The sequence below is a fragment of the Carassius carassius genome, chromosome 11 (genome assembly GCF_963082965.1).
Source record: "Carassius carassius chromosome 11, fCarCar2.1, whole genome shotgun sequence".
NCBI lineage: Eukaryota > Metazoa > Chordata > Actinopteri > Cypriniformes > Cyprinidae > Carassius > Carassius carassius.
In genome coordinates, this window is record NC_081765.1 from 7,945,929 (window position 1) to 8,234,286 (window position 288,358).

The 288,358-nt window shown below is 38.3% G+C and overlaps 7 protein-coding genes and 1 long non-coding RNA gene across 16 annotated transcripts; 3 read left to right on the top strand and 5 right to left on the bottom strand.

Annotated features, from left to right (window-relative positions):
* Positions 1 to 1,983: 1,983 nt before the first annotated feature.
* LOC132152713 (epithelial-stromal interaction protein 1-like) lies at positions 1,984 to 25,125 on the bottom strand. Its single transcript, XM_059561543.1, has 11 exons — positions 24,815 to 25,125; positions 19,119 to 19,177; positions 15,902 to 15,985; positions 15,728 to 15,801; positions 15,566 to 15,649; positions 13,833 to 13,906; positions 12,544 to 12,631; positions 9,177 to 9,260; positions 8,670 to 8,743; positions 7,536 to 7,726; positions 1,984 to 2,370 (listed from the first exon to the last, which is right to left on the bottom strand). The coding sequence occupies exons 1-11, from the start codon at positions 24,973 to 24,975 to the stop codon at positions 2,240 to 2,242; spliced, it is 1,104 nt and encodes a 367-aa protein (XP_059417526.1). The 5' UTR covers positions 24,976 to 25,125; the 3' UTR covers positions 1,984 to 2,239.
* A 78-nt stretch (positions 25,126 to 25,203) lies between these two features.
* On the top strand, positions 25,204 to 55,099 carry LOC132152714 (dnaJ homolog subfamily C member 15-like). The gene is made up of 6 exons (XM_059561544.1): positions 25,204 to 25,417; positions 26,573 to 26,618; positions 31,650 to 31,716; positions 35,342 to 35,425; positions 37,414 to 37,484; positions 54,774 to 55,099. Exons 1-6 carry the CDS (start codon positions 25,313 to 25,315, stop codon positions 54,842 to 54,844), a joined length of 444 nt encoding a protein of 147 aa, XP_059417527.1. The 5' UTR covers positions 25,204 to 25,312; the 3' UTR covers positions 54,845 to 55,099.
* Positions 55,100 to 69,317: 14,218 nt separating this feature from the next.
* Positions 69,318 to 178,112, bottom strand: LOC132152717 (ecto-NOX disulfide-thiol exchanger 1-like). Of its 6 annotated transcripts, XM_059561554.1 has the most exons (16): positions 177,890 to 177,948; positions 177,426 to 177,513; positions 118,649 to 118,778; positions 114,912 to 115,046; positions 102,109 to 102,276; positions 100,983 to 101,189; positions 99,916 to 100,149; positions 87,681 to 87,893; positions 85,682 to 85,788; positions 83,422 to 83,539; positions 81,473 to 81,657; positions 79,524 to 79,631; positions 75,573 to 75,632; positions 73,770 to 73,869; positions 72,630 to 72,715; positions 69,318 to 71,172 (listed from the first exon to the last, which is right to left on the bottom strand). In XM_059561554.1, exons 3-16 carry the CDS (start codon positions 118,656 to 118,658, stop codon positions 71,041 to 71,043), a joined length of 1,863 nt encoding a protein of 620 aa, XP_059417537.1. In that variant the 5' UTR covers positions 118,659 to 118,778; positions 177,426 to 177,513; positions 177,890 to 177,948; the 3' UTR covers positions 69,318 to 71,040. The 6 variants fall into 6 exon arrangements, with proteins under 6 accessions (XP_059417537.1, XP_059417539.1, XP_059417536.1 ...); XM_059561556.1 differs by lacking the exon at positions 177,426 to 177,513 and having other exon boundaries at positions 114,912 to 115,043; positions 177,890 to 178,044; XM_059561553.1 differs by lacking the exon at positions 177,426 to 177,513 and having other exon boundaries at positions 177,890 to 178,044.
* A 6,415-nt stretch (positions 178,113 to 184,527) lies between these two features.
* On the top strand, positions 184,528 to 189,137 carry lacc1 (laccase (multicopper oxidoreductase) domain containing 1). The gene is made up of 5 exons (XM_059561545.1): positions 184,528 to 185,306; positions 186,380 to 186,558; positions 186,986 to 187,151; positions 188,151 to 188,376; positions 188,638 to 189,137. Exons 1-5 carry the CDS (start codon positions 184,778 to 184,780, stop codon positions 188,804 to 188,806), a joined length of 1,269 nt encoding a protein of 422 aa, XP_059417528.1. The 5' UTR covers positions 184,528 to 184,777; the 3' UTR covers positions 188,807 to 189,137.
* A 21,378-nt stretch (positions 189,138 to 210,515) lies between these two features.
* Positions 210,516 to 212,200, top strand: serp2 (stress-associated endoplasmic reticulum protein family member 2). The gene is made up of 3 exons (XM_059561145.1): positions 210,516 to 210,785; positions 211,414 to 211,486; positions 211,915 to 212,200. Exons 1-3 carry the CDS (start codon positions 210,702 to 210,704, stop codon positions 211,953 to 211,955), a joined length of 198 nt encoding a protein of 65 aa, XP_059417128.1. The 5' UTR covers positions 210,516 to 210,701; the 3' UTR covers positions 211,956 to 212,200.
* An 847-nt stretch (positions 212,201 to 213,047) lies between these two features.
* Positions 213,048 to 260,385, bottom strand: LOC132152716 (TSC22 domain family protein 1-like). 4 transcript variants are annotated; one of them, XM_059561550.1, is made up of 5 exons: positions 257,288 to 257,408; positions 243,389 to 243,632; positions 243,197 to 243,306; positions 214,904 to 214,955; positions 213,048 to 214,356 (listed from the first exon to the last, which is right to left on the bottom strand). In XM_059561550.1, exons 3-5 carry the CDS (start codon positions 243,205 to 243,207, stop codon positions 214,102 to 214,104), a joined length of 318 nt encoding a protein of 105 aa, XP_059417533.1. In that variant the 5' UTR covers positions 243,208 to 243,306; positions 243,389 to 243,632; positions 257,288 to 257,408; the 3' UTR covers positions 213,048 to 214,101. The 4 variants fall into 4 exon arrangements, with proteins under 4 accessions (XP_059417533.1, XP_059417529.1, XP_059417530.1 ...); XM_059561546.1 differs by lacking the exons at positions 243,197 to 243,306; positions 243,389 to 243,632 and having other exon boundaries at positions 257,288 to 260,385; XM_059561547.1 differs by lacking the exons at positions 243,197 to 243,306; positions 243,389 to 243,632; positions 257,288 to 257,408 and adding an exon at positions 219,377 to 219,595.
* A 10,005-nt stretch (positions 260,386 to 270,390) lies between these two features.
* On the bottom strand, positions 270,391 to 271,711 carry LOC132152382 (BTB/POZ domain-containing protein KCTD4-like). Its single transcript, XM_059561146.1, has one exon. It carries the CDS (start codon positions 271,556 to 271,558, stop codon positions 270,782 to 270,784), a length of 777 nt encoding a protein of 258 aa, XP_059417129.1. The 5' UTR covers positions 271,559 to 271,711; the 3' UTR covers positions 270,391 to 270,781.
* A 7,634-nt stretch (positions 271,712 to 279,345) lies between these two features.
* LOC132152719 (uncharacterized) lies at positions 279,346 to 281,111 on the bottom strand. The gene is made up of 3 exons (XR_009436570.1): positions 281,025 to 281,111; positions 280,096 to 280,216; positions 279,346 to 279,978 (listed from the first exon to the last, which is right to left on the bottom strand). It is a non-coding gene; the product is annotated as an uncharacterized LOC132152719 (long non-coding RNA).
* Positions 281,112 to 288,358: the final 7,247 nt, after the last annotated feature.

Here is a 288,358-nt window from a genome sequence, read left to right on the forward strand (position 1 = left end):
TGTTGTGCTGGAGCTAGGTTATTTATTTGTTTGTGTTTGCGCGTGTGAGAGCGAACGAGGATTGTCGGTGCTGTCAGCCAGCAGCCAAGGCGTGCCTCAATAGCTTGTCTCGTGGAGCCCATTTTCCTCAGGAAGCACTGTGACTCAGTTGTGGTTGACTGTGGAGATCTCTACATGTTACAACCCTGCGAGTGGCATGTTTTCCTGGATCATTTTGAGGTCCTCTTCTGATCTGAAGTATCCTCATCTCCCCACTCCAACAGTTGAAATGGCTAATATTTCAGTCAGCGCACATGCAAACGTTACACCCTGTATGTATGCTCTTGTTGGAAAACTGATGCGGTCCCTAGTGATAAAAGTCTATCTTTCGCAGACGTGAGAGCTTGTGTGATCTCACCGGTTTTATTTTTCTATACAGCAGTGCTGCATTTCATCACTCATTCTCTCAGACAAGACCTTGGAATAATAAAAGTGTGGAAGGGCAACTCAAATGAGTCTTGAACTGAAACATCACAATGCTTGGAAAACGGTCAAAGAGAAAAAAACAAAAGGGGTAATTTCATAGAGAATCAATATATTTGTCTTTTCGACACCAATGGATAATGGACCCCAGATCTGCTGGGTGTATGCTGTGGTTTATTGCCGTCTGTAGATTTTATTATTTTTCCCCCAGAATTCTTGGGTGATATGGGTAATGCTGTGACCTAATTCAGATGGGGAACCACCCACAGGAAATCCCCCTGAATGCTGCTGAGGTAATCAGGGTCTCGTAGACCTACCGTCAGTTCTGATTTGTGGGTCATCGGAGTTGTGCGATATGATGTAGCAGTGGGATCCCTCTTAGTTTCAGTGGCCCAGAACAACACCTCTCAGAAATGTTGCTATGTATTGTATGTCAAAAAAAAAAACAACTTCCTTTGACTTTAGGTTACCTTGGGAAACACTCTTTCCATTATCACCTCTCCACATCGCACACATGAAAACACACTCGCAAAAAATAACGCTCATCAAAAGACAGGGAGACTGTCACAGGAAACGGCATGTTTAATGCAGCGAACACATTTACATAAGAAACTTTTCTTGTGCAGGAACATGATTGATCGTGGTTTAACAAAAACACAAGATAGCTACAGGATTGCAATTCACACAGAATCTACCACATTTGTTCACTAAGCAGAGTAAAAACCTTCCAAGAGCAAGAAAACTGTTCTGCGGGATATAGAAATTTATGTTTAGGTCACACTTGAACCTGAAGTCAAAAACACCAGCTCTTTCTCCATCATTTACAACATGGGGGCCATTCGTGTCTCTCATATACTGTACACATTTGTAAAAATGACTTTAATGATGAAGATGCTGAATTTTACTTTGTATTAGTTTAGACAGTTTTCTAAACAACATGAGCAGTAATCCAGGAACTTAATTTTCTATTATTTTCTCTTTCTTGATGTAGACACATTTGAATCTGTGTCCCTTCCGTTACTTAAGAATTAAATCAGCTGAATAGAAAGCAACTGTGCCTACTGACTTTTTTCTGCTGCATTGGTTCCAGAATAATTTTTCCCACTCATTTTCCCCATACAAATGTAAAAAAAGCTGAAATGATGCAAACAGGTGGCTTCAACAAAAGCTTATGCCACTGATTAACAATCTCGTAGCTTAAAGTAGGTCTGTCATTAACAGTTTATAAGTTATTGTGAAAATATAAAAATAATTTCCCCATGGAGAAAAATGGACAGGATTTTTACTTCAGGAACCCGACTGTTGCACTCTATTTGACATACATATAGGCAGCCTTTTTAAATAGATGAAGATTTTGTAGAAACCTTTAGACAGCATTCAGGAAGCTAATGATCTGTATGATGGTTGGGATTTTCACTGTCTATCCCTATTGTGGATGAGTTCAGAATTCCTCTAGTCCTGTACCTCATTATAAATTAGCCTCTGGATTTTGTAAACGCACATCATTTAGCCTGTGAAATGTACTCATGGGATCCATAAATGTCCCCACAGCAGACTCAAATCTTGATTTATTGTTTTGATTTCTTTTCTCTGTGACTAAGTGTAAGTCCATTTCATGTCAAAGGAAAAATAACTGCACAAACTAAAAAATAAGTTTTTGTTTCAGTTCAAAGGACACAAAGTTAGGGCTCACCACCTTCTTTAATTAAAGGCACAGTTCACCCAAAAATGATTTACTCACAAAACAACATTGGGATCAATCAAAACGACAAAGTTTTCACACATCAAGCAGCTCATATGCTTTCTGGTAATTGCCATTGCACTGTGTGACGATCTCCTCCAGCATATCTGGGTCATAGTATGGAAACCTTTTCTGGAGTTCCAGTAGGGTCCACATATAATCATGATCTACAAGGAAAAACACAAACAAACTGTTAATGTAATCTAATCTCTCCATACCTGAATCACTCTAAGTTAGCATTTTCATGCACAAAGTGCGAGCACGAGGCTGCCAAAAAATGATGAGCAACACGGTCACTTGTTCCTACAGACTTCAGATGCTGCATCTCTCACAGACATCCTTCTAATAATGTGTAGCTACGCAGCGCTGTAGCGCAAGATTGACCTCCCTGCTGGTTCATTTGGTTCATGGAGCAGGACAGACAGGGTGGGAGAAGTTGTCTCCACCGCAGTGCTTCTGCCAGCCTGTTCCACAAACAACAGCATCTTGATCCCACACAAACCACACACTAATGGACAAAACTAGCACTATGGCAGGCAGATGTCCCATGCACACAGATCCAAGGAAGATGGGAAGGCTGTCATTGGACATAAAAGCCAACAGAAAATAAATTAAATTAGGCAAGTGGAGAAAGGAGCAGAATACTCATGACAGTAATTGAAGTGTTCATTCAAGGAGTGCAATTTATTGGTAAGCTATATGTATTTCTAGGTCCTCAAACCAACAACCTTGACATTGCTATGTCATGATTCTGCCTTGTGTCCTTGATTTTTCTCTAGTCTTGAGGCAGGATCATGACAGGCCCGTGTTTTGTGTGCAAGCACATGCCCTTGTCTTTGGGTCATGTGCTTGTGTTGTCTCGTTTCCTTGCCCTGCCCCCTTGTTATCCTCATTTTGTCATTTATTGCTTTAACTGTGTCACCTGTTATGTTATCATTAGACTCCCTATCTCAATCCCCTTGTGTTCGCTGTCTAATGCGGTTCATTGTTACACTGTCAAAACGTTGTGAGACCTGTGGATTGTATTTCTGTTGTGTGAGTACCAGAGTGAAGAGTCTTTTGTTTTATTGTTTGTTTCTAGTCTAGTCTAAGTCTTGTTAAGTTATTTGTCTATTCCCTAGTCATTGTTTTCCCCCTTTTTGTCACTAATAAACCTTGTGTGTAGTGCATTCTTTCTGCACTTGAGTTCATCCCTGCACCTTCCTGACAGAATGAGAAAGAAAGAACTCAGCAGACAGGATGTCCTCCGAACTTCAGCGACAATTGGAGTTCCGTAAGCAATGCTGGTTGTCATCCCCCACTGACAAGAGGAGGGTCAGCCTTCAATTCTCGTCCCAGGGTGAGTGGATCCTGAGAAACTATGCCTGACTATGGGAGAGTTTCTCCCGGGAGGAGCCGCAGGTTTCCCCCTCGAGGTCCCCACCTTCTGCCAAGCTGCCAGTGATCTCGGAGGGTTGTGTCCTGGCCGTTGCAACACTGGGGGATCAGGCTCATCCCTCCCCGAATCCCGAGGCACCTTCCGCACCTATCAGTCTCTGCAGGAAACAAGGGAGACGGTTCTCGTGGGAGTCTGCCTTGGAATCCTCAGCATCGGAGTCAACCCTGCCTGAGACTGTCCTTCCACTACCAGTCACGGCTCTTGCTGAACTTCCCCAAACAGTCACAGATCTGGCTATTGCCTCTTCTCCGCATCCGTCCCTGTCTCCCCCTGAGTCTGTGAGGCCTCTCCAACCCGCCGCTGTAACTGAGAGCACTGTTCCTGGGCATGCTGCTTTAAGCGCGGTTCCAGTAGTTGCTGCGGAGAAGGCTGTTCCGAAGACTGCGGTGGAGAATGTTGTTCCTGAGATTACCTCAGTGAAGGAGGTTTCTGAACCAGCAACGGAGAGAACTGTGTCTGAGTCTGCAGTCGTGAGTGCTGAGGAGAGAACCGCGGCCGACTCGGCTGCTGAGGCGGTGTTGCAGTCTGTTTCAGCTCGTCAGGAGATGCCTGTTGTCATTGCTGCCAAGAGCCTCTCAGAGTATTTGTCACACCTAGTCAAGATCCTAGAAGTCCCTGTCAGACCTGTCTTGTCCCCAGACCCCGTACCTAGAGCAGCAGAGAGCGCTGATCCCGAGCCAGCTTCAGAGAGTGCTGATCCCGATCCAGCTTCAGAGAGTCCTGATCCCGAGCCAGCTGCAGTGAGTATTTGTCTCGTGTTTTGTGTGCAAGCACATGCCCTTGTCTTTGGGTCATGTGCTTGTGTTGTCTCGTTTCCTTGCCCTGCCCCCTTGTTATCCTCATTTTGTCATTTATTGCTTTAACTGTGTCACCTGTTATGTTATCATTAGACTCCCTATCTCAATCCCTCAAACCAACAACCTTGACATTGCTATGTCATGATTCTGCCTTGTGTCCTTGATTTTTCTCTAGTCTTGAGGCAGGATCATGACAGGCCCGTGTTTTGTGTGCAAGCACATGCCCTTGTCTCTGGGTCATGTGCTTGTGTTGTCTCGTTTCCTGTTGTGTGAGTACCAGAGTGAAGAGTCTTTTGTTTTATTGTTTGTTTCTAGTCTAAGTCTTGTTAAGTTATTTGTCTATTTCCTATTCATTGCTTTCCCCCCTCGTGGGTTTTGTTTTCCCCTTTTTGTCACTAATAAACCTTGTGTGTAGTACATTTTGTCTGCGCTTGAGTTCATCCCCGCACCTTCCTGACACGCTATGGTTTAGCAGTTGAGCCGCAGGAACATAATTAAAGGTGATATTTAAGTATTTAATTTTTTTATCATAGTTTGATATTTAACTGTAAGCAATCCATTAGTAGGTTGATTTTTGGATGGAGCTGTTCGGAAAATAGAAATCATTATTTTAGAGGTTACATTTAGTGATATTGGTGGGGCAGAAATTACTCACTTCGCCTTTAAGCATATATAATTTGAATCTGGTATAGTAGGACATTTTAGACGCAAAAGTCAGTGGTCCATTTTGAAATTTTTGGCTATTTCGCTTTGATAACTTGACTTCCATCAGGCTAATAGAAAGAAAACATTTATTATTAGACTTAATCGATTTGCATCTATGGATTTTAATTATAATAAATATCTTTTTAAAGAAAAAAAAAGGAAATCTCCACTTGAGTATCACTTAAATGCACTTTCTAGTTTTATTTCCATTAATATTCTGAAGGTTTTTGTAGAGGGGCTTGTTCAGATTTCATTTGCATGATATACAGTACAAAACATGGTGAAGTACAGTACAGAACATGGTGAAAATATAAATTCTTTTCCTGACTGCTGATTGTATTTTCTGATATATGGATCAATAAAAATAAGTATACAACATCCCATTTGTAAACACCTTTGGGTTTAATATGTCTATAAAATTAAACCATGATTCTGAACCTGGCTTTATCCAATATTAACATTTCTGTTATGAAAATATATGCAAATAATTGCATATAAAATTAGATTAACACCTCACTGCTTATTTAAACAGTGGATTTCAGAAAACTTGTAACAGAAAACAATTGCCTTAATTTACTGTGATTATTCAAATGGGGAAAGTATGGTGATATATTTTAGCTAATGTTTACTTTATTCACCTGTAGTGTCTTGCTTTAAACACAGAAAGCATCTAATAACTCATCCTTCAGCCTGTTAACTGTACTCATGGTGTTCATGTTCTGAAGCATCATAAGTCAGGGCAGGTCCTATCACTACTGTGAGTAAGCCGAACCGCAGACAGACGAGAGGTCATTCTGAGACTCTTCAGAAACAAACACATCTAAAGTTTCTGGTAATCAGAGACAGAGGTGTGAGTTTGAGAATCGGAGGACCTGGCTGACCCCAAACCTCAGCTGAGGGGACAACCTTTGGTCCTAGCGGTGATTCAGATATAAGTGATGCTGAACACACAAATATAATGTGTCATCAGGCATCTGAGAAGATATGCAGACTCTTTCAACGTGAATGGCACATTAGTCCCACACCATCACACGGATGGGAAATCTGGCCATAACAGCCACACCTCTTGGCAAAAAAAAGGTGAAGATCTCCACATATGAAGCTAGATTCAGACTGAATCAGATCCATAAGTCACTTGCAAATCCCAGTAAGAAGGGCTAACGCAATATATGTGAATCATACAGTTCCATGCCTGTTTGTCAGAAGAGAATAAGCAATAGTTCTGCATTCCCGGATAGGAAGTAAATTCAGTTTAAAACTGTTTTTTTTTATTTTTGGTTTGGTTTCACCTTTATGTTTTTTTCCGAACCTGTAATGCTGTTATTTTATTTCAGTGGAACACAGATGAAGACGTTTTGAATCCTCACACAGCTCTTTTTCATTTAACACTCCAAAGATGACACTATAAATGACACTATAAAAGCACTATAAACACTCTCAAAATGAAATCATATGGTTTTTTGAGAACCAATGGCGTTTTTATGATGCTATTGAAGTCCAGCCTGTCCCATAATACAGTGTTAGAAACAAATGTGCAAAAAGGGGATTTAGCAACTTATTGCTAATTGGCATTTACATTGAAGGGGTAACTTTATACATTATTTACTTCTAGAATGAGCATGTTAGTACCTTAGAGCAGTAATATATACCTTTAATGGTGCTTTCACTGGTGCTAAAGGACATAAGTCATTTTTAGAGTGTGACAGACATGGTGTATGAATGCTGTCTTTTTATGACTCTCCCTGTGTGTTCTCCAGAAAAAAAATAATAGCACACATGTTTACAGCCACATCAGGGTAAGTAAATACTGACTGATTTTCATTTTTGGATGGTCAATTTCTTTAACCCACACTACAGCAGGGCAAGTCTGAAGACAGAATGGCACATTTCCAAATTATGACAATGAAGTCATACTGGATCTCGAAGAGCTAATCATTGTTTTTGCAGCAATTGCTTCATACATACAGTTGATAAATCTGTTGTCAGACAGGCATGCCAATAATTCAAGCTTCTCTCAGGCTAAATTAGTTTACTTTACAACAGGCAATTTGGACCTCAATCTAGAGTAAAAACACATCAACCATGCAGCTAGCTGCTAATGAATTTGTCACTTATTGACTCATTGACATTAACCTCTCATGCAGGCAGTTTGCATATCACAGTGGGATCTAAAAGCATCACGTGTCTGGAGTACTGGGACATTTTTATTTACACAATGTGCTGTGCCGTCCAGCACCGGGGGTGTGAGATCTGTTTAATATCACACACAAGCGGAGGCTTTGAGACTCGAGAAGTCGATGCAATGGAGACGTTAACAGAGGTGCTGTGAAATGAAACAGACCTAAACACACAGTGCCATTGGAGATGCACATAAATCTTGTTTAAGACTCACCATCCTCCTCTGCACTTTCTGTGTGGACCTGTGATGGGTTGGGCACTGTGGATAGGGTGGAATCCTGTGGTTTGTCATCATCATCATCATCATCCAGACAGACATTACTGCTTTCAGGGGCTTGGGTCACGGGTTTAGGCACCCTACCTAAACTGCTCGCCTCCAGACGGTCTAGGAAGGCCATGTTCACCCTGAAGAGAGTCATACACTATCAGAACGGTTCACAACTTCTTCTGAGCAATGAAGTACTCCTACTTGATTAGTACAGAGGTGTTCAGATGTCTGACACCACGATGAAATTCCAAATCTTTCTAATTTAGAACCGTACAACACATTTTAGAATTTTGACACTTTTAAAATAAAGAACTCTTTTACACTGTTTCTAGGGTTCTAACCTTGTGAAAAAGAAATATGCTTAAATATACACTTTACAGTACACAGTACACTTTAACCATATTACAAAGACAGCAGAATTATGAAATTATATACAAACATATACTTAAGTCCCACTTAAGTTGTCAGAGGCTCTTAAACATTTAGCTAATTGCATAAATTTCACCTATAATACTTTTTCGTGCAATTAACAATTAATCGTCATTTACATTACACAAGTATATTTTTATGAAAGTAAGCTATTTCTGCAATAAGTATTTTTTCACTAAAGTATAGTTCTTTTTCACAAGGGTATATACAGTTCGAAAAATGTCACAAAACCTGTACTTTCTGATGCCCATCCACTTCCATTGTACAGCTCAGATATTCTGCTAAATATCTCCTTCGGTGTTTAATTTTTTTGAATCTATCATTTTAACACACAATGCTCCTCTGAATCATCTCAAATCACGCTGGAGAACCTGATTATCAGGTTTTACACAAACTTGTGGAGTTCACACAGTCATTGTGGAGTCATTAAAGCAACCAAAATACTAAGGGATTCCGAAATGTATGCTATTTTTCCAATTGAACTTCTCATTCAAATTGCAATGTTGACAATATAATTTGTAATGAAAAAAAAAATGGCATCAAATTAGAAATATGCATAAAATAAGCATTTTTACTAGTGGTCACAGACTCCTTTATTAATTCTGACAGTCATGGCTTTTTTAGCGGTCTGTCATGATTAGGCGCCCATACCGCCGATGGTCAGCTCCAGTCAGGCTCTTCCTGTCCTCCTCCTGTTGTTTTTGTTGTTCCTCCAAAATCTCTGCCTGGAAATATTAAGTTAATGAAAATTTCATATCCAAAAGAAAAGTTTCCTCTACTTACATAAAGGCATTCAAAGTCTGTAGCTTTAATAATTTAATTGCATTTTTGCATGAATAAACAACAATATCATGACATGATAGGTCGGGCTGACCTTTTGTCTCCGATGCATATCAGTGAATTAAGTTCATGTTTGACCGACACAGAGGCATTCAAAGCCACAGAAATACCACTATACAGCCAGCTGGAAAACACCTATGGTACTTCATCCATGACTACCTTCTATAACCCAGAACATGCTGATCAATAGCGTATGCTAGGCATAGTTAGTTATTTTTCTTAGCAAAGCCCATACATTTAGTTGTGGTGTTCCTTCAAACCAAAAGTTTAGGTGATGTTTGTAAGCTCAGTCCATCTGTTTCACTTCCTGTTCTTTACCTTTCTCCTCTGCTCCTCTTTCTTCTTAAGCAGGTCAGCGATCTCCTCTTCTCTTATGGCTTCCTTGTACTCATGATATTTAGCCTGTTAAGAAAAAGTGACCACATAATGAAATCTAGTAATGTGTGATTTTTATTTGTATTTTATTTTTTTTGACTATGCTGAGTTTCCTGAATGTCCTGAATAATACATGATTAAACATGTTTCTTAAGGTGTGGTAACATTTGCCATTGTTCTGCAAAGTTCTGTGTGAGAAACCCAGTTAGTCTAATATCTACACAATTGGGAGTTTCACTCCTTTTCAAGTTGGTCCTATTTATTCTCCACATTGAGTAAAAAAAACCTGCTTGGTTTGGAAGTGACTTCTGTGTAAGTGGTGCTTCTTACATCTCTACACTATTGAAAAGAGACAGTGGAACTTTTTTTTTGCACATGAAATTTCACTAATGTGGCCTCGCCTTTAGTCGCCGTGCACAAACGATGCATTTTTTGTATTCAAAAACATAAGAGAATAGAACGCTTGCATCTCAAGATGCGTTTTTAAAAGTTTAGCCATTTTGAACTTGATACTCTGCATTAAAAATGAAATTCTCATAGTGCAAGACACATCCAGTCTGATCACTGGTGATCTACTACACATAAAAATGTCTCTAATCTGACTGGTTGGCTTTACAAACCATCTTAAATTTAAACCGAATTTAAAACAAAGAGGAAGTTGAAGAAGAACCAATCAATGGATTTAACAAAATTTGCAAGGTTAAAGACATCAGAGGCAGTTATAAGCAAGTAAACTAGTTATCAACATCCAGAGCTTTAAGATTTATAAAGTTCTGAACAACAACTTAATACTACCAGGGATGTGATTATTTCATATTAGTATGAATTTCCTTTTTTTCATGACCTAAAGTTTGACCTTTGTGAATTGTTTAAATCAAATAGATTTTTGGTTTCCTTTTTTTCATTTAAAATATGTATTTCATGAATCAGTGCAACAAATACTATGACAAACAGCAAACCGATACTCACTGATAATTAGAGGAAAATTTAATCTCAAAACTGTGTTCAGTTACACATGAGAACATGAGAACTCAGTGTCTCATGCTCAATGCTGCTCTGCATACAGGTTCAGTGAGTTTCAGTTGTCAACAAAAAAGGAGCTTTAAAGTCTCCCTGCAGCTTTCCACCAAAATAAAAGTTTGATGCTTTAATAATAATAATAATAATACATATATTTATTTTACAGTATAATAGTATTATTGCAATTAAAATGATGTATTACTTCTCTAATTTTTTTTAATTTAAAAAAATGGTGTAAAGTAGTGCTTTAAAGATGAGAGGGTTTTACTGTCTAACAACTAAACAGAGCCCACCAATTAAGTCATTATGAACCATCCCTAGACAAACCCACACTGGATCCCAGCCTTTGTCCGTACAGTACGACCCCTGAGGGTGAGCCCATCACATATTTTAGCACAAGACTGAGTGTCAGCTGTGATGTTTCTCTAAGATTCTCATGGCCCTGTTCAGAAAGACTCTGTAAGGAGAGGCCAACAGAGAGCCTGGAAGCTGAAGAGATCCTTTGTGTGTTTGGTCAGGCGGCCCGGGGACAGCAGGCAGGGGCTGCTGTGTTTGAAATGGCCAGAGAGTAAGGGGAATAGGTGGGACGACCTGGGCCTGGCATCCTGGGAAGCCAATACAAAGGATCCTTTGCACAAACAGAGGATATGGAGGAGATGAATCTGTCTTGTGGAAGCATCACTGAAAGCATAACAATTCTCAGTGGCCACAAAACCACATCAAGAACCTGTCTTTCCACAAGTACTTTGATCGGTGGGCTTACGACATTTAGATTGGAGCGTTTTGTTATTTGGCCTGGAGGTTGTCCAGCCACTTAAGTCAATACAAAAGAACATTCGAAGGGCCTCCGGTCCTGGTAAGCCAAGAGAGCCAGTGCCTGTTCAAAACACTGTTGCATGTGTTCTATTAGAGGGATTTTCCCCGTTAGTCATCCACAGGGAAGTCCTCAAAAGTCTCAAACAAGGAACAATTGCAGACCAGTTTTGAATGCCGCACAACAAAACATTCAAGACAATTTTAACAGTGCTGTCAGATGCCACTTTTAGTAGTTTGTACTACATACGAGGCAGCTCTCAAACCTATCATGGTCAGCCCAGCCCTCAATGCCCACCAGTCATGGTCAGAAATTAAACAGGGCTCGGGGCTAATTTCCACTAAATGTGTCAAAAAATCAGTCAAACTCCTCTATTTGACCTGTGACCTAACACTTGATTTATTTCATTATGTGAATTTCCAGGCCTCTGTCAGTGATGTCTGTGGACTCTGTAGTCACTTTTGTCACTACAAAACAACAAATGTGTTGTAATATATAACATTGCTTGACATTTGAATAATAAATATGTTTGCCATGACAGAAAGTATATTTATACCTGTACCAGATCTAAACAGGTGGAGCTGGGGAGGAAGAATGGAAAAATATATCTTAAAGTCATTGTATGCTGCCAATAGGCTGGCATGCTGCAGATAATGTGCAATATGAATTAATGATGTACTATGAAACCTTAGTACTTGACCAGAAGTTGACCAGAAGACCAGAACCAATTATTTTGCTAATTTGCTTTTGATTTGAGTTTATCTAATAGCGCCGTAACATTCTGCTGCCTACAGCATGGTTGAGATCTTCATACTTTTAAAGATTCTTCAAGCAGATCGTTTTAGAACAGGTCTGCCAAAAAAATATCTCATTGTTTGGTGACCACAAGAGCATTCCGAAGCACACCAAACCTGCTTAAAATTCAAGTGAAATCATGTGGCTTAGCTGTAATTAGCGCCTCTAAAAATGCATCCTGTCAGTCTGCTTATGTCACAGGTTCAGACTCTGGCTCCTTTCCAGGTACTTTCACTCAAACCATACAGGTTATTCCACCCCAGTCTCTCTTTTTGTTGCATTCTCACAGACCCCTCTCTGCCTTTAGTGAGGTGGTTTCGCTGTGAACTTTGGGAAGTCCCCTGAACTCTGCTTGCCTCACCATTCAGAAGCAACACTTGCGACTTTGCGCTGGCTGACCGTAAAAACGGAAGTCTGCATGTTTACAACTGAGGAAGCTCTATGATGGTCAGCGATCTCCGGTGTGAGGCTAATGAGGAGATAATTGCTGCAGTCCAACATGCCATGTCAACGAAAGCTCCCGAGTGAGGACTGTTTGCTTTGAAAACATGTATCAAAGACCGATCAATTGGTGTGAATTATTCCAGGGCCTTGGGCTGTAACCTCAGTGTCACAGCTATGCACAAGAGCCTTAAACTCAGGCCTATGGAGCACGCAGTGAATTTTTGGCTTCTGTCTTACCCAAGATGATGCTGGTATGGAATTGCCTGCTGCCATAGAAACGCTACTGCTGGACCTCTCAATTCTTTGAAGAAACTCCTCTGTTTTACTGCAGGAGGAAGGGACATATTTATGATTACAGGGATAGCTCATTCAAAAAAATGAAAGTTCTGCCATCGTTTACTCAACCTTATATTGTTCCAAACCAATATGATTTTCTTTGTCCCAGAAATAAAACAAACAAACAAACAACAACAACAAAAACACGAAACAAAACATTCTATGTGTAAGTCGTCTGAGAAAAAGACTGAAATTTAAATAGCATTTTATTGACTATTGACTATGGCTGCTCTCAAATCTCATTCATGTGTTAAAAACAATGAAATCAATCAAAAGATTATAATTGTATACAGGCATCAGTATTAGTATGTTATACTGGCCTTCATTCATACATTCAATGAAAAAAATATTTAAAATATATTATATTTAAAATAATGCTGTTTCCACGTTTTCCACATTAATTTTTATATTCAGTGTGAACATATAGTTCTTACATAAAATTTTTATGTTAGTTGTAAATAATCAGGATTATTTACAGAAATTTGTGTGATTAGTTAATTTTTTTAATAGTATATAAATATATATTTTATAGATATTAAATTGTTAATTGAAAAATAAATATACATTTTATGACTATGTATAATAACATCTTTTATAATATAAATAAACAGTTCTAGAACTCAAAAATGCTTCTTCTGTGATTTGTAACCAATCGCAATTTGCCAAAATTAATATGCACATATTTAAATTATTTGGATTTAAAAAGGGAACAGTTTTAATGAACAAAAACTTTAGAAAACTAAGAATATGGTGCAGAATTTGTATGGACTCCCATTATGATGCTTTTATGATTATTTATGTATTTATTTACTTTTTGCCAAATTGCAACTTAATCTCGTCACATTTTGCTTTCAATTTATTATAAAGAACGGCGTGAGAATCCAGTTTCCTCTTTTGTATGTGACTTTGGTGGAAGAAATAAAGCTATACGGGTTTGTGACGATGCAATAGTAAATGACAGAAGCTTCCCAGCAGCATCTTGCAGGGTTCCTTGTAATCGTTTTGAATAATCTCTTCACAGGCTCTAAACAAAGGGCATAGTTTTTACTGAACTTGGGCTAAGGATAAACCTGTGAATTCTGATTTATTGTTTTTGGATAATGGCCAATAGTGCAGCTTAACATCCTACTTCCTCCTTTTAAACCAAGCACACCTTAAATCTGGCAAGGTCTAGGAAAATGCTTACATACCTTTGCTTGTCGTGTTGGTACAGATTCTGTCTGTGTTTTTCTTCTTGCTTTTTCCTCATCTCTAGTTTATTGGCCTGCAATGCATTAAACACAATATGTGCACTTTAGATGTTAAAATGCTTTATTCTCTTTCAACTTAATATGTAAGTATACAGTTAATACAGTTTAAGTAAGCCATTTGTAGACTGAGTCCTCCAAAAAGTGTTAACACTGTGGCTCTGTGACACTATAACAACATTACTCAGTCTGTTTAAGCAGACTGACCAGCTTGACATTGAATAGCAAGACTGGCTCATCCAATGCTGTCAGTTTATGGCAGAACTTTCAGTTCTGACTGACCATTGGCAGACAGTTGGAAACCTGTTTGCATACAATCAATCAGCATTTTTACAATTCTATTTAGCTAGTGCCACATATCTCCATTCCCCCCACACACATTTTGATGTTTCCATATTCATTGATTTTACTGAGGTTTCCAAACACATACATGCATTTTCTGTTACCAGGAAGATCATTTTATTATTATTATTCTACATCTTTTAAAATGATTCCTGCCATTTTCTCATTCTTCAGCTAAAGGCACCTCTGAAGCACCATGTCATTTGCAGTGTGATGATCATTTGGCATTTATAGCCCATTGTCACTAAACTACACATTTTCTCTTTACATTTAAAGTCATTTGAACACTTAAGGGACGCTTAATTAACCAGTTGCTTATTAACATGCATATTACTAGCATATAGGTTGTTTAATAAAGCTTATAAAACACATATTCTACATCCCTTAATCCTACACAATACCTAAACATAACAACTACCTTACTAAATATTAATAATTAGATTGAATAATTAGTTAAGTTAATTGAGGCAAAAGCCATAGTTAGTAGTCAGTTAATAACTAGAATCGGTCTTAAAAATAAAGAGTAACTATACATATAAAGGAAATATAAAAATACAGTGTTGTCCATCCAAGATCACCAGTGAAAATGTTTCTAATTTAATACAACATTTTTCATTAATCTGATTAAATTAAGTTTTATTACTGAACTTTAAATAGTGCAGAATCTTTAAAGTGTAGTTAATATTTCTAATATTTCAATATTTACTTTGTTTAATTTAATTATATAACATCTCAACATTTTTAGTAAAACATTTTTATCTAATGTAATTGGTTTTTTACTTTTCCATTTTTGAAACACATATTTCCATAGTGCTGTCATTCTTTTGTCATTCCCAGATTGCACTTTGTTAGATGCGGACTGCATTTCACTGGCTCTGTATTTGTAATTTCCACAATGACAATAAAGTTAAATCTAATCGAATTAAAAACATTTTCTTCAACTGTTTTTTATTTCCAGTATTACAGTATTCCAAGCTATTCCAATCTACAATCCTGAGATCCCTAAAGTAAACCATTATTACACTACAAGAACAATGACCAGAGTGTTTTAGCAAATGAACTGTGGTTGCTCAAATAATTAGACTCATGCAGCAGCAACACTGAAGGCTAAAGTCTAATCATATAGTATTTAATTGAAAGGAATATGATAACGTGGACATTGCCTGCAGTGACATCTGGAGTTATAAAGTCTGAATTACAAAGGCATCATAAAAAGCACTGAATCCAGACACAAGCCAGATGACCAAATGAAGTTTGGCAGATGCATGAGAGTAACACAATGCCCTGCAGAAATGCTATAAAAAGGCAGATGTAAACAATTTCTTGGGCTGTACCTTCTCTCGTTGCATGGCCTTCATCTTCTCATACTCCTCCTCCTCTGCCTGTCTCTTCTTTTTATCCATTTCCTCTTTTTGAAGCTGTAGAGATATTCAAATGCACTGTAAGTATGCAAGTATTTGGGCAAGGAATCAAACATTTTAAACAGGTACTTTCACCTTTTTTCTCAGCTTTGACTGGCGTGATTCTTCCTGCTGTCTCTGTCTGACTTCTGACAGTGATACTGCTCCACCTGTGAGAGTGATTACATTAGCGGCTTTAGATATTTCTTTCATTTGCTTAGTGTCTTTTTTTTCAGATCAGTACTTCCATATATTTCATCTTCACATTACCTAGTCTCTCTGGAGCCAGCTGAATGGGACCAGGGCGATTCTCCTCTTTCCATCTCCTCAGTTTCTCCTCTTCTTCCTGTGCAACTGCAGAGAGTGAAATAAATGTGTTTAATCTCTACACTTAAATGGGAAAGTGTGACAATGGCTGAAGCTAAGGGCTTGCAAAGTGCACTCTACAGTTTTCTAAGACAGACATAAATCAAAGGCTGGAATGCACCTCACAGATTTTGCGTGGTTGTCTCCCCACAGACCCCCCCCCCCTCCCCCCAAAGTCTGAGTTAGTTTGCAGATTTTGGGAATTCGGAGTTAACAGATTTCATGGAGTGTATGATTAAAGCAGGGGAGCCCAATACTGTTCCTGGAGAACCCTGATCAAAAACACCTGTCTGTAATTATCAACTGCTCCTGAACATCTTTTAAATTCACACTACAGGATTTTAAACCCAATTTAAGTTAATGAGCTCGCCGAAAGGTGATCAGGGTTGGAGCTGAACTTTGTAGGAAGGTACTGTAGATCTTCGGGAACAGGAAAAATTTGCAGAAAGAAAATTTGCAGGTCATTCAAGATATAGAGTTTGTTTTTTCATCCGAACATACAGTGTATTTGGTGAAATGTAGCATTACATCACTTGCTCATCAGTGGATCCTCTGCTGTGAATGGGTGCCGTCAGAATGAGAGTCCAAACAGCTGATAAAACATCACAATAATCCACACCACTCAAGTCCATCAATTCATGTCTTGTGAAGTGAAATGCTGCGTGTTTGTAAGAAATACATTCATCATTAATAGGTTTTAAGTTGAAATCGCTGCTTTTGGCTAAAATATGAGTTCATTATAATCCATAATAACGCTTTCTCCAGTGAAAAAGTCCATCCATGTTGTCCCTGTTGTCCTCTCAAAATCCAATTGTTTTAACGTTGTTAACGGTGCTTGATTTGTGCCTATTTCTCTCCCGATTCAGACAAAATTACTTTTTTTACTGGAGAAAATATTATGGATAGAGGACTCATATTTTAGTCTTAATGATGAATTTGTTTATTACAAAAATGCAGCTTTTGCAACATCAAGAAGTTAACTGATGGACTGGAGTCTTGTACATTACGTGTGGATTATTGTGATGTTTTGATCAGCTGTTTGGACCCTCATTCTGATGGCACCCATCTGAATCAGATGTGTTTGGTTATGGTGACATGGAAAACATGCAGTGCTGGGGGGCCTCCAGGAACGTGGTTGGGAACCACTGATGTAATGCTACTTTTCTCTAAATCTGTTCTGATGAAGAAACAAATTCATCTACATCTTGGATGGCCTGAGGGTGAGTAGATTTTAAGCAAACTATAATTTTTGGACAAATTATTTTTTATGGGTCATATGATGAGATTTAAATTTTTCCTTTATCTTTGGAGTGTTAAAAGCTCTTGGTGCATGACCCCAAGACTTTGCCATGACCCCTAAAACGGCTCATTCTAACACGCCACCACATGTCTACGTCATGGAAATATTTGCACAATGCCGCCCGAATGTTCACACAAAGAAAGAAGGCGTGGTTTCAGTAACTGTAGTTAATGTTGAAGCAGCCATGTCAGGGAGATGTTGTGTGTATCTAGATGAAAGCAAAACCACTTTATTTGGCCTTCAGAAAGTAGATGCATTTAGGAATCTTTAAGATTACTTACAACAGAACAGCCATGCTTTTTATGGATGACCGTTTCATGAACCTAGGAGAGGAGGTCATTCTGACTTTGCTACGACAATCACTTGTGTGTGTGTCTGTGTCGGAGCTCTTTTTTTGTGACATATCAGGACACAACTCTGTATAATGACATGGGTATGACACAAGTATTACAAGGAGAGGGTGACTTATGAGGGCATAACCCATGTCCCCATTTTTCAAAATGCTTATAAACCATACAGAATGAGTTTTTTTGAGAAAGTAAAAATGCACAAAGTTTCCTGTGAGGGTTAGGGTTAGGTGTAGGGTTGGTGTAGGGCCATAGAATATACAGTTTCTACAGTATAAAAACCATTACGCCTATGGGATGTCCCCACTTTTCACAAAAACAAACATGTGTGTGTGTATGTGTGAGATATAGAGAGAGAGAGAGAGAGAGAGAGAGAGAGAGAGGGAGAGAGAGAGAGAGAGAGAGAGAGAGAGAGAGAGAGAGAGAGAGAGAGAGAGAGAGAGAGAGAGAGAGAGAGAGAGATCACATCACAGTGGAGTCAGCTGTCTTAACCGTCCATGGCTTATGAACTGCAAACACATATGAGCTTTATCACTATGTCTGTCCTGTCACTCTGTTACCATTTCGGGCTTGATCTGATGGTAAAATTAAGTCTTTACCTTTATTTTGAAAGATGAAGCTCGCGATTATGGAAAGGGGCGTTACATTTCAAAGGAGTGTTTGCAGTGTTCAGCCAATCACAATACACTGGGTCAGCTGGCCAATCAGAGACTGTGCTTGTCATAAGGCGGGACTTTGCAGAAAACGATGAGTTCGAGAGAGGCGGGGCATAGAGGACTTTACAATAATGGACAGTATTTCAAAAATAATGTGTTTTTTGAACATTAAAGCATGTCAACATATTCTGTTACACCAAATGCACAAAATATGATCTCTAAAAAAGCATCATATGTTCAAAAAACTGTGTCAACCATAAAACGTTGCACAAATTCGAACATCTGGGTTGTGCTGTTCTGTTGTAAATAAATCTTAACCAATGATAGCTCATTGCATCTACTTTAGAAAGGCCAAACACACAGAATCTCCCTGACATGGCTGCATCAACCCTACTGCGGTTCCTAAAACCACCCCTTCTTTCCTTGTGTGAATATTTGGGTGGCATTAGGCAAATATTTCCAAATCGTGACATACACATGACAAGGGGGTCGTTTTAGCCTGGTCTGGATCAGCCTTCTCTTTTAGGTAGAATAATTCCTTTTGTGGGAGACTTTGAGTTCTGTTACTCTGCAGATCTTATAATTGCACAAATAGCTTCATAACACACTAAAGAAAAAGGGAAAAAATTCATATAAAATCATATGACCCCTTTAAAATAATATTGAACTACATTAACAACAACAACAGCAACAACGAAATCTGTTCTCTCTTGCAGACACAAATAAACAAGCTGTAATTGCACTTGATGGTAACAATTAGAGAAACATCTGGATCACATGAAGATGGAAAATACAACAACAGTCATGCCATGACTTACTCCTCTGCAATTTGCTCCTTTTTGATTCATTTGGTGGTATCTTGGTGTATCCATCAGCACTGTGGGCAAATGGCATGCATTAGGTACATTTTCTTACATAAAGTCAGAATTTTTCACAAACAACTTTGGGGAACTTCCCTCTATGCCAAACATATTTGATGATGACACAATGCACAACCTCCAAGTAATGCAGCTGTCAAAAACCATTAAAAAAACATCAGAATCATAGCTGATACCCTGACATCACAAATGACCCCAAATATGCTGCCTGATGATGACACATAAAACAACAAGTCATGAGGTATAAATCAAAACGATTAGATTTAGGCATGATTATTGCTGAGTAAATAAATAAGCTACACAAATATAAATAGCAAGAGTACTTAAACGAACACTTCAATTAGAGTGAAACAGTTGAGTTTTACCATTTTTTAATCCATTCAGCCGATCTCCGGGTCTGGCGGTAACACTTTTAGCTTAGCTTAGCATAGATCATTGAATTTGATTAGACCGTTAGAGTCTCACTCAAAAATGAAAAATTTAAAAGTTGTGATTTTCTAGGCTGATATGGCTTTTCATTTTCCATCAGTCTTAGTAGACGATGTAACTACAGAAGAGTCAAGTTTTAAATAGGACAAATATAAAAACTCTTTGGTCATTTTTGAGCTAGATGCTAATGGTCTAATCGGATGCAATGATCTATGCTAAGCTAAGCTAAAAGTGCTATTGCCAGACCCGGAGATTGGCTGAATGGATTCGAAAATGCTAAATCTCAAATGCTAAACTCTAGAGGAGTTGGAAAATGAGCCTATTTTTTTATTTTATTTTTATTTTTAAAGTGGAGTGTTCCTTAAAGTTCAGGCAACAGTTCAGGGCCCGGTTCCAAAAAAAAAATCTTATCGCTAAGTAGTTCTTAACCTATTCCTTAACCTCTCTCTTTACGTTATTGCACGATTCCCGACACGTTCGTACGCTAAGTATATCTTCTGTAAGTCACACTTTCGTAAGGTTGGTCTGGGCCCGGTTCCCCGATAACGCTCACTCTTGGCGCGCTAAGAAGACCTCGAAAGATATATCTTACCAAAGTTGTTTATGTTCCTAAGTGTGTTCCCCAAAGTGTCCCTTAGGAAGCTTCTTAACACGCTGCCTCTTACGTCCGACGTTACAATGGCGCTGTCCCAAGTGTAGGTGCTGAATTAGTTGGCATCGATTGTTCAGGAATCACGCGAAGGTGTATTACGGCGTAAAGAAAGACAACACGCTCTATGCAAATGAAACATTGCTCAAATTAGACTATAGACTAATAAAATAGACTATAAATTAAATTATCAAATGGTCAGTAATATGTTCACACGATATGTTGTGACGGGTAGACGAACCGGGTATCCCTCGCTAATCATCCACCCTCCTTATCCCGTTGTGCCGCTTCTTGACATGGGTTTAACGACTTATAAAAATTATGTAATGCACTTTTATATTAATGGTAAGGTACTTTACAATCTGCATTTACTTCTGTTTAATGCGGTATTTATTGCCATTGGTAAATGTTTTCAACAAAAAGCAACCTATCTACAATGAACCGCGAGAGAGAGTTAGATACAGAATATGCTGGGGAAGCAATGTAAAAAAACGGCACCAAGCTTCTCGTCAGAGGAACTTGAAGTTTTGCTGGACCTTGCCACCAGGTCAGAGATCACACACCTATATGGTCCACTACAACCTGCATGTTTATGGCCGCGTATCCCTTTCGCGATATGTACGCCTGATCAATCACTGATGGATTGGCGATAGGGATGAGTGTGCCACTGCCATCCACCAGGATGTAATCCCCGGCATGGCGCAGAAGGGCGTTGGTGACAGTGTGGACGCACCTCCACACCGAGGTCTTGATTAGGCTGTAGCCCTCTCACACGACCTCAATGAAGCTCTCTGTAGCAAAAAAAAAAAAACCCTTACCACTGCAAGCAGCTGGACTTCGGGGCTTAAAGCAGAATTCTGCCGCATTAGCCTGGCAAGCGCAGGTCTGGGAAGGTCCAGCAGCTCCATAATGAGTTGTCTTGGGAGGCTAATTTTTTTTAATATAGCCACGTCAGGCAAAATGTCAAAAGGGCTAAAGTTTTGCCGAATAAAAAAAATTGACATGGACTAAACGGCTCCGCGTCCAGCTCCGTCTTTGATTCAATACAAGGACACGTTGGAACTGGACACCACCATGCTTATCCATTTATAGATCTTTGCCATTTAGAGCCAAATTGTTTGCTAGATTTTAATTATCAAAAATAATTGCCAATTCGCTTTAATTACATTTCAGAAAAGCCTAGGTTAATTACCACCATATTAGTTCTGATACCACATAAAGTCAACTTCATAAATAGGCCTGTATCCATTGCGAAAATAATTTATTATGAGTCTTAAAATGTCCATAACATAAAATCGTTGTTGAGCCACAACATTGTCAACATACAATAGTTTTTGACTTGTACTGCGCTGCGCTGATTTCTAAAGACTGCTGCACAGTGGCGGTGACTAGCGTCTTGAGCTCAAACAACGCTAAGAGAGAGCTTACGAATGGACCAGACCAACCTTACGAAAGTGTGACTTACAGAAGATATACTTAGCGTACGAACGTGTCGGGAATCGTGCCATAAGGTTAAGAGAGAGTTTAAGGAATAGGTTAAGAACTACTTAGCGCTAAGAACGTTTTGGGGAACCGGGCCCTGGTCCATTCTAAGCTCTCTCTTAGCGTTGTTTGAGCTCAAGACACTAGTCGATCCAACGTGTCCTTGTATTGAATCAAAGATGGCGCCGGCCGCGGAGCTGTTTAGTCCATGTCAATTTTTTTATTCGGCAAAACTTAAGCCCTTTTGACATTTTGCCTGACGTGGCTATATTAAAAAATTTCGCCTCCCAAGACAACTCATTATGGAGCCGCTGGACCTTCTCAGACCTGCGCTTGCCAGGCTAACGCGGCGGAATTTTGCTTTAAGCCCCTGAAGTCCAGCTGCTTGAAGCGCTAAGGTTTTTTGCTTACGAATGGACCAGACCAACCTTACGAAAGTGTGACTTACAGAAGATATACTTAGCGTACGAACGTGTCGGGAATCGTGCCATAAGGTTAAGAGAGAGTTTAAGGAAAAGGTTAAGAACTACTTAGCGATAAGAACGTTTTGGGGAACCGGGCCCTGGTCCATTCTAAGCTCTCTCTTAGCCTTGTTTGAGCTCAAGACACTAGTCCATCCAACGTGTCCTTGTATTGAATCAAAGATGGCGCCGGCCGCGGAGCCGTTTAGTCCATGTCAATTTTTTTATTCGGCAAAACGTAAGCCCTTTTGACATTTTGCCTGATGTGGCTATATTAAAAAATTTCGCCTCCCAAGACAACTCATTATGGAGCCGCTGGACCTTCTCAGACCTGCGCTTGCCAGGCTAATGCGGCGGAATTTTGCTTTAAGCCCTGAAGTCCAGCTGCTTGAAGCGCTAAGATTTTTTGCTACAGGGAGCTTCATTGAGGTCGTGGGAGAGGGCTACGGCCTAAGCAAGACCTCGGTGTAGAAGTTCGTCCACAGTGTCACCAACGCCCTTCTGTGCCATGCCGGGGATTACATTCGGCTGCCAGCAACAGGTCAGGAGTTCCAGGAGGTGCAGCAGGGCTGTCATGCCATTGCTGGCATCCCCAGAGTCTGGGGCCTGGTGGATGGCGCACTCATCCCTATTGCCAATCCATCAGTGATTGATTAGGCGTACATATCGCGAAAGGGATACGTGGCTATAAACGTGCAGGTTATAGGGGACCATAGGGGTGTGATCCCCGACCTGGTGGCAAGGTCCAGCAAAACTTCAAGTTCCTCTGACGAGAAGCTTGGTGCCCTTTTTTACATTGCTTCCCCAGCATATTCTGTATCTAACTCTCACTCTCGGTTCATTGTAGGTAGGTTGCTTTTTATTGAAAACATTAACCAATGGCAATCAATACCACATTAAACAGAAGTAACTGCAGCTGCTTGCTAATCAATTCTGATTGTAAAGTACCTTACTATTAATATAAAAGTGTATTACATAATTTTTAGAAGTCATTAAACCCATGTCAAGAAGCGGCACAAGTGGCACAATGGGATAAGGAGGGTGGATGATTAGCGAGGGATACCCGGTTCGTCTAACCGTCACAACATATCGTGTGAACATATTACTGACAATTTGATAATTTAATTAATAGTCTATATTTGACTGATAACTTAAACTATGTTAAAATAAATGTTACTGGAAAAATTTGAGGAATGTTTCATTTAAATAGAGCGTGTTGTCTTTCTTAACGCCGTAATACACCTTTGCGTGATTCCTGAGCAATCGATGCCAACTAATTCAGCACCTACACTTGGGACAGCGCCATTGTAACGTCGAACGTAAGAGGCAGTGTGTTAAGAAGCTTCCTAAGGGACACTTCGGGGAATACACTTAGGAACATAAACAACTTTGGTAAGATATATCTTTCGAGTCTTCTTAGCGCGCTAAGAGTGAGCGTTATCGGGGAACCGGGCCCAGCACTTTACAATAAAAAAAAAAAAAGAAAAAAGAAAAAAAAACCTTGGTACTGATTAAGCAAACCAATGACATAGACTCAAATATTTGGAATTCCCCTTACAAAAACTCATCATGAAACCATTCCAGCAAAAATACCATATCATGACAATAATTATTTGCAATTATGAGTAGCCTAATTATTGTTTCTACAAGAATAAACAATACTGTCATCAAAAAAGAAGTTTAAATGACAAAAAGCTTCTCACATCATTAAATATATATACATATATATATATATATATATATTAAAAACTATACTATTTGAATAATTATGTCTGCACTGTCTGATCATTTGTCGATTTTATTTACATAGTTGATGATGTGTCAGGTGATAGTAGCATGTGTTTACTCCTTTACTAAAATGAAGTCAAGTTAACAAGATATTTAACAATATACACAATGTAAATAAAGGTAAACATTTAGACAACTTAAGACATTATAGATAAAGGTTCCTTAATATACAATATGTTTAAATAAGTGTTACATTATAGGCTATAAATAGCTGGTATAATGATAGCAGACATGGTTAAGTTTAATCAAGATTTACTCAAAAAATTGCCTGTTTTTATTTCGTATATGTGTACTGTGCACTATATGTACTGTCTACCAGAGGATTGTTGTATTTATTTTTTTGTTTGTTTGTTGTGTATGATATTTTACTATTTATTTATCGTTTTTTTTATGTTTTAATGTTGTTATTTACTATCCCAACAGTAAGTAATGATTCGAAGAGAGAGAAAGAGAGAGAGATTGGAAAATGTGAGCACGACAGTAATTTCGGAATCAATAGTAAATATTAGTTCTGGAAGTTTCGCTTCTCCAAAACCTTTTGCCAGAAACGAAAGTGAAACTAAAGTAGCTGCTGGTTTATAAACCGAGAAGAAACTATGGAAATAAATGAACGATTGCATTACCAAAATGACCAATCGTTAGCTCAAACACGTCGAAAAAACGACTGGCTACATTTAAATAATGTTAAAAAGGTAAAAAAAATTAAATTATAAAAAAATTTATATCATATCCTATTATTTTATAAATATATATATAATATTAGGCTATAGCAAACATAAACACCTTGCATGAGAGTAAAATTTTTGATATGGTACTGTTATACTTACTGTGTTGGCTGGTTCTGAGGGTTTGAAGTACTAGGTGAGTTATTCTCACAATACAATTCATTCGTTTGCTCGCTGTTCGTCATGTTGTTTTGATTTACTGGATGTCCTCTATATGCCCCTCTTCCTTCGGAATTAGGATTTAAGTGTGTAGCTCGATCCATGCTATAGTATGTTCTGTCGAGTGAAACCAGACCTTTCCACGCACAAGAACAGCTGATCACTGGCTCTGGCAGCGAGCTGGTTATGGCATTGATGGCAAGTCTCTCTGTGTGGGATTCCCCGCTAAACACCAGTATTTATATGCAACATAGTGCGTTAAAGCTTTTTAAACACATGATAAATAAATAAATATAATGCGTGGCAGGTACAGCTTTTTTTTGGAAGTTTAGAACACATGGAACTGTGGGGTCTGAGAAACTCTGTTTTGGAATCGCGAGACCCGAAGTTTGTCCCTCTGGGGCTTCCGTAGCTGTTTCTGTCATTGTCATTATCAGCAGCATGGCGAGCTCCAGTGGTGTAGTGATGGACGGGGACTTCTTAAGACATGCTGAATACACACCGAAATCCAGCGGGCAGAGTGAGACAGATGTTGACAAACTCCTTGTGAGTAAATGTCGCGCTGGAGAGTCCGGAGCATTTACACTGTTTTACTATGAACTGGCTCCAGCATTCATCTGAAGACTTTTAACTTTATTTGATCAGAGAATATTATTGCCAAACATCTTTTTACATCAAGTTACTGTAAAAAATAAATAAAAATAAATAAATAAATAAAAAAGGTTTTCCCAGGGATGACTGAAATATGTGTTGAAATAGGGCTTATTAATCATTGTGAAGCTTACAGTAAATTCTCACAGTTTTTTTCTTCCAGTTTTTATACATTAGCCACTGTTACTACACACACACACACACACACACACACACACACACACACACACACACACACACCCACACACCCAGTACTCCAAAAGTCTTATGCCATTAGTATTTTCACCAAATAAATGAATAACTAAATATAAAAAAAAGGTTTAAAGCCAGCTATTTCTGTCTTTCTCTGTAGTGTGTCAGTATCAGTTTAGATTTCCAAACATTCCTTTTTGCCATTAATTGTAATAATCCAGTAAGAGACTTTTGAACCGTCTTTATATATTTCCTACCTACACTTTATGGCCCACGAAAACTAAAAGTACAAGATGATTTAATAAATCATAAAATAAGATCCTTAACTAAAAATTGTGTTTGTCAAGCCAATCTGGTTTGTAAATGGAAGATTAAAATAGCTTTAAAAACGTATACGTTTAAACTTTAAAGGTTATATGCACCTTATGGATACAAATTGGTCTCTAAGTTGTGATAGATAGATAGATAGATAGATAGATAGATAGATAGATAGATAGATAGATAGATAGATAGATAGAAAGATAGATAGATAGATAGATAGATAGATAGATAGATAGATAAAACATGAGGGTTAAATGGCTTTACCTTGAATTTACTGCATGAATTCATGAATCTAATGATGTCATGATTAGTCAGACTCTGAACATTCCGTCTTTGGAAGTCTGTGGGATTTATGGAATTTTGAATAGTCAGAAGAATCTTCCATTTCCAGTAGAAGTCCAGTTTAGTTTTTTAATGATCTGCTATTGGAAAAACCTTATGTGCCTTGTCTAAAGCTTAAAATCCTTCTCTACCAGTGCTTGGCGTGTGTTTATTAATGATTGTCATAGTGATGTGATGTTTGTGTGTGTGTTTCAGGGTGGCTGTCTGATGGCAGTGGGGCTGGCAGCGGCAGGGTTTGCAGGTGAGCTCATCTGCTTTGAAACCCCTGTGTATGCATCCGTTTGGAGATTTGTGTGTCATTAAACCACGTTGCAGTCACATGCAGAAGCTACATGCATTTGTATAATATGTTTGTTATGGCTTAGTGGTTAAAGCTCTGGGCTGAGAACCAATGGTTACCGGCTCAAACTCATGATTGATCACCAGTGTGCTTTTGAGGTAGTGCTCAACCTCGTATTCCTCCAGAAGAGACTGGATTGCTTGTATTTTCTTGCATGAGTTGCCTTTAATAAGTCATTTCAAGCTGCTGATAGCATTAGCCATGTGACAAATAAGGCATTTAGTTGGTTTACCAATATTGTTGTGTTAGAATTGTAATTGTGATATTGCTTTTATACAGCAGTTCGTTAAACAAGAAGTTAGCAAAACACATTAGTGTTGTGTTATTCCTGAATGAAGCAGTGTGTTTAAACAAATCAGTTGAGTAAATGATTCAGTTACTCAGTCACAAAAGACACAAAAGTCACTTGTTTGCATCGTGAATTAATTTAGCTTGAATGAATAAGTGAAGGCAATGATTCAATGACTCATTCAGAAACATGGATCTCATTCACTAACCATGTTAGGCACAAATTGGTGTGAGAAATCTGCATTCAAAGGTTTCACCAAAAAGTCATTCACCTATTCACCTAAACTTAAACTCATACAAAATTTTTTTCTAAATTAAAAAAAAAAAAAAAAAAAATATATATATATATATATATATATATATATATATATATATATATATATATATATCTCGAGAGAGTCAAGAGGCATTTATTTGTCAATTGCAAAGTTGACACTGGGGAAAACTTGGCATTGAAATGCTTGTGACGAGGCTCAGACATACAGTGACAATAACGAGACATAAGACATAGACGTACGTGGAGAGCACTGAGGTTCTTGAGTGACTACAGTGCCCATAGACAGAAAGACATGGACAGAGCATTACATGCCCATAAGTGGAAGTAACAGGTACAATAAAGGTAATCAGTGTTAAGAGTTATAGTGTTCATAAGAAGTCCTGAGGTACTAAGTAACACAACACAAAAAAAACACGAAAAACAGCAAAGTTTTCACAGAGCGCTCGTCAGCGACGCCATCGTAGCGGCACGCCGTAAGTAGAAATATATGTAGGAAGGACTGAAACCACACACAATAATAATAATAACTGAGTGGCCTCATAATTGTTAAGATGTGAAGTTTGTACATCAATATGTCATTATGTACAGTAAAGAGTAAGAAAAGCTGTGTAATTCAGCCAGATCCGGCCAGTCAGGGTTAGGGCTGGCTAATGAGATGTCCATAGTCTGGGTCTGTGCATAAAAGGAGGATAGCATTGCTTGAGATCTTGCATCATGTGCTCTTTGGCAAGTGTGCATCTTTAGAGAGTTATTTGTAATTTGTTTGATTCAGAAAGTAATTAAAGGCTATAAAGGAAAGGATATTAACCTCAGACAAATGGTCGCTCATTTCGAGTACTCTTAACATTAGAACAAGCCAAGAACAAGGTTAAGAACAAGTTAATGAATTATTTTGGAATTAGGAAGACATTCTTCATGAGAAGTGTGAATATGAAATAATGTACAAAATTATTATTGAATGAACCCCAGGCACTTTTATTTTCAGTGTGTTTGAACAAATCAGTTTTGTAAATGATTCAATGACACACTCATAAAAACACTCAGTTATTTCAGTCCTAAATGAATTGGTGTGCTTGACCCTATAGGGATGTCAGTCGATATCAATGTTTAATATAATTAATTACTCAATAATCACACATCAAATTTGGCTCAGCAATTACCCACAAAAGGTAATTCAAAGCTATTATTGTGAAACATGAGAAAAACATGAAAAAGATATAAAAAAGCATTGAAAGGGTCTGTAATTTTTATGGTAGGTTTATTTTAATGGATAGAGACAGAATATAAACCAAACCCAAAATTCCTGAAAAAACACATTTTATAAAGGTTAGAAATTGATATGCATTTCAGTGAGTGAAGTAAGTAATTGATCCCCAAGCAAAACATGACTTTGTACTTGGTACAGAAACCATTGTTGGCAAGCACAGAGGTAAGACGTTTTTTTGTAGTTGGTCACCAGGTTTGCACACATCTCAGGAGGGATTTTGGTCCACTCCTCTTTACAGATCCTCTCTAAATCCTTAAGGTTTCTTGGCTGTCGTTTGGCAACTCGCCGAAGTTTCAGCTCCCGCCACAGATTTTCCAAAGGATTGAGGTCTGGAGACTGGCTAGCCTCCTCCATGACCTTAATGTGGTTCTTCTTGAGCCACTTGTTGCTTTGGCGGTATGTTTCAGGTAATTGTCATGCTGGAAGACCCATCCATGACCCATCTTCAGTGTTCTGGCTGAGGGAAGTAGGTTCTCACCCAAGATTTTACAGAACATGGGCCCGTCCATTTGCCCCTCAATGCGGTGAAGTCGTCCTGTACCCTTAGCAGAAAAACATCCCAAAAGCATAATGTTTCCCCCTCCGTGCTTGACTGTAGGGATGGTGTTCTTGGGGTCATAGTCAGCATTTCTCTCATTCCAAACAAGGCGAGTCGAGTTTATCCCAAAGAGCTCAATTTTGGTCTCATCTGACAACAGCACTTTCTCCCAAGCCTTCTCTGCCTCATTTAGATATTATATGGCAAACTTTAAATGGGCCTGTTCATGCACGGAGCTCCAGACAGAGGCCAAATCATGGTTATTTTGTATTTCTTCCACTTCCAAATAATCGCACTAACAGTTGTCTCCTTCTCACCAAGCTTCTTGCTGATGGTCTTGTAGCCCACTCCAGCCTTGTGTAGATCTACAATTTTGTCTCTGATATCCCTTGACAGCTCTTTGGTCTTGACCATGGTTGTGGGAGAGGTTGGAATGGAAGATACAGATTGTGTGGACAGGAGTCTTATTCACCTTATGAGCTGACATTAGGAGTGACTTCTTAAAGTGGCAGGACTAATCTGTTTCACATGAGCACATAACCAATCTGTGGGAGCCAGAATTAATGCTGGTTGGTGGAAGGGAATCAAACACTTATTTCACTCACTGAAATGCAAATCAATCTCTAACCTTTATATAATGTGCTTTTTATGTTTGTTTTGGTTGATATTTTTCTCTATCCGTAAAAATAACCCTATAATAAAAATACAGACCCTTAATTTCTTTGTAAGTGGGCAAACTTACACAATCAGTAGGGAATCAAATAAATATTTTCCCCATTGTAAATGGTTCTCTTTATGAACAGGCCATTAAATCATTGGTTCACCCCATTTGTTCAAAACGCAGATTCATTTAGAAATTGTGTGTTGTTTAGAGATTCACTACAGTTCTGCTGTAGCTTTAATAGGTAATATCTATGTTGGCAAACTGAGCAAAACCAGAACATGTTGTGTCTTAATACTACCCAGATAGCACACAAACATCTGCAAGATGTCACAGTTTTTCATCAAAGGTCACCACCAGTGGTATTGGGAGATGTGAGTGTCTGTATTACTTACCTCTGGAAAAAGAGTAACGGATTAATTAGATCACGTGGGGCACCTCTGCCTATCATACAATGACCTCTGGTCTCCTGATCGATCTGCAGTGAGTACAGTGCTGCTTGAAACCAAACACACCTCATGAAATGTAAAATGATGTATGTAGGGCAGGTGCGCTAATTGTGTTAAAAAAATGTTTAATGTGTTCTTTTTTCCATAACTAATTATTAAGATTAACTCATTAATAAAATGACAAATCTCTACCACTAATACACAGACTGACAGTCTGTCTAGAAAGCACAAACACAGACGAGTAAAGTGATATCAACGGTGAAATATCTCAGTTCTGTTGAACTAGATATCAGCACTCTTGGAACGCAGTGTTGGCGAAGCATTCATGTTTGCGTTCTGGCTCAGACTAGTTTCTAGGCAGGATGTTTGTAAGCTTAACTTTATCATGTTGTGGTTCACAGTGGGAAAGAGTAGCCTTTGTATAATGTAATAAAAAAATTTCCTCCTTTGTCTTTTAAAAATATTTAGGCTTCCCTATGTAAAAGCCGCCCACAGATATTTATGATGTGATTCTAAAGGAAGCACTTGAGATGATGGCGGCGTTGATGAGGGTGATGGTTAAGCGGTTCTCACTGTGAATGTTTGTTCAAGTCCCCAGATGAAGCTCAGCAAGGTCAATGAGGTCAACGCGGCCTCTAGCATTAAAAGGAATCAAAGCGACTTGCTGCATGTGGCCAAATAAATTTAAGTGGCTTTGTCATCGGCCTGTTTACGTTTGATTATTTTCTGGCAGGTGTCTCTGCCGTCCTCCTTACTGCTGTGTAGTAGTTAATCCTTGTTAGTCTATAAAGTCTTCCACCCATAGCTATGTGAGGGCAGGATGGAATAGCACTTGTGGTCACTTTGAGGAAGGGGGCTGATTCCCATTTCAGTACATCGAGGGGGCAGTGCTCCTGCCAAAAGCTGAGGTGGTGTGTGGTCTGCTCTGCTCAGAGGCAGGGCTTTGGATTACAGCGGAGGGAGCCTCAAGTACTTTTTTGCTGAAAAGCAAAATAATGTTTTCCTCTCAACAATATACTTCTCGGAGTTTGATGAAATGAAAATCCAAAAATGTTCCCAACATGAATTATTTTAATGATTTTACGTGTTCTTCACCTACAGTTGTGTTGGGTTCAGTGAGCCGCTCAACGGCCTTTCATCGCTTCTTTATTGAAAGCTGGATGTTCATAGGCATTGTTTGCTCATTTAGTTGAGTGCTGCTGACTTGCAGTGTGTTGCTTCACAGTCGAACCACAACCACTGGTATTTCACCAGCACCCTGACCAAATAAATAAGGGAAGTTGAAAGCTGACCTCACCTTTAACACATATTGAATAAGACTAAAATGTGGTTTTGTTCTTGGTTTCACCCTTAAACCAACTTTGATAATCCTGGAAATTAACTCTGTAAATGGTCTGCTATCAAGTGGCACACTTTTCAATCTTTTTTTCCCTTTATTGCATTTGCCTTTAGGTCGATATGCATTCCACTTATGGAGGCCTTTGAGTCAGGTTATTACGGAAGCTATTAAGAAGGTACCCACTGCGGTAAGTGTCAGAAACTAATAAACCATTTTTAGATACACCCTGAAAAAAAAGGTACAAAAAACCCCCCACTAAGGTACAAAAGCTAAAAGGTACATCTTTGTACCTTATTTACCAATAAATTGTATATATATATATATATATATATATATATATATATATATATATATATATATATATATATATATATATATATATATATATATTAGTAGGTTCCTTAATTGTACATAATAGTACTCTATCCACTGGTTTCACAGACAAAGAATCTTGCCATATTTTATATGTATCAGAGCCATTGTTTTGTCTCAAGATGCACACCTGTATTTGTTTTTTCTAAGGAACATTAACAAAAGATTCTTAAATGTCCTAATTGGACTGTGGCCTAAACCTGGCTTAGACTGTGAAACCAGGCCTATAAATTCATGTTAGTACTTAAAGTGTGCATCTTAGTACCTTTTAAAAGGGTACCGCCCTAGTGAAAGTTTTGTACTTTTTTTTATCAGACCATACAGAAGCCAATGTTGAGTGATCTCAGAGGAAAGAAAAATCAAAATTGAGTTTTGCTCAAGTTTCCTGCTTCTCAAATTTGTCTCCTGAGACAAAAACACAAAAACACAAATGGTCTCATTTAAAGTTTTAGAAGAGACCTCATCATCTTCACACACTGTGCTCAGATTTGTCTCCTTAGCTAGAGACTCTGGATCTCTCATATTTGTCTCCTTTAAAGCTTTATAAGGCTATATTAACAGTGAAATTTTGCAGAAATATGCATAATGTTACTCTCAATTGACACATAAAAAGAGAATAGAGCCATACAGTTTAGGAATTTTAGGAGAAACATCTGAAATGCTGTTGAGAGAATCACAATTACGTCTACTGAGTTTAGGAAGAGCAAACTCTGAGCAATATTTTTTCCCCCTTTGGGATTTCTAACTCTCCGTACTCGAGCAAAGCTTTAGTATTTTAAACAGATTCTGTTTCAGAAAGCAATGAAACTTGGATTTTTCCATGTTCATCTCCACATCTCGAGGCGCTTGTTTGCGTGCAGTGTTGTCATGTTAAACCTCCTGCTGTAGGGCAGTGGACTGATTCATCACATCTTACTGGCTGTTACTGTAGTTCATGCTGTGCTTCTGGGTTTTGATGGAGTTTGTAATGCTGATTTGTCCAGGTTCTTCTTAATCTCCAGGGTTGTGTGGTTGGGACTGGTTCCCAGTGCTTTGACTCAACCAGTCCACCTGTGTACACTCTTAAACTTCTCGAATCTCAGCTTTCTCCTAAACCGGGTTCGCCACGGAGCACACTTGTAATAGATCATTATTAGAGTTATTAATCCAGTGTTTTCATCATTCTGTGAATCACATAATGGATGAGTGTGATTAAGTGCCGTGTTGTGGGCTGAGATTGGACAGAACATTCTGGCCTCTCTCACCATCTGGACATACATGTGCTTTTACTTAATTGTGAATCGTGACGTGGATGAAGGAGCCACAGGCCCATGTTATTCTGTTTTAAAAATTCTTTAATTAAAGGGATGATGCAGCAAAAATGCAGCTGCTGTGTTATTCATTCAAAATATTAGATAAATATGCAGTAATAGCTCAATGCTTAGAAGATCTTGATTAGGTTAAAACCAAGCCATGCACTCTTAAGGCATATTCATCATTTTTTTTAGACTGCTGCACTCACGTTACATGAGAGATGTGTAGAAAGCCGTGCAACGTTAAAACAGTTTAAACGTTTAGAAAACATGTCGCGAATTTGTGTCTCATATGTTTTAAAATGCGATCTGTATGTTTGGCGAATCGACTCTTTTTTTTAATATATGCAATGCATAAATACATGATGCTGTTTTGTTCATAATTGTTTAGGCAATTTGTGGCCTTGGGATACAATCCAAAAGTTTCCATAAGACAAGTTTAATCTGCATATAATACATAAAAAAGGAGATCTGTTTACATTTTATTTCGTGTTTGACTGTTAAAACAACAACAACAACTAAAAAAAAATTGTTTCAATAAATTGGGTAAATTTAAAAAAAAAAACATTCTACTGCACTTGTTTTAAAAAGGTTATTGAAAATGTTGATAATTATCGATGTCAGACGATATGAAACATTATACCATGGATCAATTTTTTTTTTTAGCTATATTGCCAAGCCCTTCAGCTGTGTGAAGGCTCTTCAGAAAGTCTCCATAAAAAGCAACAGACAACATGAAAATGAGCAAATAATTAAAGAGTTAAAATAAAGAATTACATTTTTTTGGGGGGGTACATAATTTTAGATATGTGCTGAAAATACTGAACATGTGAACTTACAGAGCTGAATATGGTAAATCCCACAGCGGAAACTCTTTGAAGCAATTGGAAATCCAGCACTCGTGAGGTCTGTACTGTTAAAAACTCAGCAAAAAATGGTTTGTTAAATTTCCACAAAATATTATATGAAACTTAGACTTCATGACCTCAAATCTCAGTCTTGGGTCCTTTGATTTATGGTGCATTCCCACTGTGTTGTAATTACAGTAATTACTAGATTACAATATGGGATGCTTGTAAGCCGTTCTGTTCATGTCTGCTTCTGTAACAACACTATTGCCAGCTAAATGAATCTGTGTAATTTGAGTATCGAATAGACAAAAATATAGCAAATAATAATAATTTAGAGTTTGCAAACTTGAATTTCAAGTGCCGACAAGGACATGGAAATTTTTTACAAGTCTCGCAATTATGGTAATTCCAGCGTGAATACGTTTAGTTTGGGAATTTTGGCTAATTATTGGGTCAATCATCTCAAATCCCTATAGTCTCTATTTTCACATAATGAGGTGAAAGTGCTGTTCTTGAGGCTTTTATTTGATCCAAAGCAGCTTGATTGCCATCAGTATTCAGAGTATACAGGTTGTTGTGCACATCAGTTTTCATCTGATTAAAAACAATATTTTGGGTTCAGTACAATACTAATCAGTATTTAAGGCATAATGTTGATTACTACTGAAATTAATTTTTACTTTATTTTTTTATTTTTTTTTAAATGTTAGAAATGCGAAGCTTATATTTGTATTCCAGCACTTAGAGGAGTTATTCAGTTAAGTCCTGTTTATAATTTGAGTTGGTGAAATTGTTTTCAGCTGCAGTCACTCGTCTGGATGAATGAACTTCTGATTACAGATTACCAGCGTGATGTCTGTGCTTTACAGATACTTACATCATTTCTCACTGTGTGTCACCAGTGTTGGGGAAAGTCACAGTACTTTTACAATATTGCATTTCTCCCTAAAAAAGTAACTAATTGCATTAATTAGTAACTTCTTATGGAAAGTAATGCGTTACTAGTAGTTGCTACTAAAAATAATCTGATTATGTAATTTGTAATGTGTTACCCAAACACTGACAACACTTTACAAGTAATTCTAGGATCCTAGTTTCATGGATGTGAGATTGAAGTCTTGTGACACTTTGAGAAGAGTGTGTATGTTAAGGTTTACTGCGTGACCCTGTGTGTTTCCATTATAACCGTTTAAAACGGAGAAAGGTGTCATTTTTGTGGCTATCAACCGATATGCTGTTGATAGAGCTTAACTTTGAGTTTGGATCATTGTTTTCAACATCCTCTCTTCTTTCCTTGTCATTTTCTGCATATTACAAAGATGGATTTGAGCAGAAGATGACCAGCCGGGAAGCCAGCCTTATTCTCGGGATCAGGTAATTGTGAGCTAAACAAAGCCCTAAATCACTGCAATTCTTCTTACTGAATTCTCTCATTAGGAGTTGTCATGGAAGAAAACAAAGGTGTCTTACAGTATATACACACACTGCATCACTGCACTTCCCAGAAGAGCTTGCGGTTAAGTCTGGGGGCAGTTCTTTTGGTTTAAAGTCGGCCGTCATCTCCTGTCGTCACGGCTTTGATCCTTTCGTCTAATGGGAAAAAAGTCTCAGCTGTGTCTCTAACTTTGTAATCTGCTTTTTGGTGGACCACCCTTCTCCTCCTAGGAGGCTATATTTCTCAAAAAATTTCCCTTACTTCAACAGAAGTTCACAGGGTCCCAGACCAGGTGTGACTCACACCATGCAGGCACCACATGCTTGCGTCATTGCCATGTGCCTCAATTCTTTGTGTTGTCAATCAAACTGGACTAATGTTTTCATAAAACTGAACCATACTGTAAGCAATATTTCTTGGATGCGATCAGTATGAACTCGGTCAACCACATTCACGCTCATAAAACGGTAGAGATTCGGGTTAATCGTTTTTATTATTCTCTTCTCATCTGTCTTAAGCTTTCCTTTGGTGTCTGTCACTCACAGCTGAAATAACTGGCCTCAGTAATGTTACTGTTTGCTTTGATATACTTTGATCTCTCTTTTCACCCATGGTAACTTCAGAAAATCTGTGCAGTTATTTAAAAAAAAAAAACATTTTTTTATCATTTTTTTGATAAATTAATACTTTTAGTGAGCAGGGGTGCAATAATTTGATCAAAAGTGACAGTAAATACATTTATACTGTTGTGTTTTCTTTGATCATCCTTCTATTCATCGCTGATTTAAAATGCATTTGAGCACACAGTTTAGTCCCGAATGCCACACATATCTGCTGACTCCTCCGACAAAAGCAGTTTAGTCTGACGGATTCATCACTCGAATCATCCGCACCGCACAGTGTTTTAATTAGTTTCTCTGGCCCTTCTCAGACACCCACTCCGCTTATGATTTGAGACTTTAGAGAAGGGTTTGTAGGACTGAACGCTTGTGTGCAAGCATTAATGCATATTTTAATCGTCACTTCTGGTTATCCAGCTATGACTCAGATCTAAACCCTGACAGATGTAAGCTGGAAAGAAATTTATTTATCTTTTCGGGAAGGATGCATTGTGAAGCCAAGTGGTCCAAACCACCTGTCCTCAGACCAAAATTAATCAATACAGAATGAATTTGAATGTACATCCTTAAAGGAAGTAGTGGGTTTTTAAAAATAATTATGCTTATATATGTCAAACTAATTGTAAAGAGAAAAATATTTCTCTCATTTTAAGTAATACTTAGATACTGTTAGTATCCAGCACCACCAGAAAAACTAAATCTTTCAATAGACGGAGATAAAAATCATTATGTAGTCTCAGTTTATTAATATTTATAACATAAATATATGTTATATATTTATAATGTCAATTGTATTATTCAAACAGAAACATTAAAATAACTTCTAAAGAAATGTATTGAGATCTTTAAACGTTTGAACATTAAGTGAATCATTTTGAAATAAAATTGTTTTGTTTTTTTTAAATATTTTCTAAACATTAAATTATTATTGTTTTAATTAATAAAACATTTAAAGATGTTTATTATAAATAGCATTTGCCGTTTGCTTTTCTTTGTCCGTGTGCTTTTTTGTTGTTTTGTCAAATTCTTTTCTGTATCCATTTGTGAAAGGAGTAACCAAATGTCCGAATAACTTTTTTCAGTTCTGTTGCCTGTTTTGCCCACTAAATTGGGGTTTTTCAGGGGATGTACAGATTGAGTTTTTCCAGTAGATGTTTGCAGTGATGGAGACAGACCACACATGTTGATGACTAGTGCAAAAAATCAGTCTGGAGGCCTGTAATTAGATCCATACAGCAGTTCACACTGTGTCCACAAGATGGTGGTGTGCTTCTTTTCTAAAGGATCTTTTTTCTTGTTTTGTGCAGTCCGACCAACACTAAGGCAAAGGTACGGGAAGCCCACAGAAGGACCATGGTCCTAAATCATCCAGGTAAAGGTCAGTAGTTCAGGCTGTCATATTGGATGGCTGTGTGTTGATCAGTAATTCTCGTCTCTCTACATGCAGACGCAGCTCAGTGTAATTTCTGAGCAGACAGTGACAGAGACGGGTGTTGATTACATTATTGATTTGAACAGCATCTGTCATTTGTCATAACACACTCTTTAAAGAGGGCTCACATCCCTGAAATGCTGACTTGCTGTAACATAAGCCATAAATGAGAACACCACAAAAAAAGGACGTCAAGTGAACCATCACTTCAACCAGCACTGTAGATTCAAGATGCTTAGTGTAAGAATTAAAATAAGGTCAAAATATGCAGTGAATAAGGCATGTTTTCAAAGACGTCCATCACTAAGGGAAGATTGATCTTCCATGATTTGCATATTCACCAATAATAACAATACATAGTAATAAACAGCAACATTTACCTACAAATATTTAAATAAAACATTTAAAAATGCCATGCAGATTGTATTAATCATTAAATTATAATATGTTTAAATCCATTTTTTTATTTATTGAGCAAATAGTGTTAAATTATTCATGGTAATACATTACTCTTACCAACAACACTAATATCATTTTTCCAAATGAGTTTAAGTCAGAGACACTATTAATACATCTTAATGCAAGCCATGAAATGAGAAAGTAAAACCAACAATGTTTAAATAATAATAAAAAAAAAAAAAAATACACTTAATTTTTTTTTTTTTAACCGTTGCTTTCATCCAAAGTGACTTTCAAATGAGGAATACAAGAATACAAGAAGTGATCAATGCGATATTTCTATACTACTGTTCAAATGTTGGGGGTCTTTGTGTGTGTGTGTATATATATATATATATATATATATATAAATTTATTTATTTATACTGTGTATATATATGTATATATATATATATATATATATATATATATATATATATATATATATATATTTATAGAAAAGGCAGAATATAGCAGAATATAGTATTTCGAATAAATTCTGTTCATTTGAACTTTAAATTCATCAGATAATACTTATATATAAGGTATCCATAATATATATATAAATAATAATGCATGTTTCTTGAGCAACGATTCAGCACAATACAATTATTTCTGAAGATCATGTGACACTGAAGACTGGAGTAATGATGCTGAAAATTATGCTTTGCATCACAGGAATAAATTGGATTTGAAAATATATTCAAATAGAAAACAGTTATTTTAAATTGCAAGAATACCTCACAATATTAGTTTTACAGCATTTTTTTGTTGTTTATTAGAAATAAATGTAGAGCCTAAGAGATTTATTTAAAAAAAAAAAAAAAGAAATAAAAAATCTTACCAAGCTGGAGATAATGCACCAGGTACAAATGTATTTAGATCTGATAAGGATTTGTTCACTCTGATCTGTACGACACGGGTTATAAATCACTGTCTAGCAACTTGCTTTTTTTTGCCGTGGTCTTTTTAAGTGCACACTGTGAGTCTTATTCTTCCCTGGTCACTGAACTCGTCCTGTTTTTCTGTTCAAGGTTAATGGCCTCACCTTGCCTTTTTCTCTGGTTTACCCTCTTTCAGGTGCATTTCTCACAGCGCTCAGAGCTGCTGTTTATAGATATGTGTGTGTGTGTGTGTGTGTGTGTTTGCTCCTCTCGACCACTAATACTCTCGGTGAAATAAGCGATGGTCTCTGTGATTCTATCTGTAGTTGAGCGATAAAGCCTGTGACTACAGGGAGGACGTCCTGTAGAGAGAGTGTGCCAGATTTGTCCCATCCTCCATCTCTGCTGAGAAATCCTTTATTACAGTGCCGTTAATAACAGTGTGCAAGCGCCCATCCCGTTTGTTACACTAGTGGAGGGGCTGATGTATTAAAGACCCCATGGAATGGCTTGATGAATGCAGTTTGCCTTCCTTTTGCATTTCTGATGTATTTCCTATTGAAACAGATTGTAATAGGATACACTGAAAGGTTCATCCTTTTTTTTATAAGGTCAATAGGCTTAAGGTGCGGTCACATTTAACATTGTTTGGCTAATTTTCACAGACAAAATATGAATGTGTTATAATCTTCTTCCTTGGATTTGTTGTTTCTGATTTCATAAGATGCTGTCAGTCATAGCCTTTGAATCATTGGTTTCTGAGGTACTCGATGCCTGTGTCCAAAATTCGCAAACTCTCTGAGTAGCAAGAAAAGCATTTTAACGACCTTAAAAATGAATGTTTTAATTAGTATATGCAGTGTTGGGAAGGTTACTTTGGAAATGTAATAGGTTACAGATTACAAGTTACCCTGTTTAAAATGTAATAGTAGTGTAACTTTTTCAATTACTTTATTAAAGTAATGTAACTAATTACTTTTGAGTACTTTTTGATTACTTTTCTAAATTTGTGAAAATTAAAGAATAATGAATAAAAGCCTATACATCAACTTAAATACAGTTATCTAATAAGCATGTGACGTATTCTGTGTAATAAACTCCTGAAACATTGGTGTTTTTTTTAAACTGCTGTCTCTTTGTATATGATATGATGATAGTTTTCTCAAAATAAGTAAAATGCACATGAAGTGACACAGAGCAGTTCTAGAAATTATGTTTATGTGCTCGTGTACTCCTATATTGAGGCGGCAGAGGTTGAAAACACTGCGAGCTTCAGTAGGCCTATGTGTAGTAAATGAAACCATGTCTTTGCCATTAATTTACAGGAGGGGCGGACTGGGAAAAAAATTCAGACTGGAAAATTCAAACTCATACAAACAAATTCATGGACAAAACTATTTTTTGTATGGACCTGACATAAAAAAAGGTTTAAATCTTTAATTTGGGGACATGCAAAATAATTAAAAGTTCTCTACTGAACTGCACCTTCACTTCCATTTTTCTCTTCAGTCTCTTTATTTTGCCCTGTTATCCATCCCTCTCGTGACTTTAATACTTAAGATTGAACAAAACTATACTTTACAATACAATACTCTACAATACTACAATATCTTTATAGAAAAATCCTAATACTGTACACGAGTCATGTTTTCCTTACAAAAATTGACCTTGCTTTTTTTAGCCTATATACAATAACCTTTTTTTTTGTTTTGTTTTTTGCAAATGGATTTGTATTTATTTTTAAATAACTCAATTTGTAAAATCATTTTAAATTTTTGGTTACCACAGTTAAACAATAGTAACTGTTTTCTCTGGATTTATAGAAATATATTAAAACGTTAATTTTCGTAAGGGTTGTGTTGTTGTCTGTCCGTAGCTCCCCCTAAACCTATAAAAAAAATCTGATTGTTTTTCAGCTAAATTACTACTGTAACATTACAACTGATAATAATGATGTCCTTTATATAGTATTTTGAGTGATGACTGGTGAGCAACGTGCTGCTGCTTGATTAAATAAATAAAAAACAAAGAAAAAAAAGCATCTTTACAGATGAAACTGACCTGAAACCCTGAACAGGAGTTCTGCTTCTCTGCTCCAGCAGTCCACTCTATTCTTTCTCTCTCTCTCTCTCTCTCTCTCTCTCTCTCTCTCTCTCTCTCTCTCTCTCTCTCTCTCTCTCTCTCTCTCTCTCTCTCTCTCTCTCTCATTGATTACTCAGAGTCTGATCCAAACCGTTTGGCGGAGGCGCGGAGAGCGCGCGAGTCATGACTAACACTTCATGACTTATTAGAGATTTAATTATCAAATGGCGGATTCGCAAATGATCGCTTTAGTACATTCGGCAGGCAATTATACAATAATGATATTAAATAGCGGGCCAAATCGGCTGCCAGGCCACCGGGAATTGTCCCGGTTCTCCCGGTGTCCAGTCCGCGCCTGATTTCCACAGACACGCAGAATGTGCAAGTCATATATATTGCATTTTTGGGGCTTAATATTCACAGACACTAGTCCATGTCATGTTTTGATTCAAGTGTACTGACCTACTTTTGATTGAGTCATCCAAAATGTGGCATATTCCGTCCGCGTTAGGCATTCCGTTTTTATGACTGGATTCTACGAACCAGACTGTGTTTCCGCATCCCGGAAATTATTAGGGCGGTATGTCTCAGAATAGTCAGTGCAATTTGGGAAAGAAATCAGTTAAATCTGTATGTGGATGTGTGTAAATATTCAAATGTAATCCCCTTTGTAATCGTTAAAAATTTCATAAGTAACTGTAATTTAATTACTCATTTTTTCTTAGTAACTGTAACTAATTACAGTTACATTAATTTTGTAATTAAATTACGTAACGCCGTTACATGTAACTAGTTACTCCCCAACATTGAGTAGTATATGGATAGTATGAATCCGTACTACATACATCATCTTGTCACTGTCAATGTGATCTACCGGTGTCAGTTGTTTTGTTTCACTGTCATTCACAAATCCACTCCCGTGGCCTCGTGGGATAGTAGAGTGTCCATCAGATGCGTACTTCACAACCTTGCCCAAAATATGAAGTCATCCTGGTAACTTTCACCTACTGTTTTATGAATACTGTGAATGCGGCTATACTACTCTTTTCACATACTGTTGTTTGCTTATTATATAGTAGGAAAATATGTGATTTATATGCAGCCAATGACTGGTGAGGTATAAATATGGGCCCTTTACATACACATGCCTCTTAATGTCTCACCTTGACATCACACACAATTCAAGTCAGAAAAGACTCTGTGGCCTAGATGAGATTGAATCAAAATCTATTACTTGGTTTTTCTATATTTCTGTGTTCATCTTGCATGCAGGCCTCTGTGAGTTTCGGCAAGGTTTCACACTGACATGAAGATTGACATTATTCTGGTATCTGCTCAGATCGTCTTCGGAACACAATTTAAGATATTTTGGATGAAAACAGGGAGGCTTGTGTCTGTTCCATAGACTGCCAAGTAAATAACAGTGTCAAGGTCCAGATAAGGTATGAAAAGCTGTTTTTAGAATACTCCATCTGCCATCAGATATGCAAACTGGGTTATATGAAGCATCATGATATGCTATGCTATGCTCCTTTCCTATGCTCTTCTGTGTCAGCTGCATCACAAGGAATCCTTGTGGCATGGAGGACACAGAAGAGCATACGCAGCATACGGTGATACGGAGAGACACAGAGGAGACCGTTGACAAAGGAATTATTGAATAAAGTAGAGGTCGACCGATAGTGGATTTTACCGATATTGATAGCTAGGTTGGACCACACTAGACGATACCGATTAATTAACAGATAGTTTTCAAAATGGATACTGAACAAAAACTAAAATAGTGCTTTATTTACAAAAAAATAAAAAAACATTACTGAACCATACTAGTAGTAGAAGTAGTAGTAATAATAAAAGTAATAATAATAATAATAACAGTAATAGTAAATGTTGAAATTACCACACTCTAATAGGACCATATGAAATCTGTTGAATTTTTTACTAAATTCCATTTTATTTATTTCTAGAGTTGTTCCGATTCCGATATTAGTATCGGAAATATCAAAGATACCACAACAAATTCTGAACATGAACCCATATACCAATCCGATACCATTTGTAAAGGAAACAGGTCAATTTAGCTCAAAGGGAATCATTTAAGATTTTAAAGGGAATTTGAACAGAATCACTGTTTCACGGCTGATCACTGAGACGCCCTGCGATTCACTGAACGAGCCGTTTATCTGCGCTGGATATTAATATCCAAACTATAGTGAAAACACTATCAATTAGCACAGTAACAAGATCGGCAGTTTAAGACATTAACTTGTAAGCATAAAACACAAGATACTTCTCTTTTCAATATGAATAAGGCTTTATTAGATAAATCTAAGACATATAAACTAATCTAACACATAAACGCACGCACTCACACATTCACACAAGTTGCAGGAAGATCGAAAGTTAGGGAAATATGAGTTTAAGAGAATGGAAATATGGAATCCCAAGTTTACAGCAATAAGTTAAATTGAATAGACATGAACAGCCATCAATCACTTAATCAACCCTCGCATTGAGTTCCTCAATTAGGTTAAAATTATATTAGATACACCAGCACAAATGTCTGAAGGTACATTGCCTGTGTAAAGTTGTCGCTGATTGGCTGGAAGTTCAGTAGTCGCTGAAGTGACGTCTTGGGAAGGCCCGTGGTGAGGCGTTGGCTGAAGGTGCAGAGTTGTGTGCGCTGGTTGAAGTTGAACGCGCAGACGAGGTCAGACGGCGTTACAAAACTTAACTCAGAACACGAAACTCTCAAACGGAAAAGAAAAGAAATAAAGTTTGACGAGACTATGTGGTGTTTCTTCTCATTATGGCTAAGTAGCAGCAGGCGTGCAGGCTGAAGCATGCTGGAACCGCGCTCAAAGAACAGTGATGACAAACAGCATGGCTAAAAGCTAAAACTAAGAAGCAAAGCTAAAAGCTGGCATGACTGATAGCCAAAGCAACGCTAGAACTAAAAGCAGGCATGGCTAGTAGCAGAAGCATAGCTACAGACTAAAAGCCTAGCTAGCTAGAGACTAAAAGCAATATTTTATGGTGTCCTAGGTATTTAAACTGGCCTGTTGGCCACACCTCAAAAGTTGTCTTGACCACTCAGATATAGTCTTGGCTCAGGGGTATCATAAATCATGTGTTTATCTTACCAAGCATGTGGTCCGAATTTTCCCGCTCTCGCAGGGTATAAATTTGGACATGATTCCTATAACACGAATATGATACATTTGATAAATATTTGATTGTCAGGACTATTTAAAGCAAGCAGTTTCAATTACGTAGATACTAGACATGACTATGTATCCTTAAGCTATCCCATAATTATTAAAAAAACATACACAATAAGTGAATATAAGATGATAGTCAAATGTGTGGGTTACAAATAAATGAATATGGAGTTAAGCGATGGACTGATTCATTTATAAGTCTTTTTGAGTTCATTCTGGTCCATATATATGTACAAAAGACAGTTTATTTGCCATTCTCTTGACAAAGACTTCTGTGGAGACAAAAGGGTTCAAAGCCCCTTCCCCCTTAGGAATTTCAGTCTGGTTCTGCTAGGTGGGGGGGGGGGGGGGGGTCAAAAGATCTTGTGAAGTCCTCTCATGGGTTTACACGATGTCCTGGCGTTGCTTATCAATTACGAACAACAAATTTGACAAATCTCTTCTCCGAATTGAAATTGTCAATAATTGTTCTAGTGGTGTTAATGTTGAAAGCTGTTCTGTGAAAGCTTTGGTTGGTTGGTTATCTTGCTTGGGACTTGTGCCACAGAATGTTTTATGACTTCCTGAGGAATTCGGCTCGTGTTTCAAACACAGCCCTGATCGACTCTTTAATTTGTCTGGTTCGAGTCATTTTGGCTACAATTTTCTTAAACAAGACCTAGTTATGACCGCTAGCTTTGCCTAACCGCTGCACGGTTCTTCTTCGCTGCTCAGAATGCATTGCAAACACAGGAAGTTGTGCTGTGTTGCCACAAGCAACCCCTGTTTAGAGCAGCGAAGAAGAAATGAAAACGTGTCTGCTGTTTAGCAGTATTTCAGACTGGACCAACCAGACAGTAAAACGGCAACTAGGGATGCCACAAGTACTGGCACTTCACTACCAAGTCGGTGCTGAAAATGTAAAAATGTGATGAATGTGATGAATGTGATGAGCGTCTCTGTAGTACCGGTAGTAAGTTACCGACTCCCGAGTATATTCGGTACCCGCAGCTGCGTTCAGTTGCTTCTGTGTTAGTCTAAGCGCAGGGCTCCAGACTGTAGCCGAATATATATACTAGTGTCTGTGAATATTAAACTGCAAAATACTATTTAAATATTACTCCTGCAAATTCTACATCTCTGTGGGAGACGGGCGCAGATGCGCGGGAGCTCGCTGTTTTGTAGTCTCTGCCGTGTGTCACTATACGAGGACACGAACGCATAAACCGTCACTTCATGAGAATTTACAGTTTCATTTGAGAAAACTGTCATATCATAAACACAGACACTCAAAGATCTTCATGGCAACCCATCAAAATAAATGTTCGGTTTAACGTGAGTAAATTGACAATATATTAAGCTACTGTTGTAGCCAACAGTAGATTTAGTTATGTCTCTATGTAGTAATAATAATACGTCTCTATTAATAATAACAATTATGCCTAGACAGTTGCTTGTTTTTTTCTTGTTTTGTTGTAAAGAGATTATCTGATTAAAATATAATTTTTTATTATTTATTAAAGGTGCATAACAAAAAATAAATGACTAACGTTTCGATGTGGTTACATCTTCATCAGAGTCTGATGAAGATGTAACCACATCGAAACGTTAGTCATTTATTTTTTGTTATGCACCTTTAATAAATAATTTAATCAGTAGACATCTGTGCTGCACCGGCGATTCCTTTTGTTTGAATTGTTTTGTCCTGCCCTGGTTGCACCAGTTTGTCTGTGGATTACAGAAGCGCAGAGAACTCTCTTTTCTATAATTTTTTATATTCCTAGACTCATTTGTTGCAGTTTTTATACAGTTATATTGTAAAACTAAAATACCTTTTTTAGTTTGTGGTGTTAGTTTTTTGGCTGCATTTGAAGTTCTTTTTCGCTTAAGAAAATAAATAATATTACTGTCAAATTCATGTCAGATAATAAAAATGCTGTAATAAATACAGTAGTTCACCATGTATTTGTTCATGTTTTATTAAGGGATAAGTCTGAAGCACACCATAAAATAATTCTAGCTATTTACAAAGGGCTAGTAGTATATACAGCTGTATTTACAGATATACACCCAGGTATCGGATCAGTACTCGGTATCGGCCGATACCCTGAGCCCAGGTATCGGAATCGGTATCGGGAAGAGAAAAAGGGTATCGGAACATCTCTAATTATTTCCAAATTCCATAATTCCATTTTTCTGGATTCTGTTTTTCCCATTTACATTTTTTCTCCACTCCTTTTTAATAGTTAAATTAAAGTTTATTAATCATAAAGCAAGTCTAATTAATTAAATTAATGAAACTTCACATCAATTTAATACAATTTTAACAAAAATTACATGTTTAGGACCCTATGAAATGTTTTCTTTTTTCTCACCTTATTTTTAATTGTTACCAAATTTTGTTTTAGCATGTCTAATTACATGCTTTAATAAAACAACTTAATATATTTTCCTTTTTTCTTGAAGAAGCCTAAATGATTTTTTCCCCTCAAAAATTCTGTATTTACATTTTTAGTGTTATCAAATCAAGGCATGAAACATTAATTTAATTTATCTTTTAATTAACATTATGGAAAATTAAGCAAACCTTTTTTGGCAAACAAAGGGGATTTACTATTAAATTTAAAAATAAATTTAAATTTACATTTATTTACTATTAAAATCAAAACATGGCAGAAATGTTGTGTGATTTATTCCTTAAAAAGTAATGTTTGTTTCATTTCCGTAGTAGTAGTAGTAGGCTATGTGCATTCTACTGAACAATAGACTTAAACCAAACCAGACTTTTATTTTGACGGGTTGCCGTGAATACCTTTACAATTCCAACATGTGATATGATGCTTTTGCTCAAATCAAATGGTCCAATTCTCATGAAGTGACTGTCAGAGCAGTTCTGGAGATGTTTTTCATGTGTTTTCGTCTTCATTTAGTGAGACGGCAGACGCTGAAATCACCGCAAGCATCATTCCACCCTAAACTGTGAATTCCGTTTTTATGAATGGATTCCACGATTGTGTCCGCGTTTTTTACTTCGCTGAAAACATAGAGTCCTACAATTATACCAGCACAATGTATACTCTCACAATTTAACTGCTTCTATTCTTGAACACTTAATGGTTATCTAATCAAAATAAAAGAGCAATGCTGTATCTAGGAGAACTCACTGATATCACACACACTCCGGACACGTCGCATTCAACTCGTCTTAAACTGTTTATTTATTCATCAAACAGACACAAGTTGACTTCAGGAATGAACAATGAGACATAGATAAGTTTGAAGTTCACTGTTTCAAAAAAACGGAGCAAATGGAAAGAGCGATCTATTTTATAGCTCTATAGTTGGATTTAAATTGGGGCCTGAAGTTTCTTTCTCTGTTCAGCGTGCAGCGTCACGTGTCTAAACAAACAACACGTGCTGTCAGTGATTTCAACCACTAGAGGCCTCTCTCGCACTGTCTAATGAAAACAGAGACTTCTCAGCCACTCCAGCAACGGACGCAACCCAGGTAAACTATCGGCATAGGTTTTTGCTGATAACCGATTTTTCAAATCAATAAGTCGTTATTTTTGTTTAATTCACTTACAAAAAGTGTTCCTGTTACTTCATATAACCCAGATTGCACGTCTGATGCCAGATGGAGTATTATGACAACGAATTTTCATACTTTTTATGGACCTTGGCACTTTATTTACTTGCTGTCTATGGGGCAGTCTCAAGCCTCCCTGTTTTCATCCAAAATATCTTAAATTGTGTTCCGAAGATGAACGGAGCTTTTACGGGTTTAAAACGACATGGGGGTAAGTGATTAATGACAAAATGTTCTTTTTGGGGTGGAGTAACCCTTTATAAATGCTATAGAAGTATTGTTCATGCTTAGTTCATGTTAACTAAAGTAGTTTTGTGTTAACACATAACCTTATTGTAATGTGTTAACTATATCTACACACACATATATAGTGACACATGAGTGAAGAGTAAAAATCTTGCTACAATTAATCAAAAAGGCAAGTTTTCAGTGTTTTCCAAATAAAAAAAAATAAAAAAAATATCAAAAAAACAATTATCTATTGATAAGGAATTATCAAATTATACACATGAACATTTATATGCACCAATACAGTAACTGTAATAAACAGCAATGTTTACTTGCATATATTTGGACACTGTAAAACAGATATTTGTTGAAGATTATTGGAGTATGTTTCACAAGATAACACTATTTCAGTCTTTCTACTTCACAATTTCAGAATTATTTACTACCAATTTCCAAGTAAAAAAGTACTTTTTGTTTTTTTCGTCAAAGTGTGCTGAAACATTTTAATATGGACAATTCAATGTCAGGACAACTGTGGAAAATAATAACTGTAAAAAAAAAAAAATTATGATGCAAACAAACTTGATGATTAAATTAATTCATTGAAATATACACTGATTTGATTCATTGAAATTAATCAAACTTTTGCTAAGTCACTAAGAAGAATTGCAATATTTATCTCATGAGAAATAAGTATATTGACAGTGTATATCGGAAATATCCTGTGCAAAATTATATTGTCAGAAAAACTAATGTGTAATGAAGTGCATCACTGCAGGCTTCACTTCCTCTCTGACACACAGACGGATTAACAGCCTGCTCAGGCCCTGCTCCCTGCTACCTGTTCACTCTCCTGTTTGTTTCCCCATTTGTTATTGTTGCTTATCATGATAGTCTTGTGCAAGCGGGCAGTCAGAGTCCGTGTGTGTGTGTGTGTGTGTGTGAGAGAGAGAGAGAGCACAATGAATGCTTTCAGGATCCTGGAGAGGGGCAGCTTTGTGTAAATCCTTGTGTAAGTCCTTCAGCCATAGCAAGGTCATCACTGCCACAGTGCTGTTTCTTGAATCTCACAGAAACATGTCCAGGTCACATGGACCCAGTGTCAACAATAAATGAATTAATTTATATATATATATATATATATATATATATATATATACTAAAAATAAATAAAAATGATATTTTCTTTTAGGACCAAGGTTTTTTTAGACATTAATAATATTTTCATTTAGAATTTTAGACATTCATGCTTATGTTATTTAGACATTTACATTTATATTTTAGACAAATATATTTTTATATTTTGAAATACAACTACGACATAGACATGCTTTACAATTTAATTAAAGTATAAGAGTAATAAAATAGTTTTTGCCAAATTTATGTATTTGTAAGCTAATTAATTAATGTTTTCCCCTCTGAATATTTATATATATATTTATATTTTTTTACTTTTTATTCTCATTTATTTTTTATTTATTGGGCTCTAGTGATCTGGGCATGTATTGGTGTGATTCAGAGAACAGCATTGTGACGACACTGACCTTTCTCTGGCTGATGGTCTCATGGGAAATACACAAAGTCGTCATTTCTTTTCCCTTATTCTTTCTCTCCTCACCATTTTTCCTCACACAGCTTAACAACAGAGCTTTAAAACAGATAAAACCAGTATATCAGGGGTCATTGATATTTTCCGTTTTAAGAACATCAGTCTGTCGTGTTTAGACGGGCCAGTGTTGTTATTATTATTATTATTATTATTATTATTATTATTATCAGTCATTCAGCATTAACTCTCTGATTCATGGCTGACCCCATGTGACCTTGGCTTTATGAACCACTGCGCATCAGTCAAATAGCAATTTAAGCTGTCAAAATTGGCCAAATGTCAATAATTTATAATTATTCTTATAAAGCGACATGTTATTTAACTTGCAAATAAGCTAAACTACAGCAAATATGGTGATGTACAGTACATGGCTGAGAAGAAACAGTATTCAAACATTAAAACTTACTTCAAGGTTAATCAAACATCTCACTTTTCTTATTTCTTTTCACCCACTGTATGTGTTCTGCATGTATGTATGTGTGTGTGTGTCTATATATATATATATATATATATATATATATATATACACACACACACACACACACACACACATATATATATATATATATATATATATATATATATATATATATATAGACACACACACACACACACACACACACACACACACACACACACACATATATATAGTATATACAGTGTAATATATAGTCTGTACAGTTAAACCAAAATGTATTCAGACACCTTCAGCATTTCACACTTTATTAGTTTATTTGCAATAGTTTAGAAAATGGTAATAAAATATGACAAGAACTCTGTGTCAGAACAAATTCATCTTGATAATATCAGATAACACTTAAGCAAAACATGGTCAGGTCAAAGTGGTTGAAAAACAGTGGTTGCAGTTTTGAGTTCACTAAATGTTACAAAGTAAGAGCGAGGTACATAAATGTGCTGAAGGGCTTGTGAAGATGAGGAGGAAGCGACAGATACAGATGCGAGGGTCCAGCTGTCATCAGGTGAAGTCTGAAGACTGTGTTATGGACCTCCAGGGCGCTTCACTCACACATGCACTTGTGGAATGTGCTTCACCGAATCAAAGATGCAATGGAAATTAATAGCAGCATGATGAGGCGCAGCAGGCACCAGGTGTGCCTCATCACACGCTGCCAGCTAGAGCACATTTGTACCTCCTCACACACTTCCATTATACGGCATGGACAGGGGCTGGAAGTCACTGATTGAAGGCAAAGAGATTTCTTTGCTACAAAGCTTGTGCATGTAGAGCTGTAATTCAAGCAGCACAAATCAAGATAGAATTGAGCCTGTGGACTCGGGGAAGCAAATAAATTATGTTTCTCCATTTAATTTCAAAGTGACTTTAAAGTCAGTGTTAGAAACAGTTTGTGACCCATTTGATTCCTGTAATGACATTTCTGAGTGAACTGGGATATTAAATGAGGATGAAAATAGGAAGTAGGTTGGGTCTTCATTTTTATCCATCCTGATTTGATTGGATTGACACAGTGGGGGTAACAGTACTGTTCAAACGTTTTGGTGTCAGTACAGTTTTAAGAAATAATGCTTTTATTCAGCAGGGATGCATTAAATTGATCAAAAGTAACAAAGTGACAGTAAAAACATTAATAATGTTACAAAAGTTTTACTTTTAAAATAAATGCTCTTTTGAACTTTCTGTTCATCTAAGATCCTAAAGAAAAAAATGTGTCATTGCTTCCACTAAATTATTAAGCAGCACAACTGTTTTCAGCATTGATTATAATAATCAGAAATGTTTCTTAAAGGCCCCGTTCTTCGTGATCCCATGTTTTAAACTTTAGTTAGTGTGTAATGTTGTTGTTAGAGTATAAAAAATATCTGTATATTTATAAAGCACAAAATTCAGTGCCAAGCGAGATATTTTATTTAACAGAAGTCGCCTACAACGAACGACCAGTTTGGACTACATCCCTCTACTTCCTGCAGGAATGACGTCACTACAACCGTTTTTTGACTAACCTCCGCCCACAGGAATACACAAAAAAGGGGGCGTGGTCTTGTTGCGCTCAGACGGAGAAGAAGATGAGCTGCGTTTGTGTTTGTCGCCATGTCGTCGAAACGTTGTTATTTTCATCTCGGAGTCCAATTATCTTTGTTTGGGCTTCCCAGAGATTAATGGTTACAATTTATGTTTAACTCGGTTCTCAAAAATTAATATCCACATGTAAAACTATGTGCAGCACATTTTGCTGAGGACAGCTTCCTCAATCTCAATCAGTTTAATGTCAGATTCGCACAAAGATTATTCTTGAAAGATGGAGCAGTTCCCTCTTTGTCTGGAGAAGGCCTTGTTTACCACAACTGGTAAGTGTATTTTATTATTTAAGTTGGTGCGTTTAATAGTTTCTGTAACTTATTACACAAAGGGCAACGTTGTTTAGCTTTGTTAACTTGATGGTAACTTAGGGCTGTGCAAAAAATCGAATGCGATTTTCATGCGCATCTCGTCAGTAAAAACGCTCTTGTGATTATAAGTACATCTCCAGCACATGCGTTCAGATCAGGATTGCCAGGTTTTCAAAACAAATCCTGCCCACTTGCTTCCAGAGATGTAACGAAGTAGAACTACTAAAAGACGGTATCTGTACTTTACTAGAGTATTATTTTTTTCTCCTACTTCCACTTTTACTTCAGTACATATTTTCGATGAGTTTAATACTTTTACTCCGATATTTTTTTTGTGTGCTGCATCGTTACTCGTTACAATTATATGGCAGGCTTGATGAAGCTGGCACATCATTGAGCGAATCAAGCGATTAAGAAGACTGCGCGTGCTGACTGAACTGCTGTGAAGAGAGAGATGAACACCAAGCCGAGCCAGATAATGATTCGTTCACGAGTCAAGAACCGGTTGCATCGGTTTTCGGATCACCAGTAGTTCTTTCTGACAGTTCGATTCAATAAACCGGTTGAAGAAAACAGTTCACCGGTTCTTTTGCGCTCGACGTAATGGCGTCATTGGCGTTGACTGCAAGCCTTCGGTTTACCTGGCCTCATAACATTAGCACAGAATCAGTTCAGAATCAATCACCAAAAGAATCAGTTCTGTTCAGACGCTCTGTGTGTCGGTTTGCTTCACGCTGAATCACACATGCGCAGTATCATCAGCTCCTCGGTTCTCGAATCAGACACGTCTGACAGAAACGGTTCTTGACTCGTGAACGAGTCAGTCTGTTGTTCGTTATCTGGCTCGGCTCGGTGTTCATCTTCAGTTCTCTCTTCACATCAGTTCAGTCAGTGTACTGTTTGAGTACATGAATTACTCCGGGATATTGGTTTGTTTTAACTCAGAGGGAGTGTCAGCCACATTAAACAAGTTAACAGCTTAAGTCATTTGTGGATTAATGCGTATTGGAGACGCGAACCGTTTAAAACGACTCAGTTCGATTTGGTGAACTGGTTCAAAAAGATCTGGTTACATTGAATGATTCGTTCGCAAACCGGATATGACAAACTGCTTTGTTTTGAACTCTCTCACAACAGACCCAGAAGAGAAGACAATGCTGAATAAAGTCGTAGTTTTTGCTATTTTTGGACCAAAATGTATTTTCGATGCTTCAAAATATTATAACTGACCCTCTGATGTCACATGGACTACTTTGATGATGTTTTATTACCTTTCTGGACATGGACAGTATACCGTACACACAGTTTCAATGGAGGGACTGAGAGCTTTTGGACTAAATCTAAAATATCTTAAACTGTGTTCCGAAGATGAACGGAGGTCTCACGGGTTTGAAACAACATGAGGGAAAGTTATTAATGACATAATTTTGCAAATTGGGTGAACTATCCCTTTAATCTGTTTCTTGTTTACAAAAAGTTACAGTCAAAGGAATTGTGATTGTCCTTTAGGTTAATCATTTGAAATAGTAAAAACAATATGTTCAAACTTTTGAGTACTTTCTTTAATAACTACATAACACAATACTTGTACTTTTACTTTCAGTACTTGAGTAGTAAATTTTCAAATAGACTACTTGCAATACTTAAGTACAAAAAATGTTGAATACTTTAGTACCTCTACTTAAGTGTGGTGCTTAAAGAGCACTTCAACTTCTACTCAAGTCATTTTTTTAATAGAGCACTTGTACTTTTACTCAAGTCTGGGTCTCTAGTACTTTATACATCTCTGCTTGCTTCTAAAAACTAGTCCAAAACTAGTCCAATGGCGTTTCCAGGAGGGCAGCGTGCGCTCAGCTGCCGTCGAATTACAACACAGGAACCGCTAGCACAATCAGAACTTGTTACGTATTTCTGAAGGAGGGACTTTATAGAACAAGGAAGTCCTCGGCCCGTTTTTATGACAGTGAAAACAGAGGTATACAGATAAGTGAACTGTGTGAAAAATACTGTTTTTTTTTTACATGCGAAACATGAACACATGTTATATTGCACACTGTAAACACAATCAAAGCTTAAAAAACACGAAAAACGGGACCTTTAAGCAGCAAATCAGTATCATAAGGATCATGTAACACTGAAGACTGGAGTAATGATGCTGAAAATTCTGCTTTGCATCACAAGAATAAAATACATTTGAAAATATATTCAAATAGGAGATAGATGTTTAAAAGTGCAATAATATTTCACCATATTTTCACCAATTAAATACAGCCTTGGTGAGCACAAGAGACTTCTTTCTAAAACATTCATAACAAAAAATCTTACCAGGGCCACATGCTTGAACGGTAGTGGGGAAGTCGTGGCCTAGTGGTTAGAGAGTATGACTCCCAACCCTAGGGTTGTGGGTTCGAGTCTCGGACCGGCAATACCACAAGTGAGGTGCCCTTGAGCAAGGCACTGAACCCCCAACTGCATAAATGGCTGCCCACTCCTGTGTGTGTGTGTGTGTTCACTGCTGAGTGTGTGTGCACTTTGGATGGTTAAATGCAGAGCATGATTTCTGAGTATGGGTCACCATACTTGGCTGTATGTCACATCACTTTTTTTTTGTCACTTTTAGTGTACCAAAACATAGAAATGGTTAATTTTTTTACATTATTATTTGGAATGATGTGTGCTAATGAATCCTACACAATAAAAGGCATTAAGAAAGTTATATGAAAAAATAAAATAAATACTAAGGATAGGGTTATTATAGAAATGCACCTTTTACAGTTTTAAAGAGAAAGTGGAGACAATTCTTGGACATGCTGACGTAAACCGCTGCTTCTCTTGCAGGTGGATCCCCGTATTTGGCAGCTAAGATCAATGAACCGAAATATCTGCTTGACTCTGGCCCTCGCCGCTGACCCAGCTGCCTGTGCTTCCCCAACAGAGACTTACATCTACTTCAGAGCCGAACTTACCCATGAGCCTCCACAAGTCACTGTTCTCCTCCATGTTTTTCTGCCATAAATCAGCTGACTTTCAGCACATTGCGCTCTGTTCTAGCTGTCACTGCTCCTCACCGCCACTGTAATGCAAGTTGGCAAAGGTTGATCCTTCACATAAAAGGATCTTCATGCTGTCCATGTGAAATATCTAACTGTAATCTTTATTATTTATTGAGGTGACTTCTGTAATGTTTAACGTCTGCTGTAAAATCTGGTGGATATATCATTTCCAATGGTCTAAAAAGTTTCCCCTAATCCGCAGGGACCAGATTTTACAAATCTGGAAAGCCTCATTGAGAGTATTTTTATATTTTTTTGTACGCTACCATTTTCCTCCTGCTGTGCTCTGACTGATGCCTGTCTGGTCTGCACGTCTGACGGATCCACGCAGGAATGGAGCAGCTGGGATTAAACAGAGGGACAGTCTGGACACTGACTGCTGATTTGCCGTTTGTCAGGCTGAGATTAATACCACGACTCAAGCTGCACAAACCAGTAACGCGTTATTGCAAAGGGAATAAAAAGCAAGCAGCAGTGAAAGAAATTGCTTCTAGGATGCATTTTAGATTTCATTTCCTTGAGAGCAATGTCGAGATACATTCAAAACAGAGTATTAGCTTGTGCCTACTGCCTACTCTATTTCAAAAATAACTTGTCAAATGAAGGCATTATTACATCATAAACATATCAAGCAGTTTTATGCTTTGTTGCCGTCATATGATCTCATTGTTTTAGATGTGAGATGCATCCAGTCATTATAATGGAAAACAGATATGGTTGTAATCAATTAAATTAAATTTAATGCAAAAATAACTACCACTTTGTTTAAATGCGTCCTTGTTACAAATTACATTTATTTCACTGTAATAATAATAATCACCTACTTAAACTTAAGAAATGTAGTTGCTGCTACAATTATTTTGATGATACTAAAGCACATGTAAAGTGATACAAAAAAACACACTAAAGTTAAAATTGTTATTTATTGCATTTTAAGTTATATTTAAGCATGCTAAATTGCAACTTTATCATTACAAATGTGTAATTACAAATATATTTTAATAGAAATTATGTTTTATTTTACCATGAATGTTTATCAGTAAATGCGGTAGTCTATCTTAAGTTCAATTAATTGCATTTAGTATAAATTTAAATTAGAGCCCGACCGATATATCGGCCGATATAAGCTAATTGCATTTAAATCGGCATCGGCATTTATAACGGCCGATGAAACATGAGAAACAGAGTCTCATGCTTCACTCATGTTATGAGTGTTGCATAGTGTGCCCACCAGAGGGAGCTCTGCAGCTCCAGAGTTAACAACAGCGCCAGAAGTCCACTACAGAAGAAAGCGATCAACTGTTTTGACGGTGAGTGTCGTTCGTCATGTGAAATGATTGTAGATTTAATTCATACCCTGTATATAAAAACTGTGTGGTAGTTCTAGCTAACGGTCCTATCATTATCACTTCTAAATATTCTGTAACATCACTTACAGCCGCTAATGCATTGCTATATTAGATTAGCCACAAAGCTAATACCATGTTTATCAGTGGAAGAGCGCGAACGTTAATAGGAGGTCAAACTATAACGTTAGCGTTTAACTTATTCTTATTCTATTGCGGTGTGTTTCCCACATAATGACCGCGTAATTGGGCCTTTCACACAGGACGCGGTATGCACGGCGCTTGCCGCTGGGCTCAGCGTTGCCCTTCAGATACAATGCGATTTGCGCTGCGCTATGGCATAGGCGGAGTTTTAAAACCGTTTAGCGGGAGCTCTTTCATAGTCTGTTCCTCCTCCTTTCGGTCAGCAGCAAACATGTATCTGCCCCGTTGTAAGAAGCGAGCGATAGCGCTAGTCCTGCTGATGAGAATTAAGAGAGAAGCAAGGAAGAAGAGGCTACCCTCAGGTCCAGAGAACAATTTGGTGAATTCAGGCTGGTTACGTTACTCTAACGCTAATAGCTTCCTTTTTAGCAGGCCCCTTAAATGCTTGCTATTAACTTGTTTGAAGGTGGTTCTTCTCAAAATTGACAGCGGTGTGTTCATGACACTAACGTTAACCATTCAACTTCGAATTGATTCCGTAATCTTCCAGTAATAGTAGGCAAGATGATGTTCTGTGAGAGCAAATATAGTGTAGTTACAGTAACTACAGTAGGTGCGTCAGAAATGATTAAACCAGAGGGGACATGTAAATAAATGTGAGCTGAACAAGCGCTTTTTTTTTTTTTACATATTGTTTCAAAGCAGCTTTACAGACATAACAGGAAAATGTTGAAATAATATTGTTAAATATAAGTAGGTAATAACTATTGCTTGACAAATAAATATATATATATATATTTCTCAATTTTGCCTATGTAGGAGATACCAGTTTATTATTATTATAATTCTAATGATGACATGAGTAATGATACATGGTGATATTATTAATACACATGCTTATTCTTTCTCTGTCTCTCTTTCTGCCTACAGATGGCTGAAAAAGGTGAATGCTGTAGCAGCAAAGTGTGGGACTACTTCTGCAAATACTTTAACTTTAGTATTATAATTTATTTACAGTAAACACACAGACTGTTAAAACCAGCTTCAACTGAAAGAAAGTAAAAGTGTTAAATGTTTAAAACCAGACTGTTTTTTTGATCATTAAAAAATATATACTTTTGATGTGCAATTGTTTAGTCATTGAGACTGTAATCTAAGGCTTTTTTTTTAACATAGTCCATTCTGGAAAATGGTTTATACAGCCCACATACATAGAACAGGCAGATATTTTGCTATTGAATGTTGTGTAAATGCAGTTTATAGGAAATGGGTCTAATATCCAGATTATTTTTAAAATCAAAATATCGGCTTATAAATCGGCTCTTTTTGAGTTAATATCGGCATCGGCCCCCAAAAATCCATATCGGTCGGGCTCTAATTTAAATTATAATTCATTGTAGTTTATTTGCAGACAACATGCATTTAAGTGTCTGAAAACATTACATTGAGTTTGCAGTTATGTATATGTTTTTTAATTGTATTAAATACTCTTTTTTTTTTTAAAATTATGCTACTTTCTTCACAAAGATAGTCTATATACCGTAATATGTAAGTTTTCCACTTGCTGCTTACGAGACCCAGCCACTGAATTTCTGCTGCAAAACAGGACGTTATCTTCGTTTGTTGTTCCAGATGAACTAACATGAACATTAAGCCAGATTGTTGCAGAATGAATGAATGTCATGGAAAGACTGGATTGGTCCAGTTCAGTTTCCAAATGTTATGTTTGATTATTGCAGCAGTGAGATCTCGGTGAAAGCTTGAGCCTACAAATAAAGCCCATTGAGGTGTGTTTGGCACACTTATGAAATACTTGCCACTTTGAGTGTTGCCCTGCTCTGGCCTCGCTCCTGTAGCTGGCTTTATTTACTGCCACAGCCTGCTTCCTTTTGCCTGACCCTGTTAAAACTGATCAAAAGCTAGTGTGCTGCTTGCCAGGACAGATAACTGGGAATGCTGTCCAACACTGTGTGACACTAAACTGTCATTGTCCTGACTTCATGTATAACAGGGATAAAAACCCTGATTCTGGCTGAAGTTGCACTCTGTCGTAAGATGGTGTTGCTCTGACCACCTTGTGACAGCGGCTATTTTTGACCTCTGCTTACTGTGAAAGCAGCATGGAGTTCCTGAGCAAGTCTGTTCTCCGCAGGTTTCTCTCTGTCAGGGTGGATTTCCATTAAACAGTTTAAAAAGAAAAAAAATTCCCGATTTATTCACGCAGGGCTTCATTACAGCCATGTGTAATGCACTGTCCAGAGGAGCCGATGATGTAAGTGGAAACAAAATCCCTCATAAAACTCATATTAACTGCTTGTACATTGGACACATTTGGAGGTCTATCGACTCCACCTGCCAACTTTCACACTCATCATTTTTTTTTTTATAAATCTCTTTTCAGTATTGATTGAAGGGTTGCAAGATGCCAAAAATTTTTATTTCCAGGCACTATTGGCCTGCTTGAATTGAGACTTCATGTGATGTTTCAATATAAATTTTAAGACAACCAACCAGCTGCCATCCACATTCTTTAAAGGCTCTTTGATGCTTTGGTTCTGTTCCTGTTATCAGAATCTCCTTTCATTCTTCTGCAGAAAAGGATATATTTTCAGCTGTGTTTTGTTTTCATTTACTTGATTCAATAAGCTGGAAATCACTTTAAGTGAAATCTTTAGCAAAATAGTTTCATATATCACACTCGGCCAGAATTGATGTATACAATTTTTTTTTTTTTTTTTTTACATTTTAAGCATACTGTACCATGACCTCATTATGTTGGCTCACATTTAAGCATATTTTCATACTTTTGAGACCCAAACTTTTTTTATATTAACAGCTCTAAGAGCTTTTAAATGTGCATTCAGTATTCAGAAATTGAGTACTTCAGTGATGACTTTGTGAACACTGGTTCCCTTGACAAAAGATAAATTTAGGCTGTAAGTGAACTACACCGCAGTCGCGTAACTTCAGCGTCACATTCATTAAGCTTCTGAGAACATTTAAGCTGAAGGTTTGAGTAGTTTCCAGGAGCATGATTATAAACAGCGTGGGGCTGCAAAATGTGGACTTGTGGGTAGATAAGTTTACCTGTTCGGCATTAAGATGTTTAATGTCCCCAGCAACCTCGGTCATCCCATTTATTTACTACCTATCACCTGCATTTTTCAAGACAAGTAAAAAAAAAAGTGTTAGCTGAGCTTCATAAATCAATAACCACTGACAATAGACCTTTTTGCCTTTTTTGTAAATGGTCACCTAACTGGTGCACTGTACTCAAAATAGTTTTGTATTAAGTATTTGTATTAACCTTATTATATTACAACCCGAATTCCGGAAAAGTTGGGACGTTTTTTAAATTTTAATAAAATGAAAACTAAAGGAATTTCAAATCACATGAGCCAATATTTTATTCACAATAGAACATAGATTACGTAGCAAATGTTTAAACTGAGAATTTTTACACTTTTATCCACTTAATTAGCTCATTTAAAATTTAATGCCTGCTACAGGTCTCAAAAAAGTTGGCACGGGGGCAACAAATGGCTAAAAAAGCAAGCAGTTTTGAAAAGATTCAGCTGGGAGAACATCTAGTGATTAATTAAGTTAATTGATATCAGGTCTGTAACATGATTAGCTATAAAAGCTTTGTCTTAGAGAAGCAGAGTCTCTCAGAAGTAAAGATGGGCAGAGGCTCTCCAATCTGTGAAAGACTGCGTAAAAAAATTGTGGAAAACTTTAAAAACAATGTTCCTCAACGTCAAATTGCAAAGGCTTTGCAAATCTCATCATCTACAGTGCATAACATCATCAAAAGATTCAGAGAAACTGGAGAAATCTCTGTGCGTAAGGGACAAGGCCGGAGACCTTTATTGGATGCCCGTGGTCTTCGGGCTCTCAGACGACACTGCATCACTCATCGGCATGATTGTGTCAATGACATTACTAAATGGGCCCAGGAATACTTTCAGAAACCACTGTCGGTAAACACAATCCGCCGTGCCATCAGCAGATGCCAACTAAAGCTCTATCATGCAAAAAGGAAGCCATATGTGAACATGGTCCAGAACAGAGTTGGGTATAACGCGTTACAAAGTAACGCGTTACTGTATTCTAATTACTTTTCGTGACAACGCAGTAATGTAACTCATTACATTTAAAATAAATGTAATTTGATTACAGTTACTGATGTCAATAAAATTAAGTTACTTGCGTTACAAATGTATTGGTAAGAAGAAATATTAAAGTAAATAAATTAAAATGCATTTCTAATCACGTTTTGGCGCGGCTGCGTCAGTTATTGAGCATGCGCTTTAATGAATTACTGGAGAACTCGTGCTGTTAAAATGGACGGAGACGACAAGTGTGGTGGTTGTTTCTTCAAGTGGAAATATAAACATTATTTTGAGTTTTGTGATCGTAAAAACAAAAATATAACTGTTAAATGCAAACTGTGCGCAATTTCTAAAGAACTTTCTACTGCTATTAACTCGACCAGCAATTTGTTGAAGCACTTGAACAGAGTGCATTCTACGACAAAACTCGTCGCCAAGGAGGATAACGTTACCCACGCCCGAGACGAGAGCGGTGCAACCTCGTCTAAACAAGCTAGATTGGATTTTTGTTCAAGATCGAGAGGGAAGGTAACTTCTGGACAGGTGAAGAGAGCTGTAGCAGCGTATGTGGTGGAGGAAATGCTGCCCTTGTCGACTGTGGAATCGCAGTCATTTAGAGACTTGCTTACGATGATACCCGTGACGGACAGCTCTGTACCCTTGCAGGACCGAAAGACATTTGCAAGGTATCTAGATAAATGCTATGCGGATATGGAGTATGAACTTAAAAAAACATTCGAGCGTTTGGAATATGTCTCCACAACCACAGACATATGGACTTGTAATAATAAAAGCTTCCTTGGAATGACAGCCCATTGGATTAATCCTGTGAATTTCAGCCGTGAAAAAGCTGCTTTAGCCTGTAAAAGAATCAAAGGAAGGCACACATATGATGTGATTGCAAGTGAAATAGAGCAAGTGCATTCAGCATTTGGATTGTCATTTAAAATCACAGCGACTGTCACGGACAATGGGTCAAATTTCCTTAAAGCTTTCAGAATGTATAAGCCTGCTGAGGATACAGAATCTGATTCTGAAGACGAATTGGATAATGATGAAGTGACATTCACAGATGTTGGCCAGGCTCTCTCCTCTGAGTCAGATGGCCAGTTTACTCTTCCCCCTCACCTGAGCTGTGCTTCCCACACGCTTAATTTGGTGTCGCGTAATGATGTAGAAAAATGGCTAACAACCAAAAGTGAATCCAAAACTATATACAGAAGTGTCATCGGCAAATGCTCAGGTCTGTGGACTAAAGCCAGCCGCTCAACTGTGGCCTCGGAGCTGGTTGAGGATGTTATAAAAGGAAAACTCGTTGTCCCCACCGCAACGAGATGGAATTCATTCCATGATCACGAATATCTCAGATCGCACTTACAGATTTAAACACCCTTTGCAATCAAATTGGGATAAAATGCATCACAGAAAAGGAGTATCATTTCCTTAAGGAATATTGCGCTATACTGAAGCCCCTCGCCACTGCCTTGGATATCCTACAAGGTGAAGATCACTGCTATTATGGCACCATCTTACCAACACTAGAAGTTCTCATGTCCAAAACCTTGGCACTTCAGAGTGGGCTTTCTGCGATGACATCTGGTCTGCCAGATGCGATTGTAAAGGTAAGTCTATACTCTAAAAAGTGTATACTGTACATTTAAGTTATAGTTTATTTTACTCATTCTAAACCTTAAAGATACTTTTGTTAGTGTCACACAGGGTGTGATTTTTGTAGAAAAATGCCCCTCTCTAAATTCTGAAATGTATGGCTCGCTGTCAGATGATATTGCGTGATCATAATCATTCTTTCGATGACACGTTAAACCTCCGCGTTCTGTCTCCGCCCAAAACTAGCACAGATGAAACATGACGCTTATAAATAATATATGACAGTGTATATTTGGTATGTTTTTATCCATAAAGTTTGGGGTATTTTTTTTTAAAATAAAGATTACTTGCATGATAAATGTTAACCATGTGCAGCTTATTATAAAAAGCAAAGAATAACATATTTCTGCATCATTGTGTGACCAATATTGGGAGGGGGCAAAACGCACCCTGGTGTAACCTAATGTGTCCAGTCATTAAATATTTGACTTGACTTGTATAAATGTAATTCAGATGTTGAAACAGTAGGCTATAAAGAAGGAATTAAATCAAAATGTAATTGTCTTTCTAAATACAAATACTTTTTCTTACAGGCCATACAAGTGCGATTCAGTTCTGTCTTGGACAGTAAAAATGCTCTTTTGGCGGCTGCCACTTTACCCCGGTTCAAGATACGGTGGATTAAAGATGAGGAGAGAAGAAACCATGTGAAGTCACTGGTGACTGCGGAATGTCAAGCTCAGCACTCTGATGGCCACATTGTAAATCCTGTGGAGCAGAAACCTTCTAACTCCAATGACAATGATTTTTTTGTGTTTGAAGATGAGGATGTGTGTTATTCTTCAGAGACACAAGTCATGGAGTATTTGAAGTCTTCAGGATTAGAGCTGGACATTCTCAACAAATTCCCAAACATTAAAGTCATCTCGCTCAAGTACAACACTGCAACACCATCGAGTGCTCCTGTGGAAAGACTTTTCAGTTTAGGGAGTCTTGTGCTGACCCCAAAGAGAAACAGACTTTCTAGCAAGCGATTCGAGAAACTTCTTTTGATGAGATACAACCGCTATTTTACTGACAAGTAAAATAAAAGAATTAGTACCCTGTAGTGTAGAAGAAATTTTCACTTTGTAGTTGAAAAACAACTACTTTTCAGCATTCAAGTATGCAATGTTTTTTTTTTTTTTTTTTATAAATATTGTTTTCAAGTGTCTTTAATGCACACAAACACAGTTACAAGCTAGCACACACATACAGTGCATGTTGCACGCAGCAAGGAATGTTGTAGTTAAGACCTACTGTAGACACATTTAAAAAGACTACAGTTTTCATTTTTAGGCAAGTTTATGTTAAGTTATAGAAATAAATTAGATCTCTTTAAGTCAAGTTGCTGTTTTCATATTGCTCATAATGTGCTTTTTGATGACTGTGTTTTTACTTGTTGCCTACATTTTTAAGTCTTTTTGGCTAATGTGTAGCCTATAGCAAACCCATTTTTTTTACTTAATGGACATGCGTCAACAAATCTAATTTAAACCTAATGACAAAAGTAAGACTTAGCAAAAACCATAACAGAAAAGTTATGCTCTGAGATTTGCAAATATGTCACAAGTAACAGTTTCAAGAAAGAAACTTGCTGCATGCATAATTGCATATTAGTACCCTGTAGTGTAGAATAAACTTTCACTTTGTAGTTGAAAAACAACTACATTTCAGCATTCAAATATGCAATGTTTTTTTTTATTATTATTATTTTACAAATACTTTTTTCAAGTGTTATCAATTTAAAGTATTTTTTCCTGTCTTTAATGCACACAAACACAGTTAGTACAAGCTAGCACACACATACAGTGCATGTTGCACGCAGCAAGGAATGTTGTAGTTAAGACATACTGTAGATACATTTAAAAAGAATACAGTTTTCATTGTTAGGCAAGTTTATGTTAAGAATGTTAAGTTATAGAAATGCATTGGATCTTTAAGTCAAGTTGCTGTTTTCATATTTCTGTATTATTTTTCAGTCAATATTAAATTACGGAAAGAACTGAGTTTCAATTTGTAGTGTTTTCTTGTAGGTTTAATAGGTTTTCAAAGTAACTTGAAAGTAAAGTAATTGGTAATCTGATTACTTTTTACATGCAGTAATCAGTAATGTAATCAAATTACAATTTTAGAGCAGTAATTAGTAATTTGTAGTGGATTACTTTTTTTGAGTAACTTACCCAACACTGGTCCAGAAGCGCCGTCGTGTCCTGTGGGCCAAGGCTCATTTAAAATGGACTATTTCAAAGTGGAATAGTGTTTTATGGTCAGACGAGTCCAAATTTGACATTCTTGTTGGAAATCACGGACGCCGTGTCCTCCGGGCTAAAGAGGAGGGAGACCTTCCAGCATGTTATCAGCGTTCAGTTCAAAAGCCAGCATCTCTGATGGTATGGGGGTGCATAAGTGCATACGGTATGGGCAGCTTGCATGTTTTGGAAGGCTCTGTGAATGCTGAAAGGTATATAAAGGTTTTAGAGCAACATATGCTTCCCTCCAAACAACGTCTATTTCAGGGAAGGCCTTGTTTATTTCAGCAGGACAATGCAAAACCACATACTGCAGCTATAACAACAGCATGGCTTCGTCGTAGAAGAGTCCGGGTGCTAACCTGGCCTGCCTGCAGTCCAGATCTTTCACCTATAGAGAACATTTGGCGCATCATTAAACGAAAAATACGTCAAAGACGACCACGAACTCTTCAGCAGCTGGAAATCTATATAAGGCAAGAATGGGACCAAATTCCAACAGCAAAACTCCAGCAACTCATAGCCTCAATGCCCAGACGTCTTCAAACTGTTTTGAAAAGAAAAGGAGATGCTACACCATGGTAAACATGCCCCGTCCCAACTATTTTGAGACCTGTAGCAGAAATCAAAATTGAAATGAGCTCATTTTGTGCATAAAATTGTAAACTTTCTCAGTTTAAACATTTGCTATGTTATCTATGTTCTATTGTGAATAAAATATTGGCTCATGTGATTTGAAAGTCTTTTAGTTTTCATTTTATTAAAATGTAAAAAACGTCTCAACTTTTCCGGAATTCGGGTTGTATAAGGCGTGGGTTACCCCTCTCGTTTTACGGTCAAGATTTTTTCCCCAAGTTGCTTCTTTTTTGTTGAACAGGTAAGGGAATCATTTGTTGTGTAGATCGCTCTCTGAAACTAGCCAGTATTAGTTTAACAAAAAGTTAAATAAAAACACGTCCATTAACATTGCAGCATCTAACATCAATGTGATATGGGTACTAAGTACACGTAGAACAGCTTAAAAATTACTTAATGCACTTCTGTCAACCTAATAAATGCATTGAAACGCCTTATAGAAAACACCCGTAACATCCTGCAACTGGCTGGCAGTCACTCGGAACACCTTGGAAACACCTTGGAAGCACCTTAGCTACCATCCAGATTATGCTTAGCAATGATCTGTCTGTCTGTTTATGTGTTTGTTCTTCACCAGATCCATATAACCATCAACTTTCGGGCGGCATTCATTTTTTGACACTTTCCTGTGCTAGTTTTCATTCTACACCTGTAAAGTTTAGTATGGTATGTTCCATCACACATGAGAGGATGAGAGATAAGCTGTGCCACACAGACTTGTATTTCCAGGTTTACTCGGTGGGACGCTTTGCACAGATTGTTTGAATTTTAGGAAAGAAGTGATGTAGATGTGACTGACATCTAGAGGAAAGATCTGTGGAGAACTAGAGTGAAGTGGGAACTGCTGTCTGCTTCTCTATCTTACTGCAATATCCTGGTATAAACAGCAGTACAGTATATAGTGTGCAATGCTCTCAGCTGTAGACGAGCCTCATTAGAATCATGCAGAGAAGCTGCAGTGTTCTCCAGTGGGAGCTATAATAAAATCACCTTCACAATGATGATGGATGCCATGTACCACCACCAGCGCAAATGCTTTCATTTGATCGTTTTAGAGCATGAAAATTATTTTCACACTGAATGTATAATGTCACAGGCACTCAAATTATATTCACACTGCGGCCAATGCAGTGAAATGCATGAAATTTGGAGCGATGTAAATGACTTTAATGTTGAATTTCTAATCGCTATAAACAAAGCACATCAAGGCTGATGCTAATTAGAGCTATGGAGCAGCTTCATTAGCAGAAATGCACACATCTTATGTTGCCGTATTCCCTCTCCTACTAGGTTTATTTATAGACAACGTCAATAAACCTCATTTACAAACCAGGCTTTGTCTCCCAGGCTCCCTTGGAGAGTCCTAGTGCTTCATTTGCTCAGGCTAAAAACATTTCCCTGCTAAATCGCTCATCTTAATGCAGCTCATTGGTGATAGGAACATGTTGCTTTTTTTTTAAGTATTTTTGTGAAACGAGGAATACTCTTTCGAGAAAATGACTAGGTGTGCAGGCCATTTCCTCTGGTTTGGGGTCCTGCAATGCAGTGCAATATCTCTGTGCCTCAGGCTTGACCAATCAGAGTGAAGAGCTGCCTGTGTCACATCACCTGGTTTTCATTAATACGGAGACAATAGACATGCTGATGGCACCCAGAGGACAAATACGACATCTCCGTCTCTTCAGCGGTGATGTGAGTAGCAGACAGATGGGAACAATAGAACAAGCTCTGGCTAACGGTTTGGGGAGGAATCCAAAATAGGAAGGAAAGACAAGCGTTCAATCTGAGCGTGTAAACAGGGCGCTGGGTGTGTTGGTTTCTCGCTGGTCATCCATCATTTAAAGGACACTCATCACTGTACAGACATCATGGATGAGAAAAAAATGGCCCGAGAAGGAAAGATGGAAAAATATACATGTGATTAATGCGACCGCAACAAGATCTCTGGAGAATTAATTTTGTAAGCAGTCCACTGGTTGGCTATTTGGAATGTGAAAATGGTCACACATTCACTTTTGGACATTAATGAAGCCTTCTGTGTTTGGTTATGTTTTGCTGTTTAGAGACTATGGCCCGGTTTCATAGACAGGGCTTAGCCTAAGCCTAGGATTAAGCCATAGTTCAATTAGGACATTTAAGCAATTTTTATAAACATGCCTTAGAAATAAGCATTACTAGTGTTCATCTTAAGACAAAGCAAAGGCACTGGCCTGTTGTAAGATCAGTTAGTGCAAGTTTCTTTCAGTTGAAACAACTCAGATTTGCATTTAGTCTAGGACTAGTCTTGAGCCTTGTCTGTGAAACCGGGGGTATGAGTATTATCAAGTTTAGTTAAGATTATTATAAGGATTTAATTTAACAGTTTTCTTTTAACACTATGGTTCATTTATTCTAAATTAGCCACAGTATTTCCATGGTGACCACTGTAATTGTGCTGAAATAAATGCATGCAATTGAATCTTTATATTTTTAGAAGCTGCAGCTACATTCAGACCATAATAAATGAAACATAGGGGATTTATTTTGAAAAACTAAGTACTCAGTTCACTTCAAGCGACTCGGCATCAGTGTGGAAAGGCCTGAAGGAAATTACCAACTGCAAGACAACATCCCCCAGCCCTGTGGAGAATCAACAACTGGCAGACAATCTGAATAAGTTTTACTGCAGGTTTGAAAAAACAACCCACATCCGCCCTGAACACCTCTCCACACAGCCATTCACACCTCTTGTAACCCCCCTCTCCCCCACACCTGCAATTCATTTCAGTGAAGATGCGGTGTGCCAGGTCTTCCGGAAGCAGAAAAGGAAAAAAGCACCAGGCCCAGACTGTGTTACACCAGCCTGTCTGAAATCCTGTGCTGACCAGCTGTCCCCCATCTTTACACAGATCTGTACTACAGGCCTGTGGCTCTAACGTCTGTGGTCAAGAAGTCATTTGAAAAACTGGTGCTGGCCCACCTGAAGGACATCACTGGACCCTTACTGGATCTTCTTCAGTTTGCCTACAGAGCAAACAGGTCTGTAGACGATGCAGTAAACACGGGGCTGCTTTATGTTCTGCAACACCTAGACAGACCGGGGACTTATGTGAGGATCCTGTTTGTGGACTTCAGCTCGGCCTTCAACACGATCATCCCAAACCTCCTTCTGCCCAAACTAACTCAGTTCTCCATGCCCACCTCCGTCTGTCAGTGGATCAACAGCTTCCTGACAGACAGGCAGCAGCTAGTGAGGCTGGGAAAATACACATCCAGCACCCGTACAATCAGCACCGGAGCTCCCCAGGGCTGTGTTCTCTCCACACTGCTCTTCTCCCTGTACTCATCTGCCTCATTCAGGATGGTGACGAGTCAGCTTACAGACAGGAGGTTAAAGAGCTGGCTGTCTGGTGCAGTCTTAACAACCTGGAGCTGGACACGCTCAAAACAGTGGAGATGATCGCGGACTTCAGGAGAAACCCTCTGCTCCATCATGAACAGCACTGTGACTGCAGTGGAGTCACTCAGGTATCTGGGCACCACAGTCTCTCAGGACCTGAAGTGGGACATTCACATAGACTCTCATTGAATGTGTTCTCTGCACTTCTCTAAGTGTCTGGTTCAGCTCAGCTACCAAATCTGACCTCAGAAGACTACAGAGGGTAGTCCGGACTGCTGAACGAATCACTGGTACAACCCTCCCTTCTATTCAAGAACTGTACTCATCCAGAGTGAGCATAAGGGCTAGTGAAATTACTCTGGCTCTGCAGTGCAGTATATTCAGTCTTATCAAACAGCACTCATTTGCATTCTATCAATGACGTACTGCTTGATAATAAGAGGTTTAGATTCAGAGGAACACACTTTGAAAACCACTTGAGAGCTCAACAGTGCATAATTCAATTTCCAAGGATATGTCAGTTTGATCTGATACTGTAAGTCTAAATATACTCCAGGAGGTATTACTGTCTCTTCTTGTTTATTTGTTGTCTGTGTGGTTTCGTGTGTGGGGTATCGAGCCGTCATCACTGAGAGTGGGATTAAGAAACGCCTCAGTTTAGAAATTGAAAATTGACCTCTGCTTCTTTAACTGAGCTTATTAATATTTCATTACAGTTAGTCTGTTTCATTCTCTATACTGAGAAAGGTTCAGGAAATGCAGATGTTCTCCTCACTGAGCTTTCATCATTACGTTCAGAATAGTAATAGAAGGTCCTTACTGGCTTTTTATTACTTACATTGCTACTTTGACATTGTACATTTGTAATTGCATTTTTAAAAACAAGCATTTGCCAATTGTTTTTCAAAATTCATCTGACAGCTGCTTTGTTTTTGCCAAAGCTTTTCTTTAACAGTTAGTCAATCATGCAAAAAATGCTATTGGAAAGTTTAAATATGAGTGTAGCCCAGAATTTGACACATGATGGCTGCAAGCAAAGGCACATATTAGTGATTTTAGCGTTGGTAGAGGGGTGCCAATTGATTTTTTATTTAATAAACATAATTGTTTTCTTCATTGCTTTAACATTGGATTTTACATTGCTTTAAAAGTTCAGTGTCCTGAGTCTTACAGCACCATAATCTTTAATCCTTACTGCAACAGCCTCAAATAATGGCAGTGCTGCTACATGCAAATATGAAAATGGCTTAGATGGTCTCAAATGCACTACTATGTTGCTAACAGCATCTCAGTGGCTGATGTAAATAGCAAATAGATCACATTATACACGCACAGAGCAGCATTCTCCTCCCCTCTCATTTATTATTCACAGCTTGTTATATTCTGGGTGATTAAGGGGGTTCAGCTCCACATTCATGGCAGATGAGTTCAGTTGTTTATCCCAGACATAAATCAAAAACATGTCAGACAGCACTTTCAGGCAGTTTTGACACATTCAGAGATGCAACTAGGAACAGGGTTGGGCAAGAAATGGCTGCCTTTCAATTCACAAGGGTGAATTTGAATCAAATTGGCCACTGGAATGACATTTAGGGATTTTCAGTAGTCCAAAACAACAACAAAGTTCTTGAATGTTGTTTTCAATTCTGCATTCAATGCTAAATTACGCCCGAAGCTGTTTGCACTCTTAAAAATATTGGCATCTTTGTTTTAATGAAGAAGCTTTAAAATTCCATTCTACAAATGGTTCTTTCTAATGGAATATGTTTCTTCATACTAAGAATAAAATGGGTATTTTAAGAATTGTTTACTGAAAGGTTATTGAATCCAAAACATTTTTCAATGGCATAGCTTCAAAAAAAAAAAAAAAAAGATTGTAGGAGTACTTTTTTTCACGATTGTAGTAAATGCATGGATTTCTTCAATTAAATGGTTTGGATTTTGGATAAAAAGTGTTTAATTGATTTTTAAAAAGTCATAATTTACATAAGCAGACCATTAACAACAGTGCATCAAGACACAAAGAACATGTTACATAGTTACATCATCTACACAACATGGAAGGCCTGAAACAGCAAACTGTCCAAAGAGCTTCAGCTGTGCAACGGTTGTCTATCAGCTCCAACACTTTGACCATGAATTAAATAATTTTTCAGAGCAGAAATCATCTTCACACACACTGGCTATGATGGGCGCAGAGGGCTGCAATCAAACATTTCCGTCCCATTTTCCGTATTTTTAACCGAGAGGCGCGGTATTCCTGGATATCTCCCAGTCTTCAGGGAGGATACCACTGACAGATACCTTACGCAATCGGCACAGAAGTCTGAAAAGAGCTTTTTCAAGTAAATACATTTGATGCGGCGCCGCATGTGGAGTCTCACTTCCTCTGGAGAGCGACAGCCATCGGATCTGAGGCAGTACGTGGTGTAGAGCCTGTTGTTTTTGTCTATGAGGCTTTGGCTCTTCTCACTGACTCTAGATCAGTTCTCCAGAGGTCCAGCAGCCTCAGTGTCAGTACATGTGGTTCTGCAAGTCACACCGACTTAAGAGTCTCAAATCCACAGAACTTCCAGCGTTTTTCCAATGTCGCTCCAACACCGCTGAACTCCTGCTGGAACATGTTGGGCAGCCGGACCATTAGTCTTTCAAGTTCACTGGCCGAGATCTGAAGAATACACATGAGCGAAGCAGTGTGACACTTAGATTGTTATTGCTGCTCTATGTTGAGCATTTTGTGCATAAACAGACACAAAATTGCCCACTGCATCCTCGCCTCTGTTTGCTTAGAAATCAGTCAAAGGCACTAATGTGTTTGTCAGTATGTTTGTCATTTGCTTCCTGCAAACAATTACTGTCTAGTGCTGTTGTTCTTTTTTTTTTTTATACACAGGAAGTATATCAACTTTTTTTCAGTTTATAATACTGCTTGTTTTCTCTACTCTCAGTTTAAGAAAATTACAATTTAGGGTAGAATAAGATAAACTTCTTGCATTTCTTGAGAGAAGTTAGAACTATTTTTTTATAGACAATAACATTTACTTCACAGACTGGTAAAACGACTATGAAAGCAATAAAGACATTTAAATAAATAAATAAATAAAAATAAAATCCAGCCGCTTCCTTTGTCCCCAGTTTATGGCTAGAAAAGGACATAAAGAGAGTTTGTGCAATTGAAGATGATGAATCAATGATTTGCTACTTGCGATTGGTAATCAGATGCAGCTTATTTATAATTTAGAAAGATGGACATTATTATTCAAGTGGAACATGAGTTATCAGTACTTTTGGTAGAATAAATAAATAAAATACTACTGCTCTTTGTCTAGTTGCATATATGATTAAATTTAAGACAGAGATTGTAGACAGGAAACAATGGGAAGGGTAGTTGGATTAAATAATGTTCGCCTGCACACAAGCGCCACCGTGCAAAATGTCAAAGCACGCTCGGTGCCCTCAATGCCACATCTGACAACATGAAATTTGCATTTTGTTGTAGACTGGACAAGCTTCACCAGGATACTGGGACACAAATAGTTGTGCTGTGCCAGTGCGGATCACACCAGGATGCAAACAGTCCCTCTGATATTTCATGCAGTATTTAGGGGTCAAAGTGATAACAAACATATGGCTCATATAACATATTGACTGAAATCTGATTATTTCTAATCTTTTATTAATCCTGCATGCACTCAATGCCATTAAAGACATTTTTTCACCCAAAAATGAAAATGATGCCATTTACTCACCTTTCATTTCCTCTCTGATGCACAAGAACTAATGAGGTTTGTTCTAACGTGCTTCTGTTTACCATATATAAAGCACTCTTTGTATGTGCTTTTATATTAAAGCATAAATAATATTTAAAAATTTTCTTCACATGCAGTCTCTTTACAAGTCTGAATCTGCCCATTCATAAGGATTAGTTTTATAATGACAAATTTAAAGGCTTAGTTAGATGGACTTTAAATGGAGAGACACGTTTCTCCGGTTTAATTGCACATCTTAATTTGTGTCTGAAGTTTAATAACCAAAGTATTATAGGTTTGGCCATGAAGGTAAGTAAATGATGACAGAATTTAAATTTTTGGGTGAACTAACCTTTTAATTACAACAAATAATCACCTTTGTATCAAGTCTCTGGATGTAAGACCACAGATATTCAATGTTGGCTCCAAATGGGTGGACGTGGAGGAAGGTTGATATGATTCCTGATTGGAGAGACAGACAACAGAGCAGGCTTGTTAATGAACGTATGTTGCCTCTGACTAGTAGAGATGAAGTGGCATAATCATAAATATTCTGCCTGGAGCAGAAGCACCATCCTTCCCTACTTAAGCTGATTACTTTGGAGAGGTTCTGTAAAGGTAAAGCACTGATGCAGAGACACAGGATATAGTGCCTTGCCTGGAGGGCCCGAGCCAATATTTATTTCCTTGATTTATATGCCGTAACGTTGCCAATTACCAAGGAACCTCATTCAATTCCCTCCGCAAGACCTACTTTCACAGAGCTGCACTTGGGGAGGGAAGGGGAGTCTCAAGACGTCTGTTCTGATTTTTAAATTCAATGCAGAATAGCTGAGCCAACACCATACGTCTCTGTTCTGCTACAGCGCATCGTGCTTACTGAGATAAACATCTGTTTTTGCATACTCGTAGGAGAAATCTAACCAAACAAACTCATTTAAAAGCCCTAACGGAGGAAGCTTATACAAAATGATGTTTTCACAGCAAGCTAATCCAATAACTGCATTAGACGTCCTCTTCAGAGCTAAGAGTCTAGTACGGGAGCGCCTGGAGACTTAAACGATTTGTGTTCTTCAGTCCGTCCCTTCACTTTGTTCTGCTCAAATGAGTTTGGCTTTTCTGCCTTTCTGGCTGAGGGCCTCCGAGCCTGGCTGACACTCCCTACTCCATAAATGCAGTATATGTGTCCTCTTTGCAGCCATAAGATAGAGCAACGGTTGTGTGGTCTTTTCTGGGCAAGTGCCAATGAAGTGCCTAGCAAAAAGAAGAACAGCTCCCCTGAGCTCCTCCTAAGGATCATCATTCAAAAACGTGACAGAAAGGCAGAGGTGTTGCAGCCTGGCTTTCCTCGCCTTTCCAAGTCATTGTTATCACAGTGGTTCAAACACCTGCTTGCCCTCCTGTGCTTTTAAGCTAGGACTCAATCCCCCAAGCCCATCTGGTATTCAAGCCCCTCAGCACACGACTCAAGATGTTTTATAGATCAAACGGCATGAAGCGGAGTTGGAATAATTACCGAGCAAGAGAGCCTCTTTCTCTGATCTCAAAGGACCCCAGATGACCGTATCGTTATTCTTCTCTCGATGGTGGTAGAATGCTGCGGTGCCATTGACTCCCTGTACACAAGCATACAAAGGAAAAACACATATCAGGATACAGGGTAATCTACGCAAAGCAGATAAGAGATAGAAGGATCATGCAAACTGTTGAGTTGGTAGAGTATGCCTGCTAATCTTCACAGAAAATGCACCGCCTTCTGCTACGTTCAGAGAAATCAATGCCTATTGACATTTAAGAGGCTCTTCTTCCAAGATGCCGCTCAAGATGGCAGTCCGTAAGTCACATAGAGGTTAAGTCAAAATTATAGCAAAATTCTTGCACAGTGCATTTTCAGAAACCCTCAGTGAAAAAAAATTTCTAAATGGAGGCAGCAGTGCATACCGTATGTGTCTTTTACCAAATATTGAAAATTCCTGTTCAGTAACTCTTGAAGGAAAAGTTTCACATTATGCATATACTGTATGCCATACCCATTCAAACCAAGCGGAAATACGCTTACTTAGATTTTGCCAGATTTTGAATGCAGCTTCCCCAAAAAAATAAATATATAAATCATAATTAAGTTCCAAGATTATTGAAGGTTGATGACAAATGTTTAGTGCACCAAATTTTGCATCTTTTAAGCTAAAATATATCCTTTAGCCTAGTTGGAATTTTTGTATATGGGTGGAATCAGTCCAAAATTTTACATTTTTAGCCCTTTGTGAAAATTACTTTTGCCAGTCAACAAAAGAACAGCCTCTGATTCACTGGTGTTTTTTATTTTTATGGTGTCAAGTGCTAATGTTTTGAAGTCATTTGTTTCTATATGCTACATAATATGTGGAAGACTGAATTGATGCAGGATTTATAGTCCTATTTTTTGTAATATTCTGGAGTAGTGACAGTAAATGTGTTAACAATGTATGTTTTCACTTCGTATTGTAATTTATAAGGATATAATTGGATCTGAAGACATTGTATTGCACTGTAAATATTACAGTGAAAGCTTAAGTAAAGTTTTATCAAATATAAAATATATTTATGTTAAAAGAAATAATATTAAAATGAAAAAATGCCAAGACAACAGTTCTCATGTTCATTTAGTTTAACTTGATGTAGTGAAATAACTAAAACTGAAATAAATTAATAAAAAATACATATTTAAAAAATACAATGAAAACACTAAATATAAAACTAAAGACTGGTTCAAAATATTAATAAAATCTATTTATCAGTGATTACATTACAATCTGAGACGGACAGTAAAGCGCTTTGGGGTCAGCCAGTTATATAAAAATGTATCTTATCTGTGGGTTTATTATGTTATCTGTTGCAGCGATTTAAGTATTTGATTTTATGGGTTCATAGATTTAGATATAGGTATAAAAGTCATCATTGTAAATTTCTTTAACTGAGAATTTATTTCAATTTATTGATTCAAATAAAAAAAAAAGATGCAATTCTGTGAAATTCAATTCCTGCAAATATTGCACCTTAATCAAATGTTTTCTGACATTCAATACAGCACTTTTCAATTAGGGAGTCTTTATTCTATGCAGAAAAACAGGGAGACCATATTCTTACAGAGCATACAGAACAGTAGTCTAAAATTAACTTCTGCCAGAGAGCTCATGGTGTGAAGGGAAATGAAGGGATGATGATATGTTAGCGGTTCACACTTCTCTTTTGATATGTGCTGGTACTGCAGACTAATCTCACTGGTGAATGTCAGGGACATGATGGATGCTGGGAGTAACAAAGAATCAGTCTAACTTACCTTTTCATGGCCTTCAGACATGTGGTTTGTCAAATCTACTGATTCCATGGCGTTCAACAGCTGTCAAAAAAACCCAAAACAAAGCATAAATACTCACTTATTCCAAAACTATTTTGCAGTGCAGATGTGAAGGAGCTTTTCAGGCAATGTTATCTGTGGGAAAAATCAGTCTAGCCTTGAGTTTGCTAAGTTGATACTACATTTTTAATGGATACTTGTTAGAAATGGGGTAATGAAACACATTAGTGATTTCATACATTATGCCCAGGGTGTCTGTAGAAGGTCACAGCAGTTTCACACTTCTGAAATGTGGAAGCAGACCCCATCTGGTTCTAAAAATACTGTACACATGTCTTCCATCTGCTAGTGGGTACGTTTAACAGCACAATAAGTGCAGTATGCGCTCCACAGGACCTCCACGACTATTGATGTTCCTGTTATCTCAGTCAAAAAACATTCATGCAAATCAATGTCTGCTGTTAGGAAAATGGGGTAAACAAGACTGGTCATTATTCCCTGCATCTGGGAAAACCACTGTACTGACACAAATGATAAGGTATCATGTTGTGCTGTTCAGCAAAAGTGAGAAAATATCATCTGTCCTCAATGACAACAGCTCTATAGACCTTAAAGGGTTAGTTCACCCAGTTTTACTCACCCCCATGGCATCCTATGTGTATATGACTCTCTTCTTTCAGACAAATCCAGTTTGAGTTATATTAAAAATTGTCTTTGATATTTCAAGCTGTTTAATGGCACTCAGCGGGTTTTGCAGTGCATCAGTCCAAAGGTCGTTAAATAAAATCATCCATCCTTAATAAAAAGTGTCTCACATGGCTCCGGGGGGTGAGCATAGGCCTCCTGTAGCAAATTGATGCATTTTTGTAAAAAAATTATCCATATTCAAAACGTAATAATCACTTTAATCTAGCTTGCGCTCACAGTTGTAAATGGAAGCAGTTCCGGGCAGATGACTTCAGCTCCGCGCATGCGCCGCTCAGAAGTGACGCATGCAGAAGTGCAGCGGAGAGATCAAAACAAAACAATGGTTACTAATTAGAGGTCCAAAACGATGATTTGTAAAGAAGAATGTTTGAGGATTTCTATATAAGCCAAGATAGAAATGACTTTACTGCTAAAGTAAGTAAACTTTCCTTCTTTTGCTACTGTTAACAAACGTTGGTTTTCACAAGACTCACCGGCGCATGACCAACACTGACCTCATACGTCATCCTCCAGGAGCTACTTCCATGTACAACTGTTGGCACAAGCTACATTGAAGTGATTATTTTCTTTTGAATATGGATATTTTTCTTACAAAAACGCATCGATTCACCACAGTAGGCATTTGTTTCAACCCCCTGGAGCCATGTGAGACACTTTTTTTAATGGAGGGCCGCTTTTATTTAACATGTTTTGGACTGATGCAAGCAACACCAGCTGAGTGGCATTAAACAGCTTGAAAGATCAAAGACTTTTTGAATTTTTAATATAACTCCGACTGGATTCGTCTGAAAGAAGAAAGTCATATACAACTACGATGCCTCTGGGGGTGAGTAAAACAGCCTAAATTTCATTTTTGGGTGAACTAACCCTTTAATCAAGGCCACATTTAAAATTGACATGGATTAAAAAGCTGTAAGTGAGAGACTTTCACAACTCCTGTGTCTCTAATTCATGTAGAAATCTATTTTCAGTTGCTATCATTCAAAACCTAGTGAAGCGCCCACAGAGGCAGAATGTTAAGACATCCCTTGTGAAAAGTAAATACTTTTTAGCATACTTCTAAAAATAAGAAAAAGGAGTGTTTTTGCAAATGTATCGTAGTTTAACTGTATATTAAATGCAATTTGTTTGCTTTTAGAATTAAAAGTGTGCTTAAATGTTTTAAATGTTCTCCAATGTATTAAATGTGCATTTGTAGTGTACTTCAAATCTTAGAAGTATATTTAAAAAAATATATATATATATATATATATTTTTTATATATGTTAGTGAAACAAAAATGTCACATTTCATGACTTTTTCTTGACACACTTAAGTACACTTTTAAAGGTGCACTTTAGAATAATATTGAATTTAAAGTTGTTTTCTTTGTTTTACTTTAAAGTACATTTTAAATCAGTTTTTTTATAATCTTTTGTTGGGCTTTAAAGCACAGTTGTGATATGTTGACATACTAAAGCATGTGTAAAATACTTGATTATAATTTTAACTGCAGTGTTATTCAGTTTTAAAAAACTAAATTGCAACTTCATTAAAAATGTGTAATTACAAATATATGTAAATACATGACACACAAGTTTCAATAAAACATTAAAATTAAAGTACAGTAATGTATAAATGTTCGTCAGTACATTCAGCAATACGCTTTAACCATATTTCAAAGACAATATAAATAATTATGAAATATATATAAGTCCCCATTTCTACTTACATTAATTCTGGTAATGGCAGGTAATTGCATTTAATATATATTTATATTAGTATACTATAATACATTTTAATTACATTTTTAATCTGTTTTTTAGTACTTAAGAATATTCATTAAAGTACATTATTTAAATAATAGTAAGTACACTAATGTGTACTTCTTTTCACAAGGAAACCTTCTCTAGGGCTGAATTTTGTGTGTGGCTAAATCTTATTTGAGGCCACTGTACATGTTTTCAGCACATCTAGATGTTGTGTTGTATCTATATCTTTTTCATAGACTGGGCATATATGACTCGGTCTTGTCTAGTGTAGAAATGAAGAACAACCCGGCTCTCCAGTGTAGCCTTGTTCCCCTCCTGCAGCCACGACAAAGTATCTTGTGACAAAAAAAAAAACCTGTCCTGATCTTTTTCATTGCATTTTTTGAGTTACTGTCACTGCTTTCAGGTGTGTGTGTGTGTGTGTGTGTGTGTGTGTGTGTGTGTGTGTGTGTGTGTGCACCCTCTGCTCCTGCTGCCATGTTGAGTTGTGTTTCTCGCTGCATGCACAGGGGGAGTGAGGACACTAAGTGACCCCGGGCTGCAGAGCTTCCCGCTGTCACACATGAGGAGGCAGACACTGCCAAAATGCAGTATATCTGAAGCGAGCAGCGCTCTTAATGGCTTACATAAGGCTTTGTGTCCCTCTACAAAGTAACATCCCCACCAGTGCTGTTAAGATACTAAAGGCTACTTTTTCCAATGAGTAGAGACACAATAATGAACTGGTTCATGGAAATGGATTATGTTAAACAGTGGTGCTCAAACTTTATACTAGAAAGGACCAAAATTCAAATGGAATTGAGAGCTGTGGAGCTATGCACTATATCCAATTATATTATCAAAAAAAAAAATATATATATATATAGTCTCTACATTTCAAAAAGATACATTGAAATGAAGACATCCCTCAATGTCAAATGTTTGTGCAACAAATCATGTCTTTTTTTTTTTTTTTGAGTTTACTAAATAATATTATAGTACACTCAAAAAATGTGCTATGCAAGCTGATAATTTTTAACCGAAATATATAAGATTAATTGATTTCAGGGCCACCACTCAATTGCTGTATATTAAAATCAGTGGGAGACCTTAATTTGTGGCATTTAAATAATAATAATAATAATAATAATAAATTATCTAATGAAATGTTTGTTGGTTTTAGTTAAATGCTGTTGTTTATCACTACACTTTCTGCTTAGTTACATAAATTATAGTCACCCCCGTCCCCCTCCAATTTTATAAGAAAAAATGCGGGTTAATATTGTCACCCTAATTGCCAATGCCATCCTCATTGCTTTTTACCATAAATATGCTCTGACTGCAAAATATTAAGCTTGTAGTAACTTTAAATTGAGTAATGGCAGTAGCTCTCCCAACACTGCTCCTCATAATTATTGTTTGTGCCCTCAAATAACGCTATTATGCATATAGAAATTCAGATAATTCAGCAATATGGCCATGAAATCTGTCCAACCTTTTCCCTGAGGCTGAGGACCTCTCTCTCTAGGTAGCACTGCTCATCTCTGGCCTGCTCCAGCTCCAGCTCCTTCCCCTTCAGCTCGTCCTGGAGCCGAAGCAGTTGCTGTGGAGAGAACAGCACCGTGAGCAACAGAGAGCAGATGGCTGGATCAATGAGCAGCGTGTGGGGCTGTGTGGTGCCCTCATAAACAAACACCACATGAACATCACTGCATAGAAAACCACACAGATAATACGTGACCCTGGACCACAAAACCAGTCTTAAGTGTTTTTCAAAATAGAGATTTATTCATCATCTGAATAAGTAAGCTTTCCATTGATGAATGGTTTATTAGGATCCATTAGATGTTTTGCCGAGATACAACTATTTAAAAATCTGGAATCTGAGCGTGCCAAAAAAAACTAAATACTGAGAAAAACGCCTTTAAATTTGTCCAAATGAATTGTTAGCAATGCACATTTTCTAATCAAAAATTACGTTTTGATATATTTACGGTAGGAATCTTCACTTAATGTCATAGTGATTTTTGAAGAAAAACCTTTATATATATAAAATACGTTTAAAACCAAAACTTAAAAGTTAGTGTAATGAAAAAGTTCTCCATCCATTAAATTAAATAGAGACAGGCCACTGCACTCTACATAATTCTAAACCTCATCTTTCTCTTTCCACAAAAAAAGATACTCATTTCTTACATTAGTATTGATCTTGCACATAAAAGCCTTTAAAGCAACTGTACAATGTAAAATGATAGAGACAGAGAGAGAGCTCACCGGAGCCAGTGCTAATGGCGCACTATGACAGTCTGCATCATCAAGAGCACTGTGTCCAATCAGTGTTTAAGCTGACAGCTACAGTAATTAATGGAGGTGTGAGTGTGAGAGCATACTGCACACTTACACACTGATCTTTTGCGTATGTTTGAATGTGTCAAATGTGTTTCTAGACACTATTTGGGTTGTTCTTTAATCTCAGTCCTCCCTTAAGTATCAATAACGTGATGATGTGATCTTTCTCCAACAGAGACAGAGACTGAGTGGATTGAGTATGAAGTTACTTTGATGATTCTTTAGACATGGGACAAACTTTTTGCAAAAGGTTTTGATTTAATTGGTCACTTGATGAGTCACAAGTCCGCATTAATGACTGGAGAATAATATCAAACAAGCTGCATTTAGTTGGATAGTCTGCAGTGTCAGCAGGAATTTGATTTATTGAGGTTGTTAACATCCACCCACTGAGAGACTCTCTCTCTCTCTCTCTCTGTCTCTTTCTCTTTCTCTCTCTCTCTCTCTCTCTCTCTCTCTCTCTCTCTCTCTCTCTCTCTCTCTCTCTCTATATATATATATATATATATATACACATTACCATTCAGATTTCTCTTCAGTAAGAAGCCTTTACATTGATCAAAAGTGACAGGAAAGACATTAATAATGTAACAAAATATGGTGTTTTCAGGATTGCTAATAAGAAATGTTTCTTGAGCAGTAATGCAGCATATCAGAATGATTCCTGAAAGATTATGTGACTCTGAAGACTGGAGGAATGATGCTGAAAATTCAGCTTTGCATCACAGGAATAAATGACAATTAAAATATATATTCAAATAGAAAAAAGTTTATTTTTTAACAATATTACACAATTATATTAGTATCACATTTTCTAGTAACTAAGAGTCTTCCCACAATAAACTCAAGATTTGCTGCTCATTGATAGCGTGTAAGTCAGTTATTGTAGTAGTTATGTTTAGGCATTGGGTATGGTTAAGGGATCTAGAATATAGCCATGCTTTAATATGTGCTTTATAAGTATTAATACACAGCCAATAAGCCAGTAATATGCATGCTAATAAGCAACTAGTTAATGGTGAAGTGTTCCCTAATCTGAAGTATAGCTTATGACGAAAAACCATCTGAAGCTGAGCCCTCTGACGTCTGCATTACCTGCTGCATGTTCTGCATGGTCTGCTGCAGGAAGTGCAGCTGTTGTTCTTGCGTGTGATCCTCCTCGGTGCGGTATGTCTTTCCCTGCTCCTTCTTCAGCAGCTCCACCTCGTTCCTGTAAGAGTCCAGCTGCCAGCGCAGACTGTCGTTTTCCTCCCGCAGAGCACACGTCTGCGCAGACAGCACTGCTCTCACACAAGAAGGAAGAGAGAAGGACAAGACGTGAACTTGGATAAAGGTCTTCATCTCTTGCCTTCCCATAATCTGTTGCATAGATGTGATGAAATTACACTTTTGTGCCTGATAGACCTAATAGATCTCCTTGACTCAGCTGGTGGGACTGAGCTGGTTAACTCTCCATGTTTAAACTAGCTGTAACCACCTTAAAGTGTTTCTCACTGACATTTTTTCTTCTTCTAGTAGGCTGCAACATACGATCTGTTGCTTAATCTAACATGCATCATATAGGACAAGTACTAACATCAGTCCATCTGGTTGAATCAGCATATACGTGGCAGGCTTTATCGCAAGTGTTATGATTCAGAGCCGAAACCGATGGTGAAGTTTGCATAACAACTTGGTCACGGTGCTGAGTCTCTGCTGTGTCAACAGAGAATCTCAACTATTAGATGTTCTCTCCTGCCACTGAAAATACTTCTTTTATTGAGCCAGAGCTTGTGTGCTCTGACAGGTCGTGAAATATCGCTGAGCTCAGAATCCCCTGACACTTTCTGCCACCGTTCTGTGTCGAGGCAACATCATTAATAATCATATTTGCTGTGGGATACATGCAGGAAGGAGAGTGTAATCACTCATGTTAATATCTCCGCACAAATGCTGTTGTACTCAAGGTTATCTAAAGGATGTGATCGCTCTGTTCAAATAAAGCTAATAAAATACAAGTGGTCACGGAGGAGCTGATTTGATTAGAGACTAACAGGGTCATTGTGTTTGACATTAAACCATTTTTTTCTTCTTCATTAAATCAAGGAATGATTGGGAATAACTATTAACCTGATTCTTTATAGTCACTGTCTGGAGATGGACTGTTCCTGATGGGCCAGTCGACTTGACACTTTACAGAATTCTATGCATTAGTAAATCTATTAGGTATTATGAACTAGTGATGAATAATTATTTACAGTGTTTTATCTTAATTTATGAATATTGCACGAAACATGTCCCTACAGGACCAGGGCTACACTCACTTCACATGTCTTACATTCACTGATCATGTAAATGTGTTTCAATGCTTTGCAAATGAAAACTGCATTGGTTTGTGTATTATTAAAATTATGTGAAACTGTGATAGCCTTGAAAGCATCAGATAGAATAATTAGAAAATGATAAACATTTCAGTTTTGCATCATATGCAGTCTCTTTCCAGCATTGTGTTACATTATAACTTTCCCACTATTGTTGCAAATTAAGTAAATAATGTGATTGACACTACCTTTTTTTTTTTTTAATCTGCTGTTTTAAATTGCAATAATATTTCACAATGTTAATGTATTTTACTTCACTGTTTTGATCAAATAAATGCAGCCTTTATGAGCACGGAAGTTTTCTTTCAAAAACACAAAAAAGAAAATATTCAGTCCTCGCCCCACTTTTGAACAGTAGTATATTAATATGTTTATTTTTTGTTAAATCTTAAACTTTTGGTCTAGCAGGAAAAAAAAAGGAATATTGTTAATTAAATGTAATTATATGGGCATTGAACAAAGGTCTCTGTGGCACTGCATTACACATTCCTCTTATCCTCCAATTAACACTGACCTTTTTTGAAGGTTTATTGTTCATTTTAATTGCGCTGTACAGTCACAAACAGTGAATATAAACTAGATGTTAGGCAATCAAATCTAGGGTTGTTTTTAGGCAGTCAGTCGCTGACTCCAGTATCCTAATAAAACATGGTTATAAAAATCAGCAGTGGATCACAGGCCTACCTGTGTCCTCCATTCTCATATTTTTGCAGGGGTTTTCCTCCGAGTCTTCATCTGACATCTCCATTTCCTCTTCTCTTCGAATTCCCATGATCTCTTCGCTTTGAGCATTTCTGAGCTCCTAATGGAGCACAATACAGAAATCAAACAGACACACACACACACACACACACACACACACACACACATCTCATTACTGGCTTCTGTCCAAGACCTTGAATGATTAGAGATTACATTTTGCACACATTAACATTTCCTCTGCTCTGAGTAATTTTACAAGGACACACTTTTATACTCCCACTTGTTGTGTAAATGTGGCAGTAACATAATATGACAATCACACACACCAGTTAAATGTTTTTCTGCAATTCTACTCTAATGATACTCTAATTTCACCTGGAAATCTGTTGACAGGATGAAAAAACAGGCAATGATTTGGAAAGCATGGGCCCCGGTGATTGTTTCCTTAACTTAAAAATACAACCCAGAGGGAAAACCAAGGCTCTGCCGTCTCTGTGCCGTGCAATAGTGAAAGTTCATTTGTCTAGGTCTGAAAATGGAGCGTAACAATCACATTATACAAACTTCCAAGCCCACTGATCCTCTGATAGCTATTATAGGGATCAGGACAAAGGACGTTTAATGCCACCACTGTGAAATCTTGCAGATCTGACTCTATAAAGGGAGCGCATTTGAGCTTTTCTTTATCTGTGATTGAATACATTTTACTCTGGCACTTTCTGGCCTGATCTTTCATTTGTTTCTTGAAAGCTGTAGTATCAGAAGAATACAGGTCGAGTTCTCGCTCGGTTCTGAGATCACATTTCTCTCCAATTCTCATAACTTCGGTTTTACAGGCTTCCCACACCTTTTGACCAAAGAACATCCATTACTTTTCCAGTGGCGTTTCCAGTCATTCTGGAAAAATCAATAAAGTTTATATAATATATTTTATAAAGACTGCATTCACAAAGAGCCATTTCTGGCCAACAAAATAAGGGAGATATCATACTTTTGGTTAAAAAAAAACAAAAACAAAAAAAAACCTGTTGAGTAAACATGTACATAAAACTAGATTTATTTATTATTTTAAAATTACAAATTAAATAAAACAAATTACCTAAAATTAATTAATTACATAAAATAACAGTTTCTGTTAGTCAAAGCAATAGTTTTTGCTTGTATGTGTGTGTGTGTATATATATATATATATATATATATATATATATATATACGTGTATAAATATTTAAATATATTTAACAAATCCACAAACAGTGCTAGAAAACAACAACGACAATGAAAATAACTTTTCACAGGGGTGGCATTTTGACTGGCTTTCACTTCTCACAGCACAGGAGACTCTGCCACAATGCTAACGTCTTACCTCTTGACGACTGTGAACTGAAAAGGAATCCTTTCATAGACTTGACTTAAAGCTATTAATCAATACAGTCAGTGTATTTATAAGATTCGATTTCGGGCCTCACATCACTGCTCATGATATAAAATCATGGAAAAAGTCAGATGGCTGGAGGAAAGACTGCAGCTGGAGTCTGTCACCAGTGAGGAGTTTCAGGGTTCATTGAGTATTCTGTTCACACTAACATCAATTTTGCAGACTGGTGACATTCCATATTATGAATATGGAAATTCCATATTGTGCATTCCAGAGAACTCAGGGCTTTCTATGCAAAGAAGCATACCGGCACATGGCACAAGTTAATACGCAACTCACTTTTCCTTCCTCATAGAGACCTAATTCAAATTGGATGAGTTATTAACAATAAATTCAGGCTAATCACTGATGAGCATCATTATATTCCTGCCAGTATATGTTGCCATGGCAGCAATGGAGGTTCTTTCTTGGTGGTAATTTCAAAGCGAGTTCTGCTGCATGAAAGAACAGAGGCTAGAAAACTGTGATGTTTTTTTGCTGTGTGAGGGCCCACAAGTCTGTACAATGAAAAGCACAACATACACTGCCATATAAACAGCTGCCGTGTCAGTGTACCATCTAGAGAAGGGGTCTCAAACTATTTTACCTGGGGGCCACCAGCCAGGTTCTGTTCTCCTTCAGAGAACAAGTGTTTTTATAACCACAAATTTGAAAAATGTATAGTATATATCAGTGCAATACTTTGGCTTTTAAGTATATTAAGGCCAGACTACAGTGAAAATTGATTTGTTATGACAAATCTTGGCCCATAGTTTGAGACCCCTGATGTAGAGTCAGCATGACAAAAGGGGAGAAGGGATACCAACCTCGCACTGCTTTCGCCAAATGTCTATGTTCTTGCGCTGCGCTTTTGAGAAATGGTCCCATGCCTTTTGCCTGGTGGCAGCGGTGAACACAGCCGTAATCTGCTCAACTTTGGTGGATAGGGAAGTCAGACAAGACAAGCCATTTATGTAGAGCTCAGCATCTGTGCCAGCAGTCAGACACATCAGGACCCTCGCGACACTTCTCTGAGAGGCCCCTGATTGTGTCTGTTGTACTTACATCTCATTAGCTGCTGTTTCAGTTCCTTAGGACTGAGGAAGGCAACAGTCTACAATGATGGATTTGCTGGAGTGTTTGATGTCAAACACTGAATGGGGATTTAGCTCAAAATGGGTACCTGTGCAGTTTCTTTTTTTGCATTAGATGTTGGATTTGCATTAGGACCCATTGTAAACTGTTGCCTGCTATTTTTTAATCTGAAAAAAAAAATTCAATCATCATATTCACTACAACTGGTGTAATTTTAAAATACACGTTCTCTTAGTACTTCATGCACATATGGTGTCAAAGTGTCTTTGTCCTGTCCGGGCTGCAAAAAAAGATGAGTGAATCTGATGTTGGCCTACCTTTAAGCATCTCCACATCTGCTATATGGTCTGAGTGCTTCCACTGAGACTGTACTTACCCAGGGCTCTTCTATGGGCTATGGCTACAGTCACACTGACATAGGCAGCTAGGTCTCAATGCAGTCTTATCTTCTAGTGTACATTTGTATATTGTATATCTGCAGTGGAGTCTTGCGAACTGTGTAAAGGAAACGCGTTGCCTCTGTTCCACGACTAGTAAGCTGCCTTGCTTTCTAACAGCATCCGAACTGAAATACAACCTCACAAGTGAGGGACTATTAGTGCGATACATGGAGCACATTGGAGATTCAACATAGGTACAGTTGAGCCTTTTGCTAAGCCAACAGCAACATAAACATAAAAAAAATAGTTGCTGCACTGTGTTCTAGAATAATTGGTCACTCGCAGCATTCAGTGGTTGAATATTTCCTAACATTTGTCTACGGAAATGCTACTTTCATGTCTCTCATATCATGCAGCTAACAGTGAATGTTCTCACAACTTGAACAAATTTTTTTAAATTTATTTAAGTTATATAAGTGTTAGGACAAAACATTCTTAACATAACATTTATCGAAAGTTCTTATTAATATTTGATATACTTCTGGTTACATTTTGTAACCTATAATAATGTTATAATCACAACTAGAAAACTGGACATTTAAAAAATTTCGAATATTAAAAATAAACATTCAAATTATAGTTTGTCTTAGTTTTTTTTTATTTTTTATTTTATAACCACTAATCTTACTGTATTGTGCATAATAAAGGTGCAGGTCTGAATTATACGTAGAATGAATGTTTTTCAGATCCGCGCTTAAAAGTTAATGGTTTTTAACGCACGGTTCTGTTTCAACCTTGCTAGGCCCGTACAAACCTCTAAAAAGGACACAGCATTAAAATTATTACATAGTTCTAGTCTCTGTGAATACAATCAGAGACAATAATAAATTAAATTAGCCATGCAATTTCTGTTTCTATTGAAATGACTGATTTAGAACATGAAATGTCACAGAGCAAAGGTAAATGTGATGCAGCTTGAGATGGATTTTGTCTCAGTGCATCACAATGTGTCGGCTTTTATAATGCCTAGCTTTTATAAACTCTTCGAAGAAAGCTCACTTACGATGCCTTAAAATGCTACCTATGTAGGCAGCTCTCTAGATTTTGGAACAGATTTTGGCAGTGTGACGTATATGGTGGTTCTGGACATACAAATACACTCCTACTGGCAATACAGTCATATCAAGATGAGTGAGAATAGTCCAACAATCAGATCAGAGACTAAGCCCACTTAAGTACGGCTATATCATTTTGGTCTGTACAAATAATGAGCGGTTGTCATGGCAACACAAGATGAAAATCTCATAATAACCAGTTGGGATACAAACAGTAAAGGCAGGAGGTATCTTACATTGTGTGAGAATGGCAAGCAGGGAATTCTTAAAGTGCTCTTTGGCTAGCTCCATCTCCTCCTCGTGCTGAGCTTTCTCGTTCATTAGACGCCGCACGTGGCTGTTTGCCGACTGGATCATGGCGTAGAAATGATTCGCCGTGCGCCGGTTCACCTCGCCTCTGTCGATCCACGTGAACAGCACTGCCGATGCCTCGCTGAACTTGTTGTCATCTGGAGAAATTAATGAAGAAAACTGTCATTTTCACTTCATCTAATCATGACAGAGACTGCTGTGACACTTACTTTGCGGGCTTACTTACTTACTTACTTACACTTTTTTTTACTGTAAAGCTGTCAAGGTACAGTTCATATAAACTCTAACAAATAAATGTTCTATATTGGTTTATCTGGTTACATTAAGAATCTTTAACATCTGTGATGCTTTTCCATTAGGTAAAAGGTCTTTGCAGTAGAAAAAGGTTATTTAGATTATTAAAATGATCATCACACTGGGAGGATAGTAAAATAGATAATAGTAAATTCGTTTTTTTTTTTAAGAACTGTTTACAGAAAGGCTGGTTGGGGACCTGAAATAGTTCTTCTGTTGCATCGCTAGGATGTGTCTGCTAAACGTGTTACAGACCTAGAGTCTCATATCAAATATGTATCTCATATCAATATATAAAATCTGGAAGCATGGTGCATGTTGGCTGACAATAAATTGGCATGAAATGGAATTCACCCTGTCTATTTTCTATTACTGTATGTCTTAAATGATCTTATTATGAACAATTGATCCATATGTTTCATTTTGACAGACTCATCTCTAACGACTAACGAGCTGGGTTGTTCCAATAATTTAGGCCTTTCTTACAATCAAGCAAGTTCACATTCAGATCCCCATCCAATCAACAACCAATGCATAGAACTATGTTTCTGATAATCTGATTCACTGTGTCACAACACTGTATGTGCAACTTTAAATTCCACTGATTTTATATGTACATTTTCCACAGCTTTTCATTAAAAATTATGTCTTTAGAAGACTGAAATATAGTGTGCAAGTTATATGCACTATAGTTACAGTGCTTTTATGGGTTTGGAACAACATAAGGCTGCTTCAACATGCCTTTCAGGCTGTTCTTTCTTAGTCTTACAGTTTTCCTCTGAACTGTTAAAAAATAATGCATTGTTTCAATCCATCCATACACATATCCAACCATTCATACTGTACTGTATATCCTGTCTAGTCACCACACCAGCAGGTTCCTATAGCAACCACTAGAACACCCATTCAAACTACATAAGGCCTAGCTCCCCTTCACACTTCAAAATCTCTCTTCCCCAGATTTCACATATACAAACCTCATAACCTTCAAACTCTGAATCACTTTCCAAACTGCTCAAGCAATCACTATGCAAGACTTGTAACCTTCCCAAAACACGTTACTAGTCTTGTCTGGACAAACATTCCTTTTTTAAGATATGAAATGTAATTTTAAGAGATTTCATTTTGCCACCTCTAATTACAGGTGCAGTATTGAGAGGGGAGAAATGATAGGGAGATCGGGATTGGACCCTATACGGATCTAACTTTAGGGCCTAATTTAAAGACACTTTCCATGCGTTGGCTTTTTCTATTGGACAAGAACATCATCCTATCAGTGTGTTCAGTCATGGCTCAGGAATCAGTAACTAACCCTGCGTTTTTCCTGTTTAAACATGACGTGTAATTTCAGCCTGAGTAGCTGAGACATGAGGCATTGAGTGTGGCCTCTCCCAGGCTTCAGTAATCTAATCCCTGTGGACCTGTGTGAAATACATTACTGAAATTGGAAGAATAATTGAATTTTGCCACAAAGTCAGTGCAGTAGGGCTGGCAGTAAATTCGATCCCTCCCTTAATGAGATCCTGTTCGCAGAAACAGCATCATTCCCTGCGTCTGTGCACTTTTCACCAGACTGTTATTGCTTCATCTCAGTACAGTGTATCTGATTTCAAGCCAACCTGGAGAATGACATCACGAGAGATGTATCAATTATACTGAACCTCCATATTCCAGGTCCTTAAAAATATGTGCTCGACTCATTTAATTAGATTTTTATATTTAACTTTTTCCAATTAAATAAATATGGACTCTGATCGTTTGAGATCAAGAGCAGGTGGCTCTCAAACTTCCCAGCTAATTAAAGGAAACTGAATTCTCACAACCCTCAGGCAAAAATGCAGTCTGACGAGAATAAAAATCATTTCCACGGTCAAATGAGCTTGCTCTGCCAATCTCACGTCTAATGAGAGCCTCCACAAGCAATGCAAATGTGAAATCTCCACACACTCCCTCGACATCACCAGCATTCAGTCATCTCACCTCTCCATAACTCAGACGTTATGTAAGCCACCACGCTACTGCCAATTCAGTCAGCGTCAGTTATGGTCGGGAAACTAGCTTTGTTTTAAACATTGTTCATATTAATTTTTCCATGAAAGCGTAATGTGGCAATAAGCATTTACTTGCCAGAAAGCATTAACCAGGGGCTCTTTGAATAAATAGCATTAAAGTGTTTCAAAATGCAGCAATGGACAGAATTAAGAGTCAACATGTTAAAAAAAGAGATGGCCAGATTTGAGGACGCAGGAAACAATGCATTAATATTAAAAAGAGCTTTTTAATGTAAATCTACACTCTTACACTACAGTATTTTTTAACTGTTGAAATTATTTTGGTCTTCTAGCAAATAAAAAAAATACACTTTATATCACTTATGTCCAACATAGATGTTTAATATGATGTAAACTGTACATGGATCACAAGTTAACTCTTCCATTTTTGTTCTTTATTTTCCATAATGTCATTTTCTGTTACATTTATGAACATTATATGGGTATTCTTTGACAGAAATTGCAGTTTAAACGTTTGTGAAATAAACCGCTAAATACACAAAACGATTTCATATTTCCAAACTTTTTACGTAATTTGATTGGAAATGACAAAAAAAAAGTTGATATTTACCTTTCATTTTCTTTGCATGTTTCAAATTTCACTAACTTAATTTCCTTTTTTATTTATTTATAGTGTTTATTAATGAAATGTAGAATTGTGCTTTGTCGTTGAACAGTACAAATTCAGGGACATTCGTCAATTGTGCAAAACAGCGAGCATGATGGTCTAATTCTTTTCAAAACAGCTCTGAAAAGAATTAGACCAATTGTTGTGATTGAAAATCAGGGTTATTGCTCCAAATATTGATTTCTTAAATCCTCTGACGTTAAAACCTTGGTATTGTGTTGTCTAGAAATTAATATTGACATATTCTATAAATCTGAAAACATAGCATCTTTTCTGTTATTTTGTCCAATTGTCAAAAAATGCTCTAAAGGACAACATTTTTATTTAAAATGTGGAACTAATCTCATAAGTAGTTTATAGAATAAAACAAAAATTATGTTTCACTCAAACACATCACTATAAATAATAAAGTGAAACTGAAAAGTTCCAGAGCTGTGTATAGTTTTATAGATTTTTACTAGATACAGTTTTTGTCAAACGTAATAATATCTATTTTTTTATTATAGATTTTCATATTTTAAGTTTGAAAATACAGGTCTTAGGAAAAAAATCATAAAAACAGCTAAATAGGGTAACAGGGTAAAGCAATAAAAACTATACGGAAAATTTTGAATAATGATAATAATAATTAGTTGCACAGATGTGCCCTAAAAACATCTTGAACACAAATTCCAATGTTCATTTGCATTCTGCTGATGCTTAAACAGGTACAGCTTGTTGTGATCAATAAATATTTGGAGCATAATTGCTTGAGTTTAAACAGGTTTTGCTGAAGAGGCAATTGGATGTCAGTCATGAGCAGAACTATGCCAGACACCAGAATACTGAGGCACCATCTGAGATGTTTTGTCTGTTGCCTCCTGGGCTCAATAAACCTGAGAACATACAGACAGAGCTGGGTATGCGACACGCAGGGAGAACGGGAAGTGCTTGACATGGGAAGTGCTGTGATTGCTGATGAGGTGGAGGCTGCAGTCAAGTCCCCATCATCAAAATGAAAGCAGTCTCTCCAGAGAGACAAGAGCTCAGAGAGGCATGGAAGCCACTGCAGCCAGCACAACTCAACCATCACTACCTTCCTGGAGCCGCTGGCTGTAATCAAATCAAATCATGGGAAAACAGCTGTCAGCCAGGAACCGGCTCTGAAATTAAAACATGAAAGGTGACGTTACAAATATGTGTGAATGTCAAAGGGGTGTGATGGATTGGCGTAACTCTGAGGTGGAAACAAAGCATGTGGCGCCTTGAAAATGATCCCGCATATTGAAATTTGGACATATTGCATGAGCATTCGAACCTTTCCAGATTCAGAAATAAACACAGTTAAACATTTAAAACTTCACAGTAACTATTCTTGTCTGTGAAAACAGTAGGAGATCTGCAGAATAACTACAGCAAATCCCGGAGCAATGTTGCTGATGCAAGACTTACAAACACCTACAAAAAAAATCAGTCCCCTACTATAACAAAACAAAAAACTAAACAACAACAACAGTCCCCTAATAACAAAAAATAAAAAACAAAGCAAAAAATGTGTCCCTTAACCAGGCCCGGCACTCTTTAGACTTGAGTTTAGCTTGTATTATAGTCTTACTCATACAACTGGCTGTTGTTGCTTCTGCTTGCTTTACATGGAAAAGATGCCCATAACCTATATTTTCTTCTTGATAATAGCATAACGAAATAGATTTGGCAAACAATCCAGTGTATCTTCTTCTTTGGAAAGCATTAAATGATTTTACAGTGCATTTTCGCAGAGGTGAGCAATGTAGCCAATCACGGACAAGTTTGTTGATTTCTAAAACGCAATGGCCAATCAGAGGTGTTTGGGCTGGAATCCACGCAATTTTCCTCACAAAGATATTTAAAAAGGTGTCAATGTGTAGTCACATTCATTGTTTTTTTTTTTTTTACTTTGATTTTTACTTAGATGGTGATGAATGAGTAACAGTAAAAGGGGAGCACCCTTTGCATGCTGTATACAATGATATATTCAGAATCTAAATAAAACTTGTGTTTTTCATGCTTGACAAGTTGCCACATATGACACAGAGAAAGATAACTATATATAATAGTGATATTATATAAAAAGATAATAATGATGCGTGATGCTTACTTTGTCTGGAGTCTAGACGTTTGCGCACAAAGCGTGGGTATCGATCCCTCTCTCAGAGGCAATCTTTGAATAACTCCAGTGCTAAACTGACCCTCGTTTGTGAGGCAGTACGGTGTAAAATGTTAGCACAAAGTATAGGACTTTTCCGTTTTACCGTGTCCTCAGCAGTCTATGGAGACTCCTACATATATATTTGTTGGTGCATCCCAACACATAACACTTTTTTAATGGTTCTTTGGCGCTGACATTGTACCTCCAACAGCTACAGCAAGACAACAGTAATGGTGGACCGCTGCTTCTTACTCAGGGCTGTGTATATGCATATGTGAGAGCGTCACAAATGGGCGGGGTCATCATAGTCTGGAACTGCTTGTGTAGAGAGATCGTTTATGATTTTTTTAAATTATAAAACAGACAGGCTGGTCAATCTCTTACAAAAAAAAACATTATTATTAATTATATTATTAATTATAATTAGAATTATATTAAATAAGAGAAAATGGGATATTTACTGTACTGTAAGTCTCACACATGTCTTCGATACAGAAAAAAATATGAAATGATCTCAGCTGTTATACACTGCTTTATACTGTTACATCATGTCAACAATTTTTGGACAAACATTCGATACCAAGTTAAAACTCAGATGTAACCACGATGGAAGTGCAGGAGGTCTCCACTGCTATGACAGAGCAATTTATGACCAACCTTTCTGATTCTAGACTAAAATCAAGCAAAACCCATTTTAAGCACATTTCAGCACCCTTAAAGCTAATGAAAACGTACTCGGTTACTAAACGTAACCTCGGTTTTCTCTAGAAGAGCTGAAGCAAAAAATTATCCTTAATTTTGTATTTTTGTAAAGCGCATTTGCAGCAGTACACAGCCATAGGTGAGACGGCTCGTTCGCTCATTGGCTTGTTCTGTGGCAACTGCACAGCCTATCGAGCGCAGGCTGATGCAACATCAGACCAATAAGGGCGCTTCGCGCCCTTCTTGCCACTTCCCGCCGAAACGGGTGTGGCCCAACCTATAAAAGGAGCTCGAAAAGGCTGACTCACCTGATTTATTTTATTGCCGAAGCGAACCAGAGTGAATCGTACGCACGGCAGAGAACGCAGTACTCGTTCGCTCTTCTAGAGAGAACCGAGGTTACGTTTAGTAACCGAGTACATTCTCTTACGAGAGCTCTCTCGTACTGCGTCTTAGCTAAGACGCTACGGGAACCCAATGTAAAACGCCGTGCGAGCAGGGATCACACACCAATAAACCTGAAGCAACGCCCAGGATTTACAGTGCACAGTCACCTGAGGAACTCACAGAGAGTCCAGGACAGGAAGGGGGGAAGCCCTCCGTCCCATATCTAGCAGCATCCGTAGATGCAGCAATATGACATCACACAGCCGAGGCAAGGCCTGACCAATGTGGCAATGCGGGTCTTACGCAATACTGCCCATATAACAGTCGGCAGCTCATAACGCTCACGAACTCAGAGTTCCCTTCAGGGCCCTGATTCGACTATACCGACAGCAGCCTTGCTTGCAAGGCGGGAACCTCCAGGTTATAGAACCTGATAAATGTAGACGGCGAGGCCCAACCTGCCGCCATACATATATCCTGCAAGGAGATCCCAGTAGACCACGCCCACGACGAGGCGACGCCCCTTATGGAGGGTGCTCTGACGCCCAGCGGGCACTGAAGGCCCCTGGAAGCGTAAGCTAACGCTATAGCGTCAACTATCCATCTGGATAGAGTCACCCACACGCTTCACTGAAGCGAGAGCCAACAAGAATACTGTCTTGAATGACAGATGCTGAAGGCTAACTGATTGGATAGGCTCAAAAGGGGGACCCTTCATGGCCTCCAAAACCGCCGCGAGGTCCCACATAGGGACTGACGGAGGTCTGGGAGGATTCAGCCTCCTAGCTCCTCTAAGGAACCGGATGACCAACTCATTCCTTCCTATTGACTGACCGAGCGCTGTTTCAGAAAACGCTGCGATGGCCGCCACATAAACTTTGAGCGTGGATGGGGCTCTGCCCTTATCCAACAACTCCTGTAGGAAGGAGAGAACCTCCGTCACCTCACAACTAAGGGGTGAACATCCTCGAGCTGTGCACCAGCTGGAGAACACCGACCACTTCGAGGCATACAGACGTTGTGTCGATGGAGCTCTAGCCTGAGTGACGGTATTTAGCACTCCCACTGCGAGATCAGCGGGTAACCGTTGAGCGCCCACACATGGAGGGACAACAACTCCGGTTGAGGGTGCCAAATCGAACCCCTGGCCTGCGAGAGGAGGTCCCTCCTCAACGGTACTGGCCACGGGGCGACATCTGCTAACTGCATCAAATCTGGGAACCATGGTTGGTTCTTCCAAAGAGGTGCTACAAGCAGTATTGAACATCTCGTTTCTCTCACCCGTTCTATCACCTGCGGAAGGAGGGAGACGGGAGGGAAAGCATAAAGCGGGCAGCACGGCCATTTCCGTGACAGCGCGCTTTCGTTCTTGGAAAAGAACGCGGGGCAGTGAGCGTTTTCGTGGGACGCGAAGAGGTCCACCTCCGCCCTGCCAAATCTCTCCCACAACAGCCGGACTGTTTGCGGGTGTAGAGACCATTCGCCCGTAGGAACCTTGCCTCTGGAAAGCCTGTCTGGACCCAGATTCTGTAGCCCAGCCACATGCACTGCCCTCAGCGAATGCACGTTGCGCTGAGCCCAAACCAGGAGGCGTTCCGCCAGCCTGTACAGGTTTCTTTTCCCGAGACCGCCCTGGTGATTTATGTAGGACACCACAGACATGTTGTCCGAACGGACTAAGACGTGGTGGTCCTTGACTTGGGGACAAAAGCGCATCAGCGCGTTCTCCACTGCCAGCATTTCCAGACAGTTGATATGATGGAGCTTTTCCCGTTCTGACCACAGGCCAAAGGACGGTCTGCCCTCGAGCAGCGCTCCCCATCCCGAAGTGGAGGCATCCGTCGACACCATCTTCACATTCGGGTAAGTCCCCAGGCTTACACCTGATTGGTACCAGCCGTTTGCTGTCCAGGGTTTCAGGGCTGTGACACAGCTCTGATTGACCTTGAGACACAGTCGGCCAGACACCCACGCTCTGCGCGGCACCCGCGCCTTCAGCCAGAGCTGCAGGGGGCACATGCGGAGCAGGCCCAGCTGCAGAACCGGAGATGCTGAGGCCATGAGGCCCAGCACCTTCTGACAGTGTTTGAGCGAAACGGTCACGCCGCAGCGGAAAGAACTCGCTGCGCGCTGAATGCCCAATGTCATGGAACACGAGTTCAGAACTATACCCAAGAATCGTCTGACTGGGGTTCAGCAAACTCTTCGCCCAATTGACACTGAGACCGAGCTTCTCGAGGTGATCGAGTAAAACGGTCCTGAGCTCCGCTCGTGATCGAGCCAGAATCAGCCAGTCGTCCAAATAATTCAGCACTCGCACGCCTCTGAGTCTAAGAGGAGCGAGCGCTGCATCCATGCACCTCGTAAACGTATGAGGAGCCCGGACAAGCCGAACGGCAGGACTGTAAACTGGTATGCCTGGCCCTCGAAGGTGAATCTCAAATATCGCCTGTGACTTGACGCTACCTGTATTTGAAAATACGCGTCCTTCAGATTTATCGACATGAACCAGTCCCCTCTGCGAATCTGCGCGAGGAGCTTCCTGGTCGTAAGCATTCTGAAACTGCGTTTCATCAATGCCTTGTTCAGCTGTCTTAGATCCATTATGGGCCTGAGACCCCCGTCTCTCTTGGGCACCAGAAAGTATCTGCTGTACAGCCCCCCATCGCTTTGAGCTCGAGAAACAGGCTCTACAGCCCCTTTGCTCAACAGTTTTGATATTTCGGCCCGAAGTATGTGTGCTACTTCTGTTTTGACCGTAGTTTCGACGCGCGCTAAAAAGCGCGGAGGGCGTCGAAAAAAACTGTAGCGAGTAGCCTCTCTTTATAATGCCTAGCACCCAATCCGAAACCCCTGGAAGCGCTGACCATGCATCTGCATTAATGGCTAAAGGCTGGATGCGGAGCGCGCTCTGTTGACTGGGCAACGGCGGCGCTTGGGTGCGCTGCACCATGGGCGTTATGCCTGTGGCATTTGAGGCGGGGAGCGCGCTGATCACAGCGGGCAGATCGCTAGTCCTCGACCCCATCCCGGTACTTAACCGATTGGGGGAGGGCTGAGCGGGTCCCGTGGGACTTGTGATGTCTGCGAGTAACTGTGGGCTGCAAGCGTGCACATTTACCACTTTCGACTCAATGTCTGCCTGGGCAGAGCGTACGTGCATGGGTTTCGCTTTTACAGAAACCACGCGCCATGTGTGACATAATGTATGTGGGCACTGAGGAGTGGGGACGTTTACTTTGTGGCGCGCGTGACCGATCTGAGTCGATATTATGTGCGCGAGCCCTGTGTGCAGGTCTGTGCTTACATGTGGAGATGGGCACCGAGGAGTGGGCATCGTCACTACATTTATAGCACCATCGGCTGTGGCCAGACGAACGTGCACGGGTTTAGTTTTTACAGAAACCACATGACGCGTGTGACATAGTGATTCTGGGCACTGAGGAGTGGGCACGTTTACTATGTAGTGTGCGTGATCGACTTGTCACTTTTATGGGCGCGAGCCCTGTGTGAAGGGCTGTGCTTATATGTGGAGATGGGCACTGAGCAGTGGGCATCGTCACTACATTTATAGCACCATCGGCCGTGGCCGGGACACCAGAAATTACACCTTTTTCGGGAAACATCTGGGTAGCCGTGATAACGGTTTTTGTGTGCAGACAAGCGGGCAACCGTACAGGCTTGCGCATTGCAAAAGACGCTGAAACAGTCACAATCCCTGGAACTGAAACAGCGGCGCGCTTAGGTGAGAGCCCGGCCACAGCGGAACTCGTACACCGGCGCTTCGATGAAGCAGCCATCGTGTATAGTGCAGACGCAGCGTCATGCAGCAGGCATAGATGGCTTTCCTAGGATGGCTTCGGGGCTCCCGGCCTCACCGTAATCCTCTGCTGCTGTCCCCGCATCGCGGGGCGACGGCCGGTAGAGCGAGAACGGTGGTCTCGAGCTGCGTTGCTGAAGCTGTTGTGATAACGGCTTTTGTGTGCAGGCAAGCGGGCAACTGTGCAGGCTTGCGCGTTGCAGAAAACGCTGAGACAGTCACAATTCCTGGAACTGAAACAGCAGCGCGCTTGGGTGAGAGCTCGGCCACAGCGGAACTCGTACACCTGAGCTTCGATGAAGCAGCCATCGTGTATAGTGCAGACGCAGCGTCATGCAGCAGGCATAGATGGCTTTCCTAGGATGGCTTCGGGGCTCCCGGCCTCACCGTAATCCTCTGCTGCTGTCCCCGCATCGCGGGGCGACGGCCGGTAGAGCGAGAACGGGGGTCTCGAGCTGCGTTGCTGAAGCTGTTGTGATAACGGCTTTTGTGTGCAGGCAAGCGGGCAACTGTGCAGGCTTGCGCGTTGCAGAAAACGCTGAGACAGTCACAATTCCTGGAACTGAAACAGCAGCGCGCTTGGGTGAGAGCTCGGCCACAGCGGAACTCGTACACCTGAGCTTCGATGAAGCAGCCATCGTGAGTAGTGCAGACGCAGCGTCACACAGCAGGCTTTAGATGGCAACACCGCTTTTGCTGCCGTCCAGCAGAGGGCGGACAAAAGTGCGTCGCTATCACCTGTTCCACCGGCGGAAGTGACTGGTAGTTTTTAGCATCATCCAGTGTGGAGAATGCTAGTGAGACAGACGAACGAGTTCGCGCTGAATATGGACCGTTCCAAGCCTTCGCCACCCCTTCATGAAGCTCAGGAAGAAATGAGGCGGGCTTTGAGAAGTACGCTCATCCGAAAGGAAAATACCATTCAGCCGGGAACGAGAGGGGGGGCGCTGGTGCAGACCACTCGCGGCCGAGACTCGTCGCGGGCCAACGTGAGCACTCGCCCCGGCTCCTTCTCGATGTCAGCTCGTCTGCTGGGCTTCTGAGCAGAAGGCGCGAGATCCTCGGAGCTCGCCCAGCCCTCACTGCCCGAAGCTAGCAGAGAGCGCGTGTCCTCTTCCCCCGACGCGGCCCTGAGATTGACTTCCTCGGACGACGTGCCGGCAAACAGTGGGCGCTGCCCACCGGGAAGCGATGCAGGGGAGCCCGGTGAAGCAGGGCGAACCGGCGAGCTCGGTTGAGCTGAAGACGGTTCCGGAATCCGCTGGAAGCGGCGCTTTCACGGCGCCTCAGCGCAGCGGAGAATGCAGGCTCAGAGAAAAAGGCCAGGCTAGTCCTCAGAGTCACCATGGCAACAGCTCGCAGTGAGGGCATCCGCCGTCAGCGAGCGCGAGCGCTGCATGATCTTCACCCAGGCAGGAGACACAGATGACGTACCGGTCTCCCTCGCTGAGTGGGGCTCTGACGAGCCGCAGGAAGGCATCTTAAAAAAGACGCAAGCTCTTTTACGAGTGTGTGTCGCAAGGCGAACACACACACACACATAAAGAACAGTTGGATATAACAGAATTGAAAGGATATAGGCGCCGGACAGCGCAGCAGGAACGGCAGTGGAAGGCGGCGAAGGCCAGCAGCTTCAGAATGGCTCGTCCCGCTGATATGCTTCTCAGTCGTTTTTCAATCTTGGAAACCCTTTGGCTTCGCAGAAGCCTGGTAGTGAGTATTCACTTGACTGGCAATCATTGGTCTCACTGAAGCTGATGAATGGAACTAGCTGATCATATAAACACACCAGTCTCACAGAATAAACAACAGCTGGGGCTGTTCGCCTGGCAGCTGCAGACGGGAAAGAGGACTGAAGCATAAAAAAGCCTCAAAACTATGTAGCCACTCATTAATGTCTATCACATCATCAGAGATCAGTTGAGGACAGCTGCAAAATGTCTGAAGGAAGGCAGACCTGGCGGTGTAGGTTACCACATTCTGCATTTATTAGAAGCCTTGAAGCTTTTTCTAAGAACCCAAATTTGTCTGGGCATTACATTAATGATGACAAATCTGTGCTTTAAAGGATAGATGAGATCATGGCATCACAGTCTGTGGCAAAGCTTACCTTTCAGTTTCTCAGCCAAAAGAGCTGCTTCATGCTCAGAGAAGTGCATTATGGGAGGAGGTGATGGAGGTCTCAGCCAGTCCTCCTGGATTTTCCGTCGGTGCCGCTCCTCTCGTGCCAGCAATCTTTGTTTGCACTCCCACTCATACAAGTCATCTCTCGCCTGAGCAAAATCTACATGTATGCGGCCCGAATCCTTTTTATCAGTGCTGGAGCCAATGCGCATCCGATAGCCTAGGACAACAAACATTATTCAGCAAACAGAGCTCTCATACAGGCTGCTTGCATTTATCAAATATCAGTGCACATTCAACATATTAAATATGAAAAAGGATTTGCTTCCTGCAACATAAAGCAACTGCTGAACAAAACAGTAAAGCCATGCATCAGCTTATGCACTTCTGTATGTTGCAGCATATGCATCAGTTGTTGCATGTGCGCTGGTACCTAGCTGATTGGAAGATGATTTAAGCTGGTCTTTTCAGCAAAGAAAAATGCAAGATGCTTGTATGTTCATACTATGGTAACATTGATTATTATAAAACAAGAGAAACACACAAAACATTATGTGTATTAAATTAAAAATAAAAACATAAGAGAGGTAATGAAACAAAACAAAAAAAATACATCTAAATAAAAAATAAAGACACACAAGAGAGGTAGAAAAAGTAATCAGTCCCCTAACAAAACAAACATTTACTTGTATAAATAAAAACACATCAGAAATATAAACAAATCAAACATTTACTTGTATAAATAAAAACACATCAGAAAGATAAACAAATCAAACATTTACTTATATAAATAAAAACACATCAGAAAGATAAACAAATCAAACATTTACTTGTATAAATAAAAACACATCAGAAAGATAAACAAATCAAACATTTACTTATATAAATAAAAACACATCAGAAAGATAAAGAAATAAAACAAACATTTCCTTGTATAAATAAAAACACATCAGAAAGATAGAGAAACAAACAATTAGTTCCCTTACAAAATGGAATAAAAAAACAAGCAAAAACAAAAAGGCAAAACAACAAGAACGAAAAACAAAGACACACCAGAGAGGTAAAGGGCCTTGTCCACCATGAACTCCTCACTAAAACGAATGTGGCAGAAGTTTTTCTTGCTCTTGCGGATTGCGACAATCTCGCCACACTGGTCAAACACTTCTTTAATGATCTCCTCTGTTGCATTCTCTGGAAGGCCACCAACGAAAACTGTCTTGCACCCTGGAGGTCTCTCTCTGGTGGATGGAGGAGGAAGGTCTGCACAATAAGAATAAATAGAAAGAAAAAAACACTTACAAACAATATTGCCTATTATATACAGCTTATTTTAGTTCCCTTCACTACACAACTTTAAAACAGGTTCATTCATTATGAACAACATTTAAAAAAAAAAAATGTTTACTTAAATCAAAATGAAATTACCGGTATGTGGGAAATGCAATATACACAGAAACTTGGACTCAGGTACCTCTGATTATACACATATATAAATGTGTGTGCTTTTCGTGGATCTTTTGTTGGCTTGGTGCTAATTGCATTATATAAGTCGCTTTGGAATACAAATCGCAGCTGGTTTCAGATGACTAAAAAAACAAGAATTAGTATTTTCTGGAATATTTAGTAAAATACAGTACATATAAAATAGTTTGAGGCCACACTGAAAATCTGGGACTTAAAATATTTAAACTTATGAACAATTATTATATATATACACATTACCTTATATTGACATTACATTGTTGAATAAACATTAATTTACTTTCATTAACAAGAATATGCATTTGATTTAATTAGATTCGTATGCAGTATGCAGACCATGTCGGTAAAGTTAACTATGTTTAAGGGTTCATTTAGATTTATAGTATTTAGAACAAAAGCTCTACAGATTCAATAATTCATCTTTTTCTGATTTTCCACATTGGAGGATTTAATAAAAACTGTCCTGTGGTTATTGCGATTTCAGTAACCATAAAACATTTGGCATAAAGTTACAGGTTATTCAGTGGAACATTTTACCACACAATTACAGGTCATTAAAAGTGCCACAGACTGTACTTCATATATTTTCCTGAACTCAGTGCAAATAAATAAGTGCAGGCTACATTCATTTGTGCGCCTGCTTTTATGGCGCAACCACTAATGATTTTCCTGCAGTAGGCTGCTGTGAAATGCTTACTGGGATTCTGCGGGAACAGTGTGCAGCTTTTGCAGTGGATGATTTCCTTTATAACAGGAAGTTCTGCTGCCACAGGATGGGGCTGAACCAGACTGATGCCAGCCATCATGGGATTGATTGGGGTGATGATGCCAAGGTTGGGGTCAAAACCCTGTATACAGATGGAGTCTGGTGAGAGAAACAGATAAAGTCCTAAATGTAGTCATTGATTTGGACCTCAGCACTGAGCAACCATCTGAGCAAAACCACAAAGAAGCTGGTAAAAGACCAGCGGAGATGAGAAGAGGCCAGGTCACTGCTCTCACTACAGACGACAAAACCCAGAAAATCTACTAAAGATTAGTTTCTTCTTCAATGAGCCTTTATCACACTAAACTGCACAGGATCTGAGACTGGAACGCATTGGATTTGTGCAGTAAACCATGTGCACTGTAAACCATGACAGAAGTCATATACCTGCATGCTCATTTTTTACTGTATATACATGTTTGATGACAGCGCTATTTGATAGAGAAAAACAACTAAATCTGTTCAGTGTCAAAATTTTTATTTGTTCACGTGCAGACCCTAAATTTAATGTTCATTTTAAAAAGAAGAAGAAATGTTGAAACATCTATAAAAATGAGAAATGTATGTTTTGTCTTACTAATAAGGCCTCTTAACTAATAAGGCCATGTTCAGTTCATTATAATTACTGTGCTGAGTCAACCACTTATAAGCACTCAGTAATTTGTTCTCATTAAAACAGCTTGACATACAGTATTATGTAAAATGTATAAAAATCCACCAGCATATTTGTTTTGGACTGTTTTTCCTTGTAAACAGTGCTTGATCTGTGTAAATTTAACCACCTAAGGGTGGGTCCCAAACAGAAAGCAGTTTCGGCCCAGATCTGGCCCACATTTAGACCGCATGGATTTCATGCGGGCCAGATGTGGGCCGGTCCTGGGCCGAAACTGCTTTCTGTCTGGGTGTAGATTTTCAGCAAATGTTAATTTCTGGGTGATTTGTTCTTTTGATGATGGTTGACTTTGAAGAGAGCACTTTAAAATGGTATCGATAAGACTGATAAAACTAAAGTTTGGCAGTGGGTCAACTGCTTTCAAAACGTTTTCTCTCTTAGGCAGATTTAATATAGTTTGATGTAGAAACAATAACCTACTTAGTGTTAGTAGCTTATAGTGTAACTTGAGCTTCTTTAAATTTTAATTTTAACTAGCTTGTACCTTGTCAAACTACAATTTAAACATATTTTCACCAACACTTAAACATTATTCAGTTACTGACAGTTCAGTATTTTCACACTGTTTTCACACATATTTCAACCTTTATCTGGACAATTCCCACTTACTTTGTCCTGTAGTGACATAATACAATGGAGAACCCTAAATCTAACATGAGATGCTTGAACTGGAAGAAAATCTTGAATCCCTTGCTGGAAAAAGAGCTGATGAAAAATCTCCTAGCGGCTGCAATCGTGAAAAACGCATTGGCAGATCCATGCAAAAGCCCAATCAAAATGTAAACAGGTAAATTACACACACGCCTTCACATTTATCGTTTCTTAATGTTGTTTTTCTTCAGTCGGAATGATTCAAGGACTACCCAAGGCTTTGCCTCACAGCTCCTGTTTCTTTTCCAAAAACCTGCTTCAGGTTTTATTTGTCGGTATTATCTGCTTTCCATTAAAATTGGATTCATTACGAAGTCAGCAGCTTGCAAAACATTTAGTTCCTACAGGACACAGCTGCTCGTCATTTCAGAGGTGAGACTGCATTAATCAGAGCCCATCACAAACACCATTACTAAATGCAAAGGCCCAGCAGTCCAAATATATTATCTGCAAGGAAATGTTTTATGGTCTCGCTTTTTTGGGAGGTTTGAAAGATTTCCAGTCATTGCTCACCATATGCATAATTCTCCACAGCACCTGAAATGACAGTGAATAACTCTAGCAGCACTGAGTCACACAACAAATTAAATACTGTGATTACATTTAAAGAAGAAAAAAAAAAAAACGTCAAATTTGCTGTGCCTTTTTGTAGGGCTGCAAAATTTGGCCGGTTATAATCACAATAACAACAACAACAAAAAGAAGAATTATCATAATTAATAATAATAATAATAATTATTATTATTAATATTATGTTTTTTAAAGCTCCAAATTTGCTGTGATATTTTGTAGGGCTGCAAAAAAAAAGTGGCCAATTATAATCACTATAGTAACAACAACAATAGTAGTACTGTCAAGTTATTATCATTACTAAATTTGTATTGTAGCAAAAATAAGAAATATTACTGTTGTAATATTTCACTGTAAAAAAATCAAATAAAAAAACAATCCTAAAATCACAATACAAATTTTCATGGCATTTTTTATTTTTTCTTTTTCAAATGTTAAATCATCAATTTAACAAACATGCAGTGCATGTGTACTTCTCCAAAATAACAGCATGCAGCTGTTTCTGGTGTAGCTCCCTTTCTTTCTTTTCTCTTCTTCTTCTAAGCCTCTTAAAGCTGCCTTGGTTGAATCTTGTGTATAAATCAGTGCATTCATACATTCAGGGCTTACACCATTTCTGAACCCAAATCTCCCAGCATGCTCTGTGTAAAACTCTCACAATGGAGCCGCAACAAAAGCAACTCCTATTTGCTAGAAAAAAATCATTTATATTTAGAGTACTGTTCATTGGTGTGCTTCATCACTCCAGCAGGATAAAGCCATCTGAAAAAAAATAATAAATACAAGTTCTCACAAAGCATGTCTTCTAATGAGCTGGTGCAAATAAACATTTATAATCAATAGAAAATGTGCTGAAATACTGAGAATGAAACTGCCTGCGAGGACAAATTGTGTGAGTGGGCATCTGCTCTGCGAGCAGCAAATTTATGAGCAGATATGGGACAAAACAGAAGCTGTGTGTTTGTGTCATAAGGAATAAGTGTGATGTTGAAGTGTGCCTGGAAACATGCTGAGGGAAATTAAAACAAAGCTCAGAAGTTATTTCAGCATAATCTGTTATATTCGACAGAAACCAGGCAAATCTTTTACAATCATTCCTTTGAAGCTGGAATTTCTGACAGCGTCACTATAGTCTTTGCGGAGCCAGAGACGAACCAGCTTGTTTTTTCTCAAAGGGCCAGCATTTGTGCTAGTGTGACAAAATCCTTTTTCAGGTATCTAGAGGCATATTGCTGAAAGCCTGCATGTACAACACGTGTGAAAGAAACACAGAAAGGATGAAAGAGGATACAGTATAAAAAGTCCTTGCTGGAAGTGTTTCTTTTAGCTTTGGCGTATTACCAGAGGCTTTAGCTCAGAAGCTGAGGATAATAGTTTTAATATTCATTCTTAGATGATTTCTGAAATCAACCAAGAACAAAAAAAGAAAACCTTAATGCAAGTCAACTGACTTGTGCCTTCCCAAATTCTCATAATTAATCATGATCTGAAATATCAGCTCATGCATTTTAATCTAAGCCTAATTTGCCTCAATCCACGGCTTCCCTAGTGTGATAGTAATTATCCAAACCAAGGAGAGTGCTGGGGATTAGTTTACAAAAAATGCAAATATGCAAACAGCGCACAATCAGTTCTCAGCGCTCAAATACACACACAGCAGTCCAAATGTTTATCGTGTAGAGTATCTCTCGTAAATACAGTAGGTTATGGATTAAGTGAACATGAACAGGTGGGTGAAAACTGAACGTGTGTCAGGATTACATGCATGCCTTCCGTCTTAAAGGGACAGCATTTCAAATTAAATACCTATCTGTCATTAATTAACAAAAGATGTTAAATAAATGTATACATGTTAAGTAAAACCTACTGTATCTAAAAAATGAGTTTAATTTTTATCTCTATTGTATTTGTCTAATTGTGCTTCTTTATATATATATATATATATATATATATATATATATATAGTATAAGTTGCTCCTTTTTCACTTCTGTTAAAGGGATGGTCCCCCCCCGAAAAATTTAAATTGTCATAATTTATTCAAGATTTTCCAAATTCAGTCCTTGATTCAAATTTCTCATAAGCTTAATTGATTTGGTCTAAAGGGAGAAGATCTAATGATTATTTTCATTTAAAAACTACATATAAAATAGCTACCAAAATACATTTTGGTAACCAGGGCCGTGCAGAGACCTTTGGAGGGGCAGGTGCTCAAAGTATAAAAGGGGCACATGGAACAAGGTTTCAAATGGCGCTGTTCAAAATATCAATACAGCAATATATTGTGATGCATTCCTTGCTGATTTGTGTATCGATATGGATACGGTATTGATACGGCAGCAAATGCTCTGATGCAGTTTTGAAAAAGAAAAAATAATAAAATAAAGATTGATTTTCTATATACGAAAATTATATAAGAAATTTTGTCTTGTTTCCTGGGGGGGGGGGGATAAATTAAGTGCATTTTACTTAAGCAAAATTATATGCCAGTATGGTAATAAAAATAATCTTAATGCAAATGGTAAACCTTATTCTGAGTGTCTATTACTAAGTGCAAATCTACTGTAGCTCCGCCCTCCATCGACACATAAGGTTAAATATGATATGTGAATAACGGCTTCAGTGGTGTAGGCACTAGGCAGTAATGTTTTTGGCACGGAAACTAGCTTGTAACGTGATTGATTGGGTTAGAGTCCGGCTTTTGCCGAGCTCATTCATCTCATTTTTCCCATCACATGTCACATTAGAATTTGTTTTCAATAAAAATGAACAAAATGTTCTAAAAGTGGAAGTAAAGTGCCTAACGAGTGTTTAATAATGATACAACTATTTATAATTGTAATAAATATAATCATTTACAATCTGTTATTATTGCATCCTGTTAATGTATATAAATAGTGAGGTGCAAATGTATCTGCCAGTATAAAGTATAACTAGCATCTAATTATTATTTACACTTAGCCTATTGCAAAGAACTGCTACTTTTACATCGTAAATAGAATATATCACGATTTTCACTGTAAATTTTTTTATGTAAATAGCATCTTGAGCTACTTGCACTTAGCCTACTGTAAATAGGATCTATCGCTAAGAAAGTATGTTAATTCCACTTAGTGTAAATAGCCACTGTCATATTTTTCTTACTCTATTGGCAGATCATTTGTAAAATTAGAAAAATACACTTAAAATATTATTATTAATATGATTATCTTATATATATTTTTTGCCCATGAGATACCATAAAATGATTAGCTATTAATTCATTAATCTAATGTTCTGCCAGTTTTCACCTGTGATATTATAACACTGATAAGAATTACATTTCTATCGAATCTGAAGTATGCAGATGAATTTTTGGCGGGAGCTGTTGCCATGGTGAATCGTAATATCGGCGCTCCATTGATACTGGCTTTTTATAGTTGTGGTGCACGCACTTAACTCAGAGTCAGTCAATTTAGAGTTGATTAAACCAACTCATTTCAGCTGTTCTTTAATCGAAAACTAAGTTTCCCATCGAAACTTCAGATTCAATTCAGAGTTCAAGTTTAAACCCAGAGTTGGTTGAACCTCCTTAGTGAAACGGGCCCCAGCTCTATTACTTTCCACTCTCTGTCCATTTGGAAACAAGGCATAATTTACTATTTCAGCATTAATCTATTATTTTAACCATCACTACTGTCTACTCTTGGACCTAATCAATAACTCCACCTTAAAATATTGATACAAAACATTAAAAAACTGATACACTGGAATACAGTGATTAATATTATTATTACTGTTGCAGTTGTTGTTATCTAAAATTGAACACATTTGCAATGTAAACAAATGACAGGCTACAAGTGTTATTCATCCATCTCCTTCACACTGCACTTTGATGTCAGGTGTCAGATGTCAAAAAAAAAAAAAAAAAAAAAAAAAAAATTATATATATATATATATATATATATATATATATATATATATATATATATTAATATCACATGATGGCGGCCTCTGTGGGTGTGAGTGCGGCGGCTCGAATTTTTAGCCGCCCGCGTTTAAAACCAGATATATATAGAACTATGGATGGCAAGATCATTGTTGAGGATGAGTTGCTTAACTTTCTTGCTGTTAAAATGAAGACAATGAATCAAGATGAGATCGTTTTGCTGGCTACAAACACATTTGACTCAGAGTGGATAGAGTCTTCCAAGAAAGTTTTGTTTGATCTCTGCACTACCACGCAGCGCAATGTTGCCCATAAAGGATCGCAGAAGGACATTAACAACATAAAAAGCTGCCTCAAAGTGTTGAATGAGTGTGGTGAGAATATACCCAGATTTGTTTCCCACTATTTGGAAGAGCTACCTCCGGTAACTTTTTCCAACATGGATGTCTCGTGTTTACTCGGGAAAGTGGAGCAGCTGGCATCTGAGGTATGCGCCCTGAAGCGCGTAATGCAGCTGCAGGTGAATGTGTCTGAGGATCTGCGGGAAGTTACTAAGGATATTAACCGGCGAGTGGGTGCTTTGGAAGCATCTGACCTGGCTCCTGGGGCTAACCGGGAGGTGTCCATGACTTTGGGTAGAGGTGCCGCCGGCCCGGACGTCTTGGCGCTCAGACGTGTCTCAACGGATGGACCGACGTTGCGTGATGGAATGGGGGCTGTGTCTGGGGATCCTGATCATGGCCTGGAAGGGGCTACACCCACGGAAATCCCGGCAAGATTAACTGCTATACCTGGCTCGCCCAAGTGGAGCCAGATTGTTAAAAAGGGAGGACAACACGGCCCAGCGCGCGCTGGTGCCAAACCCGGGGCGCGCACAGCCATCTCGGGGCCGGAGAAGAAATCAGGCACGTCTGTGGTTGGGACTGGAGCTGCAGGTAACATCAGAACTGTCAAGACCAAACTGGTGAGTGTGTTTGCTTCTAAGTTTGCACCTGATCTGGATGCGGAAGCTCTCTCCGGTTATCTTGGTGAGAAGCTTGGATGCGTGGTGTCATGCAACCGGATCGGTAATGGCAATGGCAGATATAGCTCTTTTAAAGTCTCTGCTGAGTGTCATGAGGTTAGTGAAATGTACAATCCGGAGCTCTGGCCGGACGGGGCATTTGTCCGCCGATATTATGAGCCGCGCCGGGTGGATACTACCGGGGTTAAGGCTGTCTTGACTATTGCTATTTTGTCTGCTGAGCCAAGAAGTGGGTCTACTGGTGCTGCGAGCACTTACTAGTTCACTCATATGACTGCTCCTCTTCGTGTTTTGTCCTACAACTGTCGTGGCCTGCGTCTGGGCCAGGGCACAGGTGACAGGGCTCGCCGTTTGGTTGTTGACAATCTCTTGCAAAATTGTGACATTTTGTGCTTACAAGAGACGTTTCTGGCAAAGCAAGACTTGGCAAAATTAAACATTCTTAATGTCAATTTTCATGGTGCAGGGGAATCAACAACTGATCTTAGTTCGAGAATAATCAGGGGTAGAATACCTGGGGGTGTGGCCATACTGTGGAACAAGAGACTTGATTTACTTGTTAATGTGCTTAGGCTTGATGTAGACTGGTGTATTGGTGTTCAGCTAAGTTACAGTGGCAGGGAGTTCATCATACTTAATGTTTATACACCATATGAATGTATCCAGAATGAAGCTGAATATCTTAATAGGCTTGCTTTTATTTATTCTTTTATTCAGTGTAGCAATACTTCTTGTATTTATGTAATTGGGGATATGAATGCTGACATTGCAGACAGAAATTCACTGTTTGCTAATTATATGATCCAGTTTTGTCAGGATAACGGTTTAATGCTATCAAGTCGAGAGTTTCTACCCTCAAATACTTATACTTATATAAGTGAGGCTTGGCATGCTGCCTCATGGTTGGATCACTGTATCAGTACAGCTGATGCACACTCTTCTATAGTGGGTATGGATATTTTGTATGGGGCAGCCACCTCTGATCATATGCCTGTGCTTATATTGATAAATGTTGAGGATATGCCAATGCTCTCTTGTGATAGTTATGATTGTAATACTGAATTTTTGGACTGGTCTACCCTTTCAAGGGAGGATATTGCTGGCTACTATGCTGATACAAATAGATTATTGAGTAAAATCAGTCTTCCCAGTGAAGCAATCAGGTGTAGTGATCCTACCTGTAATGACTGGAAGCACAGGGAGGAAATCTCCTCTCTATATGATCATGTTGTGAGAGTCCTTTATGAAAGCAGTAGACCCTATTTTAAACGGAAAAACAAAAGGGGTAAAATGAGGCCTGGCTGGAATAAGTATGTGGCCGGATATCATGAGGAAGCTAAGTTAGCGTTTAAATCATGGGTGTTGGCTGGCAGACCAAGGCAAGGGCCGCTGTTTGAACAAAAGAAAAATGCTAATGCAGCGTATAAATATGCTGTCAGATTTATCTGTAAAAATGAGCAAGCTATGAGGGCAGATTCTATGGCCGAGAAGGTAATGGATAACAACACTACTGAATTTTGGAAAGAGGTAAAGGGTATTAACAAATGTAGTATACCACCCCCATGCACTGTAGATGGTATCTCAGGTGTTGAGAATATTGCTGAGATGTGGAGACAGCACTACAGGACCTTGTTTAATTGTGTTAAAAGTGATATTTATATGTCTGATAATGTTAAGTGTGTTGATTTTAAGGCAATTTTTTCACATGAGGTATCACGCACTATAAATAAGTTAGCAGATAATAAAGCAAGCGGGTTGGATCACATCACTGCTGAGCACATTAAATATGCCAGCATGAGGTTAGCCCCCCTTCTTGGTATCTGTTTTAATTCCTTTTTAATTCATGGTTTCCTGCCGGATACAATGATATCTGTCTTGCTTGTGCCGGTGATCAAGGATAAGTCTGGTAAGGTTGGTTGCTCTGATAACTACAGACCAATAGCCCTTGCCAGTGTATTGTCTAAAGTTTTTGAAAGCATCTTGTTGAGCAGAATTGTGGACATTATCCCCTCTACTGACAACCAATTTGGTTTTAAATCTAAACATGGCACAGATATGGCCATATATTCCTTAAAGGAAATTGTTAATATGTATAGAGATAAGAACTCCTCAGTTCTAATGAGTTTTATTGATGCCTCAAAAGCTTTTGACCGCGTCAATCACTACAAGTTATTTGATAAAATGAGTAAGAGAGGTGTATCTAAATGTATTGTGAGAATTCTGTCCTACTGGTATGCCAACCAGTCTATGTTTATAAAATGGGGCCACTGTGTTTCTGCCTCTTTTGGGGTCAGGAACGGGGTCAGACAAGGTGGAATCCTCTCCCCTATTCTTTTTAATATGTATGTTGATGAGCTCTCTGTCTGCCTGAATTCGTGTAACACTGGGTGTATGATAGGTAACACTTTAGTGAATCATATTATGTATGCAGATGACCTTGTGGTCTTCAGTCCTAGCAGTGTTGGTCTTCAACAGCTTCTTAATGTTTGCTCTGACTATGGAACTGTTCATGACATGAAATTTAATACATACAAGAGTGCGGTGATGATTTGCAGAACAAAGGAGGATAAATGTCTAATGTTTCCTCCTTTTAAATTGGCAGGTAATACCTTGAGAGTTTTGAGCAAATACAAGTATCTTGGGCATCTCATTACAGACCAGTTGAAGGATGACCTTGATGTTTACAGGCAATGCCGTTCTTTATATGCTCAGGCGAATAGTTTGGCTCGCAAGTTTGGTGGGTGCACAGATAGAGTGAAAGTTGCTTTGTTCAGAGCATACTGCACTCCTCTCCACAATGCACACTTGTGGTCTAGTTTCAGCAAAGCTAGCTTGCATAAACTCCAGGTAGCTTACAATGATGCACTAAGAATTCTGCTGAGAAGACCACGCTGGTGTAGTGCCAGTGAGATGTTTGTGGCTGCAGGTGTTAATACACTGCAAGCCACACTGAGAAATGTTATGTACAAATTATATGTCGGCTGAATAACTCAGAGAATTACATAATTATGGCATTGATCAGCATCAAGTTTAGCACTTCACAGTATAAGTCCAAGTTATGGAAGCATTGGTATAGTTGTCTCCTCTGAAGTTTTTTATTGTATTGTGTGTAATGTCAGTGGTTGTTGTTTTGTATTTGGACCTGTGAGTCTGTAATAAAGTTTATTATTATTATTATTATATATATATATATATATATAATAATTGTGTGTGTGTGTGTGTGTGTCACATTTAAATATAATTATATTTTAATTCATTTATTAATTGTTTTTATTTTTGTAATGATAATTCAGAGAATGAGAAAATCTGAATAAACCTTACCAGTGTTGTGATAATTATTTTTAAGGCACTCTATGTTTTAAAAATAAATAAATAAATAGTGTAATATAATACTAGTTTAGTCAAATAACATAAAAAAGACCAGACTCCTCGATGCCTGTGAAACTTTTCTCCCTCAAACAGCACGCTAACGTTACTTCTACACTACAGGCTACACACAGCAATATAAACAACATATCTGCATGTTCTCACATCACATCGTTCTTTTAAAATAATAATAAGTAAATAAACATCAAAATCACTTCGCTGAGAATGAAATACCACTTACCAGCTGCCGCGGTGTTAATAATATCCTCTAGCAATTAAAAAATGCGCGTGCAGCTTGAGATGGATCGTCCCGCTCGGAGGAGGTCCGCGTCGTCAGGTGAAAGGTCATCATGTGGGTCATTTTATTTAAGGCTAAATTATTATTAATACATTTGACTAATATTTAGATTGGGCATGGGCAGGCATTCACAAAAGGGCATGTTATTACAAAAGATTTGAGAAAAATTTGCTTTGACAAAAGGGCACTTTGGGCACCAAGGGGCAAAGGGGCGGGTGCTCAAGTATTAGTGGTTGAAATTATGATTCTTTCAAGAGATTTGTTCATTTTCAGTTCGTTCACAAAAATGATTCGTTCAGAATCGTTCACTGATTCATTCAGTGATTATTTCTTCGTATTACACAAAATATGCCAGCAGTTGGCAAAAAAAGAGTGTATATGTGTTATGTCAACGAACGTATTCACTTGTTACAACAACTGATCTGGCTTTATTAAAATGTGTGCATAAACGCATTCAATATATAAAGTCTAATTAAGTTGTTCAGATGAACAAAGCATGAGGTTTTCTTGCCTAATTAGCATTTTAATTGTTTGATGAGATAGGTTGTATATTATATATTCACATTCATAAATCGGGGATTAAAGTGGAGTTCTGTATGCTAAATATCAAAACAAGCGTATGTGCACAGTACCTGTAACTGCGCTTTGCATTTTGCGAGATTGACATGCTAAATAGAAGACTAACCCAGTTTACCCTCATTCATTTCGTTCACGAACGAGATAAGCTATGTACCAGTTCATTTCATTCACGAACGACATGTATCCGTTCATTCAACTCGCTCACGAGCTACATGGGTACCAGTTCAGTCATTTCATTCAAGAACGATAAGATCTCTAGGACTGAGTTCCCAATTCGCCTACTTATACTACAACCTAAAAGTATGTACTTTTTATGTGAGGAAAAAGTACATACTTTTGAGTGTGTAGCAAATGAGTATGCACGTTCTGGGACATACTTCGATGACGTCATGCAACGTGAACGACAACGTGGTTGCCTAGTTACGCACACCACAACTGTTAATGTTTCATTCATTCATGTATGTCCAATAAAATTTTATTTACTATTCCCATCTTTTTTTCTCATCGTTTTTTTTTCACAATACATTTTACAATGTGTTCTTCTACCAAGTTGAGGAGTGAAGAAGCAGGGCGGCGTCGTCGTAGAACCTCCCGCACGCAATGGGTTGTGGGCAATATTAGCACTTAGAGTGTGCATTGATCTGCACTTCGAATTCTAATCGGAAATAATAGACCATCCGGGTATCTTTGGAATACTCTTTTCAACATACTACGATTTGGGACGTACTAATTCTAGTTTCGCATACTATTTAGGACGGATAGTATGCGAAATTGGGACTCAGCATAGATCTCGTTCAGACTCATATGAAACTCGTACATTGAAGGGCGTATTCGTTCACTACATTCAACAAATCACATGCTCTGTCACATCTCATACTCGAAGGCTATTGGCTCGAGGTTGAGTTATTCTTTGACAGGATGAAATGGTTGTTACCCGGTTCACCGAGCTGCGCATGCGCTGCTAATAGCGTCGCACTGCTGTGGAGGGAGGAACTTCAGTGAACGAGAAATATAAGTCAGTGGATTGCATGAACGAGAACGATTCGTTCACCTAAAAGATTGAACGATTCGGTCACAAACGACACATCACTACAGTGTATGGAGAAAACAAACTGCCAAGCACTCCAGTAGTTCACTTGATGCATCCACAGCTTATTTGAGATAAAATCATATATGTCAGAGATTATTTCTGTGCAACTAGCATTTACAAGAGCAGCAGAGCTGTTATGATTGCAGATGGCCGCTGATGATCACTGGCCAATCAGAGACAGCAATGAGGAAAATCGTCCATCTCTACAAAGCTTCAGTCAGATGGGAGGATTGAGACCAGTGCCCAGTGTTTAAGACAAGAAAGCGCTGGGTGCCACCATCACACCAGGACGTGAGCCTTTCAGAGCTGCAACATAGCATTATCTCAGCTGAAGAATAAAGCTTAACAAACTGTAACATGCTTCAACGTAATAGTGTTGCTTCTAAAGGTCACATATTTGGCAGGAGAGGCTGGTGCCTGTGCTGCTTACCAGAGGGAATATGGGAACCCCAGTTTAATATCTGCTTTTTATTCCCCTGCCGTGAAAGGGAAGAGCAGGGAGAGCTGTGGATCAAACAGCAGGATTAGCACACTGGAGGGAGGGCGCAGGGCTTTACCTGAGACCAGCTGCTGCCCGGTTAAGCCCATCGGCACAATGCCCAGGTTATTCATGGCAGTGGCCCAGGCGCCGGGATCAGCCACGGGAACAGTGATGTGGCTGTGCTCGCTTCCCAAACTGCCGATGCCGTCTGCTGCAAAAAAAAAAAAAAACAATACAGTCCAATAGGCCCTTATGCACAATGACAAGTACCTTTAAAACACACACTGGCTAAACAGCTGCACTGTCACTCAGCATAACATGGCTGCTATGCTTTACATCAGAGGCTGGTTGCATCAATTGTGTACAGACTACAGTATATGCTTCTCTAGTTCAGGAGTGTTCAGTTAAAGCTTCAAGAGATCTAAATAGAGTTCTAAGGTCCAGATAATTATAACTTATACTGTTTCAGGAGCCAATATGGCGTGTGTGGTTATGAAATGAAACCAGCAATGTGTGTTTCAGAAACACTTGCTATAAATGTGCAAGTTGGCAGAATAGTAAGAAATTATAAACCCTCTGTCTCTGCAAAACTGCTGCTTTGTCAAGTATTGTTATTTTTTTAACTGCATTTGTTACTATAAGAGCTTGTATCGAATTAGCATTTCACATAGTAATTCTAAAAAATGCTATGAAAATTTCCTAATTTAGAATAAAAAACAACATCATATAACACAGAATGTTAGCATTGACACAATTGTATATAAGCCTATAGACAGAGAAACATATAAAGTCATTTATTAGGCCAGAATCCAGAATGTACAAGCTGGTTTTACAACTGTAAGTCATTTAATTGTGTATCAAATACAAATACAGTATTCATAAATAATTGTATGTCATAACTTAACATTTAACAGAGAAAATGGACATTGCCCACCACAGCCGACACGAGCACATGGGAGATTTCAGTTGAGACTGGTGTTAGCGTGTTGCTAAGCTCTAATGATATGAAGGATGTTAGCATGCACATAGTTTTAACTAGTTCTAACTATTTTTTGTTTCAAATTGTTTATGTTGATGTGGCAAGGCGGGTTAGATTCCGCCCTGTGATTTGTGTTGAGTGACGGAGCTGACAGCCTATCAGAGTCTGGGTTACCAACTGGTTTGTTGGCTTCTCCTGCATTAGTGCAAGTTACGCGAGGTACTGTTTATTTACCCGTGGTAAATGTGGGAACCATCGACGTGTTGCTCTATGCTAACACTGTCCTTGGTACATTAAATAACGTTTGTGTGGTTAGCTTGCCATCAGGAATTAGTGAGGTCAGGTCTGTAGAGGCAATGGTGGGTTCTATAGCCCCTGAAGCGAGCCCTCGTGTTCAGGAACAAATTGAAGCACTTGATCTGTCTGTTTTATCGGAAGTAGAACAGGGTCAGGTAAGGGATCTGCTTTACAGATTTCAGTCTGTGTTTTCTATGCACGAGGGTGACTTGGGATGTACAGGTTTGATTTCTCACGACATTCCCCTGTTAGACACCGTTCCTGTCCGGCAACGTTACAGGCGTATACCTCCGTCAGAATATGAGGTGGTGAAGTCTCACATCAAAAGCTGGGGGTAGATTGTGGCAAGGCGGGTTAGATTCCGCCCTGTGATTTGTGTTGAGTGACGGGGCTGACAGCCTATCGGCAGCCACCCCTGGCTTATTTAAGGCGGAGTTCAGGTTACCCGGTTATACGGCATCGTCACAGACTTTGTTGTTGTGCGCGTGCAGTTCCGTGGGAGCCAGGTTACTGTCCGAATTAATGCGACGTTGCTTGTGGGTGCAGGCTGTCCCTATCCGAGTGCGGCTAATGTGCTTGAACGGATGTAACATCTCTGTACGCTGGCGGGTTGCCTGTTGTGAACGAGACTGCGTGTGAGTAACTTAATCCTCTGTGGGTCTAGCGATCTACTACGGGGTAGGTAAATCTAACCACTTGAATTACCTGAGGTGGGTGTTTTTCTTAAATTCATTCATTAATCGTTCTCTCTTTTTAGTGCAGTAAACCACTTGTGAGCGGTTCATCATTGTGGACTGGAGGCAAAATGCTCCATTGATAACGTCGCTAAGACGGCACTGTTGTTTTCTGCTGCCATTTAATATCACTGTGATCATCGTGATTCATTATTTGTTTTCGTTAGCTCACATTGCATCTGCATATGGTTATAAAAGCTGGTTGTACTAGTGTGTGGCTATTGGCTAGCTTCCGAGCCGTCCGTCCATGCATGACGTAGCTGCATGTGATGGTATAATTTAGCCTCACTTAATATATAACCACCAGCCTTTGGGTTATCCTTGAGCCCTTTGCTCTGTGTGTTCCTCGAAGATTGTGAAGTGAGCAACATTTCTTTGTCTTGTAAGCCTGGTTTTTGATTTCTGTGATTTAATGTCTAATTGTGTTTTGTGTGGTTCATTTCATTTGGTTCATAGCCTTTGGCTGTTGTAACATGGCCACATTGTGAACTTTCTAGGTCACTACCAGCCAGGCTAACTACGGTGCTCAGTGATTTGCAGACTGTTGATTTCTTTGTTGAATTTGTTTTATTATAACTTCATAAGCTCGCAGCCAACTGTGAAGGTGTATTATATTGTGTTTTTGTTTCTTTCAGGAGCTGAAGGCCCGCCCTTTGCAGAGGAGCTAGCTGTCTGTCCTCTTTTGGTGGTGGTTCCTTCACAGAGTGTTTTGCCGTGGGCGCCTGTGTGTCTTTCACCTAGTGAGTGTGAGTGTTGTGTGGAGTGGAATTTAATGAGTGGGGTGACCTTAGGACACTCACTGCCCAGCTAGCTCCCTGCTGGCAAGCCTCAGCCCAAAAGTGTTTTTGTTTTGTTATTTTTGTTTTTCTTTGTTTTTGGCCTGGTGCACACTTAACAGTGCAAAACTTGTCTACCTCAAAGTTTTTATATATTAAATTATTGTTGAGAAAATAAAAGAGTATTTTTGTATTTTGATCCACGTCTCTTGTCCTCTGTGGTCACGAACCAGCGTGTCTTGTATAAATTTCTCCGTTTAGTGAAACGGGGTGGCGTAGTCTGCTTTTCAATTAGTTATACTTTTCCTCATAAGTGTAACTGTAATTTACCCGGTCCATCACCTCGCCACATTGAGGTAAATACACACAATGCCATTTAAATGTTTGGGGTCAGTAAGACTGTTATTCTCACCAAAGCTGTGTTTATTTGATCAGAAATACAGTAAAATCAGTAATACTGTGAAATATTAATTATTTTCCATTCTCCAGTCTTCAAGTTCACATGATTCTTCGAAAATCATACCAATATGCTGATTCACTGCTCAAGAAACATTAATTTTGAAAACAGTTCTGCTGCTTTGTATTTTGGTGGAAACTATGTTGCATTTTTTATTTGTATTTTTTATTTTTTTAGGATTGTTTGATGAATAGAAAGTTACAAAGAACAGCATTTATTTACAATAAAATATTTTGTTACATTGTGTTTACGCTCACTTTTGATCAATTAAATGCATCCTTGCTGAATAAAGTATTTTATTTCCATTTTTCAAAAAATCTCACTGACCCCAAACAATTATCTTGGATTTATTTTTTCACTGATCACGTTGCCTTTCTCCACAAAGGACACATGCGAAGCTGCCCTAGAATCTCAGAAGACAGCATAATCATCAAGCCTATACGTTTGGAATGGTTTTCACATCTTTAGCGTGCCCATGATGCCTTAAAAAGCTGCCCATATAGGCAGCTCTCTAGATTTTGGAAGCATGTGCAGAGGAGGTACTGGACATAATTAGAGAAGGTTAGTTACCGCTAGCCATGGCCCGTTGTCAATGTTTGTTTCTGTGCGTGCCACTGCTGTCACAGAGCCCTTGCTCTTCCAAGACAGCTGGCCGGGGAGAACGAAGCTCTCAGGAACTCATCACAGCATTCAGAGAAACCTGCAGCACACACAAAAGAGAGCAGAGATGGCATTCAGAGCACAGCCATACTTTTATTAGGACTATTTAATTCGGCTGAGGAAGGCCGCTCTGTTCCCAGCGCTCCAGCCAAACGCACAGCTACAAATGCCTCCTCAGATAGAACGAGGCTATAAATAGTAATGAAAATATCACAGTAACTCTCATTATCGGTTCTTAATGTGTGAACTCTTACCATCACACCAGGTCCAATAGTTTCTACAGCTGTGGTAACAAGACTGCAGGAAATGCCTTCAAGGACGTGTAGCTCCTTAAAGTCACTTTGAGACATTCTGTCAGTGCATCCGCTCTAAATGACTTACAGCTGAACCATCAGTCTTCCATCAAAATGACACATGTCATCCGCTGATGGGTCACAGTGTGTGCGAGTGAGATCTAACCCCCTCCTGTCTGTGTTTCTCCCTGACAGATCACATCCCCTCCTCCTGCACTCTCTATCCTCGTGAATTATATCATCCTGGAAATCAAAGTCTGGGAGATGGGGCCATTAAGCTGTTTAATACAGGTTGGATAATGGATCCCACACACGAAAAAAAAAAAAGCGAAAGCGCAGTGCTCTGTCCCCAGTGGGGAGGTGAGAGTGAAGTATCATCAGTATGCCAAACTCGTACCCCTCTGCCACTCTTAACCACAGCACATTATTTAAATCTGTCACGCGGATATCAACTTAGGAGCAATGCAATTCCCTTTAATTGAGAAACAATCACATCACAACTTTGATTAGGCATGGTGGTAATGTGTTTGCATTTTATTCTCAGGAAATGGATATCTGGTGAAAAAGCGTGCATTTTAACTCCTGGATTTTAACGCTTGATGACGTGCAGTACCGCTCAAAACATTTAACCCTATAAAGCCTACTGTAGAATTTCTAAGGCCACTAAATTATTCAAAATGATCCAAACTTTCCTAAAAAGCATGATGCACATAATCTACCTTCTGTCACCTAATTGATAGTTTAACATTTTCAGCAATCAACCATTTTGATGTAAAGAGTTAAAGCCAGCATGACATGAAAATTGGCCTTATTTACTTTCTTGATGCATGCTCCTGTTCTGTTAAAATTTGTTCTGTCTGTGAAATGACTTTCCTATTCTTGTAACGCCAATTTACATGATCCAATCATAAGAAAATGGAGATTCAATCAACTCCTGATGCAAAATATCAAGTCCTGGCCTACATTTTGTCTTGTTGAATATCTTGTTTCACTTATAAATGTGCCACATTAGAATAACATTTTTACCCTAATGCATACATAAATACATAAGATGGGACAAATATTGCTTGATGCACTCAGATGTGTGTATTGCTAAGAAGTCAACTGAACATTTAAAAACTTCAACTTTGTCTTAGATGTTTGTGCTAAATTTCTTCAGGAAGAATAAAGAGACAAGACTGAGCCATTTGTTGAGATACAATACGAGTATGGAAAGTTATCTGAAAGGTGTGGTTGCTCGTCAGTTTGTGTAAAAATGTATGTTTTTGAACAACATTTACAACAATCATAGGATTCAGACATGCCTTGTTGCCTTCCTACCACCATATGTTGCCTGCAGTAGCATTTTTCTGTTTTCAAATGTAGCTTTCGTGTGGGTGAAAAATCTAAAACATGCATACTAAGCAAGAGTTTAAGAGTGCATCTCCTCCTTCATCTCAATCTCACTGTGGGTAATGTGCCCTAAGTGTGAAGGCAATGTAGCATCACAAACACAGCTCAATATAGCATCATCTCATCCCTCATAAGGTCCAGAAGACAGCGTGGGGTAAAGCATGGCCAGCAGAAACACAACCAGAACTGCCTAATCATCTCTCCTCCTGTCGGTCTGTGCTTCTCTCCCACTGGTCATTACCAACAAACCTCATGGACTCACTTCCCAAACCCATCCGACTCACTTACACATATCATGAAATATTTACACCACAAACCATGTTCCTTTAATAATTCATGGACTCACTTGACATTTCTGAATCATTTAGGTGGCATCCACTTCCAAACTAGTGGGCCTTTTCAAATTTGGAGACTATTATGATCAGAATGTGAAAAAACAGAAAGGAAAGGGATCGTATGTGTTATGCATTTGCAAGAGGCTTGATATTATAGTTTCCAAATGCTTCTCAGGAAGTAAAATTGATGTATCAATTTGATGTGAATTGATTTTTATTACCTTTAACTTTCAATTCCATAAGATTCCACTACAAGATCCAAATAGTTGTTGTGTTTCTCTCAGCAGTATGTCAAGATTGATACGGTTAGCTGGATTTGGTTTTGTGATGTGTTCTTTGGTAAATGAAAAGGTCAGTTTTCGATGTCAGGGCCAGATTATGGATGGAGCCCGTGTTTCCAGGGCCTCTGACACCCAGGGCCCTCAAACTGAGGAGCCTTCTGAAACTCAGTGTGTGTGTGTTAGCTCAGCACAAGGTGCGTTTATTTTCATAACTGCAACTTTATGTATCTTAATTTAGACATTATTTCACACAGCTGTGTGCTAATGCTAACTTAAAGAAAAAAGTCTGCACACTATGACTGCAAACAATATTCCCCTTAGTTTACTAAGACATTCTCACAATGGTAATGTTTCAAGCCTGTCAGCTCTTCATTAGACCAATTATAAATGGATATAGAGCAGGCTGGTTAAAAACATTACAATTGTGAAAATGTCTTAATAAATCCAGGGCAATATTGTTTGTAGTCATAGGGGGTGTTGCATGTTGCATGCAAGTTGCATGTGTAAATTACCTGTGTCTGTGCATCTCTCTATACAATCAATGAAGCTGTGAGTTTAGTTACTTCAAAAACAGTGATTTTACGCCCTCGTTGCTGAGGAATATAATGGAGCGATCCATTGTCTTAGTTATTTTATTAATAAAAGTCAAAGAGCAGCATTGACAAGTTTCTGTGCTCCTGAATGTTTCTGTTTGTGCATACTGTGATTTCCAGTCTCACTCTAATATATATGTAATATTACTATTATTATTATCATCTAAAATTAAGCTTTTTATAGTTACTTGCATGGGTTTTTGTACTTTCATATTTATAATCAAGTTTTATATTTTCCATTGTTTTTAATTGAATTACTCTATTTATAATGCTTTATGTAACTCTCATTCACTCTTTATTAATGATCTTACATACAGTGTTGTATCTTTTTTTTTTTGATGGCTTAAAAGTGAGCTGCCTCTTGTTGCACTCTACAAAAACATTTTTATCAGTCTTGTTCCACTGTTCTTCTATCTACATCCGTCTGACAGATCCAAAATGCCAAACATTCCACTTCTGAGAACATCATGAGTATGTGCTTTCGGATATCCAGCATAAGGGTGATCTATTTATTCGCTTGAGGCCATGGAACAGATGATACACGTCCCACATGCTTCTCGTCGTAAGACCAAATGCATTCTATGCACAAACCAGTTTAAAAAGCTCAGCACAGCATGCTGTACATCAGCAAACAGTCTCACCTATGCAGAACTTGCAAAGGATTGTGTCTATATCAATGCTCCATGGTGTAGCTAATGTTTTGGTACAAACACATCATATGCTCAAGCTGCAGCCTGCACACAACATCATATTTATGGGATAATCTAATGTGCATGCTAAATGACACTTGCACACTTTCCAGGCATAAATCCCAATGAAGGAGTTCACTATTTAAGCAACATTATATCGACCACAGACATTTGTAACTTTTACCTCATAATTCTTACTTTATTTCTTTATTACTTTTTTATCAGGGTTTACTGCACAGTTCTGAATTCATATCTCATAATTATATCTTTATTGTACATAATTTTTGTATTTATTTTTGTACTTTGTATTTATAATCATCAGTTTGATATTTTCCATTGTTTTTTCTTCAATTGCATAATTCGTAATGCTTGTCACTCATTATTAATTATGTACTAGGGGTGCACGATATATATCGGCCGATGATTAATGCGCATCTCGTCAGTAAAGCCGTCAGTAAAGCACCTGATGGAATTTACCCCTGATTAGAGAACCTGCTTTACTGACGAGATGCGCATTAATCATCGGCCGATATATATCGGTGCATCCCTATTATGTACACAGTGTTGTACATTTCACATTTGTTGTTAATTACACACAGTTCTCACTTCACATCTAACTGCGAAACATTACTCCTTGCAATGCAAATTTAAATCTCACAATATGACTTTTTATCTTACAATTGTAAGAATTAAAGTATGAACTGTTATGTAAACCCAATTCTGAAGAAAAAAAGAAAACTTACAACAATAAGAAAAGAAACTTGAATTGTTTGATGTTAACTCAAAATTGTGAGTAAACTATACATTTATAATTGTGAGATATAAAGTAACATTTACTTTTTTTCATTTTTTAATTCAATGGCACAAACAGGCTTCCATAGTAATGTGCCTTATACATATTCAAAATTAATGTCAGTTTATACATGGAGGTGCAAATTTTTATTTTACATTAATTTAATCTACAATAATTATCTTTCAAAATAAGGTATGATAAGATCAGAGCTTAAAAATAATGACTGTTTCAAACAAGTTTCTCAAACTATTTGTTATTGGTCGGTCAGAGCTAATAGTCCCGCCCCTACACTCACACCATTGGTTAAGCCAGTGCTGTGATGTGTTAGACTGATTAAAATGCATAAACAAAGAGAGCAACACTTTTATAGCAGCACATACTGTAGTCACAATGCTTTTTAGGTGAATCAACCTACAAAAACGGCTTCCTTAAAATTGTCACATATTAAACCTGGATAGGAGAGGAAAATTAACAACAACATAATAAAATACACACATCATCTGTAAGTTAAACCTCTGGTTGTCTTCTCTTGACTTCTTGAAGTGCTTTGGTTCAATGGAAAAGAAGAGATCGATGGAAAGGCTTGCACACTAACACCAGCACAATATCTTTCATAGCTTAGTGCAAATTGTTCTTAATAATATCATTGGCAATACACCATTAAACCAAGGTCCGTTGATGGAGAAAAAAAACACATTTGGGAGGGGAAAAAATATCATTCCAGATGCAGTTAGTCAACTGACACTCAAATAGGGGTGTTGTATTTAAAAACTAAGGCAAATGCGTGCAAGCTTTTACAACAATTTCACTACCAGGAATTAACATCCATAATGCAACAGAGTTTGGCCTCAAACTGAAGTAGCTTCAGAGCTCGTATCTGCAGCTCGGCGTGAATACAGCTACTTCGTTTGAATGAAATGGCTAACGCAACACTGCATCCGAACAAAAGAAGTCTATTCTCCATTTGCTCGTCCTGAACAGAGTCAGAGGAGCGTAAATGGGTCTACAGGAGAGGAGCTCTAAAGATCCCTCACTGTATGACTAGACCTCCGCCAACTGACTGAGGAGAACGCAAAGAGCTCGCACTCTTAAACACATGGAGCAAAGACACTGACACCACATCCAAGATAAAGCATGTGTTCTAAAACTAAGCAACGACAGTAGCGTGTGACTAAAGACACAGATGTTTACACTGTGAGTGACAGTGTTTCTTTTGACTATGGTTTCTAAAGCCTCTCTCTCCCTCCCACACTGTTCCTTGGAAGCATGCACACCTTTGCATTATCCTAATCCCATTAGTGAGATGAAAAAGCGGGAGAATCCCTCGGTATGTATTACAGAAATGTAATTCCGGCTGGAGCATTGGTTAAGATCTGGTGAAGCACAGCTCTGATGGCTCTCCATAATCTTTTTAGTGCTGTTGGGCATGAGTGGTCATTGAGATGGGACTGAAGGGCGGTGGGAAACCAGTCCATGTTACAGATAGGACACATGAGATCACTAATGGTACTTCCTGAAATGTTTAATTATGTCAGAGCCACGTTTTGGCTCAGAGTATCAATTACTTAAGACATATCTGCATTATCGCACTGTTCATATTGTAAGTAATGTTGCTATCAATAGGTTTTTAATAAATCTTAAAGGGTTAGTTCAGTCAAAAATGAAAATTAAGCCATGATTTACTCTTAAAAGTCATCCTGAAGTCGTCCTATGTGTATATGACTTTCTTCTTTCAGATGAATTCAGTTGGAGTTATTTAAAAAATTGCCTTTAATCTTTCAAGCTGTTTGATTCAACTCAGTGGGTGTTACTCTCCATTGGTCCATGAGAAGTTTAATAAAAAGCAAATCCATTAATAAAAAAAAGTGTCTCACACGGCTCCGGGGGATGACCATAGGCCTCTTGTAGCGAATCGATGCATTTTTGTAAGAAAAATATCCATATTTAAAATGTAATAATCACTTTAATCTAGCTTGCGCTCACAGTTGTAAACGAAGCAGTTCCGGGGGAATGGCATACGAGGTCAGCTTTGTGCATGCGCCGCTCAGAAGTTATGCACACGGAAACGCAGCAGAGAGATCAAAACAAAGTTCTATTCTATTCAAAGTTCAACAATGCTATTTTTGATTATTTCCAGGCCAGCAAGGAAAACAGAAAGCATCAGTTAATCTTTAACCCTTTCATGCATGAATTATGATAACCTCAGTCAGGATTTTTTTCCTGTGTTTTTATTGCTCTTAGGGCATGAAAAATAAGATTTTATTTATTTTTATTTTTTTAATTTTCAAAGAGATCTTCAGATGTCCACTTGAGTGGACAGCATGCGGTTATGGTTTAAACTGAAGATATACTATATTTAATATAACACAATAATCAAACAGATAAAGTATGTGAATTTAACAAACTAATCAATACAATTATATCAAATCATGTGAAAACTATAAAAATATATGCAAAAAATATATATGCAAAATATTGCAAAGGCTTCATACAACTTCATACAAGTTGCACTTTGCTTATCTTTGATATTAGAACATGAGGACATGATTCCATCAGAATTTTCTACAGCCTGTCAAGGTTCAACTGTGGAAACCACTCAGATGCTCCCTCCAGTGCACCAGAGTATGGAGATTTACCCTTATTAGCTGATAATTCTGATTATGTTCAAGATGGACATGCACATTTCTATCATAGCCCTCGTCTGAGAAAACCTAGCGATACGTTTTTTCAATCTTATCTGAAATGATCAGTTTTGGGGGTAATGCATAACGCATTCAGATTACTTTTTTGATGTTACAAGTAAAGTAATGTGTTACAAGTAACATGCATTACCTAATCAGATTACTTTTTGATCTAACAAGTAATTAACTACAAGTAAAGTGCATTACCTAATCAGATTACTTTTTGATGTAACGAGTAAAGAAACACATTACAAGTAACATACATTACGTAATCAGATTACTTTTTGATGTTATGAGTAAAGAAACACATTACAAGTAACATGCATTACGTAATCAGATTACTTTTTGATGTAACAAGTAAAGAAACACATTACAAGTAACATGCATTACGTGATCAGATTACTTTTTGATGTTGAGTAAAGAAACGCATTACAATAATGCACATTACATAATCAGATTACTTTTTGATGTTATGAGTAAGGAAACACATTACAAGTAACATGCATTACGTAATCAGATTACTTTTTGATGTTGAGTAAAGAAACGCATTACAAGTAACATACATTACGTAATCAGATTACTTTTTGATGTTATGAGTAAAGAAACGCATTACAATAATGCACATTACATAATCAGATTACTTTTTGATGTAACAAGTAAAGAAACACATTACAAGTAACATGCATTACGTAATCAGATTACTTTTTGATGTTGAGTAAAGAAACGCATTACAAGTAACATACATTACGTAATCAGATTACTTTTTGATGTTATGAGTAAAGAAACGCATTACAATAATGCACATTACATAATCAGATTACTTTTTGATGTTATGAGTAAGGAAACACATTACAAGTAACATGCATTACATAATCAGATTACTTTTTGATGTAACAAGTAAAGAAACACATTACAAGTAACATGCATTACGTAATCAGATTACTTTTTGATGTTTAGTAAAGAAACGCATTACAAGTAACATGCATTACGTAATCAGATTACTTTTTGATGTTATGAGTAAAGAAACGCATTACAATAACGCACATTACATAATCAGATTACTTTTTGATGTTATGAGTAAGGAATCACATTACAAGTAACATGCATTACGTAATCAGATTACTTTTTGATGTTGAGAAAAGAAACGCATTACAAGTAACATGCATTACGAAATCAGATTACTTTGTGATGTTGAGTAAAGTAACGCATTACAAGTAACATGCATTACGTAATCAGATTACTTTTTGATGTTGAGAAAAGAAACGCATTACAAGTAACATGCATTACGAAATCAGATTACTTTGTGATGTTGAGTAAAGAAACGCATTACAAGTAACATACATTACGTAATCAGATTACTTTTTGATGTTGAGTAAAGTAACGCATTACAAGTAACGTGCATTACGAAATCAGATTACTTTTTGATCTAACAAGTAATGCACTACAAGTGTCATACATTACGTAACTCAGATTACCCAATTTTTGGGCTTTTTTCCATGTCAATGAAAGTTACATTCTAATAATACAAATACATTTATTTACAGTAAAAAAGTCAATGCAGATTAAGTTTTTAAGTTTTAAGTTTCAAAAACAATATTCACATTACAATTATGAATTGTAGCTGAAATATAGCAATTGATGCATGACGTCCACTACAGTGGACATGTGATTAATACGTGTTTTCTCTCAATCTAAATTCAAAACTCATAAGATATTGCTTGATGCTGCAATATTTTTTTTACCTACAAGAGTCTCCTAGGATAGAAGGAATGGGTGGATATTCCGGAGCAACTTTGCATGTCTGACTGACCCTTGGCCATCTTGGTTTGGAGGGGAAAAATCACATCGAAACACAACAGCTTGCCACTTGGTTGCAATGTATAGGATGATGCACCAGGGTCCAATGAAGAGGCTGATGTGCAACTTTGTCATAAAAACCCGTGCTAATTCAAGAAAATGCTTTTTTAATAGCTGTCCACTGTAGTGACCACTATGCGTAAAAGGGTTAATTTGTTGTGTGTGTTTTGGCTCTTCTTTGTACCAGTGGCCCTAGATTGTATACTGACACCTACTGGCCTAGATTAATTAACTCTATATTTGAGCTATTTGCAATCTTCTCATAAACGTAGATTTTCTTTTTTAAAATGTTACATTAAAAACCTAATAACTGTTAGTTGCTTTACCATATATGATGGTTTAACATCGTGCTCTATAGAATTTTACTGTAAAATACTGTGAAATGTATGGTTTTTGCAAGCAAATCTTTGAATGACCATATAACTAATTAAGTAAAAGAACATTCCCAGAAGTCTGTGTGTGACACACATATGGTTTTATTTAAATATTAGTCTTCTGTGGTTCTTCAAATTATTATTATTTTTTTTATCATTAATGTACATTAGGGTGTTTTGTGTTACATTATTTTATTATTGATAATTGTATTGTATTCATGTCATGCGTGTTTCCTGAATGGTGTTTTGCGTGTATGACCCTGTGCACCATCTATATACGAGTATTGACAATGTTTTATGTACAGGCCACTTACAATGAACTCTGATTCAGTAGATTGGTACATTAACATTATATAATTTAATGAAATATACAGTTGTACGTTGTAAAACATACAGGCACTATTATGCCATCTGTAATATTGTCACCATATTATGGTTTTATGGTGGATTTTTGACAACCACAACTGTTTTTTACAATGAATAATAAAACAATTTAAACTCAAATCAATATATAAGCAAGTCATTTCTGCAAAATGGTCTACTTTGTGATAATGACCAGCAGAAAGTGTATTATATCTTACATAAATATGGAGGCAAAAAATAGTAAATGAATAATAATGAAGCCACCAATCTCAAAATATAAATGAAATCATTGAAACTACACACTAAAACTGAAGCTCAGACGCAAAAGATGAAAAACAATTGTCTTGCTAGATGTTTCTCTCACTTTGTTCAGCACATTTGTAGCTAAACAGGCAAGAAAAATGAGCAGTTGTCACCAGTGAGGACAAATGGGGTTGTGCTGAATTTCGCTGTAGAGATATCTTTGCTTTTATTTTCCTGTGTGTAAAAATGAACAAGCCTACCTGACTGGCAGTTGATACCAGAACAGAAGCCGAGAGCCATGTCTGATCCTCCCTGACTGGCCATTTCATCTCCCTACCCTACAACGTCCACCTAATTGGCATTCACTATGAAGCATATCCATGTCTTTCAGCTACCCTCTATCCACTCTGTCGCACAAGGTATGATCTGTAGCTGTGTGTCAAAGCAGAACAGACATTCATCTGTGGATTATTTCTCTTTGTTCTCTCTCTGGACAGTGCCGGGGCACATCACTGACAGCTCTGAACTCAGTGTTATATGACAAACAGGAAACAGGCCTGTGCATTTCTGTAATAAGACTCCTATTTGAGGAAAAATTAATTAGTCGGCCATTACATTGCAAAGCTAATTAGTGTGTCTGTAGTGCCTGCGGAAGTGTCCGGGATGATTCAGAGTGCCTGTGGATAGCCGTCCTGCCACTGTCAGCCCAGAACACTTCTCAACTCTTAATGAAGACAAATGTGAGCGATTGTGTTTGCAGACACCCAACACAAAGGAGCATGCAACGGAAGTCAACTCCTCACATCTGCTCACTCCCTTCCTCCAGCCTTTCAGCCATGATCCCTCACTTCCTGCTGCCATTCGGTCCGCCACACACTATTTTTCTTTCTCTGACCACTCACTCTTTGTCTTTTTCCATAAGAAAAGCGCACTTTCTTTTCTATGAATATGCAAATTAGCCCCGCCTCCACTCAATCAGCTCAGACTGCCAGCTCCACTTTCACATCGTTAACTGAAGTGGTAAATGCTAGACAAATGCAAGCGGTAATATTGGATTAATTCAGCAATATTCATATGCTTTAACCAGAAACTGATTCCAAAGAAGAAGAGGAAGAGCGAATAATAAAGGGTTGTCTACAAGACTGTGTATTATAATGGTAATGCATTTTATGTATCACACTCTACAATGCCACATAACTGATATCATTAGCCTTTATGTTGCTAATAATGTATTGTTAGAATTACACAAATAGCATTCTGGTTCACCATTTCAGAAAAATACCTTCAAAAAATCTTAGGTAGAAACGCTCATCTAATGATATTTAAAAGCCCCACCCCACAGGTTGATGGGATTGTTTGCATGAGGGGCTCTCACACCAGAGGATAGTTTTTATAATTCCTATGATTATTGGCAGAAGTACCCAATTTTGGGGCATGTTCGCACCGCAGAAACTGGGAACAGCTGTTTTTATATCAATGCCAATTGGGGGTACTAAATTAGCTCCTACTTCAGAGTAGGACAATATGAACTACCAGTTATGTCCAGTGTTGGGGAGTAACTAGTTACATGTAACGGCGTTACGTAATTTAATTACAAAATTAATGTAACTGTAATTAGTTACAGTTACTAAGAAAAAATTAGTAATTAAATTACAGTTACTTATGAAATTTTGAACGATTACAAAGTGGATTACATTTGAATATTTACACACATCCATATACAGATTTAACTGATATCTTTCCCAAATTGGACTGACTATTCTGAGACATACCCCCCTAATAATTTCCTGGGATGCGGAAATACAGTCTGGGTATAGAATCCAGTCATAAAAACGAAATGCGGACGGAATATGCCACCTTTTGGATGACTAAATCAAAATTAGGTCAGTACACTTGAATCAAAACATGACATGGACTAGTGTCTGTGAATATTAAGCCCCAAAAATGCAATATATGACTCCTGCACATTCTGCGTGTCTGTGGAAATCAGGCGCGGACTGGACACTGGGAGAACCGGGACAATTCCCGGTGGCCTGGCAGCCGATTTTGCCCGCTATTTTAATATCATTATTGTATAATTGCCTGCCAAATGTAAAGCGATCATTTGCGAATCCGCCATTTGATAATTAAATCTCTAATAAATCATGAATTGTTAGTCATGACTCGCGCGCTCTCCGCGCCTCCGCCAAACGGTTTGGATCAGACTCCGAGTAATCAATGCGAGAGAGAGAGAGAGAGAGAGAGAGAGAGAGAGAGAATAGAGTGGAGTGGACTGTGGAAGCGCACAGCTGGAGCAGAGAAGCAGAACTACTGTTCAGGGTTTCAGGTCAGTTTCATCTGTAAAGATGCTTTTTTGTCTTTGTTTTTTTATTTATTTAATCAAGCAGCAGCACGTTGCTCATCAGTCATCACTCAAAATACTATATAAAGGACATCATTATTATCTGTTGTAATTTTACAGTAGTAATTTAGCTGAAAAACAATCAGATTTTTTTTTATAGGTTTAGGGGGAGCTACGAACAGACAACAACACAACCCTTACGAAAATTAACGTTTTAATATATTACTATAAATCCAGAGAAAATAGTTACTACTGTTTAACTGTGGTAACCAAAAAATTAAAATGTTATTTAAAAATAAATACAAATCCATTTGCAAAAAAACAAAACAAAACAAGGTTATTGTATATAGGCTAAAAAAAGCATGGTCAATTTTTGTAAGGGAAAAACATGACTCGTGTAGGCCTACAGTATTAGGATTTTTCTATAAAGATATTGTAGTATTGTAGAGTATTGTATTGTAAAGTATAGTTTTGTTCAATCTTGAGTATTAAAGTCATGAGAGAGATGGATAACAGGGCAAAATAAAGAGACTGAAGAGAAAAATAGAAGTGAAGGTGCAGTTCAGGAGAGAACTTTTAATTATTTAGCATGTCCCCAAATTAAATATTTAAACCTTTTTTTATCTCAGGTCCATACCAAAAATAGTTTTTTTCCATGAATTTGTTTGTATGAGTTTGAATTTTCCAGTCTGAATTTTTTTTCCAGTCCGCCCCTCCTGTAAATTAATGGCAAAGACATGGTTTCATTTACTACACATAGGCCTACTGAAGCTCGCAGTGTTTTCAACCTCTGCCGCCTCAATATAGGAGTACACGAGCACATAAACATAATTTCTAGAACTGCTTTGTGTCACTTAATGAGCATTTTACTTATTTTGAGAAAACTATCATCATATCATATACAAAGAGACAGCAGTTTAAAAAAAACACCAATGTTTCAGGAGTTTATTACACAGAATACGACACATGCTTATTAGATAACTGTATTTGAGTTGATGTATATGCTTTTATTTATTATTCTTTAATTTTCACAAATTTAGAAAAGTAATCAAAAAGTACTCAAAAGTAATTAGTTACATTACTTTAATAAAGTAATTGAAAAAGTTACACTACTATTACATTTTAAACAGGGTAACTTGTAATCTGTAACCTATTACATTTCCAAAGTAACCTTCCCAACACTGGTTATGTCTATAATACATTTTAAACTTTTATAACATCTGGCTGGCAAATGAGACCATGGTAATGAGCAGTGGCCAATGAAACTGAGAGAGAGTCTGCAAGAGGACAGAAAGGCAGTGGGAAGTAGGCGTAAATAAAAAACATCACTGCTGCCCACATCTCTCCAACTCTCTCAACTATATTTTTCTCTCCTTTTCACATTCTGTAAAAAAAAAAAAGCACAAACCCTGTTGACATTGTGTCAAGAATGAACTTGACACAATGAGTTTGTGAACGATTTGAGAACGTTTGAGACCGACGTTGCAATATGTGATAGGGAGTTATATAGAAATATCACAGGTAGTCGACAGGAGCAGAGTCGCCAATCGCTCTCTTAAATTTTGTCCAACCCATGAGGGAAAAGAACAGAGGAAAAATAGACATTGTAGCCATGAACTAAGGATTTATTCCAAAAAATTTTCATTTGTGGACACATTGTACTAATTCCTTCCCTCATTATTGTTATTTTTTTTTCTCTCAGCTTGTCATGTGTGAGCCTAAGTAGAAAAGTAGAAATAAGCATGCTTTTAATAAATTGTCAATAAGTTTGAAATCCGCTTCGAAATCTCCAAAATCCATTTGTTTTATGCCATTACTGGAATGTTTCCTCAGTGTTTTGTCTGTGTGGAGTCTAGTGTGACACAAAAGTAAAGACTTAAGTCACACTGCACTGCAGGTCACCAACTCAGCTCCTCAAAATGATAACGTCTTTTCTTTTACCCTGCCCTTTTCCCAGCTCTCGTCTCATCTGTCCGTTCGCTCCATCTGTTGCCCCTGTCTGTTGACACCCACTGCTGAGGGTCGGCTCTTGGCTGAAGGTGTAGTAGTATAGTATCACATGTCAGATTTTTGCAGGACAAGCACCTGTGCACTCACGCTCTCGTGAAGAGAGCAGACCTTTGGGATTTGGCCCTGCATAGACATGCTTTAATACTAGAGTCTGAGAGCATGTTAATCCATGTGCACATAAATGTAATGTGTGATAAATCCATATTTATGGGTCAACAGGTCCAGCATGGATTAACACACTGAAGATTACATGTTTTCTATTTTGAAAGTTATTTTAAAAGATTATCACCACTCATTTCCCCCTTCCCTTTTTATTTTCATTTTCCTTTATGAGATGCCACAATGCAATATGTTGTTTTGAGTGTAGCATCTGCCAAGAGAATAAATATGCATTTTTCATGCATCTTGCTAACCTTTTCGCCCTTTTTATTGATGACGGCAGTATACAAAAAATAGATTTTTTTGGATTTTCTGAGGAATATCTGAGCTGTGATTGCATTACCCACAATGCCAGGTTCTCCGAGTGTTTTATAAAGTGTCAATATGTGGATGCTAACTGTCTCAATGGTATTCTGGTCCCTACGCTATATAGTTTTTTTCACCTGATGGGCAATAAAATGGGCAAAAAAACTGAGTCATGTTACATTAAAAATGTATTCAAATACGATGAAATGAGTGAAAAAATCTAATTCATTCAGATTATCAAATTTTTATGAGCAATGGTATTCTGGTCCTTAGACAACTCTATATGCTAGATATTTTTACATCGTGGGTGATAAAGTTAGCAAAAAAAAAATCTAATTGAATTAGAAAATCTAATCATTTTACATAAAAAAGTACATCGAGATTACACTGGAAATAGGTTAAAAATCAAATAGCTTCACATCAGCCACATTTCTGCAAAATTTAGTGAGCATAAAAGGTTCACTGTCTTTCTGTTCATCAACATGGCAAATCCACATGTCCAACCTGAACCTTTTGCATGGGGAATCCTTTCTTCCTCACATAAAAAAAAAGAAATAAAATTTGCAACTGAATTTCATCTGTAAAAAATCAGCAAACAACAGTAAATGTGAACATACCTTTACACTAAAGGAGGGACTCAAACCCTTTTTCACCCACAAAAAATGGTCAGGGAGGAATGATACACCTATGTTTAATATTTAGTATTAGTACTAAGTATGAGTAAAAGTGGTGAACAAATCTGACAAACACTCAAATGAGTGGCATAAACATGGTAGAGTATGTGTGCTCTAGTACAAGCTATACAAATTCATTCTGTCTCCCTTTCTCTTTCCTCTCTCTCTCTTTATTTATTTTTTAGATTAAGACTCACATCTCAATCTAACTAATCTCCAAACAAACTATCCTCCATCCTCCATCACAGCATTCTGAGCTCCAGTCACCAATTTTATCCACCGCTGGCCACAGAAGCCATTTGTGGTGTTGTAATCAAATCTCAGCATCTAGAAGTGTGACTGAGTGTATTATATAAAGTCTAAAGAGGAAACTGAAGTTGGTATATGGTTGAAACAGTGTCTGTCTTGGCCTGCATAGAAGGTCGTATGCATTTTTCCAAAAACTAGCAAGAATCAAAACACTTTCTCTTGGCATCATTGCATGTATCCTTGAAGGAGAAAGCAATCAGAATGCATTGCAACAAGGTCAGGCAAAAGAGTTCATCCAAGATGGCAGACAAGATACATTTCTGTTACAAAATGTATTACAATATAGATTCATTATCAATAAACATTTAAAAAATATATAAATAGATAAATTGACCCAATATTTTTACCCGTTTGTGCATTTTTGTTATTAGAGTACTACATTGTTAGGTTAGCATCGTGCTAATGCCAAATCTATTGAAATTAACTGTACTGTAAGTCGCACCATCTCATGAGGTGCACTATTTGTGTGATGCTTATGAAGATGCTGCCTATGAAGAACATTACTTGAGGTTAGAATGCTGCCTGTGTGGGCAGAAAATAGCAAGGCTGTAAACATCACATAAACATCATCTGAAAAGCATCACATTTAAATATATTCCCTTCAAGCATATCATTTCTGTAATAAGTATGCTGAAGTGTACTTCTTTTTGACAAGGGCATGTGTGTGTGTGTGTGTGTGTGTGTGTGTGTGTGTGTGTGTGTGTGTGTGTGTGTGTGTGTGTGTGTGTGTGTGTGTGTGTGTGTGATGTGGCGGCTAGCAGCATGTTGGGGTAATGCTTCTAAGTCACAGTGAAAGTGACCAGATGGCGAAAGCGAACTGAAGCATTCCTCTAGCTATGACTGCTCTGCATTTTAAACAGCCTGCCTCATCATGATCTCACATCACACACACACACACACACACACACACACACCCCAAACACACACGCACACAGGCAGAGCCAATTAGCATCGTGCTGCATTTCACACATTGCCTGTAAACCTGAGCCAAGAATTTTTAGAGACAGTGGTCCACAGAGAAAGGGTGAAATAGCACAGGATGTTATTACAGCCTGAAAAGAGCCGCCATGGCCATTGTGCTCATCTAACCACCTGCAAAACACGAGTGTATGTGCTCAGAAGTAAAGTGTTGTTAAAGGTGAAGTGTGTCCTTTTTTACCATTGTTTAAACACATTATCCTATCACATTTATTGTGCAGAGTCAACTACTGTATAATTAGGTTGACTGATTTCCCTGAAAAGTGTAAAATCTGTTTGCAAACATGAGAAAAACACTATATTCTGAAGTACACTTCCAACTGACATTCCACGAGGCCTCGGCAGAGATCAGTGACACGGCTGACATTATAAATAACGTGACAATGCAAATGAGATGCATTAAATTAAGTACATACTCTGACATTCAGCTGCATTATTTGAGTAAAAACTAAAAAAAATTCTGATGATTTTCCTGGTCTGTACGGCTGTACAATTTGGCAACAAAAAAAAAGTGTATTGTGAAAGTGTAATATCATACTACTAATAAAAAAATATACTATTATTTTGAGATAATTCTGTTTAAATGTATCCATTCAAGCTCAAGGGGATGCGAATGAGGAATCAATTCTGTGTTTGTGCGCTTTCTGAAATGTTAAAATTACTTAGAAACTCATGCTAATGATTAACTTTGATCCGTTTTGCTCCTACAAGTGAGTGAACAACTCAAATCAGCCAGACTGGAAGACACAATGGCCCCGGGACGTCTGTCTAGTGATTTCGCGAGACCTTGTATGGAAGCCGACGTATTTAAAGGAAAGTCGACCCCTCAGCCTGGACCACATCACTGTCTTTACTGGCTGTTTTTAGAGAATATTTGCATTTAATATTGCATTAGCTACCCATTTGCTAGACTGTCATGATTTTGGCTAATGCAGGACACTACTGAATGATGTGCATCAGAGGAGAAGTGGATATACGCAATGCTGACCGAAAAAGAAGTGAGTATATACCATATACCTGCGTATATCCTGCACTATGCCACTGGTTGGCATATGTTGCATTTACAAACACACATTATAAGCGACCCAAACTCAGAGCAGATGCAGGGATGAGTTCATGTGCAACAGCATTCACTGTGAACCGAGATGCTGAAAACACCAGTGTAAATGAACACAGTGAAACTGCAACACACAGATCATATGTTTCTATAATTAAACTGCAGCCTTTGTGATCTAGCACTCACACTAAGCCATATCACGAGTTTATTTAATTGAATCGCACAGCCCATTCTGACAGCATGCCAATTTGGATAAAGAAATGATGCACTTCACCTTTAAGGCACAGTTGTCTTATGATACATCACATAAACTGTTATGGCTTTCTCTACACTGTGTTAATACAGATTAAATGTCATCAGTGGGCCAAACCATGAGAAAAAATCCAGAGATCGCAATCTAATCCCATGAAATACACAAGGGAGGTCAAAGACTCGCAAATGACCACGATATAATCCCCATGAAGAGAAGCGCTGAAGACTTGAATGCATATCATGTTTAAGTGGAATATTCCCCAGACCTGCTAATGAATCTCACAGCTGTGCTGATTTAACACTCACACCAGCCAACGTGATGAGAAAGTGTGTCTATCCTCACCACGCAGATAGAGAATATATAGACACATCAGAAACCCTACTCTGGCCTACATCCACACTACCCAATCCCCGCCAGAAGCTGTTTGTTAAAAAGAGCTGAACCCAATTCCCACTGGTATTGGGTACAACTGTGGCCCCGCTGTCCCATGCACAGATGCTCCACTGTGGGACGTTCCTAAGAGCCAGAAAAATACTACACAAACACAAATGCTTTGCCAACATGTTGAGTGTGCGGCCCTGTTGTAGTTATATATGATACATTTTACATAAGATACAAATCAACATTCTCAAAAAGTTCATTATTTTATTTCTCAAGTCAAGACCTTCCACATCAACAGTAAAAAAAAAAAAATAGACAAGTTTACGTGAATCATATGAAAAACAGGCTCTGAAAAAAAATATTTTTGTTACTGCATCAAATGTTCCTTTTAAATTAATTTTAATATTATTTACTTATTTTATTTCACATTTTTGCTAATGAGTCATCTTAAATAATAATTATAATAATAATAATAATAATAAATAAAATCATTTAAAAAGAATCATTAAATAACTAAATATAATAGAAGTGGAATTCCAAACAAATTATGTTTCCACCTGATGAATACAAATAGATTAATAGATTGAAGTTGGTAAACGTTTTTGAAGTTTTGAATGTCTCTTATTCTCACTGAGACTGCATTTATGAATAAAAATACAGTAAAAACAGAAATACTTTTTAAATATTAGAGTTTAAAATAACTGTGATGATTTTTTCAGGATTCTGTGATGAACAGAAATTTAAAAAGACCAACATTTTTTTTTTTTTAAATGGAAGGATATGTAACAATGTAAAACTCTTTAATGTCTCTACTGTTCACCAGTTTTAATGCGTACTTGCTGAATAATTTCTTTTAAAAAAAAAAGAAATCTTACTGACCCCAGTTTTTTGAATGTTACTCTTTATATTGTGCTAATAATCAACAAAATTCACAATAATTTTTTGAAGAATTATGCTTATGCTTATATAGAGTTATTGGACTACACAAAATCTTTCTCATGAATGAAAAGTGAACAAACATGTTTGACAATATTTTGAGAATGATAAGCGAGTTCATGCATTAGTGTGGCAGTAACAAACTTTGGTACTCAAGAGGGCTATAGAGTTCTCTAAAAGCGTATGTGCCATTAAATTGGATATGTTAGTATTCAGACAGCTATCTATAAACATTTTCTATGTAATCAGCCTTGTTCAGCTCTGTCAAATGGCTCACACACTTGCATAGAGTATCCGGTCTAAGATTGTTCTTTGTGTGCCAGGCTTCTCCATCCACACCCATCTCGTCTAAATCCACTCAGCCATCAGGCTTTATTACAGACCATTATGTTAGGATGTGAGGAAGGCCAAGGCTGAATGAAAATGATTCCAGCTCCTGTCAGTCAGTCAGTCGACCCCTAAACATTATAAATGGATGATGAAGGTTCACTTTCACAAGGCAGTGGAACCTTTTATCTCACTCTCAAGTTCAAGACCTCAAACAGAAACCCCTCTGTATTGGTTGAAAGACTCTGAATCCTTGACCTTGGATCCATACGGCTGTTTACTGTTGATGGAGTGTGAAGCTCTCAGCCCTAAAGGAGCGCTGTTGTTCCTGGAACAGGGCCAATGGCCATACACCCTTCAGAAAGATATGCAGAAACCCAACGAAACACAGGGACGGGGAGGAATCCAATAAGAGGTGGTGAGAAACACTGTCCGGTCCAGAAGTAAACATCTCCAAATAAATCATCTCTGTAATGAACCTAGAATTGCATTGGTATTTGACAAATCTGCCCGGGACTCCTCTCTGCCAGGCCTTGCCCTTGTGATGGAAAATCTTTATGCCAAGTGTCACCAGGAGCAGTGAAATATTACTGACGCATTTGTTGCTGTATTTCAGGTACTCTGCAAGGACATTATACCCAACACCATGAGAAAGATAAATTAGCTGACAGAAATCATGGCTGCCACCACAGAGGACAATACACCGTAGGGCTGCATGTTACTGGAAAAATACTGACATTGCAATATTTTGTTTTCTCTTGATTTATTCTATGATATGAAAAAATGCATAATTTTTTACCAGTGGGACTTGCATAGTTATAATCAGAAAGAACTCATTATTCTAGAATGAGAGGGGTGATATTGCAGGAGTGCAAAAATATATATATAAAAAATGTAATATTATTATTTTTAATTTTTTTTAAAGATGAAAATATTTTTTCTGAGCACAAATAATCTTTTTATTTTTTGAATGATTTGGGGGAAACTTGGGTTTATTCTTTACGAGAACTCAAAACTAACCAAAAAGTGAGTTTAAAAAATATATTTCCAATTGAGTTTACATAGATAACATTTGATCAAAAACAAAGTAAAATCAGGAATATTTCTAAATATTATTATGATTTAAAATACAAAATAAAAAAATCTGCAAAATGACTCCAGTTCCTTTTCAGGAACTCGAGCTGCGTCGAAACGCTTTTGGGGAACGTCCCTGACGAGACCGACTCTGAATATCGTGTGCAATCAGTCCATCGGAAAGGCGTGACGTCACGGGCGGGGTGACGTAGCGACCAGGAAGCTATAAAAGCACGTGCCGTGCAGCTGAATCTGTCGAATCTGTCAGCAAGCGCTCTGTGTGTGCATGTCAAAGTCTGTCCTGTTGGTCCTATTTATTGTTGTCTGTCCCTTAGCCATTAAAAGATCGCTAAAACAGCTTAATATGCCAAAACAAAAGCAAAAGACCTAACATATGAAGGGCGATTCCAAGCCACGTTATAGATTGTGTGTTCCTCCCTGCCCTCGCTACATTACGAGTGGGGATACACACAGTTTGTGCGTGGCTTGCCTGGGATCGAAGCACGCTGAGTCGGCTCTCGAGGGGGCCGACTGCCCGCATTTTGAATGAATGCCAATGCGGACGCTTCGATCCCGCAGGGCTCTCTTCGAGAAGTGAGCCTTCGCAAGCGTTCCTCGCGATGCCGGTTCCGCTTTCGCCGAGGCGAAGCCGCGCCGGCATTCGTTGGGTTCGCAGATCGATCTGCTGGAAGGTATGGAGACGGGCACGTCCTTATCTCCTACGTTCCCACCAGATCTGCCTGATTCCGGGGTTTGGAAGCCCGAGCTTCGGCTCTTCCCCCCGAGCGTCGGGCTTGACGCTCTGCCTTTCTTTCTCCGAGGAGATTGACACGGAGGGCGTCGGCGAGCTTGTAGTTGCACAAACAAAGTTGCATAAGCACAGTATAAAACAAACTGTCATTATACGGGCAGCGTTAGTGAGCAGCTATTTAATCTCCGAGGGGATTAATATTGTTTGTGTGACTAAGCTATTCGCGCGCTGTCGAGGCAACGCGTGTATTACATCATTTTCAGTTTTGATGTGAATTTTTCCATACCCGACCGCGTGTCTGGTTATTTTAACTCCATTTAATAAGCAGGAGTTGGTTCTATCACTTCAATGTGTACTTTATCACAATCTAGACCGTGTTTACTTGTCTGATTGTTTGATTATTTTTAAATTCTGAGGAATATGACTCTGAGAAGTCAATATATCACTATATGTGTACTTTATCACAATCTAGACCGTGTTTACTTGTCTGATTGTTTGATTTCACTAAATTCTGAGGAATTTGGATTGCATTAGATTCTGAGGAATCTAATGACTGTTATCTAACTTCGAGAAGTTCAATATATCACTTCAATGTGTATTGTATCACAATCCAGACCGTATTTACTTGTCTGATTGTTTGATTTCATTAAATTCTGAGGAATATAATGACAGTTATTTGACTCATGAAGTTAGATGTACTGGAGGGACTGCTGGGCGGGAGCAGCCCCCTCCGCGTACAAACAGTCACGACTACAGAGGGCAGCCCCTACTGGGGTAGAGCGGTGTCCACCTCATTACACGGTGCCCGTCTCACCTCAGTGCCCTCGGGAGGTGGGTCTGCCAACCCTGCCGGAGTTTCAGGGTGCAGCGGCCTCCAGCGAGCACTACTCAGTTATTTCCGCCCGTGAGCGTAGCGGAGCTGGGATGCTCGCCTCCCCTTCGGGGGCCTCTTACTCCAGAGATCAGTCTCGAGAGACTGATTTCCTTAGTACATTAGCTAGCAGCGTGGAAACTACTGCCAATGTATCTCAATGGGTCCTGCGCACAGTGGAAAGACAATAGTCGGCCTCCTGCAGGCTCTGGTTATGGAACAAAAAAGTGAATACCCTTTTTAGGAAGGAGGCCATCGAGGTGGTCCCTCCTCTAGTCAGGGAGTCCGGGTTTTATAGCCGGTATTTCATAGTTCCAAAGAAGGATGGGGAGTTGCATTCGATCTTAGACTTATGTCATCTAAACCTCTCAGTAATGTCACTGAAGTTCAAAATGCTCACTGTCAAACAGATTGTAGCTCAAATCAGATCCGAGGACTGGTTTGTCACAATAGATCTCAAGACGCATACTTCCATATCCATCCTTCCACAACACAGGAAGTTTCTGAGGTTCGCTTTTGGGGGCAAAGCCTACCAATACTGAGTACTTCCCTTTGGCCTCGCACTCTCACCCCGCACGTTCACGAAATGTGTAGATGCGGCTCTGGTATCCCTCCATATGCAGGGCATCCGCATTCTGAACTATATCGACGATTGGTTGATTCTAGCTCAATCAGAGCAGATGGCGGTTCGACATCGAGATGTCGTCCTCGCACACATGGGGGAGCTGGGTTTGAGACTAAACGCCAAGAAGAGTGTACTTTCTCCAGTTCAGAGAACCACCTATCTAGGCGTAGTGTGGAATTCGACCACGATGCAGGCACGCTTGTCTCCTGCTCGGATCGAGTCGATCCTCACATCAGTCGAGAGAGTCAAAGAAGGCCAGTCACTCACTGTCAAACAATTTCAGAGATTGTTAGGGCTGATGGCAGCTGCGTCCAACGTGATACCTTTTGGCCTGTTGCACATGAGACCCCTACAGTGGTGGCTCAAGTCCAAGGGCTTTTCCCCGAGGGGAAATCCACTTCGAGTTATCAAGGTCACGCGGCGGTGCCTTCGTGCCTTAGACATGTGGAGGAAACCTTGGTTCTTGAATCAGGGCCCGGTGCTGGGAGTTCCTTGTCGGCGTGTAACGCTAGCGACAGATGCGTCCCTCACCGGTCGGGGTGCGGTCATGAGTGGCCACCCTGCCCGCGGTCTGTGGAGTGGTCGCCATCTAACATGGCACATCAATTGCCTAGAGATACTAGCGGTCTATCGAGCATTGAAATATTTCCTCCCAGACCTGAGAGGTCACCATGTGTTGGTGCGCACCGACAACACATCAGTGGTCTCTTATATCAATCACCAGGGGGGTCTGTGTTCGCGCCCCTTGTACAAGCTGGCACACCAGATCCTTCTGTGGTCCCAGGGCAAACTCCTCTCGATCAGAGCAGTGTATATTCCTGGGAGATTGAATGTGGGAGCAGACATACTGTCGAGACAGGGGCCGAGGCCCGGGGAATGGATGCTTCACCCCGAGGTGGTGAAGCAGATATGGAGAGTATTTGGCACAGCCCAGGTGGACCTCTTTGCGACTCAGGAGACATCGCAATGTCCCCTCTGGTTCTCTCTAGTTCATCCAGCTCCTCTGGGACTGGACGCTATGGTACAGACCTGGCCGAGGCTTCGTCTGTACGCTTTTCCCCCTATCGCTCTGCTCCCGGGAGTTCTGGCGAGAGTCTACTACTAGTAGCCCCGTTCTGGCCGGGCCGAGTATGGTTCTCAGATCTAGTCTCGCTCCTCGACGGCTCTCCGTGGGAGATACCGATCAGGACAGACCTACTCTCACAGGCGCAGGGCACGATAATTCAGTTGATTGAAATGAGTCCTCTGGTCTTCCCCCTCCTTTGGGGGCCAAGGCTCACTCTACTCGGGGTATGGCGCCTCCAAGGCCTTCTCAGCAGGTGTGTCCCTCTTGGACATCTGCAACGCTGCGGGGTGGTCCACGCCCTCCACATTTGTCCGATTTTACGATCTTGACATGCGAGCCACGCCGGGCTCTTCTGTTCTCTCGTCTTAGCTGTGCTCTTTTGACTACACACTAGGCAGGGATTTGGAAGTCTGGCAGCGTGGGCACATCGTTCCCCAAAAGCGTTTCAACACAGCTCGAGTTCCTGAAAAGGAACGTCTCAAGGTTACGTATGTAACCCTAGTTCCTTGAAGGAACGAGACGCTGCGTCGCAGAGCCATACTCCCGGCACCCCTGCCGGCGCTTGCTTCCCTACTCGAAGCTGAAGCCAGCTGCACGGCACGTGCTTTTATAGCTTCCTGGTCGCTACGTCACCCCGCCCGTGACGTCACGCCTTTCCGATGGACTGATTGCACACGATATTCAGAGTCGGTCTCGTCAGGGACGTTCCCCAAAAGCGTTTCGACGCAGCGTCTCGTTCCTTCAAGGAACTAGGGTTACATACGTAACCTTGAGACGTTTTCAGTGTCACATGATCTTTGAGAAATCATTCAGATTTGCTGATTTGCTGCTCAAGAAACATTTATTGTAATTACCAATGTTGAAATCAGTTGTGCTGCTTAATATTTCCATATTCTTTAATAATTAGAAATTTCAAAAGAACAGCATTTATTTGAAATGCTTTTATTTAATGTAAATTCTGATCATTTATTTTAAATGTATGTGTAGAAAATAAAAAAAGATTAAAAATTAAACCTTTTTTCAACCTTTTATGGCTGAATGATTTACAAGAACAAAACAAAAAAGACAAAATTGGATGTTCACACTTACAGTAGTTCACTCTTCATTAGAGCTAATGAAGTGAGCAGAGTTTTTTTTTTTTTTAAATGTAGCCTTTTTACACTTGGGTTTTCATAGACCATATTCCTACTGTTTTTAACCAATTAAGAGACAGAGACACTTTATCATAAGCTGCACTTGTGTAAATGAACAGTGCTGCGAGCGCTTCACTATGAAACCAGTTGTACATAAATGTATTCAGTTGGATGATTTGTCAATCGCACTAAGCCATATTGTGATATCAATTTCATTTCAATATATCATGCAGCCTTAAACACCATAACGAGACCACAGTTGCACTCTTGTTAAAAAAAAAAACAAAAAACCTGTAAGCTAAAGGTTTTTCCAAACAGGAATTCAACCTGTTCTACACATTCATGTCTAGTTGTCACAGGTATCTGCACTAAACAGCATGATTGACGGAGTCACTGAGCTATAGCAACAACGTATGTTCACTTCCCTTCCAATTAATTTCAGACTTAAGCATTAATTGGTGAGCCTCAGAGGTCTGCACACTAGAATAAACAACACATGTTTACCATCAAATCTATGAATAATCTCCTGAGACAGGCCCACACTTGGCTAACGAGTCCAAGGTCAGAAACAGTCGGGATCCTGTGTGATCCAGGCATGTCTCTCTGCTGTCTGCAGGGTTTCAGTTTCACTGGGTTGATGAGAGACACAGATGTTTTGGCTCTTACTTCAGGACATCCCGGGCTGAGCTGCCTGCAGGTCTAGTTTCCTCAACAAGTCAGAAGAGTGAAAGCAGCAAATTAAACACATGCTGTCCGTTATTTTTCCCGGTGAAACTTAAGAGCTCTTAGCATGCGGTGTGAGCAAAGCAGCTAAATATTTTCCAAAGTATGCTTACCGCAAAGCAGCATCGCTATTAGAAATGGATGTGACTGATTCTTTATCTTGCAATGAAGACACCACTTAACCTCACAATATTTCAGAAAAATCAAATAACATGAATAAAAGTTTTTTTTTTTTTTATGTGATTTCAGTTCACACAGTTGACAATATGGGTCGAGATCTAGTTCGGTTCATCATCAAAGAAAGCTATCCTGTGATGCAAAGCTGATTTTCAAGCAACAATATTCAAGTCTTTAGTGTCACGTGATCCTTCAGAAATCATTCTGATATGCTGATTTGCTGCTCTAGAAACATTTATTATTATTATCATTTTTGAAAACAAATGTGCTGCTTAATATTTTTTCGTGAAAACCATGATACATTATTTTTCACAATTCCTTGATTAGAGGATAGATTCACATTGAAGCAAGTCAGCTCTCTCTCTCTCTCTCTCTCTCTCTCTCTCTCTCTCTCTCTCTCTCTCTCTCTCTCAGAAGATTTGAGCTGAAAACCTTCAGTGACTCAGGTTCATGTATTCTTCTGCATCTAATAAATGCTATCAAATAAATCAGCTCATAGTCAAATTGTGTCTCCGTCTAGCTAAAAGGCAGGACTCCTTTTCATAAACACTGAGCACATTCAATAATCTGACATATTATGAGGCAATTCACGAAGTTTACTCAGTTCCTATGAATAAATGCTTGATAGACCGTCAAGAAAACATACTTCTCCACAGCTGAAATACAGCAGCACTTATCTCCCTTTAGAGAGATGAATTCAGTGCAGACTTTAATAGAACTGCTGTTGCATGGAGATTATGCATAGAATCAGGAGAAGAAACATCTAATATGCGGCCAATTAAAAATAGAGAAAACCAGCAAGGGCGAGAAAATACTTTTCTTTTTTCAGAGATTCAGACACTATAGTCGAAGTCTTATTCACCCTACGGTTGAAGAGGCAGATGCATGCTACATAATAACAGCGCAGATGCTATCCAGCTTTTTTTTTTGTCAAGATTTCACTTGACATTATTCATCAGTAATCCTCCATAAAAACTGGAGCAATATGTTCAGTTATGGATGTGATAAAACTCGTGCGACAAACTCTGATTTCCCAACATAATCATGCTACAAGGCTAATCCACTTTTATTTGTTTGCCTTTATTTGACCAAGCAATCTCCTCTGAGATATGTTGTCAGGGATGAAACATATAAGCACATTATCAACAACAACAAAAAAACAAGCAAATTATAGCATGAGACAATAAATTTGCTATTGTGCTCTCTCTCATGGAGTCCACTGGATCCTTCGGGCTGTTAACAAACAGGATCAAAATAGCAACGTAAGCTCTAAGCCATAGATATTTTAGCCCATAATGTGATTTTTGAGCCTTGAGTTATGCTCTGCTGCTGTGGCTGTGAAAACAACAACATGCAACTGACTCTTTTTTTAAGCTTTAAAGATGGCCGATGAGAGAGACAAAGAGAGAAAAATAATAAATGGTACAAATGCATAGCTGACGGGTACAGAATAATGTGCTGAATTTTAAAAAAGCCTGTTTTCAGAGAGGGAAAATATGACTCAAATGTAGGAGGCCCGGCACATTTAGCACAGTGAAAAAAAGAAACGCTTGAATATGACATGCCCCTTCTCTTCTTTGCTGCTGTAAGGAGGTATTAGCGTAGCCCTGGCCACAAGATCTGACAGCGGTTTAAAATGTACGGTGCAAAAATTGAACATCGAAATGCCTTCTGCTTAAATCTCATTCGTATGCCACCGGCGGAAGGTCACGGGCAAGCATTGAAGATAATCCACCTGCGCTAAACAACCTGTGATGTCACTCTCTGGGTTTGTCTTCTGCTTCTGTCAGACTACCTCTGGTTTACCCATCAAACACTCATGAGCTAATCGTGCCCTGAACTGAATCTCTTTACCGACTGACCTTTCTGACATGCTCTTTTTAATGTGAGGGAGAAGAAATGTTTAACTCAAGCTACAGTATGCATTGCATTACATCTCCAACCCACATTGTTTTCTGAACTAACATTTTTCTAAATAAAAATGGTGAAGTGGTGGTATTAAGACATAAGGAAGACATTTAACTGTGGATTATTGTGATGTTTTTATCAGCTGTTTGGACTCTCATTCTGACGGCACCCATTCACTGCAGATCATCCACTGGTGAGCAAGTGATGTAATGCTACATTTTTCCAAATCTGTTCAGATGAAGAAACAAATTCATCTAACTGTACATCTTGGATGATCTGAGATATTTTTTAACAAATTTTCACCTTTAGGTCAACTATTGCTTTAATAATGATTTATATTTTTAGAGTGGATTTGGCGGAAAACATTATTTTTACTTGATGGTTACACCACAAATCAAACTTTTCTGGAAGACACTTTTTATTTTTCAAACCCATATGAAACCAACGTGATTACAAAGAGGTCATTTCTAAGAATTCTGCATATGTGTCAAAAACATGATTTTTAAACAATGACAGGGAGTTCCTTCAGTTCCCGGGGCAAAAACCACAAAAGGACCTCAGTGTCCTTTCTTGCCTTAGAGCCCAGGACAACTAACCATCACTTCATGGGGACCCTGACTACATTTATAAACAACAGTTTGTTCTTGAGAATAATTTTGAAGAGCTTGTGGTTTTTCTCCATGAAACAAAGCCAACCCAGAATGAACTATATATCCACATCAGCTGAAGGCCATGTGAGGAGCTTTAATATTCTTAGTTTCCCAATAGTTCTTTATCATTTGTCACATTTCTTCTGTCAAGTAAGAAAAGAAGAAGAGTGAAGGGGATGCTGTTATTTTGTCTATTGAAGGTATTTATTGTTTTTTTTTTCCTCATAAAGAAGGGAGGGAAACTGCATGCTGCACTCCAGTGGAGTCTGTCATAATCATATATGTGACAAAGCTGGTGAGATGGATGTTGTGTCATTTGAGCACAGAGAGTTTTAATTAAAAGGGAAAGATGATTCATTGCCACCACAAATCTCAACTCAGGCATGCACTTCGTTTTGAGAGAACAATACATTTAAGGTGAATTATGTAATTGTTGTGCCACTAAACACGACTAAAAGCTTGTTCCCTTTCGAGAGTACTCTCGTACTGCGTAAGCTAGCTTACGCTAAGGGAAAAGGTCCCCTTTTCTCGAGAATATGAAGCCAAAAATTATCCTTAATTTTTAAATAATGTAAAACGCAGTGCTGCAGCACAGCAGACCCAAGCGAAGCGGCTCGCGCGCTTATTGGCTGTGCTGCGGCAACTGCAGCAACCTATGGTGAGGCGGCGGAGAGTAACGAACCAATGGGGGCGCTTCGCGCCCATTGGACGTCAGAGCGCGCCAAAATAGGCGTGGCTGGAACTATATAAGCCACCGCTTCACCATAGGGATCAGATTTCATCTCCTTCAGCGATCTCACCTGCACTTCGCTGTCTTCTCCGGAGAAGCCTCTACACGCCGTCGAAAAAGCCTCTCAGCGGGATAGCACTGCAACGCAGATCTGAGGACGCCGGCTCGTGCTTCATCTCGACGCCGCCTTCAGCACTCGCTTCCTGCTGCGCCATCCGGCGTGACTATATCCTTTACAAAGCTAGTGTGTTTGCCGCTGCATCACACTTTTTTCCTCCAGAATTCGAGGCGTTGTTTCAAATGCCTCGGGCCTGCGCTTCCTGCCGAGGCCCTCTGCCCAGCGAGGACCGCCACATCATCTGTGTCTCCTGCCTGGGCCGCGAGCATGCTGAGAGCGCACTCTCCAAAGGCGGCTGCCCTGAGTGCGACGGCATGGCTATATCGACCCTGCGGGCTCGATTAGCTCGAACCAGCCACGATGCTCCACCCGCTCCGTCTCTTCTCTCTCAAGTGCCGCGTAAGAAACGCCGCGATCAGAGAATGCCTGAGCATACTGCTACACGCGAGCTCACGCCGGAACACTCCCCGCGTGCCTCGCCCGCTCTCTCTCCTTCGCCTGTCCTCTTCGTGGACGAGCAGCGCCAGTCCCTGCTCACCAGCGCCCCCTTCTCCTTTGGAGCGCCTGAGGCGGAAGAGGACAGACACGGCAGCCTTTCTCTCGCCGCGTCCAGTAGTGAGGAATGGTCGGGCTCCATTGCGGACCCCCCCCCCTCTACAGCACCCAGCTGCACCGGACAACGCGCTGATATCGATGCGGAGCTTACTCGCGTGCTTACAAGGGCTGTCAGCGACCTTCAGCTCGACTGGTCTCCTCCAGACGAGCCCGCTAAAAGCAGGCTGGATGAATGGTTCCTGCAGGGGCGCCCTTCGGCCCCTCCGCAAAGAAACGCCCCCTTCTTCCCGGAAGTTCACAATGAACTCACGAAGTCGTGGAAAGCCCCATTCTCCGCACGCTTAAAGACTTCTGTCTCGTCAGCGCTCTCCTCTGTCGACGGCGCCCGAGACCACGGTTACGAGAGCCTCCCCCCTCTCGAGGAGGCTATTGCTGCACACCTCTGCCCGCCCTCAGCCGCAGGATGGCGGTCGAAGCCTGTGCATCCATCCAAGCCGTGCCGCACCACCTCAGCTCTCGCTGGCCGAGCTTACACCTCCGCTGGTCAAGCTGCTTCGGCTCTACACACCATGGCTGTGCTGCAGGTTTTTCAGGCCAGACTTCTCCGTAACCTGGACGAGTCTGCCCCAGATACCTATGACTTTAAAGATTTCCGCAGCGCTACTGATCTAGCCCTGCGTGCGACAAAGACCACAGCACAAGCGATCGGCCGAAGCATGGCAAGCCTCGCTGTTTTAGAGCGACACCTCTGGCTCACGCTCACGGAGATGAAAGACGCCGACAAATCCGCCTTTCTCGACTCTCCTATCTCGCCTTCCGGCCTCTTTGGCCAGTCGGTTAAGGGTTTCGCTGAACGCTTCACTGAGGCTCAGAAAACGTCGCAGGCAATGAGACACTTCCTGCCGAAACGCTCTAGCTCTGCTGCGGGACGCCGTAGAAATGCGCCGCCCCCTCAGACCTCGAAGCCATCGCAGCCAGACTTACAGTCTCGCCCAGCGACCAAAACCCAGCACCACTCTCGCTCTACGAGCCGCAAACCGCCAGAGAGACGGGGACCTCGGCCCAGGATTGTGCTGAACCCCGAGCCTCCGAAGCCCTCCTGACCTTCGGGCTGAAAAGACCGTGGTTAAGTCCCGCTGCGGCCGGACCACCACACAAGAAACCTCACATGCTTCCTCCAATCCCCTCACTAAAGGCGGTTGGAGATGTCTATACTGCAGTAAACGAGCCTGTTACAATGCACGCACGCCTGCACACAAATGCCGTTTTCACGGCGACCTCAATAAAGCACAAAAAGAGTTTTTTCTATGTAGGCAGTGTGCCCACTACACAGTACGCACCCCTACATGTATACACACTCCCCCAAGTGTCACAAAGACACACTCGGGTCTCCTTTCATGCCCACCTTCCCGCTCGCGCCGGAGGTGCTCTAAATGTAGCGCGCGTGCCCACTTCTCAGTGCGCAACCATACAAATAAGCGCTGTCACCACAGTGTCACAAGCACAGCATACTCGAGCTACTGGTCCCCTCATAACAGGCGGCCAGTGCCCGAAGCACATTCAACCCATAGCCGCACGAGCCGCTGCATGGCAGGCCATCCCCGGCATATCAAATTGGGTTTTGAACATAATAAAACGAGGTTACTCGCTCCAGTTCGCTCGCAGACCGCCGCGCTTTCGCGCCGTGGTCGAAACGAAAGTGAAAAGCGAAATGACACACGTCCTTCGCGCCGAACTGATAAACCTTCTTGCAAAAGGGGCGATAGAAACTGTTCCCCCTGCGCAGCGCGAGTCAGGCTTTTACAGCCGCTACTTCCTCGTACCAAAAAAGGATGGCGGTCTCAGACCCATCCTAGATCTCAGACGTTTGAACAAAGCGCTTATGACGCGATCGTTCAAAATGTTAACTACCAAACAAATACTCGCGCAAATTCGCCCGAGGGATTGGTTTTTCTCAGTGGATCTGAAAGACGCTTACTTTCACATTCAAATAGCACCCCATCACAGGCCATTCTTGAGATTCGCCTTCGAGGGGCAGACTTATCAGTACATGGTTCTTCCATTCGGCCTCTCCGTAGCGCCCCGTACGTTTACACGGTGCATGGATGCCGCTCTCGCACCCCTGAGAATGCGGGGAGTGCGAGTATTGAACTACCTCGACGACTGGCTAGTTTTAGCCCATTCCGAGGAGCTACTAACGACACACAGATCCTGGATCCTCAGCCATTTAGAATGCCTGGGTCTCACGATCAACACTGTCAAGAGCGCTCTGTCTCCCAGCCAGAGGATTTCCTTTTTGGGGATAGACATAGACTCTGTGACATGTACAGCGCGTCTGACGTCACAGCGCGCTCTCACTATTCAGCATCTAGCCGTGTCGTTCAAAGCCGGGTCTCTTTACCCGCTCAAACGATTTCAGGAAATGCTAGGTCTGATGGCATCAGCCTCTGCGGTTCTCAAACTGGGCCTGCTGCGCATGCGCCCACTACAGCGCTGGCTGAGAGACCGTGTTCCAGCGCGCGCCTGGATTTCCGGCCGCGCGCGCATCAGGGTGACCCACGGCTGCATCACAGCTCTGGCCCCTTGGAAAGTAGCCAACTGGTATCAGTTAGGCGTAAGCACGGGCGCTGTCTCGAAATGGAAAGTAGTCTCGACAGATGCATCCAACCTCGGTTGGGGCGCCCTGTACGAGGGCAGGTCTGCCTCCGGCCTCTGGTCGAGCCCGGAGCGACTGTTACACATAAACTGTCTGGAGATGATAGCGGTCGAACTATCCCTGAAAGCTTTCCTCCCATTTTTAAAGGGCCACCACGTTCTGGTCAGATCAGACAGCATGTCAGTGGTGGCCTACATAAATCGCCAGGGTGGTGTCAGGTCAGAAACCTTGCACACCCTGACCGAACGTCTTCTGACATGGGCACATTACAATCTGCGCTCGCTAAAGGCAGCGCATGTACCTGGCATCCTGAACCGGGGCCCGGACATGCTTTCCAGGGCGAATGTTCCCCCTGGGGAGTGGTCTCTTCACCCACAAACGGTTCAGTTGATGTGGAGCATCTTCGGCAGGGCAGAGGTCGACCTCTTCGCCTCAGAAGACAACGCTCATTGCCCAATATATTTTTCAAAGAGCAGGGACGCGCTGGCCCTCGATTGGCCCAGACGCCCGCTTTATGCCTTCCCACCGGTCGCGATGCTACCGCAGGTCATCGATCGGGTCAGGAAGAGCAGATGTGCTATGCTGCTAGTAGCCCCACTCTGGACGACCCAACCTTGGTTCTCCGAGCTGATGCAGCTGTCCAGTACAGCCTCATGGCCAATACCGCTGCGGAAAGATCTCCTCACGCAGCTGAAGGGCGCGCTCTGGCATCCCCACCCCGAACTTTGGGCCCTTCATGTATGGCCCCTCAACGGGTACCCGGGAACCTCCCTGAGGGAGTGTTAAAGACCATTACGGAAGCCAGAGCGCCCTCAACCAGGCGCCTGTACGCGCAGAAATGGTCAGTGTTCTCCACCTGGTGCGGGACACGGAACCTAGACCCTCACTTATGTGACGTGACGGAGATACTCTCCTTCCTACAGGAGCGTTTAGATGCGGGCAGATCCCCGTCTACGCTCAAAGTGTATGTGGCAGCCATTGCAGCTTCTCATGCTCCGGTGGCCGGCCTATCACTGGGAAAAAACGAACTGGTCGTTTGTTTCCTTAAGGGAGCTCGTCGGATGAACCCTCCCCGACCCCCTTCAATCCCTTCCTGGGACCTGTCTACGGTCCTAGAGGCCTTAAAGGGCCCCCCTTTTGAACCGCTTCAGTCTGTCGATATGAAGCTTCTTTCGTTCAAAACCGCTTTTCTACTGGCTCTGGCCTCAGTCAAGCGAGTGGGGGATTTACATGCGCTATCTGTAAGCGCTGACTGTCTCGAATTTGGGCCTAATGACTCCAGAGTCATTCTCAGACCAAGACACGGCTATGTCCCCAAGGTGCTCTCAACACCGTTCAGAGCGCAGGTCATCTCGCTGTCAGCCCTTTCCTCGCAAAGCGACGAAAGCAACGCGAGCTTCATCTGCCCCGTCAGGGCTCTCAAAACCTATATTGCGCGCTCCGCCTTATTCAGGAGGTCGGACCAGCTCTTCATATGCTTTGGTGGGCGCACCCGAGGTCTCGCCACCACGAAGCAAAGCCTATCGCGATGGATAGTAGACACTATCTCGCTGGCTTACAAATCTAAAGGCCTTCACTGCCCGTTCGGCATCAGAGCCCATTCCACCCGAGGTATGGCCTCGTCATGGGCGTGGTCCTGCGGGATACCACTGGATGATATCTGTGCGGCGGCAGGCTGGGCCTCTCCGTCCACATTTATTAGATTCTATAATCTGCAAGTCCCTGCCCTGCAAGCCAGGGTACTTTCTATATAGACGTGCTAAGCCTTATCACGTCCTCCTTTTTTCGTTCCCTATATAAAGCTCACTAAGGTTGGCTGTTGGGACTGGGATTTCTCCTGCTATAAAGCCCCGAGCTCTCGCCTCGGGCTGTGACAGGTCGAAGTTCCCGAGCACGCACGGCGTTTTACATTGTGTTCCCATAGCGTAAGCTAGCTTACGCAGTACGAGAGTACTCTCGAAAGGGAACGTACTCGGTTACTAACGTAACCTCGGTTCCCTGAGATGAGGGAACGAGTACTGCGTAACCTGCCGTGCTATGTGCTCGGACCGGGTGATCGCTTCAGTCGATTTAAAACCTGATCCCTATGGTGAAGCGGTGGCTTATATAGTTCCAGCCACGCCTATTTTGGCGCGCTCTGACGTCCATTGGTTCGTTACTCTCCGCCGCCTCACCATAGGTTGCTGCAGTTGCCGCAGCACAGCCAATAAGCGCGCGAGCCGCTTCGCTTGGGTCTGCTGTGCTGCAGCACTGCGTTTTACATTATTTAAAAATTAAGGATAATTTTTGGCTTCATATTCTCGAGAAAAGGGGACCTTTTCCCATAGCGTAAGCTAGCTTACGCAGTACTCGTTCCCTCATCTCAGGGAACCGAGGTTACGTTAGTAACCGAGTAGGTTTTTTTTTTTTTTTTTTTTTTTTATTAGCCTGAACATTGACTTAACCAGCTGTTTGAGTTTGACTGAACTGAACAATGGCAATGACAAAAGTGAAACTTTGTGATTCAGCAGCTATTGGTGCAGAAATTACTCACTTCACTATTAAAGAGTGACAATACAGATCACAGGATGCCAAGATATATGCAACAGATTTCATGCACAGTCTTAATGGTCCTTGTCATAGGTAATTAATCGTTGACATCACCGAAAAGGGAGGAAGACTTTGATATTGAACACTCTAAGAGTCTGATGACATCATGCGGGTCTCTAGAGTTCAGATGTACACCATTATTGATATGCAACGTTTCAGCATCTCCATCATGTCCTCATCTTAATTAAATTGCTGGCGAATATGACTAGTGACTAAAGGTTTTTTTTTTTTTTTGAAACAAATGAAAAACATGAAATGAAGAAAGATAAAAGAAAAAACAAGAAAAATATGAAACATTGCAAATTCCAAATACTGCAAGATATTAAAAACAAGTTTTAAAAGAAATCTCAAAGTTATATTTGTTTGATATGTAAAGCCTCTAAAGCATTAAGAATTTAACACAGTATTTTAAAAAATATACTTATTATTCTGTATACACGTTTTTTTTTTTCACAATTATAACCATTTCACTTTAACAAATAATGAATATGACCTAATGAAACATGCCTAAATGTAAACACCATTTTTGTAAAAAATAAAAAATACCACTGAACATTTGATGGAAACAAGCATGTTACCACTTATTCAGAACCAAAGGTAAATTTTTAATAATGTACTACTGAAAAATCCATAAACTAATAATCAACTAATAATATTGGTGTCCCTCAAAGTCTATGGTGATGATGTCCCTGAATGAAAGAAAAAAAGCAGTAAATGTCTGGATCCTAGTCCACATGCATATTCTAAAGACATCAGTTAACATGGCCATAGGGTAGACAGCTTGAAATGAGCAGCATTTAACTGAAGACAGGAGTGTCATATTTCCCCCTGACTCAAAGTTGAGTTTGAAGCCATTGAAAGGAGTTAAGCTGAGAAAGTACTGACAGCTGACAGCTGGACTAGATGTGAGATCGTGAGACACTCCGGTTCAACACAGAAAAACCAAAATGGTTCCCTGAAGGCAAAGATTTGACATCCTCCAGGACTTTGGAAATTATACCCACTTACTGAAATAAATGATTAGGAAGGGAGTATCCAGACATATGGAACTCAAATGATATGCGATGTCAAAATACTTTCTCCTTTCCTGGCTTAATGCAACAACCATAATTATGAAAGCTTCAAGCTTGTTTCAGCCATGGGATAAAAACTAACAAACACATTTTTTTTTCAGTTTATATATTGTAATTCTGACTTTTTATTTTCTTTTTCTCAGAATTATGAGATATTAAGTCAGAATTGCAAAATATAAGAAATGTTGACATTTTTAGATATAAACACAATTGCGAGAAAAAGTCAGAGTTGTGAGATATGAATTAATATAAAAAATACAAACTTTTTATCTCTCAATTCTGACACCTAACCGTGAGAAAATGTCAGAATTGTGAGATATAAAGTCACAATTACCTAAAGTATATCTACTTTGGACTTTTTCTTGCATTTATAACATTTTTCTTAGTTAACATCTCACAACTGCGATTTTTTTCCTGCAACTCTTCTAAATTGTGAGATAAAATGTCACACTTTTTTATATTGTGGTTAAAACAAGCTTCCACACATAAGTAAGCTATTCGTAGGAAACATTACCCAAACAGTGCAAAGTTGGACTGTACTATCTGTCCACCCAACTAATGGTAGATGTGCGAAATTTCAAGGAAACCAGTTTAAAACAGTATTTTTTTCTTTTGGTGAAGCAAGCTCAGAAATTTTACACCGCCTCTTTAAGAAAGATAAAGCATTTCTGGTGACTGTCTTGGAGAGAATGCAACTTCTTGAGTTTGTGTGACAAACTGCAATCCACAACAAAAGCCCTCTCATTGTGTCACACATTTACAGAAACACATCAAGACAGAGAACAGAGCGTGCATCCAAACATCCTATCTCACTTACACAGACACACAGAACAGCCCTGGGCTTTGACTTGTTATGTGAAATCCTCTCAAAACATCTCTCACTTTTTTCCCTGCTTCAGCCTCTCTCCTGCTTTCTTATCCTGGTTTGGATGTGGTCACTGTTGTGTAAGGTTTTTCAGAGCTTTACAGAGCTCTAAGATCCTGTCGGGACAGTTGAATCATGGAAATCATATTCATGCCCAAGTTTTTATGCCAGCTGAATGAGATGCAGCATCCTGGCAAAGATGCATGAGCCACATCGCCCGTTGCTCCAGATTCTCACCTCGTCCTGAGAGATTCAATTCAAACGCTGCACACCTCGACAACAGCAGCCCTTCGCTTGGGCACAAAGTATCTCTGTGTTCACAGTCCTTCCTCATTGTCTGCCGCCACATGCTTTCACCGGTCTGGGTATTTCTACTTTTGGTTCCCTATCTCTTGTTCTCCTTCTATATATCAACAAGATGAAGTGGCCTTATAGTGACCATCTCAGCCTTTAATAGCCTCTGTAAATCACCGCAGGTTTAGCGCAGCACAATAGCAGCAGTGACCCATTCATCACCTCTACACTACAAGAGTCCTCTGACATATCAAGATGTTAACTACTACACCATTACTACACCATTTTAATTAAAAAAGCTCACTGAAAGGAATTCAAAGGAAAGCTGTTTTAATTTAATTTTGTGTTATATAAGCACAAAATGTTTTTAGTAGTTGTATTGCTAAATTTTATTAGAGTTTATTAGAGTTTAAAATCTAATATATATGCACAATTTAGATTTTGTTTTTCCTAGCAATACACTTTCACTAAATGTCAAAATAGACTAATTTTTAAATTTGAGAAATCTAAAATACAGTAGCGGTTACAAATTTTGCAATAGCTAATTTATTGATAAACTCTGCATTGTTTAATTAAATTTTATTTAATTTTATTTTGTCTTAACTGTCAATAATTAGGTAAAATAGCTTACTAGTTGATATTGACCAGTTTTATTGTTATATATATATATATATATATATATATATATATATATATATAGTTCATTTAAATAAAGCTGAAATAAAACAAAATAAAATGCAAATATTAGATTTTTTTTTAATATTCTGTGGAAAAAAAACAAAACAAAAAAATTTATAAAAAAATTAAAATTACTAAAATTAAACTAATTAGAAAAATAAAGCTAAATAGAAATATTACAAAACTAATAAGAAAGAAATGACAAAAGCACATAACAAAGTTAGGAAAAACTAAAATTAAATTAAATCTATAATCTAAATAAAACTATAACTAAAAGTATTTTATAAAAATCACAATAATATAATAATTATAAATAAATAAATACTATATTATTATTAGTAGTAGTAGTACATATGATAATAATATATAAATAACAATAAATTGTAATAGACAGTAAGTTACAGACAAAATGTGGAACACAACTAAACATTATGTTTTTGGCTGTTAAATTATTTTAATAAAATTGTTTTACTACAATTAATTGAACATCAATTCAACAGATTATATCAACATTTTTAAATAATTGTACATTTTTAAATACAGTCAAGAAGGTTTAGACCTCTGAGTTGATTTTTTTTTTTTTTTTTTTATGTGCCAAGCTATTTTTAATCTTAATTCTATGTGTTTGATAATAATTTAATGCCATTAAACCGCCAAGTCTACTGTGTTCGCGCAAAACTGCACACTTGTGTGTTTTCCCTACAGGAATGTATTTAAGTGTGTGGAGAGTGAAGTGACAATCAGCTAATCCAGCGCTAATCCACTTTTATTGCTTCTCCTCTTCGGTGGCCATCAGAGGCTGCCGGTGTCACACACCTGATGCTCTCGCTCTCATAGTTGCTTCATAAATATCTCAGTGATCAGCTGCCTTAGCTAAACTTTTCTATCAGCTACAGACAGCAGACTGTATAAGACATATTGCAAATAAATCTCACAAGCACCATCGGAAATATAGCAGCTCTAAATCTTATTGGCTGGATTCTATATGCAATTCCTGCAGTTAGGGTGCACTGCCTATAGTGTTTTTTTTTTCTATAAAGTATCAATTGATATGAAAGCTCTTGAGGAATTCAATCAGGGGTGTATTTCCTAAATGCATTGTCAGCCAATAGAACAACCAATAAAGATCTGACAAGAACTGAACAAAACACAGGGTTTAAATACAGACCAAACTAATCAAAGAAATCAACATCAGGGATAAGCTTACTAATCAGAGACAAACCAAGAGCAGGAACAGAGAAACAAAAAACAGAGCAAAACCATCTCTTTGTAAAACCAACACAATGAGATAAACAGATAAAATATAACAGACCCCTGACATACAGGAATAACGTCAACGCCAATTACATTCTGCATAAAGTGATGAACGTCTTTCTTTGGTTTGAGTGACTGCGGTTTTGGGAAACAATCATGACTAGCTAGTTACTTTCTCAGATGATGCACTGTACTATGATGGTTGATCAGCGAGTTATATTGTTGTGTGGGAAACACATGCCTGAATTTGAAAGTCTTGCTGGTCAAGCTACAGTGATGCTAGAGATGCCAGCAAACCGTGCTGAGGATCAGCGTGCAGAAGGAAAATATGAAAATATAAATTACAAAAAAATTGATATTCAAGAACAATGATTGACTGTATAAAATACTCAAGGGAACATTAAGTTAACTGAGCATAAGGGATAAGCTTTCAAATAGAAATGATCGATATTTCTCCAGCTGCCTTGAGTAACATTGATCTTCATAAAGGAAGAGATCCCGCCACTCAGCAAGCCTTAATGCTGCAGGGACAGGTGGCTGTAGTTTGGTCATGTTTGGCCTCACAGATGTGGTCTGCAATCTGGGTCAGCTGTAAGCAGTGCACACCCATCCTGACAAACACCAGGCCTGCAAAAGCCGCAGAAGGTTTTGGGCGCAGTCAAGTAATCTAGTGTGGCAGGGTGGGATCCAGACATCAGTGCATGACATCAGATTTACATCAGCAGAGCGAAGCAGAGCGGAGAACCTCTGCGGAAACACAGAGCTGTCAGACTTATCATTTGAGACAGACCTGCACAAACGTAAACAATGTGCCAAGCCTTTGCTGATTCAGTGTTGAATTATATTCCAATACAACAATAATTATGATTTAACATGATTGGCAGAGCATATTATATCTTTTTTATGGCTGTTAATTATTAATAGACTTAAGTGTTACATTATTTACTTTGATTTGACTTGTATTGTAATTGTTATTTGGCATTTATTTGTAAAGACCACGTTATAAGCAGTGTGTGTTTTATTTGAAGTCTGTTGTGTATTTACTATCGATAGTATAATGTATCGACGACAGAGATGTCGCCTGTGGCAGATGCCTTTAACGATATCAAGATGACTATTATTATTATTATTATTATTATCAATGTTGGGGAAAGTTACTTTTAAAAGTAATGCATTACAATATTGAATTACTTCCTAAAAAACTAACTAATCACATAACTTAGTTACTTTTTATGGAAATTAATGCATTACGTAACTTTTTTGAAAAAGTAACTCTTGTAAAATAAAAAGTAATGCATTACTTTACTAGTTACTTGTAAAAAAGTAATCTGATTACGTAACTCGAGTTACTTTTAATGCGTTACCCCCAACAGTGATTGTTATTCTCAGGCTAGTATTATAATCTAATTAAATTAATATTAGGGCTTATTTGTTCTATATTTCTTTTTATACTTTTTATATATAATTATTCGCATATGAGTTTGGGAATGCAATGGCCAATCGGAGGCATTCAAACTGAGTTTTGTTGTTGAGTGCGCACGCTCACTGACTGAATTCTGCTCTTTTCACAAATTCTCTCATCATAAAAGTCCAGATGTACGTTCCTGGTAAGTATAAAAGATTTATTGTATTTATTGTATCTGCTGTATTTCTGGCATACCAAATGAGAAATAGTCCTTCAGCTGTCTGAGTTTATCAACAATAAAAAAAAAATTAAATTAGAGGTTGCAATTCAGCACATTTAAAATATATAAACTTTACATTTACTATCAATGAACACACTACAGTTTAAATTATGATCAAATATGTTACATGTGCTTTAGTAGTCAACACATCAAAAACAAGTGAACTACTTCATAGTACAAATCATTGACAAAAGATGAAAACAATAATAAGTAAAACTTGACAGTATTATAAAGTGCACTTTTAAACATACTTAAGCATCATGAAAGCCTACTCTATTTAAGTACACTTTTATTTAATTAATATTATATTATTTGCAATTGCATTTAAAAGGATTTATTATTAATTATTAAGTAAAATATGGAGTGCCAAAAGGATCCGTCCTAGGTCCCCTTCTATTTTCAATATACATGTTGCCCCTTGGTAATATTATTAGAAAATACGGAATAAGCTTCCACTGTTATGCTGATGATACTCAGCTATATATTTCAACGATATTTCTAAAATCCTGTCAAACGTGCACAAACTACTAGCTACTACTAAATATTGTAGAAACATAATTTTCTGTAAAGTTGCTTTGTAACGATTTGTATTGTAAAAAGCGCTATACAAATAAACTTGAATTGAATTGAAAAAAAAATTTAATTAAGATTTGTAGTAGACTACAAGTGCACATTCAATACAGTTAAGCACACATTTGCTTCAGTACTGTATGTTAGAAACAAGTTTAGCACAACATACACTAATTTAAAAATGTATTATAGTAATGCATTTGGATTTGTGACAACCCAAGTACATATTTTAATATCAGCAGATGTGTGGATGTGGGCCAAAAGCGCCCTCACCTGCTTCCTGCACTACTGCAAAAGTGTGGAAAGTAGCATGTCTTGGCAGAATTTTAAAGTGCAGTAAAGGGAAGATCGAATGTGATGAGTGTCAAAATGCAGGACAGACGACTTCTGTATGTCACGGAAAGAAAATCAGAAAATACTGCTGTTAAAGCAGAAACAAGTGTTGACTGAATATGGGGATATGGTTGCCAAAAATGCACATATGGTAGAGCAGTCGTGGTCATATAACCCACGGCTAGATGAGCAAAGACTGTGTAGCGTGGCTGTACATATGGTGGAGAACAGTGGGTGCTCTGTGACTCTGAAGGGAACGGCTCATTAGCTAGAGGACTTTTTGGGTGAGAGGTGCATTCTTTAGTCGTGACTGCATGGAAATTCATAAACACAAATGAATGAGAGTGAAAGGAATGGAAATAAACAATGCTAAATAGCAAAATCACTCAAATGATGTTTTATGGATAAATCCAACAACATTCAGTGAGGCTTATGATTAAAATGAGAAAGAAAGAAAAAACAGAAACCAGGTCTTATTGTTCTACATAATACTGCCTAAAGCTAAACATATTGGTTTTAAGGATGTTTTTATTTACAAAAATCTAGATTATGAGTCACTAAAACACTTTTTGCAGTGTGATGGTGAATGATCTGGACATTTTCAGTCCAGACAAGATGATTCACCGAGTTCAGTATGAAAGGTGAATAGATGTGGAATAGCAAGCCTTGTGATGGCAGGCTCAGGGCAGAGGAAGTGTTCACAGATAAACAGCCGTCAGCCTGAGGTGCTGTGTCCTCCATTCATCATGATGTCCATGAACAGAGGCGCCTCCTCTAATGAGCACCTCTTGTGGCAGGGATGACTTCCTCTCGCAGGCTGCTGGATGGAGTGCATCTAACCTCTGTCATGATCTATCACCTTCCGCTAACAGGAAGCTATGGCTCACTACCTTTATTCTGGTTAACAACATTTTCCAACAAGGCAATAAACTTTTTCATAGTCATATTAGCTGTACTGAAAACCTTTGTGTTGCATTACCCACAAAACATGTTTTACAAACACTGAAAATAGCATTAGCATGATCCAATTTAAAAAAAAGAAAATGCCAGATGGGCATGTTTTTGTTCCAAGGCACACAGCAAAATGTTGGCTTGAATATTTGGTTTCACAGATCTCCTCAAATATCGGCCAAATGGAAGGAACATCAGTCAATTGCAGATGATATTTAGCATGGATATTGGCTGCTTCCAGTCTATAACTAATCAATCTGTCTACCCAACCAACCCCCTATCTAGTTAACGGGTGTATACCTATGCCAAGGTAGACAGCTTACACGTTTTCTGATTATGTTTATGGACATGTCTTCCTATAATAATTTCGGCTCATGCAATCATACTTGGATTCCTTTCAGTTCTTTCAGAGAGATCGTAGTTCAGTAGATGCAAGCCAGATACAAACGGCTTTCAGAAGCTTCAGTTTCAGAGTTTGCTGATCAATATAAAGAAGGCACGTGAATTCAGGTTACCTGGTCTGATCCCTGGAGGTTTCTTTGTCACAGTATGTTTTGAGTAAATTGCCAACACTTTCACCTGTCCTTACTTGAGACACATCAGACATCTGGAAGTACAGCATTTGTTCCAGAGGTGTATAACCATCTAAAGGTAAGGTTTACTGCATTATCCGAGTGCTCCAGCTTTTCAATGTAACATTAACTTCAAAACAAAAACAAATGGAGTGGTTTTGCATGCTTGTCAACGTCAATGCAGCATATCTTGAGAGAATACAAATGATGTATTGTTTACCATAAACACCAGACTAAAACATTCTATGTATGTCTCCAATCCAGGAAATCTGGCCTAATTACTTTCAGAGACTCTGGAGGTGCTATCGATTTTTGTATCTCTAGAGTGCTTAACCCAGTATATAAGTAGAGCAGAATTCATGCATCAAAGTGCATTTACATCTCACAAAGACAGCTTTGAAGATGCGCTTTGTTGCTTCTTTGTTATCTTCTCATGCTTAAAAGCTCCTTTTTGAAGCACCATTCTTATTCGTGTCTCACAGATGGACCTTATTACAGATTTCCGAAACGTTTCTGACCTGTGTACATTTAAATATACTGCATTAAAAAAAAATACTACAGAGGTCAATCCAGCCGGTTTTTCCAAGTGGAAATACATCTTTTTGATCTTTAAGACTTTCTGTTTAACACTAATGCTAATGTGAAATCAAATACATCCATTCACAGTGATTTCATAACTAATTCCCATATCATGCTTCAGAATAACTCTTGAAACTGGTTGCAATAAACCTAAAGATGAAATAAAAAACAGTATGGATACACCGAACAAAGAAATTCCTGAGACAACCCCCATCACCATCCCGAGCACGTAGCAGCATTACGGAGGTGGACGTCCCGTGAGAATACAGCGAGACGCCATCCAATAAAGAGGATTATGGGTTCTAGCCTGTGCACCCAAGTGTTTCCAATGAAATAACCACCTCCAGCAAAAGTCATTAAAATTTAAACCATCCTTTCTTAGGGATATCACCATACAGCATATATTACCCGCCGAATGAGTGGAAAACAATCTCTACCTTGACGTTGTGCATTCGGCTCACACTGAAGTGAAAAGTGTGCCTAATGCCTAGGATTGTGTGTGAATGTGTGTTTGCAGTGGAGAGAGTCAGAGACAGAGAGAGAGAGAGAGGGATTTCTGGGTACACATTTCAAATGACTTTGGGATAATGTTACACATATTTTTGTAGGCTCTATTTTTGGCTGATATTCAATGGTTGATGAAACATTCATGGGGAAACACCATTGGCCAATAAGAGAAAATCTTTATCTAAGTACTTTGGGTCTTCATATCATGTGATATCTCACACCAATAAATGAAGAATTGCTGTTATTGGCACTGAATTTATCATGAAAATCACAGTAGTAGTGCTGTAAATCAGGAACTATTTTATGACATGTGGTTCTTGATTTCTTATTTTTATTTTTTATTTGCAGATGTGCACTGCCATTTAAAAGTTAGATGGCATTTAATTAGTTACTTTTTTCTCAGCACAAATACATTAAAATGATCAAAAGTGACAGTTAAGACATTTATAATTTAACAATTATAATGTTAAATGTTTCTGTTTTACATAAATTCTGTTCTTTTGAACCTTCATCAGAAAATCATGAAAAAAAAGTATCATGGTTTTCCAAACATATTAAGCAGTACAACTGTAAGCATTAATAATAATGATACATATTTCTTGAGTATCAAATCAGTATATCAGAATGATTTCTGAAGATCATGTGACACTGAAGACTGGAGTAATGATGCTGGAAATTCATTGCATTCATTGCAATTCATTCATTGCATCATAGGAATAAACTACTGTACATTTTAAAATATATTCAAATTGGCAAAAGTTACTTAAAATTGTAATAATATTTCACAATATTAATACTGTTTAGACTCAATTTTTGATCAAATAAATGCAGCCTTGGAGACCACAAGAGACTTTTTTTAAAATCTTCAGACCTCAACTTTTGAATGGTGGTATAAATGGAATACAGTACAAGCAGCAGTTTGTACAAAAATACTACACTTAACATATATACTAAACAAAAACAACATTACTGTTTGGTAACACAAGTCTTTGTGAGTCTGATTAAAAAATGCCTCATTAGAGCAATTTATTAAAAAAATGGAGCTATGGTCTCTCTCTGCATTTGTTGTTGTGTGCAGGCAGCAGGGACAGTGCAATAGAAAGATGGGTTTTCTGTTTATTGTCTTTTATTATTTCAGTGCACTCATTCTTTCTGTCTCATCACATTCAATTCAGGCACAAGCTCACAACTGGGCTGACACAGTTTCCTCTGCTGTAGCTTCGGTAAGCACTGTCAGAGAGTTTTACTTGCAGAGACGAATAAAGATGTTCAAGAACGGTTAATGAAACCCAATGTCATGAAAAACATTTGGTTCCAGCATTTCTTTTATTCCCAATCTGAGTGCATTTGAATAAGTCCTGGATATAGTTCCCATCTGTATGATCATAATGTGGAAAAAGCGAGTGACACTGCAACAATGAGTTTTCATTTAGCACGAGGCTTGATGCTTCAGGAGTGAAATTACAAAAGCAGTGAGGTCTGATCCTCAAGCTTTCACCCCCTGAACACCTGAGATCTTCATCGCATTGGAAAACACACTCTTTAGTCCTCAGCCGCCGCTGCTGCTCTTTCATGCTTGAGAGAAAACTGAGCGAGTGTGTCCACATAAATAGTTTGAGCTAGATTGGACAGCGAGGGAGGTTTGCTCATGTTTCATTTATGAAGCTCCAACATGTTTTTCCTCTGTTGGTGTTCTTACCTGTGACCTTGTCATCACAAATAAGAAATGTAAATAAAATAACTCAATAAATAATTACTGACCTGTCGGATCATTTATGATTAAAGCCTTCCAAGGATGCTTGTGCTTGTTGGATAGCAACCTGTTAAATTCAGTGTTGAGAAGGTGTCAGGTCCATGGCAGGTACATGTGTACATCAACATTTATGTGCTGATCTCTTCCTTTCATTGATGCTTTCCTCACACGGATCTGGCAAAATCAGACGATTTAATTTCCCCAGCATTAAAATGCAACACTTACTACTAAGTAATCCACAGAAGTGCGAGGTGACGGGAAAGTCAATGTGAATTGGTATTCTCAATCCATTTTCCTCCAATAATGTAACATTTTCATCTGAGACTGGATCTTCAAAAAGACTAAATATAGAATGGGAATTAACTGGATGGTGAAAAGTCCAAACTAAACAAGACTGTATGTGAGTTTGCTAAAATAATAAATGAATTAGATATATGCATAGGCGTCGATTTCGGGGGGGACGGGGGGGACGAGATTTCGTCATGAGTCATTTTGTACCCACCACTTTTTTTTTTTTTTTTTTGAAAACCTCGAGTTCAATTTAGCCGTTCTGCTGCTGCGCTGGCTACACGCTTTTCTGTTCATTAAAACTGCAACAACTGTAACATTATTTTCTCTATATGACTATCGCGCTTCTTTTTTTTAAAGAATGTTTTTCAAATGAGTTGACAGTTTGGAATGGACAGTGAACGAGCGGGAACGAGGCTACCTAGTCTTTGCTGGGATTGGCCAGAATTTCTGGCGAATGTATCATAGACGAGCAAGTTAGTTAGAACTGTATGTAATAGAAAAAAGATTATAACTATCAAAACATAAACTGCATGTAAAAGAAATAAGATGAGTATAACTATCAAAGAACATAGGCTATCAAACAGAGCAGAGTTATAATGTACATAAACATGTCATGCAAATTTACTTCTGCAGGAGTAGCAAACACACCACTCCCCACATGTGTACACACATGTGCCCTAGTAATCTTCAAGTGACTTATTGTCAGTTTACACACTGACAGAGGTTTGTACATGGCAGCTTATGCAGTTTACATGTGCGTCTACCCTTAACACAATTCGTTTTTTACACAAGCAGTGCACAAGTTCCAGTATGGCCTCTGAAGCTGGCGGAAAAGTCATCCAGTCCACTCCGTAGAAATCTCTTACCATCTTCCAGCCATGATTTACAGGAGGAGGAATGTCAGGCATGCACTCAAGACTCCTTCTGTGTACTGCAGCCTGATAGCCTGCCCGCCGGATGTGTTTTTTCTTTTATCTATTCTTTTTTGTTTTCTTTCTTTCCACCTAATTTTTCTTTCTTTCTACCTATCTATCGAAATGTATTGCCTTAACTTTTGGGCTAGGCTTTTTCAAGCCAACTTAAAAGTTTGCCTATAAATTTCATCTAGTTTTTTGTACTAATCTTATATTGTTACTGCACACATCTGTATATGTTGTTCATACTGTATATCTATTCTGCTCTTATATATATTTTTAATTTGTATTACTGTTAACCATACTAAACTGTATACTACTGTCCATACTGCACTGTACAGTACAGGTCAAAAGTTTGGAAACATTACTATATTTAATGTTTTAAAAAGAAGTCTCTTCCGCTCATCAAGCCTGCATTTATTTGATCAAAAATACAGAAAAAACAGTAATATTGTGAAATATTAATACAACTAAAAATAATAGTTTTTTAATAGTTTTTTAATTTGAATATACTTTCAAAAATAATTTATTCCTGTGATGCAAAGCTGAATTTTCAGCATCATTCCTCCAGCCTTCAGTGTCACATGTAACATCCAGTCTATCACATGATCATTTAGAAATCATTCTAATATTCTGATTTATTATGAGTGTTGAAACAGTTCTGCTGTCTAATATATTTGATGAATAAAAGGTTAAAAAGAACTGCATTTATTTAAAAAAAATTTTTTTAAATAATATAAATCTTCATTATTATCAATTTACACATCCTTGCTGAATAAAAGTATTGATTTTATTTAAAAAAAGAAAGAAAAAATTATTGACCAGTGTTGTATATTGTTGAATACTTTTTATTCATCAAAGTATCTTAAAGTATCACATGTTATGAAAAAATATTAAGCAGCAGAACTGTTTCCAACTTTCATAATGAATCATCATATTAGAATGATTTCTAAAGGATCATGTGATAATGATTTAAAAAATTCAGCTTTGCAGCACAGGAGTAAATGATAAAGTATAATAAATTGAAAATGTAATAATATATCACAATATTACTTTTTTTCTGTATTTTTGATCAAATAAAAGCAGGCTTGATGAGCAGAAGAAACTTTTTTCAAAAACATTAAAAATAGTAATGTTTCCAAACTTTTGACCTGTACTGTATGTCTAATACTGCACCGCCTGTCTATACAATATAACACCAATCTTCTTTTGCAGTTTCTTTAACTAATACTGCCTTCTCTTCTCCTTTGTTTCGTTTTATCTTCGTGATATTTGTGAAATGGCTGTAGCACTCCCTGCGAGAGCCAGTGTTGGCTGGTTTTACTAACTGGTTTGTAGGTTCCTGACTTCGTAACTTCTATGCCTTCTACTGCCTCTTTTGCAATGATACCTTCTATGCCCTCAAGGTCTTTCCACAGATTTAATAAATTTCTCCCAACTTATGTCTGCGAAGGGAATGGTGGGTCCACCACTTCCCTCAAATATATGCATACAGCACTTCATGTTTTGCCATTTCATCCAAGTAAACATGGCGGGAAAAAGAGTATTGTCTGTCTCGTTCTTTCATGACGTTGTGCTTCCAAGCAAAAACATTGTCAAATGTGTTAAATCAGAAGGGTGTATTAAATATTACAAAGAAATAACAGGACATCGTATGACAAAAGGTGGTTACATAAAATAAAAACAGTACAAATGGATAACGTTACCTCTACATTCTGAGGTAAATGTCTTAAATAGTACAATCTTAAATCCTGGGCGCGAAGCTCGCCAGTGTGTTCACAAACGCGTCACCAGCACCGACACTTTCCACGCACGCTATTGGATGAAGGCACAAATACGTCATGCAGGTCGGACCCCGCACGTAGCTGCTTGCTCTTTTCGCCGGGAAAATAACCTGAAAAAAGTTACCGATATTACAGTAATGGACAAAGTGTGTGAGTGGCAACAATTTTTATTTGCTTTGTTAAAAAGCGTAGCGGTTACATATAAAAAAAACTGGGTTATCCCTCAACACAGATCGTTTGAAAACACGAAATCTCCCCTCGGCCCACCGTCTATAGTGCCATGGACTATAACATATCAAAGACAAAGTGATAACCTGTAGAACAAATGGATGACACAAAGGTAAGACGCGATAACTTATATTTATTAAGATTTGCTGGTATTATGGCTAGGTCTTGTGCATTTGCACACAAGGGATCGGCTGTTTTAATTCTTCTCTTGCAATTAATGTTACGTTAGACTTCCTTAGCCACCAACTTAATTAGCTAGTTACGGTTTGCGTTCATACAGCAAGTATTGGGGGAGATGATTGTTGAGTAGTCAGTATCTTGTTTAATTATTGCTTGAATCTATTGCTGAATTCTGGAATAGTTGTGATGATGATGATGATGATGAGGAATGGATCAAGTTTTAGTCAAAATGCCTGATGTAGATTGGATGGATGCATGTTGTTGTGAATTGAGAGCAGTCAGATCATGGTGTGATAGTCAATAGTGTTCATCTGTGCTACACATATTTTTGCTTTTTCAATCTTGATAAAATTTGTAGTGCTTAAGTTGTGTTGTGTGTAGATATGGTAAATTGTACTGGGAATTAAATCAAATTATTACATGGCTTGGTTGAATTCCACTGTAGAATGAAGTCTGTTATTTCTTGATAATAACACCGTTGCCATGAAAAACAGAGCGTTGCTATGGACGCGGCAGGATTCTAATCGTAGAGACGGAACTATTTTCTTTAGCGGAAGCAATACAATCGTGTTTAAATCAATAAACTCTTTTTTAAATCAATATTTTGTGTCAAATTATTGATTTATTTGGTGGGTAGCCATGTAATAAGCGGGATAATGTAGAGCGAGGCCCGATTTTGGGTTAGATTTTTTCCCCGTTTTCAGTGGTTATAACAAAGCAACATGAAAGAGAAATTTGGTAATCATTGTTTAGGTACATTAAACCACGTCATGGCCATGTCATATTGTCAACATGGTACTTATATGATGATATGAAGCAGATTAGTGGGTCATATATCATATGTCTAATGCTTTGTACGGCTTTCTTCTTCATAAAACGAGTCGGACATCATCACATTTTTGTATACATTCTTATTTATTTACATTAATAAGATACAGGACGTCTTTCAAAACATGACCTGCGCGAAAGAGAAAAAAAATTGCATCATTGTACCCAGCACTTCTGAAAATGCACTTCTGAATGCGTTTCTGTCCCCACCACATTTCAAACCAAACTGACGCCCATGGATATATGCACCATTATATGCACTGTGTACTCAACTGTCTAGTGTATTCATTTTATTAAAAAGAAATGTCATCCAGCACTGGGGTCTGAGGAAAGCTGAAACAGTAAACTCACACTCAGTATTTATACTTCACAATGGCAGAATGCTGCACAAGTATGTGAAATGGGACACCACTAATGACTTCATTTATATATAATAGCTTTTTTAACAACTAACCAAAAGCCTGCACAGCTTAAGGGATGCAACAAAAAGGGGTTTCAGATAAAGTTATTACATTTTGATTGAAGATTAAGATGACAAGTCTTTTTTTTTCCTGTGAAATAATGTGAAGTGATGAATCATCCAGGGTTGATATGACCTAGAAAAAGCATTAGGGAAGTAAATAATGTCCGTTTGAATTCCAGATGACTTGAATGTGTCTTTAATTTAAATTCATAGGACTTATTTATTTTAAAGAAACTTTAACGTCTCACAGAACTTGCTTTTACAAATAATTATTTTACATAATTCTATTCGGGTTCAAGTCACTCATAAATGAATTATGAATATTTGCTCTACCTATTGTCAGAAAAAGAATAAGTTCATAAATCCAGATTAAAAGGCTATAGGAATTGGCGGTATGATAGGTCATTTTATAAAACCTCATTTGCTGTTAAATATGAATCGTTCTGCCATGAAACTCTGCTTGCATTAAGACTGGTTCATTCAATTGAATGTTCTCAGCCAATCGGATTCACATACTCAGAACCGTTCACCTTTATATCAACAATGCTGTGTCTGTGTGCTATGCCTCTCCAGCACCACCTGTCTAAATCTGCTACGGAGATCTCTATCGCTGCAGCAGCTGCAGCATGTTTTCTCTTTGTCAAGAGTTGTCATGACTGAACTATACATTTTATAAAGTTAGTTTTTACTGTTTTAACTCATGTTACATTAATAATATTTTATTGCATCTTTTGAGTTGCATCCATAAAAGAAAAAAAGAAAAATAATCAGATGAGCTGGAAAACTTTTAATTTAGATTTAACTTAGATTAGAACTTTAAATTAAAGAAGCGGTATTTCTTGCATGCTCACAGCAGCATGTCTATATATATCTTTTTTTTTTCTTTTTTTTTTACACCAAAACTATATTTTTAACCACTATCCTGCTTTAAAATGACTTAGCGGTCACCACTAAAAAGTACACTTGACATGAAGGACTCATTGGTCATCTTTGACTAGTGTGCATGTCATCAGGGGTCAGGACAGGGGTTAGCCGAAGTGGTGCAGTGTTACCAATGCCAAGTGCAAAGCTTTGTTCCTAATATATAATTCGATGTGTGTGCCAAACCCCTGTGCCTGTCTCCAGCCCTGAGCAATTGTTCCTCTCAGTGATAAAGCGAGAAACTCTGGAGCTTCAACCTACAGATGACTTGCTTTTCGAGTTAGATCTATTTCTGAAGTAATCTAGGTAAGAGAAATGGAACAGAGACGAGATTTGGGTTGTGAGGTGTACACTGCTCCAACAATATCTGTGCTGAAGTTGTTTCATTAGAGCGTTCAATGCAAAAGGCTGTCTGTGTTTACCCAGGCTATAGCCAGAGACTCTGCTCTGTTCAGTCAGCAGTTCAGCTGGAAGAGAAAACGCACAGACTTTTAGCTTATTGGGCATTTATGTCTAGAGGAATCGCATCATCCAGCATGAAGCTCAGAGCTGTGGAGCTGTGGGCTCTTCATCATCTCCCTTCACCTGCAGCAGAGCGGAGATTGATGCAGGGGTTAAATTGGTTTTGATTTTGGAGGTGGAAGAGCACTAAAATCTAGTTATCTGGCTGAGATATGACATAACCAGTCGCCTCAGTGTCAGAACACTGACTCAAATTAAGTATAATGTTTATGATTTTTTTATTATAATATATATTATTTAATATTTACTTTTTTTGTGTGTTTAAAATAATTATCATATGCTCATCAAGTCTATTTGATAAAAAATAAAGTAAAAACAGTAATATTCTAAAATATTATTACAATTAATTATAACTATTTTCTATTTGGATATATTAAAAAAATCTATTTATTCCTGTGATGCAAAGGTTAATTTTCAGCATCATTACTGCAGTCTTCAGTGTCACATTATCCTTCAGAAATCATTCTAATATGCTGATTTGCTGCTCATGAAACATTTCTTAATACTATCAATGTAGAAAACAAATGCTGCTTCAGATTTATGTGGAAGTCACAATATTCTTTTCAGGATTCTTTGACAATAGAAAGAGCATTTGTTTGAAATAAAAATATTTTGGAACATAAATGTATTTTTTGATTAATTTAATGCATCCTTGCTGAATAAAAGTATTCATTTGTTTATATATATATATATATATATATATATATATATATATATATATATACACAGTACAGACCAAAAGTTTGGACACACCTTCTCATTCAAAGAGTTTTCTTTATTTTCATGACTATGAAAATTGTAGAGTCACACTGAAGGCATCAAGGGCTATTTGACCAAGAAGGAGAGTGATGGGATGCTGCGCCAGATGACCTGGCCTCCACAGTCACCGGACCTGAACCCAATCGAGATGGTTTAGGGGTGAGCTGGACCGCAGACAGAAGGCAAAAGGGCCAACAAGTGCTAAGCATCTCTCAGGGAACTCCTTCAAGACGGTTGGAAGACCATTTCAGGTGACTACCTCTTGAAGCTCATCAAGAGAATGCCAAGAGTGTGCAAAGCAGTAATCAAAGCAAAAGGTGGCTACTTTGAAGAACCTAGAATATGACATATTTTCAGTTGTTTCACACTTTTTTGTTATGTATATAATTCCATATATAATTCCACATGTGTTACTTCATAGTTTTGATGCCTTCAGTGTGAATCTACAATTTTCATAGTCATGAAAATAAAGAAAACTCTTTGAATGAGAAGGTGTGTCCAAACTTTTGATCTGTACTGTATATATATTACTGACCTCAAAATTTTAACATTGATTTATACATATGCTACGAGCCAATGGTGCGCTCATGTCATTGGTCTAGCTCTTCTTATATCTCCATTGTCTCCCCACCCCCGCCTTTCCAAGCCTTTCTCCTTGAACAGAACAGAGACAGAAGAGATGAAAGCCATCTTTGAAAGGAGGGTCCGTATCTTAGGATATCGGTGCAATCACACTGTGTCCGTCCATTATCCTAATCACTCCAAATGGTATTGGTGGAGAGAGCTTTTCAAATAAAAAGCAGATAAAAATCATGTTGCGTAATTTTGTCATTATTTTCTCCATTATTGCAAATACACCGTGAAAACACATCAACCAGCATTATGTCCTGTGCACTTAGCATGAACTTACTTTTTCACTTTGTGTTGTGTCTTCCAGATCAGGTCAAACCAGATTATTTGAATTGTGTTGCAAGCTCTAAAACCTGGAGTAAAACCAAAACCTAATGTAAAACAAGGCAATGGCACAATCCGATACTCTCCGCCTGGAGAGATGCTATCTTATTCAATCTATGCATGTCATGTGATGCAGTGCAAGGTCAGGACAGTGGCTGCCACAACACAAGCGAGGAGAACTTCATATTGCAAATGAGAAAAGAAACACATAACAACAAACTAAATATACACATTAAAAACAAACTACCAGTCCATAATCCATAATAACCCTTCCTCCAGTGAAAAAGTTCATTTGGACTGTTTTTGCTTGTAAACAGTGTTTGATCGGTGCATATTTCTCTCCTGATTCAGACGAGACAGAGTTTTTTTAAAGAATTCAATGTTATAAATAGAGGACACATTTTGTTTCGTTTTGATGGATTTGTTTCTTACAAACATGCAGTTTTTCGCTTCACAAGAGATTAATTGATGGACTGGAGTCTCATTCTGATGGCACCCATTCACTGCAAAGGATCCATTGGTGAGCGAGTGATATAATACTAAATTTCTCCAAATCTGTTCTGATGAAGAAACAAAGTCATCTACATCTTCTATGGCCTTAGCTTAGCTTTCTAATCCATAACACATAGAGTAACCAACTATGTTTCCAAGAAAATTTAATTCAATAAAGTCCTTAGTCAAATAGAAACCTAATTTAAAACAGCACACAGTAATATAATGTTAGAGCAGAAAGGCCTAGCCAGCACTGATTTCACAGAACAATTTGAGCAAAAATACTTTTTACAGTGATAATAACATCTAAAAAGTCTAAAAATCATTTTCTCAGCTGTGCAGAAGAAGACCCAGACTGAGTGTTTTGTTCCCTTTCACAACCCTCTTGCAGTAAAGCATGCAGAATGAAAGGATTGAATGACCAAATGAGACAGAAAAGACCATTAACTCCCATTCCTGAAGGCTTCTGCATCACTGCAGAGGTTTGTGTGTGCAGATAGTAATCTGTCTCTGGCCACAGACTGGTAATGGGGAGACAGACCATCTGTTCCTTTTCCATAGCACCCCTGTCAGTTAGAGGCTAAGCAAATTTACCTCTCAAAGGCAAAGTAACAATGCTGAAGTCATGCAGCACTCTGTCCTGAAAAAAAATTATAAATCCAGTGCGGTCACCAAAAATCTTCCATTTTTTGACATGAAAACCCAAGGGAGAAAGAATCATCGCTTTTGTAAACCAGACCCTGTTGTTCAGCAATCAGCCAGAATGAAATAACTGTAAAAGACATGGACAATTAACTTTAGCACTTAAAATGTGTAATTACAACAAAAGCTAGTTCAATTGAAGGCAAATATAGTCATTCACAGCTAATTATTGTAAACAGCTCTCTTTAAAAAGAAAAACATTTCCCTATTTCTGCTCATTGGAGTTTCATTAGTATAGCTGTCTATATACCTCGGCTATTTAATCGAATTGTTTCAGAATCCAGATTTTACAATGTGGCAACCCAACATTAAATTGTTTTATTGTGCAGAACTAAATAAAAATGTCCACAGAATCAAACAAAAATTTGACATTTCGGTTTCTAAGAGTTTCATGATCTTGGAAATCAGTAATTCACTGCACATCATTGCAATAAGTCTTTTAAATACTAAAAATACAAAATGTAAATACTTCAAAATTTCAAGTTTAATTTAATCTGTTCTTTGTAATTAAGTGTAAAATGTCAAAAAAAATTAAATTCAGCGCTCATGATCATATGTTAAAGTACAGAGGGTCTAGATGAGATCGTTTCAATAACAGCTAGTATTGCTAAACTGAGGAGGAAAAGCATTCCTTGCAGAATAGCATCAACGTCACAGTATCCTAAATCTATAAGGAAAAGTGTGAACAGAACAGATTTGGAGAAATGTAGCATTGCATCACTTGCTCACCAGTCGATCCCCTGAAGTGAATGGGTGCCGTCCGAATGAGAGTCCAAACAGCTGATAAAAACATCACAAGTAATTCACACAACTTCAGTGAAAAGCTGTGTGTTTGTAAGAAACAAATTCACCATTAAGACATTTATATTGAATTCATTGCTTCCAGTTAAAATATAAAAACAAAATCCATAATATTGTTTTCTCCAGTGAAAAAGTTGTCTTGTCAAGCATCAAGCACCGTTTACAAGCATTATTATGGACTATGAATTTCGGCCGGAAGCGATGATTTAAACTTAAAATGCCTTAATGATTTATAACAAACACAATGCTTTTCTCTTCACAAGACATTAACTGATGGACTGGAGTGATGTGGATTTCTTGTGGATTAGCTGTTTGGACTGTCATTCTGACGGCACCCATTCACTTGAGAGGATCCATTGGTGAGCAAGTGATGTAATGCTACAATTCTCCAAATCTGTTCTGATGAAGAAATAAACTCATCTACATATTGGATGACCTGAGGGTGAATACATTTTCAGCAAATTAAAAGTTTTTTGTTAACTATTGCTTTAAAGAGATTGCGTGTCTGCATCCAGAGTGTATTTGTATCAACAGCAGAACAATTAAGAATATACAGTAGCAGCACAGATAGACATCTGGATTTAGACCTAATTGGACACTCTTGATCAATGGAAAAAAAACAACTGTTTTTTGCAAAAATACTGGCCAGCAGTGAGACCTTTTACTCTCACAGATGATTCAATGATTTGAAAAACAGAGTCTGGAAAGTTTTGGACCAAACTACAATGCCAATCCAGTTACTGGGGATAATTTAATTTGAGAGGGAAGAGATTGTTATGATATTCTTTTGTAGAATGACTGCATTTGTAAACAAGATGAGTGCATGAGGAAATGTTTCCATGACTCTCTAAAGCTTTGTAATAGCTTTCAAATTTAAATTGTAGTACTGGCATAATGCTATTAAAACATCACAATGTGATGCAATGTTTCAATTCCATGAATCTGCCATAAAGTCAATATAGATGGGAATACTTATTTCTAATTACCATAAATCAAGTGCAGAGAAACATGTGCAACATTTTTCAAATAAGAGCAACTACATAGAGAGGTGCAATAAATAAATAAATAAATGTAACATATATTTATATTTACCTGATATTTCTATCAGAGTCTAATTCCATAACTAGTGCATTGAAATCAGTGAATCTCTTTTTCTCTAAACAAAACCTTTGAAAGAAAAGCAGCAGCAATAAAAATACTGCGACTATAATCAGAGGCTTTTATTTAAGAGGTTTACTTAAAACAGCCACCATCTTCTTTATAGTACACTTGTTACATATCCATCTCCCTCTAGAGATCAATCTGAGACGGTCGGTTTTGGGTTTGTTTGCATTAATGGTTTGTTTCCATCAATCTAACTGTGTGTTTATATAACCTTTCATACATATATACATGAATTTCAGGCTCTGCTAAAAACAACACATTTTTCAAAATTATGCACTTATAAACAAACAAATATTTCAGTCTTCACGTTATATTCACTGTAATTCACAGAACCAGATGGGGCCCAGAGTGAAATCTCTTGTGCCTGTTGCATCCCAAACTAGAAATATATTATTTATGTATCATAATAACTAAAAAAGCCAAGCATTCGAAAATGATTTTGTCATCACAGCTCTTTACTGTAGGTCCTACTGCCAGTTCAGATTAAAGTGTTGATTGACTCTTTTGCTTCAGAAACAGTACTTGTTGAGGTACGTCACTGACCCTGAATGGAATATAATTTTGTATCAAACATGTACAAAGTTCAGTGCCTCATAGCAACAACAGCCCCTAAAGATTTCAAAAGCGCTTTCCCATACTGTAACTAAAAGGTCAACAGAAATGTGCAGGTTTTACAAAGGACCTTTGTTTATGCTCTAACCAGAATTAAATCAACCATTTCTAACTCTCCATTTCAACAAAAGACAGGCTTCTTTTTGATCTATTACATTCTGTAGTCCTACAGCTGCATCGCTTGCTCAGAGCAATCAATATCTTTTAAAAGCAGGGTAGTTCTTTCGAATATATAATGAACAGTTTGTAATGTTCTCGATGGATGGGACCGATTGTTCTAATGATATTCAGACTAACAGCATGTTTGCAAGTAGGCCTGTAATATTGCTTTTAAATCATTAGCCACATATTTAGAATGCCATGTGACTTTAAAAGTTGTATTTGTATTAGATTAGTGTCACAGCAAACACAGCCTTCTTATAAACAAGACAGTGTCACAACAAACATAACACAAAAGTTGATCCTCAACGAGCCTAGAGATGGAGCAGATGAGGACTCTCTCCATGGTGCTGAAGCGGGTGCCCAGGTGACACGATATCAAGGGCATCGTGTTTCTACAGAGCTGCCGACGCTCACAAACCCCGGCGATTAATACAACAAACCACAGAAATGAGCCGACATTCAACACTTAGCTCATCCAAGCAGAACTTAACCAACGTATGTTCTCTTCAGCCCCTTTCAAAGCATCGCAGAACCGAGAAACTTACTGTTTGTGGTCGTCTATCGCTTTTATCGTGTTATATGAACGAAATAATGTCCTTCATGGAGTCTGTGCAGCTTTATGTCCAGTGAACTCTGTAACCAAAACAAAACAATCGCGCCTTGAACTTTCGAAACTGATATACAAGAGCCTATAATATTCAACAAACAACAGCCTATAATGATCTTTCTGTCTCAACAAGTATACTATGAATTCAGTCTCAAGTGTAACCACGCAATTTAGAAAAAAAAATAAATAAATACGTATATAGGCTACAGGATGCAAATAAAACGTAACTACACCGCACTTAGATATTGTTAATGCTTCTATACAAGGAAACATTGTGATGGAGTTCAACTCAGTCTGATGAAATGAGAAGAATGGGAATTAGCAGACGCTCTCAGGACTGGGACGCACGCAGGGAGTGAACACACACAACAGCAGCACCGAAGAATGAAGAACGACTCTTACCGGGCTGAATCGAGCCTGCTCCGAGACTCTGTGTGATGAGGCGTAATAATCCCGCGAAATAAACGAGAACGAAGCTGAAATGCGAAACGCTGCACGTCGTCGCTCTTCGGTGCTGCTGCATCTGACGGAACAGCTGCTGTTTCCACGCGCTGAGAGCGAGGGAGACCGAGGCGCGCGCGACGCGGATCAGCGTGCACGAGTCCACGGCGAACTGCCTCCAATGAGCGAGGACAGTTCATGTGCAGTTTAATAAAAACCCATGTGTGTTGTTACGTCTAAAAACTGACAAATAATCTTAAATCACGAGTCAGTTGCCTGATGTGAAGTGTGAGTCGGACTAATATGTTAACACAGTGCAATGACAATATTTACTGCATGACTTATTGAAATTATTTACATAATAGTGAGCCTAGTCACTGCATTTTATGTAGGATTTAGTAGTAATGCAAATCATATTACATTACATAAATCAATTGGGATATTTTTATATATTAAGTCTTGTGGATTTTATTATTATTATTATTAAATTTTTAAGTTTTTTTTATGATTGATGAAGGAAGTTTAACAACCAACATTTTTTTATTTATTTATTTATGCAGTGTTCTGTGGAAAGATGCATTCTTCTAAAGATTTAGTCCTGTGACCTAAAATGTTTGTGAATCTCACGCAGAATTGGATGCTGTGGTCTGCTTATTTGTGTGTTAGCGTTAAATGAAATTTACAACGCTCAACATTTTAAATAGATCTACCATACGCATTGTAAGTGTTTTTTAACAGAGAGGTTATTGCATATATTTCCGATCAGAATCAAAGCACCGTGGCTGATCAGAGTAAAGGCAACATCATCTGGTAATTGTACTCCCTCTGTTGGCCACTGTACACACGTCAGTGTTTGCAAAGTGTTTTTAATGTTAGCCTATCAGATGATCAACTCGTCACTATGACACGTCATACCAGGGCCGTGTACAGACATTTTGAGGGGCAGTGGCCCAAACCTAAAAAAGGGGCTCTAGGGGGTGGGTGCTTGTTACAAATAAACAATTAAAAGAGAAGACAGCACACTCTGTAATAATTTCAGACTTTATTGTAGATGTTTTGATAAGAGTGGGCTCTCCCTCACTCTCTGAGTCTGCTTCTGCCTCAACTTCAATGGAAGAAGGGGAGAGTGGAGTAAGTTGAGCCAGTGGGTAAGTTGACCCACCCCCTGTTTCTTGGCAACTGTATACTTTTACTGTCAGATGACAATTTATTTTAGAACCACCCATCATTTCTGCCAGATTGTGATAAGGAAAAACACACTGGAGGAGCAGAAGGCACCCATTTACTTTGAAAACAGTTTTTGGCTTGTCAACGTTATAACAGATGTAATGGTTGTTTCAACAACGTACATTTATCCAGGTCTAAAAATATTTATAATACATAAAGGTGATTTAGCAATAAAATCATACCAATCATTTAGATAAATATTAGCCTGAACTCGTAAGATACAGTAGCTATTTTATTTTTTATTTTATTTTTTATTTTTAAATGGCAGCTATGGGGCAAAGTGAGCCAAATGTTGTGGGGTAAATTTAGTCAGCATTTTAACCTACCATAAGGCACTGTAGTTAAAGGGTTAGTTCACTTAAAAATGAAAATTAGGCTGCATTTTACTCAACCCCGAGGAATCTTAGGTGTATGACGTTCCTCTTTCAGATGAATCCAGTCAGAGTTATATCAAAAATAGTCTTTGATCTTTCAAGCTCTAACATTGCAGTCAGCAGGAGTTGCATTCCTTCAGTCCAAAAGAAGTTAAATAAAAAAGCACCCTTCCATAAAATAAAAGTGTCTCGCACGGCTCCGGGGGGTGAACAAAGGCCTCCTTTAGTGACTCGCTGTGTTTTTGTAATCACATCGATAATCAGTTGAACCTATCCTGCGCTCACAGTTGTAAACGAAGCAGTTGACAACAATGTCATACAAAAGACATTTCTACTGACCTACTGTAAGCTCAGACCTGAGGTTACATATTGGCCTATTCTGTATGTAAATCTTAAAATGAAAAATCCAGTTAATTTAGATGTTACCATTTTAAGGTTCCTGTTTTATTAAAAACCTGCAAAATATATTTATATAAGTAATAAAAAGCCTTTTTACACAACACTCTGTACTAAAAAAGGTATTATAGGCTATAATGGATTTTCAGCCAATTTAAATAAAACAATTATGAACAGTGGAATTAGATTTTTTTGGAAAAACATATATGAACAATGGAATTCAATTCAGTGTTTTTTTTTATTAAGTTATTATACCTGAAATTGGCTTGAATGTATTTCAATGTTTTTTTTATTATTATTATTATTTATTATTTATTTATTTATTTATTTATTTTTGTATTCACTTGAATTCAGAAGCTACAAAAATACAATGATATTGTAATTTTAGTTTGGATGACACAATTCATAAATATATATATATATATATATATATATATATATATATATATTTAAATGTAAGCCTTGTTTTACTATGTGTATGTAATCAGTATCCACTGCTAAAACAAGAATTAGTGCCCATTTAACGACACCATTGCTCTGCATGAATGACATTCTATTCAAATGGTGAAATGATGTAAGAATTTCTAAGAAATATAGCAATAATAAGACAACTGCTCATCATTTCATGTTTTTTTTTTTTTGAATCATTACAGTATAAGAACATAATCATCATGTGATTAAATACTCATGGGTCATTCATCTTTCTATCTGAGCTCTGACTAGGGTTTTGCAGATTTTTATTATATTACAGTGATTTCTATTATATAAGCAAACAATTAAATGCTGACGATAGCACAAAACATCACCGAATTTTTCTATTGATTAATATGCTTACTAACGTTTGTGCTGATGTTTTTCCACCAAAAATGTGGTGATGTCACTTCCTGAAAGATGATGTTAGGCAGGGACGTGCACAGACATTTTGAGGGGCAGGGGCTCAAGTGAAATAAAGGTCACTTCTCATAATTAGTTTTTTTTTTTTTTAAACAAAAAAGTATATATATATATATATATATATATATATATATATATATATATATATATATATATATATATATATAAACGCAACTCTGACTTCCTTTTAAAAAAAAATAATTTAAAAAGTTAATTAATTTTATCTTCCTCAAACTCACGCAATTGTTTCATTTTCAAAAGATGTCTACAAAATAATCAGTTCACAGAAACCATGGTCTCCTTAGTATTCACTAGGTTTATAGAGCAGCAAAGGAAAGCATTCCACAATGTGCATGTTTTGAAAACATTTTCTATGCTACTAGTTTCAAGTATATATGAAGAGTTCAGATGCAAAAGCCTCTAAGTGCCATCTGAAATTTTCTTATGAGCTTTTTTTTTCAAGCTCGTATTTAAGTTCAGTAATTTAACTTAAATGACAATTAATAGGTAATTTTCATTGCCAGTAATGTGAAATAAGTGAACATAAACATACAAGCTTGATAAAAATGATCATTATTGAAGGAAATTTCAGATGGCACTTGGAACTCTTGGAACTCTTCATATTTAGAATAACCTAAATAACTGCATCAAACAGAGGGGCGTGTTTTACTAATAATTTGTTTATTTTTGCACAAGGCACTACATCGTTTTAATTATTTTGGTGTTATCAGAATACATAACACTTTAAAATTAAACTTACCAAAATAATTGAGTAAAAATTCAATAAAAGCCAATGTCATGTATGTATTTGTGGTGGTATGGAATACTATTTTATCAAGGTTTCGAAGAAATAAAAAAAAGTTAAATTACTTAAATAGTTAATTTATAAATATTGTTATTTTTAAAGTTTAATGTTAACTTATTTCTACTCAGTTTTATTTATTAATGTACCAGATGCAGTTACTCAGATTTACTACATTTTTTAGAGTGTATCCTCCATCTGTTTGCATCTGTAGATTTCTTTTAAATTCACCAATTTAGATTTCTTCATTTCAGGGGGAAAGACTCTTGATGTAAGTCAATAACTGGGGACGTTCTGTATGCAAATTAGGCGTCAACTAGTTAAAATGCGCACATTTGCATCTAATTGACAGGGAAATGCAGGTAAATAGGATAAACAAAATAACTAAAGCATATCACCTGGTGGTGATATATGCTTATTTTATTAACTTATTTTATTACATGGCTTGGTGGAATTCCAATGTAGAATGCAGTCTGTTATAACCAACAGACCGCTGTGCAGAGTATAACAGACCGTTGCCACGAAAAACAGAGCGTTGCTATGGACTCACAGGATTCTAACCGTAGAGACGGAGCGGACTATTTTCTTTAGCGGAAGCAATACAATCGGGTTTAACAATCGGGGGAGAGGGCAGGGGCGGCTGGCCAATAGAGGGCGCTAGGGCGCCGCCCCCCCATGAGCATATACCATAGACTGCAGTCAAATACATGTAAATACATAAATAAATCATATATAAAATTATCAATATTTGTGTGTTTGAGATAGTAAATGCAGCTAGTATATTTGAAAAATATTATAGAAATTCAAAATGTTTGTTTTTCTACACGTCCCGTCTAGATCTGTACACGTGATCAGCTCTGGGGCGCTGGAGAAAGCGCCCCAGAAAGGCGGGTCTTTGGAGCAGTTTAGCCAATTGCTGATTTTAGATATAAATGTTTGACATAAACTGTAGCCAATCAGCGAGCTAAAATCTAGTCAGCTATGGGCGCTTCGCCTAGCGCCCCAAACTGCGCGCGGCCGCGAGGCGCGAGCAATGGGCGCGAGCCACTACTAAAGTATCGAGTTTATTATGTTTATTTACTGTACATTTTGTGGAACATTTGTTTGAAATCACTCAAAATTGTTGCAGGTAATAGTTGTATTTAATCAGCTAATTAATGACTAAGTATTTTGTTTGAGTTAAATTTCAAATGCAAATAGAAAGTTTGTGCAATATGTTTGTTTTTGTGCAAAAATGCCTCAACCTTTTAATATTGGCATTAAATAATTACTTTTCACAGAGCACTGGTATCCTGGGTGGTTATTAATTATAATAGGATTTTTTTATTTATATAGCCTTTCCAACAAAGTCGCTTTACAATATAGGCCTAGGTTAAGGAATTGAACTAAATAAACCTCAACATCAAAGATAGACATACCAAGGGCAGATATAAATATACAGAGTTCAGTTACAAAGTTAGGTTAAAGATTCAAGCAAGTAACATAAACATTAATAATAAGGTAAAATTTAAAGATTCTGAGCTAAAGAGTAATATTCAGACAAAAAAAAAAGGTTTTGAAGGAGAAAAGGGTGAATGCTTGACAGACGTCTTGAGCAAAAGCATTCCACAACCTGGGAGCCACAATGCTATAAGACCTGGTGTCCCATGGTTACCAAGGCCAAGCTATTTAAAATAACCGAATATGACAGCCCCACCTAACATAATTTTCACCAGCCGCCACTGGGAGAGGGAGCGCTTCAGAACTCCTGACCTGATATTTAGATACTATATTTCAATAAATATATTTGTTTGACAGGGAAGCTGTGTGCAAACAGAAATATATATTATTTTTCAAAAATAAAAAAAGCATCCCAGATAAAAGGGCACTTTCTCTCCAGGAATAAAAAGGGCAGGTGCTCAAGCCCCCTTTCATGTCTATGTGTGCACGTGCCTGATGTTAGGACCTACAACCAGTTTAAACAAACCTCTTAAATTTATTTTATTTTTTTCAACATTAATCATTTTGAATGAAGAAAGGAAACAGTGAATAACCACCTGGAATATTTCCCTGTTGTCCATGTCAGAAGTTAGTTCGGCATTCAAGGACATGAACATAAGCCAGTTCAAACCAGTGAAGTGATTTTTCCCATATTATTGTGATATTCTAATTTTAATTAAATTTTAATTAATATTTTATGCAATATTGGATACATATCGTCACCTTGGAATTATCTGTTTTAGTCAAAATTGAGTTTTACTTATTTACATTATGTGATGTTTTTTTTGTCTGTGTACATTTTGGGGCTGATGTGTGAAAGAAACTTGTTCCCCATTTCCCATATGGAAAGCAAACCCTTTGAAGCTCAATATCTCGAAACTGCTCAGAATGCAGAACCTTCCAAGATGACGATATGATGAGGACATGAAAATGTAAAAGCATAGCAGGAATCGCCCTCATCATGACAAGTAGCCTACCCACAACACGCAAGGGTCACTGTCAGTGTCAATCCAGTCTCAGAACAAGACTTTTTATTGGGGAAGTTCATAAAGAAATCTGAGTCTGTTACAAGTCTGCAAACAGCTCAATTCAAGTTTATTTGTAAAGCGCTTTTTACGATACAAATCATTGCAAACAACTTTACAGAAAATTAAGTTTCCACAATGTTTAGTAGTAGCTTATAAGTGGTGACTGTCAGTTTGTGTGCATATGACAGGAATTTTCAGAATAAAATTATACAAGACGTAGTCAACCAAGACGATGGACACTATTAACAGTAATTATTATATGATGCAGTCACACTTGTAGCAATATTTGTTAGTTCTGTAGGTTGTTCCGATGGATAGCATGAGAAAGAAACATATTGTAGCAACCCACAGGAATTTCCGTGTCAGAGAAATGTCTCGACTCGTGCATTTGTGTCGCACATGTGCACCTGATGAAGGAAGAGCATGCGAGGCTCGTCCGGTGAGGAGTTTCCACTGAGGGCGGAGCTACGCGCGTTTCAGGAAGTGCCTAGAACAGAGGAAATTCTATTTTCGTGGTGAATAAAAAAAGTTCCTCGTTTGTGACATTTATAATCAGGTGTGGGTTTTTTGCAGGTCTACACATAACCTCTATCCCATAGAGAGAGAGAAACGATCGCGTCTGCGTGTGATGACCCGTTAGCCATCAGAGATGACTGCAGTAACTCTCGTGGATCTCACTCACGTCCGCTCGTCACATTATGACACTTGTGTGAAAGAGCGCATCAGCGAGTTCTGTGCATCCTCCGGGAATGGCTCACCAGAGCCGGTCTTCTTCATCGCGGATCCAGAGAGCTCCGTGGGGACGGACAGATCTCCTAGCAGCTCACTTCAGGAGATGTTTATCGGGTTCAGAGACTCTCCTCAGATCCTGTACAAGAGCTCGCTCTCAGCCGCGTTATACTCATTCAAACAGGCTATAGACAAAGAGGACATCAGTAAGGTGAAGATCGTGACTTCGAGCCGCGGGAGAGGGTTGTTTCAGGTCTACCAGGAGCTCCTCTTCACCTCTGCGTATGAGTTCGAGTACAGTGTGATGTTTGACAGTCTGTCCTGCGAGTGTGAGTGCTGTCCCTCGGGTCAGAGCACAGCTGACGCTGCACGAGAGCTCAGCACGTTCCTACAGCACCGACCAGCGCTCAGAGGAGACGTCACAGTCCTCAGATCTCCTTTCATCTCAGGTTAGGAACACTCACGTTCATCATCACATCATACTCAGGCTTGCTGTGGTAGCCTGTGTACTGTTAATAATAGTATGTGCATTTGCATATTTTTATTAAATTAGTAATACTGAAACTTTGAATCTGAGGGCTGATTTAAATTCATTTGGAGTAATAAACAGATATAAATACATTTAAAGTTTGGATATATTATTATTAGCCTATTATTGAGCAGTTTATTAAACATTTAGAAAAACTGAGAGAATGTGGAGCTCACACTCAATAAGGAAAAGCACTATTCAGAGGCCCAAAAAGTTTGCAAAAAGTGCAATTTGGTGCAGATGTTTTTTTGTTTCGTTTTTTATAAATATAAGGTGCAATTGTAAAAACTTGTAAATAAATTCGATTTTGAGCACAGTATAATAGATTGCTTGCATAAAATTCATATAAATATCAGTTCTCACTCTGTATCTCTTAATAAGATGATATTTAAATGTATAGTTTTATGATCAAAGCTCTGTAGTTTCAATTTTGGGGCCAAAGCAGATAAGGCAATACAATGGTGATTGACAGATGGACAAATAAACTCTTCTTTAAAGCTTGATGCTCACATTAAAAATAAATAAATAAATATGGATAATTAAGTAAACCCGAGTTGCTTCAGTCTGGTATATGTTCATCTCAAAATATTTATAACAATATAAATGGTATTCTTTTGTTTACAAAAATCAGTAAATTTTTCTCATTTTTAGAAATAAACTAAAAGGCCTTTTACTTCCTGCAAAGTATGAACTATCAGACAAACAACGGAAGGCATGTAGTAGATTGTGTACAACAGGTTTTTCAGCAAAGATTTTGATCATTTTGGAGAATTTAGATGCCTTAGACATTCAAGTATCAAATGTGATCCAGAAGGCTTATATATTTGGAAAAGATTGTGCATGGAATATAGCCAGTGAGTATTTAGCTTACATGGGAACTCCTTCAATACTGTTTAAAAGCATCCCAGGATGCACCTGATGTGTGCAGTGTGAATGTACAGAGTGAGCAGACTCTCTGTTTCGATCTGTTTCTCTATTTCTTGTGGTTCAAAGACTGCTTCGGTCATGGCTTTAGCACTCGTACTGGAGGTATTTCCTACATCAGCACTCTGAGCTCACTGAACCTCTTCTGTAACCCGCGGCGTAAAGACTCCAGAGCCGTGGTGGCTGAGAACCTCCGGCGGCTCGGCCTGCAGGCGGGATTTCACCCCAAACAGTTCAACCTCATAAAGGTACCTTATCACAAAGAAAATATGAGGAAGTCACTCTATCAGCAAGCAGCATATCATAATGCCAGATACTGCCTCACTTACTGAACTTTCACCATAAACAGCCTCTGTGCATGTTTAGACACTGATTATTATCATGATCTTATGAATCTTTTGTTTTAAATTCTCATGCATAAATTCTTGAAATTAGCTTAGGACATAAATATAAATAGTATGTACATATACAATTATTTTAATTAATTATTTATTATAATTATTATCATTAACCCTGTAAAATCTGACATTAAAAAAATAATAGTTTTTTTGTGCAACATTTAAACATTTAGAAAAAAAAATCTAATACATGTGCTTAATGATTTGTATAATTTTTGATGCATCATGCATTGATCTGATCAACATATTGACTGCATGTCTTTGTCACTGACGTCAGTGTAATCATGCCAGTGATGTGTGGGTGATGGGCAAACCCGCCCCGGACAGTTACGATGCAATGGTGACCAATCAGGTGGGTGTTGTCATAGCAGCACCAGGAGCCGATTGCATGCCGCTGCTCTTCACTGACCCTGTAGCAAAGGTTATTGGAGTGGCACATGCAGGTGAGTCACATCACAATGCGAAAAACCTTAATGCTCCTACAAATAGACTTCTGATTTCTTTAAACAAAATTTGACAAGTTTTCATTCACCCAAATAATAATGTAATTGATAGATTAGGGTTAGATCTGCATTGCTTAATACTGATTCACTTCTAGCTTCGAGTGAGTTCTGTGGGAAGAGTGTATTCATATGAACTGAAACAGGAAAGGCAATTCAATACATCACTAATTTCTGAACATCAGTACATCACTTAATAGGAAGTGGAGAAGGAAATTGACCCACTAGTCAGTGCACATCACTCTCAGGTACTAAAGGAGTAATATAAACACAGTGATAAGATAAGTTTAGGTGCCAGTGTTTTATTGAGTCTAATTAGTCCCAGGTGTTTTGTGTGCAGCTGTTAACGGATAAAAAGTGCAAATATATCATGATCATGGTAAAAAAGAATAAAATGTATTATGAATAAAAGTTAGTATTAATTTAATCACCGCATAATTTATAGTGGCAAGTTTTGTCCGTGTGATAATATTACACAGTGTTCTATTAAACAATGCATCCGCTTTTACTACTCCGTTTAGTGCTTTCAAATATGACAATTTAACTTGATTAAATTAATAAAACTTTATATGTATACAGTATATTGATGCATAGATAATAAATAAATATATTACTAATATATTATGTCTTTATATTTCTACATTATGTCAAGTTTTTTCTGTGTGTGATGACTAGGGTGTTCCAACTGAACGCATTTTGTGAAGTGAAGTCAGTTTCAACAGATATCCTGTGCCCAGGGGGTAGTGAACACTGCATAGGGTCCCTGTCAATCGAAGCGCAGCTAAAGAGAAAATACACACTTATGATGCACAGACATAGAAGCTATTTGTTTTATCTGAAATGCGGCTGGAATTGGAGTATTCCCAGAAGGGTAAATGTAATTGAGTTGGCTCTCAATGCTGCTGTCATGGCTTACATAACCATTGTTTATGCTCGTTTCAGGCTGGAAGGGGACCCTCATGGGAGTTGCCATTGCAACAGTGAACGCCATGGTGTCAGAGTTTGGCAGCAGGCCTGAAGACATTGTGTGTGTGATCGGTCCTTCTGTCGGGCCGTGCTGCTTTACTCTGGAGCAAGGTTCGGCCCGAGAGTTTCACTCCATACACCCAGACTGTGTTAGACACATCGACTCATCAAGACCTTATGTTGACATCAGACTTGCAACCAGGTAAACATCATCAGCTGTTCACCAGAGAGCTGTTTCATTGACCCTCTGCCCTCAGCGCCTCTCACAGAGGTCATGTCACTCCCTGAAGTGACCCACTGTAATGAACACCTCTGAAATTAAGGTGATTTATCTAGTTCTGTTTTTGCCCAGGGGAAATTGGGTGCACATGTATGCATGGCAGACTAACTCTAATGGAAGAATGAATGTGAAACATTTGAAATGAATGTTTTAAATGACTACCAATCGTGCTTTCTCTTCCAGAGTTCTGCTGGAGAGGGGTGGGATTAAACCCGAACACATGGAGGACATCAGGGTCCCACACAAGGCTGACTCCACTCTTTGCACCTCCTGCTGTCCTGAACTATTCTTCTCCCATGTGAGAGATGGACTCAACTTTGGGACACAAATTGGCTTTGTGTGGATCAAATAATCCTGCATTCACCAAGCTTTGATTGAATGTGCAGAAACATTACATATGCATGTAATTATTTAGGGGATGAATCTAAATGACAGTACATAAATACATTAATATAATAAATTATTTAGTATGGAAATGCACTTCAAATGAAGACAATCATTTGGTTACTTGACAAACATCACATCACAGGACTGCAGGAGAAGCTTTACATGCATACAAACAAACAGTGCACTTGTAATCAATAGTAGGAGATATAACTTCTATATTAGCTAACTTAGAAATTTCTCTGAAAGTTTACTCCTGGTTGATGTCTTGATCAGCATTTTCAAGAGTTGATTAGAGTTTGTCACTCTTCAGGAGAAGTATTGGCGACAGTTGTATAGACTCTTAATAAAAAAATTCATGATAAAATCATGAATTATGTCATTTAATATCATTTTAAATTTAAATAATATTTATATTGTCACTTGTAATTTTGAATAATCACAGGACTATTTCTAAAATGTTTAAACTATAAATTATAATAGATAATTTTATGTTTTGGACAAAATCTGTGATGTGTGCGGTCCAGCTGATTTATACAAATTTAAGATTACAAAAAAGTTTCGGTTTTCTTTTTTTCCTACGAGGGCAGTAAGATGACAGGTCAATGTCATCAACATATTATTGGAAGAATGAAGGAAACCTCACTAAAATACATAATTCAGGAACTGTCTTTTAATATCTGTGATTTGTTTTTTGTTTTTATTCTATGTTTTTAATTACACAATCTATTTTTAATTACATTTTTGAGGGGTTGAAATAGACTGTGAATGTACACTAGAGGGAGCTAATCTTATCATTTTAGCGTGACCATTCTCATATTATAATCGCTCGTTATAATTGTTTAGTGCATTTTGGCAATAACCAAATCATATCACAGAGAAAACAGCTATTTCTTTTATGTCATGTCAAGCCTAATATGTGACCCTGGAGCACAAAACCAGTCATAAAGGTCTTTTTTTTTTTTTCGAAATGGCCGAGATACAACTATTTGAAAATCTATAATCTGAGGGTGCAAAAAAAAAAAAAAAAATCTACAATATTGAGAAAATCACCTTTAACGTTGTCCAAATGACGTTCTCAGCAATGCATATTACTAATCAAAATTTAAGTTTTGATATATTTATGGTCGGGAATTTACAAAATATCTTCATGGAACATGATCTTTACTTAATATCCTAATGATTTTTGACATATAAGAAAAATCTATAATTTTGACCCATACAATGTATTTTTGGCTATTGCTACAAATATACCCAAGTGACTTCAGACTGGTTTTGTGCTCCAGGGTCACATATGTCAAGTTTAAAACTATCCTAGTGGGATCATATATTGAATTGTAGCCTATAGAAAACTGTTTGTAAAATATACGTAAGTTTCCTTGTTTAACGTTATATCATATTAGTAAATATGTATTTAATATCTCAATATGTCTTCGTCTGTTTGAAGAGCTCGACACTAGAGGGCGCTCGCGTCGCTGCTGTCACTTGTTTATTTAGTAAGAGACTGATTGTTGGCTGGCGTTCAAGTGCACTTCAGCAGTATCACAGTCAGGCTTTTGTCTTCAACAGCACTTTTGCAATGTCACAAAAACATCTCTGCTATTCCTTATCGCATGCTGTTGAAATGACAGCACCATAAAGTCAATAACGGAAGGTAATAAAGATGCCCAAGAGTGACGTGATGTTTTGACCAGCAATGAAGAAAGACACTTATCTGTCAGGCCTACTGTCAAGCAGCAGCGTGCACATGTGCTTCATGGCAAGTGAGTGTTTTTCAGTGTTGACAAAAAATGACTGTTAAACCCTAACACAATCAATACCTCAATAACTCTGCTGACCTACTAAAGCGGGGGTCACCAAACTGGGTCCTGGAGGGCCGTGTCCTGCTGAGTTCATCTCCACCCCTCATCAAACACACCTGAACCGGCTAATCAAGGGCTTACTAGGTATACGTATAGCTTCCAGGCAGCTGTGTTGAGGCAGGCTGGAGCTAAACTCTGCAGGGGCCAGTTTGGTGACCCCTGAACTAAAGGATCTGTCATAGTCAACATACCTACTAACATAATAATATCTATTCTATCAGTTTTGTTCCAGTATCCTACTAAAAACTACCAAAATAATAATAATAAAAACTGCATATTGAATGTTATTTATGAAATCCATTCTTCTAACCCATGACTTTACTTAGCCCAAATACACTTTAATAAACATATAATATTGATTTATATATCAGAGCTGTCAAGATGGATTTTGCAGGAGATGAACTAGCATTCACCCGAGCGTTTTGTCTTCTCTCTATACAGAGAAAGGTAGAGGTAGCATGAAGCTGAACTTTTGTTGTCACAACTAACAAGAAAAAATGACCATAGATCTTTCAAAATGGCAAATCTCTGTGAATCACTGGTGTTAAAAACAAAGAAATACTTATTTATCAGCCCATCATTTCTGGTATGATGTCCTGTCCATGTGTACACCAGAACCACATTCATCCGCACTTAATCATTTTATGATGTTTCAGAGTGCACATTGTCTATGGTGTATTAAAGCCAGAGCCACATTATCATTACACATGCATTCACAGGAACACTTCTGGCACTAATATTGTGGTTTATTGCACTTTAGACCATGATCGTTGTGGATCCACCATTAAAGTTTCTGTGGCACAGCATGATTATCACAGTTTTCCTGATTTATGACTTCTGATCACATCTCAGTTTCCCTGTAACTTCCTGAAGTCATCGACACACATATCCTTTGTGCTCAAGAAAACACACTTCCAAAGAAATTGTGTGTGCAGACATTTAAACAAATAAGAGCAAGTTAAATCACATTTAGGGTATATGGGATATGGACATGGTTAATGGTATTAAAGAACTCATTTGGGAACCAGGTGCACAAGTCTTGGCCTGGGCTTTGAATGCATTAACTCCTGCGCCACAGTTTGTATTATTAACCTGCATTCCAGCTTAATCTACATCTCCAATGAGGAAACACATCTTACTGGAAATCACATGATCTGACCATAAAGCCCATCAACCTGCATGTCAACTTCATAATATAGTCTGAATACTGAATATAGCCCATATATATGTGTGTGTGTGTGTGTGTGTGTGTGTTTATCGGTCATTAGTAGTTAAAGAGCTTCCAAAATACAGATATCGTAACCTTTTGTTATGGAAAAATCAGCAAGTCCTCACAAACCAGCATCTGTGTCTGCACGTAGCCCTGTCGTGCAGCAGATTTTACAATTGTGATTTCCTGGAAACAAGCTTCCTTCTTTCCTACAAGACATCAGACATTTACTGCTTATATCTATATCATTCTTGTTATTATTCATTTAATCTCAAATAAAGAATTAAATGTAATATATAAAATACATTATTTGTCTTCTTTAAATGAATAGATATATAAAGTAGTCTTAGATATATAGAGGAGTTCAAAATATTTGAGACCACCAGTGAAAATGCTATTTTGCATTATTTTTAATATAACACTAACTTAAAATATATATATATATATATATACTGTATATATATTTTTTTTATTACAATGACAACATTTAAAAACAAAATAAAATCCAGAAACGTATAAAATAGAAAAAATAAAATCAGATTTTCATGTGGTTGCACCCCAGAGTACTGTATATTGATATACTTAGATTTGGAGCTGAGTCTGCTTATGTAACTGTGCCGATGACACTTTCCACCCCCCTCATCCACTTCTTTACATCAGTGTTTATATCAGCTCTCCGCTGAAGCAGGAACCACTACATGAGTACATATCCTGTCTATGTACACAGATGAGAAAAGGAACATGTTTAGCTTTAAAAGCACCATAAACATCACAAATGCCAACAATGTCCCTGAATCCACAAAGATTCGAAGCTTCTGAAATATTGTCTTATTAAAGAAATGCTAATATCTTAATATTATCTGGCGCTTGAGGCACAAGTTCTTTAATGGTTCATGAGCCATGCGCCCCCACCCTCTCCACCCACCCCCTTCCCATCTTTGATGGTTTGCTTTGTCATGATTACTCTGTGAATATGAAAACAGGGGCTTAGTTGAAATACATGTAGTTTTGGGCGTGGACGGTCTGTGACTCTCCTTTTCTGATTGTTTTACTGAATCATGTCTGTAAACATTACCTTGAGTAATGTCCTAAGGATAACTAGCAAAAAATAAATAAATAAATAAAAATCTGTCGGAGGACAAAATCCGGTTTCATCCAGATTTTTATCCATTTATGTGGTTTAGTGTCTCCCTCCTACATCTTAGGGCATGATAATGCGGTTTACTGGTGCAATATGTTCTGACTCAGACATAAGTCATCTAAAAGGAGAACTGCCTTCATATTGTCACCAAAATCTGAAGAAAACTTTTTTTTTTCCTCATGCTAAACTTTTCTTTTGAGCAGTTATCTGGGTGTCACTATTCAGTTTTTTATAGCGTTCTGAGTGGCCGTAAGCACATTAATATGCACTTATTAGGGTCTTCTGGGTGCATGTCTTAAAAATGCAGCACTCAGCACTAGACTCTTCAAAAGACAATGGAAAAGTACCGCACTGGAATGGAAAAATGTGTTCTGCGTGAGCGGCCCCTTAACAGTTTTACAAGCATACATGATTACCTTTTTAGCACTGTAATGTTTGCTAAATTAAATTAAATATTAGAAAATGCCCCTTAGTGGACACTGTGGCAATATTACTCTTCCTCTTCCTCTGTCTGCTATAGCTGAGTCAGAGTAGGATCCGAGCCCAAGTGTGATCGTGGAGCAGAGGTTCAGAGCCTGTGCAGGGCTGCAGTGCAGAACAGTGTTGGCTGACGGTGACACCGCTGATGCAGCAGCTTTCTCTCACCTGCAGATGCAGGAAGAGTTTACAGAGAGACAGACACATTCCTGGCAGCATCCCCCCACTGCTGTCAGCACAGAGCCATCACAGCCCACCTCAATGCCACCGCCTCTATCGCCCACAAATATACTACCGTCATACTGTTCAAACGTTTGGGGTCAGAAGAAAAAAAAAAGCTTTTATTAACAAGGATGCATTAAACTGATCAGAAGTGACAGTACAGACATAGATAATGTTACAAAAATATATTTATATTTATCAAATAAATGCTGTTCTTTTATCTAAATTAATTCACTTTAAAATATGTTCAAACAGAAAAAAGTTATTTTAAGTTTTGTAATAATATTTCACCAAATTACTGATTTTTGTCATTTATTTCTTTTATTTTTTTTACTGTATTCAGAAAACATAAATTATAATTTTCCCAGGTTCGCTTTCATAAAGAATGTTGTCACATCCTGGTTTTTGTACTTACTGCAAAATAATTTGAATTCATGATTTTTTTTTTTATTATTTTCCAGTAATATAAACAAGGTGCATTTACTTTCGAAAAATTGCATGAGATACTGCATGAGCCTTATTTATTTTTCTTACTCCACTGGCAAATATTTGAAGAAAAAAAAAACACATAAATAAAATAAGAATCTAAAATAATTTACTGAGATTTATGTTTAAATAAGAAAAAAAAGTGTTTAGGGGTTAAAATATCAAAATCATATTCATGGATTTGGCTCACATGTTTTTGGCATTATTCCATGAAGTATGTTTTTGGTCTAAAGCAGCTCACTCTACTGAGAAGCGCGATTGCTTTCATCATGTTAAGAGGGATTATAGACCCTGCATTGACCTTCACCCTCTCTCTGTTTTTGAAACATGATCGCCTCTCGTCTCTAATCTCTCCGTTCGGTCTGCACGACTCTGAGATTCTGCCCCGAGTACCAAGAGCTCTGGACAGTTTAAAGCATCTTGTCACTTGTTATCATGCTACGATTAAACCTAGCACAACCTTTTGATCTTTTGATTTACACAGCCTGTGTATTCTTGTTACAGTTTCCTTCGGTGGCTGCTAAACTTCATCTTGCGGTGAATAAAAGCTTCCTTCAGCTCCTTTCTCCCTCTGGCTGTGATCCCGGAGTAATGCTGAGTGTCCCCTTTGTCTTGGGCGGCAGAGACAGCTCAGCGGGTTTCATCTGGCCACCCTCAAACACATGGGAGGTAGAGACAATTAATAAGAGCTGCACATTTCTGTTTCTCAGTGCCAAGAGATCAGCCGCAGTGCCCTGCTGCCAGCCGACCCACTGTCCCACATCCTTCACTTTTTTGAGCGACAAACACATCCTAAAGCCTTAATGTGATTGAGTTCCCTTCCAGAGGGGAAAATGTCCTTCAATGCCTATGGAACACCTTTAATGAGCCCCAATCATTTTAATGGCATTGCTAATAGACTGCAGGCTTCGTTAAATTCAAGCAGTGCCATAATGCGAAATGAAATCCAGTGTAACATGAGTTAATAAGTGCACATTTCTGATGTCTATCCAGATATTAGGTGAAAAGCGTGAGAAACACTGCTGAAAGTTTTGTTATATTGAATAGCATTAGCATAAAATAACCCTATGACTTTTGTGTGTTCAGATGTATCCTGGTTGATTCAGTCATACTATAATATTGTGACTAGTTAAAATAAATTGTTAGATGTTCCCACTTGAAGTACATTTGAGGTTATTTACAGTATACCTCTGATACTCCATGTGTAAAGCAGCTCTATTTAAATCTGTGGTGTGACAAACCTCTTCTGTTCAGTGATTTAAATTCTTCATTCCAAAAATACAACTCTGGGAGATCCTTTGTAAATGTATTGTTAGTGTACATTTGAGAAGAGGGTGCACAATTAAGGAAGTATCGGCGCTGATAGTGATGCTGTGTCGGGTTGGAGGCAGCTTGCATAGTGTTCTGAGCTTTCTGGAGATGCTTAGTTTGTTGTTTATGAGCAATATAAGGTGGGAGAGAGAAAGTATTTCAACAATTTCAAGAACAAAAAAAAAAACAATTACAGTGTCTACAGTACAAATATATATCTACAACAATAACAGTGTACAAATACAAGCAATTCCATACAATCAGTAAATATTAAAGGTTGTTATTTGTAATAAGTATTTTATATAATTTATTATTATTTGTATTATTATGTATTTATATATTTATAATAATAATAATTGCACAATAATAACAATTATTGCATAATAATAATATTAATAATAATGATTAGTAGTAGTAGTAGTAGTCTTGCGTGTTTCTGCATCACATGACTTTGTATTTGAATATCAAATGTTTTAAATATTTCTTTAAAATGCCTACATTGCTTTTTATTTCTAAGAAACAATCATTTAAAAATGAACAAATACTAAAAAAAATTATATTTTCAAGAATTTAACCCCCTATTAATATATAATACAATTACTGTTTTCAAGTATATATATTTTTCTCAATAAATTAGCAGGTTCAGACAAAAAAAAACAACAACAACTATAATATATAAAAAAAACTATATTCCACCTGAAGTGAAGAGAAAACTCAGTTCTAGTTAACAGCATCTCCCAACAAGTTAAATAAATCAGACACTGTTGGTTTGTAGCCTTTATAATCTCTTCTGAAAACATCTTTGGGAGACTTCTCTGGAATCTGTCGGAGAAACCGGTCTGATCCAGTTCGCCGTGTCCTGACAGGAAGTGAGCAGGGCGGGCCAGCCGGCTGTTTTGGAGGCAGTGTGTTTTTGTTGTTTTTTCCTGGCGAGGTTGAAGGAAGTGTCAGTTGTACTCAGGTGATCTCAATAGCTGTGCTGAATAGGCTGTCTGTTATTCATGTGCGCTGGCTCAGTCGTGCCTCTGAATCTATCATGAGTGCAAACAAGCCAGGGAATATTGTTATTCCCTCACATTCAGCAGATTTGCTCGCCCTGCATGGGAATACTAGGGAGGATCTCTAAACCCGGCACAGCTGACCCATATACCTCCCTCGAGACCGTCTGAGCCCTGTGTTCCTCAACACACCCTCACTTTACAGCTGCCAACCATTCGGACAAATATTCTCCTCACATGTGGAGTGTATGCATGTGTACAGGTGGACTGTGGGAAAAAGCGTGGCCCGCAGAGGGAAAGAGAGAGGTGTGTTTGAGAGACAGACATGGTGTGTTGTCTGCTGTTTGAACAGGCCTGTTTGGTTTGGCTGTGCTGGAATCTGATTCCCATCAGATCTGCTGAGGATGAACTGCTCAATGCCTGAGCTTCTTCATTTCAATTCCTATTAGCTTGCACCGCTGATTCTTCTCAAGAAATATTTGTTGCTTAGATCTTTAATAGTCTCTGCACTGGAGGGTCTCAGGAGGCTCAGATGTTTAACATTTGAAATATGCTTGGTTTTTGAGATCAACAAGGCCCAAATCATCAGAATCAGAATCAGAAGGCGCTTTATTATCAAGTATATTTACACACACATCACAGCGAGGGAGTGTATATATGCTCAGTCTGAAGAGCAGCACAGCTTCACAAGTGTACACCAGTGTCACCTCAGGAAGTTTTATTTACCCATCAGTCGTTGTGGCACATCTGAAGTTATGACAAGAGAAAAAGAGAAAATTATGCACGTCGCAAAATAATACTACACTGTAAAAAATGACTGTGATTTTAATGGTAAAAAATTGTGAAAATACTACAGTACAAATCTGTTTACTGGTTAACGGTAATTTAAAAATTAATTAAATATTAAAAACCGTAAACTTACGTTCCCAGAATTCTCTGCATTGCATTTCAAATTTTGTTTGAATTTGATGTTTTTTCTTTGAAATAACTATGTTTCTTCTTATTTTTTTCTCATCTGTTATGTTTATTAGGTTTGTATGTTACATAAAATGTTGTTAAATTAATGTTTATTGCATATTTCAGTTTAATGAGTCTCACCATGATGGTGTTTAGTGCTTGTGTGAATGACACTGTGCACTTTCTATATATTTTATTATTTAAAAGCTGCTTGTGATGGGCTTTGTTTCACCATCTGACTCTCTCATCACCACTTGCTTTTGGTGGTTACCAGTGTAATACAAAGGTACAAAACAGATTTCAGTGCTTCAATAAGTTCGAATATTAATATTATATCAATTAAATTATGGTATTAAACTGTAAATATAAAATAAACCGTTAAACCTACAACAGTGTAACTGTATTTTTTACGGTATAATTCTGGCAACCACAGCTGCCGGTTTTTTACCGTATATTTTACGGAATATTTTTAACAGTGTAAGAACAAATAAATAAATAATTAATTCAATTTATTTTCAATAAAATAAAGTTTAATTCAACTCAGAAATAGTTACTAGACAGTTCAAAGTGCACCAAATGTGTCACTGTTACAACAGGAAGACAAATACATGTTGTAAATTAACCACATCACATTTATTTTCGTAATAAACAGTCATTTTTCAACATAATTTAGGGCATATGATGCCATTTATATTCATTTTAAATACATAACATGCATGCACACAACCATAAATGACTTGACAAAATTTGATCTAAAGTTTTGTTTAAAAGTTTGAAATAAATTTTTGTGAAATAATAATGTACTTATAAATACATTTCTTTACGAACTAAAATACTTTTTATTTAATTAGAATAATAATTATTATTATTTAAGTATTAACAATGATCCTCAGTTTGATTTACATTTATTTTAGAGAAATAAAAATATACTTATGTATAAATATCTTTACAAAACTGAAATGATTGTTATTGACTTTATGTTTTGATTATGATTATTAATACCAATAAATAATAACATTATTATTATTATTGTTGCTATTAGTTATTTTTCAACAATATTTTATTAATAATTATATAAATATTTTTTATCAACAAATCATATCACTACATTTATTTATTAGACAGTGAAGTAAAAAGCCATTAAAAGTGCTTGCAAACACCTTCATTACTGCTTAACTCACATGAAGCACCTCTAGACAAACAAGTTCAAATATTAGAGATATTTTGATTTGTTATGATTCTAATACTTGAATCTGTGTAGTTTTATAGCTTGATGACTTTACTATTCCACTGACGCATACATTACCTAAACCGTTTGTTTTGCGTAAGGCACTTTACTATTCCAAACTGTAAAAAATAGTAATGTGTTTTGTTTTGTTTTGGTATGTCCAAACTTGTTTACACACAAGTATATGATGTTGTCATACTGGAAATCCATAATCGGTGACTCAAGTGTTATCTGTGGTGTCCCAAATGAAGAGAAATGCAAACGCAGCTTGTGTGTTTCTGGTTAGGACGTCGGTCCAGGCCAGACTCAGTTAGTCCTGGGCTTGTTATGTCTGAAAAGGTCACACAGATCTCAGAGTATTCATTCCACTATTGTGAGTAATTACAACGGACACCTTGAAACCTGTTGAGCGTGTAACCCGCAGTACCAGGAAGAGTACTCTATCCTCACTTATTAACAACCAGCCCGTGATATAAGCGTACTCTGACAGTCTCACCCTCTCAGAGTCAGCTCTCCCCATCTAGTCTCTTGCCTTTACACTGCCTGCATGTGGCATGCTTTGAGTCTCCAGTTGGGCTGCTTTTCAAAACAAGCGGATCATTGTCAACAAGAATGTGGCCTGGAAGATGAAATTGTGTGGATTTTGACTTCCCACGCAAGCCTCTCGTTGCTCTCTCAGATCGGTGACAGCATCAGATGACAGATGAGAGGTGGAGGCGCGGGGTTTACTGGAGGCGATACAAACACAATCCCACAAAGACCTCAGCCTGTGTGTTTGCTCTGAGCTGTGGCCGTGTCACCTATACGACTCAATAACTCTGGCCTGACATAACACGGCTTCGTAAGCTGCTTGCGTGACAAGGTGTCTATTGTGTGCAACACTGAAACTCTCAGGTTTAGCAGAGGAACTCGGGATGAGAACGTATACTGTAAAAGCTTTCATTTTGTAAACTGCTTTTAAAGAGAGGGACAAGCGTTTTTTTCATGCACTGAGCCAGAAATCTCCAAATCAGTTGCGTTTTACCAAACTTTACGGCTTTATTCAAAATCAGAGCCATTATTGTTAACTAAATCTAAAGTTATTAAAAAATAGTTTTCGGTAATTGAAATAAAACTGAAGAAGAATAAAATACGGATATCAGATGAAAAACCCAATCAGAAATTGGGAAGTGTTGAAATGGCAACTAATATAAAAAGGTTTCATTTGATGTACTAAAATCACTTATTCTACATATTAATGAATACTATAATAGTATATAAATAAAACTAAAATAACACTGATCAGAATTGATAAAAACACACAAATGGGGATTCTCTGACCACTTCTCTGCACTGATGTGCAGCTCTTCTCTTAGATTAAAGTAGCCGTAATAATTGTTTGTAATAACCGAAATAGAAAACATCTCTATAGCTGACATTATAATAGGAGTCCTGAGCAATCACACTTGCAGTCTGTAAACAGCAGAAACCGTCAGAGGATCGCTCTCTACCCGTCAGTCATGTTAGGCTGTAAGTTCTGCTTTCATCTGGATTCCTGCAGTGATTTCACACACCGTGCACGGTCTGAGCAGAGACGATGAGTGTCACACACTGCTTCACCCTTACACACGTGAGGAGCGCTTCACTAGTCTCAAACATTACATCATTACTGACAGCCAGCGGCCCAGATAGGGATGGAGGAGGTTCGAGAAGCGCTAGGATGTTTGTGTTCAGGATTTGGCACAATGGGACAAAATGTTAAACTCCTGCACAGACACATAAACTAAAATCACTAAAATATACGCAAACTGTCCCGTACATTCCTGCTTCTCCACAGAAATAGAGTACACGTTGGTGTCATATTACTTTGCACTTTTAATTTTTTTGTAGTTATATATTTATACATTATCATAGCATGAAAACTACTTTTAAACATATCAAATATCTGCTATAAAAAAAGGTGGGACTTGCCCTGGCCCACCTCAGAGAATTAGATCTTAGTAACTCATTTAACAAATAAAATCAATCAACAATACCACATGTTTAATAATGTATCCCAGCCGATATTACATGAATTATAGCAGAAATATTTGAAGAAGTTAAATTACGCTTATTCATGCATTTATGGGCCTGTTATGTTATGCCTGTTATTTTGTTTAACACAATTACATTTAATTTGTAACCATTTATAGCATAACATCTTCTATTATGAAACATAATTCCTACAACACGCATAAAAATAAATAGTAATAACAAATATAAATAATTTCTTACAAAATGTTGCTAATCCATCAAGCTCATCCATTAGTAGCATAATCGTATTTTTGGGGAAATGAAAATGATCAGAAATATGATTTGATCAATAACTATGTGGCAACATTCGGTCCAAACTATTTACTGAGTAACAGATTAATTAGGATATTTTGCAGGCCTCTTATATGCAAACATTGACCATATATTTAGGTATTTTGCTCTTTTTTTTATATTATTTAACATTATTAATATTTTCAGTCATTCATTTCAATCGTTCATCCAAATTTTGACACAAACAAAAACTAAAATAATGGGGTTTATTGTAAAATTCTGAAAGTTAAGCACCATCCTTCCAGTTTGATAAATTGCTGAAAAAGAAAAACAAACTTTATTTATCGTTTCAAACTCCAGCTGTTTGGTACCCTGTCCATGGAAAGTGCATGTGTTCTCTCGTATTGATGTGTATTGAAAGTGAAGGCAGCCCCAAACAGATGGTGTTTTCATCACTCCTCCTCTCTGTGTTTCAGAAGTGCACAATTATTCTCCAGCCTGCAGTTTACTTTAGGTTCACTGTGCAATCAGGGAACTCCAGCACCACACCCACAAATCCCAATAAAGTCTGAAAGCTTCACCTGGCCGTGATGACACCATCAGTAGATAAGGTCACCATGGCACATGTTTTCAAAACACCACGGCTGGAGTTTCGGCTGAAACTGCGTCGCTGGGAGCAGCCAGGCATGGAAACCTGTAAACCCTGACTGTTTGCTTTCATAGGCATGACTGCAGAGAAACCAGCCTCGAGTCTCAGAAAGCATCACCGAGCCTTCGCAGCTCCCTCTCGTTCAGAAAGCTGTTTGGCTTTTCGTGAAGTGACCCACTTTGGCTGGCATTCCAGGTCACACTTCTGAACTTTAGCGTGGCTCAGTTTGGCTTTTAAAGACCAGGAAGAGCGAGTGGAAGGAAACCTGACTTGCAGATTGTTGTTGACTTTGGCTACTCGAAACCAGCTGGGCTACTTTGAAAATAATCGAATGGCTGTGGAGCAGCTGAAAGGCAGCGGTTTTCGCATATTTATCTAAATAAAACGTCCTTTGATTGTGGTAAGGGTGTGAGGAAAACCCAAATGAGTAAATGTTGGTATTCACAATCTGGAATATGTCATCTGAGCTAGATAGGCTAAGCTGTGTGTGAGTGAGTGTGTGTGTTGTGTAGGCATGTGAGGCTCATTGAGCAGGACAGACACATGCACACGGCTCTGAGAGCGGATGAGCATGTGTGCCGTTTGATATCCAGGAGGACTGTAAATCAGCTGCACTTCACAGGCATTGCTCTGCAAAGTCATTAGACAAGCAGAACAGAGAGAAACAACACACTCGTTCACAGCAAGACTGTATGACACCGGATCCATTCTGATGAGAAAAAGACTATCTGTTCAATTTTAGAACATAAACTGTTCTAAGTTGTGCCCTTTCTACAACACGCAGAAACGATAGAAAACGATAGATAGATAGATAGATAGATAGATAGATAGATAGATAGATAGATAGATAGATAGATAGATAGATAGATAGATAGATAGATAGATAGATATTATATATCATATTTCTTTGTATATTTGTATATTTTTTTTATTATATTATTTATATTTATATATTCTATTTTTTTTTTATATTATTTCATAATTATTATATTATATATTTTTTATTCCGATTTGTTTATTGAATTAAAAATTAGCAGCACAAACATTTTCGAAGTTGATCATAAGAATAAATATTTCTTTGTTAAATTAAAATTTTTAAAACATTCAAATAGAAGTAAAAATATTTCACAATATTACAGTTTTTACTGTATTTTTTACTGTAGGTTTTTCAGAAACCTTTAAAAATCTAAGAGACCCAAAATCTTTTTACATTTTCTAAAATATTGTTCACCCATTCAGAACATGTGGTTATATTTTACAGTGTTTTCAAGATATATGTGGCACTTCTGCTGATGCAAATAATTCTGCAGAAACTTTGCATACAAATCAACACAACATAAGTTTTTCAGTTACATGTCATAAGTTCCTCTCTCAATGACTTTTTATTCTAACTGTCTCGCAGTAAATATCCTGCATGCTAAAAATCAGTTTCAATCACTTTTTGTGTTGCATTAGTGCAAATTTTCAACATATGTCAAATGTCACTTTAACCCTTGCACACATACACAACATGAGCCACACCCCCCTCGCATGACTTGATGTTTGTTTTTATTTCCATGTACCAGCAGAATCCATATATCCTCCATCTTTCTGAATTCATATCCCTCACGGACGACCTGTTGCCTGCCGCTGGGCCGCTCTCGGAGGCTTTCAGGGGTCAGGCTTTTGTCGTTGAGTTCTTTGTGTCTCTAAAGGGTTGTTGGCTTAAACAGCGCGGGTGTGCTCAAATAGTTTTGTGTGGGCAGCAGCATAAACAATACGGCCAGTAGCAAGCTTACAGAAGCACTAGAAGTGTTTGACAAAGAAGAAAATGGCAGCGCTAATCGCACACAGTGCTGAAACAATACAGGCTGAGTAACACAGCTGACCCCCGCCAACATTACACTGCTTCATATTCTCTCCACTTCATCCACTTCAGTGATGAGCCAAATACATCTCTCTCAAACACAGACCCTCCTCCTGCTCATCACACACACACACACACACACACACACACACACACACACACAAACACACGCACACATACCTCCACACACACATACACACACACCTCCATCCAAAATAGCTGCACCCATTTGCTTGTACATACAAGCAGGCTTGTGTGTACAATAAAAACTCAGTAATTAGAAAATTTGTTAACAATTCTTAAATCTACATGGCACACCTTCAACTATATCCACTAAGAAATCCCAAGTATGATGTATTTTCTGGTTGCTATGCTATAAAGTCCACTGCAAAAATATCTTTAAGTTTATTAAAAACATTTTGCTTGCTGTAAGTGTAAAACAAAATTTTATTTTTAAGAAATATTGACCTATGACATTTTATTGCATGTATACATTTTTTTATTTTATTTTTTTAAGATTATTTGATTTAAGATTAACATATTTTTACTTTTGAATAAAATTTTATTTTGATATTTTGGGAGGGCATCATTTGAAAAAATTGTCAGGGTGATAGATAAACTGTCTTCATATAAGAAAATTCTCTGAAAAAGAAAAGTAAAGGAACCTGGAAGTTTGGCATTATCGCTTATTATTGTTTCTTGTTATTTATGATCATGTTATGCTAACAACTAACAAAACAACAACAGGAAATGATGACTGAATAATTATTTAAAATATTTAAATACAACAATAATATCATATTTATGTATAATATTTATAATATTAATATTTATATACAGTATAATAAAAAAATATGTTTTACCTTAATACAAATATATAAAACAATAACAAAAAGGTTCATATTAATAATATCAAAATGAAAAACTGTTATGTTTAAATATAATAATCAAAATATTTATATGTAATATTTATTATATTAACATTTATATATGATAGAATATTTATACCTTAAAAATATATAACAAAATATTAAAATTATAATATATAATTGATATTATATCATATATTAATATTATATATATATATATATATTCTGACTGGATCTGCTTTGTGCTGTCTCTTATATTACAGAACACACTGGCAAAAAGAATGACTCCTTTCATCAGATGCTATTGTGAAGGGCAATTTTAATGTTTTGGTCTGAGACGGGTCAGATTGTGTTTCAGGTTTCTGAAAGGGTGTGACTGTGAGTGTTAACGTGAGAACTCACATGCGTTTCTCCAGATTCAGTTCAGTCAATCAATTATGAATGACCTTTGAGCAGAGCGTGGTCCTGTTTTGCTCGCTCAGAGAACTGCCTGTCTGTCTGTCTGTGTGTGTGTGTGTGTGTGTGTGTGTGTGCAGGTCAACAGACTTTCTGTCAAATGGACAGAGGTACACCAACTAACAGAGAGTTTATTAATAGTAATCAATCTCAATGAGACTAGAAATGAACGCTATGTGTTCTGCTGTATCTGACGCTGTTTATTCACTATGGCAGACAGTAAACAGTCTGAGTGCACTGTTTAGCTCAGAAGATGCAGCCTGTTTCTTTCTTCAGGTGCAGAGAAAACAAGTTTACTAAAACCCTTCTTAATATATAAGTCTGTCATATCTAGCATTCAGATGGTCACAGTAAAATAGTAGTCTCTTCTTTTTGAAGAGACAATATGCTACCTGTAAGAATGGAATTTGATGTTAAAATATAGTATTAGCAAGAGCTGGACCAGCTTAAAAAATACCGTTTTTGGCAAATAAGTTTAATTTATATTGTGCTTAAAAAACAACATGCATGAACTGACTTAGCAACATTGGTTATGTTCATATTAGCATACTATTACACTTTATTTCTGCAGCAGTTCATTACTATTTCCATTGTAATGAACTGTAAGTGATTCGATGTCATTTATTTAATTTATATTCTATCATTTGATCTGACTGCAAAATGATACATCCGTACATGGTGCATATGAAGTAGATACTAAGTATCCTTTTCCAAAAATAACCTGTTATTTTGCTGTTTCAAAAGGTCAGTCTGCTAGGAAAACACAAACTCAAACCCAACTCTCCTAACTGAAAGCACTTTGGTGAGATACATGTCAGTCTTAACTAACTTCTCCAGCTTAATATCAGGTCAACGAAGCCTGCTTCATTTCTGAAGTTTGCTCAGTTCATCCCCTTCAGTCGTAGCACCTGAAATACCTGTAGGTTCACCTGGCCTACAAGTGGCCTCTGCTTCCCGTTTGAGTGTATATCAGCTCTCTCTCTCTCTCTGGCTTGTTTGTTTCCTGCAGTGGGACGCCCAGACTAAACATCTGGAGGCACCGAGGCATTTACTTGACAACCACAGATAAATTCCACTAGTTTGTGACAGCTGCAAAACAAATGCTTTAAGGACAAATGAAGGCAAGGCTTGAGGAAACTGGAACAAAGTGTAACATGCACACACACACACACACACACACACACGTGTCTGTTTTTCTGGGGAAGATAAAATACAGACAGTCAAAAACAACAAATTTGACTCAAAATACATACAATGCATTACTGTTCAAAAGTTTGAGGCCAGTTTTTATTTTTATATTTATTTTAAAAGAAACTTTTCAAGGACACATTATAATAATGACATGTTAAATTGATCAAGACATTTATAATTTTACAAAAGATTTCTATTTTAAATAAATCCTGTGCGTTTGAACTTTTTATTTAGCAAAGAATCCTGAAAAAATATGTCACTGTTTCCGCAAAAAAAAAAAAAAAACTTTAAGCAACACAACTGATTTGAATGTTGATAATAATCAGAAATGTTTCTTGAGCGGCAAATCAGTATATCAGAATGATTTCTGAAGGATCATGTGACACTGAAGACTGGAAGAATGATGCTGAAAATTCAGCTTTGCATCACATTTTTATGTAAGTAGTCTGCTTTACTGTTATAAAGATCTCACTGATTTCCATTACAAGCTATCAGAATTTCATTTTATTTTCTGGCCATATAAATATCAGCAACTGCATCAAATTGCATGTTTTAGTTTGAGCTTCATATTCTCACTATATTATATGAGCCATAAATGCCTGATGTATCAAACATGATACTCAAACCTTTTTTTTGTCTAAAGGTTCAATAAACCGTTCCATTTAAAAAAAAAAAAAAGAAACAAAATGAGGACATTACTCTTGGTTCTTCAACAGGTCACCTGTAATTTGACTGTCCCAGAGAGGCGGTCATGGCTCCAAAAACCAGAGACAGCATAGCTTTCCACAAAAAGCCGTACATAGTTGTAAAGGGTCTCTGATAGGCCCTTCTTGTTCAGTCTGCTCCTGAGGGACACATATACAGTGTCACCTCCACAAAACACCGGCACAGAGCTGGCCAGACAAAAACCTGGGATGTGACTTTTGAGGAGGTGTGTCGGGGGTGAACGGAAGTACTTTTCATCATGACCTACATATCTAGCGCAGCCCCATCTGAGACATGGGCTGCTGGAGGGGGGAGGGGGGTGCTTGACTCGGATTCACATCTCAGTGCTTTATAAATGCTTTTGCTCTGATAGACATGATTTACAGACACATACTGAACCAAAATACTGACAGTTTTGTTTCTAAATGTCTCACTGGTATTAGAACAGACCAGATCATTGCACGCAAACAGACTACATCAAATATGGCGACACACACCTCATATGCCATGAGGTTTGGCCATATTTGGTGACATTCATGTATCAGTTAGGTTTGACATTAGTTATTATTGGTATTTTGAGATGCCATGTTTGATGTTGTTTTTTTCTTTAAGGTAAATAAATGCTACCCAGAGTAGACGCCACCCACATGTGAGCAGTGTTTAGATGTGCCTGCAGCGTTGTTTCAGCAAAATTGGGAAACAGCCAGTGACTCGGGTTTTATCCAGGGAATGTGGCAAAATTTTGTAATGCTGGTTGTTGTACATGATGTGGAAGTTAGGAAATGAAATTTCCAATGAGTGGCACTAAAAGGTTAATCATGCTTAAAAAAAAAGAAAAAGAAAAGACCTACACTAAACAAAAGCAAATGTGACAAAAACACATTTGATGAAGCAAGCGTGCCATTTTAACGTCTATATGTCTATGAGTCTCTGAATGCTTTTATTGAGAGTCTTGTTTCACAACATTCGTACCTGAGCGCTCCACGTTGCAAGTTTGTTGCTGTACCGGGTGAGCTACTGAGCAAGTTTACTGCGTCAAGAAAAGCCAAACATACAGAGCTGGTTATGTGATGCAAACTAACCGTTTCAAAGCAAATTTAACTCCAAAACACCGTTGTTTTGACTATTTTGTTTGAAATGACCTCTCAGCCATTCATTCTTCAATTATGTGCGGTTAAGTGAAAAGTTTGCACTGTCAAACTGTTTCAAACCACTTAGCTGAATTTCAAGCACCCTTGTTTTGGCTGTATTTAGTTACAAATGACATCACACCCAATCATTGTTTGTTTATCAGGGCCTTTCATTTTCATTCTGTTGACAATACAAAGTGATTGTGCATCTTTTGCACCTCAGAAGTCTTTGAATATAATGGTTGAGTTATATGGATTCATTCCACACTACCTTTATGTCCTTTTTGTAGCTTAAAACTTTCAGACCAAATGACTTTCATTATATGGACAAAAACAGGTGAAAGAACATTCCAAAGAAGAAAGAAAGGTTTGACCTCATTACCTCAGTGTTGTTTGAATCCACCTGCAATTTTAATACCACATCCGCCTGATTAATATAAATGATGAGACATACGTATGATTCAAGCAATCCAAGACAATTAATTACACTGTCTCTCCTTCTGTTGTCCACACCTGAATATTGTTTGGTGAAGACACTGTCTTTACCATGGAGATTTAGACCATAATTGGACAAGTAATTTAGGGGAAAACAGATCTAAATCTAGGTCAGACATTTCCTCTCCCTCTTCTGGCTCAGGGATTGAAAATGTAGCCGCACTGGCACTGCGTCGCAGGACAATGGAGTGTGCTTAAAAATAAATAAATGGGGGGTTTTTGTTTCTCATGATGGTTAATATTTGAAAGCAAAAGCATACCTTTTTTTTCTTGCACGTGACAAATAGAGACATTGTGCTGAGGACATACGAAGAAAAGAGGGAAAAGAGGATGCCCAGTTCTGAATTAGGTGAATACAGAGAGCGAATACTCCAATTTGTATGTATAAATGTGCGTGAGGGAATGCAAAAGAGAGGGGGTGGGGAGAAACCCTTGTGGTAGACAGAAAGAAATAGGATTTGAAGCTCAAACTGAGGAAGTTAGAGCAGCTGTTGAGTTGAATCCTGGGTGAAGGGTTTTACTTCCTCGATATGGTCACTGCTATACAACCTATTTGCTTAGCCATCACAAATCAGAATCCACAATGCATTTTCTGTCCTTAAAATGAAATGAAACGACTTCTTATAAATGCTGCCTACACTCTGTGATCAAATGTCTGGTGTATTGGTGTGCTTTAAAAGCAGGATTTATGTTTTATGGATCAGTTTCGCTATTAGTATGCATCTCAGTTCTCCTGTGTTGTAGTATGTGTTGTGGTCATATTAAAAGGTAAAGCCTGAGTGGAATGCAGAAAGTCAATGCAGAGCTGCTGTGAGACATGGCTGTTACCCAGCATGCCCTTGAGTACACATGATAATTTGTGATGCGTAACATTACGAGCTTCATCCTTCAAAACAATCTACATCCCGGAGGATGGAAAAACCATGTGTACCGTGGACCTGCATAACAACATGCGTTTTAATGTGAAATGTGAGCCAGAGCTCCTGAGCTATCTGCTAAGGCACTAAAGGTGTGCGCTGCTGTGCACAAACCCACTAGATGCAGTTGCTAAGCAACCCCTCTATCGTCTTGTAGGACCTGTGCCGATTGCAGAAACAACCTTGTATCTGATTTACTGGCACCTACTCAAAAATAAAGCAAAAATAGGGCATTATTTATCTTGACAGTTGGGGGAAACTCAGTGGGAAATTACTGCACTTCCTAAAGAATAAAAAATAAATGGATAGTCCCCTGAAACTTAAAGTTACATGGGAATAATAGATCTAGCTGAAATATATCCCAGAGAACACATGATAGTAGAAAATTGTTAGCCTGAATGCAATGTAAGTCGCTTTGGATAAAAGCATCTGCTAAATGCATTAATTTAATTTAATTTTAATTTGAATATATAACATTGCATACTAGACAAAGCATCAGACTGGAAGCATTGGAGGAATTCCCTGCAGGAAAATCCATCTTAAGATGGTAGCTGGGTTTTGAAACTTCATAGCTATTAGATGGTTTTTAGCAAACCAGGTAGTTGTAATAGATCAAGTTGTGTTTTTGCAACAAAGTAGCTGGTCAAACAACTAAGACCATCTATAGTGACCATCTTCAGTCCAGCTAGTTAGCCATCTTGGGCTAGCTAATAACCAGTTTGGACCAACTAATAACCATTCTGGAAAAGCCATGGTCAGCTTGGTCTTGCTAGTGACCATCTTGGACCAGTTAATGACCACCATCAAACAGCTATGACCAGCTTGGTCAAGCTAGTAACTGTTTGGACTAACTTGGTCCAGCTAGTGACCATCTTGGACCAGCTATGACCATCTTCAGCCAACTAGTGACCACCTTAGACAAACTAGTGACCATCTTGCATTACTGCACCAGTTTATGACCATTTTAGACTATGACTAGTTAATGGTTTGGATCAGCTTATAAACAGCTAGATGGAACATCCATGCTCCAAAACAATACCAGATACAGGCGGATTTCCCAACAGGGAATAACATGTTTATTTAGTTTCATATTGTTAATTATATTATAAAAAATGCTTTTCTTTTTTTCATGTCTTATTAACCTTGGGGTTGTAAAAAAAATCAAGATTTTAATTAATTTGTTAATACAAAACTATGATCAAAATATAAAATAGAAGATGGGTAGTTTAATGGAGCTTGGAGACGGAGCTGAGCTAAATAGGGAGCGCGTCCCACTAGACGTTATCAGGCTGCATGGAGGCGCACTTCCGTCCCGCATAATTCGGTTTAGGGAAGCAGGTGCAGGGAAGGGGACTGAAGCGTCACCTCAGAGAAAGCAATATATTTGATTTACCGAGCGTTTAATTGATACCTGGACGCTGGCTCGGAAGATGGTAGCAAAACAGAGAATCCGCATGGCAAACGAGAAGCACAGCAAAAACATCACTCAGAGGGGGAACGTGGCGAAGACCCTGGTAAGACTGGCATGTGTCGTCTCTGTGCGTGGACATGAACGACGATCGTGGCTTCTCTGTCAGGATTTCGTGCGTGATTTGGGGTTATCCCGGCTCATTTCGAGGCAATCGTTGGTTTTTAACGATGCTGTTTCATTTAAACCTCATACGAGGCGATTATACAAGTCTAATTCTTTTCGGCATCGGGGATCGTCTTAAATTAGGCTTAAATGAAGGTAAACGCGCTATTGTTTTACATAATCACGATCTGCTCAGTAAGCTTTATGAGCATGATGTAAACCAGATTTAGTTAACGTTGACGCCTATGTTGTTGCCATGGCGACAGTCACGAGCTGATGACAGATGCACTTAACTAATCTGACCATTGCTGACCCTCCTTCATAAAGCTGCAGTGTAACCGGGTCACAACATCTGCCACAGATGTTCAATCTGCTCAATAATATATAGAGAGAGAGTCATATGCTATAACTTGATGAACAATTGTGCATAGATAACAGAAAAAGTCTAAGTGGTTTTTTTTATTATTAATTATTTGATTTTTTTTTTTGATACTATTTAGACATTTGTCATGGGTAAATAAATTTATCTGCAGAAATGGTTCATTAAATATATTTTGTTTATGATCCAGCGACCGCAGGAGGAGAAATACCCGGTGGGGCCATGGCTTTTGGCACTCTTTGTATTTGTTGTTTGTGGATCAGGTAAAATTACATTTTTATATTATTTGTGCTTATTGCTATTAAAGGGTTACTCCACCCCAAAATGAAAATTTTGTCATTAATCACTTACCCCCATGTCGTTCCAAACCCGTAAAAGCTTTGTTGTCTTCAGAACTGTCCCATAGACTTCCAAGTAACAGTGTCAAGGTCCAGAAAAGTAATGAAAAGTCGTTGACAGAATACTCCATCAGCCATCAGACGTGCAATCTGGGTTATATTGAGCGACGGGAACACTTTTTGTATGCAAAGAAAAAAAAAAGTGTATTTAATAATTCCTTTGTCAGCGGTCTCCTCTGTGTCACTCAATATCATCCTTGTGTCAGTGATTAATGACAACATTTTCATTTTAGGGTGCAATATCCCTTTAAGCTTCCCATGTTTTTGTAATATTTCTTTTTTTTTTTTTTCAGCCATCTTTCAGATAATTCAAAGTATCCGAATGGGAATGTGAGTCCCAGCGTTCCTCACATGCTCTGCTCTACATCTGAATGAGATTTTTGGGTGACTGGATACAATCTGAAGGAAGAGTGATCTGTGAAATCCTGTTTGTATGCTCAGCTGGATCTAGTGTACAATTCTACATGACATTGTCACATGTTTACAGTGTCCCTGGACGAAGGGAGCACATGCTTTTCTACAAAACCACTGTTGCGGTTGACACATCTTTTCATTTTTGTCATATTTGTGATTGATGATTGCCATTTAACCGTTTGTGTGAGCCTTTTTCAAATAAACGTCAAACACATTTGGATAATGCCTCATGTCAGTTTTGCTCTTTCAAAATCATTTTCAGATTTGTGAACCATCATGTTTCAGTAAATAAATAAAAAATTACATTCCTGTAAATTGAACGTCAAACATATTGGCCTACATATACATTAAACCAATTTCAGCGTGGGATTAACTTCTTTCTTTCATCACTGGAAGAAACTGCCATCCAAACTGAACTTAAAATGGTGTTACAGCATCTCATTCAAGTCTTGACTAATATTTGACATCAAATTGATACCAAGGTGCCAACAAAACCAACAAAATCCAATTTGATACAATGCCATGTCAAAACTGGCATTTTATGATCTTATTGTGATTGGTTCATCCATACAATAGATGCATTTTATATATTTATATACATATATATATATAGCCATCCATGCATCACTTTAAATCATATACACAGTATAATTATATATATTGACATTTTAAATTTTAAATTAGAATATAACTTGATCTTTCAGTGAAAAAAAATAAATAGCTTTTTTATGATAATCCGTTAAACTCAGATATATGCCACAATGTGTGAAAGATCGGTCACTCCATCTGTTTTAATCATGTCTTTAAGTTAAAAGATTTTTCAGACTGCTACAGAAACATCTCAACTAGAAAAGCACAGCCATCACAACATGAGAATATGATATTAATACTCACCACCCGTCTGTAGAATCGTATGATAAACCTTACGCAGACTATCATTTCTACAGTTCTTCCAAAGAAAACCTCTGGCGTGTCACACAAGCGAAAGCATCAAGGGTTTTTCCCAACGGTGTTCACAAACATGACTTTATTGAGGGTTGTGAAGTGCAACTGGCAAGTGCAATTACAGCGTTTTTACAAATTATCTTCTGGTTTTGAGAACATGCACAGCAGAACATAAGCAATACAAGTTGTACACAATGCAAATCCATGTCAGCTATATGATAGTCGAGACTGAGTAACTTTAAATTCAAAGATTGAGCCAGAATACTTCACTGTCCAAACTGAAAACAGAAATCACATGGGTGTAATACTTCAAAATCATCTCAAGGGAACAAAGTAGTGTACAGTAGGCATTAGATGAGTAGTTTCCATCTGTCAGATAAATATTGAAAGAACGATCCTGCTTAACAGCATAAAAAAAAAAAAAAAAAAAAAAAAGAGGATGATGTCGTCTCCTGGGTAAGCCAACTACCTTAAATCTGTACAACCTATATAGTGTCTCTTTAGCCGCTTCACATGATATTGCAATTTTACAAAATACTTACACTAATCATACAATAATATACAGCCGGTCCGCCTCACAATTCAACTCATCCGTCATTCTCACTGCACGGAGAACGAATGAGGATCTGAAGCATCAACCCTCCTCGTTTACTTGCTTCCAAAAAACAAAAAGTATCATGATTACACCAATGTAGCTGTGGAAGTCAATGTGTCTGCCGTCCCCATGCCAGCTGGGGCACAGATCGGCAGCTCTTCAAAGTCCCATCACATTCGTCACCATAAAAGTGCTTGCTTTATTAGAAGCTCGCGATCTTAAAAGACCGCTGTCAGCATGTACACTACAAAGGGAAGGGAGACACTAGGCCGAAAACCAGCGGGAGTTTAGACACAGGCACATTGATTCTTTATATGGCGTCCTCCAGGATCGTTTTCCTGACCATTACATTCCGTGGATTTTGGCAACGTCCCACCTCAGCCAACTGGATTGTCACTGGCGTGTAAAATCACCTCAGTATGACATTGTCAAGTTTTGAAAGGTGTGCACATTTCGTCAGTCTAACATGTGAGGGAGGCATGTTTGTTCAGAAGCTTCGGCCCGTAAGAGGACCAGTCATCGGGTGCTATGCGGACGGGCCGGAGGTCTGTGCTGCGAGTTGGGCTGGCGGGACAGGAGTCTGCGTGGAGGACGGCGGCGGAGGAGAGCCGTTCTGGACCTGTGCCTGGAACTGTGCGAGCTGCTCCGGACTGGCCAGGTTCTTCAGCAGGTTGTTCTCCTGCTCCAGCTGAGAGTTCCTCTCAATCAGCTCCTTAATCTGTTCCTTCAACACCTCCACCTCTTCACGGACTGCGTACATCAGGTGACTCTTCACCAGATCCTGAAAGCGGACAACAGAGTGTTATTTTCAAACCTTTCTCCCGCTTATTCAAACCGTTAGATTCATTTTATTACATGCATCATATTGTTGCGTGAAAACGCAAATCTACTGCGAGATGATGGGTTCGCTTTTGCAGTAAAGCTGCCCAGCGTCACCAAACCAACAAAATGTCGTCCCTCAGCGACTCGGGCCAATCAGAAGCCGAGATTATTTATAACTAGGTGTAAAATCTTTGGGGTTTGCCTAGCAACAGTAACAAGGATCGCGTGAGCACGCAGACAAAACCCCAGGCAAGTCCGCAAACAAACCCCTCGCTCGGTTTCTAATCAGTTTTTTTTTTATTAAGTTAAATTAAACTGAATGAGCTTGAACGATGAAGTAATTTACAAAGCCGCAAAATATTGACGCTGTGGCTAAAATCATTTGTTAACGATTACATAAGTGCCGTGAGTGACACTGATGCAACTCGACAGCCTGCTTACGGCATGTAAACAAAACATCTGTTCGGATATCTCAGGTTTGTGATGAGAAAAGCGGGATGACTTACCATCGCTTGTTCGATTTTGTTGTCTATGGCCACAACACTGGCACCCGACGAGCTGTGGAGGAAAAAAAGAGAAAGAAAAACGTTTAACGGTACGTTACATCAATGCTTTAACACACCGACAATACACAAGAAACCATGCAGACGCCAAAAAAAAACCTTCGAAAATCGTTGTTTTAGGACAAAGTGCATAGTATCATGTTTTCTATGGAAATCTCTAGAAGTCGTCAAACGCTGCTGTATACTCTCAGAGAGACACATCTGATTTATTCATCTTTCAGAGCCTGTGAGTGAACAGAGAGCAGGCGAGCTGCTTACAGTTTGGGGTTATTACCCGACCGACCCAAGCAAAAACCAGCATTAACCGGATTCTCCAACAACAGCACCGCTTCTTATACTTTAACGTTCAACACTTGTGTTCTGCACTGAACACAGGTTCGTGCACGAGCTTTATTCCCAACACAACTGACACACATTAACGTTACCTATTGTCAAGCTTGACAGACGAGGTCTCGGTCCCCAACAACGACGAGAGGAAAGATATAGAGAAGTTTCTAAGCTGACAAACACCGAGATCCATCGCCACGGAATAGCATGGAGAATTCATGCTATAGCGTCCATCAGAGATCAGGCAGGGAGCGAACGCGTGTCCTTCCTACAGCCTCTGGAGCATTACATCCTTTGTGTGCGCGTTTGCGGGAATATTATGCCGTGACTCCCGCAGAAAAGCTCGCTTTATCAGGAGACCGTACATCCAGTGCCGCAGCACAAAGAAACTCCAAGGTCAGCTCATCTCTGCGCTGGGGAATATCTGCAGCCTGGGCTATTTGCATAATCTTTCACGCCAGCGCTGCTCGGTGCGCTATTGGCGGAGAGCGAGAGCTATTTGACTAATTTATGCAGCCACGCCCCCATTTGGCGTTCTTCCGACTCGCTCTGGATTATTTATTCAAACTCCACTTGCCTTATAAGACCATCCGGTTGGAGCGACTCGATGTTGTTTCCATCAAAAGTCTCAAAGCAAAAGCTCTTAACAGCCCATTTCTATTACTTAGCATTTACATTTGACCACAGAATTCAGGCAGGAATAATCACCGCTTCTTCATGATGTTATGTTAATGCATAACCTTTTTTTAAATAGTAATTTCCCCAAAAACGTTTTCCAGTCTGTTTTGTTTTTATTATAAACACGGTCAAAACATTATCTTGCGGGGAATGCCTTTGAGCACAGTGTTTATATGTCGCCACTTTTCGGTAAACAGCGGAAGTGCAGCGGAGTGAATCCCAAAAAACAAGAGGTTCAACCAAGATGCAAGGAGTCCAAACCGTACCATCAAAATAATTCAGTATAATCCAGATGAAATAATTCTTCTTCAAATCCTAACCATTTTTTAAATAACAATTTAGCAGATTAATGCATCCTATTTATCAATAAATTTGTAAATATACAAATTATTTGTACACTTTTGTTTTGTGTTTTTTTTCAGGGTTACGGGGACCAGTCGCTCAAAGCTCAGATCCTAAAGCAGAAAGCATCTCAAGGCATTGTTTAGATGAAACTCCGTTCACTATGATTTAGGTACAGCTAACTAATCTCATGTGAGCTTTAATTAACAGGTTTAACTACACATGAGCGTGCTTCTTATTATTTGAGCATGCATGTGTTTGGTTTGCAAGGAACAGAGTGCAGCTAAACCCAAGCAGACTTGTTCAAAAGCACAGTTTTATATCTTAATCGATGAATATGAAACTATAGTATCTCAAAATGACATCTTTATCTTTTTAAATTCCGACATGCAAACTGCTACATATGCAGCTTTTAAAGCATTAAAAAAAAAAAATTCACCCGATCTATTTTCAAAAAGCATGCTGTTTTTGACCTCATAATTCTTCATGAAAATGATCTTCTAGTGAAACATCTGACTTCTCTCTGGTGACGTATGCTGGACAATCATTTTGTTTACATAAACCCACCCCTTTCTTACAGTCAATCGCAAGCTCGCATTCAGATCTCTGTCAAAACAAGTTATATTTCTTCCATAATCCATTTCATTTGGGTTTTTACATCGCAAGATCTGTCGCTAATTTTGTTATATTGTGATAGAATTGTATGTACAAGCACTATGAAGCAGACGAGGTGGATGAAATCAAAAAGGAGAATCTCCAAAAATAAATATAAACTTAAACAGGGTTTCTGCAGGATTTTATAGCTCAAATTTAAGACTTAGGGCCTTTTTTATGACCTGCAAAAAATCTAATTAATACCATATAAGCAGGGAAGGGCAATATCTAAGGTAACAAACTATAAAATGATTGTAAAAAGCACGAGTTACATGGTAAATTATTGTAAAAAGCATGGTATGTTTTAGTAAAACTGGTTATACAAATGGTAGTCAATATTCTAAAAAATACATGGTTACTACACTTATACTAATAGGAAACCCATGGTTATTGTTTGTAAGGAAAAGCTATCAATTATTAATGTAAACAACTATTAATCAAATATATTTTACAGTCTTTATTGTTTACATTTTTATAATGCATTATCTTCTTGTTGACCCACCAGTTCAGTTCATGTTTATTTAATGAAATCATAGCCTTTTGAAATTTAATCTCACATTCAGCCATATTGCATTTTTTTTCTTTGTACCCAAATTTAAGGCCTCTTGAAATCATAATTAAGACTTTTTAGTTCCATTTAAAACTTTTAATGCCTTCAATTTAATACAATTAAATTTAAGACACCCGCGGAAACCTTTTTAGATCTACAGAGATGAGGATTTTATATTCAGTTTTTCAATAAGCTGGATATGATCACAAAACAAACAGTGTGATCAGGTCATGTATCACCTTCAAATGGTTTCTTTTAATCATCTGATTGTTTATTATTCTGCTTACTATGCTGTCACAAATAAATGACATACCGGTACTGATGTTTGATATTTCATATCAAGCAGAAGTGTAATATTCCATAACGTGCATATAAAATGTGATCATTTCAGAGCACAGTTACAACAGCTTTGCGGTTTCAACATACTGTCGCCTTGAGTCATGATTGTGGTTAGGTGGGTTTCCACATAATTTCGGTCCTGTTGTAAAGGTGTGCACCCACACAGATGCCAAACCATTCCTAAGGTGGTGCGACACCCACCCGGTAAGCACAGAGGAATGCTCCTTTACACTCACTGGAGCGCAGCATTTCCAACTGATATCCTCAGTTCTTCTGAAACATTGCTCAAGTCCTGTCCATGATTGGCACAGACCTTTGAAAACACGAGTGGGGTTCAGCACCGCTGAAACATTCAAATGTAGTGTACACTTGCGTAGAGTTAAAATAGATCACTTATACTAATTAAGTGCACCAGCGGCACACCAAATGAAGCCTAAACCTAAGCAGCTCAGGGTGCTGTTAGCTGTTCCAGGCTCTTTGACTGGAAATGGATTTAAGCAATTACGGAGTCCAAATATACCTCTGCTGTCCACGACCTGACACACACTACCACTATTCAGAGCGCTCAAATCAACACTACCTACTTATTCACTGACGTCTTTGTGCGCCAGTCTCAGTTCGCAATCTTACTATATTGAAACGGTCACAATTAAAAGGCCTACCTGAAGCTGACTAGGACACAAATATCAAGACCTGATTGGACCAATAACAGGTTTTCTGGACAGTGTGTACTCGCATAATGAACATGAAGAACAAGTTCTAACTGATAAAGAAGCTTCTGTCCAGAAGCCTGGTGCAAAGGTCAACAGAAGGAATCATCCATCTACCATTATCAGCAGTTTCCCTGTAGCTCAAGCAGAGGAGCATGGAACTAGAAACATGGGTTTGATTCCCTGGGAATGAATGAACTGATCAAACAATATACCCTGAATGAAATGTAAGTTGCTTTTGGATAAAATCATCTGCCAAACATAAAATGTAAACGACTTCCAACAGAGATCAAATGACATCTGAAAGGAAATAATAAAATACTGGAGATGCATAGCATAGCAATGTCAACTAAAAACACTGAACATGATTTCCTCATTAAAATGACCAGATTAATCTGACACGCATATTTACATTTTACATTTACATTTATTCATTTAGCTGACGCTTTTATCCAAAGCGACTTACAATTGCTATATATGTCAGAGGTCGCACGCCTCTGGAGCAACTAGGGGTTAAGTGTCTTGCTCAGGGACACACTGGCGGTTCACAGTGGATTCGAACCCGGGTCTCCCACACCACAGGCATGCGTCTTATCCACTGCGCTAACACCACCCCATATGATGCTCAGAGGAACAAAAACCTCCTACAACTCTCCAACAAATAGAGCCATACCTTTCATTTATGATGTCAAATGCATTTGCATGCATTTTTAATCTTCCTACATTTAAAATGTCTTCCAAATAAGAATCTGAAAGCATACAAACAGAAAATGATGCACAAGGATTTAAGACGAGGCTGTGTAAAACACATTTTACCTTTTCAAATGCTGCTCTAACTCCCAGAACAGTAGCTTCATGGCCATTTCCTCTCGGCCGTGTACTCGGAGGACTGTTTCTCTCATTGATCTGTCAGTCTGCAGTCCTTCAAACACAGAACTTGCTCCTCTATTCCTCACAAGGCTCAAACACACAACCGAGCACATGCACAGAGGTATGGCCACTGTTAGTCTCCCTTTATCCTCTCCAGCAGTAGTAAAATGCTAAACAATCACAAGGCCTGGTAAAAGCTCAGTGGTCCTGTCCTTGTTGGTCTCCACTATACTGCCTTTGTGCATCTTACATCGAGATTCGTGAACGGTTGAGTCAAAACAAGAGTAGGGAAAGCTGTGAAGTCACGTCATTGATGGGTCACGTGACTGTTACATAAACCAGCAACGGAGATTAAAATATTCCCAATGATCACTTCTCGCACACAGCCCTGCACTCGGGGAGCCTGCCGCCCTCACAACACTCGATGGCTACCCTGTGCCGAGGTTGTTTTTTTCTACTTTTCTTTTCTCGGCACAGAAAAGTACATTTCTCCCCTGTAGAGAGAAGAGACGGGCCCCTGCACTTGAGCCGGGACTTATCTTGTCACTTCTCATCAGTATCGTAGCCTGATTCAGGCTTACAGCGTGTGCGGCTGGTGAAACACACACACACGTCTCTCTAGCATAAAAGTTTCAATGTAAAAAAAAAAAAAAAAAAGGACAATTTCAGTGATGGTGATTACGTAGGTATGAATTTAAACAAATTAGCATATCGTGACATCACTGACTGGGTCTTCAACCCGTGCCTTCGGGCGCATCGTTGCAAACCAGGCTATATAGACCACAAATAAATTGAAACCTTTGTCAAAAACATGTTTATTGCATGAATTTCAGGTGAGAAGAAAAAAAATGAGGTACCGTTATACTGTTTTACTTGCATCCACCGCTAGGTGTCAATGCAACCTACAAATGAGAGACCGTTTACTTTGCTTTCTTGGGTTGTCACTTTTGTGGAAAAAATCCTGTTGGATTTGAGAGACAAGTGTTCATTGAATCGATTGTAAAATCAATTTTGCATGTCTAGATGTACTTTAGAGAGCAAATAACACCAAATATAGGTAAATCCTCGGACAACAGGCAGGACGAATGTAAAGATTCAATATATTGGTAAAGACCAATATTTCTGATGATTTATTGGCGTGAAGTTACATACACAATGACAAACAGGAGTGCAACATTCTCGAAAAGCAATAAGCAGAGTGCTTATTAATAATAAACAATAAGCTGTTTTAATGAATTTTTTTAGATGTATTATGGTGCCCGAACCCGTATGACTTTGAACAGTGACCGCGAACATTTAGTTTACTGCAGCCACAGCCATCATTACCAAGCGCGAACCGTTGACTCTGACAGTGAATGAGACGAAGCGAACGCACAGACTGTAGTGTGACAAGTTGGTCGGACTAAAAGAAAAAATAAATAAATTGAGTCAGCCCTAAATTGACAGGGTCGGCCGGGTTACGACAAACAAGAATATTTTTAAGGATGGCCTCACAGTTGACATAGGAATTGTCACTTGCACAATCGAGGCAGTGTTGCCTCATCACTAAAGTTTATATATTGCTTTTCTTTTTTAATTTATTCAGCACTCGCACAATCTCTTACACCAAGCACACACACATAGTCCACGCCAGGTCCACATATACTCTTGCTTATATTTATTGCGTTTAAACACATATGACAGATTGTATTAACTGTACTGCATAAAATGAGAACAATAATGCTCAAAAAGCATCTTCAGAAACAATGTTTGGATTTGAAATCAAAATGGATACATGTTGTGTTTGAGGTAAACAGTCAGGGATCAGTAGTGGATGAATGAGCACCGCTCGCACATGGACTGCATACGCACTGCACATGGAGTAGGCTTGCCCCATTATAAAACAAAAATGCACTGCATGGATGAAACATTATATATTTTTTAAAAATGTCAAAACAATGCCCCACTCCACCCCTCAAATTAATAATTAAGAAAAATCGCCTTCAAAGTTGTCCAAATGAAGTCCTTAGCAATGCATATTACCAACCAAAAATTAAGTTTTAATAGTTATGGTACGAATTTTACAAATTATCTTCAATTATAGTTATAGAACAAATGATTTTGATCTAATTAATATTCAGGCCAGTGTACCCGTTAACATTGGTTTACAAAGCCTTAAAGGACATCATACATCTTTTCAGCATTTAACTTCAGTGTAAATAAACTAATGTGTATGTGTGAAAGCTGTATGTGTACTAAGTTTGCGCTGACTACACGATTAATCGCCAGCAAGTTTCATAATCATGACAGCCCTAGTCTGAGAACTGGGCAGCCTCAATATTTACATGTAACATAATTTGAATAAGTGCCTGGAGAGTTTCATAGAGAGTCGGGCAGTTTGAACAGCTGTGCTGCTGCAGATGAGGACGGCTGCTTACAGAAGCCCTGCCGTCAGCAGCTCCCGAGACTCACGAGTCACAAAATATATAGAAAGGTTACACGTTTCAAATAGTGCATTTAGACAGGCACTAGTCGACCAGCCACATCAGTGTCTGTAACTTATCGAAGAGTCAGAGTGCAGATGCCATTTTCCTCGGTCTTCAACATGAAACCATCTCATGAACCTGTGGTATAGCTAGAAGATCCATGAGATCACACTGTGGGATTTCGACATGAACAAATGAAGGCCACGTTGCGTGAGAGAAAGTGGCATTTTGCCAATTGGGCTGACAGCAGCAGGTTGCACAACACGGCTTCATCCTGTATTCTCCACCTCCAACTCTGACAGTGCAGCACACACAGAATAGACTGGACAACCTCAGCAAGTTTCACTCCATGAGCAAGGAAAGAAGCATGTGTGCATCTACTGCACAGTATGACTTAATACAGCAGCGCTTTTCTAAAAAGAGACAGCTGTGCATTTAAAAATCTCATCATTTACTCCTGATGAAATGCTTTTTTTTAACAGTGATTGTAGGCATGTAAAATGTGCCATTAAAATGGAAAATGCAATAGTTGATTGAACATGCTGAGTGGCGTGTTCCTTCAGCGTTTAGGGAAGTGTGAATGGTCGATGGCCTCCGCACGTTAACGGTTATGTAACTGTGCTAGTAGTCTGCACACAGAACAAACAGGTATAAGTAATGTGGAGTGAAATCTGGAATTATCAGGATTAGCCCAAAGGGAAAACGGGCAAAGAAAAGACCAAGGATGATTCATTGAAGTCGTTTCCACTACAGAACGCATGAAGGCCTGCGGCTAGAATAGTAGAAGCCTTCTTCCCTTGCCGCAGTTATATGCACCAAACCTGCACCGGTCCACCCTCTCCTTTTGTCTGGAAGCACTGTAGCCTTTATATAAAGTGACAGACGAGGCACCGTTGAGACGGTAGACTCTGGGAATTCACGCTCCCATTTTATGGAGCATTGTGTGGTACTTATAGCACCTTTACACGCAATATATTGTAGAATTTATTGATTCTCACCGCTTTATAAGAGCACTTTTCTCAAGTGAACACTTCAGTAGTACACTAAAGACTGGCGGAGACAAACAGCCATTGATGGTGTGTTTAAGCTCTAGTTTGTTGGGGCTGATCGAGTGAGACAATAGTTGAGATGTAGGCGAATTGAGGGGGAATTGAAAGGGGGGTTGTTTACACTGTACACGGTGTTCTTGATCCAGATGGCCAGTCAAGCACGAGCATTACTTACACTTGAGCTCATGCAATTTGTGGACTTCTCAATATGTTTACAGACACTCAAGATGTGGCAATATTATGTCAGACTGATACCATATATGAAGTCAAAGTTGCTTTTAAGGTTGTCAAAAGGATTCATTTAAAATGGCAGAAACACAAAAATAGTAAAAAACACCACTTAAAATTTATATCTAAAAAAAAAAAGGGTTTATATTTTATTTTGAGGCTTTCACCTTATCAAAAGCACCCAGCAGCCCTCCATCTTTTAATGGTGCATTAAGGCTTCTGTAAGTGTTTGTCTTTGCTTCAAACCACTTTTGCAAATGAGATATCTCATGGCATGCGGAGAAAGCATTAAAGCCGATGCCTGATCTAATTTAAATTGCAGTATTATCACTGGGATGATCAGAGAAGGTTCTCGCATCATCTCAATCCATCCCACTGGGATGTAGCAGCCTAAAAAGGAAGAGGTATCTCCTCGACTGCACTTGGGAACACAATGTTCCTACTGCAACCCTATAGCAGTGTGTGAACAACACGGGACCAAAATCACACGGTTCTCAGGTGAAGCAGGGTTCATGTTCACAGACTGAGCAGCAAATACCCTGATGTAACAAAAGAGATAACAGGCCTGCCCTCAGCGCAATCATATTTTGGTTCAAAACATGAATCAATTTAGATTCATGTGCAACCAAACCAAGACCAAGCAAGCTGTTTTTAATGACAATTATTGTAAATGGTATTAGACTGATTAATTGGTCAATATAATAACTTTGCCTTTTTTTATTTTTTGGCAAACTGAATTTTCAGCATCATTACTCCAGTCTTCAGTGTCACATGATCCTTCAGAAATCATTCTGATATTCTGATTTGCTGCTCAAGAAACATTTCTTCTCAGTATCAATGTTGAAATCAGTTCTGCAGCTTAATGTATTTCTGAAAACGGTGATACTTTTTTCCAGAAATATTTGATAAAAAGAAAGGTCAAAAGAACTGCATTCAAATGAAATACAAATCTGTTACATTATAAATGTCTTAACTGTCCTTTTTTGATCAGATCAATGCATCCTCGCTGATTAAAATGAAAACACAGGGCAAGTTAAAGTGACAGAGGCCCAACCAGGCCCAAAGAAACACTATCAATATATAAAAGGTACTAATTTGTACCATTTTGGTACTAATATGGACCATTTTGAAATGCAAAAAAAAAAAGGTTTACCTTTTAAAAGTCCCTGCCCTAGTGACAGCTTTTGTACTTTTTTCTCCCTGCTCTCTAAATATTGGTATGTGCATCCGCCATTAAAAATCCCAAGGTTTTCACCACTAATCCCAAATATTTCCATGTTAGATACCTATGGGAATGCCTTATATAAATGGACAACTCTAGAGCCAATATTTTGCCCAATACTACACCATCTCTCTTTTGGATGTTCTTCTTTCTAAACTACACTGGCTGACTCGCCCGCCTGGCTCCCTCCCTCCATCTGTCATGTCCGCCTTTGACGAGTGCTTCTCTCTCTCTACTCTGCCCTAATTCTGAGAAGAACATACAGTCGTGGCCAAAAGTTTTGAGAATTACATAAATATTGGAAATTGGAAAAGTTGCTGCTTAAGTTTTTATAATAGCAATTTGCATATACTCCAGAATGTTATGAAGAGTGATCAGATGAATTGCATAGTCCTACTTTGCCATGAAAATTAACTTAATCCCAAAAAAACCTTTCCACTGCATTTCATTGCTGTCATTAAAGGACCTGCTGAGATCATTTCAGTAATCGTCTTGTTAACTCAGGTGAGAATGTTGACGAGCACAAGGGTGGAGATCATTATGTCAGGCTGATTGGGTTAGAATGGCAGACTTGACATGTTAAAAGGAGGGTGATGCTTGAAATCATTGTTCTTCCATTGTTAACCATGGTGACCTGCAAAGAAACGTGTGCAGCCATCATTGCGTTGCATAAAGATGGCTTCACAGGCAAGGATATTGTGGCTACTAAGATTGCACCTAAATCAACAATTTATAGGATCATCAAGAACTTCAAGGAAAGAGGTTCAATTCTTGTAAAGAAGGCTTCAGGGCGTCCAAGAAAGTCCAGCAAGCCCCAGGATCGTCTCCTAAAGAGGATTCAGCTGCGGGATCAGAGTGCCACCATTGCAGAGCTTGCTCAGGAATGGCAGCAGGCAGGTGTGAGCGCATCTGCACGCACAGTGAGGCCAAGACTTTTGGAAGATGGCCTAGTGTCAAGAAGGGCAGCAAAGAAGCCATTTCTCTCCAAAAAAAACATCAGGGACAGATTGATCTTCTGCAGAAAGTATAGTGAATGGACTGCTGAGGACTGGGGCAAAGTCATATTCTCCGATGAAGCCCCTTTCCGATTGTTTGGGGCATCTGGAAAAAGGCTTTTCCGGAGAAGAAAAGGTGAGCGCTACCATCAGTCCTATATCATGCCGACAGTAAAGCATCCTGACACCATTCATGTGTGGGGTTGCTTCTCATCCAAGGGAGTGGGCTCACTCACAATTCTGCCCAAAAACACAGCCATGAATAAAGAATGGTACCAAAACACCCTCCAACAGCAACTTCTTCCAACAATCCAACAACAGTTTGGTGAAGAACAATGCATTTTCCAGCACGATGGAGCACCGTTCCATAAGGCAAAAGTGATAACTAAGTGGCTCGGGGACCAGAATGTTGAAATTTTGGGTCCATGACCTGGAAACTCCCCAGATCTTAATCCCATTGAGAACTTGTGGTCAATCCTCAAGAGGCGGGTGGACAAACAAAAACCCACTAATTCTGACAAACTCCAAGAAGTGATTATGAAAGAATGGGTTGCTATCAGTCAGGATTTGGCCCAGAAGTTGATTGAGAGCATGCCCAGTCGAATTGCAGAGGTCCTGAAAAAGAAGGGCCAACACTGCAAATACTGACTCTTTGCATAAATGTCATGTAATTGTCGATAAAAGCCTTTGAAACGTATGAAGTGCTTGTAATTATATTTCAGTACATCACAGAAACAACTGAAACACGACTGTATACGCCCGGGGGCCAACCGGCAGAATCCAGTTTGCTTATGGAAAAGAGCCTATGATGAGAGCCACGGAGTCGTCGTGGCAATGTGGTGGGACGCATTCCAAGCCAAGAAGGCTTGAACACATTCCAAGGTGCTCAAACATCAGAATCATCCCTGCAGTCGTGCGCTGGCCTGTGCGAGCAATCACACCTGCATTAGCACTGGAGCCGCTCTACAGGCTTGGCAAAAACAGAAGCGTGACTCACTGTATGGCGATGCTGAGTAAAGGAGCAAACTGACTACAGTCACAGAGACACATGAAGCAACTGCCTTGAAGCATGAAGCACTAGTTTATCACAATTACATTTCTAAATGATAGGTGGCAATCATAGTAATACATCGTAAAATGTAAATGGTTTGAATTAACTTTGATTTTGGTAGGATTAAGTTACATCCTTGCAATACAATGAGCTGTGATGCTCAGGAAGTTGCTTTTCCAATGTGCAAGACAAACAACAGACCTAAAGACATGCGTTTATCTGCGAATGTAGAATGTTTGGAGGTTTCATCACAGGGATGGAAATTAGCACCCGTTACCAGCCAAATGCGGGTGTGTTTGTGTTGTGGCGGGTAAACTCGCTTCACCTACCGGCCACCGTGGCGGGTAAAAAAAAATAGCATACCGTTTCACCCGGCCGGTTAATTAAAGTTAATTTCCATCCCTGGTGTGTGTACAACACACAATAAAGTGTAATAGCATCAGAAGCAGCTCCGTGGAGAAGGACGGTGTAAACCGGGCTCTAAACGGCAGCGTTGTTCCCAGTACAGTGTTTGCAGCTGAAGTTAGTGCCGCTGGCGGAGTGATATATTTCTTGGTTATTTACTGTATGTTTTATAGCACGCGCTCATGATATACAAGATCGCGTGAAGAGTTGAATTTTTTATTGCTCACAAGTTTGCGCATACGGTCACGTCTCTGTCAAACCCCGGTAAGTTCATTTTCCTCCAGCATTCTGCAACATTTTAGATTATATGGACAGTTTGTGTTTATCTTTTTGTTTTTAACGGCACAATAAGCAAACTAACAAACAGTATTATCGGTCGCGTGTCTAATAACTGCTGTCTGGGGGATGCATTTTATTTCCAGTCTTCAAGTACCTTTTCAGAAGTTAGCTCTGTGGCTAGTAAGTCAACCCTCTACATTCCGAGTAAATCACTCTCATATCCGACTAAATCTTCCTTCTGGCTACTAAATGATGTCTAATATGAGCCAATGGCTAATAAATTGTCTGATTTTACTCGCCAGTGTGTTAGTTGGAGGCTAAGTTTAGCGCAGATATTTTCACTCGCGAACACTCTCTGACTCTCTGTCAGACGATCTGTGCTTTTTTTCCTCAATGGATGCGCAACGCACCTGTGTTTAAATGTACCGTGAACTCTAGTGTTAAGGAGCACAAATCGCTGTCGCTTTCTCTCACACTCACATAGAGAAAGAAAGAGTGAGGGGGGATTGACGTGCTACATTTAAACAATATTATGTGTTGTATTTTCATGTCAAAATAACGGCGTTCCCTATAAAAGTCCTCAGCTTAAGAACAGCTGGGTTTTCCGGTAGTGGGTGGAGTTAATGCGTGAACGGCAATCTCATTGGCTGGCGCTCACCTATTATCGTCCCTGTTTTGATTTCAGCAAATCAGTTCGAGCGAACAAACAAAACCTAATTAATATTCATGAATCCAGCAGCTCATTAATCCTTAGTAATCCTAGTGTGTTTTATAGTTTTTATTATAGTTTGTAGGTATCATATTATCTTAGGAGTTTTGTAAGGTTTTTTTCCCAATTTTATTTAATTTTAATTTTTTTTACAGAAACACTGAATGACCAAAAAAGCACCACCACCAGTCCAGTTAAAACGACTAATAAGCATTCAAACATGGTTATCAAGTTTAATTCTAATTACTAAAGTTCTATTCTTAAATGATACTTGATTATTATAAAGCTTGACTGACTGGCGAGTAAACTAAAATAATTACTAGCCAATGGCGATTCAATTGCCTAGGTATCCATAGAGGGTTGTAAGTTATGTAGAAACAACGTTGTATCACTACACATGTTTGACAGCTCTGGCATGACGAGACGCGTAAAAACGATGTATTAAAAACGCTGTGCGTTCGTTTGACGATGCTGTAAAAGTTTGCGAGCTGAGATTTCTTTCAGTGATAGTGTTGAACAGGGGACTTTTCCCCACGTGTTCCCTCAACCACAAAAAAATAAAAAAATAAAAATAAATAATACACTTACACATACAAATACTGGTGAATCCTTTCCTTTGGAATTAAATAACATCAATGCGTACGAAAACAGTGCAGTGTATCATCTAGTTGGGCTATGGAGTTGAGAGAATGAGCTACTTCAGCAAGAGTCGGCTGTTTCTAAACCTTGTAAGCTGCCTAAATAGGCAGCATTTTTGAGCATCACTGAAAGAGAAAATGTCAGTATTTCATTGAGACTTGAGATTAAATAAACTGCTTAAGTATTGTAGATCTTGTAGTATTAATTTTCACACGCAGTTACACATTGTCGGTTAAAAACAAAAAAAATGGCTGTTAAAAACATTGAGTGGCTGGTAGATTTTGAAATCCACCACACAGTGGCCAGTGGACAAAAAAGTTAATTTCCATCCCTGTTTCACCATGACCACTCCCTCTCCTTGGGTTATTTATAAGAATTGAACACTCTTATGGAAATATTTATTTATTTATATTTATATAATTATTATTTAAATCTGACTAATTTTTTTACTGTCATAAATCAACATCTCAGAAAAATGTTATGGGGTTTCAAATCATCATGAATAAAATCATACAAATCATCGATTTTATACTATGTCCACTGTAGATGATAAAGCCGGTTTATTAAACTATCCTATTTCTGTAAAACAGGTGATTTAAAATTGTTCAATATTTTTTTATTAAATCTTTACCTTGAGAGATATATATATATATATATATATATATATATATATATATATATATATGTGTGTGTGTGTGTGTGTATAAATTAATTTAAATAATTTAAATATATAAACATTTACGTTTTAATAATCATCTAAATTATCTTCATTTTTTAATACAAAATATTTTGGATAATCATATTACATATTAAACGGTACCTGATTAAATTCCAAATAGAAAATATACCAAAATCAAATAAGCCCCAACTCCAAAGTATTGCACAGCTGTTACACAGCATCACACCACCCAGGCCTAGAGCTCGTGAGGATGATGCAAGTTTAAGAGCAGCTCGTGTCATTCCCGTCTCTAGCTCTATTTTCTTTATACTGATCACATCACATGGTACATATCTGACATTTGATAAAATGTTCCCAAAATGCAAAACAACAAAACAAAAAGGTCTGCACCCTGAGAAAGCGAATGTTAAAATGATTTTAGTTATCAAAAATCTGCAGTAGGATGCAGTGTGTGTGTGTAGGAGCAGAGGCCCGCTGTTTTTCTTTCTCTGTGGAGACTACAGGAATCTCTCCTCCCCATTGAACAGCATGCATCCCTCTCCTGTAACCCCTTTTCTCCATTCACGCAGAAGAGAACCCGAGGGAGCCTCAAGCCTCGCCTGTTCTCATTGTGTGTTACGTAACTGCTGTTTCATTTGGTGAGGGGACCCCGTTCGCAGTAATCACAGAACAGGATTGCAGCTCTGTTCCCTCTGCCAGTCCTTTTATTTGTGCCCATTTTGTGTAGACGGGAAGGGCAACAGACCCAGTGCCTGCTTCCACAGGGCTGGCATGCACAACAGATGTGTGCAGTGTGGTGGAGAGCAGTGCCCTCTCAGTGGAGTGGGAAAACACAATCAAAGACAGAAGTGACCACTGACCTAGATATCACTGAGTATGTCTTCTCAATTATGTGCAAAAAAATTTAAAATTGAATTGGTAATTTTAATTGTATAAATGCCATACAGTGCGTGGGCAGCACTCTCGTGTCATTCCAAACCAAATATGACTTTCATTCATCTTTGAAACACAAATAAAGACACTTTTAATGAAACCAAGCATGTTTGAGCTTCTGTTTACCATATTTGAATAGTGGGGTGTGGTGTTGATGGCGCAGTGGATAAGACACATGCCTTTGGTGTGAAAGACCCAGGTTCGAATCCACTGTGAGACACCAATGTGTCCCTGAGCAAGACACTTAACCCCCTAGTTTCTCCAGAGGCGTGAGATCTCTGACATATATAGCAATTGTAAGTTGCTTTGGATAAAAGCGTCAGCTAAATGAATAATGTAGTCTAAATCACCAGAGTAGATACTCCACACCCGGTGAGTCGCAGACTTCTAGCAGTCATCTCATGCAAAGTATATGCAACAGAGTACTAACATTTTGACAACATTGATTCGTCAGAAGAAACCAATGCATTTCGTTCCTCTGAGCCAAAAATTTACGATTCTTGATGCTTAGTCCCAGCCCCCGTGCCCAGATTGGTTCAAACTGTCCCATATTCAACCAATAAACATAGGTTTTGGTCTCTTGAACTACTATTTAACATATTTCTTTGGAAATATGAACGAACACAAAGTGAAAGTAAAGTCTGTCGTGCGTGCATGAATACAAACACACAATAACACATTTGCATGAGAAAACTCTCTGAAAAAGCACAGAAAAACACGACAGAGTACTGTGACATAAAACAAATCAAAAACAAAGATGAAACCATGGTACATATCTGACAAAGCACTGGGATGTATGTCTCTGGGGTGCTAGGCAATGTCCGGTAAAATCGATTCGGACACAGATTACAGCCAACGGATCGATCAATTATATTATGTATATTGCGTAAATAATTCTTATATATAGTTCATAAAGATAGTTTGCACTAGTTTTTCTCTCTCATTCATTTTGTGTGTAGTTTGTGAATAATTTGCACTGTTTGTATCATTGCAGAAGACAATTTGTGCAATTGTTTTTACTAAATGCTGCACAGTTTGCGTTTATTGTTCATACTCTGATTAAAAATATATTTCTCTGAAGAAAAAACAACAACTTTGTTTTGTTTTGTTATTATAGTTTAATAAAATGTTTTGTTATATAAAGTTTAGTTAGACTTAAACTTTAAGTTGTCCTGTTCATAATGACATATGGCACTGCTAGAATAGATCTGAAAAACAAAGAAAAGTACAGGTGTGTCCCAAAAATGTTCTAGGTCTTTAAGGGTTAACAAAATGAGAGAATGTGAACTCTAACCATCCATGAAGTGTTTTACAAATCTAAAACTAGAGCGCAGGGAACTAAAAAATTTAATAAAACTGAAAAGAAAAACAAGGTTTTGTCCCAATATTGTGAAATATACAATTTCATAAAAACGGTTTATTTTAATATATTGTAAAATGCAAAGCTGAGGAGTCATTACTCCAGTCTTCAGTGTCACATGATCCTTCAGAAAAAAATGCTAATATGTTGATTTGCTGCTTGAGAAATATTTCTTATCATTTCTTCATATAAATGTTTCTTTACAGGATACTTTGAGAAAAATAAAGTTCAAGAAAACAGCATTTGTTCGATATCATTTTTTAAATAATATAAATGCCTGTCAATTCTGACCAATTTAATGCATCCTTGCTGAATAAAAAGTATACATTTCTTTGAAAATACATAAATCTTATTCAAACTTTCTGACACTGAAATGACACAGAGACTTCCAAAGTTTTGAGTCTTGAGTCCGAGACTAACACATTAAAGACTGTAAATGACAGTTTCTCAGGAATTTGCTGAACTGGCAGATTGCCCGTCATTCTTGGTATTCATGATGGAGAGATCATGTCTGCTCTTTGAAAGACCATCACTCTGCGTTCCAACCATGACAAGTGAAGCTCGGGTAATGCTTAACATTACGACTGGACACTCTCGCACTCTAACAGTGCCAAGCAAACGCTGTTTCTACGACCTGAACACATTGAACCATAATGCCTTTTCAGAGATATGTTTTAAAGCAATTGTGTGCAATGATGACTACTTAACCTTACACTGCTGTGTGGTTTACTGCTCATGCTGGGCTATATTTAACCCATTCGCTCTTTTCTTCCTGCCATGCTCCATGATCATCTCGTTAAATGTTCAGTCACAGAAACCAATATCCCAGATTACCACTAGTCTACGTCAGATGCAAATCCATGACGCCCACGTCTTGACTGTAATAAGACTTGATCTCTGGGCGATGTCCCGGTCTCAATCACTGTTGACCGTGTAGTGGTGGGTGTATAAAAAGCTGGCGCATTGTGTTGGCCAACTAAAATCAAGACTGTCAACATCCTAATATCATAATTATCAAATTATGCTGCAAAAGGTATTAAAAGTCCCTTGTAGCAATAAATGGTTTGACAGCTGAATTTGGGGCTGAAAGAAGAAGAATAAAGAATAAAGGTTCTTTGTTAGCATCAAAGGTTCCATAAAGAACATTAACATCCATGGAACCTTTCCATTGATTAAAAAAAAGGTTCTTTTAAGAACTTTTCACTGAAAATGCTGGTTCTGACTGTGAAACCCTCTTTGGAAACCTGTATTTTTGAGAGTGTAGTTGGAGAGCGAAAGAGGCGGGGGAGTGGAAGAGCCCAGCCGGTTCTAACCGGTCCTCTTGACTCCGAGGAGCTTACGGTCCCTATAGTACAGTTACAAAAAGACAGCTGGGTGTTTCTGTTCAAATACATTCCTCGGTTTTCTATATGTCTTTGTCATTTGCACCCAGCTCTAGTCGAGCGGCTTCATTGCAGGACTACAAGGTTTCAAAGGCCCAACAAAGGTCATTCAAATAGCATTGCTTGAATGATGACAGCAACACTGAAGCTAATCGCAACAAACAAAGAAACAAAGACAATACAAGGCCAGGCATGATTTTCTAACACAGCAGTACAGCAGAAATGCATCATCCGGTTGAGATTTAACTACATTGGTTACAGATGGATATATTTCTGCAACTATTAGTGGGCAGGATTTTTTTTTACGTGGGGTAAAAATACAGAATGTGATATGCCTAAAAAAAGACAAGGAAGAATTTAAGCAACGTTATTGCAGAGCTGAGTTTAGTTGTTGCCAAGTAATGTTGCAACTTCCTGCTTTAGTATGATAATGGTGTCACATTTACGTGCATTTCATATTTCACAATGTAGCTCATCCAGTCAGATTTCAAAGAGGGAATCCTTTGAAACATTATTTTTACTCTACTCTTAAATAATCTGAAGGTATTTTTGCACTGCTGCAGTCATGATGAGTAAATCATTACATTTCCAGCAACAATATTTACACAGTGACATATAACGTCGCGGTTATATAAAAGCACTCTACCATGATAACATTTTAGTCATGCCAACCCCTTTACGAATGCTATATCCAAAAGCTGCTAGTTTATAAATTGAGGCACAAATCAAATGAAATATCACAAAAAACTTTTATCGTCATTAGGGATGGGACGGTATGAAAATTTAATATCACGATTATAGTGACTAAAATTATCACGATTATCAATATTATCACGGTTTTGTTGAAACGAGATGAAAGTGTTCAAAAATAGTTGATGCTCACACTGAAAACATTTCAGCAAGTTTTATATTTAATAATCAACAAACAACTAATAAAACAAGCAACTCTATGCACTTAATTTAAAGAAAGATTAAATTCTGTGGCATTTCCTTCCTTACAATGAAAAGTGTAGAAGCATAGAAAAGCATAGAAAAGTCACTGACTTTCGCCATTCCTTCTCGAAAAAAACAAAAAAAAACATTGTGCGCTGCGCTTGCGTCAGACTGTTGCTGGCTGGACATGATTTAATAGTGAGTTATTAAAACCGTGATAATCAAACACGGTTTTAATGATAATTCATTTTTAAACGATATTACTAACCTTCAGCACATTTTATCACGGTTATCAATAAAACCGGTTATCGTCCCATCCCTAATCATCATCAACGTCTCAGTCTTAGACTGCTTAACTGAAGGTGCCTACAAGTAAAACTGAATTACTTCAACAAACATTACACTAATAAAAAAATAATTCATAACTCGATGATGAAACAATTACAAGAGCAGACTAAGCAAAAAACTACACAAAAACAAAACAAGCGTGAGGTCTGAACAGCAGTTTTATGAACTCCAGTCTAGTGAGGTGTTTCTACAGAGATGCTTTCCTTGAAGACAAAACCGGAATTGCTTTGACTTCGAGGAATAGACCCAGGCAAGTCTGTACTAGTAAAACAGATCTAGATAAGGAAACTGTAAAAGAAGGGCAGTCTGAAGTAGCTGACATTATTTTGGTCATCCCCAAAAGTTACCTTTCATTTGGTAACTCAACTCTCAAAAACATACAGTATCCCTCTGCCTCAGGACCTGGAGCAGCGCTGTTAAAATGACCTTAGAGCTGCGCTTCAGCAGTGAGTGTGTGATAATGTCAGGGATACTTCATTTCAATTCAATTTCATTTCCTTTCAATGGCCTGACCAAACAAGGTTTTGGTGATGTTCAACTTCATACAAAACAATACGAAAAATAACAAGGTTCAAAACGATTGTAGGTTTTACTTGGTGTTATTTCTACTACACCTTATTCAATTTTCCCCCATCAGAAAAGTAATGAACCTGCCAAACGAACTGTAAACAGCACTCCTACATCTCACTGGTTCAGCACAACAAGTTCTGCCACGGTACCATCTCAATCTAACTCAAATCTACTAAGATCCATGACTGCTCTAAACTTGCCTTTTCAAATTGCTCTAAAAAAGCTGTATGACTGTTGTTGTGTGAATTACCCATTACATATGCAGCTATTTGCTGAACATTTCTCCATCTTATTCGCTTATAAACTCATAAAGATGTATATAGGTAACCTACAAATGCTCTGAACCATCTGACTAATTTAACCATCACAGCAAAGCCATTTTAAACACATGAGCTCACGGTCCTGTGGACAGCTAGAGTCTCTACACCAGTTTGGATGGTCACATTTGCCCTCTAGTGTTCAGTTGTGGCAACAGACACATAATAACATAATTCGTCAGAACACCATATAATGTTATACCATATCAAATTTTGAACTATGTACACACACCCACACACATACATAAATACACAGATATTATGTGTAATGTAGCTGTATGTGAACGTGAATGATCTGCAAAGTTTTAAAGCTGAAAGTGCACAATAAATAAAGTTTCTGTCTCCAAAAGTAAGAATCGACTCTGAACAGGCTAAACGAGTTCCCAGTAATTCAAATCCCACTTCTGTGACCATTAAACGTCCCACTAAACATCTACGCTGACCGGCTGCAAACAATGCAGCTTGTTCGTGGGTTAACACTTGCTCTTGAAAGATGGATCAGTGCCCAGTTTATGTGGACCAGATTGCTCCACTGAATCACAACCTGTAAGTATGATAAATAATAGAGGCTTATATTTTCTATCGAGCTTTCAAACTACAGAACTGTGGCAACAGGCATATTTTTCCCATCTGACCAATCAGAGCACAGGAGGCTCATGGAAAGGATTTAGAAGTTTAGGGAGACTGAATCTTAAAACTGCTCCAAATAATTATTGGAAAATGAAATGGTATTAAATGTAAATATGAAGAAAAAAGGGCTGCAACGAACTATTATTTTGATAATTAATCTAACAATTATTAGAAGGAATAATCAACGATTATTTCACTGATTAATCAGTAGACACTTATTGATTATTCAGCTTTTGCAATTAGTAAATTTTTTTTTAGTTATACTTATCCTAAAAAAATAAAAGGTAAGCACTCCATTATGTAATTACAATTATACGATTAAATATATCTCCCACACAAAATGAGATCACAGAGAAACTCTCTTTTTCACCATTTAATTAGCTATATGAAAAATTTACTGAATGACATCATTCTGCCCAACATCTTTTGTAAGTCATATGAATAAGAAACAAAAAAAGGTTAGTGATAACGTTTATTTTTTATAACCTATTTCATTTCGCTTTATAACAGAAAATCAAGTTGTAATTCTAACTGAAAGCAACACTGACTCTGGTTTTTCATGTTTAATGTTGTAAAGCTGCTTGATCTAAGGCTGTCTGTTGCATAAAGTTTTAAGTTATATAACTAAACGTGACATGACTTAACTGGAGTACCAAACTGCAGAGCTTGTGTAACATCCACATCGCTTTAATCAGATGCTTTCTTAACTGCTGCTTTCACACTGTGGTCAGTTTTTAGTGTGTTTATTTTGTTATTGAAAGGAAAGCATGCACCATATATTTACATATTCATCCAAATGCCACTCAGCAGCTTCAGGTTTGGGTGCATTTGCGCTGAACTGAAGAGCTGTGTCTTTCTTTTGAATTACAGCCAGGAGAGCTGAATTACTATCTGGCGATAGAAAGACTACTCTACAATAAAACAAAAAAAAACTGTCAACAAATCTTTTTGTTGTAGACGTTGTCGTTAATGTCAACTAATCATTTCGGCCACATGTAGGAGACTCCCAAAACAATATTAGGAACCTTAAAAATGGCATAACAGGGGCACTTTAAAACTTCTGAAGTGTTTTTGCCTGGTAGATTATAAACTTAAAAAAATATATAAATTATGAATTGAAAGCAGCAACACTAAAAACAAATAATATTTGCTATTTAACCAAAAAAAGTGAAGGGTTTTGTGTAGGTCTGGGTGATAAAATGATAATTATCCCAATATATCCTTCCCTCAACAGAACTATAACATGTTCAATGAATTATTGATATGATGTTTATGCACCAAAAGTGGAACAACGTGAGCTACAGTGTTTTACCTTGTTGCTGCGGGTTGTTCTTTAAAGTTCAAGTTCATTTATTCATATAGCACATTTACAACAGCCACTAGGGTAACCAAAGTGCTTATCAGATGAGCAGGATTAGAGGAGAACATAACACATAAAAAATACATATGATATAACATACATAAAAACAAGCCAGACAGCAGAACTGAACTAAGAACAACATAGTTAAGCATGACCATATGGCATAAGGACCAAAACAAAATTTAAAACAATATTTAAGACAGATGAGGAGCCGTTCTAATCGCTAAAGGCAGGGTGCTCCCAAGTCGTGGCCCTGCGACTGCAAATGCACGCTCCTCTCTACGCTCGAGTCTACAGTGAGGGACTACCAGCAGAGCCGGGTCGCATGATCTTAGGTTTCTGGACGGAGCGTATGGTTGAAGAAATTCAGAGAGGTAGACAGGAGCTAGATTATGTAGAGATTTATTAAAAGGAGAATTTTAAAGTCTATTCTCTAGTGAACCGGCAACTAGTGGAGAGATCTGAGGACTGGAGTGATATAATCAAGTTTACCACACTTGAAAGGATTCTGTCTGCAGCATTTTGGACTAGCTAAAGGACAGCAATTTGATACTTAGGTATACCACAATATAAAGCATTACAAGACCTGGCAAGAAGTAGAGCTGTTAAAATGGCTGAAAAAATACATTTTGTGCTTAAATATCAAAATTTGAATTATATTCGAATATAAAATGCATAATTTCCGTTAGGGTAAAGAAAAGCTTTTGGCTTTTCTCCTGAGGCCACAAGAGGGCGCATCAAGGATAACATGACTATCTGTGAAAAAAAAAAGTGCATAATGTTTATAAACCAATTATAATTAAGTTGCTTAAACAACTAAGAAACAAAAGCTGAAAGTCAATCACACGGAGAACATTTTTCATTTAAATGAATTGTGGTGGGATGGGGGGAAAAACCCCACCATTAAGTCTTGATTTTTCAGAGTTGAACTTGCATTAGAGTTTTCTAAACATGCGGTTCTCTTGTGGGAGATGCAAGTGAAGCTGTGGATGTCTCTAGAAAATGCACAAAATATATATTCTGTGTGAATGGCTTGGTTTCAGTTTTGCCGTAAACTAGATCTTCCCCACAATATTTATAATCAACAGCGCGGCAGCACCGCATCTAGTAGCTTCAACTGGATAGGCTAACAAAAACATTCAACTACAATGACACATCGTCATCGTAACTCGTGCAGCACTGAGAAGGCTGCCTCAATGCACACCTAAAATATCATTCGAATTTGGATTTTTATTTTAAATTCGACGAATATTTGTCCAGTAAAACCAGATGACAACCCGGGCAAACACTAGAAACTCAGTGCCTCGAACAATCCAGTTAGAAGGCTTTTACATGGATTTACTGTAGTGCCACTAACTGTACCATGGTATTGTGGCAGAAATGTGGGATATTCATATGGAATTTTATCATATTATTCATAGACATGTATTAAATCAGTAATGGTTATTAAGCTACAACGTGCATTTGTATTGTTACTAAATTTAGGCTACTGTTTTCGCACAGATACCATAGAAACCATGTAGTTACATTTTATCATGGGGTGTGTGGTTTTACCTTTGGTTATCATGATCTAATTGCGTGATACTGTAGATGACCTATGGTTCATTTAATTCAAACAGTCAGAATATTTAAAATTGACCCTGTATTTACCCAATTATAGTAAAAAAATAAATAAATAAAAAGTTAATTTTTTTACTACAATTTTTACAGATGTTAGAGATGTTACAGGTGTTTTTGTAAACCAATGTACTTCTGCAACGTGCCATCAAAGTCAGGGAATACAAACCTGTTTCATGATTTGAAACAATATTCCGGAACTAAGAAATTAATTTCTTTATTAAGAGATTTTCCTCAAGTTTACTCATGCATATTTGGATGTAGAAAAAAGTATTATAAATGTTATGAATATTGTACCTCAGATTTGTGACATGTTTACCAGTTTGGGAAGAAAAGTTTACCGAGTTCTTTAAAGTTTAACTTTAACAGAATTAGACTGCAACGAATCCAAGTCCTAAACTAGTATCCGGGTCATCATGACTTTAGATACTTAGATGAGTTGGGGCCTTTCAAACCATTTGCAAACTATAATCATATCACTAACAATTAGACAGCCACACCCACAATAATATTACCATCGCCTTTACAAAACTGGACAGAGTTCTGAAATATATAAACATTTTTATCTGACAAAGCTCTTTATGAAGCATTAAGTATTATTTCATGTTTAACAAGAGCTTTTTCTTTAAATGTTTTCTAGGTTCTTAATAATAATAATTTGTCATCATTTTATGGTTATAGTTGTTTTGGTTTAGAAAACATCACTAGATGGTGCCATAACACCCAACATGCCTCTCCGAGCACTTTTGGACAATACAGCTAGAATTGCAGCCATTATCCATATCCAGCTCTGAATACAATGAGCAATCAATCACACACGCTTCAAGTCCCTGTAAAGGTTACAGTACGAAGGGTGAAGTCCTGATCCCAGAAATGCAAATGGTTAAGTTCTGTACTCACTACAGCTGCAAGCACATTTAACACTTGTAGCACCATGCCAGATTTAAAGTTGCTCATTTTAATATGAATTTGAAGGATTGCACTTCACAGAATATGCATAAATCATTCAGTCATCACACTGTATCCAAGGGGTTTGAGTTTGGCTGGTTAGCACAGTCCAGTCCAGTCTGTGAGCATCAGGTGGTCTGTTGAGACACTGCAATTATAGTTTGAACACAAACTAATTTGAGCTTTTTCCATGTAATACAGGCCGGCTTAGTTGCACCAATGTAAAAAAAAATCACCATTAGAGGGCAACATAAGCCAGCACTGTGAAGACCGAGTGACTAACACACTCATTCAACCATCCACAGATTGTGTGTGACAAAACCGACCCCTCCTGCCAAAACTATCATCTATCAAAAGCCAGAATCATTGTGTCCACTATTCTCAATAAAGCCTCTCAACTCTTTCAAAAACCAAAGGAGTGGCAGCTCTGAGGGAGTTCATTTCAGGTAATGTGAAACAACAGGCCTCAAAACAAATAGAGCTCCTTCATGTGTGTTTGGGTTCAGAACCGATCCCAAAAGCAGAAGAAATCTAGTCAGACATATGCTTTCAATCCAGATGCTTCATTTTTAACGATGGGTGAAGTTCATTTGAACGTGACTTTGATGCCGTCATACTGAGAGACAGTAACACATTGATAAAACTTGTTTCATGACCTCAGCAATGAAAGATATGAGTCAGTCACTCTCATAAGAAAACTATGCTGTCTGCCAAGAAGCCAATGAGAATATGACGGCACAGTTCAACCACATTTAAAGGGAAAGCTCACCCAAAATTAACCCTGTCATTTATCCACCCTCATGAGTAAAGCTTTTGGAGCTTGAAACATTTGGATCCCATTGACTAGTTCTGTATCGACAAAAACGGCTAAAAGTCACTTTTCTGTTCAACGGACAGTCTTTACAGGTTTGGACTAACAGGAGGGTGAATAAATCATGCCAACTTTATTAATAATAATAATAATTAATTAACTAACTTTGGGTGAACTTTCACTTTAAACGTCAGCTGGTGTGTATTTTTATTTATCATGCTACAGTTTTCACAAGAATTCGGTCTTTATCAGGTTTTTAAAAGCTGACTTAATTCCTAAGAAATCATTTATCTTCCAATGAACTAAATATCCACATGACCTAATAAATCTATAACAGCTTTCATTTATAATATTAATTATAAATATACAAGCATTCAAATATAATCTTAATAATACATTTATAAATTGAAATAATATAATTTAAAACTTTATATGTGGGTCAAAGACGAAAAAGTGTTTAAGCATAAAAAAACGTGTAATACTGCTTTAAACTGTTGTAGTTCCCCCCCCCCCCCAAAAAATGCAAAAAGTTTTCTGTTTTATTTGATTGCAATTTTGTTTTTGTTTTTGAGCAAAAAATAAATATCATACATTTTCCCCTGATTTACAGGAGACACCCAGTAAAATGTCATTCAGTGTAACAAGCTTGTCAGGCATATTTACAACAAAAATCAATTTAGGACATATTAAAAGACTAATTACTTTCACCCCAAATACTAATGAGTTGTAATTTTACATTTTTAACATTTGCCACTATCCTAGGTTTTGCCCATTTGTCAGTAAGAATTTTTTACTAATTTAAAACAAAATTTAGTATGCTCCATTATTCTTTTAGATATTTTAATATGTACATGTCAGAATAAGCATGTTGTTTGAATTTTTGCATAAATATTGTGTTACACAATGACAATGTAACATTATTTTAACCAAATTTTGACATTTTATTCTCCAAAAACTTATTTGAAACCTTAAAAGTAGACATTTTACTTACATTTAATGTGCTTTCTATGGACACAAAATCACTTTTGTACATTTCTTTTGATGCGGACATCTTAACGTCTTTGACCCATGTGTGTTTGTGTGCGTTTCAAATGTATAATTTTTTAATTATAACTTAATTTATAAATGTAAAATGTATAGCGCTATTAAAATACACAGAGTATTTAAAATAGGATTAACAGTAGGCTACATATTTATTTATAAACAAACAGAAATTGAATTGTTCAAACTCAAACCCAGGCACATACCCATAATGTGAAAGCATACAAACATCTATTCACAGTCCGAATAGCTTGACCTCAGCCCGGCTATAGCCTGAAAGACCTCGACTGTCACATCTAGTCCTCATTAGCACTTTTATGCACTGAACTGAACTGTCTGTGCGGAAGCCACAGTGTGTGTGTGTGTGTGTGTGTGTGTGTGTGTGTGTGTTAGTGAGAGACCGTCTCAACCACAGGCTCTCTGTCCAGGACACATTTAACCCAAACAAACTTTCTGTTTAAAGCCTTATTCACACCAGACATGAATTTTGGGCAAGAAAAAAAAAATGAACTCAACACAGAGTTCAACATATCATTTGAACTTTTTTTTTTTTTTTTTTCAATTGTTCAGCATATCTAAACTTGACAACACTGGATTCAGTATAAACAGCTGTATGATTTGCAATGTGATTTAGGTCGTAGCCTCACAACAGTACTGTCTTTATATTACCAAATTCACTTCTACTCACTTTATAATCATGTGTACAAGACCTTCACCACAACCTAGTGATGTGCAGACAAAGTGAACAAACTGGCCAATTAAAAACCTCTGGCCAAAAGGTATTGATAACCAAGAATGAAAAGCCATTTTCTCCCATTTATACGAGCGAGAAAGGGCAATTGTTCGGGGGATTTTGATGGAAATAAGCAGCTTGCTGTTTAAGTCAGTGTCAGAAATTAATTTTAGCTTTAATGCTAGAAGATGGTTTTAATAAAAGCAACTTTAATCTGAAAGGCATTCAGTGTTTGTAGAAGCAGAATCACAAATGCAATTTTAATGCAAATTAAAAAAAACATACACAAATACAAACCGCAGCAGAATCAAAATATGAAAAAAAAAAGCTTATGAGAAGTATATACTAAAGGATTTATACATCACTGGGTATTCAAGAACTCTATAACAGCATGTTGTATACATTTCAACAACTGCTAAAAAATAGTGGCAAAATAGAAATGTAGATGAAAACTAAAACCTATGGAGCTGTCAATTGCTGTAAAGCATTAAATAAGTGACTCCTCCCAGATCATGACAGCTGAGGACATGGTGATTCATCACAACAGCCATCCACGCAGTCATTAAAACATCCAGCAGCACCTACATGCTGACTTAGCTTAAATCACGAGCCTGCTGGATCTGAACGACTGATGAGGAAGGAACTGATGGATTTATGTAAAAGCACATTAAATGAGCTCATTTAATGGCAAAGGGAAGTACTTTCCAGGTATGTGCATTGTGACTGTGTGTATGTCACAAGTAGCACACAGAGTGAGGAAACAGAAGTGAGGGAAATGTGAGAGCAGACCTCATCACGTGTGTATGCGTCCAGCTCACTCTCTCTTATTCACACACACTCTCACATTACTCGGCCCCAGGGCTGGGTGAATGAAAGGCAAAGGCAAGTTCTCCATCAATACTGCATGGCTGTCACTGGATCCTACACTTGTGAGTGTGAGCAGCCTGTAAACAAATCAACTCAAAACCCAATGTGTGTCGGACAGCACATTAGCAAAAGTACAAACGAAAGTAGTCAGACATTCATAACCAGCTGTTAGACTAGATCTAGGCTTGGTTTCACCTCAAAAGCATTGTGGGATCACACTGTTAAGACGAGACCAGAACGACTAGATCCATTCTTCTCGGATTGAACCTCTTTCTTAGTGAGATGCAGCCAATCTTCAACCAGATCTACAAACAAAGGGTGAAAAAAAAAACAGTTTGACATTGCAGAGCGCTTCTTGAAAGGATGCAATTCATGGTCACAGCCTACCTGATACGCCTGCACTCATCCACTCACAGCAGCTAAAATAAGACTATTTCAACACAGAGCTTAAAATACTCTCATCAGTTTAACCAGTGAGTCAAAACATCAGCTTCACCGCAGCCGGGGGGATAACCACAGTCATTAGGAGCTTCGGAAGCGAACTCCAAAAAGCCCATCAAGACAGATTCCAATATAAAGAGAAGTAATCTCTTGATGAGCTCCAGCTGTGGTGCCATACACTACAAAATGCCTGTCAACAATAAAGCAACTACATCACATGATAAAGCATTGCAGAATTCAAAATTAACCCATGCAAAATCTATTTGTAGACCAACAGATTTTCATAAATCAATCAATAATTAGAATAATAAAAATTCAATTGTGCCTGCTAAGGACATAAACAGATGGTTACCAAAATGGACAAATATTATCCCCCTTTTTTACCTGGCCGAAAATGTAATACTCTTTTAAATAAATAAAATACATTGATAAATCATTATTTCATTTATTAAATAGAAATGAATATAAATAAAAAAAAGTAAATAGTTAATATAATAGGGGTGTATTCGTACCGGACCGTTTCGGTACAGGGCTTTTTTTCGTTCATCGCAAATCCCGCCCTGCAGCTGATTCTAAGGCGATACGGCGACACACTGGCTGCGTGGCGTGAGCGTGGCCTTTCTGCTGCATGTCAGTTGCGTGACGGCTGCTTCACGTTTTCTGTGTCTTTACACACCAGAATCTTGCCTGACGCGGCGCTGGCGCGCTGCTGCTACTGTAAGTGACATAGAGGGAGACCACCGACAGACCAGGATCTTGTCTTCACGACAACAATATCTATACTTCATGTTTAGCATAAATATAAAGCCTACTGATAAAGGACACCGTCAACAGTATTGACTGCACTATAGACTATATTTTACTGGTGCAATATGCCAGTGTGTCACCGGCCTAACGTTTTCAAAAGGCATCACGCGAATGTGAACATCACTACAACTAGGAAAAAAACGATTGTAATTCAAACGCAGCTCCCGTCGGCATTTAAACAGACCTTTGCTCTTAATTCTGATCGGTCCAACGCAATAACGAAATCTGAGCAGGTCTAAAAACTGAAACTGTTGATGCTGCACTTTACACTTTGGAAAAGTTATATATATATTTTTAAAACATGAGCAGGCCTACAAGCTGGGATTGGTAATGCTGCACTGCAATCATAGTTAATAATTTATATTTTTCATTATATTTTATTATATGATATTGGTTTGAGACGGAGAGTATTTTATTTAGTGTTGAACTTTGCAGCAGTATTTTATTTCTTATTCTTTTTTATATTTTATATATATTTTATTAAAATGTATTTTTTAAAAAGTGTAAACAAATTAGTAAAAGTTTATAGTAATAAACAACCTGCAGTTTAATGTTTGCATTTCTTTCCCTTACTGTACCGAAAATGAACAGAACAGTGACGTTAAAACCGAGGTACGTACCGAACCGTGATTTTTGCGTACCGTTACACCCCTACTAAATAATAAGATATTTAAAAATACAATAATAAATTATGTATTTAAAAATTTAGATTTTATTTATATTTGTATAAAATAAAACAAATGTTTATAAATCAATTAATTAAAAAAGGAAACAATTAAGAAATTAAAGAAACAAGGGGCAAGTATTTAATAAACTAAACAGAAAAACACAAATAAAATCAACAAAAATATTTAGAAACAAATAAAAACAAATACAAACAAGAAATTTAAGGAAAAGATATTAACTGCAAAGGAAAAAAAATCAATAGAAAAATAAAAATAAAAAAATTAAAAATAAAAATGAAACTGAATACAACAAAACCCAATAATGTAAATGTAAAATGTTTTTAAAAATAATAAAAATAAATTGATTTAAAAAACAAAAGGCCTTACATATGCCATATCTAAATAAATAAATAAAATGTATTCATAGACTAAATTACCACCCAGAACACCCTAGCAACCACAAAACACACACACAAAAATATACACCCATATATATAAACTAGTGTTTGATTTAATGTTGTTCAAGTCTAGCTGACTGGTCTGTTGTTAGTTAGTTCTCTAATGTGACGGACAGCTTCCAGTGTGAGAACATGCATAAACCTTGTGCACTGTATACAAACGTTCTGCTTTAGCTTTTATAAAGCAAAATAAAAAATGACTAACAGGCTGAGTAGCTTTTTCAGCTCGAAAACAAGCATGTAGTCCGCCATTGTTGTTATTTGACGTAGCATTGTCTGACTAGGGTCGAGACCATAGACTGTGTAAAAACATGGACGTCGTGTCCTTGGCGTCACCCATTGGTTTCCGAAGAGCGTTTTTGAAGCAAAAAGTGGGCGGAGCCGGCCGTCGCCATCTTGGTAGCGCGTCACGAGCGTCATTCCTGGTTGCTGAAACCACGCCCACCTAGCGCGACAGCATGACAGCAGTGTCAATCCACCTGTCACTCAAGTGGCTGAGCCCTTAATTAAGGAGATCTTTAAGGCTTAATATAATTTAAATGGATGAGTTATAAAAAAATAAATAAATTCACCCCCCTCACAGTTCGCAAAAAATTGCAGTTTCAGGCTCCCAAAATGCCAGATCAGTCTGTACGATACACCAATATTAGGGGTGTAACGGTACGTGTATTCGTACCGGACCGTTTCGGTACAGGGCTTTCGATACGGTGCACGTGTGCATATACATATACATTTTCGTGTTTCCAAACGAACATATTAAGTGGCGGAAGCCTCTGCGTTCAGCGCAAATCCCGCCCTGCAGCTGATTCTAAGGCCGGTGACACACTGCTGCGTGGCATGAGCGTGGCGTTTCTGCTGAGTGTCAGTTGCGTGACGGCTGCTTCTCCTTTTCTGTGTCTTTACCATCTTTACACACCAGAATCTTGCCTGACGCGGCGCTGGCGCGCTGCTGCTACTGTAGGTGACAGAAGGAGGCCGCCGACAGACCAGGATCTTGTCTTCACGACAACAATATCTATACTTCATGTTTAGCATAAATATAAAGCCTACTGATAAAGGACACCGTCAACATTATTGACGGCAAAATAGACTATGTTTGACGGGTGCAATATGCCAGTGTGTCATCGGCCTAACGTTTTCAAAAGGCATCACGTGAGTGTGAACATCACTACAACTAGGAAAAAAACGATTGTAATTCAAACGCAGCTCCCGTCGGCATTTAAACAGACCTTTGCTCTTAATTCCGATCGGTACAACGCAATAACGAAATCTGAGCAGGTCTAAAAACTGAAACTGTTGATGCTGCACTTTACACTTAGTTATATATATTTTTAAAACATGAGCAGGCCTACAAGCTGGGATTGGTAATGCTGCACTGTAATCTTAGTTATTTATTTTTATTTTTCATTATATTTTATTATATGATATTGGTTTGAGACAGAGTATTTTATTTAGTGGAGAACTTTGCAGCAGTATTTTATTTCCTATTCTTTTTTTATTTTATATTTTATTAAAAAGTATTTAAAAAAGTGTAAACAAATTTTTTTTTAAAAAGTTTATAGTAATAAACAACCTGCAGTTTAATGTTTGCATTTCTTTCCCTTACTGTACCGAAAATGAACAGAACAGTGACGTTAAAACCAAGGTACGTACCGAACCGTGATTTTTGCGTAACGTTACACCCCTAACCAATATGATACAAAATTGTTATGTATACAGCTAAACACGCCTTTGTGTGGACGGTGATATGTCATTTCGAGCAAAATCAGGCTGAAACTACGTTCGTTTTGAGTTCGGGTTGGCAGTTCGAAACAGCTGACCAAAGCGAACTTTAGCTGGGAGTTCGTTTTAGCTCCTAAACACCTTTGAGTTTCCTTTGGTCAGGTGGTTATGCAATCGGTGGGTGTTTTCTGAAACTCCACCTTCTTTGATTATTTTGTTTTTTAACTTTTTTCTTTTTTTTCTTCTTTTTTTGAAGAACGAAAACTAACATTGTTTGATGTATATCGCGGCCTTTTATCCTTTACAAAACTCTTTCAGAAGTTTGTAATGTTTGTGTCTGGTCTTATAAAGGCTCTGCGTACAGTGTTTCAGGTTTGCAGTAAGTGAAAAGACTTAATTTGGGATTCTTGATGCATGTGGGTGGGTTGGCTCTAATTTACAAGAACCAAACCCAGCGCAGTCAGGGAGCTTCTGGCATTGCACATTCAAAACAAGCCACGGCAGGAACCCCAGTCATCTGCGGCCACCAGAGAGACATCAGATTTGATCTGACATTTCACTGATAGCTACATAAAAACATTCAAATGTAAAAGTAAAATGGCATTTATTTATATCATTTATTATATATCAGTGCTACTGGAGAGATAATCTGAGACCCCTCCCTCACCACCCTACAGTTCTGAATTTACTCTTCAAAGTCACCTCCCTTAATCTAGATTTCAGCTTTGCTTTAGTATATGGCACTTCGTTACATTTATTATTTTATTTCCTGGCCACAATCCAACAGGAAAATCAGGCCTGCTCTAAGAATGCTACAAGGAGGCTAACCATGACTCTGCCACAACCACATTATGTTTGCATATGCATCACACGGAGGACAGCAGGTACAAACTTCCAGTCGTCTGGAATAAGGCCTACTCTGTTCTGTTTTTGTACCATTGCTGTTTATCTTGCACCTAGAATAGGATTATAAAGCTAAAGCAGTCAAAAAAGCCCAGACTACATGACATAAAATGACAGCTTCCCACTAGCAAGAAAACAAGTACAGGGCCTGATTTGTTAAAGGAAAGTCCCTGTTTGAGATGAGTACTGCAAATACAGACGGCCACAGGACCCATGGGACAGTGTAGCAGGAGGTTGTCTGAGGACACAAGCCCATGGTTACTCCACTGCCCACTGTTTCATCCCACACAGCTAGTACGGTCTGAGACAACATGCACAGACACTGCGGATTAGAGGTGGGAGATATGGAAAAAACATGATAAAACACGATTATAAATAAATAAAGAACAAACGTAGCCCAAAAGTGCCCCGGATGAGAAAGCAACTCCGAAGCGTCTGTAGGGATCTGTTCTTTATTCATGCTTCCTTGAAAGCCACCACAATAGAGCACTGCACTGCCACTCTGCCAGACAATGAACCAAGGCTAGGTATAAATTTGCATGTACTCTGCAGACTAATCCACAAACAACTATGCAAACAATAATTCTGAAGTCCTATGATTCCAATTTCCAGCACAGAGAGGCGAGGCGTTATTTTTAAAACGAGAGCTCGCAGCTCCAGCTGAATGGGAGCAGCTTCTCTATAGAGCCAGTGTGAGAGTGATGATGAAGACACATTTGGCACTGGAAGGGCTATGCTAGGGGTTTTTGGGCTGCTGGTTGCTATGTGGCAGCTCAGACGAGCGGGCAGACTGGCGCAAAGGACAGGGATGGGCGAGCGAGCACATGGGGGTCTGCACAGAAAGAGCGAGATGGCCGACGGCCAGGCGGCACTGGCAGTGTGGCTGAAACAATGACTCAGTGCTAATGGTCCACAGTGGCACGCTGTATGCTAAAGTCCAGCACTCACCCAGCATCATCACATAAGAGAGAGGCATTACTTTGGACAAAGTGTTGGGAGAACAAAGATAAACCCCATTGTAACCAAAGCATACTTTTCCATGTGAAGGGACTGAGTTAAACAGAGGCAACTCAATGAGATGACAACAATGATCACACTCACACATATCAGTGCACTAATCAATTTCATATTCTCCCAAATTAAATTTTTATTCCATTTTAAAATGGCGAAATTAAATTGCAGTAATCAAAAAGCATGTCTTATTAACTGAAATCATGACACTTATACAGTTTAACAATTTATTATAAGTTTAACAAAACCTAAAAAAATTTTTTTATTATTCACAAATTAAATGTTATTTTCCCGTAATTCTGTGTTTTCGGTTTACATTTTTGTGGATTCCATTTGAATGGTTTAACTCCATTTTAAAGGTCCCCTGAAGTGCCTTGAAACAAGCAGCGTTATTCTATGTGGTGACGTAATTTCAACTGAAACATGAAAAGAGGGCGGGAAATATCAAACAGTCCCGCCCCCTTTTTAAAATCGCTAATAGCGGTTGTTTATATCTGCTCGGGCCAGAGCCGTTGAGTTCGGTAAAGCTGCATTTGACAGCCACAGTCTAATAGATTACCAACTAAATTCAATATGAAAGTCTTAGTAAAACAAAATAGTGGTCATAATCATGCTGAGGTAGTGTTGTTGTAAAAAATGCTGACTAGCGCATATGATCGGCTCCGTGCGGTCACGTCTCTGGACCGGAGCCAAAGTCTGTATGTGCACTGCCGCGGTTCGCATGAAACCGGACCTCATTTGCACCATAAGCACCAATTCGCAAAAGAAAAAATTTGCCACATTCCATTTTATGGATTCCATGATACACTTCAGGTTTGCCTTATTGCAAAAAACATAGGGCCCTACATATAGGTGGCCTGCACTCATATGATGGATGATCTAGACTTTGCTGTGGATTGTAGAGGTGATTAATTTGCACACAAGCTCAAGCTGTTTGCTCGTTATCCAGTATTAGGAGTTTAGAATTGTGCCGAGGCGAGAACTTGACTGGCAGATAATCCGTGGCACACATGGAGTTTGTGACAGGCATGGGGAGGAAGTAGAGATAAGACACTCCGCACAGATGGAGCAATCCTTCAGGGAACGTGCAAGGTGCTGGATGGGAAAATTTTCCACTGGCAAAGATAATCAATTGCTCACCTAAAAGGCTATTAATAAAGTCTGTAAAAGTTTATGTTAAGCACTAAAAAGCAATCAAATAAATGTCAGCTGAAAAGACAGCGTCGCATTCATCCCAGAAGAATAAATCCTATTTTAATTAGAAGCTGTCCAATTAAATGTGTTGTGTGCAGTAACCGCCATGTTTTCCACAGTGACCTCATTTCACTCCATCCAGCCTGGTGGATGGAAATTTTTTTCAAATTTCAATGTAAAAAAAAAAAAAAAAGTAACATTTTGGTGATGGTGATTACGTAGGTATGAATTTAAACAAATTAGCATATCGTGACATCACTGACTGGGTCTTCAACCCGTGCCTTCGGGCGCATCATTGCAAACCAGGCTATATAGACCACAAATAAATTGAAACCTTTGTCAAAAACATGTTTATTGCATGAATTTCAGGTGAGAAGAAAAAAAATGAGGTACCGTTATACTGTTTTACTTGCATCCACCGCTAGGTGTCAATGCAACCTACAAATGAGAGACCGTTTACTTTGCTTTCTTGGGTTGTCACTTTTGTGAAAAAAATTCTGTTTGATTTGAGAGACAAGTGTTCATTGAATCGATTGTAAAATCAATTTTGCACGTCTAGATGTACTTTAGAGAGCAAATAACACCAAATATAGGTAAATCCTCGGACAACAGGCAGGACGAATGTAAAGATTCAATATATTGGTAAAGACCAATATTTCTGATGATTTATTGGCGTGAAGTTACGTGCAAAATGACAAACAGGAGTTCAGCATTCTCGAAAAACAATAAGCAGAGTGAACTGCCATCATGAAAAACATTTACTGCAGACTTCAACATGGCTGTGTTTATGATTACAAATGTCAACAACAACAAAAATCGCATACGTAGGCGATTCTAGCCCGAATCTGCATCTGTATGCATGAGACTGTCTGAATACCGGCAGAATTCACATTTCTGTTGTAAAAAGAGAAATATTGTGCAGAAGTATTATTTGCTGTTATGCGTGTGTGTCCGAAGCTGCAGTTGCTGTGTGACGCATGTTCCCCAAAAAAAAAAAAAAAAAAAAAAAACACTCCGAGAGAGGGTCGTTAAAATCAATTTCCTATTTTCGTTTTCGAAACTTGTGTTGGTTTGGTCCAATCGATTCGTGCAATAGATTTTCGAACATCAAGTGACAGTCGACACGATCACAGTTTTAGACTAGATGGGAGAAGGGATGGGAAAAAAATCTGAGCACAGTTTTTCCAGAACTTCGTGCCAAGTTAAAGCGGTGTTGAGCTGTTTTAATACAATTTTTAGATGTATTATGGTGCCCAAACCCGTATGACTTTGAAAAGTGACCGCAAACATTTAGTTTACTGCAGCCGCAGCCATCATTACCAAGCGCGAACCGTTGACTCTGACAGTGAATGAGCATGTTGCCAACTTCTTTCAATGGAAAGTAGATAAACCCTGCCTGAAAAGTCGCTAAATGCCGCTAGATGACGTCATATGCTAATTAGCATATTCATGACATGTGCGTCATATTATCTTGCCCTTTCTGTGCTCATGTACTGCATTTTAATGCAGCCAAAATTCTCAAAACTTTTTTTTATTATTATATTTTAATGTTTCTGTTGTCCGACAATGGAATTAATATTATAATGACTGAAACGCGGTCCATTAAGACTGCATAACCAGCTCCAGATGTTAATCTCTGCACTAAAATCCTATTCACGACATTGTCTAATGAAATCACATACACATAAGATTAATACAATGGTTGTACTGTGATTTCGGCTATACTTGCATGTAAAATAGAGTTAGAAGCAACAGAATATCTTTTTTTAACTGAAAGTGCTGCTCCTCTCTGCTCGCTGAATAGAGCAAATGCAGAGAGAGAGAGAGGCGTGTGCGTGCCCTGGGAGAGAGAGAGAGAGAGAGAGAGAGATCATGCTCGTGCCGCACTACCGGAGAGTCTCAGAGGCTAAATAAGTTCTGTCAAAAAAAGTCGCTAGATTTGCCACTAGTCGCTTTTTTGGAAAAAAGTCTCTATGAGAGTCTGGAAAGTCGATAAATCTAGCGACAAAGTCGCTAAGTTGGCAACACTGGCGAACACACAGGCTGTAGTGTGACATCCGTTAACCAATAGTGTAAACATAGATGACGTCACAGGTTTTTTTAAAGACAGAACGTAGCCTTCGTTTGTATGTAGGCCTAGGCAATTTATATATTTACAATACTTACTAAAATATAATTAATATTATTTTATTGCTTTTGTATTAGTTGTTTGAAGAGTAAAAAAAAAAATTGGTCGGTCTTAACGCAAATGTACAACCAGCAAGTCGGTCGGACTGAAAACAAACAAAACAAAAAAAAATAAGGGTCGGTCCTTAAATTGACAGGGTCGGTCGTGTTACGGCATACAAGAATATTTTTTAGGATGGCATCATTGTACATGTTCAACAGAGCAAGAGCGCAGCATGGGCACATGCTCAAGGTTGCACACGAGATTTCCTACCCGGTCTGAAACCACAGCGAGAGGCAGCTTTCCAACTCTGCTGACTCACGTGCCGCCTGCTCTTAGAAAGCCAAAATAGGAAAGGACCAAACTTTCTACAGGCTGTAGCGCAGGCACGAATAACGACTTGGGCTAGGGAGCACCTTAATTTCAGAGCAGCTATCTGGATTTCTCTGTAGACATATTAATCAGGCAGCACAGGACTGACCTTGAAGTAAAAAAGCATGCTTCTTTATCATTACATGTCAGATAATAAGAACACCGGAGTTTGTTAAACAGATAAAACATCTGTGCAACATCTGTTTTTAACACTAATTCGGTCCATTTTAAAATAATTTCTCACGATAACAGAGCAAACAAACATGGTCATAATGAAACACACAAAAGGCTGAGGCTTAGTTATGCAAATATCTCATACATTAAAAAAAGATCTACTGAGGAGAAAAATAAAACAATACCCATCCCCAGTGATCTGTGAATGCAAACCTCTAATTCCTCTCACGTCACTCCTGAGCAAACATTATTAAAGCACTGGAAATAAAATTAGAGAAGCCATACACTGCAATCAATATACCCAACAGATAAAAAAGGCTTTAATTATCTGCTAAAACATGTCAATGCAACAGTCATGATGTTTTTATGCTTGGTCTCAGTCCTGCTGTTCTGAGAGCACTTAAATAATACGGTCTAAATGGGCCAGATGAAAATTCCCTCTTGGCAAATATGCTTTATAAGTAATAAAATGTGTTTCTGCATCCAGGCGCTTTGTGTAGACTAGAGGCTTCAAAATAATGAAATGTTTACATGTGTTGCATAGCAGCTGTCCAGAGGAGTCTCCGTCTGGACAAATGAAGAGAGCAGAACATGGCCAAAGAAACATTCAACACAACAGTTCCACCAGACGTGGTTTTGTAATTTCATAACTACAATGCTAACTTTAATGCGCGTTCAGAAAATTATTAGATTTATCAGAAAAAACACAATGGCAATTGGCAGATGTAGGAAGCGGAAAGGTTTTCGGAGCTCATTTGGGAAAGAATATGAAACGTCTGGGAAAGAATATGAAAGCCGGTAGATTTCAAACATGAAAAGAGAGTCGAGACCAGCGCAAACTTCTGTTGTGAATGTGTTTGAGAAACCAGTTCAGCTGAGCTCATGATGTCTCTGCCCCTATTAGCTTTCAGTCCCTGAGGCCTAAAAAAAAAATTTGTTTGGTTCCGGTTTCCGACCGACCCTGTCAATTTATGTGCGACCCAAATTTATTTTATGAGACTGGGGAAGAACGGTCTTTCACACATCGTTAATTAAATTACAGTTTCCTTTAAATGCTGTTTTACACTTAAGTAATCCGTTAAAAACCATTAAGTATTGCATCAAAACCCTTTAACTGTCAATTCCTAAAGTGAGCTATAACTTAAGGTTTGGAAATCGTAACATTAAGAGAAACACGGGGGGAGTCAACAATATATCGCGGAACAGAGAGGGCACTGACAACATGCTGACAGACAGGACATTAACATTACCAGCTTACTTTTAATATGAAACAAAGTCTCATTTGGTTATTTCACCTTTCAAATGTGGTCATTTTTTAAAGAAATGTAAACAATAAATACTGTTTTGTGGCTCTTGAATGTGTCGAACAGATCGCTGTAAGTTAGATCATCAGTTAAAACTAACTGATCGTCTCTTGCTTCTAGTTAATTTATAGCATCAAAATCAAATAAACCACATAAATGAACATAAAGAATGTTGTTTGACTACAAAAAGATGTCTGTACACTCCGTTTTTCAAGTTCAAATCCTCCATGTTAATCTACTATGAGATCGCCTGTCAAACTCCCGCGAAGGCTTTTTGTGTGTGTGTGCGTTTTGCGTGTCTATGGCAACAACAGACTTTAAACGGGAATACAGAATCACTGTCGTAAAAGTACCGGTACACACATTTAAAATCAGCGCGCGTGTGTGTGTGTGTGTGTAAAACTGCCACTGGAGAAAAAAAAAAATATTAAAAAAAAAATTAATCCCTACCGACCAATGACCTCAACTGACAACCAACCGGAACCAAACTTTTTTTTTTTTTTAGGCCTGAAGTACTTTGCTGTGCTCTCTGCTCTCAGGTTTGGAAGGACAGGTTCTAAACCAAATGACATCATCCTAAAAGAGAGACGTGAATATAAAGAGTCTAAAAAAATTAAAAAGACTTGAAAGTTCAGGATCTGGTCTTGAATTACAGATGCAGAATGACCCTTCTGATGTTTGATAATGATGTGGCTGAAAACCACAATAAAGGGAAAGCAGGTCCGAAAATGAACATCATGTCATTTACTCACCCCCTTATGTCATTCCAATCCATATTATTAAATAAATATCACTGAGGGACCAAGAGAGGAAGCACACATGCACTGCCGCTTTAAGTTCTGCCACGTTATCTGCTCTGGCCCGAGCGAAAGCATTTCCTCTCCTCACCCATTCCACAGGGTCATTAATTGGAGAGATAATCTACTTGATCTCTACACAATGAGTGATTCATTGAGACTCTCATGTGTGGTTTATATCACTGCCAAGAGCAGATTACATTGAAAAAAAGCAAATTTGAGATGATCTTTCTGTACGAGGCTGCTAGTCAACACTGTGTCCTAAAGAACAGCCAAAAAACAGATTAAAATAATTTGCGCTGACCTAATCTGCTATTGAGCAAGAGCAAACGGAATGATCTCATCCTGTACAAGTGGCCTCATGCTCGACACCACATTGCCACATGCCAAGTTAAATTTAACAGTGAATTTCATCCTGGCTCCCTGGACAATACACTTACTATTCATTCACAATGATTTTGCTGGTGATACACAAAGTGACGCTGGGAATATGATGAGTTTAGTCCACTTATTTTCGGTCATTAAGTTTCCTGAAGAGTGTTTTATTAGGCTATTTTCTGAATCCCTCCTCAACATGTAACTTGCGAGCAAGAGAGCAAATTTTAATAATATTTCTGATTTAATGTTAATAGTTTATAAACTGTTTAAAGTGTACGTTTATGGTTTAATTTCTCAAGCCACTACAAAAGAATTTCCATGTTGTGCATTTTACTTCTTGCATTAACCATTATGAATTGACCTTGGGAAAAATGGCTCTAATAGAAAAGAACCTACCACAGGAGACTATGACACAAACTTCAAAATATAAACTGAATCTTGCCAAAAGGCTGAAAAACTAAACCACTTATAGAGATATAGCTCCTAGGTATTGCAGGTATACTGAGGACTATCTAGCTGTCTATGACAGTAAGTGCTGACCAAATATTTATTAGACCATCAAGGTGTAATACAAGTGTGATATCCATCCTAATAAGGGTGTAATGATTTGGTATGACATTTTACTTTATGTCTGAAATGTACAGATCTGAACAGAACAGTCTCAGTCTGGTCTGCGATCTGACAATGTTATATAGTAAACCCAGACAAATAGGTTTCAGTAAGATTATGACTAACACCTGAAAGAAACAAGCAGGGCCAAAATGATGTGTGTGCACGGTGACAAAACTGTCTGTTTCATTAAGGAGAGTCAGATACGGAGAACTCGGTCATCCCTTAGACATCTGTTAGACAACTTTACTTATGAACAACTCATAAACACAGTACACTATAAACACGCACGCCTGGTTGTTCTGAACAGCTCAAGAAAAAAATCAAACATATGTCAAAGTATTAGCAGTATGTAAGCATTCATATTTAGGATACATGCATCGTCTTGCTGTCAGAAGACAGTTTCCAAGTCTTCTTTCCAAGTCTGTTAATCAGCTGATGTCTGCTAAAAGATTATACTGCTATATCTGCAACAAACAGAGACCACCTAAGAGTTTAAACAGGCTCACTCCATTGATATCCTTTGGGCTTAATAGATTTTCAGCTTGAAGCAAACACTTCAAAAATGATAACAGTTCAAAAAAAGTGCTCAATATAGAGTTGCAAAAAATAGCTAAATTATTGTGAACCCCTTAAATGATGACAATCCACTTTTAGCAGATAAACGCATTTAAAACAGCCAAACGTTTTCTTACTACATGGAACAAAAATATAATGTTGACTCACCCAGCACTCATTTTTTTGTCCAATCTAATGTTCTTTAGAATGACAAAGTCCCCCATTAATACAACATACTTCTCAACAGCAAGCCAAAAAAAAAAAACCTGTATCATGTTTGTGGATGTGATGCAAAGAAATGGCTGTTGGCTCCTGCCCTATCTTCCGGTTTCAAAAGGAAATGACAACAATAGAAAAACACTGCATTCTAAAATTATTTCATGGGGTCTTTAAAGGCAGGCTTCAGAGAGCAAAGCATTTACATTTCTGTCTGTAATACAACAATACCAGTCTAGCAGTCTGCAGTTTTGTGTTACAGACAGGAAACACTTCCAAGCCATGCAGTAGAAGCCTGTGGTCCTCATTCTGTAACCTCAGTGATGTGATATTTAATGCACAGCACCATTTAGGTTTATAGCAGTAAATTAAGCCATACCGCTGATCACCCAACTGCCTGCATGTGCAACTTTTAATGAAGCTATTCAAACTGTAATTACAAAAGCAAATTAATTGGAAACAGAAGCCATGCACTGTAAGAAAAAAAAAGGAAAAGATACTGAAACTTACCCATCTTCTTCTCCATCCACAGGTAAGCTCTTCAGCAGGCTGGCCGAGGCAGTTAAGGCATTGACTCCACCGCTCCCCTCAGGACCACGGGAGGTGCCGGTCTGGGAGGCAGCTTCAGCACCGCTCGTCTTGGGTTGTGTGAGCAGAGCAGAGTGCTGTAACAGGAGCTGGGCCTCCTCCTGCAGGGTGGGCATCACAGAGGACAGGGTGCTCACCGCAGGCTGCGGCCCGGGTTCCTTTGAGCCATTCTGAATCAAACTGGACTGGGGATCACTCTGAAGATTAGGAGGCATGTTTGTTGAGGTCACAAATTGGGTCCCACGGCCTTGACTGCTGAGCTGTGACTGCTGCTCCATGGAGGGTTGAGGGGCGAGCTGCTGCCCCTGGGTCTGCTGTATGAGACCGGTGGACTGCACTAGCTGCGGCACGACCTGGACCATCTGAGGGGCAGGTGTCTGTTGTGGCTGCAGGAGCCCTTGCAGAAGCGGTTGAGCAGCAGGGGGTTGCATAGTGCCCACGGGCTGCTGCGAAGCTGGAGGGATGGAGGCAGACATGTGGGGAAGTGTTTGTGTTGACCCAGGTGGCACAGTGTTCATGATCTGCTTCGAATGAGGGAAGTCATGTGGCAGGCTGCCTCCATGGCTTAAGGGGTTAATGTGTGCCGGCGTAACCTGGGCCGGTGCAGCCGGATGCTGTGCGGGCGGGTAGCCCATCTGCTGCTGGGTCACCACAGGCAGGGTTTGAGCAGGGGGGGATTGTGCTGCCTGGGCATATGTCAGTTTGGGCATATGAGGGGGCACGGCTGCAGTCGAATGTCCGACTGTGGTATGTAGTCCTCCCATAGTTGCCGGCGGCTTCTGCGGCTGTATGCTCGCCGGCATCGGAGCAACTGCACTAGTCTTAATCTGTGCATGAACATCTTGGGGTTGCATCTGACTCATAGACACATTATGGGAAGATGAGTAGTCGTGCTTCTGAGCAGCGGGCTGCTGGAACATCTGCTTCACAGCTGAGGGGCCACCCGTCTCCCCACTCCCCAGACTTTCAGTATAATGGCTAGCCGTGCTGCTGACACTCTCACGGTCTGGGCAGGACGCACTCTCAGGCACAAACTGGCGGATGCTTTCCACTGTTCGGGTGCTGGGGGCGTTTTCAGAGGTCGCCGTGCTCGGGGTCTCTTTGTCGTAATACTCGGTGCAAGTCCACCGACCCTTCTTAAAAGGCTCAGAGGTAGAGTCCAATTTGACCACTCTAAAACGTGAGCTGGTGGAGGCTGGAGTAGGCACTTGAGCCTGTTGAGGCAGAGCGTTCATCGACGGGACAGAGGGAGCAGGCATTGTGTGCTGGCCCATGACAGCTGGGCCCACCTGCCCTCCACCTGTTGAAGCAACACCACCCAAAACAGTGGTAGCAGCAGTGACGCCCATGCCAATTATTCCACTAGGAACGTGTGACAAGTTTACAGTTTGGTTACTAATACTATTCAAAGCAGGGGAGTAGTTTACATTGCTACTATTGGTACTCTTGCCACCCACAGCAGGCACACTGGCTGAATTTAACATAGAAACATTATTCGTTATAGGTTTACCAGTACTAACTGTGGCACCTGAAGTCACAGAGATCATTCCAGTTCCTGAGGCCACAGAAGCCAAAGGCTGACCGATGACAGCAGTTGAGCCAACAGAGGCGTGCTCAATCAATCCTACCACATTTGAAAGCATTTTCTGGCCTGTGCTAGCTAAAGCTCCAGAACTTGAGGTCACCGCAGATGTGACTGCGGCACCCAAAGGTATACCAATCTGGGTCCCACCAGCAAAATGGGCTTTTCCAGATGAAGCAGGATTATGGTGTTGATGGTGAACAGTCCCATTAACCATAGAGCCGTGCATGTGTGCTTGGGTGAGAACGGGAGGCTGGTTGGGCGACACGGCCCCCGGGGTCTCCGCCTCATGGAAGTTATTCAGCGTCTCCTCCGAGGAGCTCCTTTCCGGTCCCCCCGCATCGTTGGCCCGTGAAAGAGACACATCCATGATCTCAGAGGACGAAAGGTCTTCGGTGTGGGACTCGTCCAAGTCATCACAGCTCTCAGTGTCCTCTGCAATGTTGTTGTTGGTGCTGACAGATGTCTGAGCGGGAGTAACACTGGTGATCTGAAAGCCACTCTTCTTCTTCATCTGCGCCACTGTGACAGGCAGAGCTTGGGGTAACAGGGTGGCCTGCACGGGGATATTCAGGCTCTGGGGAGGGTTCTGGGACCCAAGCGAGGATGCAGCTGGCGTTTGAGACTGAATCAGCACCGGAGATGAATAATCATCCCCCAGCATCAAGTTGTTGCTATTAAGGCTGGTGCTTCCAGAAGTTGTCAATGTAGAGGATCCAACCACCGAGCTGCAGCTACTCTCCCGTTTGGGTAAAATCATGGGGTGAACCATTTTTCGGGCGCTGCCGGAGTCCCCGGATCGGTCGTGGTGATTCATTTCTAGAGGATGGTCTCCAATAAAGTTATAGACGCAGCTCAAGAGAGCAAGCTCTTTTTGAGAAGCAACTTGATGCCGCTCGAGTAATTTCCACATAAAACCAACACTTTCCGATAACAGCCAGGATGATTACATTTGAGGTGTATTTAAATGTCCACCATGAGGAGCAGGCTAATGTCAATGCTAGTTAACACTCGCTAGCGAGCTAGCTGACGCGGATTCGCTTCAGCTGTTGTTTTCAAACGTATATCCTCGCGAAACCATTCAGCACAGCATATCGGTGAAGTTTAAACGTGAAGGAATCGACACAGACAGCCGGGACGAACGATATACACACTTACAACGACAGAGTCTCTCCCCATCACAGTTCAAACTGCCAGGCGCATTTTCAATTGTTTTATATTAGTCACCAAAGCACGAAATCACTCGAAACAAAGTGTTTCAGCAGGCGTCAGATGACTGAGAGAAACCGAGCGACTCAGCGCTGTCCTGCTTTACTCCATCCCGTTCTTTCTTTTGTTTTAGTCCGGTGTAGTCTCTCTCACACTCTGCTCTTATTCACCAGCTGCCTCCTCCTTGTAATGTAGCCTGTGCTAGTGCTATCAGCCTGTGAGTCCCCGAAAAGGGGGAGGAGAGCGCGATAACATGGCGACCGCGCATGGCAGTTCACCTCCACAGCGGCCAGACATAAAGCCCAGCGAGTCTGGCGAGGATGGGCGGAGGGAGGAGGGGCTTTCCCGAAGAGTTCCGAAAACACACGAGGACAGCCGACTGTGTTGGCGAGGAATGTTTCTTATTATAGCGTTCGGTAACTGTGGCAGCAAACACTCAGAATAACATCTTTTGTCCGCTGTGGTTATTATTATTTGACATTGAAGGAGGAAGAGAAAGGAAGGGAGCGGATTTCTAGGTACCATAAAAGAGAAATGAAAAAAAAAAATGTTTGGACATGAAATTTTCTTGATGACGAATTCGAAAATAAACTGTTTAAACCTGTGAAAGATTTCAGAAATACCTGTATTTTAGGTTAGGTGCTATTCTGTGTTTTTGTCCTATACAGGGCAGCTGCATCAACACGATGTAAACGGACACTGACAACGATGTTGTCAACACACTCCACAGATTTGTTCTGTTTTTACAAACCAGCTAGTATGAAAGAGGAGCCAGATATTTCCACAGACAGAAAAAAACAACCAAACACATCTAAACTGACACACACACACACACACACACACACACACACACACACACACACACACACACACACACACACACACACACACACACACACACACACACACACAGGTGCTCACCTCTGTTTGGGGACTAAAGGTCCAAGTGCAGCAGAATACATTATGGGTTTACTATTTACTTTAAACCAGTGTAATTTAATTCCACAATATGTGTTTTATTTCAGATGCTGAAAGCTAGGTTATAAAATTACAACAAGGAATGTATCTCATGTGCGCTGATCCAACTATATTTAGCTTTCAGCTGTGACAGTGAGAAAATAATCTTTGTTGTTTGGAAGAAGATAAATTGTCAAAAGTATGAACACCAGATATGTAATGTTCACGATTTGCCATCACAGCTACTGGGTGAAATAGTGGTTTACTAATAACTATTACAATTGTATAAACAAATATATATATATATATATATATATATATATATATATATATATATATATTAGTGGTGGGCATAGATTAATTTTTTTTATCTAGATTAATCTCACTGTGATCTTGAAATGAATCTAGATTAATCTAGATTAAAATGGCTCATTCGAATTCTGTCGAAGGCATTCAGAATATGTGTGTTACCCAAATAAAATTGACAAACAGTAAGTCTTTGAGAAAGGGTTTATCAAGCTAGGTGGTGCATTCGAAAAGGGGCTCATCTCCTGTTTCCAAAATGCATCACAAAGTGCTTGAAAAAGCTGTAAACTAATTCCACATTACACAAGGTGCAAACAACCTTACGCCTGTTTCACACATACTCCGTCTGCAGTGCGTATTCGTTACGTACCGAGTAGTGAACTGCAAACACGTCGTGTGTGAAAGCACATCGAGTCCGTGCTGCACCACATATGTAACGCACACGGACTGCATACACACTTCAGACGGAGTATGTGTGAAACAGGCGTGAGCAGGGCCGTAGCTGGGGTCAGCGGGGACCCAGTGAAGGTGGTACCAGTGGGCCCTGTTTGAAATTGCTTAATTTGTATGTTCGTTTATTTTTATTTATTTGTGCTATTTACAAAATGTTTAAGTTTTTTTCTAGTTTGTAGGTGTCAAGGTACAGAAACCAAATAATTAAATGTAAAATAGCACTGGATAGTCTTCAGTGTAAAAATGAAATATACAATCAAACCTACATTTATTCAGACACCTTCAACATTTCTCACATTATTACAGTTTTGCTATATATATCAAAAATGATATCCGGTGTCTGAATAATTTTTGGTTTGACTGTTAAAACTACAAAGTAATTCAGTCAAGAGCAGTGAGTGATTTTCATTTTCTTGGATTAACATTACAGCAGTCAGTAGCTAAATTAGGCGCGGTCACTTTAAGAGACGATGAACGCATCCAATATAATACACATCCCATTTTTTCCTCAACTGGTTACTTTCACTTAAGAAATAACTGACAGTTTTTTCGAGCATAATTTCCAAGGTGGATATTTTGAAATATTTTGTATGTATTTGTCGGCACAAGAGCAAAAATAAGCAAATTCGATGTTCAAGTGTTTTGAGACGCCTTTCTCTGCGTGAGCCCTGAACACCAGAACACCGCGAGTACTGGATTGGGCTCTTTCACATCTTTTTGTTTTGTTCAAACTGCGATTTGTATTTGTTCGTTCAGGTGCAGGAGGGATTCGAGGAGAACTCCGCAGAAGAGAGCTCGGTTCAGTGTCGCTGTCCGTGATACGCGGCTCTCGATCTCTCTCTCTCGTGCGCACCGAACACAGCGCGCGAGTAACCAGCTACTCTGTTTTTGGATGCTTTAATGTTTAAATCGACAAGCGGTAAGGCTTAAAAACACGTGAAAAAGATAAGCTTTCGTGATGATGCGCAGCAGTGGCCCGTCAACTGTCCTGAGCATCTTTTTAGGCTGGCCTCAGCCAGTCAGTTGTATAAAATATCAAGGTGAAAGTCATCATAGCTTGCTTAGCATAGACCCAGCTCTCAACCCAACTTTGAGAATAGATTAACGGCGATATTTTTTTTATCGCCCGATAAGAGTCTCGCGTTAACACAGCAAGGTAACGCCGATAACGGCCCACCACTAATATATATATATATATATATATATATATATATATATATATATATATATATATATATATATATATATATATATATATATATATATATATATATGTATATATATATATATATATATACATATATATATTTTTTTATATGGATTAATTTTTTTTTTTATATGGATTATATACAGTGTGAGGATATCACATACAGACAGTAGGCACTCATAAAGACAAGTCACCAAATGTCTGACACATCATCTTGTCATTTATTACATCAAATTGTTGATTTATGAGTGTCCCTAGAAAGGGCTGACACATCCCTTTGTCATTGCCAAACCTTTGCTCTCGAATGTGAAATGGGATGACCCCAGTGAGAGATCGTAACACATTGAGTATGAGGAAATGAGGTCTGACAGTCCCAAAATGGGCGTGTGCCCTGATGTCCAGACCCAGCAGACAGGCTGTGCCCATCCATACAAATTTCAGAGAGAGAGAGAGCCAGCGAGAGCTGATTGCAATGTAAGCGTCTAGTGCTGTCAGCAGCTTTAAATCACAGGCACTACACAACAAAAAATACACAGAGAGCTATTGTGCTCCCGAACAATAATGGTCAATTTACACACTGGAGTTTACTTTCATGTTGTAAACACTTATTAAAATGGGTATCTTTGGTGATATAGGAAAAAACTGCCATTGTTCTGTGTAATTTAACTCCAAAATGAAAGCTTATTCCTCCGGAGAATGTTAGGAAAAGGGGGCAGAGGTTTACTTTAACAAGGCTGTCGATCGTTTCAATCTGACCTCAACAGTTTGTGTGGCACATTTTTACCGAGATTGTTTTTTAAAGTCTGACGCAATCTAATACAGGCCTTGCAGAGAGTTTGTTATCGAATGATAGGGCAGTTATAAACTACACTGGAGCTGACTGCAAACTGGTGCTCATTTCACATGTGAAGAGGTTGTTTACATACTGTACGCATTTAATTAATGGTGACAGAATGGATTGAAATGAGGTCTTTACAAAACTAAATCAAGTTTGATTTGAACTTGGTCAGTTGGGGTGCAAAAGACACTTTATATTGTATCATCCCTTAATATTCAGTAATATTATTGAGAATAATGAATAATGACACTATTGTCTTCTGCTTTGTTGCTGAACATAATTTGATTTGAAATTGGACTTTACAACATCAGTACTTTCAGTGAACTGAATTGAATCAACACTAAGCTATCTTGAGCTATATAATGTTACTATGTCTTCTGTAGAGCAGCTTAATAACTGAACTGAAATACTGTAGTTTCATAATTGATGAACTTTGCGACATTTCACTCTTGATCTATTGAGCTGAACAATGGCACTGTTGCCCTCTGCAGAGCTGCTTTACAGCTAAAGCCATTGCATTTCACTTTTGTAACACTGTTATTTTCTTGTTTATTTCTTTGAAGCTGAAAACAATGTGTATTAAATAAAGCACCATAAATGTGACTTGACTTGTTTTGATTCATCTTTTCAAATTCATCAGAAGTGTTTAAACTGGACCTCCTTCTTGTCTCTGTGAGGAAATGCAACTGTTTTAAAGTAGTTTCACATATTTCTTAAATATCTTTAAAGACAAAGCATCCTATACACACAAAACCACTGACATAATTCCCTAACAGTATGCGATTCACTTGTTTGAGGCCCAGGAAGCCGTGTCTCAAAGAAGTCTCAAACAACGGACCTTTTAATGTGGAAGCAAAACGAGCAAATAAAGCTGTTATCCATAAAACGGTCCTCTAACTAACTTCTTAATTGCATGGGAAGTTACTGATAAATGTGCACATACTAAAGCAGGATATTCAAACCTCATTCTGTTATGTTTAATTGTTTTTTATTATTTATTCACATGGTTTCACTCACAGTTTGCAATGAATTTCTGAATGTTGAGTCTACTAATCATAAATGAATGCAGCGCATTCCCGAATCCTCTCCCTCATGAAACGATGTCCTTGACAGCGACAGCAAGGACGGAGCTCCCTTCATTTCAGCACTCTGTAATATGTGAATAATCTTTGCAAAGCTTGTTAAGAAAAGGTTTGAATATACATGAAATATGAACATGTGGTGATGGAAAAGCATGAAAACCTATGAAAGATGTACTTTGTGTAAACCCATCTGAGTCAAACGTGATTTTACAGCCTCTTTGACCATCAGGTGAAATGATTATGAACCTGAAAATGAACCTCTGGTAAAAAAAAAAAATTCAGTTTGCTGTGTACATCTCAGGTCTTTGGAGACAGGCCCTGGATTGGAGGACTATGGAGAGACAAACAGCTTCATCTAGTGGAGGCTTCAAGAGATTTTTCTTTTCCGCAGTTCATAGAAGTAATCATAACAGCTCGGATTTAACTTGAACCATTCAGGAAAGTATAGATTTCTGCTGAATTAGTTATATGTAGTATAAGTATAATCCTTTGTCGATGAGGATGAATATCAGAATGTTGATCTGTGATTTTGTGGTTATCAAAAAGACAAATGGCTTGCTTTGAAAACTTGAAAGAAAAAAAAGAGTCCAGATATATTTTAAGAAATTGCAAGTTTCAGGATATAGGTTATGTATTTATATCAGCTTTACATCCTTATGTACAGTAGTCTATAGTCATGTCTTCCTATGGATGCAATGCTAATTTCTTCACATGGCCACTAGATGGGGATAAATAGATATAAAACCCTGCAGATTCATGAGCTAGTGTTCATGTTGCCTTTCAATAACCAAGCAGATATGAACTGTAGTTCAGTAAAAGCTTGTTTGTTCTTAACACAGAGCCCTTCAGTCATGACCGACAAAGACCAAACATTTGAACAACGTCTGAGAAATTAAACTATGGCTCTTAACTAACTCTTTGTACAGTTGACACTGTGAATGATAAAGGGTGTTTTAATGATGCCTTATTTGTAAATTGATATCTTTTTCTTCTTCAATTTTGTGCTACAAAAGTAGGCTACCTAAGTTACTTGGTATCCTGTTGTTAAAACCTGTCCCAATACGAAGTTAGTAGTCAATATAAGTGAGATTAAATTGAAACATGGACATAGCCTAAGTTAAAATTTTGTTAATCAAATTAATAGTTCAATTTTTATATCATCCCCCTCATTTACTTGATTTTGATTTTACACAATTGGATTTGAAAAAGGTAAATGAACAGAAAACATTTTAATTAAAAAATAGAAGTTAAACATTGACCAAATATAAATCCTAGACTAATAAAATGGTGTTTGTTATTTAACATGCATTAACAAATTCTTTTATTTTTTTATGCTTTTTTCTAAATTCCTTCTATTTATACATGAGTGATTTCACCACTTTAGCTCTTGTCTAATTGTTTATAATATTAATGCTGGTACAAATCACTCTGATCTTCATTTGAAGTCATCTTGAAGATGAAGTGTGATAGTGATCAGATTTACAGTGAAGGATTGACCCAAGCTGTATCCAAGGAACAGAATCATTTTTAAAATAATTTTATTTTTTATTATTTGTTTTTTTTTACTTGGAATAGTAAGTAGCTAGCTAGCAACAACCCAGAAAACCATAGCAACATGCTAAGAACTACCTTAGCAACTGCACAGTAGTGCCATGGCAACCTCACACTATATGTATCATCAAGTTTACACTCGCATTTGCTTCAGAAAATGTAAACATATCGTTGAATTATAGAATTAATCTGTTATATTCAGACAAACATGAGCATTTTACTGTTTTAGGAAATAGACAAACAGCTTAATTTAGTCTTCCTCGCCTTTCCTTAGGTTCCCAAAGATCTTTCTCAGTAGTGGGCCAAAGCATCTGGGCGAGGAGAGTATAGGCAAACTTAAAATCGGGAAGTATGGTGCATTTCTAAACTCTATTCGAAAGGGACATTTTTGTCTGAAATGTGTAAACTCAAGCTTTTTAATCTCTCTTCTAGAGCTCGGTTTTCGTCCCTCGAGAACATCCCTTCACAAACAGACCCTCGCTGTCCTCACAGAGACCTCAGGTGAGTGTAACCATGCTCTCTGGCACTGGGAATAGTGACCGGTGTAAGGAACTGTGTCACCCTTCTTTCCAAGATCAACATAAAAGGTTAAGTCAGATTTTTATTGTTTACATACAGTAAGCTGGTCCAACAGCCAATCCATATAATTTTCGTCCAATGATTATCGGCATCAGCCAATAACTGTGCCTCTTTGTTTGATCAACAGAATTAAGCATTTCATCTAAAATCTAAAAACAGCCTTATTAATGGATCATTTTAAAATATTGTTAATTGTGTTAAATACATTTTCATTTAACACACACATCACACTCTTAATTTTGTGGAAATATTACTGCTGTAATTAAGTTTATTGTATAATATGTCTCCTTGTTCTCTAGGTGTTGATACCAGCACATTATACCATTCAAAGGTTTATGAAAGTAATTAATACTTTTATTCAGCAAGGACACATCCAATTGTTTTAAAGTGGCAATAAAGCATTGTATTGTTCATTTCGGGCAGACTTGATTCTGTAATCATTAGTACACTGTATAAACTTGTGGTCATCAAAGGTCGCCCTCTTACTTTACCCTTGCAAAACAAAAGATATAGATTCTTCATTCAGATTGAAGGTCACTGCTTTACAGTGCAGCTTATATTCACTGCATAATAACTGCAGCCTTACTGAAAATCACACAAGCCTAAGTGTGGAATCGCAATCATTGTGTTGTGCGCTTTTGTTCACTTATGATTTCTATTTTTTTCTCCAGCTGTCTGCTTAGCGTTCACAAGCCCCAGGTATTGATTAAGTGGTTGCTAAGCAACAGGTTGGCCACAGAAGTTGTCCATGAATAGAGGCTCTACTTGTTTCAGTTAAAAGCTTTTTGTCTGGGGGTGGAAGGGTAACAGTGTCTTTTTCTCAGTAGGTTATGAATTGAAATGGTGCAGGGTATGAAAAGCTCTCTATTGGCTAATGCAAAGCATAAATGCTCTTCTTTGGTATTAGTTCTCTTTTAGTATTGAAGAGGACATCTATTTGAGGGATGGGGGTCACACATCAATGTGCAGGCAGGCATCAGAAAGATCAGGGCTTTGAATTCTCTGTCATAAAAGCCCAAACAAAACCTCTGCATTGAGGGTGTGCGTGCTTAGATATTGCTTTGAACTGCACATCTATGTTTTAATGACCTAGTGACCCTAGATGTAATGTATGTGATTCATAACCGGACACATGTGTCCTTGGCTTCGTGATTTTAGATGCACATACTTGGGTGAATCAGACTTAGGTGAAATAGGAAATGCTTTTATTATTATTATTATTATTATATAACCTCTCATTTTGGGAGAGAGAGACTTCTGTAAAAGCTTTTCAGAGAATTTTGTGTGCTGTTTTGTGAGCGATCGGTCTGTCAGAAAGCAGCAGTGTATAAGGACCAGGTGCTGCCATGTGTGGAGACTTTGAGAAGCTGTCAGGGCTGAATATTGTTTCTTACTTATTAAGTTCTTTACAACAATAGGTTGAAGAGGCAGCTTGACTTGATTGACGTGGCCGCTTTAAAGCCTGTTGCCAGTCTAAAGTTGGACACTTTTGTGAAAGTCGTTAAAGGCACTTTCTGTGCACATGGTAGCGCACATTTCCATCTGCGACTTGAAATAGAGATGCCACTATTCAGCTCACACAAAAGAGTCACGTGACAGTGGTAATCAACGCTGGATGTTGGGGGTTGAGAAGGTAGTTATTTCCAGGCATGTACACATACTGTAAACATGGTTAGTGCATTTGGCTGGCATTCATTGTGACAGATGTTTTACTTTAAAACCCAGAGTTTCTTCATCTGAATATTTGGTTTGGTTTAATAAATGCTTGTTGAATATCAGAAGTCTGCATAAAGATATGCAGGCTTTGTTTCTTGCATTTTTCTCCGTCCGACTCTTAAACTTTGCTTTGATTTGTTCCAGTCGTGCCTTTCTTTTACAGATGGCCTTGACTATTGCCCATTTCACATTGTTCTAACATGGCGGTGCGCCTTTGTTGTCTATTCATACTCACACTTTGAAAAGTACATTAGCAGGAAATTGTATTCTTCGCTCTCGCTTCAATCTCTCTACGTGTGGCTGAGGAAATTGGTCTCTTAACGGGATATGAGTCCTTGAAGTCACATGTTTGCCTGACCATTAATTTTGATCAAATTGAGAAAGAGCTATTAGTCATGCCTCCTTGGGAGCAATCTTTGGCTTCCTTTTTGTTATGTAGGAGTCTCATTTGCCTGGCAACAATTGGATGTGAGACTAATCCATGAATATTTCAGCTGTTAATGGGTTTCTTCCATTTGAAATAAACCAGCACCCTCCCACAGGTCTCCAGTCCCCTGCTGGCAGTGGTTTAGAAACACATCAGCTGGTGAGGATGGCTAATAAACCCTGCCGTGTCTCATCAAATATGAATGACTGATATCTGCAATTAAAAAGGACCCTGTTTTGATGTCCACACGACAAAACCATGGAGACTAAGGGTGTTTCATTTTTCCCCGTGTCAGAAATGTACTTTAGATTCATTTTAGTGAGAGATTGCATGACAGATTATATGCAAACAGATGGATAATAGTGTGTAGAGATGTCGGCTAATCTAAAGTGAGTGTAACCATATGTCTGCCTTTGCCTTTGTTTGAAACAGCTGACTGAAGTGTAATTGAATTTAGCTGCATGTCGAGCAAAGCTGTTTGTTAGAATTACTCAGCGCTCTTGACTGCGCTCTGAATGTTAAGTTGCAAAATTCACAGGGTGATTAATCTATTTTGAACTTGATATTTTCCCACGGTAACTGAGATCCTGGCTCTGACTAATGTTAGTGGACTTTAAATACATTTTTTAAGATGAAAACTATTTTTTTTGTCATCCCTGAGCTAAATGAGCATGCCTTGTTTTCTGGAAATACAGAAGAATTCATCAGATGTTGTTTATGAATCAGTACACACATGCTAGAATATCTGTGGTAGATGTATGTGTGCCACATGCTCTGAAAAATGAAAATCAAGCATCAAACCCATTCGAATTTGGATCAGTGCTGGAGGAAATTTAATTTTAGGTCACATTTTGCTGCATAATATTGCAAACTTACAATTTAAGACAGTGTATCTCTCTTACAAGCCGACTCCACAGCAAATAAGAAAAATAAATAAATGTAGCTCTATTCATACAGCCCACTGTAAATCTCCAATGTACATTCCACAGTTCACAGACAAAATCATATGCAGCGTATGTCAGTGTAGATCATCACCTAAAGGATAAACCACAGTGTCATTTATAAACATGTCATAAACATGTTATAAACATTTATAAACATGTCATTTATATTTACAACCTGTTGGTTACTACATGTGTTCACATTACCAGAAATCACAAAACCTGCTTACAAATGTAATGATCATTGCACACAGCCTTTAGAGTCCACAGTACTCTGCAATTCAGATTGATTATCATTATCACAGTCATCATCTACAGTACAACTGTTGCTCTTACTGTAAAAACATCATGTGTAAACAGACTATGAACACAAAACCAAACGAAACCCCCCACAGCACAGTACACATCATCTCTCTCTCTCCCTCGTTTCTCAAGGCTGTCTGTTGGAGTGTGTCACATAGAAGCGGTTAGCGTAGAGTATTCCAGAACAGGCTTTCGGTTGAAGACGCTGGTGTTTGTTGATGCAAGATGGTTTTCAGCAGGTCATGTGGTGACAGTTTTGCTCGGGTCACTTGACAAAATGCAGAGCCTCGCACTGAACCACTGATCCACGGCTGCTGTCTAGGCTGGTGAGCAGGCGAAAGCCTCCTCTGAGAGCGAGCATCACTGCTTCCAGCTTCAGACACTCGAGTGTACACAAAAACGTGCTGTCCTGCTTCAGCACAAGCCGAGAGCCCTGCTCCGACTTGATGAAATGCCGAAACTGGATGATGTTGGACGACACCTCGAACTCTTCCGGAAAGCCATCCAAGCGGCTCTTGGAGATCTGCACCAGGCGGTTCTTCACCTTCTCGATGAAGGTGCTGTCGCTGCAGTAGACCCTCAGACCATGCGAGCGCTCGTGGCTGTCTGTCACCTCCAGGAAGGCGGGCTCGCGCTGCGTGGCCTGCTGCTGCTCCCAGTCCTGCAGGGCTTGGGCCAGCTCGCTCAGCCGGTAGAAGTTGGCCTCGCGTCGGAGCAGCCCGGCTTCCTTGAAGTCATCAGGAAGCACCAGTTCACCAAGTCGCAAGAAATTCAAAACGTGCCGGAAGATGGGCCCATCACGGTCGATGAAGGTGTTGCCCATAGAGTCCACATGCACCACAGGCTTTTTCCCGGTCACTATCTCTTCCAGCAGAGAGCCGGGATGCTTGGCCAGGGTATGGCGCTGTGCGGCATACAGGTAGCCCCCCACGTTGATGGTGATGGTGCCAGAGGAAGGTTTCTTGAAGCTCTTGCTGGGCTGCAGCAAGTCCGGATTGATCTGTCTCAGTTCACTCTCCATCCTTCTGAGATTCCATTCCATGCTGTGCCTCACACCCAGCCTGGCGGAGCGTGTGGGGAGCGCGCGCGTGAGCGGGCGGGCGGACAAATAGGAGCACAGCTGAGCAGCGCTGGCATGGAGTGCATGAGCAGTGTGCGCTGCCAACAGTGTCTGAGCCTTTCACAGCCAGCAAATGCACATATATGTGTGCGAGCATGCACTCGCAGTGGGAGGAGGGGTGTTAAGGGTGGGCTCAACTGCGTCAGCGGTGTGGGCTTGAAAACAGCAAGCATTTTGCTCACTGCCCTCCGCTGTAAAGGCTGAATTTAATCACCTTTCCACTTCAGCACCTCTTTGGATCTGGCTCAGCAATTAGCGTCGCTGCTCTCTGTTGAAAGGACCCATCGTTTGGGTGGCAGCACGTGAACTCACCGAGAGGGCCAAATCACAGGGATCCCACATAATGAACTCCTTCCAATGAGAGCGAGATGTTAATGCTTTTTCGTCTATGGTGTTAAGTCGTAGCTTTTGGAAAGCCGTCTGTGATATGCCAACAACTGGCAGCTTTATTGCCAAACGAGAGCTGTATCGAGTACAGCGTAGGTGTAGTTATGTAAATTATTTGCTAGTCTTCATATCAAAAGGTATGAATGCATTGAAGCGTTCTCGCTGTCTTTGAGAGGCTTAGAGGAACTCGCCAGTACCCAGTTATCGGAGGAGCCTTTGATGAGGAAGCCTATGACTTCACTTGAAGTCATGGGGACTGAGACGGTAATTGGCCCCAAGCCATCTCTAAGGGGGTTGTACATGCAACCGAGACATACAGTGCTCTATCACCACATAAACCACCCAAGGATGAAAACCCAGAATCAACATTCCTAATATTATCCTTGTTAAACTTGGGCTGTTGGTAACAAAGGATCTGAGCCTTCATCTGTCACCAAGAAGACATGCCCTTAAACAGCAGTAGAATCGCTATGACAGTTTTCTCAGTGATGTCACTAAACGATGGCAGCCTGTCAATCATTTTTAAATAACAGCACCTCTAATATAGCCCCAGGACAGGGGTGATGGACCCTTCAGGGGTAAATTTTGTTGCGTGTATGTCAGCAGCAGCTGAGAAGGGGTGGAGGCTAATCCACTGTTTGAGTGCTGGCGTTGATTTGACTTTACATATTCATCAGATGGATTAAATTGGATGTTTTCACACATCTCACTTTATCACAGAATGAATATTTAAAAATCACATCATTTACATTTTGCAAGCAAAATTGTCCTTGCTTCTGTTATACATAAAATGACAGATGGTACGTTTTACTTGCTATGGAGTTTTGAACAACGGCACAGTCTAAGGGTCAGGTCAAGTTGTTCTAGCTAACTAGATCTCAGGATTAATAAATAGGCTATTTTTTGTGAAAACAATATAAGATTGTATAAAATTACTTAAGGCAAGACAACCCAGGTGAAAATGGACAGATATTACTCTCCAGGTGATTGATTGCTTTAAGAATTTCAAACATTTTTGTATTACAATTTTTCTGAAATGATATATTAATTCTGAATATCCAAATGAGGTATTATCTAATTAAATATGCAATCATGTGTATATATTTCAAGAAAAGAAATCTGAACATTGGATGAAGAATGGGTCAAAATGGTTTCTTTTCTTTTTTTTTTTAATAATAGATTAGAGTCAAAGGATTTCTACAGAGGGGATTTTGGACTCTTTTTATCATTCCATAAAATACTGTCAACAGCCAGAAAACAATTTCACCACATTTTTAGGAATACAATGTTGCATAAAATCAGGCAAGTTATATATGGAAAAAAAACTCAAGAAAAAAGAACAATATATAGTAGATATAGTAGATAGAACTAAAACTGTTATGTTTGGCAAATGCAAAGAAATGCATTTTTTCCATTAAAAAAATGCATTTGTATTTGAAATAGACAAATAGAAAGTGCAATAAAATAAACACCTACATGTTTATTTTGGATGTTTTTGCTCCACTAGTAGTCTGAATAAGACTTGTTATGGAAGCAAAAAAGTCTATTTGCTATTTTAAAGGTCTATTTTCACCTTACAATTTCATGTTTTTGCATATTAAAAATTGAGCATCATATAATTCATATTTAAGAGCTAAGCCTTCCTCATGTTGTGATTATCTGTGCAATCCGGCTCCACTTTCCTCATGACTTTTTTTAAACTGTGCCGCCCATGCACATAGCCATCTGATTACAGACGCAGTGACAGTTTATTATGGTCATATATGACTGATTATAGTTGTTATAGACGATGACTCGGTCATGGTTTAATCATCATGTGATTACTGGGTTTATTCATCTGCATTTGAATTGCTAACAGGGTTTAACTATGCCAGAGAAAATAGTGGGTGGCTGACCTGCTTTATCTCATCTATGTTTTTTGTTTTAATTAGCACACTTTTTTGTTCAACTTGAAGAGGCATAAATTGATTTAAGTCCATCAGTGGTGGACTGGCACAAGCAGGTGAATGAAGATCGGAGCACATGGATGGGAGATATTAGTGAAACTGTGCAGAAGAATATGACGGCACAATGAAAGAAGGCAAAGTGGAGCAAATGCTCTTTTTGGCCAGATTCATAATCAGTTATGCATATTCATGAAACTACAATAGCCAAAATACTATTTGGACACTTAAGTCATGCATTACAAAACAGAATAGCAAACTGAGTGGCAATTATTTAATGGATGACAGCTCTCAAGAACACATTTCGTAGTAACAATTCATGAAAAACTAGCTTTAAATTATTGATATACAATATGAAGTACATGTCATGCAGAAGAAAAAAAAAGAAGATTTTCTGAGTCTGACCATGAATCAAGAATTTATTCTCACAATTGACCACGTTTTGTTAATTTGTTCACTTATTAGGTAAATCATTACCACTTTGGACTAATTCGATCCCTTGTTTTAGTTAAATCATGTCTTCAAACAAGGGAACAAAACATAACTTAAATTGTTTGCATCTTGTTTTTACCGTCTGCATTTTTTTCAGTATTTTTAGCTTTAGTTTAAACAGTGTATTGTCAAACATAAAACTGTTTAAATTGAAGCTAAAAATATTTTGTGAAACCCGTTTTTAAACGTTAGCATGTTCATAATTGATATGATGAACTACCCTGTGGTTACTTTGTGTGAACTTGAATTCACCGCTGAATTTCATAAAGTATGTCCACTAAAAACCAACTGCAAACTGCATTTTTTGCACCCTTGAAGGAAACCACAGGAAAGGGACGAAAGAAATTGAGCAAATGAATCTCTTCAGGAATGGATGAATGACAAATTTCATCTTTTATGATCTTGCCGTCCTGAGTTTTTATTCATTTATTTGCTTGAAGTTAACTTGGAATCGAACCACTGTGAAATATTCCTTTCACATTTATACACATCGTATGTTTGTTTTCTCCCACAGTCTTAACAGATGAATTTTCTTAAGCATGAATTTAGCTTTTTATGTTGTTGTCATGGAAACACAATAAAGTGGCAGTTGCGTATGTCTGTGCAAATGGCCAGATATGAGACAGTAATGCCCTGCACCCTTAAGAGCATTTGCTTCAAATCATCTGCCCTTCAGAGTGCGTCGGGCAGTGGGTGCTCACATCTGAACGAGCAGATGAGAAGCTTTCATAACTAATGCAATGAAATTCATGCAGTTTTAATTGCGACTTAAATGTCTAAACACATTTGGGGTTGCCATACATGCTATCGTTTGTGAGATTGGCAAATGCAAGAAAAAAAATACCTTTGCGTGATGTTTGCTATATTTGCATAGTGTTTGCAGACACTAAATTATCAAGTCGCAAGCCTATTTAAAATTAAAACAGATGTGCAAATGAAGCCGGCAGAGTCAGAGCGGAGAGAAATTGTGCCACAGACGTGATTTAAAAAGGCATATGATTAAGAGTCTTGTTATTTTACTGTCATATATTGTCCAAAATATCTCCCTTAGAGTCCTCTAAAAAGATTACAAGTGTTTTTGTGCTCTGGGAAATCTTCTCAGTGTTATGGCACTTCACAAATTTCAGTGCAGAATAAGGTTGGTACTCCGTCAGCTGATGAAAAATCTTTATTGAAAAGCATAAGTTGAAGTGCTATGGACCATGTGCAATACTAGACGATACTAGATGATCAAAATCAACAGGCGCCGGGTTAAACTATGTGTTTACGAGACCTTGAGGCGCTGAAAAGGCTTCTTTCTCTGCTGTTGTGCACTGATGAAGAGCCTGTGGGGACTGAAGCTCTGCCTGCAGGTGTGTGTGTGTGTGTGTGAGAGGGAGTGTGTGTGTGTGAGTGTGTGTGAGTGAGTGGAAGTAGAGAGGCTGTGTCCTGCTGAGGGCCGGGGATGTTATTCCTCTCGTCTCTGAGGAAGTCAAACTGGTGGGATCTTGTGAGGAGGTGGAAGGCCGACCCCCGTAACCTCGCTATCATCTCAGCATCAGATCTGCTGCCCACCATCGGTTTGAGAAACTCGCGCCACCCCCAAACACAGTCCTACTCCATTCAGAGCAAGCTTTAACGCATCTCCGGCTGATTTCAATATGAATCCTGTGTGGAAATGCTTATGTAACGTTCCCAGCCTTGTAAGATGCGCGAGTCACGTGACTCTCAGGAAGGAGATGCGAACCTCGAGGTCTCGGTTTGCCCTGACCCCTCTTCATAGCCTCCGGGTAATTGCGAGGAAAATGGATGTTGTGTTGAAGTTGTGAAACACAAGTGGGCGTTTTTATGGAGTTACTCCAACAAGTGCTCTAACACTCATCTGGCAATAATTGCCAATAATTGTGCACATTAGTGCTGCTCTGATGGATTTTGTGAGTGAAATATTTCTGCCCTTTTAAAAGGCCTCTGGGACAATAACCACGAGGTATTACAGGGACCGCTGTACAATTAATACAATCAGCAGAAGCAAGCTAAACCATTAGGCCGACTTCACGGCGTGCCATCAAATGAGAGCTGGACAACACAATGCCATATACTGCAGGAGGGAGGCTCATCGGGGTTTGATTAAAATCATCACTCGTGGCAGATTGACCACGTCGTTTTTCATACAAGAGTCAGACACTGCAGAATAGTGCCATAAAAACCAACTGGTTGAATCACAATATTTCAATTGTCACCTTAAAAGAGGGGTTTCGTGCCAACGCTTTATAAGAGAGTGCTTGCTGTAGAAGTATGTTAGTGCAAAGCCATTAGTTGTACTCGAAAAATTCTGATATTTTTAATTAGGTTTGCTTATCCTTTGTGTGAGTGAGTGTGTAATGCATGACACATGGCTGTGCAATATTAAAGGAATAGTTTCCCTTTAAATGTTTAATTCGCTGGAAATTTACTCACCATCAGGTCATCCAGAACATACTGTAGATGAGTTTGTTTGTTTATCAGAACAGATTTGGAGAAATGTAGCAGCACTTGCTCACCAATGGATCCTCTGAAGTGAATGGGTGCCGTCAGAATGAGAGTCCAAACAGCTTCCTTTAAAAAGGGAATAATTAATTGAGAAATAAAACATGAAAACTCACAAGGTGTGTACATGATGACAGATGCATTTATTTGGATGAACTGTCCTTTCTCTGAAATAGATAAAGTGGGATGTCTTTTGTTTTAAGACGAGCTGGCTCTTGAAGGCATGGTTGTGCAGCGAGCCGAGTGCAGACCTGACATGGAACTAAAAAAGTAAGTCAAAGTTTGACCACAATACCTCAGTCTTATCAAATGCATCTAGAGATGTGTGTTTTATTTACAGGCTACAGATTTAAGAATCCACAAGCTTGTACACTTAAGTAAATTTTAACTAGTATACTTTTAGGACTCAAGTACATGTCATTTCATAATTACTGCCATTGTCTTTTGAAACTTTAATGTCTTGTATTTCAATTATTTAAATGAGGTAAACATTAAGATTTGAGGTTCGTAGTACAAGTGCACTTTCAAATAGAATTAAGTTCACGTCTTCACAAGAGTTCATCAAAACTTTTGTTCAAGAATGTTTGTTCTGCTAATAGCAATTTTGAATCATGCACGAGAAAGATTAAACCAAGTAACAAGAAATTGTAAATACAGTATTCTGCTTGGTGTTGATTATATTATCATAGTTAAGTGAGCTCTTGATGATCCTATGAATAATTGCCACTTGACTGCTGCCTCTGTCTCCCTGAAGGTTTGGAGAAATATGTCTGAAGTGACATGAGTCATAACTGAAAAGAAACTAAACCGAACTGAGTAAGATAATTGTTACTTCCCACGGTGGTCTAGCCATTTACGATAGATTACACTAAGGGAGCCTAAGTAAAGAATTTAGCACTTTTCACAAAGTTGTTAAGAGAGATGTGGTTAAGAGTTGGATGTATGATTACATTTTGTCCCCCTGTCGATCTGTTCGTCCTCTAGATTTCCCTGGAGGATATTTTCAGGGAGATCGGCGTGTATACTTCTACAGGGCTTCATAAGAGCACCTGGGAGCTGAAGCATGAATATCGCCACTATGAGGAAGGACAGGGGGGAAAATTGAACTCATTAAGTTTGCATAAGCCTGGGTTGGGTTTTCTTCCATGCAACTGTTGTTTGTTTCTGTGCCAGATTTGTTTCACACCTCCAGGTGGAACGGATGTCAGTATAAAAGAAATGAGATAAACTTTTTTTTTTCTTGGGTTACATAAAGTGTTTCACTAAGAGCATTATGAAATGAATACTGCAATTTGCATATGACTCTTACATTCTTCTGAGTTAAGAGCACTTGTGTTTGTGGTTACAGAAGCACATTAATAGCATTAATGAAAGCGCAGACACCCTAAGGACGTTCCATTAGTTTAATCGTTTCATAACTCTTGTCAGTGACAATTTAGAGGTTCTGCAAATGAACACATCAGGAATAATCACGGACAGGAGTAAATTACATAAGATCACATTTCACCACAACTAAAGAAAAACTATATTTGCATTGCAAGATGAAGCCTTTTTTTAGGACCAACAAGGATTTTTCGATTGTTACATGATCACAATTTCTCCCAAGATTAATTGACTTTTAGTGCTTCTGTATTTAATATTATTCAATACAGTGTTTTCTCATTACTGTAGTTTGTTAAGAAATAAGAAACTTGTTTTCTAAAAGTAAAATGTTGAGATGTTTCCTCCATTATAAAAATATATTTTTCACCACCCCCAATAGACAGATTAAACATGGTACAAATAATAATTAAAGAACATCTTTATCAAATGTATTTATAATTGGTGAAAAGCATAGAAATGTTCGAGTCTCTTATGCTCACCAGTGCTGGATTTAGTGGGTCAAAAATACAGTAAAAACAGTTTATTACAATTTTAAGGTTTTCTACTGTAATAACTTTTTTAAAACACTTATTCTTGTGATGCAAAGCTAAATTTTCAGCATTACTCCGGCCTTCAGTGTCGCATGATCTCACAAATCATTCTAATATGTCATTTTCTCAATGTTTAAAACAGTTGTTTTGCAATACAAAATGAATTTTTATTATTTCAGGAATCCTTTGCTGAATAGAAAGTTCAAAAAAAACTATTTACTCGAAATGGAAAACTTTTGCAAATTTATATCTGTCACTTTTGATGAAATGTCTTGGTGTATGAAAGGATCCACTTTTTTTTTTTTTTTAAGAAAGTGACAAGACTTAGCAGTAGCATATATTCTTTTCAATTTTATAAATGCATTTTCTCACAATCACTAAACCATGAGCTGTAATTAAGAAAATGCAGGCGATGTCATTTATAACTTTAATTATTTCTTCATTACATTAAGCAAGCATTAAACTCGACTGCAGTTTGGATACCTTGTTCAATGTTTATTATGAAACAGGGAGAAATATCACAGTGGAGAACATTATTAGACAATAAAATTACATAATATAACATACTAAAATGGCACATTTACATTTGCGTTGATCTGGGCTTTCTCTACCCTTCCCAGTGTGTGAAGCCATGTGTGGAAGGTACTGTAGGTGTGAAGTTCTTATTCCATCACCACCTTCATAAATATATTTGTTTTCAGGCTTTTCAGCCCTCCACTGTTAATTTTCCATCGGCTCGGGTTGATCCTCCACGCCATCTGGATTTATAGTTTCGCCTGTGGAAAAATTGGCAAGAGAAAAGGAGTCAAAAATAGAGCCCTCAGACCTCAAAGCACACAAAGCAGCACAGACGAGATGTGCTCAGGTAATACATGCTATTATGTAGTTTCACTGGTCGTGACCTCAGCCATTTGTAGTCATCATTGCACATCTTTACTGCGTTAACGTCTTGACATTCACTTCAGTCCATGTTGCTAAACCATTTGCACTAAAGGTGCATTTAAGATCGTTTGAAGTGTCATACCTTACAATCCTTGGTGTTTGTTGTTTTCTTGGCGTACCATTCAAAGTTTCACTTCATCTTGGCTTTAATGCTGCAAACCTAAGAGAAAAAACACAGCATTTTAGCTCATTCACCATCTTATAAAACAACTGGTATAATATCAGTTCGAATGCATATTCACGAGGCAGAAGAGCTCTTGACGTAGTGAGCACTCACTCGTATGCTAATGCAGTACCTGACAGACAGGTAACATGCTAAATGCATTTTCATTTAATGGGCACCTTCCCTCTGCTCTCAGCTGATTCACGGACCCCAGGGAGAGCGAGCGGCCCGTGTCCTGTGTCCTGCAGCCAGTAAAGACAGAAAGAGAGGAGTGTCAGTTAGTCACTTCATTACTGGCTGAATGAAAAATGGCTGCCCACTGCTTCGGGTGTGTGTTCACAGTGTGTGTGTGTGTTCAGGTGACAAAACTATAAAACAAAAAGATTTCCTTTAGACATGATGCATGTCAAGGTCATTAGGTTTATAATTGACTTCCACTTTTCCTTCATAATTCTTCAGAAATCATTCTAATAAGTGTTTTATGTGAATGTTGAAAAAGAATTGAAAATGAATTTGACAAACTGAGTGCAATCTACAATTTCAATTTATTTTTAATATTTTTTCAAATGGATAATAATAATTACTGATCATAAAGCACCGATAATAATAATAACAATAATAAACTGTATGCGTGTATGTGAAGTGCGTATGCTTGTGTAAAGCTGAAAGTATTTCAATGTATTTTCAGTCATTTTTATTTCTACTTGTCACGTGTCATCACCACCATGAACGGGTCGAGAAAAAAACACTATTGGCCTTTTTTCCCCATAAAATGTATGTTTACCAAATCCACAATTTTGGCTTGATTTTAACTTCATCAGGATAAAATATCAGCCTTATATTTGTCTCAAATACGATATTTTATCTTACAATTTAAGTGTTAAAAAGCACAAAATGTGCCTGTAACTTAAATCACGCCATAATCTAGAAGTCATGGTGCAGAGCACGTGTTAGGAGGCCAACACAGCCGTGCACAGCAAGAACCAACAAACCTGCTGCAGAACAACTAATAAACGACACATTTAAGACTTTGTTCAGATTACCTGGGATGCCGTGCTGGTAAATCACTGTAGAGGACTGTAATCTGGCCATTGATGTAATAAGAGTTGAGTCTGATTGCCTCTGCTCTGGAGAAAGGAGGAAAGTTCTCGCTCCTGGGGTTTAAGAAGAGGAAGTGCATCAGTCGCTTCTCACCGGACGTGTGCGCCCTCTACAGGACAAAACTGACCAACTCACGCTGTGTGAGATCTGAGTATTAAAATGTCTAGGTGCTTCAAGACAAACTGTGAATATACTGGCGTCAAAACTTTACAAAGTACAATAAGTATTGGGCTCGTTACTCCAAAAATATAATTCTTTAATCGTTACTAGTAACTTGTAATATTATGACTCATTCCTATCTGGCAACAGTAATTACTTACGCTACTAGTTACATTACTTTTCCTTCACGTCCCACATAAGTTGTAATTGTGTATCGTCCCCATTAAATTCTTCTAAAATATTACTAAAAATATTTCTGCCTCATCATTTGACCAAAATCTACACTGCATCGTCAGAAGTGTACAAACACTAAATAGTGACTGATGGTGACTTTTAAGTACTGTATTAATTGTCAGGTGTAGCTTGAAGCAAATAGTAGCTTTAATTTCTCTGTTGCCCAAATATGATTAGCTATTAAGTATTTCTATATTAAGTTAGCTTCTGCTTGTGTTAAACCTCAAAGCAGTAAAATCTGATACTTTTCATTGGTAAGACATGTTTTAATCACATGACTAATCTTGTTTTTGATGAATGTAGTCGGAGATTAAACAAATATGCCACAGAAAGAGTTCTCAGGTTTGGTTTTCAGTTCTGCCTGTAGGTTACTCTTAGTATCAGCAGGTGGCGCTGTTCAACAAGAGATCATTCAACACACCAAATAACTCAATGATAACTGTCTTAAAGCTACAGACAGACCCTCAGCTTCCTAGAAATTTCATTAATGTTTAATAATAATAAATAAATAAATAACAATTTATAAACTAGAGTAAACACAATCTAGTCTAATGCTGGAGACGGTGCTTAAGGGGCTTTCTGAGCTCAGATGATTAATGCTGCTCCTTTTTGTCTAATAAGTGTCTGGGCAAAATAAAACCATTTGCAAACGATTTTAGCTATTTTCCCTCGGGATACAGATAAAGTAAACGGAACCTATTTGTACGCATTAAAAAAATCCCACTTTTTCTTTTTGAAGGCTACATTGAGAGTATTTTATTCAGTGCCAAAAAAGTAAAATACAGTAACTCCGCTTCTTGCACAAACGCAGTGATGTTCAGATGTAGTGGTGCATTACTGTACTGAGCTACATTTGACACTTTCATGGAAGATTTTACTTCTGGAGCTAAAGCAATTTATAACTGACAACATCCCCTCAAATAGGCTACTTTTGACCGAGATCATCACAAAAGACGCTACAGCTATAGCATTTAGACTATTATAATATTTCAGCACATATTTCAGGCACTTCGCTGCACGTCCACTTGAGAGATAACAAGAAAAAGCAATCAAATTGTCAAATTACCCACAACTTGTGATGTTCAGCAGACTGTCCAAGCATCTGTCGCCCCTTGATACAACAACAAGTGACTCAATTACGATAAAATGCTTACAATGTGTGTTCAAACCGGTGTTGTTTTGTTTGTCCTCAGAGAGATGCGCTGCACGCGCACATGAGCTGCTGGTCAGAAACGCCCAGTGCAATTAAAGTCTTCAAACTGGGGATGAGAGTCTGAGTCATTTATCAAAATTAGCTTCTTTCCGCTTTTTATGTGGAGAAAAGGAAATGTAAGTCAATGCATGAGACCTTTAACCCTTTCATAACTCTGACAGTCTCCGTTCAAACCGCTCGATTTCCTGCTTTATGCTCAATTGTTCATCTGTAGACGGCATAAAATCTTCCCCAGAGACAGTGCACTCGTGCAGATTTGGGGAAATTAAAGTTCTTAAATATTAAAGGTTACAAAGATTTACTTTGATCATTTATTGGTTGTTCGAGCATGCTGCCAGGTTATATTTATGACAGTAATTTTAGGCCTACTGTATTTAATTGGAATATGAATATTTTAATGAGTAGTTTATACCCTTAAGCTGTGAGGTACTTTCAGAAAAATTATAAACTGCCTTTAGAAAGGCAGAAGTGTTATACTTTAAAATCATGGTATATTATATTGAGTTATTTTTTGCATAGTCAAACATGAACTTGTGAAGACTCACACAAATCTGTCCAGATCAGCTTAGAAAATCATTTAGGCTACTTTTAGATTTTTCAGTCAAATTTAAGAGATTAAGTATGGAAATCATGCTTTCTCTTATTTTTCTTTCTTTTGTCAAATTTTTAAGTCAAAAGATTTCTCCGATTCTCTGAACAGAAATGAGATTTGTCTGATAACTGAAAAGTAATTCAATTTGTTATTTTGGCAATAAATACATAATGACCTATCATGGAACTACTATGGTCATTTTTTTTTTCTAATACAACTTGTGAATTAAAAATTGTAATAGTCAAATAAAACTTTTATTTAAACTTTTTCAGGCAAATTTTTGTAGTTTGTTGATTTCAAAATCATATGCCAACTGGGTGAAATAAAAAATGAAGCAGTGTCCTGAAAAAATTTAGAACAAATATAATAATAGTGTCCCTAGACTTTTGTACCCCAGTGTATATCTGCGTTAGCATGCTGGACTTTGACCATTCTCCTTTACGGGTTTTGACAGAACTCATGTTGTTTTAATTCCTCAATGGTTAAGTCATATAGAGAATCAGGGTAGTCTGGGGCCGCAGTGCCTTTTTTGGGAATGTCATGTGAGAGCGCTGATGCCGTTTCGCCTGAAAATAAAGTTGTAGCTGTCTGGAGGTTGTGGAATGTGTGGCCGGCTCAGGGCCAGTGCTGTGTTTGGAGACGACTGGCCGGATAGCAGGGATCTCAGGGACACCCAGACAGACGGGAGGCAGGTATCTTCTCCTCCCACCACATCTACACACTCATGAGGAGAATGCAATACAGAAAAACACTTCTAAGAATAGCCTCTATCACAGTTGAGCGATATCCCATATGTGAATCCAAACGCTTAAGTCCATCATTTGATGGCAGCTCCTTTTTCTGCTGAAGGGATATTGCTGCTGATGCCCTATAAAAAAAATAAAAAATGCTGGAACTGTATATATACAATGCCAAACTCATATGAACTTTTCTTCCTTTTTCCTTTACAATAGAGAGGGAGAGATTTCTCCAAATGTCCAAGCTGCTTTTTGCCGTACAATGAAAGTCAAAGAGGACCAGATGATGTCAAGCTCCAAAAAGTACCATTAAAGTACCGTTAACAGGGTTATTTTAGTATGATTTAGACAGTTTATATTAATATTTTGATTATTTGTATAATTTTTGTTTCCATTTTAATTGGAAGGTTTTTTTGTCTTATTGCTTTTTTTATTTTTATTAGGTTTTTTTTTTATAGTTTTCATTAATTTTATTTGTGTTTTAGTTTAAGTTATCCTGTTGTGTGCTCTGCGATGTTTAGTTCTTTTTAATATGTACATTATATATGGTTTTCAGTAATTTTATTCCAGTTTTAGTTTGAGTTATTTTAACCCATCAAGATAAACTAAATGAACATGAGAGTGTTGCCTTTGCAACTGGCTGAAGAACTAGCTGAAGTCATGTTTTTCTATATACCCGTATTTTCCGGACTATAAGTCACACTTTTTTCATATTTGGCTGGTCCTGCGACTTATAGTCAGGTGTGACTTATTTATCAAAATTAATTTGACATGAACCGAGAGAAATGAACCAAAATAAAACATTACCGTCTCCAGCCGCGAGAGGGCGCTCTATGCTGCTGAGTGCTCCTGTAATCTACACTGAAAACATATAGTGCCCTCTGGTGGCTGTAGACGGTAATGTTTTCTCTTGGTTCTTGGTTCTAAATAAATGCGACTTATGGTCCAGTGCGACTTATATATGTTTTTTCCTCGTCATGACGTATTTTTGGACTGGTGCGACTTATACTCAGTTGCGACTTATAGCACAAAAAATACGGTATATTTTATGTTATTTCACAAACTGTTTTTAATTTTAGTTTTAGGTATAACTATAGTAACCCTGGTACTGTAAAAGTAGTCACTAGAACTCATATGCTATATCCCAATTCTTGTACAAAGTGAGGAAGAGACCCAAATCTTACATACTATTTACTGATACTATGGAATATCTGCTGTTTTGTTCCACAGAAGAATGAAATGAGTGTTATAATAATACTAATGTGATCTATCCCTGTCGGCAGCAGTCTTCTTCGGAGCATGTCTTTAAGGAACATTTCCCATCGCTCTGTACATTTCCTTACATGTCTTACAGCAAATAAAAAGTCACCCATGCAGAAACAGACACTCTTATACAAGCCAATCCCAGGAGGACAGTAATAGTTAATTCCTTTCATTATTTTATTCCCATTGCACGGGGTTAAAAATTGAACAAAGTCATCTTGAAACTATTCCAGAAACTCCCAGTGCAGCCATAAGGTTTAATGGAGCGTGCTTGCTCTTATCTTTGGGCCATTCAGTCTTTGGAGGATGGGAGAGGAGTGGAACATTAGCATGCCAAGGTGATCATATGCTGCTGGCTGTTTGAATTGGGAATTAAAAAACAGCACTGTAATCAGGGAAATAAATAAATTGGGAAAAAGTGGGAAATATATTCCAGCAGTGTGCCATGTGGATGTCTTATGGTAACAGATGCTTTGTTCCTAAAATGACACACTAGGAAAGCTGTCCCTTGTGTTAAAAGATGTACCCTTTAGCCTTCTTTTAAAAACAGCACTTATTACAAATATAATAGACTTATAAACATACTTAATGAACTTTAAGGATAGTTTAAATTTGTATAAAATGCAATTATTTGAATTTTAAAGTGTTTTTCCCCCTTGACCCACATAAGTGGCACTTAAGTACATCTTTTATGTCATATCATAATTGCTTTCGCTGTCTTTGAGATACTAAAATATATTTTAATGTATTTCTTACCAAACTTGTATGTCATGTGTTTAAATGTGTGTAATTACACATTTATAATGATAAAGTTGCAATTTGATATGTTTAAAATATATTAACTTTAAATGTAATATCAAACAAAACACTAGTTAAAATAATAATCAAGTACTTGTGCTTTAATATGTTTAGTTAACACATCAAAATAAGTCTTAAGATAAATGAATAAGATTTAAGATTTTATTAAGTTTATTAAAACATAATGATATGTGCTTTAAAGTAAAACTTTTAAATGACCTTATTATAAAGTGCACTGACTCTCGTAAGTGTCCTTTTATTTCAATAAAATATTATCATTTGCATTTTGCATTATTATTAATTATATTAAAAGTAAGTACAGTTTTTAAAAATATACTAATAAGATGTAAAGTATAAGTGTACATTCAACAGAATTAGCCACACTTCTTTTTCACAAGGAGTTCTGTGGGAATATTTCATGATTGGAGATGCTTAATATGGCCATTATGAAACATATATCGTTCCCACTGTAAATTAATTTAAAGGTGTTATGAAACATACATCTATAAGTGCATTCTTTATTAATACAGCGAGATACTTGGCACCCTAAACTTGTTGTCGCTTAATTTATTGAACACTTATGTCTGTTATCATATAATTGTTGTTTGTGCTTCACAATGTGCTTGAGAAAGCATCATACCTACAGTATCATTAGGTCCAATTATCTTCTTTAAAAAAACTATTTTCTGCATCAGCCAAGTTTTAATGTATTTGATCGTTTTTTTTTTGTTTTTTTTTTGTCTTTTTCCATGCAATTATATTATATTAGATGTTTACCAGTGCCCAATATTTCAGAGTGCTCTTAAAAGCATGAAAAAAAATAATAATTCCCCCTGTCTGCTGTCTTTGACGTCACAGCTCAGTTCGTATGAAGGGCTTGAGAGTTTTATCGTACTAATAGAAAGTTAATTAAAACGGTTCATTTGTGCTCTATCTCTAGGTCTTGGCATGTCTGTGATTGTAATTTATCTTTTTTTTCCCCCTGGCTTCATAATGTTTGCTGTCTTTTTTTTCCTTTTTATTATTATTATTATTATTATTATTATTTGTCCTTTAAAGCATTAAAAAGGGCCTGACATTCATAGGTTTCAGTCATGTGACTGGTGTGGAGACTGGAGGGTAAAACATCCAGAGAACTGCAGCACAGACCTGTCAATTTTCCATCTGTTTCAAGCCACAAATATTTAGATCACCTCTCAAAAGAATAATGGTACACTGACTTCTGTTAAGGCGAATGGTTTATGTTTCTGTCCCATGCTCCCCTTCAAACGGCTGTTTAGGAGAATGTAAGGTTGGTGAGCTGGTACTAAATTCCACAAAAAGGCAGATTGTTTCACAGTAGCAAAAAATACCCATATTATTACGACATATATATATATATTTATGAAAGTGAACTCAACTCTCTTAACTGTACTGCCAGAAATACACATAACATGTGCATTGCATACATATTCTGGGTTTATCTGTTTGAATGTATGCTTTATTAATAAGGTGTACTAAACTTGACAACATGCCTAATGCAAAACTGTTTTAAAAGTGTCCAAAAATACAATGTTTGTAAAAGTGTTTAACCAAGTTTAAAAGGAAGAAGGTTTGAGCATGTCTCTTTCAGCGCAAAAATATAACAAAGTCTTTGATGTGCATTATCTGTCACATCTGTGCCATATGTCAGGGAGCGCATGTGAAGGAGATGTAAACACACTAAATAAGAGCAGATTCTGGTTACAGCTGCGCAATCTAAAAGATCAAACAATGAGCCTATCAGCAAGCTGGCAAAGGGGTCATACTCCTGCAGCTGGAGGTGTATGTGTGCCAGGATTGAGCTTGATTGCATCCTTTTGAAAACACTTGTTAGCGCTGTATGTAAGTACTGAGCATCACGTCATTATCCGTTGATATTGCCACTGCTTTATGTATTTGATTCTCTAATGACCAGAATGTCATTACTTTCTAATTTAGTGAATATTGTGCATTTGCCCCAAGCACATTAACTGAAGTGCTGTGAACATGACACCAGAAACCTCAGCATCCTCATAGCTGTACACCAGAGAGCGAGAGAAAGCACACATCGCAGTGAGCTGTGCAACATGAGAAAGGGAGAAGTCGGGGAACATGGCAAAGAATGAAGTTTTCTCTTAATAAAATCCCTTGTTTTCTGCTGCATGGAGAAAGGACATGAATCCGGTCTAATTCCAGCCTCATTACCATGGCTTTTGGACAGGGTTCAGACTACTATAATGTCAGCTCTATTGGCAAAGCTTCAATTTGCACAGTGTGACT

Bases quoted from the DNA above. Each gene is read 5' to 3' on its own strand.
- LOC132152713 (XM_059561543.1), bottom strand. From the start codon at position 24,975: ATGGATCGAGCTACACACTTAAATCCTAATTCCGAAGGAAGAGGGGCA. The intron at 15,650-15,727 runs GTGAAAGTACCT...ATATCTCTACAG, and splicing joins AGTCAAAGCTGAGAAAAAAG to CTTCAAAAAGAGGAAATGGA. The intron at 2,371-7,535 runs GTGAGTCTTAAA...TTTTCCTTGTAG, and splicing joins AGAAAGTGCAGAGGAGGATG to ATCATGATTATATGTGGACC.
- LOC132152714 (XM_059561544.1), top strand. From the start codon at position 25,313: ATGGCGAGCTCCAGTGGTGTAGTGATGGACGGGGACTTCTTAAGACAT. The intron at 31,717-35,341 runs CACTGCGGTAAG...ATCCTCTCTTCT, and splicing joins GAAGCTATTAAGAAGGTACC to TTCCTTGTCATTTTCTGCAT. The intron at 37,485-54,773 runs GTCAGTAGTTCA...CTTCTCTTGCAG, and splicing joins CCTAAATCATCCAGGTAAAG to GTGGATCCCCGTATTTGGCA.
- LOC132152717 (XM_059561551.1), bottom strand. From the start codon at position 178,010: ATGCAGCAGCACCGAAGAGCGACGACGTGCAGCGTTTCGCATTTCAGC. The intron at 102,277-114,911 runs GTAAAGCCCTGC...TTCTCTCACCAG, and splicing joins CGGGCAGCAGCTGGTCTCAG to ACTCCATCTGTATACAGGGT. The intron at 72,716-73,769 runs GTAATTATTCCA...CTCTCCAATCAG, and splicing joins GAAAGAGGCTCTCTTGCTCG to GAATCATATCAACCTTCCTC.
- lacc1 (XM_059561545.1), top strand. From the start codon at position 184,778: ATGACTGCAGTAACTCTCGTGGATCTCACTCACGTCCGCTCGTCACAT. The intron at 185,307-186,379 runs GTTAGGAACACT...TGTGGTTCAAAG, and splicing joins CAGATCTCCTTTCATCTCAG to ACTGCTTCGGTCATGGCTTT. The intron at 186,559-186,985 runs GTACCTTATCAC...CACTGACGTCAG, and splicing joins AACAGTTCAACCTCATAAAG to TGTAATCATGCCAGTGATGT.
- serp2 (XM_059561145.1), top strand. From the start codon at position 210,702: ATGGTAGCAAAACAGAGAATCCGCATGGCAAACGAGAAGCACAGCAAA. The intron at 210,786-211,413 runs GTAAGACTGGCA...TTTATGATCCAG, and splicing joins GGAACGTGGCGAAGACCCTG to CGACCGCAGGAGGAGAAATA. The intron at 211,487-211,914 runs GTAAAATTACAT...TTTTTTTTTCAG, and splicing joins ATTTGTTGTTTGTGGATCAG to CCATCTTTCAGATAATTCAA.
- LOC132152716 (XM_059561546.1), bottom strand. From the start codon at position 259,860: ATGTGGAAATTACTCGAGCGGCATCAAGTTGCTTCTCAAAAAGAGCTT. The intron at 214,956-257,287 runs GTAAGTTTCAGT...TTTCCTCCACAG, and splicing joins GTGGATGGAGAAGAAGATGG to CTCGTCGGGTGCCAGTGTTG. The intron at 214,357-214,903 runs GTAAGTCATCCC...GTCCGCTTTCAG, and splicing joins ACAAAATCGAACAAGCGATG to GATCTGGTGAAGAGTCACCT.
- LOC132152382 (XM_059561146.1), bottom strand. From the start codon at position 271,558: ATGGAATGGAATCTCAGAAGGATGGAGAGTGAACTGAGACAGATCAAT.